Raw genomic sequence first — 225,310 nt, 5'->3', positions numbered from 1 at the left:
AATAATGGAATTAAGAAATATATAATTATTAGATGGAGCAATGTCAGAGTGGCATTGACTAAAATACAGTAGAATACAAGACAAAAAATACATATGTGATGAGTAAAGCAGTATGTAAACATTATTAAAGTGACTAGGGTTCCATTATTAAAGTGGCCAGTGATTTCAAGTCTATGTATATAGGGCAGCAGCCTCTAAGGTGCAGGGTTGCGTAACCGGGTGGAAGCCGGCTAGTGATGGCTATTTACCAGTCTGATGGCTTTAAGATAGAAGCTGTTTTTCAGTCTCTCGGTCCGAGCTTTGATGCACCTGTACTGACTTCGCCTTCTGGATGATAGCGGGGTGAACAGGCCGTGGCTCGGGCGGTTGATGTCCTTGATGATCTTTTTGACCTTCCTGTGATTTTGGGTGCTGTAGGTGTCCTGGAGAGCAGGTAGTTTGCCCCCGTTGATGCGTTGGGCAGAACGCATCACCCTCTGGAGAGCCCTGCGGTTGCGGGCGGTGTAGTTGCTGTACCAGGTGGTGATACAGCCTGACAGGATGCTCTCAATTGTGCACCTGTAAAAGTTTGTGAGGGTTTTAGGGCCAAGACAAATTTCTTCAGCCTCCTGAGGTTGAAGAGGTGCTGTTGTGCCTTCTTCACCACACTGTCTGGGTGGGTGGACCATTTCAGATTGTCAGTGATGTGTACGCTGAGGAACTTGAAGTTTTCCACCTTCTCTACTGCGGTCCCGTCGATGTGGATAGGGGCGTTCTCCCTCTGCTTTTTCCTGAAGTCCACGATCAGTTCCTTTGTTTTGTTGACATTGAGTGAGAGGTTATTTTCCTGGCACCACTCTCCCAGGGCCCTCACCTCCTCCCTGTAGGCTGTCTCGTCATTATTGGCAATCAGGCCTACTGCTGTTGTGTCGTCTTGATGATTGAGTTGGAGGCGTGCGTGGCCACGCAGTCATGGGTGAACAGGGAGTACAGGAGGGGGCTGAGCACGCACCCTTGTGGGGCCCCTGTGTTGAGGATCAGCGAAGTGGAGGTGTTGTTTCTTACCTTCACCACTTGAGTGGGAATGGGTTGCACCTACTGAGAAGGGGGAGGTAGAGGGGATGGGACGGACGGGACAATTATTGACTTCTTATTTCGTTAACATATTTATTTTTGGTTTGTTTGGTGTTTTATCCTGTATCCATGTTTACATTTTTTTACTGTTTTAAATTCTTTATCTATGTATTTTTTGAATATTATTGCCTGTTTGTGATCTGAACCCAACACAGAAAAAAAAGAAAGAATCAAAGGTTGGTCACAAGAAAAATAGTAAATAGTAAACCATTCTCATCATCATTATCATCTGTATATAAACCTAAACCCTCTCTTAAAAACGCCAATGACGCCAACGCTGTACTCCCTGTTCACCCACGACTGCGTGGCCACGCACGCCTCCAACACAATCATCAAGTTTGCGGACGACACAACAGTGGTAGGCTTGATTACCAACAACGACGAGACGGCCTACAGGGAGGAGGTGAGGGCCCTCGGAGTGTGGTGCCAGGAAAATAACCTCACACTCAACGTCAACAAAACTAAGGAGATGATTGTGGACTTCAGGAAACAGCAGAGGGAACACCCCCCCCCCATCCACATCGATGGAACAGTAGTGGAGAGGGTAGCAAGTTTTAAGTTCCTCGGCATACACATCACAGACAAACTGAATTGGTCCACTCACACAGACAGCATCGTGAGGAAGGCGCAGCAGCGCCTCTTCAACCTCAGGAGGCTGAAGAATTTCGGCTTGTCACCAAAAGCACTCACAAACTTCTACAGATGCACAATCGAGAGCATCCTGGCGGGCTGTATCACCGCCTGGTATGGCAACTGCACCGCCCTCAACCGTAAGGCTCTCCAGAGGGTAGTGAGGTCTGCACAACGCATCACCGGGGGCAAACTACCTGCCCTCCAGGACACCTACACCACCCGATGCTACAGGAAGGCCATAAAGATCATCAAGGACATCAACCACCCGAGCCACTGCCTGTTCACCCCGCTGTCATCCAGAAGGCGAGGTCAGTACAGGTGCATCAAAGCTGGGACCGAGAGACTGAAAAACAGCTTCTATCTCAAGGCCATCAGACTGTTAAACAGCCACCACTAACATTGAGTGGCTACTGCCAACACACTGTCAATGACACTGACTCTACTCCAGCCACTTTAATAATGGGAATTGATGGGAAATGATGTAAATATATCACTAGCCACTTTAAACAATGCTACCTTATATAATGTTACTTACCCTACATTATTCATCTCATATGCATACGTAGATACTGTACTCTATATCATCGACTGCATCCTTATGTAATACATGTATCACTAGCCACTTTAACTATGCCACTTGGTTTACATACTCATCTCATATGTATATACTGTACTCGATATCATCTACTGTATCTTGCCTATGCTGCTCTGTACCATCACTCATTCATATATCCTTATGTACATATTCTTTATCCCCTTACACTGTGTATAAGACAGTAGTTTTTTTGGAATTGTTAGTTAGATTACTTGTTCGTTATTACTGCATTGTCGGAACTAGAAGCACAAGCATTTCGCTACACTCGCATTAACATCTGCTAACCATGTGTATGTGACAAATAAAATTTGATTTGATTTGATTTGATATGGGGAATATCCAACAGCTGTTCTGTAAAACAGAATCCCTAAAAGCCAATAGCTGTGATGTATGTAAAACAGAATCCCTAAAAGCCAATAGCTGGGATGTAGCACAGCAGATGTATCTCACTGATCATCCCTAAAGCCAACACCTCATTTGGCCGCCTTTCCTTCCAGTTCTCTGCTGCCTGTGACTGGAACGAATTGCAAAAATCGTTGAAGTTGGAGACTTTTATCTCTCTCACCAACTTTAAACATCTGCTATCTGAGCAGCTAACCGATTGCTGCAACTGTACATAGTCCATCGGTAAATAGCCCACACAATTTACCTACCTCATCCCCATACTGTTTTTATTTATTTACTTTTCTGCTCTTTTGCACACCAGTATCTCTACCTGCACATGACCATCTGATCATTTATCACTCCAGTGTTAATCTGCTAAATTGTAATTATTCGCCTACCTCCTCATGCCTTTTGCACACAATGTATAGACTCTTTTTTTCTTTATTTTTTAAAACATTTGTATTATTATTATTTTTTCTACTGTGTTATTGACTTGTTTATTGTTTACTCCATGTGTAACTCTGTGTTGTTGTCTGTTCACACTGCTATGCTTTATCTTGGCCAGGTCGCAGATGTAAATGATAACTTGTTCTCAACTAGCCTACCTGGTTAAATAAAGGTGAAATAAAAATACAAATAAAATTATAAGATTGGAGGATGGACATGAATAGTATGAATAGATAAATATACTGTATGTATAGTGGAGTCTTTGTTGCCTGGCCCTAAGGTCTGGGGCCACCCTACCTGACACCCTTGACCCACTCCAATTTGCTTACCGCCCAAATAGGTCCACAGACGATGCAATCTCAACCACACTGCACACTGCCCTAACCCATCTGGACAAGAGGAATACCTATGTGAGAATGCTGTTCATCGACTACAGCTCGGCATTCAACACCATAGTACCCTCCAAGCTCGTCATCAAGCTCGAGACCCTGGGTCTCGACCCCGCCCTGTGCAACTGGGTACTGGACTTCCTGACGGGCCGCCCCCAGGTGGTGAGGGTAGGCAACAACATCTCCTCCCCGCTGATCCTCAACACTGGGGCCCCACAAGGGTGCGTTCTGAGCCCTCTCCTGTACTCCCTGTTCACCCACGACTGCGTGGCCATGCACGCCTCCAACTCAATCATCAAGTTTGCGGACGACACAACAGTGGTAGGCTTGATCACCAACAACGACGAGACGGCCTACAGGGAGGAGGTGAGGGCCCTCGGAGTGTGGTGTCAGGAAAATAACCTCACACTCAACATCAACAAAACTAAGGAGATGATTGTGGACTTCAGGAAACAGCAGAGGGAACACCCCCATCCACATCGATGGAACAGTAGTGGAGAGGGTAGCAAGTTTTAAGTTCCTCGGCATACACATCACAGACAAACTGAATTGGTCCACTCACACAGACAGCATCGTGAGGAAGGCGCAGCAGCGCCTCTTCAACCTCAGGAGGCTGAAGAAATTCGGCTTGTCACCAAAAGCACTCACAAACTTCTACAGATGCACAATCGAGAGCATCCTGGCGGGCTGTATCACCGCCTGGTATGGCAACTGCACCGCCCTCAACCGTAAGGCTCTCCAGAGGGTAGTGAGGTCTGCACAACGCATCACCGGGGGCAAACTACCTGCCCTCCAGGACACCTACACCACCCGATGCTACAGGAAGGCCATAAAGATCATCAAGGACATCAACCACCCGAGCCACTGCCTGTTCACCCCGCTGCCATCCAGAAGGCGAGGTCAGTACAGGTGCATCAAAGCTGGGACCGAGAGACTGAAAAACAGCTTCTATCTCAAGGCCATCAGACTGTTAAACAGCCACCACTAACATTGAGTGGCTACTGCCAACACACTGTCAATGACACTGACTCTACTCCAGCCACTTTAATCATGGGAATTGATGGGAAATGATGTAAATATATCACTAGCCACTTTAAACAATGCTACCTTATATAATGTTACTTACCCTACATTGTTCATCTCATATGCATACGTTGATACTGTACTCTATATCATCGACTGCATCCTTATGTAATACATGTATCACTAGCCACTTTAACTATGCCACTTGGTTTACATACTTATCTCATATGTATATACTGTACTCGATATCATCTACTGTATCTTGCCTATGCTGCTCTGTACCATCACTCATTCATATATCCTTATGTACATATTCTTTATCCCCTTACACTGTGTATGACAGTAGTTTTTTTTGGAATTGTTAGTTAGATTACTTGCTCGTTATTACTGCATTGTCGGAACTAGAAGCACAAGCATTTCGCTACACTCGCATTAACATCTGCTAACCATGTGTATGTGACAAATAAAATTTGATTTGATTTTTTTGATTTGGGGAGTAGAGGTTGACTTACAGTAGAGGGTCTTTTTATTATTGGCCTGTATGTCGCTCTCTGTTGGGGCGGATGTGGTGGGAGGTGTGTGTGTGTGTGTGTGTGTGGGAGCTAGCAGGGGGCATTGTTCGAGAGCGAGCATAATGTATTTGTATTCTAATTCTTTCCTTAAATAAATGCGACACACAGTGACACATGCCAAATTGGCTGTGTTTACACAAGTAGACCAATTTTTCTATTTTATTTCACTAATTGTCCATTTGTCCAATCAGATCAGCTCTGAAAAATAACTGGGTTGACTGTGTAAAAGCAGCCAAAGACTGCTGCGTGTGTACAAGTACAAACCTCTCCTGAAGGACCTCTGTGTCCGAGAGCATCCATCTTGAGGAGGCCTACAGTGAGCAGCATTATTCCCGCCCCAACCTTATTTGTGCCAGCAGGTACTGGGTCAGTGTGACACAGATCTCTGCTCCTTATGCTATGTAAGCTAATCCAGCTCTTCTTCTTCCCAAAGTGATGTCCCAGTAACTCCTGCTGGTATACCAGGGAGGTGTGTGTTTAATTGATTGTTTATTAGGACCTCTTCTAGCCCACAATGGGACAAAATATAGGTATAGTACAGTAACATTCATAACATACAGTATTGAAAACATACAGTATTGAAAACATACAGTATTGAAAACATACAGTATTGAAAGTATGGAAGCTGCTCTTGCGCAATAGCCTTCATTAAAGCCTTATCAAATCTGTCTTTCCTTCAGGGTCCCTTCAGCCTTTCCTTCAGGGTCCCCTGTTAGGCCCATCTCTCATTCCTCACTTCAGCTAACTAGGTCCCCTCACAGCCGGATCATTGTACTGTAGTATTAAGTAAGTGGATCACTCTCAAATCTTAATAATTGAGTCTTCATGGCAGTTATACCAAAGGGAATGTCTGATTGTCAATGTGCTATTTCCAAGATAATAAAAAACTAAAAAAATCAGTGTTGAGGTCCAATGATGCTCTCCGCGACGCCAGACAAGATGTGACTTGTCTTGCCTTGCTATTAATAGCTTCATAACGTCTGCGTCCCAAATGGTACCCTATTTGCGATGTAGTGAACTACCTTTGACCAGGGCCCATGACCCAGAGACCTATAGTGCACTAAAGGGTATAGGGTGCCCTTTGGGACGCTTGACAGAGATAATTCCTGCCTTATTATCGCAGCTTGTGTGGCGAAGAGAAGACTCCCAGCCAAAGGCTCCTCTGTCTCTGTGGGACTTACAGTTGTATAAGTACATTATGCATTTCAAATGGCACTCTATTCCCTATGTAGTGTACTACTTTTAACCAGGGCCCTTATATAAGGAATAGGGTGCCCTTTGGGACTTAACCAGAGAGAGATCTTCTCTCTTTGCTCTCGTTTTCTGCTCAAACTCCTGTCTCTGTGTCTCTGCTGGAGAAGAGTAATTAAACAATTACACACCGGCGAGAGGAGAGAGCTCTCCATATGTTAATGCATACACTCCTCACAGTTAGAAGACCTTGATAAAGGAGGTGAGAGGAGAGAGCTCTCCATATATTAATGCATACACTCCTCACAGTTAGAAGACCTTGGTAAAGGAGGTGAGAGGAGAGAGCTCTCCATATGTTAATGCATACACTCCTCACAGTTAGAAGACCTTGGTAAAGGAGGTGAGAGGAGAGAGCTCTCCATATGTTAATGCATACACTCCTCACAGTTAGAAGACCTTGGTAAAGGAGGTGAGAGGAGAGAGCTCTCCATATGTTAATGCATACACTCCTCACAGTTAGAAGACCTTGATGAAGGAGGCGAGAGGAGAGAGCTCTCCATATGTTAATGCATACACTCCTCACAGTTAGAAGACCTTGATGAAGGAGGCGAGAGGAGAGAGCTCTCCATATGTTAATGCATACACTCCTCACAGTTAGAAGACCTTGATAAAGGAGGTGAGAGGAGAGAGCTCTCCATATGTTAATGCATACACTCCTCACAGTTAGAAGACCTTGATGAAGGAGGCGAGAGGAGAGAGCTCTCCATATGTTAATGCATACACTCCTCACAGTTAGAAGACCTTGGTAAAGGAGGCGAGAGGAGAGAGCTCTCCATATGTTAATGCATACACTCCTCACAGTTAGACCTTGATGAAGGAGGCGAGAGGAGAGAGCTCTCCATATGTTAATGCATACACTCCTCATATTTAGAAGACCTTGATGAAGGAGGCGAGAGGAGAGAGCTCTCCATGTTAATGCATACACTCCTCATATTTAGAAGACCTTGATGAAGGAGGCGAGAGGAGAGAGCTCTCCATATGTTAATGCATACACTCCTCACAGTTAGAAGACCTTGATGAAGGAGGCGAGAGGAGAGAGCTCTCCATATGTTAATGCATACACTCCTCACAGTTAGAAGACCTTGATAAAGGAGGTGAGAGGAGAGAGCTCTCCATATGTTAATGCATACACTCCTCACAGTTAGAAGACCTTGATAAAGGAGGTGAGAGGAGAGAGCTCTCCATATGTTAATGCATACACTCCTCACAGTTAGAAGACCTTGATAAAGGAGGCGAGAGGAAAGAGCTCTCCACTTAGCACTCCAAATAGCCCAGCATTCTTTAAGTTATATTCATTAGATAGTTTGGGGTTGTCATTTCAAATGGCTGCATTTTAGATATTAAATTGATGTGAGGGCACAGTATGGGGTAACTTAAGAGGTTAAGAGTACACATTTAGGCTTCATAACTCCTGCAAAGGCTGTAAGGGGAAGTAAACATTTTGTTAAGCTTGGTTCTAGGCTTATTTGCTTTAAAATCATCAAAGTTGGAAACAATCCCCTCAGTCATAGGAAAAACAATGCTACATTTTATGGTGGGCTGGGACGAGAACAACCTGTGTGTGTGTGCGCATGGGCCCGAGGTCTTGAGAGGGGAAGGAGCATGGCTAGAGGGGGTGGGTGAAGGAGCAGTGTGTCATGGGTGTGGTGGGGGATATGGGTCTTCTGCAGTTTGGTCATTTAATCACATTAGTCATTGGCCGTGTTCGAGAGCATCAAAACGGTGATGTATCACAGGTAAATTGTGACTGACTGATCTACAAATAAGATAGTTATTGAGTAGTTATTTATGATGCAAGGTGATTTGTAGATCAGTCAATCTCGACTCACCTTTAAAGTTGGCTGCAAAGTCAAACGCTCCCATTGTCTCTTCACTCTGTTTGACAGTGATATGGGTGTGTTCCTTAGTGTGCATTTCACTGATTCAGTATAGATATATCAATATAGATAGTCATTTTAGCAGTATCTCTGCTTCAGTCTAAAACAAAAGCAAGTTGTAACAGTTTGACATTAATTTGTGCACCTCTGTTCGCAATAAGGATCCAGAATATTTGTCTCTGTGATCATGTCATGATGAGTGCCCTGCGTTGAAACCTTAGCATTTCTCCTGCCACACTAAGTAGTCCTTATCGTCAACATAACAGCTCTACAATATCTGATTACATTTAAATCCAATACATTTAAGTAGAAGACAGAGCCAGGTGTGTGTGTGTGTGTGCGTGTGTACGTGTGTGTGGAAATGTTGTAGAGAATAAAACAAACATCTCATTGGACCATATCACCAAAACAAAACCCAACAGAGTACATAGCATATTCAACCTCTGTTTATTTGATAAATCTTTTGTCCATCAAAATGGAGGATGCCAACATACAGCTAACAAACATACCGGCGAGGAAGAATGACAGACAGTAGACACAGCTAGGGCACAAGATGAGAATATTGATTCACAGTCCTCTTTTTGTCCAATCACAGAGAGGGAGTGGGTGGGGGGGGTTACTGTCACTGTCTGCCCTTGATCCTCATTGGGTGCTACAGGCGTATGGATTGCTACATACCACACTGACCCTGAGGGGGTAAACACCACAGAACTAGAATAAGTAGAACGGGCCTCCCCATTCAAGTCAATTATGCAATAATGGGAGGATTGGTAGCCATTTTGAGTGTACCCATGAATTTACCAGTCAAATTGCTATTGTCAAATGTTCTAAGCCCTTTCTATTAATGATATTTCTATGGTAAACACAACAGGCCTATGAGTTTATGCATACATGTAGAACATCACACTCAGGAATGAAATGGACTGTATGCATGGATCTACTGCATGTGTCCTGGCCACTAGTGTCACTCAATACTGTTAGTTAATCTGCCCATGCCTAAGAATAGGATTGCACCAACGACAGTGACAGTACGATAAACCTCACTGCCTATGTGAGTCTCTGACGGTGGAAATAAAACAAGGCCGGAAGCGGGAGCGACAGTGGAGACAAGGGGATAATAGTTACACATGGGGAGGATGGTGACGAAGACTGTCTTTGGCTCCATTCCATTAATCCCAACTGAAATACCACTTAAAATGCAGCAACGTATTGGCCATATTCTAAATGGTATGCTTGCGTGGATATGGGAGACTTTTTTGTGCCCGGTTGTCTCAATTCAGTGGAAGAATGTAGATATTAGAGATATTAGATATTAACTACACAATCCTAATTGTAATAGACTGTGTACACTATCATCATAATTGGTTTATTTGATATACCACAAACACCACCACAAACACCCCCTTTAACCACCACTCAAACTCCCTCCTCTAGGTCACCTAAGAGGTAGCCTCTGCCGAGTTCCCAACAACCGGATGTTCCGGTTTTCAGTGGAAATTAAAAGACAACCTGTGACTCGATTTCTGCTTTTGGACATTAGCAAGGTGACACTCCATCTTAACTCCTCCTCCACATTTACTGGATTGGTTGAACAGTGCAGAAGAGAACCTCCCCTGACAGTTTTTTCTTCTTCTTGTCAAGACCAGTATGTAGGGGATCTTTTACACCTCCTACATTAGGTTACCTCAGAGGCAGCGTGGTTTCAACAAGTCACCTCCCATCATGTACATCAACAAAGACAGTGGCCACGGCCACACACTATGGCTATGTTTATAACAGTGGATGTGGTGCAGTACATAGAAATCCCTGCTGCATCACGGTGGACAACTTACTGGTGTCGTCCCAAACGGCAGCCTTTTCCAGGACCCGCCAAGGGACACTCTGTCAACAAGAAAACAGATGTTTTCACACCGGCCCTCCTACTTTTTAAAATGATGAGAGGCCACATTCTACAGACGTCGTTGACAACCTGGGCTAAACCAAATCCTCTTAGAAGTGGATGTAGTTGGAAGTGGAAGTGGACCAACACCATAGGCAGTGATGGTACAGACCAGGCGGGTAGTTGGTGATGGCAGTGAGTTATTGCAACACAGAGTAAGAGGAGATTGTCACCATCATTCTTGGACTTGTTTCTATATATTTTTTTACTCCTTCTAAGTCGGTGGCTTGTATTGCAATTGTGCTGTTGTGTCCAGGCAGAGAAAGCAAGAGAAAGCCGCTCCTTTTGTTTGTTTGTTGGTTAAGGCTATTGGTCATTTCTGATGACCGGAATTGGAGATGAGTGGTAACTGGTGAATGACACAAACATTGAAGATTGATATAGCATCTGATAGGATTAAGTTCTGTGGTTGTGTTGTCGTGTCGGTGTCTCTCTTCCATATCCTGATGATGAAACACAAAATGGCCGCTTGGCAATGGTGTACATTTCTCCTGGAAAGTCTCTCTATTTGACCAAGACAAGCCATCACTGTCCTTTTCTTGCACAGAAGTATCAACATGCTATGCTAGCTACCAACAGGGAAAGACAAAGTAAATACACAAGATCATGGGTTTTTGAGCAAAGGATTGGTTGAGGGGGTTGAATAGCTAATATCACCCGACAGCAGGACAGGTCCTAGCTTGAGGGAGAGGGTTGCAACAATCAGCGTGGTCTCTCCTCAAGCAGACAGACATTTCTTTCTGTCTCCTTTGTTTCAGCAGGCATGCGGTGGTGAGATAAAATATATAATCAAGTATCTATTTACACATAATTAAAACGGTTTCAATTTAAAATCATCCTTTTCCCATTAATGAAAAGTAAACTGTAAACATGCACACTTTTTACTGAGTCGCCTCGATCCAGGCTCCGTAAGGATTACACACAAAAATGTGTCCAATGACCGTCGACCAATGATGCTATGTTAGGATTGTAGAGGTGATGTGGTCATTGAAATGTTTCCCATACGTACTGGTTAGAGGTGTTGCAGGGTCAGACAGACCCTGTGGTCCACAGAGATAAAGGCTGTCTCCCAAATGGCACCCTATTCCCTATATAGTGCACTACTTTTGATAGGATTTTGGTCAAAAGCAGTAAACTATTTAGGATTAGGGTGCCTTGGGACTAAACCACTGTTTTACCTCTACCCCATGGTCATTGGACATGTGTCTCTGTTTAGTGGGGCCTGGACACGAGAGTCTCGGCTCAGTGTGGTTTTAAAGGGAACTCGGGGCGAAGACATCAAAGCCTCGCCCCATGAGTGGTGCTCTGGTGAGTCCTAATGGCACCAAAAGTGAATAGGGTGCCATTTGGGACAAACACTCAGTGTACCATGGAGGCTCACTGCCCTCACCCCCCTGGGCCCTGCACCCTAACCCCTACATCCTAGGGTATGAGGGTGCTCGACACCAAAGGGAATGTGTTGTGAACCAGCCCCAGACAGTTATTCAAGTGACCCACTGAAGAACACTGATCTGTATGTACTCTTCTAAACTATCCCACTGGGCACAGATGTCAATTCGATGTCTATTCTACGTTGGTTCAACGTGGAACAGATATGGAAACAACATTGATTCAATCAGTGTTTGCCCAGTGGGATGCCTCAAAGCTCTACACTAATAATATATTATAATATATTATTAAAAACACAAAAAATAAATCTGTCATTCTGCCCCTGAACAAGGCAGTTAACCCACTGTTCCTAGGCCGTCATTGTAAATAAGAATGTGTTCTTAACTGACTTGCCTAGTTAAATAAAGGTTCAATAAAATAAAATGTATGTGTAATACACATCTTCCAGAATATACAAATACTGTATCTGCACATATATAGTTGGCCACTATAGTTGGGACAGTAATATTTTCATACGGGTAGTGGTACAGTATATCTTAGTAGATGGATACCACATTCATACGGGTAGTGGTATATCTTATTAGATGGATACCACATTCTGCCACACGGGTGTCTTGCCAGTTCAGCTTTTGCCGTTAGGTTTGACTCCTATGTGTGATTTTCAGTTCAGCCCATTTCAATTGATAACATATCTTCCTGTTGCTTCAATGGTGCCATCCAGCAACAAACATGATTTGAATAACACCCACCATTTTACAGCCAGCGAGCCCTCATCCCTGGCCTCCTAGTTTTGCACTCTTGGACACTTCACATTGCGAGCTAATGTTTTTACACTGTAATTAGGAATAGTGTTTCACAGGATAGATCCTCCCGAAATAGCAGGTTAAATTTAGTTCCTGTCCACGCTATGGTAAATCAGACCCCTAAGGCCTGAGGCAGTCAGGGCAGGCTGTTATATACCAGCACTAGCTAGCTGAATCCATTTCAATCTCTAAAAGGCTTCTGGGACATCTGTAGCTGGATGAGGCTTGTTGATTCAACCTATGGATGAGGCTTGTTGATTCAACCTATAGATATCCTACTAGGCAGCAGGTACTACTGCTTATTCAACCTAAAGCTATCCTAGTGGGCACTTCTGATCGGGGCTTCTCTCATCTCTACGGTGATACATGTAACATTAGAGTAAGGACCTACCCTCCTTCAGTCTCCTCTCCCTCTACACTGAACTCTGCTCTTACAGAGGTCCTACTGGGCTCTTCTGATTGGGCAACAGACTTATCTCACATTCTCTAGTGATATATATCTAGTCCACTCCTCACTCCTCACCCCAAACTCCTTTGGTCTTCTCTACACTGGGTTTCTTTCTTAAACCTATAGCTGATCCTACTCGGCACTTCTGAGGGGGACATGGGACTCCGCTCTCATCTCACGTCGCTACAGTGATACATATAAGTAAGGTCCACGTCTCTCTCCAAACTCTTTTGGTCTCCCTGTACACTGGGCTCTGTTCCACTGATCTGTCTCGAAGGACCAATGGCCTTGCCATTTGGAGGAGAACAATAAAACCAGTCTAAGTTGAGAACCTGTGTGACTGAGTCTCAGAGGGGTTTATACACTTACTAAGATGGTGGGTGACCTGTCTACAGAATGTGAATAAGCCACATGAAGATAAACAGACAAACCTCCAGTCCTTGCCATCTGTTTGACCTGACACCAGATCAGCTATTGATATTCTACAAAACTAGGCTAAAGATGGTTGTTGTGAGCAAATATGCTGGAGGGCAAAAATCCCTGCATGTTAGTTTGAGTTTCCCATGCTTCCCAGGCCATTGTTACTGTGTGTTTTGCCCTGCTGCCACCGTCAAGCGTAAACGAAGCAGTCAATAATAGATGATCTCTTTCCGTTTCATCTCTCAGGCAGTGCAGTGTTCTGTGCCATGGAGAGACACTGGAGTGAATACTCTACAAGCTCTGATCCATTATTCAACAGGCTCCTCAAAGAGAGAAGAGAACTTGCACACACGCACGCACATACGCACACACACACACACACACACACACACACACACACACACACACACACACACGCACATACGCACACACGCACATACACACACACGCACACACGCACACACACACACGCACGCACACACACGCACGCACACACACGCACGCACACAACACAGCCATACTACTTTCATCTGCTGTATGTCAATCATCCCATCCCTTGCTCTCACTCTTTTGCACTCTTTCTTTTCTTCTACTCTTCTCTTCCCATTCCCCTTCCGCTGCTTCTCTCTTTGTCTCTCTCTCTCTTTGTGTTTCCTTATTACTCCATCTCTCTATCCCTCCATTTGAGAACCAAAGCAGTATCCTAGATGAACCTATATGCTGCTGGCACTGTGTTTTGCCAAGGCAGTGTGGCATTACTGATGGGTCTGGGGCTGAAGCTGAGTCTGGGGCTGAGGTTGACTGAGCTAGTGTGCCAGTGGCAGGGTCAGAGTTCAGAGTTCACAGGAAGTTCTAGAAGCTAGAACATGGATACACAGGAAGTGGTCATTACACTGAGAGGAAGTCAGTTCATTCTGAAGTGGTACTGTAGGTCCAAGGGGCAATGCCTTGGTCTGTGGGACCTATTGAGTTGTCCCGAGGGGTTGGTGAATGTGTTTGTGAAGAGGGGGGAGTTTGAAGTGTCCTCCTCACTCATAGTCCCGACTTCTGTTGCGTCTCTTGAAGAACAAGAAGGGGGTCTTCTGAGGAGGGCCCAGTAGCATGGGAACCTGGTTCTTATGTGTGATCTTGATCTGTAAGGGGAGGAGGGACAAGATGAAACGATATTCAGCAACTCTTGTAGGACAATGGAAGTTTGCTTCAGAAACCAATGTGCCTTCATCCATAGGAGGGACAAGAGGACATTTGACTAGAAAGTGTCCATAAGTCTGGTACTTCTTTTCTACTTCTAAATCCTTAACATATAATGTTATGTTATTTTACCATCATTTCCTGCTAAAGAAATAGCCATCTTTTCATGCTAACCCACAGATAGAAGATTCACTTTTCAGAGCAACTATCTGACCTTGAAATCCAAATAACCAACAAAGTACAGAACATCGAACACTGTGCCTCAGCTCAGCCTGACATCCCTGCAGGTTCAACTGCATAAAGGAGGATGGGGCGCTGAGGTTTAGGGTGACACACTTCTTTTCTCAACACTATTTAAATTGAATTGCTCTATATATAGCAGAGGGCATTTTGCTGTTGCTACGTGATGTGTGAATGGATTCCAGCGAGCATTTCCTCCTCCTCTAATGACATAACCAGTCAGTGGTCCGCTGTGACAAAACACTGTTTCAATTAACACAGCTGTCACAGTGAAGGTGGGGAGTGTGATGGAGAGGGATGGAGGGAAGAGAGAAGGAGAGAAGGAAATTGAAAAGGCATAGGGAGCAGGAAGGGAGGCAGGTGGAGGTGTAGCGTGGGTTTAGGGTGTGTGTTAGTGTGTGTGGTGAGTCTCTGACCGTGCATGGGGGCTGCATCCAAGGCTCCCCATCAATCTGCATGGGCAGCAGCCGGGATGTCCTGTGAGTAGAGAGATAGGGGGTCAGAGTCAGATCACATGCACCTCTGAGGCTTGATTTTCAAATTCATACTGTCCATACCATCCCAGGACCAGAGTCAAACACTGCTGTCTTTGTTCCCACGAGTCCTTTTCCCAGACAGGCCCCCACTCTAAACAAACTCACAGACCCCCCCCCCACCCCACCCCACCCCACACACACACATACAAAGATAGTTTAAGCCTTTCATGTATGCCTCACCAGCTAGGGAAACTCAGTATGGGAGAATGACTGATGAATGTTATTTTAATTCTGTTTTCGGAAAATATTAAGGGTAGGCTGAAACAGGTGAGGGGAAAGCTTTGATTGAGTCCGCTATAAACTGTACTTTAACTGGCCTTACTGTGAATGTTTAATGGAGCGGGAACTGCTAGAGCAACAACAACATGTGAACTAATTCCACTTTTCTAAAACAGATTGGTTGGTTGGCATATCCAAAAGTGGCCTGAGTGCCCTCAGACGTGTGAAAAAGCTAATCTGTCAGGCCATGATGACCAGACTCTCTGTGGCTGTAATGAGTGAGTCAGCAGGTCAATGTTCTGTTTACTGGACACAGAGGCTCAGAAGAAACTTCTGTTTTAAAGAGTGTGAAGTGAGGAAGAGAAGGGAGCAGGAGACACTTCTGTCTGCGGGACTCAGCTCTGGTTTTGGTGACGGAGACACAACGGGATGGAAGTGGGGAGAAGAAGGGAGGAAGTGGGGTGGAGGGATGGATGGAGAGACAGAGGGGATAGTTGCAGAAATGGTCCTGACCTGATGGTGACGTTAGCACATTGGGCCAGTCTGCGGCCAGCACTCTTCAGGCCTGAGTAGATCTTCCCCATCTCCATGGCGCCCTCCAGACCCACCACCTCTAGCAACTGGTCGCTCAGGTCTGGGAGAGGGAGAGGGAGATCAGTTAATACTTTCTGAGCAAAGAAAGAACAAAGGAAATGGAGAATGGTAAAGTGCATTAACGAGTTTTGAAGAGTTTTGGTTAGGTCATAGAAGGGCACTAGAACAGCTAAAGACAGGCTGTAGTACATTTTGATTGTGGCCCCTATTTTTTAAATAAATCAAATCAAATGTTATTGGTCACATACAGATATAAAGCAGATGTTATTGCGGGTGTAGCAAAATGCTTGTGTTCCTAGCTCCAACAGTGCAGTAGTATCTAACAATACGCACAAATCTAAGAGTAAAATAATGGAATTAAGAAATATGTAAATACTGGATCGAGCAATGTCGGCGTGGCATTGACTAAAATGCAGTAGAATAGAATACAGTATATACAAATGAAATGAGTAAAGCAGTATGTAAACATTATTAAAGTGACTAATGTTCCATTATGACCAGTGATTCCAAGTCTATGTATATAGGGCAGCAGCCTCTAAGGTGCAGGGTAGCATAACCAGTGGAAGGTGGCTAGTGATGGCTATTTAACAATCTGATGGCCTTGAGATAGACTGAAAAACAGCTTCTCTCTGTCCCAGTTTTGATGCACCTGTTGAGGAACTTGAAGCTTTCCACCTTCTCAACTGCTGTCCCGTCGATGTGGATAGGGGAGCGCTCCCTCTGCTGTTTCCTGAAGTCCACGATCAGCTCCTTTGTTTTGTTGACATTGAGTGAGAGGTTATTTTCGCTGTCTCGTCATTGTTGGGAATCAGGCCTACTGCTGTTGTGTCGTCTGCAAGCTTGATGATTGAGTTGGACTCGTGTGTGGCCACGCCGTCATGGGTGAACAGGGAGTACAAGAGGTGGCTGAGCACCTTTGTGGGGCCCCTGTGTTGAGGATCAGCAAAGTGGAGATGTTTTTTCCGATGTTCACCACCTGGGGGTGGCCCGTCAGGAAGTCCAGGACCGAGTTGCACAGGGCGGGATTCAGAACTAGGGCTCCGAGCTTAATGATGAGCTTGGAGGGTGCTATGGTGTTGAATGCTGAGCTATAGTCAATGAACAGCATTCTTACATAGGTATTCCTCTTGTCCAGAGGGATAGGGCAATGTGCAGCGCGATGTGATTGCATCATCTGTGGATCTTTTGGGGCGGTAAGCAGATTGAAGTGGGTCTAGGGTGTCAAGTAAGCTAGATGTGACATGATCCTTAACTAGCCTTTCAAAGCACTTCATGGTGACAGAAGTGAGTGCTACAAGGCGAAAGTCATTTAGTTCAGTTTGCTTTCTTGAGTACATGAACAATAGTGGACATCTTGAAAAGGGGAAAGCGGACTGGGATAGGGCGCGTTTAAATCCAGCCAGCTGGTCTGCGCATGCTCTGAGAACGCGGCAAGGGATGCCGTCTGGGCCGGCAGCCTTGTGAGGGTTAACACGCTTAAATGTCTTTCTCACGTCGGCCACGGAGAAGGAGAGCCCATAGTCCTTGGTCGGTGGCACTGTGTTATCCTCAAAGAGGGCAAAGAAGGTGTTTAGCTTGTCCGGAAGCAAGACGTTGGTGTTCGCGAGGTGGCTGGTTTTCCCTTTGTAGTCCGTGATTGTCACATACGTCTCGTGTCTGAGCCGTTGAATTGCGACTCCACTTTATCTCTCTACTGATGTATTTTTATTCATCCTCCCGTTAAGAATACACACATCCTCATATGCTTATGGTTCAGGAACTTTAGATAGCTAAAGGTAATTAATGCCTTCATAAAGCACCCAGGAAATAGATTTTCTACATACAATTTAGATAGATTCTTCAACTATTCAGGTCTGGTTTCTTCCTCTACTTTCTACCCACTACAATCTCAATGTCTCTCATTTGCTCCCTCTCACTCTCTGTCTAACTTAACCATATCCCCAGTTAATCAGCCATGTCAGTGTGAGCAGATCTCAGGTGCTCCTGAACTGATTAACAGTGCAGGGCCTGTGCTCTGCCAGCTGACCACCTAAAGATATCCTGCCTAGTTTATCCACACAGAGGGAGCTGAGCCTGCCTGTCTGTCTGCGATAGTGAATCACTGGAGCCATCCTCAGCCCAGTGAGGGACATACACACACAGAGACACGCACAAACACATACACACACAGCACTGATCGGACCATCTCAAAGGGCCCCGTACCTAATTTCACTCCTGTCCCATACAAGCCCTAACATGCAGGGATGCCTGTTTTGACTGACTAGGTTATAGTCAAATTGTGACAGTGTGTTTGTGTGTGTGTGCAGTCATGCCTGTTTTGACTGACTAGGCTATAGGGGGACTGTGACTGTGACTGTGTGTGTGTGTGTGTGTGTGTAGTCATGCCTGTTTTGATTGACTAGGGCTATAGGCGTGCTGTACGGCCCTTGGCAGTTTCACATCGCTGTCACCCGAACCGTTCTGCCTTTATGCAACAAACAGGAAACGGTCGCGTGGCTGCTGTATTTGAGAGGGAGGAGACGACTGGCTTGGCTTGCACAAGGGATCTGATGCAAGCTGAAGCTTGTGTGAGATGAACTGTCATTGGTGGTGAACACTTAGTAATGTACACAAAGGAAATGAGATTACTTCCACAAAAGTCTGTGAGAGGTCAAAGTGTCTATACATTGTTCTCGCTAAAATTATCTATATCTCCAGCACAGCTGAGCAGATGAGACAAAACACACACACTAGTGTGAAGTATTGGATTTTTACTTCTTCAGAGTTTATGCTTCTTTTAAGTTAGATTTTGACTACTTAAAGTCTTTATAAACATATTTGCTGTGCTGCATTCTGTGGAATCGCAATACATAAAGTACAGGTCATGTGTGTTCCATTTGAAGAATTTAGCCATTTCGTGCTTCACGCTAGATGCTGTTAAAGTTCATATGGGAATAAGTAAGTCAGTAAGTCTCTCGCACTCTTAAATATTTTACATGACAATTTTGCAGCAAATGACAGATGAGGGATGGGGTGAACCATTCAAAATCACCAAAGGTAAAACACAAGTAAAGATGCTGGCTCCACAGCATGACACATTACCTATGGGGTTAAAGCAAATACAACTGTAAAGTATCATTAATACACTGGAAACTACAAACACACAGTGTAAGCCTACAGCGAAATCTGATGTTTAATGTACTTCTGCTTCGACTTTAGTTTTCAGAGTGAGTCACCCTAAATACATTTTGCGGTCTCAATTTTTTCTACACAACTGAAATGATGCTTGGGCTGAGAAAGCAGTATTTGACATGCACAGAAAATAACTGATTGCTGTGAGAATAGATCTGCTGGGTTTGAAGAGGGGACAAAACACCCTTGCCATGGGGACAAATGGGAACAAATAGCCCTGTAGCCTCTCCCCTTTACCCCTGTGCCCCGGGTATATGCCCACTCATCAGTTATGGTCACACCGTCCTTAATCAACCAGCGGGGAAACCATCCTAAATCAGTCAGAGCAGGGGAAATCACTCTAAATACAAACATCCCCCATCCCTCTGCCTGCCTGCCTACCTGCCTGCCTGCCTGCCTGGCCTATGGGGGCCATTTTGTGCTCCTGTGCCCTGGATGCCCACTGACTGATCAGACATGGGACACATCCTAAATACAAACACCCCCATCTTTCTGTTTCCCTGGTCCACTGGGGACATTTAACCCAGGGCGTCCCAGTGGTGGTGGGTATTTTGTCAGCCAATGCCTCGTCCTTCCACAACCCAGGGGACTAGACCGGAGCACCAAGGACGCGTCTTAACTAAACCCTCGGCTTGTGTCCCACATGGCACCCTATGCCCTAGGGGTCTGGTCAAAAGTAGTGCACTATTTAGGGAATAGGGTGCCATTTGGAATGCAACCTCAGGCTCAGTCCCAGTAGTTTTTCCCAGAAAGAATAATAGGATTGCGATCCATTAAGAGAAAACTGGGCATGAATAGCCCTGGATTAGTGGCGGAGGGACTAGTGACACTATGGACGCTATGCAGCCACTAGTACATACGCAGGTTTCACATGACAGATGGGACTCTACAGGGACTGGACTATCCAGAAACAGCAGAGCTCTTCTTGGTACATGAGATGATTTAATAAGAGCAGAGCTGAGTAAATAAACACATACAGAATATTCAACCTAATAGAACATGTTCTATATCTAATAGCTGGATATATTAATTGCCTAATAATTACATAGCAAAATGTTAGAAATGTTATACAAATGTTAAATATTTACATATTGTATTATGTTACTTTTGTTTATTACATTGATATATTCCTATATCCTTATAATTAAAATTCCTTGGACACACCTACTCATTCAAGGGTTTTTCTTTATTTTTTATATTTTCTACATTGTAGAACAGTGAAGACAGCAAAACTATGAAATAACACATATGGAATCATGTAGTAAACAAAACGTGTTCAACAAATCTAAATATACATTTTATATTTTAAATTCTTCAAAGTAGCCACCCTTAGCCTTGATGACAGCTTTGCTCATCCCAAAACATCTCAATTTGGTTGAAGCCAGGTGATTGTGGAGACCAGGTCTTCTGATACAGCACTACATCACTCTCCTTCTTGGTAAAATAGCCCTTACACAACCTGAGGTGTGTTTTTCCTGTGGAAAAACAAATGATAGTCCCACTAAGCGCAAACCAGATGGGATGGCGTATCACTGGAGAATGCTGTGGTAGCCATGCTGGTTAAGTGTGCCTTGAATTGTAAATAAATCACCAACATTGCCATCAGCAAAGCACCCCCACACCATCACACCTCCTCCATGCTTCACGGTGGGAACCACGCATGCAGAGATCATCCGTTCACCTACTTGGCGCCTCACAAAGACACGTTGGTTGGAACCAAAAATCTCAAATTTGGACTCATCAGACCAAAGGACAGATTTCCAACAGTCTCATGTCCATTGCTCGTGCTTATTGGCCCAAGTAATTATTTTCTTATTATTGGTGTCTTTTAGTAGAGGTTTCATTGCAGCAATTTGACCATAAAGACCTGATTCACGCAGTCTCCTCTGAACAGTTGATGTTGAGATGTCTTACTTGAACTCTGTGAAGCATTTATTTGGGCTGCAATTTCTGAGGCTGGTAACTCTAATGAATTTACCCTCTGCTGCAGAGGTAGGGCTATCTTCTGTTTACCACCCCTACCTTGTCATGACACAACTGATTGACTCAAACGCATTAATGCCAAAAGATGGCGCCGAAGAACATGGCTGACGTTTTACATTCTCCCAACCAATTGTGCTATTTTGTCATTTTCTTTGCGTTTTGTGTAACTTATTTATTTATTTATTGTGTACACAATGTTGCTGCTACTGTCTCTTATGACCAAAAATAACTTCTGGACATCAGAAAAGCAATTACTCACCGTGGACTGGAAAAACTTGTTCCTTTAACGAGTCCGACGAGCAGGTTATCCTGCTTTCACTGGAACAGGCCCAGTTCCACGCCTTTTGCGTGAAGAAAAGACGCCAGAAAAGGGGCCACAAATCGGGCATCCTTTTGAGAATCCGGAGGCGAGCGAGTAACTTCCACTGCCTTCGATTCTTCTTGCTAACGTACAATCATTGGAAAATACAATCGATGACCTACGATTAAGATTATTTTACCAACGGGACATTAAAAACTGTAACATCTTATGTTTCACAGAGACGTGGCTGAACGAAGATACGGACAATATAGAGCTAGCAGGATTTTCCATGCACCGACAGAACAGAGACGCTACCTCTGGTAAGACAAGGGGTGGGGGTGTGTGTCTTTTTGTCAATAACAGCTGGTGAGCGATGTCTAATATTAAAGAAGTCTCGAGGTGTTGCTTACCTGAGGTAGAGTACCTTATGATAAGCTGTAGACCACACTATCTACCAAGAGAGTTCTCATCTGTATTATTCGTAGCCGTCTATTTACCACCACAAAATGAAGCTGGCACTAAGACCGCTCTCAACCAGCTCTATATGGCCATAAGCAAAGAAGAAAATGCTTACCCAGAAGCGGTGCTCCTAGTGGCCGGGGACTTTAATGCAGGCAAACTTAAATCAGTTTCTCCAAATTTTTACCAGCATGTCACATGTGCAACCAGGGGAAAAAAATCCTATACCACCTTTACTCCACACACAGAGATGCATACAAAGCTCTCCCCCGCCCTCCATTTGGCAAATCTGACCATAATTCTATCCTCCTGATTCCTGCTTACAAGCAAAAACTAAAGCAGGAAGTACCAGTGACTCGCTCAATACGGAAGTGGTCAGACGACATGGATGCTACACTACAGGACTGCTTTGCTAGCACAGACTGTAATATGTTTCGGGATTCATCCAATGTCATTGAGAAATACACCACCTCAGTCATCGGCTTCATCAATAAGTGCATTGATGACATCGTCCCCACAGTGACTGTACGTACATATCCCAACCAGAAGTGTGAAGTGTGAACTGAAGTGAGCACGAGAGCACAAGCTATTCTGGATGACTGTGTGATAATGCTTTCAGTAGCCGATGTGAACAAAACCTTTAAACAGGTCAACATTCACAAAGCTGCTGGGCCAGACGGATTACCAGGACGTGTACTCAAAGCATGCACGGACCAACTGTCAAGTGTCTTCACTGACATTTTCAACCTCTCCCTGACCGAGTCTGTAAAACCTACATGTTTGAAGCAGACCACCATAGTCCCTGTGCCCAACGGAAGCTAAGGTAACCTGCCTAAATGATTACTGCCCCGTATCACTCACGTCAGTAGCCACGAAGTGCTTTGAAAGGCTGGTCATGGCCTACATCAACACCATCATTCTGGACACCCTAGACCTACTCCAATTTGCATACCGCCCCAACAGATCCACAGATGACGCAATCGCAATCCACACTGCCCTTTCCCACCTGGACAAAAGGAACACCTATATGAGAATGCTATTAATTGACCACAGCTCAGCGTTCAACACCATAGTGCCCACGAAGCTCATCACTAAGCTAAGGACTCTGGTACTAAACACCTCCCTCTGCAACTTGATCCTGGACTTCCTGATGGGCCGCCCCCAGGTGGTAAGAGTAGGCACCAACACGTCTGCCATGCTGATCCTTAACACTGGGGCCCCCCAGGGATGTGTACTTAGTCCCATCCTGTATTCCCTGTTCACCCACTCAATGTGAGCAAGACAAAGGAGATGATCGTGGACTACAGGCGGGCCCAACAGACCCCCATTAACATCGACGGGGCTGTAGTGGAGCGGGTCTAGAGTTTCAAGTTCCTTGGTGTCCACATCACCAACGAACTATCATGGTCCAAACATAGCAAGACAGTCGTGAAGAGGGCACAACAAAAACTTTTTTCCCTCAGAGACTGAAAAGATTTGTCTTGGGTCGAGAGCACCGGTTGCATCACCGCCTGATATGGCAACTGCTTGGCATCTGACTGTAAGGCGCTACAGAGGGTAGTGCGAACAGCCTAGTACATCACTAGGGCCCAGCTCCCTGCCATCCAGGACCTATATAATAGGCGGTGTCAGAGGAAAGCCCATAAAATTGTCAGAGACTCCAGTCACCCAGTTTAGACTGTTTTCTCTGCTCCCACACGGTTAGCGATATCCGGAGCGCCAAGTCTAGGACCAAAAGGCTACTCAACAGCTTTTACCCCCAAGCCATAAGATTGCTGAACAATTCATAAAATTACCACCGGACAATTTCAATTGACCTTCCTCCCTTTTGTACAGTGCTGCTACTCGCTGTTTGTTTATTATCTATGCATAGTCACTTCGCCCCAACCTCAACTAGCCTGTACCCCCGCACACTGACTCTGTACCTGTACCCCCTGTATACAGCCTCGTTATTGTTATTCTTATTGTGTTACTTTTTATTTTAGCCTACTTGGTAAATATTTTCTTCTTCTTGAATTGCACTGTTGGTTAAGGGCTTGTAAGTAAGCATTTCAAGGTAAAGTCTACACTTGTTGTATTTGGCGCATGTGACAAATAAAGTTGGTTTGATTGTGAATGAACTTTAACACAGCACAACTGTTAAATACATTCCAGGTGACTACCTCATGAAGCTGGTTCAGAGAATGCCAAGACTGTGCGAAGTTGTGATCAAGGCAAAGGGTGGCTACTTTGAAGAATCTCAAATAAAAAAAAATATTTAGATTTGTTTAACACTATTTCATAGTTTTGATGTCTTCACTATTATTTTACAATGTAGAAAATAGTTTTAAAAAAGAAAGAAAAACCCTGGAATGAGTAGCTGTGTCCAAACATTTGACTGCTACTGTATATATCTCAATCAATTCACAACTTCTGTGCATTTACTAATGACACAAAACTGGGAATTATTCTGGGTGAGGAAGAAATCACAAATGTTCCTGTCAGATATGTATATGATTGCCATAGCCTGAGGGACATCACATGAACATTAATTCTCTGAAGTATTTACATTGTATATAACTTACAAGTGATACACAGTGTAACCATCATCCATGTACATTTTGTTTTTTATTTGTTCATTTTTTCATAATCATATTTGTATTGAATTAAATGTATCAACTAAAGATTACACAATACAACAGCAGTAGTGTTGTACCTGTATACATGATTATTATAAACTGGATTTCATTATCCTCATTGCATTTACTGAAATGCTGTACCCCTATATAGCTTTGGCAATATCTACAAATTGTATTTCAAGCCAATAAAGCAAGAGAGAGAGAGAGAGAGAGAGAGAGCGAGAGAGAGAGAGAGGAGAGAGAATCACCATGATACTTTTTTCTCTCCTCTCCAATGTTTCCCGCTCCATCAGATCTGAGCTGCTGTACTGCAGCGCTTCGACAATGAGGTAGAACTAATAATAGAGCAGAATAGAGCTCTTACATAACACAGAAACCCAGTGCATTGTGGGATGGATGGCGGGTAGCTGGCCAAACGACTTTTGCTCCTGCCGTGCCACGGGCAAACACACGCTGGGTATAGTACAGAGATGCTCAACAATTAGGTTAAGACTAATGTGATGCAGTGAAACAAACTGTTCACAAAACAGTTCAAAGGACTACATTTTTGAATGGGATGTGTTTGTGAGAGAGAGGAGAAAAGGAGAAATATGAAACAGTTCTACAAAATAATGTTTGAGGATTGTGATCAGTCCTTTGCAACCAGTCCTGCTATTCTCCACACCAGTTCAATAGTTTTCATAATGAACCACTTGGATACAATTGCTTTGATGATACTATATGTAGATGTGAACCCCCTGAGAACAACCAGAACAGCCCCTAAGTACAGTACTTGTTCCAATAATTGCTCTGGTATTTATTTATAAACTAGTGTTTGTTGTTGTTTCCTTCCTCTGTCCCCTAGCTCCTGGCTCAGTCCGGATGTCATTGTCTCGGGGTGGCCGCAGTGGAGGCCGGAGTGAGGACAGATGGTCAAGAGGAACTAGACCCCACCATGAAACTGTTACTCCGGTAAAGTAAAGGTGCGTGGGCAGTAAAGGTGTGTGGGCAGGTGTGGCCTGCTTGGCCTGCTGACAGTATACAGGAATGATACACATACCCATTATTAGCTCCTCTCCTCTCACTAACCTTTCCTACATCTTCCTTTCTCACATGCTGTATATTTATTCACGTTCTGTTCACATAACATGCTATCTAATATAACAATAATATTCACATACTCTTTAGCTGTCTATGCATCTCTTGTTAAGATGCTCCAAACGATGTTCGAATGTCATTCCTAAACGACACTGATATTTTATGACTCAGTTCTCAAGGGAAAAAACCCAATTGAACTTCAAACTCTTCAGATATGAGGGACACTTCTGAAAAGGCTCCTATTATCCCATAAGAAAGCCTGGCTCATTGAACCAGAATTTCTAGACTGTTGTAAGTATGTGCCAGGAAGCAATAGCTCTTCCCACAATCCTCTCTGAGTGGGTAGTTTTATTATATTTGTATCTATTTCTGTCATGGCAAACAACACAGGAGGGAAATGAAAAATTAACCCTTCTGTTTTAGCTGTGTGAGAGAGAGCAATAACAATAATCTGTATGGCAGAGCCCTGAAATAGCCCACACTATGGCAACGGAGGGACTTAAACTAGGAGCTGTTCAGGGGGAGGGTGGGTGGAGATGACTCCTGCAGGGGAGAGGTTGTGGGAACCTGGCCAGGCTTTAACCTGCAATGGCACACCTTTTACCACACAGAGAGAGAGAGAGAGACCCAGGACAACAGCACAATTAGACCCAACCAAATCATGAGAAAACAAAAAGATAATTACTTGATACATTGGAAAGAATTAACAAAAAAACAGAGCAAACTAGAATTCTATTTGGCCTTAAACAGAGAGTACACAGTGGCGGAATACCTGACCACTGTGACTGACCCAAACTTAAGGAAAGATTTGACTATGTACAGACTCAGTGAGCATAGCCTTGCTATTGAGAAAGGACGCCGTAGGCAGACATGGCTCTCAAGAGAAGACAGGCTATGTACTCACTGCCCACAAAATGAGGTGGAATCTGAGCTACACTTTCTAACGTCCTGCCCAATGTATGACCATATTAGAGAGACATATTTCCCTCAGATTACACAGATCCACAAAGAATTCGAAAACAAATCCAATTTTGATAAACTCCCAAATTCCACAGTGTGCCATCACAGCAGCAAAATGTGTGACCTGTTGCCACAAGAAAAGGGCAACCAGTGAAGAACAAACACCATTGTAAATACAACCCATATTTATGCTTATTTGTTTTCCCTTGTGTACTTTAACCATTTGTACATTGTTACAACACTGTATGTTATATAATATGACATTTGTAATGTCTTTATTGTTTTGAAACTTCTGTATGTGTAATGTTTACTGTTAATTTTTGTTGTTTATTTCACTTTTGTATATTATCTACCTCACTTGCTTTGGTAATGTTATCACATGTTTCCCATGCCAATAAAGCCCCTTGAATTGAATTGAATTGAGAGAGACAGACAGAGAGAGAGAGACAGAGAGAGAGATAGAGAGTGAGTGAGTGAGAGAGAGAGAGAGAGAGAGAGAGAGAGAGATGGAGAGAGAGAGAGGGAGAGAGAGAGAGAGAGAGAGAGAGAGAGACTGAAGAGATAGAGTTGGGGAGGAGGAGGGTGGTAACAAGGGTCCCGGTCACTAAAGGACCCGTCAGCACCTCCTCTCAAGTGTTCCCCTCCTTTGACCATTATCCATTTCCTCCCCATCAACAGCAGTAAATAACCCCTGACTTAATCTATAGACAGACAGTATTTTACACTCACCACTTTCCTTCCTTGCTCTGTAACTCGAGTTGGCTTGACTCTAGCTATCTCCTGTTCCCAGTTGTGTGACACTTCCATAGGGTGAACCTTCTAGTTGTAGGAGATTTGTAGGAGGTGAATCAGAAATTTGAGGTGTCAGTCTGGAGAATCAGGCCAGCAGGGTTTTCACTCTGTGGTAAACTGACTGATTGTATTATCTGTAGAGCACAGCTTAAAAAAGCATGATCTTATTGCTGCAGAGTAAACAAGTGTCATCAACAATTAGTCATAAGCTGTACACACACACACACATACATGCACACAGCTGTGTTTTCTGGAAATTTCTGGATTTTTTGGGTTGTAAAAATGCTATCACCATTAAAAATCCTATGTTCCCTTACCCCTAAACCTAACCCTTAACCTAAAACAAACCTTTAAGCTTAAAATAGAATTGGAACAAATTCAGGACCTGATAAAAACCCTCTTTTCCAAACAGTTTTTGTTTTCCAACCTTTTCAGGACATTAAGGTGAAATGTTAGGACATTGGGGTCCTGATAATGTAGGAAACCAAGTACACACACACTCACACACACTCCTTTCCCTCTGCCTCTCAAAGAGACGTCCTTCTCTGCCCTTCTCTGCATTCTGTTTCCCAGAAGTTAATTTAATAAAGGTTCAACTATGTGGGATGTAGCTAGACTAAAGCACAACATTCCCTCACATGCACACACAAACACGCATACACACGCACTTGTGACACACGTGCACAAGAAAGACACACAAACACAGTGCTGAAGAGTAAATGACAATAACCATTAAATTGTATATGCCTAGAAAACATTCAAAATGCAAAAACTCCCCACCCACTCACACACATACTGACACAGACACTCATACACATACTGACACAGACACTCATACACATACTGACACACAGACACTCATACACATACTGACACACATACTGACACACAAACACTCATACACATACTGACACACATACTGACACACAGACACTCATACACATACTGAATCACAGACACTCATACACATACGGACACACATACGGACACACAGACACTCACACACATACTGACACACAGACACTCACACACATGCTGACACACAGACACTCATACACATACTGACACACATACTGACACACAGACACTCATACACATACTGACACACAGACACTCACACACATGCTGACACACATACTGACCCACAGACACTCATACACATACTGACACACATACTGACACACAAACACTCATACACATACTGACACACAGACACTCACACACATACTGACACACAGACACTCATACACATACTGACACACAGACACTCATACACATACTGACACACAGACACTCATACACATACTGACACACAGACACTCATACACATACTGACACACAGACACTCATACACATACTGACACACAGACACTCATACACATACTGACACACAGACACTCATACACATACTGACACACAGACACTCATACACATACTGACACACAGACACTCATACACATACTGACACACAGATACTCATACACATACTGACACACAGACACTCATACACATACTGACACACATACTGACACACATACTGACACACAACACTCATACACATACTGACACACATACTGACACAGACACTCAACACATACTGACACACATACTGGCACACATACTGACACACAGACACTCATACACATACTGACACACATACTGACACACAGACACCCATACACATATTGACACAGACACTCATACACATACTGACACACAGACACTCATACACATACTGACACACATACTGACACACATACTGACACACAGACACCCATACACATACTGACACACAGACACTCATACACATACTGACACACATACTGACACACAGACACCCATACACATACTGACACACAGACACTCACACACATACTGACACACAGACACCCATACACATACTGACACACAGACACATACTGACACACACACACATACACCCATACACATACTGACACACAGACACTAATACACATACTGACAAACACACTGACACACAGACACCCATACACATACTGACACACAGACACTCATACACATACTGACACGCATACTGACACACAGACACCCATACACATACTGACACACAGACACTCACACACATACTGACACACATACTGACACACAGACACCCATACACATACTGACACACAGACACTCATACACATACTGACAGACACATACTGACACACAGACACCCATACAGACACACAGACACTCACACACATACTGACACACAGACACTCATACACATACTGACACACAGACACTCATACACATACTGACACACAGACACTCATACACATACTGACACACAGACACTCATACACATACACACGCAGACACCCATACACATACTGACACACAGACACTCATACACATACTGACACACAGACACCCATACAGACACACAGACACTCACACACATACTGACACACAGACACTCATACACATACTGACACACAGACACTCATACACATACTGACACACAGACACTCATACACATACTGACACGCAGACACCCATACACATACTGACACGCAGACACCCATACACATACTGACACACAGACACTCATACACATACTGACACATAGACACCCATACACATACTGACACACAGACACTCACACACATACTGACACACATACTGACACACAGACACCCATACACATACTGACACACATACACTCACACACATACTGACACACATACTGACACACAGACACTCATACACATACTGACACACATACACTCACACACATACTGACACACATACTGACACACAGACACTCATACACATACTGACACACAGACACTCATACACATACTGACACACATACACCCATACACATACTGACACACAGACACATACTGACACACAGACACATACTGACACACAGACACCCATACAGACACACAGACACTCACACACATACTGACACACAGACACTCATACACATACTGACACACAGACACTCATACACATACTGACACACAGACACTCATACACATACTGACACACAGACACTCATACACATACTGACACGCAGACACCCATACACATACTGACACACAGACACTCATACACATACTGACACACAGACACCCATACAGACACACAGACACTCACACACATACTGACACACAGACACCCATACACATACTGACACACAGACACTCATACACATACTGACACACAGACACTCATACACATACTGACACTCATACACATACTGACACATAGACACTCATACACATACTGACACATAGACACTCATACACATACTGACACATAGACACCCATACACATACTGACACACAGACACTCACACACATACTGACACACATACTGACACACAGACACCCATACACATACTGACACACAGACACTCACACACATACTGACACACATACTGACACACAGACACCCATACACATACTGACACACAGACACATACTGACACACATACTGACACACATACTGACACACAGACACCCATACACATACTGACACACAGACACTAATACACATACTGACAAACACACTGACACACAGACACCCATACACATACTGACACACAGACACTCATACACATACTGACACACATACACTCACACACATACTGACACACATACTGACACACAGACACCCATACACATACTGACACACATACTGACACACATACACTCACACACATACTGACACACAGACACTCATACACATACTGACACACAGACACTCATACACATACTGACACACATACTGACACACATACTGACACACAGACACCCATACACATACTGACACACAGACACTAATACACATACTGACACACAGACACTAATACACATACTGACAAACACACTGACACACAGACACCCATACACATACTGACACACATACTGGCACACATACTGACACACAGACACCCATACACATACTGACACACAGACACTCATACACATACTGACACACATACTGACACACAGACACCCATACACATACTGACACACAGACACTCATACACATACTGACACACATACTGACACACAGACACCCATACACATACTGACACACAGACACTCATACACATACTGACACACAGACACTCATACACATACTGACACACAGACACTCATACACATACTGACACACAGACACTCCTACACATACTGACACACAGACACTCCTACACATACTGACACACAGACACCCATACACATACTGACACACAGACACTCACACACATACTGACACACAGACACCCATACACATACTGACACACAGACACTCACACACATACTGACACACATACTGACACACAGACACTCATACACATACTGACACACAGACACTCATACACATACTGACACACAGACACTCACACACATACTGACACACATACTGACACACAGACACCCATACACATACTGACACACAGACACTCATACACATACTGACACACATACTGACACACAGACACTCATACACATACTGACACACATACTGACACACAGACACCCATACACATACTGACACACAGACACTCATACACATACTGACACACATACTGACACACAGACACCCATACACATACTGACACACAGACACCCATACACATACTGACACACAGACACTCATACACATACTGACACACATACTGACACACAGACACTCACACACATACTGACACACAGACACCCATACACATACTGACACACAGACACTCATACACATACTGACACACAGACACCCATACACATACTGACACACAGACACTCATACACATACTGACACACAGACACCCATACACATACTGACACACAGACACTCATACACATACTGACACACAGACACTCATACACATACTGACACACAGACACCCATACACATACTGACACACATACTGACACACAGACACATACTGACACACATACTGACACACAAACACTGACACATACTGACACCCATACACATACGGACACACAGACACTACACATACTGACACACATACTGACACACAGACACCCATACACATACTGACACACAGACACTCATACACATACTGACACACAGACACTCATACACATGCTGACACACAGACACCCATACACATACTGACACACAGACACCCATACACATACTGACACACAGACACTCATACACATACTGACACACAGACACTCATACACATACTGACACACAGACACTCATACACATACTGACACTCATACACATACTGACACACAGACACTCATACACATACTGACACATAGACACTCATACACATACTGACACACAGACACTCATACACATACTGACACACAGACACTCATACACATACTGACACACAGACACTCATACACATACTGACACTCATACACATACTGACACACAGACACTCATACACATACTGACACACAGACACTCATGCAAAACAAAAAGTCGTAAAACACAGTACTGTGAGCGTAGTGCAAATAGCAAGCAAGGCAGATCGTTTAAAGGTAAGTCATGACCTGACAGCTTAAAAGCACTGTTAATCAGTGTGCCTGAGGCAAACAAACATTGCTTGACATTTGATGATATCGATTTTTCATTGACCTGAAAAGAGCCAGGAATGCCAGACTGTAATTAGGCCAGTAGAAGGAGCCATGACAGTTCACTGTTGCGGTGTTCAGGAGTCAGAAATGCAGAGGGGGCAACACCAATGATAAGATACAATGGACATAGTCTCATGTCAGATGACGTCACATTGAGTGTGTGAACAGGAGTTGTTAGCATCCCCGCCTTTCGTTTCATATGGATTGATTTGAGACTGGTTCAGAGACTTAGTTAGATCATTTTCATTGTCATTTCAAATTTCATAAATACTGATTCTACCATCACAAAACACCTTAGCTAAATGTAGAATTAGGTAATGAATACTTTCTCATTAAAAACCGTTAATGTTAGCTACAGGTTTATAGTTTTTTTGGTGAGATTAACTCTGACACTTTTTTGACTGAGGATGAAAGAGGGTTCAGTGGATGATGGCACCTTTGTGACATTTTTGAATGTTAGGACAGGATATTGTATGAGTGTTTGCGAGTTATCAGGCAGATCAGTGTAGACGGCTATCTGACATGAGACAATGATGTTATGGAACTTCACAAGTCACAAAACAGACCATTTGAGAATGAAATGAAAGAATGAAATGTCTTCATGTCTCAGTTAACTGGTTAATTACCAAAGTTATTGCCAAAACACATCCACACCATAGTCCACAAAACAACAACAAAAGCTACTGCATTCATATACACTCTGTTTGTGTGTATGCATCTGAGAGGGGACAGGAGGGGACAGGGTTGTCACTTAGTAATCTCTTGAGAGAGAGAGAGAGAGAGGCTGGGGCGTTGGCCTCGGAGGGAGCGTGTTTAGGTGGTCAGGTGAGAGGCCGGGGGGGAGGGTGACAACGTGAGAGCGTACTGTACAGTATGTTACAGTACGGTAGTGCTGAAGGGCAGGTCATAGAGGCTCAACTGTTGCTAAGGCAGCAAGCAGTTGAGCCCGGTGAAGGCTGCCTGGAGGGCAGTTAAAGATTAATGATATGAGTCACACAGCTGGCAGCAGCCTCCTTGTTTGCTCTCTCTCTCTCTCTCTCTCTCTCTCTCTCTCTCTCCTATTCACTTACTATTTCTCCCTACTCTCTAGCTTACTCTCTCTTCCTCTCTCTAGCTTTCTGTCTTTCCCTCTCTCCACCCCTCTCTCATTTCTCTCTCAGTCTCTGGCTTCCCCTCTCTCTCCAGCTTTCTCTGTCTTTCCCTCTCTCTACCCCTCTCTCATTTCTCTCTGTCTCTTTCTGCCTCTCTCTCTGGTTCAGTGGAGCCGAGGGTCTCCATGGAAACAGGATTCAAACTAGTTCAGTCAGGAACGAGAAGCACAGATGCGGGGTGGTTAAGGAAGAGAGAGAAAGAGGATGAATGAAAGAGGAAGAGCGAGGAGGAAGAGTGAGAGTGTCATAGACAGGAAGTGATGTAACAAATAGAGGACAAAGAATCTGCCTTTTCACTGCAAGGAATCTGCCATCATCATCATCATCCTCACTGCCATCATCATCCTCACTGCCATTATCATCATCATCATCATCCTTAATACCATCATCATCCTCCTCGCTGCCATCATCATCATCATCATCATAACCACTACCATCATCATCATCCTCACTGCCATCATCGTCATCATCATCACTGCCATTATCATCATCCTTAATACCACCATCATCATCATCATCATCCTCTCTGTCATCGTCATCATCATCATAATCACTACCATCATCATCATCCTCACTACCATCGTCCTCACTACCATATGTCTGTCTGCTTACACACAGGGCATGTTTTGGGACAGTAATAATGAGGCCAGAGAAGACTGTAGGCACAAGAGAAAGAGAGATGGACAGATAGAGGGGGTGCGGGGCAGTTAAATAAGGGGAGAGGGAGCTTCTGTTTTCCCTCTCTCCTTCCCTCCTCTCCTCCCCTCTTTCCTTTCCTCTTCTCCCCTCCTATCCTCTCTCTCCTATTTCCCCCCCTTCTCTATCTTTCCCTCCCCTCCTCTTTCCTCCTCTCCCCTTTCCCCCTCCTCTATCTTTCCCTCCCTTCCTCTCCGCTCCCCTTCCCTCCTTTCCCCTCTTATCCTCTCCTCTCCTCCTCTCAGCAGAGTGAAACAGACCCGCTAGTCCAGCATCCAGCAACCCAGCCTCTGAGGAAGTGTTCAGTGTTCTAGGTTAATTCATGGCATCCGAAAACAGCTGCTTGTCACCGACCTTGGCCAGTGTGTGTCAGGTCCTGCAAGCACAGCTCGTCCCCAATGTGTGTGTGTGTGTGTCAGCGGCTCGGCGCAGCTCGTACCCAATGTCCTCTGGGACAGATGTTCATGGGGGCCACAGCATCACCTGGGTGGCGCAGCGGTCTAAGGCACTGCATCTCAGTGCAAGAGGCGTCACTACAGTCCCTGGTTCAAATCCAGGCTGTATCACATCCGGACGTGATTGGGAGTCCCATAGGGCGGCACACAATTGGCCCAGTGTTGTCCAGGTTTGACCGGGGTAGGCCGTCATTGTAAATAGTAATTTGTTCTTAACTGACTTGCCTAGTTAAATAAAGGTAAATTAAAAAGTAAATTAAAAAAGAGCTGACATTCTAGTGGTCGCTGGCTGGAGGGTGAAAGTATGAACACTTACAAAATGACACTAGAAGTGTTTAGTGATCCCTCCCAGTCTCTCACAGACAAGCTTCAACAGAAAGTGCAGGCTAACTCGTTCCATATGACAAGCCTGGGCTACGGAGCAGAGGGAAGGGAAAACAACACTTCCCGAAGTGTGGAAATGACATAGTGTTTGGCATACAACTACGAGGCTTATGTGGTCAAGAAATGGCAGACCAATCAGACACAATGGATCCTTTGACACCCATTGAACCACATTACACTAAATCCTAATGGCTGAAATCAAGAACATTATATAGTGGTATATTGAAGAGGCCAGAACTGGTCCCACTTCCCAACTTAGGCCTTTTCTCACTACTGAGCCGAGGCAAGCCAAGCTGAACCAAACTGTACTGAGCTGGCCTGGTTATGCATCCACATTAGTTACTGGAACTGTTCTGAAAAGGACACGGAAAAGATCAGGATAGTGTGAAAAGGGTACATCACACTGGTGTTGCTGAGGGCGAGTTTAGTTGACTCACCCTGAACACAGAATTTGAGCTCCTTTATATCGGTGACGGTACTGGTGGGCATCCTGTCTGGAACCTTCTTGCTCATGCGGCTGTAGTTCCTCCTCTTCTTGGTCTCGCCCCACAGGTTGGAGCCGCCATGCATGCTGGGTATGTTGAGGACGGCGATGCCTTCCAACGACGTGCTGCTGAGGTCCAGGATGATACCATCACACTGAGGGAGAAAGAGAGAGGGGAAGTGATGGAGGAGGGTAGAGTGAGGGAGAGAGGTGGAGGGAAGGAGAGAAAGAGAGAAATAAATAAATAAATAGAGGAGGAGAGGGAGATAAAGAGAGAGAGAGGGAGAATGAGAGAAAGAGGGGGGGAGAGAAAGACAGAGGTAGAAAGAGTGAAAGAGACAGAGGAGAGGGGAGATGAGAGAGAGAGATCATGAACAAATACTTGAAACAATGGCTGAGACAGAACTGTGGACTCTAATAGATAGCCTAGAGTATCTTCAAGGAGGCTTCGCAGCGCTGCTATTTGCTAATTACAGGCGCAGCGGTCTAAGGCACTGCATCTCAGTGCTAGAGGCGTCACTACAGACAACCTGGTTCGAATCCAGGCTGTATCCCAACCGGCTGTGATTGGGAGTCCCATAAGGCGCCGCACAATTGGCCCAGCGTCGTCCGGGTTTGGCCGGTTTAGGCCGTCATTGTAAATAAGAATTTGATCTTAATTGACTGCCTAGATACATTTAAAAAACAGTGTCAAAAAGGGCTCCTCTTCAAAAGGTACTTAGAGATAATTGTCTTTTCTGCACATCCATTCAAGGCAAGAACTATAGAGATTACATCCTTGTGTTTTCATTGAAGCTATGCTAATGAATGGTGTCACCTGACAGTATGTTTCATGTGAACCACAGACAGTATAAGGCTATCTGATACAGATTGAAAACCAAAGGGGTTTGGTTATAACAGTATCCATGTGTGGATATTGGTAGGAGCAATGGTATACAATGAATCATTTTTACAGTAGCATCACAGTGCATGTTTGTATCAATACATTACATAATGTTGCCTTTGAGCGTTCTACCAGACTGTGTGTCGAAATTCTAGAAGAAAACAACCTCTGATGTCCCAGCTAGTGATTAACTAGAAAATGTACACATTCTTTGTGTACACTTCGACATTGTCAGTCCAAGTGTGCACTTTTCCATAAAGTCCCTATCAACAAATGTGTTCAAATAAGCTAATGTAGAAACAGAAAAAGAAAACACATTCACAATATTCAGCGACCACCCTCGGTGAAAGCAAATGATGTTTGAATGTACCTCAACCCACAAGTGCTGTCAGAGCAAAGAAATATTTAGGTTTGAGTGCCCATGAAAAACAGTTTCAGGAACACACACAGAATATGACTCACACACACACACACACACACACACACACACACACACACACACACACACACACACACACACACACACACACACACACACACACACACACACACACACACACACACACACACACACACACACACACACACACACACAGAAAGTGCTTTCATTGTTAGTCTACTCTGTGAAGCTTTTAATAGCCCAGTTTAATTACATCTTGCAGGGCGATATAACTTCAGTGGTGAATCCTGCTACACCACATTTCACCACCCATCACTCTGTTCTCTGCTTCAAGGCATTAAACCGGGGATTTGACTGCTTGGCAGACTGTCTGTCTGTCTGTCTGTGTGTGTGTCTGTTACACACTGAAAATAGTGGAGGCTCCTCAGTGAATTTCATAAAAATAAAAAGTGAAACATTAAAGGTATCCTTTTTGAATGCAACTATACTAAATATATTCACGTCACCAAATAATTGATTAAAACACACTGTTTTGGAATGAAGGTCTACAGTAGCCTCACAGCACTCTGTAGGGTAGCACCATGGTGTAGCCAGAGGACAGCTAGCTTCCATCCTCCTCTGGGTACATTAACTTCAATGCAAAACCTAGGAGGCTCATAGTTCTCACCCCCTTCCATAGACTTATATAGTAATTTTGACCACATCCAGAGGATGTCCTCCAACCTGTCAGAGCTCTTGCAGCATGAACTGACATGTTGCCTACCCAATCAAAAGATCAGAGAATTAATCTAATACTAAAAGTGGAAGCTACAGCTTGTTAGCACTGCAGTGCATAAAATGTGGTGAGTAGTTGACTCAAAGAGAGAGAAAGACAATAGTTGAACAGTTTTGAACAAATTAATTTATTCCAAAATTAAGGAGAAGCGCGAGAGAGAGAGAGCTAGCTATATTTGGTTGTATTGTTTTTGCCTACTCAAACACCTGGCTCAAACAGAGAGGGATGCTATGTTAGCTAGCAGGCTATCCAACACCGAAACTCTTCCAATTCAAGGTAATCTTTTGATTATTATTAATTTATTGCCACTGGGGCCCGCCGGTGTAATTGCTAAACTACTTTCTGACTGTACACGGTACTTGTGTTAGTTCTAGTGGATACAGTATGTTGACTATGATGTGACAACGATGTAGGCTGTGTATAGTGGTTAGCGGTCATTATATGAACGTTTTTTCACGTGGTCACAGACAGCTAATGTGTTGTGCACTGAAGTCCACAAGCGAAGGAAAAAAGTGAGAGGAGGAGAGCGTGTAGATAGTTGCGAGAAGATCATGCTGTTTTTATGTGGCTGCTATGAAAGTGAACTGTGTTTTGCGTGTGATCAGGTGTGTATAGATGCAGTGTGCAAGGCGGTATTGAATGTGTCACTGTCTGACACCTTGATTACAAAACATTATATCGATCTGTGCACCTACTTTGTAGCAACCTCATGATGGGTACAGGGAAAATTTGAGTATAATGTAGTAGCCTAAACCTATAGATGTTACATTAAGCTGGGTGAATGAAATATGAATGACAGTCATCCAATTTGCTGCAATAGAAATAAGGCCATGCTCACAAAAACAGGATCATCCTCCCTAATCTTACTGTTGTGTGTGAGTGTCTCATGCAGTACCGAGTCAGTTACCTGACAGACTGGCATAATGAAGCCTTCGCTGAGAGATAAGAATAGCTAGCTACCTTCCCCATTGGATTAAAATAATTTGTTTTAATTTCACTTTGATGTCTTTTAAGATGTGCAGGTTAAAGTCTGTCATTTAAAAGAAAATTAAAACAACAGCGGTGAACTGTTTAAACTTTGTCATCCCAAGATGTCCATAAGATGTGTTGATAAACAATTTAAATCATCAACTGATCTCCAGCCAAATTGAAACTCTTGAGAGAGAGAGAGAGAGAGAGAGAGGGAGAGAGACAGAGACAGAGAGAGAGACAGACAGAGAGAGGGAGAGAGAGACAGAGACAGAGACAGAGACAGAGACAGAGACAGAGACAGACAGAGAGAGAGAGAGACAGAGAGAGGGAGAGCGAGAGAGAGAGACAGAGAGAGAGAGACAGAGAGAGAGAGAGACAGACAGAGACAGACTTAGACAGAGACAGAGACACACAGACACACAGAGAGAGAGAGAGAGAGGGAGAGAGACAGAGCGAGAGAGAGAGAGAGCGAGAGAGAGACAGAGACAGAGCGAGAGAGAGAGAGAGAGACAGAGAGAGAGAGAGACAGAGAGAGAGCAGAGAGAGAGAGAGAGAGAGAGAGAGATTTGTCAGAGAGAGAGAGCGAGAGAGAGAGAGAGAGAGAGAGACAGAGAGAGAGCTTGAGAGAGAGAGAGAGAGAGACAGAGAGAGAGCAGAGACAGAGAGAGAGAGACAGAGAGAGAGAGAGACAGAGAGAGACAGACAGAGACAGACAGAGAGAGACACACAGAGATCTCCAGAGCGAGAGAGAAACAGAGAACAGAGAGAGAGAGAGAGAAAATTAAAACAACAGCGGTGAACTGTTTAAAATTTGTCATCCCAAGATGTCCATAAGATGTGTTGATAAACAACTTAAATCACCAACTGATCTCCAGCCAAAGTGAAACTCTTGAGAGAGAGAGAGAGAGAGAGAGAGAGAGAGGGAGAGAGACAGGGACAGAGACAGAGAGAGAGAGACAGAGAGAGAGACAGAGAGAGAGACAGAGAGAGAGAGAGAGAGACAGACAGAGACAGACAGAGACAGAGACACACAGACACAGATCTCCAGCCAAAGTGAAACTCTTGAGAGAGAGAGAGAGAGAGAGAGGGAGGGAGAGAGACAGAGCGAGAGAGAGAGAGCGCGAGAGAGAGAGAGACAGAGAGAGCGAGAGAGCGAGCGGGAGAGAGACAGAGAGAGAGAGAGAGAGAGCAAGAGAGAGAAAATAACATTTTGGTGCTGTCAAAAATACAGGTGACTCACCTCCACTTCGATACACTCGTTGAGTTTCTTGCAAGTGGCGGAGATGGTCTCTGTGGTGCCAAACTCAAAGTACCACAACTTGTTCTTCATTCTGTCAATCAAACAGGAAGGAACAGGAAGAGAAAGAGAGGAAGTGTCATCAGGGGTACTACAGTTGCACTGGTTTTTACTGTATTTCCATTATTCATTGATTCTTTGGCAGAATATGTCAACGCATAGGAAGCCTACGGTACATGGAATAAACTGTGTTAATATTCAGCAAACTTAACATGTGTAAATATTTGTATGAACATAACAAGATTCAACAACTGTGACATAAACTGAAGTTCCACAGACATGTCACTAACAGAAATTGAATAATGTGTCCCTGAACAAAGGGGGGGGGGTCAAAATCAAAAGTAACAGTCAGTATCTGGTGTGGCCACCAGCTGCATTAAGTACTGCAGTGCATCTCCTCCTCATGGACTGCACCAGATTTGCCAGATCTTGCTGTGAGATGTTACCCCACTCTTCCACCAAGGCACCTGCAAGTTCCTGGACATTTCTGGGGGGGAATGACCCTAACCCTCACCCTCCGATCCAACAGGTCCCAGACGTGCTCAACGGGATTGAGATCCGGGCTCTTCGCTGGCCATGGCAGAACACTGACATTCCTGTTTTGCGGGAAATCACGCACAGAACAAGCAATATGGCTGGTGGCATTGTCATGCTGGAGGGTCATGTCAGGATGAGCCTGCAGGAAGGGTACCACATAAGGGAGGAGGATGTCTTCCCTGTAACTCACAGCATTGGGATTGCCTGCAATGACAACAATCTCATTCCGTTGATACTGTGACACACCTTCCCAGACCATGACGGAGCCTCCACCTCCACATCGATCCAGCTTCAGAGTACAGGCCTCGGTGTAACGCTCATTCTTTAGACGATAAACGCGAATCCGATCATCACCCCTGGTGAGACAAATCCATGACTCGTCAATGAAGAGCACTTTTTGCCAGTCCTGTCTGGTCCAGCGATGGTGGATTTGTGCCCATAGGCGACGTTGTTGCCAGTGATGTCTGGTGAGGACCTGCCTTACAACAGGCCTTCAAGCCCTCAGTCCAGCCTCTCTCAGCCTATTGCGGACAGACTGAGCACTGATGGAGAGATTGTGTGTTCCTGGTGCAACTCGGGCAGTTGTTGTTGCCATCCTGTACCTGTCCCATAAGGTGTGATGTTTGGATGTACCGATCCTGTGCAGGTGTTGTTACACGTGGTCTGTCACTGCGAGGACAATCAGCTGTCCGTCCTGTCTGCCTCTAGCACTGTCTTAGGCGTCTCACAGTACGGACATTGCAATTTATTGCCCTGGCCACATCTGCAGTCCTCATGCCTCCTTGCAGCATGCCTAAGGCACATTTACGCAGATGAGCAGGGACCCTGGGTAACTTTCTTTTGGTGTTTTTCAGAGTCAGTAGAAAGTCCTCTTTAGTGTCCTACGTTTTCATAGCTGTGATCTTAATTGCCTACAGTCTGTAAGCTGTTAGTGTCTTAACGACCGTTCCACAGGTGCATGTTCATTAATTGTGTATGGAACAAGCATGGGAAACAGTGTTGAAACCCTTTACAAAGAAGATGTGTGAAATTATTTGGATTTTTACGAATTTTCTTTGAAAGACAGGGTCCTGAAAAAGCGATGTGTCTTTTTCTGCTGAGTTTAGTTGTCTACTATCCAGGTCCTGTCAGGGTAGGGAAATTAAACACAACCACTTTTGACAGTTTTCTGTCATGTTTGCTGCCATGTGAGGATCAGGTCGAAGCACTGCTAATGCAGCCCAACACCTAAACTCAACTAGGGGACAGCATTTCATTTTCAGAGCAATGAAGCACACAGGACACCTCCACATGGTCATGTTCGCTTCAGCCAAGGCTGGCATGACAACAATGACTTTGGGTGTAGAACAGCGACCAAGCCTACCATAAGATCATGTTTAATGACCCCCCCCCCCCCACCACCACCCCATTTCAAAAACATACAACAACCTTTAGCCCTACAAAGTTGAAGTTCATGTTTAGTTCTGCCCTGGAGTTTGGCTTGCCAGAGGAGACCTGTGTGGCCTTTTTGTAAATGTAGATGTATCACTTTTTCTGTGATTTACACTAGTAACAAAGATGCATACAGAGGTGATATGCACATCCTAAACTTCAGAAAACCTATACTGGGCAAAACATACGGTAGATTAAGAAAGGGAAGCCCTGCGCACTGTCCAATGATTCTCCCTAGTGCTTTAGTCCTGCAGCATGATACAACAAAGAATCATGTAACAAAAGACAAAGGATTAATGCTTCTGACTGTCAACACAGCCTGGATTCAAGAGAGAGAAAGGAACTGAACAGAGAGGTAAGGAAATTAACTTAACTGCAATTACATTTAACTATAATGAATCATTTTGATTTCCTCCATTTTATGATCAGATTACAACATCCTTGTCCCCAGGGGAAAGAATTGCCTATCTAAATGGATCTGGATTGTAAAGACTTGGACTCTACTGTCCTACTGAGCCCTGCTATTTCATCTCTTCTACTGTACCTCCCCAGTCCTGGTGAAGGGTTGATGGGCTACACAAAGAAACCTCAGTGAGACAGCTGTTAGGTGTGGGAAAGGAACATCACTGGCTGTGAAGAGAGATTCAAATCCCCAAGGGCAACATGAGCCAGTATTGGGAGTGTGTGTGCTGTGCGTGAGACGGACGGACGGACGGACGGACAGTGTCTCGATACTGATCAATCAGACAGACAAGGCTATACATCTCAGACTGCAAGAATCAGCCTTCAGTCGTTCACTGCATGGTCCTACACAACACCTCGGTCTGCACCTCATCCTGTACCAGGCCTCAGAACATTTACTGCTTCCCTGAGGACTTGTTCTACTCAACGACTACAGTGAAAGGCACAATTATTTCACGGTCAGTCTGGTCAAAACAAAAAGTAATGTGTTTGTACTTCTTCTATGCTAACAAGAAATCAGGTCCATTTAACGGTGTGTACCAGAAACATGGCAAACACTGGTCTAGCTGTCTTGCTGATATTAACAACATGGTTATTGGTAAAGCGAGCTCTGTTGCCATATGGGCAAAGCCGGTACCATGTTACTGTTACAGAGTGGTGCAGCATGGCTCTCTAGACTAGACATCAGTGTATTTCAGTACAGTGGGAATAAACCAAACAAACACATTGTGTCAATCTAAGCTTTAGAGGGATATATACACTACCGGTCCAAAATGTTCTAACACCTACTCATTCAAGGGTTTTTCTTTATTTGGACTATTTTCTACATTGTAGAATAATAGTGAAGACATCACAACTATGAAATAACACATATGAAATCATGTAATAACCAAAAAAGTGTTAAACAAATCAAAATATATTTTATATTTGAGATTCTTCAAAGTAGCCACCCTTTGCCTTGATGACAGCTTTGCACACTCTTGGCATTCTCTCAACCAGCTTCATGAGGTAGTCACCTAGAATGCATTTCAATTAACAGGTGTTTCTTGTTAAAAGTTCATTTGTTGAATTTCTTTCCTTCTTAGTGTGTTTGAGCCAATTATTTGTGTTGTGACAAGGTAGGGGTGGTTTACAGAAGACAGCCCTATTTAGTTAAAGACCAAGTCCATAGTATGAGAAGAACAGCTCAAATGAACAAAGAGAAACGACAGTCCATCATTACTTTAAGACGTGAAGGTCAGTCAATACGGAAAATTTCAAGAACTTTGAAAGTTTCTTCAAGTGCAGTCGCAAAAACCATCAAGCGATATGATGAAACTGGCTGTCATGAGGGCCGGCACAGGGAAAGAAGACCCAGAGTTACCTCTGCTGCAGAGGACACGTTCATTAGAGTTACCAGCCTCAGAAATTGCAGCCCAAAAAATGCTTCACAGAGTTTAAGTAACATACACATCTCAACATCAACTGTTCTGAGGAGACTGTGTGAATCATGCTTTCATGGTTGAATTGCTGCAAAGAAACCACTACTAAAGGACACCAATAAGAGGAAGAGACTTGCTTGGGCCAAGAAACAAGAGCAATTGACATTAGACTAGACATTAGAATTCAAGGCACACTTATCCAGCATGGCTACCACAGCATTCTGCAGTGATACACCATCCCATCCGGTTTGGACTTAGTGGGACTTTCATTTGTTTTTCAACAGGACAATGACCCAACACATCTCCAGGCTGTGTAAGAGCTATTTTACCAAGAAGGAGAGTGATGGAGTGCTGCATCAGATGACCTGGCCTCCACAATCCCCCGACCTCAACCAAATTGAGATGGTTTGGGATGAGTCGGACTGCAGAGTGAAGGAAAAGCAGTCAACAAATGCTCAGCATATGTGGGAACTCCTTCAAGACGGTTGGAAAATATTTCCACTTGAAGCTGGTTGAGAGAATGGCAAGAGTGTACAAAACTGTCATCAAAGCAAAGGGTGCTATTTGAAGAGTCTCAAATGTAAAAATACACTATTATCCTGTACAAAATAGTAAAAATAAAGAAAAACCCTTGAATGAGTAGGTGTTCTAAAACTTTTGACCGGTAGTGTATGCTTTTTACTACATTAGCTAGGTACTTGTAATATATATCCCTCCAGAGTCTCAAACTGTAAATATAGCTCAAAGCAGCTTGCCACCTCAATAACTACCCCATAATCATCCAGTGTTACTTGAAGACGTAGTTCAATGTTCAGTCTTCCTCACACTCACCTCACGGTTCACTAGAAACCTCTGCTCTGTCAATTATAGGATTATGAGCATATTTGAGATCACAATTAGACACGGTTTCAATTCTCAATGAGCCAAACTGCCTAACCTCATTAGCTAGCTTCCACTTGAGAAGCCCTGTAAAAATGCAATTAACTGAAATGGTTTTTTTCTCTCTCTTTTGGACAGAGGAGAGCACCAGGGAGAGAAAGGTACCTCCACAAGCCCTGCTTGTATCCCCCTGAGTGCTGAGAAAAACCTTCAGAAAATGTACTGAATAAAAGCTGCATTTGGCCTAGGCTCACAGCCTTCTGGCACTAGTGTTTCAGACTCAGAGACCATTTTGTATACTGATGAGAAAAGGGTTTTTCATTCATATGCTTTGAGAGTTCCAGCTCAACATGCAAGGCTGTGCCTGTCTGTATGTAGGGCTGGTGAATGGAAAGGAATGGGTTCACAGGTTCAAACTGGGCTAACTGTGGCCTCAGGAGGCAAAGACTGATCAGTCTTCCTGATTGGAGCCCAGCCAAAACACACTAGAGAGAGAACCAACGTTGATGGATGGATTGATATTTAATTACGGGAGGGAGGACATTGTGGCTGGCAGCATCTTAAGGATGGGAAAGGGAGGGGGATACAAACGTAGACCTAGATACAGGTGGTATGAAATGACAGTGTTGTGGTTAAAAGAGTGGCTTCAGATTCACAAAAGTCCCTGGGGCACTAAACCCCTACGCCCACTCATCCTTCAACCCCCCCCCCATCCCCATCAGAGTAATAACCATCTCTCCTAATCCCCAGTGAGAGCAGTGACCAACTGACCTCCCCTCTGCTTCCTCATCCCTCCCTCCCTTCCTGTATCTCTGGTACAGATCAGTCAAAGCTTACCTCGCCTTGCATGGGCAGCAACAGTAGGGTCGTTCCACGAAAATATGACATTGTGCACCAATATTTCATTTTCAAATCCTGTTATATTAAATGAAGTGCCCTTTAATATAGACCACATGGCAAATTCAATGAATCTGATTTTTAATATAAATAAAGACATCCACATTTTGACGTTCCTCTGTTTTAACCCCAACATTTCTCCAAGTTTTCACCATCATTGTAAAGCCCTGGTTATTTTGGTGCTTTGACAGTCATTTCTGAAAATGATTATTTATTTAATGTGATTAGTGATTAATCTAATCATATGAAATATCTATCCCTCACTTTTAAGGTCAACCCTGTTACGTGAACTGAAGTTTCATATAAATGGTGAAACTATTCCGTTTGAAAAAAAATATATCAAAAGAAACATTGAACAACTAATAGTCAAATCGTAGTGGAAAAGCAGGTGACCTGGTTCTGCTCTTATTGGCCGTTTTGTGGGCCTCATTTATCAACCGTGCTACATTTCTTATTAAGTTCTGGCATACAATTAGATTCTAGGTCTAGGATTTTGGTGCGCCACAAATGATTGGGATTTATCAAACTGTCGCGCGCAACATATATACATATTTTCATTGATAAACTAGAGCCATATTATACTTGTGCGGTGGTGAACGAGTGCTACAATACCTCCTGGAAAACGCCCTCCATTCACATTTTATGGTAACAAAAATGCCCTCCATTCACATTTTATGGTAACAAAAACACCCTCGTTTGCTGTATTATTTTGAGATGTTGGAACTGGGCCATGATAGTTCCTAAAAGAAAGTGCAATGGCAAATTTGATCACATTTCTGTAGAGGTGTGGGCAGAATGTTACAGTGATCTTTCCAAACAACAAAATGCACGCTGCCTAGTGAATGCCAAGCACTGGCCGTGCATTCTGCAGGATTGATTGTCCTTTCAAGCAATTTAAAAGTAAATGCTACACTCCACACTTCCATGCAAATTATGAATTGTTGTTTAATATTTTGTATATAAACACAATCGCACTGGCCGTGCATTCTGCAGGATTGATTGTCCTTTCAAGCAATTTAAAAGTAAATGCTACACTCCACACTTCCATGCAAATTATGAATTGTTGTTCAATATTTTGTATATAAACACAATCATATACTCATATCTCCTGGCTTGGTATAGGCTCTGAAATTAAATAGGTTAGGCTACGATTTCACGCTCCTAATCCTATTGCACAGCAATACTGGAGCCTACCCATACTGTCACATAGGATTAGGTCTACTGTCAAGGCTACCTGTCTATTTACTTTCCAGCATGCTTGGCTATTGAATGAGCGATTGATAAATGGTAGCCTACTATTTCTTGTGTCGTGGGAATAATTGAAACTAGCTATGTCAGAAAAGGAGAGAGACGTCCTGTAATATGATTATGATTTAAGCCTATATAATACAAGTAAAATAAACTTATTAGAGGACATGCAGCTATGTGATCTCCTTACCAATGGAAAATGCATTAGGCCTACGTTTTAATGTTCTTTTTTAGCTTACCATGATTATGGGAGGTGCATCAAACACCTCCCATTTCCCCCAAACTAACAATACTCCTATTTGCTTGCAATGCAGTTGATCAACCTTCTAGAAGTTGTGTTCAAGCAGGGTTTGAGATTTGCGCGGAGATATGCACACTTTCCCGTCAAGTTCAACATTTAAAAATACCAACCATTGCGGGAAAAAAAATGATGCATGCAAGGTTACTTTATTTTGCACTTAATAGGCACTTACTATGTGTCACGACTTCTACCGAAGGTAACTCCTCTCCCTGTTCGGGCGGCGCTCGGCGTCGCCGGTCTACTAGCCGCTACCGATCCCTTTTTCTTTTTCTGGTTGTTTTGTCTGTGTTCCTTTTCACACCTGGTTTCAGTTGTTTTGATTTTTGTGGGTATATAGGGCACCTGTTACCTGCCGTAATTCGTGCAGGATTAGATTTGTGTGCATTGCGCTCGATCGTATTTGATGTTTGTTGTTTTTTCGCTATTACGCACGTGTATGTAAAGTGTCGGAACTGTGTTTGTTGAGTTTCTGATTATTCGAGAGCGTAGTTTTGGGGTTTTGGTCTGTGCCGTTTTTGTATTGCTGGACTATATTATTAAACACGCTTCTCAGACATCCCTGCTCTCTCCTGCGCCTGACTCCTACACCTCTCATCAAGACGCATGTTATCACAGAATCCTGCACCAATATAATTATGGAGTCAGCAGGAGCGGACGCACTCCCAGGGTCCGTGGAGGAGCGAGTTCAACACCACACGGCAGTGTTACACCGACTGGGGACCGCCATGGATCAGGTGATGGCGACGATGGAGAGAGGTGGCCTTCCCACACCGTTATCAGCCACACCACAACCAGTACCACTACCCTCTCCTTCATTGCCTGAGCACAGTGGGATTCGACCGCCCTCCCGAGGGAGGCCGGGTGCCAGGGCTTCTTACTCCAGATGGACCTATACCTGGCGACCGTTCGTCCGGCTCCTTCGGGGGGTGAGAGCGTGAACGCCCTCGTCTCCTGCCTCGCAGGTAAAGCCCTGGAGTGGGCCAACGCGGTATGGAACGATCCTGACTCGGCGAGGGACCACTACCCAGAGTTCACCCGCCGCTTTCGGGCCGTGTTCGATCACCCACCTGAGGGTCGAGCGGCGGGTGAACGGCTGTTCCATCTGAGGCAGGAGAGGAGGAGTGCTCAGGACTTTGCTCTAGAGTTCCGGACCTTGGCCGCTGGCGCGGGATGGAACGACAGGGCCTTGATCGATCACTATAGGTGTAGTTTGCGTGAGGACGTCCGTAGGGAGCTGGCCTGTAGAGACACCACCCTGTCCTTGGACCAATTGATTGACATGTCCATTCGGTTGGACAACTTGCTGGCGACCCGCGGACGTCCAGATCGGGCTCTGTCAGTTCCATCTCCCAGCTCCACCACTCCAACACCCATGGAGCTGGGAGGTGCTTCAGCAAGGGCGACCGGAGGAAGGGGCCTTTCCTGTGCAAGCTGTGGTCGCAGAGGGCACACTGTTGACCGGTGCTGGGGAGGTCCCCCCGGGAGTCGAGACGCCAGGCCGAGCACTGCCCGGACACCTCAGGTGAGTCGGCACCAGGCTCACCCAGAGCCCCCTGTTGGTCACATGTATGTATGGATTGTTTTTCCTGAATTTTCCCCTCTTTCCCGGCATAAGGCGCTAGTAGATTCAGGCGCGGCAGGGAATTTTATTGACCGCGGTTTAGCGAACAGGTTAGGGATTCCCCTTATTCAGCTGGACAAACCCTTCCCAGTGCACGCCTTAGATAGCCGACCATTAGGGTCAGGGCTAGTCAGGGAGGCCACGGCTCCACTGGGTATGGTTACGCAGGAGGGTCATGAGGAGAGAATTAGTCTCTTCCTCATTGATTCTCCTGCGTTTCCGGTGGTGTTGGGGATCCCCTGGTTGGCCCGTCACAACCCCAGGATTTCGTGGCAACAGAGGGCTCTACAGGGGTGGTCGGAGGAGTGCTCAGGCAGGTGTGTAGGAGTTTCCATCGGTGCTACAACGGTGGAGAGTCCAGACCAAGTCTCCACCGTGCACATTCCCTCAGAATATGCCGATTTGGCTATCGCCTTCTGTAAAATGAAGGCGACCCAATTACCACCTCATCGACGAGGGGATTGTGCGATAAATCTCCTGGTAGGCGCTGCACTTCCCAGGAGTCACGTGTATCCCCTGTCACAGGAGGAGACTGTGGCTATGGAGACATACATATCAGAATCTCTGGGGCAGGGGTTCATTCGGCCCTCCATCTCACCTGCCTCCTCGAGTTTCTTTTTTGTGAAGGAGGGTGGTCTGCGTCCGTGCATTGACTATAGAGGTCTAAATTCCATCACGGTGGGGTATAGTTACCCGCTACCTCTCATTGCCACAGCGATTGAGTCATTTCACGGAGCACGGTTTTTCACAAAACTGGATCTCAGGAGTGCATATAACTTGGTGCGTATCCGGAAGGGAGATGAGTGGCAGACGGCGTTTAGTACCACATCGGGCCATTATGAGTACCTCGTCATGCCGTACGGGTTGAAGAATGCTCCAGCAGTCTTCCAATCTTTTGTGGATGAGATTCTCAGGGACCTGCACGGTCAGGGTGTGGTGGTTTACATCGATGATATTCTGGTCTATTCCGCTACACGGGCCGCGCATGTGTCTCTGGTGCGCAGGGTACTTGGGCGACTGTTGGAGCATGACCTGTACGTCAAGGCTGAGAAATGCTCGTTCTTCCAACAGGCCGTCTCCTTCCTTGGATATCGCATTTCCACATCGGGGTTGGTGATGGAGGATGACCGCATTGCAGCCGTGCGTAATTGGCCGACTCCAACCACGGTAAAGGAGGTGCAGCGGTTCTTAGGGTTTGCCAACTACTACCGGAGGTTTATCCGGGGTTTTGGGCAGGTGGCTGCGCCCATTACGTCACTGCTGAAGGGGGGGCCGACGCGTCTGGGATGGTCGGCTGAGGCGGACAGGGCTTTTGGTCGCCTGAAGGCTCTTTTTACCTCTGCTCCCGTGCTGGCGCATCCGGACCCCTCTTTGGCATTTATAGTGGAGGTGGATGCATCCGAGGCTGGGGTTGGAGCCGTACTCTCCCAGCGCTCGGGTGTGCCAGCGAAACTATGACGTGGGGGATCGGGAGCTGCTAGCTGTTGTCAGAGCCCTGAAGGTGTGGAGACATTGGCTTGAGGGGGCCCAACACCCTTTCCTCATCTGGACTGACCACCGTAATCTAGAGTACATTCGGGCAGCGAGGAGACTGAACCCTCGTCAGGCAAGGTGGGCCATGTTTTTCACCCGATTTAGGTTTACCATCTCCTATAGACCAGGCTCCCAGAACACTAAGGCAGACGCACTGTCCCGACTATATGATACGGAGGAGCGGGCCATTGATCCTGCGCCCATCCTCCCGGCTTCTTGTCTAGTGGCACCTGTGAGGTGGGAGGTGGACGCAGACATTGAGCGAGCATCGGGTGTTGAGCCCACTCCACCATAGTGTCCAGAGGGACGGGTGTATGTTCCGCTGGTGGTTAGAGACAGGTTAATTTGGTGGGCTCACACATCCCCCTCCTCTGGTCACCCGGGGATCGGGAGGACGGTGCGATGTCTTAATGGGAAGTACTGGTGGCCCACTTTAGCCAAGGATGTGAGGGTTTATGTGTCCTCCTGCTCAGTGTGCGCTCAGTGCAAGGCTCCTAGGCACCTGCCCAGAGGGAAGTTACAACCCCTTCCCGTTCCACAGCGGCCTTGGTCACACCTGTCGGTTGACTTCTTGACCGATCTGCCACCGTCACAGGGCAACACCACGGTCCTGGTCGTTGTGGATCGGTTTTCTAAGTCCTGTCGTCTCCTCCCTTTGCCCGGTCTCCCTACGGCCCTACAGACGGCGGAGGCCCTGTTTACTCACGTCTTCCGGCACTACGGGGTGCCTGAGGATATTGTTTCTGATCGGGGTCCCCAGTTCACGTCCAGGGTGTGGAAGGCGTTCATGGAACGTTTGGGGTCTCGGTCAGCCTGACCTCTGGGTTTCACCCGAGAGTAATGGGCAGGTGGAAAGAGTGAACCAGGATGTGGGTAGGTTTCTGCGGTCGTATTGCCAGGACTGGCCAGGGGAGTGGGCGAAGTACATCCCCTGGGCGGAGATGGCCCAGAACTCACTCCCCCACTCCTCTACGAACCTGTCGCCCTTCCAATGTGTGTTGGGCTATCAGCCGGTCCTGGTACCATGGCATCAGAGCCAGACCGAGGCTCCTGCGGTGGACGATTGGGTGAAACGCTCAAGGGAAACCTGGGAGGCCGCCCACGGGTACCTTAAACGGGCCGAAGGGCGGCAGAAGGCCAGTGCCGACCGCCACTGCAGCGAGGCCCCGGTGTACAGACCGGGTCTGGCTCTCGACCCTCCACCTGCCCCTCCACCTGCCCTGCTGGAAGCTGGGTCCGCGGTTTGTGGGGCCATTCAAAGTCCTGAGGAGAATAAACGAGGTGTGTTATAGGTTACAGCTCCCCCCGTATTACCGTATTAACCCCTCGTTTCATGTGTCTCTCCTCAGGCCGGTGGTGGCTGGTCTGCTTCAAGAAGATGAGGTGCGGGAGGTCCCTCCGCCCCCCCTGGACATCGGGGGGGGGGGCGCCGGCGTATGCAGTTCGGTCCATACTGGACTCGAGGCGTCGGGTGGGGGGGTCTTCAGTACCTCGTGGACTGGGAGGGGTACGGTCTGGAGGAGAGATGCTGGGTGCCGGTGGAGGACGTACTGGATCCACCTATGCTAAGGGAGTTTCACCGCCTCCATCCGGATCGCCCTGCGCCTCGTCCTCCGGGTCGTCCTCGAGGCCGGCGTCGTCGCGCTGCGGGAGCCGCGCGTCAGGGGGGGGTACTGTCACGACTTCTACCGAAGGTAACTCCTCTCCCTGTTCGGGCGGCGCTCGGCGTCGCTGGTCTACTAGCCGCTACCGATCCCTTTTTCTTTTTCTGGTTGTTTTGTCTGTTCCTTTTCACACCTGGTTTCAGTTGCTTTGATTTCTGTGGGTATATAGGGCACCTGTTACCTGCCGTAATTCGTGCAGGATTAGACTTGTGTGCATTGCGCTCGATCGTATTTGATGTTTGTTGTTTTTTCGCTATTACGCACGTGTATGTAAAGTGTCGGAACTGTGTTTGTTCGAGTTTCTGATTATTCGAGAGCGTAGTTTTGGGGTTTTGGTCTGTGCCGTTTTTGTATTGCTGGACTATATTATTAAACACGCTTCTCAGACATCCCTGCTCTCTCCTGCGCCTGACTCCTACACCTCTCACCAAGACGCATGTTATCACACTATGCTTTTATTTAACCTCTTGAGATGGGATTTTTTTTTTTTATGTATTAACTTGAACAATTTATGACAGAAAGTTAAAATTAGGTGAAATAAAACTTTGTTGACTGAGGAACACAACCCAAAAGGTACTTATTTGATGGAAGGACCCAGCAGCCTTTATCTGGTTGATCCTGACTGAGATACAGACAGAGGGAGGCTGTGTGTGTATGGCTGTGCCATGGCTTGCACTGTTACACCCAGAGATAGGAGGGGGTGGGAGGCAGAAGAAAGGGAGGTGCTGATGATAAAATAGGCATGGGGTGTTTGGTTTGGAAGTGGGAGATGAGGCGAGACTAGGGTGGGGCTGTGCGTGTGTGAATGCTGGGGAATACTAATCCCAGTAACTAACCCTGTTCTGGGATCTCAGTTAATCCAATCAGATGACCAGTTTCCATCAACCTAAAGACCTGCAGTTGATAAAGGTGCTTATTAAGTAAGAGTGATACAATGGTTATCCCAGTTCCAGATCAACTATACTGATTCGTTGGGAGGAGATTAAGTTATAATTTAGGGAAGCCATGTATGAATAACCATTTAAAATGTTGTGTTGACACAACCCCGCCCATGGTTTTATAACCTCTGACCCTGGCTCCTGGCTGTAGACAAGCCCTGATGACCCTCTCCTTTCCCCACTACACTGACAGGTTCTGCCAATGATTGACGAGGTAGCTTGCAGCAGCAGACAGGGAGTCTGTGGGGTGAGGAGAGGAGCCACAGGGTTCATACAGATCTGAGAATAGAAAAGACAGAGTAAGTGACCTGGCTCGCCTATTGTATAAAGCCCCCAAACTCAACTCTGTACCTTGAAGCCAGTTCCACTGTATTTTTTCATTGTTCCCCTCTAGTCAAAGACTGAGTTTTATACCTGGGACACCAGGGGTGTGCAATTAGTTATCAGGTAGAACAATAAACCAGCAGGCTCTGGACCTTGTAGGGTAACAGTTGATATGAAGGGGGACACACACACCAAGAAATCTGACACAGATCCACTAGTTATAAAGGCACATGGTGTATGATCTTTCTCAGAGTCCTAAAAATAAAAACACCATATGAAACATGCCATATGATCTGAGGAAGCATGTCAGTGGAGAGCTAATGTCTGGCAGAGAGTCAGGCAACAGAGAGGACTAGGTATATTTATCCTTTACACCACAGGAACACAACAGCACGACATGACCGGTTTAAACGGTTAAAAGAAACACGAACACACAGTGTGCTGCACTTATCTGGACACTCAAAACCATACTGTAGGCCAACACATGACCACACACGACATAAACAGAGAGCTGGAGCGCTACCATGGGAGGCAGTAAGTAGCAACACGCATGCCCTGCCCACGTGAGGATCTGTCTTTTGCAGCAATCTATTTATTTCCTGTGTTTGAGACATGACAAAATCCACTTGTCACTTAAATCTCACTGGATTGATTGCTTTATTTTAACCCGTTAATGTTACGATCACGGAAATATTTGAAATGACCTGTCAAACACATCCTGGTAATGGCTGAAATGGGCTCAGTGCAATACAGTACATTGTCATTCGGAAAGTATCCAGACCCCTTGACTTTTTCCACATTTTGTTAGGTTACAGCGTTATTCTAATATTGATAAAATAGTTTTTTCCTCTCATCAATCTACACACAATATCCCATAATGACAAAGCAAAAGCACGTTTTTTTTAGAAACATTAGCAACTTTGAAAAAAAATGAAATATCACATTTACATACAGTTGAAGTCAGAAGTTTACAAACACCATTCCAAATACATTTAAACTCAGTTTTTCACAATTCCTGACATTTAATCTGAGGAAATATTCCCTGTCTTAGGTCAGTTAGGATCACCATTTTATTTTAAGAATGTGAAATGGCTGGGGTGTTTGGTTTGGAAGTGGGAGATGAGGCGAGACTAGGGAGGGGCTGTGCGTGTGTGAATGCTGGGGAATACTAATCCCAGTAACTAACCCTGTTCTGGGATCTCAGTTAATCCAATCAGATGACCAGTTTACATCAACCTAAAGACCTGCAGTTGATAAAGGTGCTTATTAAGTAAGAGTGATACAATGGTTATCGCAGTTCCAGATCAACTATACTGATTCGTTGGGAGGAAATTAAGTTATAACTCAGGGAAGCCATGTATGAATAATAGTGGAGAGAATGATTTATTTCAGCTTTTATTTCTTTCATCACATTCCCAGTGGGTCAGACGTTTACATACACTCAGTTAGTATTTGGTAGCATTGCCTTTAAATTGTTTAGGGTAGCCCTCCACAACCTTCCCACAATAAGTTGGGTGAATTTTGGCCCATTCCTCCTTGCTCGCACACGCTTTTTCAGTTCTTCCCACACATTTTCTATGGGATTGAGGTCAGGGTTTTGTGATGGGCACTCCAATACCTTGACTTTGTTGCCCTTAAGCCATTTTGCCACAACTATGGAAGGATGCTTGGGGTCATTGTCCATTTGGAAAACCCATTTGCGACCAAGCTTCAACTTCCTGACTGATGTCTTGAGATGTTGCTTCAATATATCCACATAATTTTCTGCCTCATGATGCCATCTATTTTCTGAAGTGCACCAGTTCCTCCTCCAGCAAAGCACCCCAACAACATGATGCTGCCACCCCCGTGCTTCACGGTTTGGATGGTGTTCTTCGGCTTGCAAGCCTCCCCCTTTCTCCTCCAAACATAACGATGGTCATTATGGCCAAACAGTTCTATTTTTGTTTTATCAGACCAGAGAACATTTCTTCAAAAAGTACAATCTTTGTCCCCATGTGCAGTAGTCTGGCTTTTTTATGGTGGTTTTGGAGCAGTGGCTTCTTCCTTGCTTGAGCGGCCTTTCAGGTTATGTTGATATAGGACTCGTTTTACTGAGGATATAGGTACTTTTGTACCCGTTTCCTCCAGTATCTTCACAAGGTCCTTTGCTGTTGTTCTGGGATTGATTTGCACTTTTCGCACAAAAGTACATTCATCTCTAGGAGACAGAGCTTCCTGAGCAGTATGACGGCTGCGTGGTCCCATGGTGTTTATACTTGAGTACTATTGTTTGTACAGATTAACGTGGTACCTTCAGGCGTTTGAAAATTGCTCCTAAGGATGAACCAAACTTGTGGAGGTCTACAATTTTTTTCCTGAGGTCTTGGCTGATTTCTTTTCCATTGATGTCATGCAAAGAGGCACTGAGTTTGAAAGTAGGCCTTGAAATACATCCACAGGTACACCTTCAATTGACTCAAACGGTGTCAATTAGCCTATCAGAAGCTTCTAAAGCCAATACATCATTTTCTGGAATTTTCCAAGCTGTTTAAAGGCACAGTCAACTTCGTGTATGTAAACTTCTGGCCCACTGGAATTGTGATACAGTGAGTTATAAGTGAAATAATCTGTAAACAATTTTTGGAAAAATTACTTGTCATACACAAAGTAGATGTCCTAACTGACTTGCCAAAACTATATTTTGTTAACAAGAAATTTGTGTAGTGGTTGAAAAACGAGTTTTAATGACTCCAATCTAAGTGTATGTAAACTTCCGACTTCAACTGTAAGTATTCAGACCTGTAGATTGATGAGGAAAATGTTTTATTTAATCAATTTCAGAATAAGGCTATAACGTAACAAAATGTGGAAAAAGGGAAGGGGTCTGAATACTTTCTGAATGCACTGAATGAGTGCCTTCTAAGAAATGTTAGAATAAATTGAATACCTTAATTCTCACAAAAATCCCTGAACTCCATTAATTATTTGTCTGTGCCAGTAAAATGTTTTATGTGCAACAATTCAGTCAATATCTGATGGATTTTAAACGTTCTAAACGTTTGGAGTATCTTCATATATTGTCCAACCATTACATTAATTATATATATATATATATATATATATATATATATATATATATATATATATATATATATATATATATATATATATATATAATTAATATGTGTTGTAAATGTAACAATGACCTTGCTATAGACAGAGTCCCTTTTCTGCTCATCACACACAAAGCAAAGCAGATTGCATTGATTGAACTTGATTCATCAATGTGAAAATAATGAAGCAATGCCCCGATTAGCTTGAGAATAATTCATATTGACAGCAGCTGGCACAGCAGCACAGATCCAGGTCAGTGCTCTATGCTCAGACTGTGAATGCTCTTGGTAGTGCCCAACAAAAGTCTATTGTAGTCTACTACATATTGACTGTAAAGGGATGAATAAAGGAATAAAGATCTTCTCCCCTAGAGAAGGAGGAGCCCCATTAGCCCATTCTGGCCAGGAGTGTTCCATTCTCACATCTAGGTGGGTGTCATTCACAATTCCTGTCAAAGCCCCTGCCCCTCCTCTTTCTGTGGTGGCTGAATTGTAAGAGTGAAATATAATATATCATAATGTCAAAGGTGAGGCTCGGTCTTTTGTTACATTCTTTGACTAAATGCAGCCTAGACGCCCTGCCTCTCTTCTAATCTGCATTGTTACCGCTGGGAAACCATTGGGAAACCGATTGTCCATTGGATTTAACCAAGACCCTACAGTGTCATTGTAATGAGACCAACAAAAGCATCAAGAGACGTTTTACTTTTTTCTCACAGGGCAATCTGACACTAATCTAAAACTTCCTCTCCACCCCTTCCCCCTGGGGCCCGACGCAAGCACGCACACACGCACGCACCCCATTGCATTGTGCCATGTCTCTGTGGTCATTAGCACCAAGGTTCCATGCTCCCTGTGGTCTTACTACTGGGGCTACTGGTGCTACTGGTGCTACTGGTGCTACTGGGGCTACTGGGGCTACTGAGGCTACTGGGGCTTACACATGCTGATGGCTCCTCCGTTGGCTAAGGTGTCAGATCTCACACAGTGGCGAGAGGGGCCGTGTGGGTGTGTGTGTGGGTGTATGTGTGTGTTTGTGTGTGACATGGAGCACAACAAAGCACTCAGGCATATAGTCCATTAGGCCACTCACTCTCTGAATTCAGCCATGTCAAAGGTCACTCATTGAGTGATATTTTCTCACCAGTCCCCTCTCTCTCTCTGGGAGACCAAATGGGAGACCAAAGTGCCTGGTAGTCTAATCATCTCTAGATATAGAGCCACTGTCCTGCACCAAAAAAGCCCCAGAAGTTTTACAAACCGAAGTTGATGTGTTACAGCCTTGTTGCAAAAATCCTTGGCCAGCAGTGCTACCATTGTCTCTGTGTCCGGAACGCCAGCCAAATGGCACAGACAGAGAGTCAGTCAGTCACAGAGTCAACAGCATCACAGTGTTGATATTCTGGCGAATACTTTCAGAACCCTATGGTCTCGGGTCACAAGTAGTGCACTAGAATAGGGTGCCAATTGGGATGCCCAGACAGTGTCTATCTTCTGTTAAATAGTTTTACAATGTGACAAAATAACAATCATGATAACCAGCCATTCTGTCAGCAGGTTAACTCCATGGCAACCTCTCTCCTTTTCGTAGGTCCAGTGGCATTTGGGAACAGCATAAATATAATGTTTGACTTGGTAACCCACTGACTGGAATTGTAGCAATAATCAAGCCACATGAAATAAAACACAACTCCCCATGCAGAAGTAGATTTTATTTTATTTCTAAAATTAGAATAGAACTGAAATAAAGACTAGAATGTGTCCTCCACATATCTCTTTATCCACTGCTCGTCTCTGGCTCTTGGTCTCAATCTGGAAGGCACCTAAGTGCCAAGACAGCACAAACAGATCTGGGTCCAGGCTATCAATCTGTGGCAGTTCACAACAGTTTTACGACAATATCCTGATTAACCTGAGGTATGCTGTAATATCTCTGCCTGTCTGTTTCAACCATCCTTCTACCTCCTGTTGTTCTGCCACGTGTCTTTGGATGAATGGGGAGAGGAAATCTAGGTCTGAGACTTAAGTCTTGTCTTGTGCATGAATTATTAAGTTTCAAACTGGTAACAAGCTTCCCCCCTCCTTCTTTAGAACTTCCATACATGGACTAGCCTACATATGGCTAATTAGACACAGTGGTAAACAACAACAGAGGCACCCATGTGTGTATGTGTGTGTCATAGATACAACATGAAGAGCTGCAACAGGGAGATAGGACTCTAAATCAGTCACTGTCCCTCTCATTCACAGACCACCTGCTGACACATACTTCACTGAACAACACAACAAAGACAAAGTAAAAGAACGTCCCCTAGTCACCAAGGAAAAGGTTCAGTGTTGGCCTAGATTATATGTCCCATATAATCTACCAACTCACCGACAGACACACACACACACAGGTACACATTAGCACGCACCCACACCCACACACCCACACACTTTCACTTCCGGTTGTGTAAAGCACCCCACAGAGTGCCTTGTAGATCAGTTCCAAACAGTCTGCCAGGCTCACTGGCAGCAGCAGCAGTAGCAGCTATACAGGCAACAGTTCTCCACTCACCTCTTCTGAACCAGCCACTACACACAGCCCTCTTTGAACCAGCTGCTGCACGCACACACAGACACACACACACAGACAGACACACACACAGACACACACACAGACACACACACACACACTGCGACTGCCATCAAAGAGGAAAGACAGGCAGGCCATACACTTCCAACTGCATTCTCAAAAGCTCATCCAGCCTTGGCTATGTTATGTGTGCTTTTTACTGCGCATCTCAATGGAAGTCATCAGTGAGTAGAGGAGGCGTCAGGAGGGGGGGGGGAGATGAACCATCAAAGGACTTACGATGCACTGTAAAAGACCACTGGGAGGGTGTGTGTGTGTGACAATCCAGTTCTGAGAAACGTCTTTATTTAAAAAATCCACAAGGTATTTAGTACATACAGTACAGTTCAGTCACACATCGAGACATCATGACATCACTGTTGCTGCCCATTAAGCCCATCAACCTCCCAAATGATGTTCCTCTTTCCCTCAATTGCTGCAATTTGACACAATGGGACATAATTGGCTGAGAACTGTGATTTGGTTCTTACACTTTGTTCCCTTTCCTTAAATAGAAATGACAGCTTCAACCTCAGTCAGTCAGGGAGTCTCTCTCTAAGGGGCTTTATTGGCATGGAAAACATGTTTACATTGCCTTTTCTCCCAATAGATATGGGATTTCATAGAAATTGGATTTGTTTTTGAATTCTTTGTGGATCTGTGTAATCTGAGGGAAATATGTGTCTCTAATATGGTCATACATTTGGCAGGAAGTTAGGAAGCGCAGCTCAGTTTCCATCTCATTTTGTGGGCAGTGTGCACGTAGGCAGACCTGGCTCTCAAGAGAAGACAGGCTATGGCGACCTTTCTCAATAGCAAAGCTATGCTCACTGAGTCTGTAGATAGTCAAAGCTTTCCTTAATTTTGGGTCAGTCACAGTGGTCTCTCTCATTCTGACGGTTTGGTGCCAGATAAACAACCTCTCCCTCAACGTTAGCAAAACAAAGGAGCTGATTATGGACTTCAGGAGGAACCAGGCTGGACACACCCCCATCCTCATCAACGGGGACACCATGGGAGATGGTCAATCACTTCAAATTCCTCTGCGTACACATCTCAGAGAGGCTGAAATGATCTAACCACACGGACACCGTAGTGATAGTCAACTACATTCTTTCTCCTGCTGCCCCCCCCCCATTCATCACTGTTGCAGTTTATAATATATATCATTACTTTTTTATTACAATTTTAATTTGTTTTGTTATGGTCATGCTGCTCCCCCTATGGCCATTCCCCCCACCTCTTCAACAGTCTTTACTCTGTCTCCACCAAATGGACATTAATTTATTTATCACTGCCACAGTTGTTATTTAAATGATAATGCCTGAGAAGCTGGTGTTTGGAGGATATATCGGTATGGGTGTTGTTAGGCCCGAGACGAAATGGAGGGCTGGCAAACCGTACCAATATATCCCCAAACACCGGCTTTGAGTGCCTTATCACTTTTAAACAACTGGTTACCAACATATTCAAATAATGATTGATATGTTTTCATTAAAAATGTTATTTTTCTGAATTTATTCATACTATTTCATCCTTCCAAAATATATAGTCCCGACCCAAATCTAGGGTTGCTACCCAAGCAGACTGGTTGTTCGTTCTATCGGTTCGGTTGCCAGAGACGTGTCCCAGTCGTTCATTCTCAATGTTCCACTGTCATACTGGCTGGCAACGTTCTTATCCCTTGCTTGCTAGCTAGCCAACTAAGGCTAACTTACAGTCACATCAAATTGCAGCCAGAATAACAGCAAAGTAGCAGCATTTGCATTTGTTTCAGCTCTTTTCAAGTGACATGTATTTGGATAATGAGCTAATGTGGTGCAATTTCACCTGGAAATCGAAAATGTTTTGTTTGACCTTTTTTCAATTTTCATTTCTTTGTATATATCCATAAAAATTATGTCAGCTGATTCAGGATTTCAACTGGCTGATTTCTCAAGGATGATCAATGGAAACAGGATGCACCTGAGCTCAATTTCAAGTCTCATAGCAAAGGGTCTGAATACTTATGCAAATAAGGTTTTTCTGTTTTTTATTTTTAAATACATTTGAAAAAGATTCTAAAAACTTGTTTCCACTTTGTCCTTAAGGAGTATTGTGTAAAGATTGATGAGGAATAACATTTATTTAATACATTTTACAATAATGCTGTAACATAACAAAATGTGGAAAAAGTGAAGGGGTCGGAATACTTTCTGAATGCATTGTATATAGTATTATTTCTATTGTTTTTTACGACCATTTTCAATATTTTATTTCACTTAGTCCTGCATATTGGAGCTCGAATCCTAAGATGTTCACTGTACCCTACAATCACACCTGCAACCCTGTACATGTGACTATTAAACACTGTACCCTACAATCACACCTGCAACCCTGTACATGTGACTATTAAACACTGTACCCTACAATCACACCTGCAACCCTGTACATGTGACTATTAAACACTGTACCCTGACAATCACACCTGCAACCCTGTACATGTGACTATTAAACACTGTACCCTACAATCACACCTGCAACCCTGTACATGTGACTATTAAACACTGTACCCTACAATCACACCTGCAACCCTGTACATGTGACTATTAAACAATCTGAATCTGAATCTACCTCCGTCATGTGAAGCAAGCCTCCATTGTGTGAACTGACATTGACAGGCAGCATTTAGTCATAATGTCTGTCTGTCTGTCTGTCGTAAGGAAAATAACCCTTTGATTAAATATACTATAATGTGACATAATCATAAAAAGTTTTTAAAAAACATTATGCAAGGAAAGTTGAAGGCCAGAGCTGGAGCCGGTGTTCTAAATGATCCATGTCATTCATTTGACTGGTAGTAAGAGTTGCGTGGATTCCGGCTGCTTCTAATATGAGCATTTCTATTACACAAGGACTGACTGGCAAGGAATTCAATGGACAATATTCAGTCCCGTCAGGATTTTGTAATTCTGTGAGGACTTGTAAATTTGTCCAATCACTGCACTATTACTGCATAAAACAGTTAAATCAGCAGCAAGCTCTCACACTGCAGAATTAGACATTTATCCACATTCCTCCAAATGTCAAATTTCAAAGTTGCTCCAAATGTCAAACTTCTAAGTGTTTTTGACACCCTGGGTTGACTCCTCCTACTCAGTATTATTCCGTTTCTCCAAAAGTCAAATTTCTAAGTTGCTTCAAACGTCAATTTTAGAAGGTTGAGGGTTAATGTTTTGGATAGGGTTAAAACATGAAGTTTAGGCACTCATTCCAAATGGTTAAGGTAACGGTTAAGGTTTGGGATAGGGTTAAAACAAATAACAACAAAAATCTTCTGATCCACATCGCCCTAGCAAAACCCAAGCCTACTTGACGGTAATAGCGCTCCCTGTTGCCCCTAGTGTCCGGTATTGAAGGCACTTCCCGCTGAAGCCACTCTTGAGCGATCTGCCTGCAATATTATTGCATAAATCTGACTGATCACTACAGTACAAAAAAAGGGCTTGCAATTTCAACCTATCATCACACATTTAATAAAAAAAACATTTTTAACTAGGCAAGTCAGTTAAGAACAAATTATTATTTAGAATGATGGCCTACCGGGGAACAGTGGGACCGGCCTTGTTCAGGGGCAGAACGACAGATATCTTTTCAGCTCAACACCTTTCGGGTACTGGCTCAACGCTCTAACCACTAGGCTACCTGGCTCCCCACATTTACTGCATAATATTGTTCAATCAAGCCACAAGTTAACAAATGTTTTCCTTCGTCAGTGAATTTGTGACAAATTGGACAATATCTTTGCATATTACCATGCAAAATGTCAGAAATGCCTCAGTAAAATAAAATATTTTTACAAATTGTGTACAAACCGGTGTGCATAACTACTTCCATAAATGTTTGACCCATGTACAAAATTTCACAGCCATTGCATCAGAACAGGACTCAAAATGGTAGTAAGGACCGACCAGCCAGCCAGCTTGTCAGTTAGCATAGACACTGTACATTGGCTGCATGGATCCCTTCTTTATGTCACAAAATCAGTTAGCTAGTTTCCATTACCATCATAGACAGAAGCCAGGCAATGCCAATCTATTGATGTCACTAAGCAGGCAGGGCTTTTCATGACCATTGATTATTCATTTCTTCTAATATGCTATAGGTTTTCCCAGCATGGAGGGACTCTATCTGGTTGATGGAAGTTGAGAGCAGCTAATGAGTAGTGACCATTCACTGTGTCAGTAGCAGCTTGAGACAATACAGTGACACCAATACACCTTAAGTTAAGTGAAACAAAGTCTATATCAATCTCTCACCTGCTGTTGAATTTCTCTGGGTGCTTCTCTCTCATCAAGTGGAAGCGATGAGCGATGGACGCATCCTATAGTGGGAGACATAGAGCAGTTTTAAGCTACTACTGGGGCATCACCTTTGTGCTTGTGATCCTGTGCCTATGTGATCCTAGGACTGCGCTAGGGATGATAACAGGGTTAAAAAGTCACCACCTATCCCCCTGCCCTGCCTACCCCCTGTGTTGTGTGTTTGACCCCAGCCCTGGATGACCTCTGGTGGTAGGGGGTCAACGTAATCAGTCAAATGGCTCCAACACTAGGAATGACCCCACTTATAAATATGGGGTATGGGTGTGTGTGTTCTCCAGAGCCCGTCTTAGCTCTGCCATGACCTGAGGCCTGAGGGCAGGGTGATCTCACTCATATTAGTCTTGTGTGGTGGACAGAGCACAGAATGAGAGATGGTGACTTTGTACTGTAGGATAAAAAGCATCACGCTGGATGAATAAGTGATTTTACTAGATGGGGAGGAGAGGTTATCCGGTAATGGACAGGCAGAGAAGATGGGGTATGGAGGAAATGGTCAATGCAGCAATGGACGTCATGTCCTGAAAGATAGACAGCTGGCTTCCTACCAGTTGTGGTGATGGTGATGATGGTGGCTATGAGAATAGTTACTAGACTGCAATGAAGATGGCAATTATTTTTGGCATTTTGATCTGTTCATAGAAATAAATGGACAACGAACCTTTGGAAAGGCCATCAGGTCAAACCTATTCTCGACAATGGAAAAAAGTCTTGGCGACATTGCTGAAATTGAAACTAGAGCACATTCTGCTAACACAAAGAATGATTAAAGCAAAGACAGAATGTCAAAAGAGAGAGAGAGAAGAGGAAGAAGAGAGAGATAGAGAGAGAATGAGATATTGCCAGAGAAAAGACAAGGGAGAGATCCAGAGAGCAATAGAGAGAGAGAGTGAGAGAGAAAGCCATAGAGAATGAAGGAGGGAATAATTGACAAATCAGACCTGTCATTGTAACAGATCTGCTCCTATATTTAGACTGGAGGCAGGCAGGCAGTCGAATGCTGACTGGCAGGCAGCTCAACACTACCACATCCTGCAGTCAGCAGGTCTCTCTCTCTCACTCTCCCCTCTCTCCCTCCTTCCCTTTCCTTTCCCACCACATGGGACAGAAGGAGGAAGTGGGACCATACCCCTGCGTGCCAGCCACTGCCCTAGGGACCAGAGTTCAGGTCGCCTTTCAGCCTGGCACAGGTCATGGCACTAATAGGAAACGGACCTGGAGCCCTACAGAGAGACCAACCATCGGTTGTTGGGGCATTGGTTGGATTCCTGCCCGCCTGTGCAGGTGTTTCAACGGTAGCCAGAGAGGAGACCGGAAAAGATTGGAAGGTTGGGGGTAAGGCACGCCACATCACCCTCACCCCGTCACCCTCCCCCCACTATCCTTTGGAGCCTGTGTCATCTCCAGGGCTCTCCCTCCATCAAACTTAACACATGTCCCACAACATCATCAACTAGTGGGTCCCAAAATAGCTCTGCACCTGCCCACTTGATCAGGCTCTTTGGCTGTGAATATGGGATGCATTTAAACTGGAACCTGGGGGGACAGGTGTTATTGGAGGTCTGGATGAAAACCACACACCATACGCCAAATACTAGGCATAGTGATTAGAACATAGGTGGATGCAGGGAGTTGGTTTGTTGTTAACCTCTGGGCCTTGAGCCATGTTTAAAAAAGGGAGGGAGAGAGGTGGGAAAGAAATCATGACATTTGTTTTTATTGAAGGACTGCATGTCCTGTATCTAGGGCAATACCTTAATGTGACTCACAGTGTCACAGTATCACAACAGCCTCCGAAAAAACACAACAAATAGCAACTATATGTGACACTGGATTGTGTCCAGTGCTCCTAGAGCAAGCACCGGCCAGTAGCCTATACTGTCCCCAAATACTGTCACTGTAAATATGTGACATTTGCTATCCACCATAGTTGACTCTGTGTGACGAAGGTTGTTTTGATCTTGCCATTTGATGTTTGGCACATGGTGGGGGCGGGAGGGAGGATGGGGAGTGGACAAACAAACAAATCACTCGCTGGAAAATAAATGTCACCTCAGAACCATTTCTATCACAGCCCCCAGATAGAGGTAGAAATAGGTTGCTTTTTCAACCCATTTTGGTTGGTGCCCTTTCGGGAACATCAAAGTGTGATCTGGGGAAAAGTGGGTGTCACCCCTATCTCACCCCTCTCAACCCTCACCCCTATCTCCCCCCTGTCAACCCTCACCCCTACCTCCCCCCGTCAACCCTCACCCCATTCTGGGGCGGCTGGGTAGCCTAGTGGTTAGAGCGTTGGACTAGTAACCGGAAGGTTGCAAGTTCAAACCCCCGAGCTGACGAGGTACAAATCTGTCGTTCTGCCCCTGAACAGGCAGTTAACCCACTGTTCCTAGGCCGTCATTGAAAATAGAATTTGTTCTTAACTGACTTGCCTGGTTAAATAAAGGTTAAAAAATTAAAAAATTAAAAAATTAATTCTGCAGCACTGGGACATACTTCAAAGCCATCCATCCAGTCCAGTCACCCATTGGTTAAGGGCATCACACTCTGCAATTTGACAAATACAGCTCTGGTTTCCTGGACACAGATTAAGCCAAGGCCTGGACTAAATTGAGAATTTCCATTGAAATTGCTTTTGAATAAGATAAATTAGGATGGTCAAACGGAACCGGAACTCTAGATCTGAATGCCCATACAGGGTCATAGTGAGCCTATTGTAGCAAGCTGCTGTGCCACTGTGCCTGTGTGGAGTCCATCTGTGCCCCTGTCATCATAGCTGTAGGTAGCAGGTGCAAACGCTAACGCTGGGGACCTGTTCCTGAGAGAATTGTGTTTTTATGTAAGCAATGCATTCTGCTTATATACAGTATCTTGTGTGTGTGTGTGTGTGTGTGTGTGTGTGTGTGTGTGTGTGTGTGTGCGAAAGGGAGACAAATAGTTTGCGTGAATATGTGGGTTCATTTTGTAAAAGGGTTTATACTGTATCTTTGTGTATGATGTGTACAGTACCTATGATGTGTATCTGTGTGAGTGCATGTGTGTTCTGACAGACAGAGAGAAGAGTACGGGGTGGGGGGGTTGTTTCCCTCCCTATCTTTAAGACCCAGCCAGGTGTCACTCAGCACTGTCATTCATTACCGCGGTAACCTGGTCTGAACCTGGCAGACGCTAACTTCCTGTCACTGATACTTCCCCTGACCTTTGGTGTTGCCAGCACTACTCCTCCCCCTGCACCTCTCTCTCTCCCATCTTTATCCCCTCAGTCTAACCTTCACTTCCCTCTACCCTCCCTAGAGGCCTGGCCTGGCTGTACCCTGAGCAAGCACTACACACCCTGCTGTCAACACACAGGACAGGTCACTGTGGATTGGATCCACAGACCACAGAGTAACACGGTGGGTAAGTAGCAATAGCTAACACATAGCTAGAGAGCCAGAGAGCATTACATGGTAGAAGGGTCAGAGCCAGTCCCAGGCAATCTCCACTTCTCATAGCTAGGCATAGAGCCACGCTTGGAGAGCAGATAGCTTGTTGATGGCAGGACCCGTTTCATCGTTCTCTCGGACCCTGGAGAGATCGGCTTCCTCAAGCTAAGGGGCTGGGGTGAGGAAGGGGTGAGGTGGCTTCTTTAATGGCTGCTGACATGGTGTGATTTCCCTCTCACTAATTCCTCACACAGATTATTTTCAGGGTGAGGGTTGGGAACGGGATCACTCAGGGTGCAGGGATGCAATACATTATAGGAGTATATGGAGTGCCTAATACATACAGTACTGTAAAGGCACGGCAGGCAGGGAAGTCTTGGGGATTTCCGTGGGGATGTGAGACTGAAGTGGGGCTGAATTGTTTGAATTACAGGGGTCTTAAGAGGGCAAGGCAAGGTAGGGAAGGAAGGAAGTCTTGGAATGCAATATGGGGATGTGGGATTGAAGTGAGGCTCAGGATTTGGGGTTGAAACCCAAGGCGCCTGCCATATGTACATGTAGACTCCTCTCCCATCTGATCAGTGTGTTAGGGTTACAGTAATGTTAATGTTAATGTTAGGGTTAATGTTAATGTAGTGTCTGTATGGTGAAATAGATCCAGAATGGCTGACATGAAGCCGTCTTGTCAAAGAGTTGGTTTCCTGTAGACAAGCTTCAGTCATTTTATCCAGACTAAAGTTTGACAGTGACCAGAGAAGGATTTTATATGAAGCTCTTCTCAATATGGATTTATGGTTGACTCTTCTTAGGATGTATGTTGTATGATTTTGTTAGATGTTATTTGTTATTTAATATGATCAAGTTTTAGTGCGTACTTAGTGCAGAGCACTGATGCCCAAAAGCAATACAAAGTAATCTGAGGCAGGGAACAAATTAGCAATACCACAAAACACATCTTTATCTCTAGCCTAGAGCATTCTCTTAGTGACAGTCAATATGGCTACCACGTCATCCTCAATTAACTCACTGCAACAAGAAACAGATGACAGTGTAGATTCGAAAATTGGCCTTGAGAGCGCCAACGCCATGGCAACCCAATCCCTGTCCCGGGAGGGGAAGGTCTGTGACTGTGATGGCAGGAAGTGATGCCCCAATATGGATATGGACATTGAACCTTATTCGGGGCTGCTAATGATTACATCATGATACGGCGTGAGTCATTGCGCTAGCGCTCGTTTGCTCAGGTGTCATTGGTGCACAGATATGCAGCCATCTGTCCCTGGCAACTGAAGCCATGGAGATGAGATCTGTTGCCCTGTTACAGGGCCATGCCATGCCGCATTAGATCAGGGCAGAGAGCTAGGACTAGCCTACAGCAGACCAAAAGCGCCATCAACAACATGGGAATGGCATTGGGCATAGTGGATTACATAAACACAGAATCCTTTGAAGGGATCAGTTTGAGCTTAAAAGGTCCTCTCAGGAACACAGAATTGAGATATATTTGAATGTAAATGGACTGTAAATCACTGTTATATCATCAATAACAGTTTTTAAATGTAGCCAGCAATTCTTTAGAAATGGTGTACAGCCAGGGTAAATGCTTGACAGTGGCTGCAACCAAAGTTTGGACCATCCTGGCACTGGCACTACCACCCACCCGGCCCACATCTGAATCCCACAGAGAGGGCATTGTCCCCTGGCCACCCCCTAGCCTTCATCCTCTGGCCCTTCTGACACAGGCATTACACAGTGGAGAAAGACCCATTGTCTAGATAGAAAGGTCAGAGGGTTGGTCGTTTGCTAATAACATCCACATTCTAATTAAACCATTTTGTCTTTCCATTCGATCAGCAATATGCTGAAAATTATGAGACAAAGTACTGATCCCAGTCAACTGCTTTCAATATTGTCATTGTTGGCAATACAGGACAAACATACAGTATATGGGTCCAGCAGGCTAGGTTGTACTCATAGCACAGCAGTAACAGGATGGTAGATTCATGTGTTTGGCAGAAACCTGCTGAATATGTGGCAGGCTTGGGACCAGTGGGAGGCCGGGTTGCATAACATCACAATAGTGCCTCGTATCCCTGCCAAGTTCGCCCCTTCCTCCCTCATCCTTGTCCTACCTGTGATTGGTACATAATATGTCTGGACCAATCAAACTTCGGCAAAGTCTCACTGTCTACTCCTGGCTGTTTGTGTATTTTTAGGCTTCCCTGCAAAGGAAAATAAAGAGAGGAAAGACCATAAAAGGGATTGCTTTCTCAAATGAGGTGTTGCAGGCACCTTACTGTTAAGCAACCATAGATTTGATAACAGAGATATAAAACATCCATCTGAAGTGTCAGGGGTTGATTGAGAGCGACATCAAGACAACAACTGAGACAGCACCCATTTGACCTTGTCCTTCTGGTCCCTCTAGTCTAATACGCTTGAGGCATGCCCATGGTAATTTGTTTTGAACAGTGGGACCGTGAGGAGAGCGATAAATGGTTGCTAAGCAACAGGGACCAGGGTGATGCTGGTTCCTTCCCATTAACAGGGGAAATACAGTAATTAACCTGCCTGAGAGGCTTAAAAACCTCCGGGGATTCTGCAAATTGTTTAACTCCTGCTGGGATAGGCAATCCCATACTGTGGCATAGTACTGAGCCTATGTCCCAAAAGCGAAATTGCCACGGGGGATGGGGGGACATGTGGACTGGGCATAAGGTAGTCGAAGTCCGACTATAATACAACTCAGTCTTCATCTTTTATGTATTCCTAATACTTGCCTTGAAATACCTTCATAAAAGATGGTGAAGAATTGTCCTTCCACGTATCCTTCCACTTATACTGTGTTTTCAAAATACCCATGTACCCCTCAAAATACCCATGTACCCCTCAAAATACCATGTACCCCTCAAAATACCCATGTACCCCTCAAAATACCCATGTACCCCTCAAAATACCCATGTACCCCTCAAAATACCCTGTACCCCTCAAAATACCCATGTACCCCTCAAAATACCAATGTACCCCTCAAAATACCCATGTACCCCTCAAAATACCAATGTACCCCTCAAAATACCAATGTACCCCTCAAAATAACCATGTACCCCTCAAAATACCTATGTACCCCTCAAAATAGGCATAATAAGTCATGTCATACTGTGTAGAATTGTAGGAAATGTGTTTTAAAATGTCAAAGCAATTCTGGGGAAGGACCACCAGAACCCCTGTCTACTGTCCCCCCCCAATATCTACACCACAATTTGACCATTGCTATGTCCTGCTTATCGTTTGAACTGAATATGGAGAGCCAGGCATGTAGGATTGTGTGTCTGTTTTAAGGATAAGAATTTGAGGGTGAAAATTGGTTCTGCATGTCAACGAACATTTCCTGGTGAAACGAATAACTAGAGTGCGTGTGTGTGTATGTGTGTGTGTGTCTGTGTGCATGCATGTATGGATGTCTGTTTACGTGTGTAGTGTGTCTATGTGTAGAGGTGTGTGCTGTTCTCGCACCACTCCGATGGAGAAGTAGTTGTTGACGATGCTGTTGGGGACAGGGTCTCCCTTCTCCTCCTTGTCAACAGGGACGATGTCGATGTTCCATCGGTCCAGAACCATCTCTGTGCTGTGCTCTATGTCCCGCAGGAACTTCAGAAGACTGCCTCCTTCATAACCTACAGGAAAAGAGAGAGAGACAGGTGAGAAGTCAGACATAGGACACAATGAGATAAAGCAATCAAAGCCATCACACACACTAAGGTCACCCACACTCTCAGACCTGGGCTCTCAGACCAACTTTTATAAATGCAAGTAGGTCTAGTATTCATCAAGTTACATAGTGCTTTCGGTATTTAATTTAATGTGAGGTCAGAGGCCTTCGATTCCTAGAAGCAAGCAAAGAGAAAAAGGAAATGGTTTCAAGGGAGTACATCTGAAAAGACCCACAGCCCTCTCCTCCTGCGTGTCTCCAGAGGACTAAGAAGTCGTCACACAGTGAATGACAAAACAGCCTAATGGTATAAGTTTACACAGTAAAGTCCTCATTGTGGCCTTATGTCCCAGAGGGGATAAAGAGGAGCAAGTAAGTAAGTCCAATGCCAGGAAATAGAACTCCAACCAACTGACGGGCTTCTCTGAGAGAGTGTTGGTAAACAGTATGAGCCTACACAATAGAGCCATCATTACACTGTGCCATGGGATAGAACTCCATCTCGGGCTCCGGTAACCAGGTCCTCTGTGTCTGAGACCCAGTGGGTCTGAACCACAATGACTCTGATGATGATTGTGCTCAGTGCTGCTGAGAGGTGGGCCGTTAGTGTTATATCACTGGCTGTCATGGGGGTGTGAGCGTATAATGAGGACCCATCACACTGAGAACACCAGGGGGACTCTGCCACTTACGTCCTGAGAGCCGGGGCCAATGTGTGATGACACATGTTCCCCCCTCCTGTGCTACTAACACATGATGACTGAAGGGAAAGGAAAACTATTGCTACCTCCCTCGGCGCATGGGGAGCTCCAGGGTTTTGAAGAGGGCGTCACGCTGAAACACGTTCGTTGTAATAATAAAGAAACATCTGAAATCTACTTCTACTATTTTTCCTCCAGGAGAGGCTGAATACTCTCCTATCTCCTATCTCCTAGCCAGGGGCCATGTGTGATGACACTTGTTCCCCCTCATGTGATCTCCAACAGTCTGAGCTCACACTTATACCAAATCACAGAGGGAGAAAGCAATGAGGATGTAATGTAAGAAGTCAATTAGCATACTTCATACCCTGAATATTAAACAAACAATTCACAGACTACTTATACTCATTCATGTTTGCAAAAGCATACAAGTATATTCCAATACCCATGACAGGCTAACATACAGCCCAATCCTGCCTCATATAATTACAATAGGCCTATACCATCTGTCATATAACATCTACCACTTAATAGGAGACCAATAGGAAATTGTATCACCAAACACAATTTAGATGATTGGTTTACTGTGCTAGGAATTAAAAAGCATGTGCAATATGTTTCCACAAAGACCGCTCTCACACACAGCTACCGCTCTCACACACAGTCACTCACAGCTACTGTCTAATACTGTACAGCTGTACATCTGGTCAGAAAAATTCAAAGAATCCAGCTGCTTTTTAAATGATTTTTCCGAGAACATAATGTATTCAACTTGTGCTTGGTCAAAAAGCCCCTGGGAACTATCTGTCTATTTAGTTTACAAGCATCATAACATCATATGCCTGCCGCCTGGCTAAAGTGCTCTGCTGGCCTCTACAAGCAAGGGTCAGGTCAAGCAGTCAGTCATAATCAGGGTCACAACTATTGGCCCCAAAACAGGCCCAGCCAATAAGCAAACAGGGATTATATAAGAACTCTACTTTGCATTATATAGCACTTTCATATAAGGTCTATGAGGATGGGTTAAGGACCACAAGGACACAACAGGAGCATTGTGAGAATATTGGGGAAAATAATGCTGACTGAAGCTTTCAGTAAGCAGGAAAAAGTAAAACAAGACTCTCACTGCGTTCGATGTACACACAACACACACACACACACACACACACACACACACACACACACACACACACACACACACACACACACACACACACACAGCTCCTCACCTCCGCCCCAGCGTAGGCATCTTGCCAGGTCGTTCCCTGTGCCCAGAGGGAGGATGGCCACAGGGGGATCTCTGGTGAAGTTGGCCTTGTCTGCAGATGGACAGATAACAATAAGATAATGATTACAATTCTGATGGATTGCATCACATGAGTACATGAGTTTAATCCAATAGAATTGAGACACACCAATACAGTCTAAGATCCATCCCACTGTCCCATCCCCTCCACATGCCAGCACCCGGAAATCAGGGACATCATGGAAGAAGTTGAGCCTGGAAGACATAAATACATAAATATGTAAATACACACGCACACACACAGTCACAGAGAGAAAGAGAGATAGAAAGAAAGCGAGAAAGCGAGAGACAGATGCATTAATGTGGCTGGTGTCCAGCCATACAGTGTCTGGGTCACCTTCAAAGCAACCTTTAATCTGGGCCAGGACAAAGGTGTTGACGGGGGCTTTCATGTGCCCCCCAAAAACAGCTGCAGTGCAAACATCACAAACACCCTGTGTGTGTGTGTGTGTGTGTGTGTGTGTGTGTGTGTGTGTGTGTGTGTGTGTGTGTGTGTGTGTGTGTGTGTGTGTGTGTGTGTGTGTGTGTGTGTGTGTGTGTGTGTGTGTGTGTGTGTGTGTGTGTGTGTGTGTGTGTGTGTGTGTGTGTGTGTGTGTGTGTGTGTGTGTGTGTGTGTGTGTGTGTGTGTGTGTGTGTGTGTGCATAAGTGTGCTTCTGTGTCCACAATCATGTGCGGCTGTGTCAAAGTCCACAAAGTGTGCGGCTGTAGTCCACAATCATCTCCAAGACAAAGGAGATGATTGTGGACTACAGGATAAAGAGGACCAAGCACGCCCCCATTCTCATCAAATAAATCAAATCAAATTTTATTTGTCACATACACATGGTTAGCAGATGTTAATGCGAGTGTAGCGAAATGCTTGTGCTTCTAGTTCCGACAATGCAGTAATAACCAACAAGTAATCTAACTAACAATTTCAAAACTACTGTCTTATACACAGTGTAAGGGGATAAAGAATATGTACATAAAGATATATGAATGAGTGATGGTACAGAGCAGCATAGGCAAGATACAGTAGATGGTATCGAGTACAGTATATACATATGAGATGAGTAAGTAAACAAAGTGGCATAGTTAAAGTGGCTAGTGATACATGTATTACATAAGGATGCAGTAGATGATATAGAGTACAGTATATACGTATGCATATGAGATGAATAATGTAGGGTATGTAACATTATATTAGGTAGCATTGTTTAAAGTGGCTAGTGATATATTTTACATCGTTTCCCATCAATACCCATTATTAAAGTGGCTGGAGTTGAGTCAGTGTCAGTGTGTTGGCAGCAGCCACTCAATGTTAGTGGTGGCTGTTTAACAGTCTGATGGCCTTGAGATAGAAGCTGTTTTTCAGTCTCTCGGTCCCAGCTTTGATGCACCTGTACTGACCTCGCCTTCTGGATGATAGCGGGGTGAACAGGCAGTGGCTCGGGTGGTTGTTGTCCTTGATGATCTTTATGGCCTTCCTGTAACATCGGGTGGTGTAGGTGTCCTGGAGGGCAGGTAGTTTGCCCCCGGTGATGCGTTGTGCAGACCTCACTACCCTCTGGAGAGCCTTACGGTTGTGGGCGGAGCAGTTGCCGTACCAGGCGGTGATGCAGCCCACCAGGATGCTCTCGATTGTGCATCTGTAGAAGTTTGTGAGTGCTTTTGGTGACAAGCCGAATTTCTTCAGCCTCCTGAGGTTGAAGAGGCGCTGCTGCGCCTTCTTCACGATGCTGTCTGTGTGAGTGGACCAATTCAGTTTGTCTGTGATGTGTATGCCGAGGAACTTAAAACTTGCTACCCTCTCCACTACTGTTCCATCGATGTGGATAGGGGGGTGTTCCCACTGCTGTTTCCTGAAGTCCACAATCATCTCCTTAGTTTTGTTGACGTTGAGTGTGAGGTTATTTTCCTGTCACCACACTCCGAGGGCCCTCACCTCCTCCCTGTAGGCCGTCTCGTCGTTGTTGGTAATCAAGCCTACCACTGTTGTGTCGTCCGCAAACTTGATGATTGAGTTGGAGGCGTGCGTGGCCACGCAGTCGTGGGTGAACAGGGAGTACAGGAGAGGGCTCAGAACGCACCCTTGTGGGGCCCCAGTGTTGAGGATCAGCGGGGTGGAGATGTTGTTGCCTACCCTCACCACCTGGGGGCGGCCCGTCAGGAAGTCCAGTACCCAGTTGCACAGGGCGGGGTCGAGACCCAGGGTCTCGAGCTTGATGACGAGCTTGGAGGGTACTATGGTGTTGAATGCCGAGCTGTAGTCGATGAACAGCATTCTCACATAGGTATTCCTCTTGTCCAGATGGGTTAGGGCAGTGTGCAGTGTGGTTGAGATTGCATCGTCTGTGGACCTATTTGGGCGGTAAGCAAATTGGAGTGGGTCAAGGGTGTCAGGTAGGGTGGAGGTGATATGGTCCTTGACTAGTCTCTCAAAGCACTTCATGATGACGGAAGTGAGTGCTACGGGGCGGTAGTCGTTTAGCTCAGTTACCTTAGCTTTCTTGGGAACAGGAACAATGGTAGCCCTCTTGAAGCATGTGGGAACAGCAGACTGGTATAGTGATTGATTGAATATGTCCGTAAACACACCGGCCAGCTGGTCTGCGCATGCTCTAAGGGCGCGGCTGGGGATGCCGTCTGGGCCTGCAGCCTTGCGAGGGTTAACACGTTTAAATGTCTTACTCACCTCGGCTGCAGTGAAGGAGAGTCCGCATGTTTTCGTTGCAGGCCGTGTCAGTGGCACTGTATTGTCCTCAAAGCGGGCAAAAAAGTTATTTAGTCTGCCTGGGAGCAAGACATCCTGGTCCGTGACTGGACTGGTTTTCTTCTTGTAGTCCGTGATTGACTGTAGACCCTGCCACATACCTCTTGTGTCTGAGCCGTTGAATTGAGATTCTACTTTGTCTCTGTACTGGCGCTTAGCTTGTTTGATAGCCTTGCGGAGGGAATAGCTGCACTGTTTGTATTCGGTCATGTTACCAGTCACCTTGCCCTGATTAAAAGCAGTGGTTCGCGCTTTCAGTTTCACGCGAATGCTGCCATCAATCCACGGTTTCTGGTTAGGGAATGTTTTAATCGTTGCTATGGGAACGACATCTTCAACGCACGTTCTAATGAACTCGCACACCGAATCAGCGTATTCGTCAATGTTGTTATCTGACGCAATACGAAACATCTCCCAGTCCACGTGATGGAAGCAGTCTTGGAGTGTGGAGTCAGCTTGGTCAGACCAGCGTTGAACAGACCTCAGCGTGGGAGCTTCTTTTTTTAGTTTTTGTCTGTAGGTAGGGATCAACAAAATTGAGTCGTGGTCAGCTTTTCCGAAAGGAGGGCGGGGCAGGCCTTATATGCGTCGCGGAAGTTAGAGTAACAATGATCCAAGGTTTTTCCACCCCTGGTTGCGCAATCGATATGCTGATAAAATTTAGGGAGTCTTGTTTTCAGATTAGCCTTGTTAAAATCCCCAGCTACAATGAATGCAGCCTCCGGATAAATGGATTCCAGTTTGCAAAGAGTCAAATAAAGTTCGTTCAGAGCCATAGATGTGTCTGCTTGGGGGGGGATATATACGGCCGTGATTATAATCGAAGATAATTCTCTTGGTAGATAATGCGGTCGACATTTGATTGTGAGGAATTCTAAATCAGGTGAACAGAAGGATTTGAGTTCCTGTATGTTTCTTTCATCACACCATGTCTCGTTAGCCATAAGGCATACGCCCCCGCCCCTCTTCTTACCATAAAGATGTTTGTTTCTGTCGGCGCGATGCGTGGAGAAACCCGCTGGCTGCACCGCCCCCGATAGCGTCTCTCCAGTGAGCCATGTTTCCGTGAAGCAAAGAACGTTACAGTCTCTGATGTCCCTCTGGAATGCTACCCTTGCTCGGATTTCATCAATCTTGTTGTCAAGAGACTGGACATTGGCGAGAAGAATGCTAGGGAGTGGTGCACGATGTGCCCGTCTCCGGAGCCTGACCAGAAGACCGCCTCGTTTCCCTCTTTTACGGAGTCGTTTTTTTGGGTCGCCGCATAGGATCCATTCCGTTGTCCTGGTTGAAAGGCAGAACACAGGATCCGCTTCGTGAAAATCATATTCTTGGTCGTACTGATGGTGAGTTGACGCTGATCTTATATTCAGTAGTTTTTCTCGACTGTATGTAATGAAACCTAAGATGACCTGGGGTACTAATGTAAGAAATAAAACGTAAAAAAACAAAAAACTGCATAGTTTCCTAGGAACGCGAAGCGAGGCGGCCATCTCTGTCGGCGCCGGAACCTACCTACTCATTGACAGGGCTGTAGTGGAACATGTTGAGAGCTCCGCATCATCAACAAACTAACTTGGTCCAAGCACACCAAGACAGTCGTGAAGAGGGTACAACAAAACTTATTCCCCCTCAGAAGACTGAAAAGATTTGGCATGGGTCCTCAGATCCTCAAAAGGTTCTACAGCTGCACCATTGAAAGCATCCTGGTCGCATCAAATCAAATCACTGCCTGCTATGGCAACTGCTCGGCCTTCGACCGCAAGGCACCACAGAGGGTGGGTGTACGGCCCAGTATATCACTGGGGCCAAGCTTCCTGCCAGGTGGTCAGAGGAAGGCCCTAAAAATTGTCAAGACTCCAGCCTCCCTAGTCATAGACTGTTCTCTCTGCTACCACACAGCAAACCGGAGCGCCAAGTCTAGGTCTAAGAAGCTTCTAAACAGCTTCTTCCCCCAAGCTATAAGACTCCTAAACATATAATCAAATGGCTACCCAGACTATTTACATTGCCCCCCCCCTCTTTTACACCACTGCTACTCTCTGTTGTTATCATCTATGCATAGTCACTTTAATAACTCTAACTACATGTACATATTACCTCTACTAACTGGTGCCCACGCACATTGACTCTGTACCGGTACCCCCCTGTTTATAGTCTCGCTATTGTTATTTTACTGCTGCTCATTAATTACTTGTTACTTTTATTTCTTATTCATATTTTTTTTTAACTGCATTGTTGGTTAGGGGCTCATAAGTAAGCATTCCACTGTAAGGTGAAACAACCTGTTGTATTCAGCATCTGTGACTATTAAAATTGGATTTGATTTGTGTGTATCACTGACATGGCGTTTGACAACAGTACGACAGACTGCCCTCTCTCCTGGTCGTTGAAGTGAACTGCACTCTCCCTTAGTGACGCACAACACAAGCATGCCAGCACTCCAGGGAAATCTGTAGGTACAGCACCGAGATGCGTATGTATCACATTTAACAAAACATTTGCACATCAACATTAAACATTAATATCCTTTAACCTCACCGCATGAGGCTTGACAAATCATGACAATGTTTTATGCATGTGGGCTTAGTTGGAGAAAGCACATCAACAACAGGGCCAAACGACCATCTGCATTAGGATGGAGACATCACTCTTAATCAACACAAAACAACTAATTGTATTCTCTAAACAAATCACTCAGCTTCAATCTGCCACTCGAAAAGCCTGGTGGTGACTGAGCCTGTTGCCATGGAGCCCATGGTAACGACACTGGAGAATTTGTCTGGGTCTATATTAACCCTGTGTCTGCTATGCTATATAGCCAGACAACATTAGGCCTGTCTTTGGCTGTACGCATTAAGATATGTATCCATAATGTCCTGACAAATATACATTTGGACAGTGTACAAATGAGGTCAGCTTGGGCTGTTTTACAACTCTACATACAGTATTGAGATATGTATTTATCCACACTGTCCTGACAAATATGCCTTTGTAAGTGATGCAAGGATGACCAACAATGGAGGAGTTATACAAGAGACGAGGAGAGAATGAAGATAGCAACTTATTTGTCATGACATCAGATTGATCCACCACGCTGGCATGTATTGAGGACATTATTTGGATTTGATTTGATTTGATTTTGATTTAAAAGACGAGGAAAAGCCTCAAACTCTGGAAGCTCAGATGCAATCATTTATTCGACAGCAAGCTGTCTTCATCAGGGTTTATTGATGACATGACATGTGCTGAGGCCCAGCAGGTAATTACAATAAAACATGGCTAAACGTCACCCACGACTCCTGTGTGTTCCCTAACAAACCCACGCATAACATTAGCTAACAACAAAATAGGTTAACACATATGATGAGTAAAGCTATGAAGAGCCAGACTAATGGCTAACGGCTAATGGCTAATCCAAATAAAAGTCCTACATAACAATCACACACCAGCAGTCTCACACTATAATATGTTTTCCATGTAAGGATACCCCGTAACCACCCAGACTGCTATGTGAATAGTGGATTATCTTCCTTATAACCTCCAACCTTCATCAATATTAAACTCTCAAAGATTGTTGACATTCATTGGACTGTGCCTTACACTCGAATGTCAATAAAACAGCATATGAACAAACAGCATTTAAAGCTATTGATATTTATAGTTTTAGAATCCTATATGACCTATCCTATAGAACTTTATCCTATAAGATTTTATAGAATTCCATAGGACACCAATAAGATTGGTTCCAAAATATGATACGATTGAATCAGCAGCGCAACATAAATTGAACTTTCAAAACACATTTCCAATATTCTACGTACTTCTATGTGTGCTATTTCTATGCTTCCCAGTCTTAAGTTTTGTTTTTGCATCCTTTACTTTCAGTTTTGTACAATATTTCTGATTATGGAAAATATATTTCACAGCGGTTCAGATTTTACAATTATTCTCTACACTATGCTCGTTTTCCATGATCCTATTCCACTTTAACTTTGAATGCCAGGGCTCTCATGAAGTGTTTGCATTTGTATTGATGTCAGAGTTATTAGAGGGACAATAGCGCACTGAGTATCGGCCATTAGCGACTGGTAGGCTACTAATGACCATCAGCGTTATCAGAGCACAGTTTTGGAGAAGCCTACTTACCAAGATGGAATTTGACTGCGGTCATGACTCCTGACTGCTGGTGTAGCGGTAATAGGGCCACTGTAACAGCCCTACACCCAAGTGATAAAACCTCACAAAGGTGGAGAACTCCAACTCGCTGCAGCACAGATATCACCAATCGTCATGCCCCTGAACAATGCCCAAGAAGCCTCCAGACCCCTAGTGGAGTGAGCACCCACACCGCTAGGCAACCTTTGTCCTTTGTTGTCATATGCCTCCACAATCCAATGAGAAAGACACTGTTTAGAGAATGCCCTACCCCAAACTGGATTAGAGAAAGAAAAAGTTGTCACAAACTCGGATATCCTTGGTCCTATCCATATACGTGCGTAATGCGCCGGACACAGGCCATGCAACCTCTGTTGTTCACTGGAAGCAAACCGAGGATGTGAGAAAGGAAACAGCTTGAAAGCCGTGGGACCTATAAGACATAGACATAACCTTGGGAGCAAAAGCTGCTTTAAGACCTACCGTCACTTTGGAGTTGCCAGGCGCAAACTCCAAACAGGAAGGGTGTACTGATGCGTGGAGATCCCCAACGCGCTTGGGTGATGCCAAAGCCATGAGCAGGACAGTCTTGTAGGAAAATACCTTCAGGTCCACAGAGTCCAATGGTTCAAACGGAGCGTCCAGGACCAAAGCCAGGTCCCAGGTCGGTGCCGTAGGCTTTGACAGTGGTCTGAGCCAACGCATGCCTTTATAGGGAACATCACCACCAGAAGATGAGACCCTGGGGTAGAGCTATCAATCCCTACATGACACGTCAAGATGGCTACCATAATAACCTTCAATGTGGAAAAAGAAAGGGCCTGTTCAAAAAGCTCTTGCAAGAACATAACAATGTCCACCAAAGAGCTTTGAAAAGGACAAACTCCTTTAACCTGACATCAACCCTCAAACGCACCACTTATATGTATACAACCCTCTCATATAGGGGGCACATGCTATCAAAATTCAACCTTTCAGGGACCAAACCCACAGATTCCATATCTGCGTTTGTGGGTGCCAAACTCAATAGATCCCAACGACACGGAATCCTCCATGAGTCCGGGAACCAAGGTTGTCGGGGCCAACAGGGAGCAACCAGAATAAAAATACCCTGCTGTTGGACCCTCTCCACGGTAGGCTGAATCAGGTTCATCGGAGGAAACTCATAGAGCAGGGCCCACAGACACTGATACACCAAAGCATTTATTCCCAACCAGACCAAGAAACTGAATGCATTGAGCCGGAGTCAAGCAACTTTTCTTGTTATTCACTATGAACCCCAGAGACTGAATATGGGAAGCTAGCATGGCAGTGTGGAGCTCCACCTGTTCTCTCGACTCCGCTACTACCAGCCAATCATCCAGATAGGCCAATACTCTGATACCCTGGCACGGTGCCAAAGCCACCTCCACCACCATAGAAAAGGTGCGGGGTCGATAGGGAGAGCCCGAAAGGCAGGACCAGAAACTTGAAGGCCACATCCACAAAATGAAATCTCAGAAACTTTCTGTGGGGAGGATGTACAGTATAGCCACATCTTTCAGATCTATGGACGTGAACCAATCACTGGGACGCACCGACTGCAATAGCCAGTGAAGTGTCAGCATTTTGAACATGCAAACCTTGAGGTGGTTGTTTAAAACACACAAGTCCAGGATGGGATGCAACGTTCCATCGCTCTTAGGAAGTAAGAAGTACCAGCTGCACCAACCGCTCTGTACTTCTGACACGGGCACCACCTGTATAGCCTGTTGTTGAAAGAGAGAGGAAATCTCCTCTCTAAAGACAGGCACTAGGACCTCGGAGACCATTGACGTAATGACACCACGAAAAGAAGGAGGATGAACTGCAGACCGTACCCTTTTGTCACCGTCCTCTTTACCCATGGTGAAACTGTGCATGCCCGCCACTGGACGGAGCACACTTACGGGCCGGTAAGGATTACATAACAGAGCCAAATAACCTTACCCAAATACAGTGCCTTTGGAAAGTATTCAGACCACTTGATTTTTTCCACATTTTGTTACGTTACAGCCTTATTCTAAAATGTATGATTCCACCCCCCCCCCCATCAATCTACACACAATACCCCATAATGACAAAGCAAAAACAGATGTTTAGACATTTTTTCTAATTTAAAAAAAAAATTGGATATATAACATTGACATAAGTATTCAAGCTCTGTCAGGTCGGATGTGGAGGGTCTTGGCACAACTATTTTCAGGTCTCTCCAGAGATGTTTCGATCAGGTTCAAGTATGGGCTCTGACTGGGCCACTCAAGGACATTCATAGACTGGTCCCGAAGCCCCTCCTGCATTGTCTTGGCTGTGTGCTTAGGGTCATTGTACTGTTCCAAGGTGAACCAACCCCCAATCTGAGGTCCTGAGCGCTCTGGAGCAGGTTTTCATCAAGGATCTCTCTGTACTTTGTTCCGTTCATCTTTCCCTTGATCCTGACTAGTCTCCCAGTCCCTGCCTCTGATAAACATCCCCACAGCATGATGCTTCCACCACCATGCTTCACCGTCGGGAAGGTTCCAGGTTTTCTCCAACGCTAACGCTTGGCATTCAGGCCAAATAGTTCAATCTTGGTTTCATCAGACCAGAGAATCTTGTTTCTCATGGTCTGAGAGTCCTTTAGGTGCCTTTTGGCAAACTCCAAGCGGGCTGCCATGTGCCTTTTACTGAAGAGTGGCTTCTGTCTGGAAACTCTACCATAAAGGCCTGATTGGTGGAGTGCTGCAGAGATGGTTGTCCTTCTGGAAGTTTCTCCCATCTCCACAGAGTAACTCTAGAGCTCTGTCAGAGTGACGATTGGGTTCTTGGTCACCTCCCTGACCAAATCCTTTGTCCCCCGATTGCTCAATTTTGGCCAGGTGGCCAGCTCTAGGAAGAGTCTTGGTGGTTCCAAACGTCTTCCATTTAAGAATGATGGAGGTTCACTCTGTTCTTGGGGAATTTCAATGCTGCACCTTCAGAAAGCTTTCACACCCCTTGACTTTTTCCACATTTTGTTGAGTTACAGCCTAAATTTAAAACTGATTTAAATGTAGATTTTGTGTCACTGGCCTACACACAATACCCCATAATGTCGTAGTGGAATTCTGTTTTTTGACATTCTTACAAATGAATTGAATATTAAAAGCTGAAATGTCTTGAGTCAATAAGCATTCAACCCTTTGTTTTGGCAAATCTAAATAAATTAATACTTAAAAATGTGCTTAACAAGTCACCTAATAAATTGCATGGACTCACTCTGTGTGCAATCATAGTATTTTCAATTATTTTTGAATGACTATCTCATCTCAGTACCCACACATACAATTATTTGTAAGGTCCCTCAGTCGTGCAATGAATTTTAAACACAGATTCAACCACAAAGACCAGGAAGGTTTTCCAATGCCTCTCAAAGAAGGGCACCTATTGGAAGATGGGTATTTTTTTAAGCAGACACTAAATATCCCTTTGAGCATGGTGAAGTTATTAATTACACTTTGGATGGTGTATCAATACACCCAGTCATTACAAAGATACAGGCGTCCTTCCTAACTCCGTTGCCGGAGAGGAAGGAAACTGCTCAGGGATTTCCCTTTGAGGCCAAAGGTGTCGTTAAGACAGTTACAGAGTTTAATGGCTGTGACAGGAGATGGATCAATCAACACTGTAGTTATTCCAAAATACTAACGTAAATGAAAGAGTAAAAAGAAGGAAGCATGTACAGAATAAAAATAAACTAAACGAACTAACTTGTTAAACTAAACTTAACTAAAGTAAAACTGCAAAAACAATGTGGAAAATAAATGATCTTCATGTCCTGAATACAAAGCGTTATGTTTGGCGCAAATCCAACAACAACACATCACTGAATACCACTCTTCATATTTTCAAGCATGATGGTGGCTGCATCATGTAAAGGGTATGTTTGTCCTCGGCAAGTACTAGAGAGTTTTTTTAGGATGAAAAGAAATGGGATAGAGCTAAGGAGTGGCCTAGTTACAGTTTAGACTTAAATCGTATTGAAAATGTATGGCAAGACTTGAAAATGTCTGTCTAGCAATGGTCAACAACCAACTTGATAGAGCTTAAAGAATAATACAAAAAATTCAAATATTGCACAATCTAGGTGTGCAAAGCTCTTAGAGACTTACCCAAAAAGAATCACAGCTGTAATCACTTCCAAAGGCGATTCTAACATGAATTGTCTCAGGGGGTTGAATACTTATGTAGTCAATTCATTTTATTTTTCATATTTGTTTTCTTCCTCTTTATTCCACTTTGACATTAGAGTATTTTGTGTATAACGTTGACAAAAAATGACAATGAAATCCATATTAATCCCACCTTGTAAGAAAACTAAATGAAAACTTTCTGAAGGCACTGTATATAGCAAGATACGGTAAAGTCCATTCTTCTTCTGAAGAGTACAAATTAGGCTGTTTGAGAAGGTTTGAATTTCAAGCAACCTGCATACACATTGTGCAATAGACTGACATAGCTACTGTAGTAGATCCATGTTGTGTACTGGAAAATCTTGGTAGAGCATGGGTGTCGGCATTGTGGTGCTCATGTGGATTTCCTTTCTTTTTCGGCCAATCCCTACTTCTCACTTAAAACATATTTGTTTGTTTTTAATTTCCATGGTTTTTACACAGGAAGGTGATTATACAAAATTATACAACATTTCCACATGCAAAAGGTGTCTTTCGAAAATTTAAGTTGAGCTTCAAATTATGTTAATTTTTTTGTATTTTTTAAAAAGACGTGTTTAGTCACACATAATTTAATGTCCAAGGCCCGGTTTCCCAAAAATATCTTAAGACAAAGATCATCGTTAGAACCTTTGTTAAATCTTCAGCTGTTTCCTAAAACCACCGTTACTAAAGTTACTAAACCACATAGCATATCATTACAGCAGTATGTACCGGTATGTTAGCTAACTACCTAATGTTAGTTGGCTACTAATACATTGAACTTGCCAGTATATTAACTATATTGTATCAAACTAACTACCCAACGTTTATTGACTTGATTATTCCCGTCATTCATAGTTTAGCTAAGTGGTATAGTCGTTGTGCGTTTTTAATGGACATTTGGGTACCTTCATAAATTCGCTGTGGCTATCTACTCCGATTTCAGAGCACTCTCATCTGAGTGTACTTGTGCAAGAATGCAGAATAACTGATGAATACTAAACAATTGGTCAAGTTGCACTTCCTAAGGCTTCCACTAGATGTCAACCGTCGTTAGAAACTTGTTTGAGGCTTCAACGTTGTAGTGGAGCCGAATGAGAGGGGAATGAGTCAGGTGTCTGGCAGAGTGCCACAGGCTGGTCACGCGCATTTCACATGAGAGGGAGCTGCGTTCCTTTGCTTTTCTGAAGACAAAGGAATTCTCTGGTTGGAACCTTATTGATGATTTATGTTTAAAAAATCCTAAAGATTGACTCCATACATCGTTTGACATGTTTCTAAAGGACTGTAATGGAACTTTTTGACATTTCGTCTGCAACTAGTGAACATGCTTCGTGAGTTTTGATTTGTTTACCAAACGCGCTAACAAAAGTAGCTATTTGGACATAAATTATGGACATTATCGAACAAATCAAACATTTATTGTGGAACTAGGATTCCTGGAAGTGCATTCTGATGAAGATCATCAAAGGCAAGTGAATATTTATAATGTTATTTCTAACTTCTGTTGACTCCAACATGGCAGATATATATAAATGTTTTCTGAGCGCCGTTCTCAGATAATTGCATGGTTTGCTTTTTCCGTAAAGCTTTTTTGAAATATGACACAGCAGTTGCATTAAGGAGAAGTATATCTATAATTCCATTTCTAACACTTGTATTTTCTTCAACATTTATGATGAGTATTTCTGTAAACTGATGTGGCTATGCAAAATCACTATGTATGTTTTTGGAACTACTACACGTAACGCGCCAATGTAAACTCAGATTTTTTTATATAAATATGAACATTATCGAAAAAAACATATATGTATTGTGTAACATGAAGTCCTATGAGAGTCATCTGATGAAGATCATCAAAGGTAAGTGATTCATTTTATCTCTATTTGTGCTTTTTGTGACTCCTATCTTTGGCTGGAAAAATGGCTGTGTTTTTCTGTGGCTTGGTGGTGACCTAACATAATCGTTTGTGGAGCTTTCGCTGTAAAGCCTTTTTGAAATCAGTCACTGTGGCTGGATGAACGAGAATTGTATCTTTAAAATGGTGTAAAATACTTGTATGCTTGAGGAATTTTAATTTTGAGATTTTTTGTTGTTTTGAATTTGGCGACCTGCACTTTCACTGGCTGTCATATCGATCCCGTTAACGTAAACATACCAGTTTATGTAAGTGACTCTCAAAGTACTGATAAGTTTGCCGAGTGAGCATTTGGAAAGAAATCCCTGCAAATATCTGTGGGAGTTCCCCCAGAACCCCCTCCAGTTTATTACTTGTTACTTCTCACTAAAGGGACCTACGGAGGATGTCTTTTGGACCTCTTTTTATGGTCCTGTCCGGACCGGCCACCTTTTTTTGGTGTGGTCCGGACTGGCCTTGATTTTGACGTCCACAGACGTGACTCTCTAAAAACAAGTGAGAAGAGCATTTTTTGCTAACCCTAACCCTTTTCCTAACCTAATCCTTCTAACCTGATACCTTAATTATCCTATCCTGCTGCTTAAGTTCTCCTAACCTGCTACGAAAAAGTCGTAGCTGTATCCAAGTGCCGTGTTTTCAGGGAATCTCGTCAGATTTTTGGTCCGATCCGGACCAACATACGGAATATGCATATTTTCAACGTCCGGAAAATGCATATATTTTAAACTTCCTGAAAAGACGTCTTTTCACCTTTCATTTATAACCTAAAATTAACCGAACTTCAAAGTCTGGAAAATACATATTTTAAACATAATTTTGCTGACAAGGTTCAGATTTTTGAGAACACACTGAAAAGTAACTTGCCACGGTTGTTCAGTCAGCTCAAATTTGGATTAAAATGTAATGAAGAAAATTGCATTAACAGAGGGCGTGTACTGAATTAATACATCATAAGGTAAGGGCTGGACTTGTTCTGGATGCTCCAAGAGTGACGTGTTATGTCTCGTATGTTGATCAGGCTAATTGGATACCACGAAAAGGGGGTAAAGGGGGTAAAAAAAAAAAAAAAAAAAAGCTAGCTACGTAGCATGTGTACACTCACTGCAATGCACAGCAGATGTGCATTGGCCAGGTTTAGATTCAACATAGTTAGCAAAACCATTTGTTTTATAATCTAGTTTGTGTTGTGAGAGGCTGGTCTTGGTTGAGGAAATGTAGGCTAGGTAGCAGTTGTTTGTGCTGAAACTGACATCTGGCTGCAGTTTCCCAAAGTTGTTGACTATGAACTTTACTTAGCTAGCTATGCTTTATGGAAGAATGTAGCTAGCTAGGATATATTGTCAATGTTGAGTTGTGGTCTACGATCTATACAGCTATGCAACAGTCTCGTTGGCTAGTAGCTAACTGGCTAGCTATAATAGCAGCCAAGGACATAGCTATATTTGTGCTCTGGTTTAGTTTACACCAATGACTTTAGTCATATAAAAACCTTCTAGCAAAATATAGCTACCTCCTTTGCTTGTAGCTTGCTTCTCATCCGACTGGTGTTAGCTAGCAAGCTACAGCTGTTAGGCTGCTACAAGCTGGGTCATTCCTACAATGCAGTGCCTTTTTCTGTCCCCAGGAAATATCAGATCTTATTTAGTGTAAAATTTGAATTCCAAAAGGCTTTTAAATATAAGGTCAGGTGTCCTTTACCTTAAAAACACCAAAACCATGGATCCTGAAAGGGAATTCCATGCATTTTAAACACTTGACAGTGGATGTAAGTGGTTTTGCCATGTCCCCAGGTGTTAATTATCAACTTCCACAAGAAATATCAGCCATAAAATAATTAAATGATTAAAATCTTTCTTCATTATTTTATAGTCCTAGTTAAAGTCTCTTTCATCAATAACATTTTTTTTCTCATGATTATTGCATTTATTATTATTTTATATTTTATGTGTGTCCCTGATATCACTTTCCACACTTTTAGGTTGCTATAATTCTCCATTTAAGAAAACAACCCTTTCCTACAATGACACCACATTATTATTTGGTGGGAAAACTATGGTGTAAAGCAAAATATATATATATAAACATTCAGTTGTATCTATTTGTCCATGTTTCATGTTTTTAGTCTGTATATATACACACACACTACTGTTCTAAAGTTTGGGGCCAATTAGAAATGTCCTTATTTTTTAAAGAAAAGCACATTTATTGTCGATTAAAAAAAACATCAGATTGATCAGAAAGACAGTGTAGACAATGTTAATGTTGTAAATGACTATTGTAGCTGGAAACGGCTGAGTGATTTTTAATGGAATATCTACATAGGAGTAGATAGAAAACCCTTTTGCAATTATGTTAGCACAGCTGAAAATAGTTGTCCTGATTAAAGAAGCAATAAAACTGGCCTTCTTTAGAGTAGTTGAGTATCTGGAGCGTCAGCATTTGTGGGTTCGATTACTGGCTCAAAATGGCTAGAAACAAAGCACTTTCTTCTGAAACTTGTCAGTCGATTGTTGTTCTGAGAAATTAAGGTTATTACATGCGAGAAATTGCCAAGAAACTGAAGATCTCGTACAACACTGTGTACTACTCCCTTCACAGAACAGATCAAACTGGCCCTAACCAGAATAGAAAAGAGGAGTGGGAGGTCCCAGTGCACAATTGAGCAAGAGGACAAGTACATTAGAGTGTCTAGTTTGAGAAACAGATGCTTCACAAGTCCTCAACTGGCAGCTTCATTAAATAATACCCGCAAAACACCAGTCTCAACGTCAGCAGTGAATAGGCGACTCTGGGATGCTGGCCTTCTAGGCAGAGTTGCAAAGAAAAAGCTATATCTGGCCAATAAAAAGAAAAGATTGAGATGGGCAAAATAACACCGACACTGACAGAGGAACTCTGCATAGAATGCCAGCATCCATGAGTCACCTTTTCACCGTTGACGTTGATACTGGTGTTTTGCGTTACGACAATTGGGTACTTTTTCCACCACTGACTTTTTCTGATAGAATACTAAAACAATAATTTTTTCCCAAAATGTTTGAGGTCCAAACGGCATTGCATAGTAGGAATGGCCCAGCTAGCTCCTGTTGTGCAGCAATCGAGTTGCTGGTCCGGTTTTAGAACTGAGATTCAGCTGAAAAGATATTAGCATTGTCAGAAATGCTACAAAAAAGTAGCACATCTTTGGTTCTCTATTGGCACGTGAGAGCAGTAAATTATACATGTAATTTAAGCTGTTGCCCTGACAAACGTATTCAGTCCGAAAGGTGGCAAGTCTAAGGGTCACTTTATGGATGCTGTAATCTTGTTCTTATCCAACACCTAGATATTGAGCTAGGTCGGGACAAGACATTGTATTTTTTCTTAATGCTAAAGACCCCGTTAAAAATCTGGTATTTGGTTCTCGGTAATACAAATCAAGTTGATTTTGCCAAGTTATGTCGACATTGGTGTCATATTGGCTTAAATATGATAGTAGGGAGATTTGAATTTAACATTGAGCTTCAATTAATCCCTACTATATAATGTTACACCGAGTGACCGACTGCGTGTTTTACTACCCCATACATACACCATCATCAGTTTCATCACTTCTCTCGTTATGACAGGCAGTGCAACGTATCACAAATAATTATACAACTACCATAATAATGGCATTACATCATGTTAATTTAACCTGGACTGTCCTGATGCCCTGTCCATTATCTACTAGTGGTAGGGAGAGAAGTGCGTCACTGTAGTCTGTCTCTCCTCCTACAATGGGCTATTGAGAGAGAGAGCAGCCCTAGTCGTGACAGCAGAGGGAGGAGTGGGGGAGGCAGGGATAGAATAGGTTGGCCGCTCTCAGAGAAAGCATTCATGTCTATTGATGTTGTATAGGGCATTTCTCCTGAATGAACTGTTCCATATTGCACAACTCAGGTACAAGGTGTCCCTCTGGCTAGGTTCATACGCACATCAAGTGTGTGTTTGTGTGTCAAGTGGGTGAAGTATGCATGTGTGTGTGTGTGTGTGTGTGTGTGTGTGTGTGTGTGTGGAGAGGATAGAGGTTGTCTGATGGTGCAGTAGCTTACTGCCAGGGTTGTGTTCAGTAGGGAGAATACACTTTGAAGCCTAGTAAACCTTGGCCTATGTTCTGTTGCACAACCAAGTTCCATCTGGGACAGAACGAAATTTGAAAAATAATAACTTTCTATGGATCCAAGATTTCAACAATTTCAGTATTTCAATCCGAAATGTTTTTTTTTTACATGGCACACTTCATTACTTTGCATGTTGTCATGATTTTGGCCTGGGGGGTAGGTTTATGACAGTCATAAATACCTCTTCCCCCCTTTTTCCTCTCTCTACCCTACTGAGGTTACATTTACAAAACCCTTGGTTGACATAGAGATTCTGGGAACATCAGAAGGTGGGGGAAATTAACTATATTCTGGTAATCCGACAAATGGAACATATGCGGTGGTACTTAATGAATATGATGTCAGTTCGGTTGTCATCTGAGACATTCTCATCAATGATAAGATGACATAAACTCTACAGTGGAAAGTCTACACATCAGAGTTATCGGATTCACATGGAATTGTTGTTCAATTGAAATGTTTGAATATGAAATTATTTGTGATGGGATGAAATGTGATCTTAGCTTCTAAAATGTGAGATTTGGGTTTTCATAAGCTATGGCTCTGCTCAATCAGTGGCCCGCCCTGTGAAGGGACAAGGGCTATAAAACTTTTCAAACATGCCCTCCTCTCCCTTCCTATATAAGCCCTTGACAACAATATAACTTTCTGTTCCAATGATGTGAGGACGATGGTCCAATGTCAGAATGATTCAGATAATAACTACAGAACGAAGCCAACATCAGTGTGAGCTTGGTTGCGAATGGTATGAACTTTGAACTCTTATTCACTACAGAAGTGATACCTCCTAGATGTTGAGTTAGCAACAGCAGATGCAACGAGGGTTAGGAAGGAACAGACAGAGTATTCTGTCTATCACCCAACGACGTTACTACAACATATCCAATTGACAACCAGAGACATTCTTCAAAGGACTCGGTTTGGCAACATGGCCTTCCATCTACCACCAACCTACCAAAGCGCAGCTCAGAGCAAATATTTATTGCATTTTCCTTTTCCAAATGGGCGGTAATTTAGAATGCATCAGGTACTGTATTTACGATTGCACAGCTTCACCTTTGTTCCTGTCTTCCCGCACCTTCACTCAAACCCAGACCCTTTTCTTTTGTGTAACAAGCTGTCATATCTGTTCCGCCCGCTAGGGACGTTTTCCTTGTGTGTATGTGTATGGGTAATTCTGTGTGATTAGTTAGGTATTTAGTAAATAAATAATTAAACCCAATTTTGGATTGCTGATTCAAATTGTTAGCCAGGGTTCGTGCCGATAACCAAGAATTTACAACTTTCAGATGAGACTGAATTAAGATGAGGATTAATATTGACTGCTATTGATGTAAAATATTACTAGGTTTTTAAGATTTTATTCGGATGATAACAGCTCTATAAATATTATTTTGTGGTGCCTGACTCTCTAGTTAATTACATTTACATGATTAGCTCAATCAGGTGATATTAATTACGGAGAAATTATTTTATAGAATAGCATGTCATATCACTTAATCCGGCATAGCCAAAGACACGACAATGTTATAACAAACAAACAAATATTTTTGTATAGATCCAATCATAGAGCAAGTGTTGCCTTGAGAAGTGGAACCATCCATTTTCTGGGCTGTGTCTATAGGTGGGACTGTGAGTGATGAGGATGAGACTTACCCCACCATGGGTCCCTCTCTGTCTAGACTGTACACCTGTCTGGGGTTCAGCAGGTACTGGAACTTTCTCAATACCCTGCAGGAGACATAACAGCAGTATTAGAGTTACTGCACACACACACACACAAACTGACAAACTCACAAACTGTCTGTGCACAAATGGAACCAGAGAGAGAGGGAAAGAGAGAGGTAATACTTCATGGATACAAAGACAGACATATAACATGTAAAGAAGCACCATCCAAATAGTACAAGTTTTACTTAAAAGCACTGTCTACAGTAAATGTTCTGCTCCACAAATGGTCAATATCTCTATAGCTTACTGTGCCCAATGACACAGTAGTTTCCTGTAACCTTGAAAAGCGGGAGATGCATCAGAGGGCTATTCTATTGAAGCTTCCACAGTGCTCTTCATGGAGCCTTGCACTGGTAATTGTGTTAGCTTCCGATACCCACACAGCACTTTGGTCAGAGTGAGAACAGAGGATGAAGAGGAGTGGGTAGAGGAGACAACGGAAAACCGACAGCTAGGTTAGAATGTGTCACGATGAACTAACCATTTGTCCTAGAATGCAACTCATACTATGTACAGTAGTGTGGCAGATTACTTGGGCAGTAAACGTGTTAGGATACTGTTATGAATGTGTCATAAAGAACACTTCAATTTAAGTGTTACCAAGTTAACCCAAGAAGAGAAAATAGTAGAGATATACTACTTAATTTAAGAGAACTGTATGTCATTTAAAATGCTCATTTACAAAAACAAGACCAATCAGTGACACCACCATTTCCTTATTTACATCAAAGGGAGAAATAAATAGGCTTGCCTTTGGTACTCAGAGAGTAAATGCATATTTTTGTTATGAGAACACATCTATTAATAGAGAATAATTCTACCTTTAAGTGGTATTTAAGACTATGTTGCTATGGTGATGGTGTTTCTGAAGCCAAAATAGTGTCCTCACAGTGCTATGAAAAGCATGGTGGGAGGACAGAGGAGAGAGAGCTGAAACAGTGAACACATTCATTTACAGCCAGAATGGCACTTGGGACTTTAGGACTGTGTCGGAACAGCGAAATGACCATAATTATTTACCAAATTTAAAATCCTCTGCAATTACAAAGCCTTAAAATTCTTGAATGTAGTCATTGTTGTTAGCAATGTTAGCTTCACATTATTTAGATAATATGATGAGTAGCTAGCCAAAGGTTTAGAACACTTTGGCAGTAGCATTACAGGACTCTATAAAACACATATTGCAGGAGTGTTTCAATCAGAGTGAATAATCTGAGACGTTCTATGTCAGCCATTCTCAACTGGTGGACAGCGCTCAGGATCTGGACCCAGAATGGGGTCAATACGGACCATGGGTCGTGACCAAAAAAATAAATATTATACAGGACCTTCAAAAAGTATTTAGACCCCTTCCCTTTTTCCAAATTCTGTTACGTTACAGCGTTATTCTAAAATGGATTATATAATAATAATGACTAAGTGAAAACAGGTTAAGATATTTTAACAAATGTATAAAAAACAGAAAAACCTTATTTACTTAGCTACCCAGACTCTTTGCTATGAGACTCAAAATTGAGCTCAGGTGCATCCTGTTTCCATTGATCATCCTTGAGATGACTATACAACTTGATTGGAGTCCACCTGTGGTAAACTCAATTGATTGGACATGATTTTGGAAGGCACACACCTGTCTATATAAGGTCCCACAGTTGACAGTGCATGTCAGCAAAAACCAAGCCATGAAGTCGAAGGAATTGTCTGTAGAGCTCAGAGACAGGATTGTGTCGAGGCACAGATCTGGGGTGTACCACACAAGCACTGAAGCTCCCCAAGAACAAAGGGCCTTGTTCAGGGAGGTGACCAAGAACCCAATGCTCACTCTGACAGAGCACCAGAGTTCCTCTGTGGAGATGGGAGAAACTTCCAGAAGGAAAATCATCTCTGCAGCACTCCACCAATCAAGCCTTTATGGTAGAGTGGCCAGAAAGAAGCCACTCCTCAGTAAAAGGCACATGACAGCCCGCTTGGAGTTTGCCAAAAGGCACTCAGAATATGAGAATCAAGATTCTCTGGTCTGATGAAACCTACATTGAACTCTTTGGCATGTCTACCAAGCATCATGTCTGGAGGAAACCATCTCTACGGTGAAGCATGGTGGTGGCAGCATCATGCTGTGGGGATGTTTTTCAGCAGCAGGGACTGGGAGCAAAGTAAGGAGAGACCCTTGATGAAAACCTGCTCCAGAGTGCTCAGGACCTCAGACTGGGGTAAAGATTCACCATCCAACAGGACAACGACCCTGGCTTCGGGACCATTCTCTGAAAGTCCTTGAGTGGCGCAGCCAGAGCCCGGACTTGAACCCGATCCAACATCTCTGGAGAGAACTGAAAATAGCTGTGCCGCGACACTCCCCATCCAACCTGACAGCTTGAGAGGAACTGCAGAGAAGAATAGGAGAAACTCCCCAAATACAGGTGTGCCAAGCTTGTAGTGTCGTACCCAAGAAGACTCAAGGCTGTAATTGCTGCCAAATGTGCTTCAACAAAGTACTAAGAAAAAGGTCTAAATACTAATACTAATTTTAATGTTTTTTTTAAAACAAATTCTCATAAATGTCTTAAAACCAGTTTTTACTTCGTCATTATGGGGTATTGTGTGTAGATTGATGAGGGGGGGAAACTATTTAATACATTTTAGAATAAGGCTGTAACCTAACAAAATGTTGGAAAAAGTCAAGGGGTCTGAATGCTTTCCAAATGCACTTTATATACGGTACCTGTCAAAAACTTTGGACACACCTACTTATTCAAGGGTTTTTATTTATTTTTTACAATTTTGAATTTTGTAGAATATTAGTGAAGACATCAAAAATATGAAATAACATATATGGAGTCATATAGTAACCAAAAAAGTTAAACAAATCCAAATATATTTTATATTTGAGATTCTTCAAAGTAGCCACTCTTTGCCTTGATGACATCTTTGCACACTTGGCATTCTCTCAACCAGCTTCATCTGGAATGCTTTTCCAACAGTCTGCCGTCCAACTCTTCCCAAACCATCTCAATTGGGTTGAGGTCGTGAGACTGTCTTGTTGAAAAAGAAGCGCAAACCCAACACACAAAAGTTTGGACACACCTACTCATTCCAGGGTTTTTCTTTATTTGTAAAATGTTGTACATTGTAAAATAATAGTGAAGAAATCAAAACTATGAAATGACACATGGAATCATATAATAACCAAAAATGTGTCGAACAAATCAAAATATATTTGCACACTCTTGGCATTCTCTCAGGGCCCTCACCTCCTCCATGTAGGCTGTCTCTTCATTGTTGGTAATCAGGCTGACTACTGTTGTGTTGTCTGCAAACTTGATGATTGAGTTGGAGGCGAGCATGACCACGCAGTCATGGCTGAACAGGGAGTACAGGAGGGGGCTGAACACACACCCTTGTGGGGTCCCTTTGTTGATATCAGCGAATTGGAGGTGCTGTTAACTACCTTCACCACCTTGGGGCGGCCCGTCAGGATGTCCAGGACACATTTGCACAGAGCGGGGTTCAAACCCAGGGCTCCGAGCCTAATAACGAGCTTGGAGGGTACTATGTTTTTGAATGCTGAGCTATAGTCAATAAACAGAATTCTTACATGGGTATTCTATGTGTCCAGATGGGATAAGGCGGTGTGCAGTGCGCTGGTGAATGCATCATCTGTGGATCTATTGGGGCGGTATGCAAATTGAAGTGGGTCTAGGGTGTCAGGTAAGGTAGAGGTGATATGATAGCCTCTCAAAGCACTTAATTTAGCTTTTCCGGAAGCAAGACGTCTGTGGTTTTCCCTTTGTAGTCCGTGACTGTGTGTAGACCCTGCCACATAAGTCACGTGTCTGAGCTGTTGAATTGCAATTCCACTTAGTCTCTGTACTGACGTTTTGCATGTTTGATTGACTTGTATTCTGCCATATTCCCAGTCAGCTTGACATGGTTAAATGCAGTGGTTCGTGCTTTCAATTTTGGAGGAATGCAGCCATCTATCCACGGTTTCTGGTTTGGGTAGGTTTTAATTGTCACAGTGGGTACAACTTCTCCCATACACTTCCTGAAGAAACTCAGTCACCGTATACGTCAATGTTACTCTCAGAGGCTACCTGGAACAAATCCCAGTCCGCGTGATCAAAACAATCTTGAAGCATGGATTCCGATTGGTCAAACCAGCTTTGAATAGACCTCATCACGAGTACTTCCGAAGACGTGTATGTCGATTATAAGGCAGCCCCTCGCACCTCTCTGATTCAGAGGGGTTGGCTAAATGTGGAATACACATTTCAGTTGAAGGCATTCAGTTGTACAACTGACGAGGTATCCCCCTTTCTCCTTCCTGTTTGAGTTTCTGCCTATAGGAAGGGAGGAGCAAAATGGAGTCGTGATCAGATTCGCCAATGGGAGGGACTTGTAGGCATTTTTAAAAATTGAGTAGTGGTGGTTCAATGTTTTCCCAGCGTGAGTACTACAGTCAATGTGTTGGTAGACCTTCGATAGCGCTTTCCTCAGATTTGCTTTGTTAAAATCCCCAGCTACAATAAATGCGGCCTCAGGATATGTGGTTTACAGTTTGCATAAAGTCCAGTGTAGTTCTTCGAGGGCTGTCATGGTATCAGTTTGACCAAAAATAATTATCTTGGGAGGTAATACGGTTGGCATTTAATTTTGAGCTATTCTATGTTGGGTGAACAAAACGACTTGAGTTTCTGTATGTTATCACAATCACATCATGAGTAGTTAATCATGAAACATACACCCCCGCCTTTCTTCTTCCCGGAGAGTTCTTTATTCCTGTCTGCGCAATGTACTGAGACCCCAGCTGACTGTATGGATGTGGACAGTATATCCCAAGAGAACTATGTTTCTATGAAACCGAGTATGTTACAGTCCCTGATGTCTCTCTGGAATGAGATCCTCGCCCTGAGCTCTGCTACTTTATTATCCAGAGACTGAACATTAGCGAGTAATATACTCAGAAGCGATGGATGGTGTGCACGCCTCCTGAGTCAGACTAGAAGTCCACTCCGATTACCTCTTCTCCATTGGCTGTGTTTTGGAGCAGCCTCTGGAATAAATTAAATTGCCCTGGGGGGTACGAACAAAGGATCCAATTTGGAAAAGTCATTATTGGTTGTAATACTGGTGAGTTACTGCTGCTCTGATATCGAAAAGTTCTTTCCAACTGTATGTAATAACACAAAAAAATGACTGGGCTAATAATGTAAGAAATAGCACACAAAAAAACTAAATATTGCACATTTTCTTAGGGGCTAGAAGCAGAGCTGCCATATCTGTCGGCACGATCTTACTCTTTTCCACATTTTGTTGTTACAGCCTGAATTAAAAATTGATTAAATATATTTATTTTCTCACCCATCTACACACAATACCCGATAACGACAAAGTGGAAACATGTTTTTAGGAATGTTAGCAAATTTATTGAAAATGAAATACAGAAATATCTCATTTACATAAGTAGTCATACCTCTGAGTCAATGCATGTTAGAATCACCTTTCGCAGTGATTACAGCTGGGAGTCTGGCTTACTGGTGCTCTTTCATGCCGTCCCTAGGAGGGGTGCGTCACTTAGGTGGGTTGAGTCACTGATGTGATCTTCCTGTCTGGGTTGGCGCCCCCCCTTGGGTTGTGCCGTGGCAGAGATCTTTGTGGGCAAAACTTGGCCTTGTCTCAGGATGGTAAGTTGGTGGTTGAAGATATCCCTCTAGTGGTGTGGGGGCTGTGCTTTGGCAAAGTGGGTGGGGTTATATCCTTCCTGTTGGGCCCTGTCCAGGGGTATCATCGGATGGGGCCACAGTGTCTCCTGACCCCTCCTGTCTCAGCCTCCAGTATTTATGCTGCAGTAGTTTATGTGTCGGGGGCTAGGGTCAGTTTGTTATATCTGGAGTACTTCTGTCTTATCCGGTGTCCTGTGTGAATTTAAGTATGCTCTCTCTAATTCTCTCTTTCTTTCTCTCTCTCTCTCGGAGGACCTGAGACCATGCCTCAGGACTACCTGACATGATGACTCCTTGCTGTCCCCAGTCCACCTGGCCGTGCTGCTGCTCCAGCTTCAACTGTTCTGCCTGTGATTATTATTTTTTGACCATGCTGATCATCTATGCACATTTTAACATCTTGGCCATGTTCTGTTATAATCTCCACCCGGCACAGCCAGAAGAGGACTGGCCACCCCTCATAGTCTGGTTCCTCTCTAGGTTTCTTCCTAGGTTTTGGCCTTTCTAGGGAGTTTTTCCTAACCACCGTGCTTCTACACCTGCATTGCTTGCTGTTTGGGGTTTTAGGCTGGGTTTCTGTACAGCACTTTGAGATATCGGCTGATGTACGAAGGGCTATATAAATAAATTTGATTTGATTTGAGTCTTTCTGGTAAATCTCTAAGAGCTTCACTCACCTGGATTATAAAATATGCACATTACTCTTAAAAAGATTCTTCAAGCTCTGTCAAGTTGGTTGTTGATCATTTCTAGACTGCCCTTTTCAAGTCTTGCCATATTTAAGCCGATTTAAGTCAAAACTGTAACTAGGCCACTCACGAACATTTAATGTCGACTTGGTAAGCAACTCCAGTGTATCTTTGGCCTTGTGTTTTAGGTTATTGTCCTGCTGAAAGGTAAATTTGTCTCCCAGTGTCTGTAGGAAAGCACACCGAACCAGGTTTTCCTCTTTTTTTGCCTGTGCTTAGCTCTATTCTGTTTCTTTGTATCCTAAAAAACTTCTTAGTCCTTGTTGATAACACACATACCCATAACATGATGCAGCACCACCATGCTTGAAAATATGAAGAGTGGTACTCAGTGATGTCTTGATTTGGATTTGCTCCAATCAGAACACTTTTTATTCAGGACATAAAGTATTTTTCTTCTCCACATTTTCTGCAGTTTTACTGAAATATTTTGTTTCTGGACAGGCACCCTTTTTTCACTGTCATTTAGGTTAGTATTGTGGAGAAACTACAATGTTGTTGATCCAGCCTCAGTTTTCTCCTATCACAAACATTAAACTCTGTAACTGTTTTAAAGTCACCATTGGCCTCATGATGAAATCCCTATGCGGTTTCCTTGCTCTCCAGCAACTGAATTAGGAAGGACTCCTGTATCTTTGTAGTGACTGGGTGTATTGATACACCATCCAAAGTGTCATTAATAATTTCACCATACCTGCTTTTTTTGTTTTACCCATCCAATAAAAGGTGCCAATTTGGCTCACTCAGGTATCATATGAACACACATAAGACATGGCAAAATATGTAGAATTGCAAGAAATTAGCTATAAACCTGTAAAGCAAATTATCTGCCCTATGTCAAATTTGTCGAATTGCAGGAAATTAGCTTTAGAATGCAAATATTTTCTTTGTGCCAACAAGAGGGGAGTGAACAGTTTGGGTCACATGGGTCACGAGATGGGGGGTTTGTTACTATGCCGATAGACAATATCCCTCCGGACCTTTACCACCTAGGAAATGTGTGCTCTGTCACTTACCGCTCCCCTTGTCTCCCGCCACTCTTTGGGTTGACCAGGACCAGGAGGGGATGTGTGCCTGGGAGAGGAGTGATCTGGACAGGAGAGCAGAGACAGTCTAATGAGATATCTTGTATATTCATAGATACACAATCAACATTTTAGCCTGCCATGAGCTAACACAACAGACTCCAAGGCTCTGAAGATGCTCTGGGCTCGATTCACTCACCTGCAGTGCTTGTCCGTCTCCTGTGAATTTGAAGCTTTGACTCGGGTCGTCAGGGCTGGTGCTGGGCGGGGAGTCACCTTCACCCCGCTTCACAACAGAATGACGGTCCTATAGACAGATAGATAGGCCAGCAGGCATAGAGACACATAAATAGACACAAATATAAATGTGTTAATGCGTATATGACTTGTGACAGAGAAATTGGACAAAAGATGTATATCACAGATGGCCGGTGGCACCTTAATTGGGGAGGACGGGTGCATAATAATGACTGGAATGGAATAAATGTACCTCAGATACATGGTTTCCATGTGTTTGATATCATTCCATTCACCCCATTCCATCCATTATTATGAACCGTACACCCCTCAGTATACTTTTGTGGGTCTATAATTATATATTTAAAGGTTTTTTTTCAGCATTGAAAGTATTGGAGATAAAACATTTAGAGATTCAGAGTGTGATTTACGGCGTGTGATCTCACCAGGACTACAGGGCAGATGTAGGATGGGAGTAGAGTGTGGTCTCTAAGGGCTCCTCCATCACACTCTGGTTTCATGTTGGACGCACACTTATTATGGAGCTGATCAGGAAGGAGGATGAGGAGGATGGAGGTAGGAAAGGAGCAGAGAAGGAGTAGAAGAAGGAGAATGAGGCGAAGGAGAAGAGTGGAAAAGAAAAACAAAAATAGGCATTTGACACAGTGCCAAGTATTGCATAACAGTACCAGATATAATGTAAAGTACAGTAGCTGCTTCTAAGACCGAGGATGAATAAATTCCTGCTGTGATGCTACAGGGATGAGCACATTACTAAACTATATATACAGTATATATATAAATTGACAACCCTAGCAAGATCTTTGAACTCCCCTTACTGGTGGTTTGAGGTACCACAGTTAGAATTTTCATCTGAGCATTTACCTAATGGGGACATCTAGTGGACATATAAGGTAAAGTAGAAATGAGAAAATATAAAATAACTATTCCCGAGAACTTCCTCAGGTTCATTGTTATCAACAGAAGCTCTCTGAGGCATTTGACGCACTATGAACAGAAACATTGCCCCAATTCTAGGAGTTCTCCAGCAGAGGGAAGTGCGTACAGGGCCATAATCAGGGTTTGAGTTTTAGTGAAGCTTTCACTTTGTATTCGTAGGCATTACTAATCAACCTCCACACAAACAGACATCAATGGAGCACACAGATGATTGTATTAATCACTTACAATTCTATATTAATATCAGTGATGTAATGGTAAAAACAAGCTAGGTAATGGGTAAACTATCAACTCCAGTGGGTGATCGAGATTAAGACAAACAACAAACGATATAAATGAAAACGTATGACATTTTTAGAACTGTATTTATTGCATTTTAATATAGGCCTATGACACGGTCGCCAGTTGTACGGTGCTTCCTCCGACACATTGGTGTGGCTGGCCTCCGTGTTAAGCGAGCAGTCTCCCGACCCCTCCTGTCTCAGCCTCCAGTATTTATGCTGCAATAGTTTATGTGTCGGGGGGCTCGGGACAGTCTGTTATATCTGGAGTATTTCTCCTGTCTTATCCGGTGTCCTGTGTGAATGTAAGATTTAAGAGGACCTGAGCCCTAGGACCATGCCTCAGGACTACCTGGCCTGATGTCTCCTTGCTGTCCCCAGTCCACCTTGTCGTGCTGCTGCTCCAGTTTCAACTGTTCTGCCTGCGGCTATGGAACCCTGGCCTGTTCACCGGACGTGCTACCTGTCCCAGACCTGTTGTTTTCAACTCTCTAGAGACAGCAGGAGCGGTAGAGATACTCGGCTAATCGGCTATGAAAAGCCATGAAAAGGCTATGAAAGGCTATGAAAAGCCAAATGGCATTTACTCCTGAGGTGCTGACCTGTTGCACCCTCTACAACCACTGTGATTACTATTTTCTGACTCTGCTGGTCATTTATTAACATTTGAACATCTTGGCCATGTTCTGTTATAATCTCCATCCAGCACAGCCAGAAGAGGACTGGCCATCCCTCATAGCCTGGTTCCTCTCTAGGTTTCTTCCTAGGTTCTGGCCTTTCTAGGGAGTTTTTCCTAGCCACCGTGCTTCTACACCTGCATTGCTTGATGTTTGTGGTTTTAGGCTGGGCTTCTGTGCAGCACTTTGTTACATCAGCTGATGTAAGAAGGGCTTTATAAATACATTTGATTGATTGATGGTCAAGAAGCAGTGCGGCTTGTCAGGGTCGTGTTTCGTTGGATGCATGGCTCTCGACCTTCGCCTCTCCTGAGTCAGTAAGGGAGTTGCAGCGATGGGACAAGACTGTAACTACCAATTGAATATCATGAAAAAAAGGTAAAAAATAACATTAAAAAAATAATAATACTAGCCAGAGCAATTCAACATTACTGAAATAGAAGTCTCTGCCGGCAGCTAGCCACCCGACTGACTGACACATTTTTAAGCAACTATTTTCCAAGTCATACTCCGAGAGTTGCTTTTTGTTTGTTTGGGGGATGTCTGTAGACGCGACACGAGTTGCGGGCAGTTATAAAATTGCTTTTTGTTTGGTATCTGGCAAACACACTGTCAGCAGCTAGCTTACTTGACCGAGCTGGGGTAGTTCGTTTCACGTCTCAGGCCCTCGGCCTGTGCTGCTAAAAATGCAAATCTGCGAAGCAAATCCAGGGGATGCAGCCGAACATAACGAAAAAAAAACAGTTCATGATTCCACTAGTTCGCAAAGAGGCAGTCGCGATTAGAACTCAGTCAGATCAAGAATATGAGTGTTCTGAGCTTTGATCAATGCTGGGAGCAATATTTTCATGTTTACTCGTAATTGATTTTCTTTATTGTGTACAAATATATATATTTGTATTACCTCAGTGTCCTCATATGTAGTTATGGCCCTGAGTGTGTACTACTTACAGTGATCTGACACCACACACAGTGTAGGCCCGTTAAGCCCTGGTAGCACTTGATACTTCTGTGACAGCGGTCGCACTTAGTGGGAGAGTTTCCCTCCATCCACACGTGCTGCATAGCCTGGAGGGAGGGGGGTGGGAGAGAGGGAGAGAAAGAACGAGAAGGATAGAGACAGTAACAATCACGAGGTCACAACATAAATCCAGTGCTAAAACGTGCTATATTTAGTGCCAGATATCTACAAAATAAAAGGCCTTCTGAAAGGCATCATCTGCTAGTGAACCAGACTTGAGAAAGTGAAGTGGAGCTGAAACAGAGTAGACCTCCATCTGGAGAGAGAGAAGGGGGCCTTAGAGGGACAATTTCAAGGTCTGTGAGTTCATTCCAGAAGAGGTCTAATTAAATCAGAGGTTATATATAGAGACCGGTTAACAACATAAGTAGCTCTGCATGATCTCCCTGCCGCCATGATCCTGTGTGTGTGTGTGTGTGTGTGTGTGTGTGTGTGTGTGTGTGTGTGTGAGTCCCTGTTCCCATGATCCCCTGCTCCTCTCCAGTCCTTAGCACTCGGCCAACTGCCAGAACAGGTTGCTTAGCAACGACAGGGCGTTCTATTCACACAACGTTAGTCAGATGGTGGTTAGGGGTTAGCTGTGGGTTAGCTCTCAGCTTAAGGCATCACACTAAAGAGTCACTTAAGGTAGGATATTGTAGGCCTGAGTCACAGTCAAGCTCACTGACTGAGAGGATTACACTAGAATGAGTAATGCACGCAAGAGAATTGTGAGTCATACAGTAAAGTGTAGACCTACATTTCTCAATATTTGTCACACTTTTTCTAAACATAGGCACATAATAGATACTGCAATGACACACATGACAATATCATTACTGTCTGTGTTTATGTGTGTGTTTAGTTGTATGTATAGTACTCACATTAGTGTGTCTGCGGGACTTGGCGTAGGTGCTGATGCAGGCAGCGATGTCTTTGGACACACAGCGTTCATGGACTGTGTACTTGCATACTGAAACACAGAGGTACACAGAGAGCCAGTTAACCAGTGGATGAACACCAAACACCAGACCAACCCTTTCATTGAAACATGTAATAAAATGACCCAGCGATAACATAACATTTGCCTTGATAATAGATCATTAATTAGTCACGGAATCATGTTTGTTATTCACAGAATGGAGGATGCGATAACAGAGTCAGAGAGAAATAGAGACAAGCATCTGGTTGAAAGAGAGAGAGGAACTGAAAGGCACCCAGGAAGCGACAGAACAGAGAGAGTAGAGTAGTGAATGCCAACGAGGGACAGAAATAGGGACTGAAGGAGAGAGAGAGTGGAACTGAGGGCCACACACAGACTCACTAGAGCAGCAGAGGCCCTGCTTGCGGACTCCCAGCAGCATTGTGTGGCAGTAGTTACAGTAGGCTGGCTTGTTGAAGTGCTTTAATTTCCACACATGCTGCCCATCCTCCTGCACATTCTACAGAGAGAGAGAGAGAGAGAGAGAGAGAGTGAGAGAGCAAGAGATCAGTGGAGAAAATGGCATGATTGACCAGAGTGCTTAAAAGTGGGCTAATCCATTTTTTGTTAAAGTAATCCATCACCACAAAAAGATCTTTCTGAATTGATTTTTTTGGAACTGCCGCCCCAAACGCACTCAGAGAGACACACACAAACACTTTCTCTTTCTCCCCACAGGGATCATACACTTACTAAAATGTATGCACTCATGTATGCACTCACTGTACTGCAAGTTGCTTTAGATAAAAACATCTGCTAAATGGCATCCATTATCATATTATATTACACACACACAAAATGCCTCACCGTCTCCATGCCCAGCAGGACCAGCAGAGGGATGGTGGTGAGGCCTCCCCTGATCCACTCCTCCAGGGTGACTGTTCCGTCCCGGTCATAGTCTATCTCTTCCATCATCTCCTTCAGGATCTGGGCGGAGACGGGGAGGAAAGTCCAGTAAAGTCTTGCCAAATTGTGATACTGTAACGTTCCGTTATTTCCTTGTCACTGTAGTTAAGCTAGCCTGTTCAGGTCGACCTACTCCAACGCTCCAATATGTTGGGACCAGCGAAAACAAGACACATAAGGCTGTGTGCATTCTTACTGGTCGCAGCTCTGTAGAGTCCCATTCCAGGTACTCTGCCACGTGGACCATCTGATTGATGATGCGGTCCAGTTCCTACACACACAGGAAGAGGGCAAAACGTTAGACCACAACAACAACAACATTGTGGTAGTCTTCTTGATAATAAATGACCTCATCCACACATAAAGCAAAGAGTGGCTACTTTAAAGAATCTCAAATATAAAATATATTTAGATTTGTTTAACAGTTTTTTGGTTACTACATGATTCCATGTGTGTTATTTCGTAGTTTTGATGTCTTCACTATTATTCTACAATGTATAAAATAGTAAAAATAAAGAAAAACCCTTGAATGAGTAGGTGTGTCCAAACGTTTGACTGGTACTGTATATTGAATTTGTACCTTTAAAACAACGTCACATGATATCCACTATAAGAAGAAGAAAAAAACAGGAGATTTGATCTATCTACAGCTATTAATTCAGTCTCCCATTCAGGGTTTCAACCTAGGCCAGCCCTGCTTAGCTATGACATTTTTTTCAATTAAACCCAGGATTAACCTCAAATAGACAATACAGTGCTTTCAGAAAGTATTCATACCCCTTGACTTATTCCGCATTTTGTGGTGTTACAGCCTGAATTCAAAAAGGATTAAATTGATTTTTCCCCACACACATCGACACACAATACCCGATAATAACAAAGTGAAAACACATTTTTAGCACATTTATTGAAAATTAAATACAGAAGTATCTCATTCATATGTTAGAATCACCTTTGGCAGCGATTACAGCTGTGTCTTTCTTGGTAAGTCTCTAAGAGCGTTGCACGCTTGGATTGTACCCTATCTGAAAATGATTCTTAAAACAATTCTTCAAGCTCTGTCAAGTTGGTTGTTGATCATTGCTTGACAAGTCTTGCCATAGATTTTCACGCCAATTTAAGTCCAAACTGTAACTAGGCCACTCAGGAACATTCACTGTCGTCTTGGTAAGCAAATCCAGTGTATATTTGGCCTTATGTTTTAGGTTACTGTCCTGCTGAAAGGTGAATTTATCTTCCATTGTCTGTAGGAAAGTAGACTGAACCAGGTTTTCCTCTAGGATCTTGCCTGTGATTAACTCTATTCCGCTCTTTCTTATCCTAAAAAAACTCCATAGTTCTTGCTGATGACAAGCACACCAATAACATCATACAGCCACCACCATGCCTGAAAAAATGAAGACTGGTATTCAGTGATGTGTTGTGTTGAATTTGCCCCAAACAAAACATTTCATATTAAGGACATAAAGTTCATTTCTTTGCCACATTTTCTGCAGTTTTACTTTAATGGCTTATTGCAAACAGGATGCATGTTTTGGAATATTTGTATTCTGTACAGGCGTCCTTCTTTTCACTCCATCATTTAGGTTAGTATTGTGGAGTAACAACAATGTTGTTGATACATCCTCAGTTTTCTCCTATCACAGCCATTGGTGAAATCCCTGAGTGGTTTCCTTTCTCTCTGGCAACTGAGTTAGGAAGGACGTGTCACGCCCTGACCTTAGTTATCTTTGTTTTCTTTATTATTTTGGTTAGGTCAGGGTGTGACAAGGGTGGTTGGTTTAGTTTTTGTATTGTCTAGGTGTTTTTGTCCTGTCTAGGGTTTTTGTAATTCTATGGGGTTTCAGTATGTCTAGGTATATGTAGGTCTATGGTGGCCTGAATTGGTTCCCAATCAGAGGCAGCTGTTTATCGTTGTCTCTGATTGGGGATCCTATTTAGGTTGCCATTTGCCATTATGGTTTTCTGGGTTATTTTTCTATGTTTAGTTGCCTGTTCGCACTAGTCATATTGCGTCACTGTTTGTTTTGTATAGTTTTGTTCAGTGTTACATTCGTTTAATAAAATAGAATGTACGCTTATCACGCTGCAGTTTGGTCTCCTCCATACAACGACCGTGACAGAATAACCCACCAAACCAGGACCAAGCAGCGTGAAAAGGAGGAACAGCGCTTAATGGGGAAATGGACCTGGGAGGAGATATTAGATGGAGCAGGACCCTGGACACAGCCGGGGGAGTATCGCAGTCCTAAGGAGGAGTTAGAGGCAGCGAAAGCGGAACGGCGATACTACGAGGATAAATACCGGAGAATAGAGGAACAGCGACAATATGAAGATACACGGCTAGCACGGAAGCCCGATAGGCAGCCCCAATAAAAAAAAATTGGGGGGCACAGGAGGAGATTGCATGAGTCAGGTCGGAGACCTGAGCCTACTCCTCGTGCTTACTGGGGGGAGCGTGTTACTGGTCAGGCACCGTGTTATGCGGTAGAGCGCACGGTTTCTCTAGTGCGCTATTCTAGCCCGGTGCGCTCTCTTTCAGCTCCTCGTATTGGCCGGGCTAGAATGGGCATCCAGCCAGGAAGGAGGGTGCCGGCTCAGCGCTCCTGGTCTCCAGTATACCTCTTTGGCGCCGGTTCTGCGTACTGGCGAAAATAAACATCCAGCCAGGACGGGTTGTGTCAGCTCTACACTCCAAACCTCCAGTGCGCCACCACAGTCCAGTACGTCCTGTGCCTGCTCCCCGCACTCGCCCTGACGTGCGAAGTACCCATAGTAATTCTATGGGGTTTCAGTATGTCTAGGTATATGAAGGTCTATGGTGGCCTGATTGTTCCCAATCAGAGGCAGCTGTTTAGCTGTCTCTGATTGGGGACCCTATTTAGGTGTCATATTGCGTCACTGTTTGTTTTGTATAGTTTTGTTCTACCAGTGTAGTCTGGCCCAGGAGTGGGAAGGTGAACGGAAAGGCTCTGGAGCAACAAACTGCCCTTGCTGTCTCTGCCTGGCCGGTTCCCCTCTTTCCACTGGGATTCTCTGCCTCTAACCCTTTTACAGGGGCTGAGTCACTGGCTTATTGGGGCTCTCTCATGCCGTCCCTGGAAGGGGTGTGTCACCTGAGTGGGTTGATTCACTGATGTGGTCATCCTGTCTGGGTTGGCGCCCCCCTTGGGTTGTGCCATGGCAGAGATCTTTGTGGGTTATACTCAGCCTTGTCTCAGGATGGTAAGTTGGTGGTTGAAGATATCCCTCTAGTGGTGTGGGGGCTGTGCTTTGGCAAAGTGGGTGGGGTTATATCCTTCCTGTTTGGCCCTGTCCGGGGTGTCCTCGGATGGGGCCACAGTGTCTCCTGACCCCTCCTGTCTCAGCCTCCAGTATTTATGCTGCAGTAGTTTATGTGTCGGGGGCTAGGGTCTAGGGTCAGTTTGTTATATCTGGAGTACTTCTCCTGTCCTATTCGGTGTCCTGTGTGAATCTAAGTGTGCGTTCTCTAATTCTCTCCTTCTCTCTTTCTCTCTCTCGGAGGACCTGAGCCCTAGGACCATGCCCAAGGACTACCTGACATGATGACTCCTTGCTGTCCCCAGTCCACCTGACCGTGCTGCTGCTCCAGTTTCAACTGTTCTGCCTTATTATTATTCGACCATGCTGGTCATTTATGAACATTTGAACATCTTGGCCATGTTCTGTTAAAATCTCCACCCGGCACAGCCAGAAGAGGACTGGCCACCCCACATATGCTCTCTCTAATTCTCTCTTTCTTTCTCTCTCTCGGAGGACCTGAGCCCTAGGATCATGCCCCAGGACTACCTGACACGATGACTCCTTGCTGTCCCCAGTCCATCTGACCGTGCTGCTGCTCCAGTTTCAACTGTTCTGCCTTATTATTATATGACCATGCTGGTCATTTATGAACATTTGAACATCTTGGCCATGTTCTGTTATAATCTCCACCCGGCACAGCCAGAAGAGGACTGGCCACCCCACACAGCCTGGTTCCTCTCTAGGTTTCTTCCTAGGTTTTGGCCTTTCTAGGGAGTTTTTCCTAGCCACCATGCTTCTACACCTGCATTGCTTGCTGTTTGGGGTTTTAGGCTGGGTTTCTGTACAGCACTTTGAGATATCAGCTGATGTACGAAGGGCTATATAAATACATTTTGATTTGATTTGACAGTATCCAGTCCAGAGCGTCCGACGACAGTACCCAGTCCAGAGCGTCCGGCGACAGTACACAGACCGGAACCTCCAACGACGGGCCACAGTCCGGAGCCTCCAACGACGGGCCACAGTCCGGAGCCTCCAGCGACGGTCCCCAGCTCGGGGTCTCCAGCGACGGTCCCCAGCTCGGGGTCTCCAGCGACGGTCCCCAGCTCGGGGTCTCCAGCGACGGTCCCCAGTCCGGGGTCTCCAGCAACAGTCCCCAGTTCAGAACATCCGGCGATGATCCACGCAGCGAGGGTCCCCAGGCCGGGGCCTACGGCGAGGATCCGCAGTCCAGAGCCACCAACGATGATCCACAGGTCAGTGCTACAAGAGCCGACTCAGTGTAAAGAAGGGGTGCGGTGTCCAGAACCAGAGCCGCCACCGAGGTTAGATGCCCACCCAGACCCTCCCATATAGGTTAAGGTTTGTGAACGGGAGTCTGCACCTTTTGGGGGGGGTACTGTCACGCCCTGACCTTAGTTATCTTTGTTTTCTTTATTATTTTGGTTAGGTCAGGGGGAGACAAGGGTGGTTGGTTTAGTTTTTGTCCTGTCTAGGGTTTTTGTAATTCTATGGGGTTTTAGTATGTCTAGGTATATGTAGCTCTATGGTGGCCTGAATTGGTTCCCAATCAGAGGCAGCTGTTTATCGTTGTCTCTGATTGGGGATCCTATTTAGGTTGCCATTTTCCATTTTGGTTTTGTGGGTTATTATTCTATGTTTAGTTGCCTGTTCGCACTAGTCGTACTGCTTCACGGTTGGTTTTGTTATTTTGTATCGTTTTGTTCAGTGTTGCATTCATTTAATAAAATATAATGTACGCTTATCACACTGCGCCTTGGTCTTCTCCATACAACGACCGTGACATGACGCCTGTATCTTTGTTGTGACTTGGTGTATTGAGACACCATACAAAGTGTATTTAATAACTTCAATGTCAGATTTGTACCCTTCTACTAATAGATGCCCTTCTTTGCAAGGCACTGGAACACCTCCCTGGTCTTTGTGGTTGAATCTGTCTGTTATTCACTGCTCAACTGAGGGACCTTACAGATAATTGTATATGTGGGGTACAGAGATGAGGTCATTCAAAAATACTATTGCACACAGTGAGTCAATGCAACTTATGTGACTTGTTAAGCAATACTTTTTTTATCCTGAACTTATTTAGGCTTGCCCGAACAAAGGGGTATAATACTTATTGACTGAAGCTATTTAAGCTTTGAATTTTGTATTAATTTGTAAAACCTCCTCAAACATAATTCCACTTTGACATTATGGGGCATTGTGTGTAGGCCAGTGAGACAGAATCTAAATCTAATCAATTTTTTATTCAGGCTGTTACAGAACAAAATGTTAAAGTCAAGATGTGTGACTATTTTCTTGAAAGACCTAGGGTTTCAAGCTCTGGTTGATTTCAAATGTAATGATATTTAGTTACATTTCATTGTTTTTGTTTGTCAAAGCAACAAAATATCAACATTTGAAGATGTCTATTCTGCTTTGATAGTTCCATCTGTGTAGCTTTAATTCCAGTTTGTTTGACATTTTTGTAAAATGTTTATTGAATATTAAAACATATGATGTACTTGCAGTGAAGCCAGTCAGCATTTACATTAAATTCAGTCATCTAACAGACTAACATCCAGGGCGACCCACAGAAGCAACCAGGGTCAACGCCCTGCTCAAGGGCATGTCGACAGATCTCAGCGAACTATCAGCCACTGGCCCAAGCTCCCAACTGCCAGGCCACCAGCCCTCCAAGATCACCCCCAGTTCCTAGAGAGCTGCCCCTCAGCCATCCGAGACCCTCCCCCACAGTCGTCGCCCCCCACCCCCACCCTCAAAAAATTATTCAGAATAAACCAATTCCACATCCCAACCCTCAGCTTCCCTTAGCCCATCCCACCTATCTCTGCTGGCCACCCTCTTCGGATTTCTATGCATCATATATCTTTCAACTATGCTGTGATGTTTAGCATACAATTTGAATCTATCTAATCGAATGGAATCCACAGATTTTGAGAGATTTATAATTTAAGATGAAAGCATGAATTCTTGAATCTTGCTTCGTTTTATATATCAACTCATACATGCTCTACCATAGAATTGGTCCATCAAATCTCTTCTCAAGTATTTTGTAATCTGCATGGCACAGCTGTCAACATCCTGGTCCTCAAATGAAACTGGTATACTTTCCTATTTATGCTATTTTTATTCCTCCCGCTGCCACCTGCCTCCATTTTTTAGGTAATGCTGTAATCAATTGGTTGTAATCTTGGATTGAGCAGACCTTTCCAACAATAAAGATAACTGCATGAATGACATAACTACCATTCCAATGTACAATGTATATTTTTTTGTTATTCCCTTTTCAAACATCTTTTCCATAAATACAGGTATTTTATCAACCAGCACATTTGAGTTCAGACATAGTATTTGTTGTAACATTTTTTCTATTTTTCAGGGAGATGAAATTGAAATTGCAACCATCTCTGCAATGCTGGTTTGGAAAAGAAAGAGACTTTGAAAAAGGTTTCATTTTCAATTAATCGAAAATGAGACATGGGAATCTGCACAAAAAGCCATTTTTAAACCATGGATGAGCTTTTCTCAATAATCTACTTGAGAACCATTTATGGTTCAATTAAAACTTTTGTATAAGTGAAACTTTTAGAGGTTTAGTGTTTTAATATTTAATCATCTCAACCCACCCAGTTCATTTTCATTATATAGATATGCACGTTTAATCTTGTCTGGTTTAGCATCCCAGATAAAGCAAAATATTTTTTGCTCATATGATTTGAAAAACGAATAATCATAAGTAGGCAGAGCCATAAGTAAGTGAGTAAACTGAGATATGACTAAGGACTTAATCAGTGTAATTTCTTCATAAATAGACAGGCATTTACCTCTCCATGGTTGCAGGATCTTGTCCATTTTTACTTGTTTTCTATTGAAATTGATTGTGGAGAGTTCATTTGTCTTTTGTGTTATGAATACCAAGTATGTCTACTTCACCGTCAGGCCATTTTATAGGTAAACTGCAAAGTCTTGTAAAATGTGTATTTTTTTAAAGATCCAATACGTAATATTGTACACTTACCATAATTAGGTTTTAGTCCAGAGAGTCCAGAAGTTATCTAGATCTTCAATGAGGCATTGCAGGCATATAGCTTTCGGACTTAAGATAAAACTTGAGTCATCAGCATACATGGACACTTTTGTTTTTAAGCCTTGGATTTCTAATCCTCTAATGTTATTTGATCTGATAGCTTGCATTTCAATGGCCACAATGAATATATATGGTGACCGTGGACACCCATGTTTAACTCCTTGACAAATCAAAACTCTCTGAGAAGTAACTGCTATTTACTATTTTACACCTGGGGTTGCTATACATAACTTTTCCTATTTTATAAGAGACTCATTGTAATTGAAAAAAAATCCAGGTATTTATAACTAGAATCGAGTCTTATTTAATCAAAATCCGCTATAAATACCAGGCATGACTTCTTAGATGTTTCATGTTGTTCTATTATTTCTAGTAGTTGTCGTATATTATCTCTAATGTATCGTCCATGTAAAAAAAACCTGTCTGATCAGGATGAACAATACCCGGTAAAACCTTTTTAATTCTGAGTGCTATGCATTTCCCTAGTATTTTTGCATCACAACATTGAAGTATAAGAGGCCTCCAGTTTTTTAGATAAACTAGATCTTTCAAATTAATAATTGATATGTTGGATTCACATCTCCATCTCAACCAACAATCTATGCTAAAGAATAGGACTAAATCAAATTAAACTTTATTTAAAACGTGCATTTAAAGTTTGATTTGATAGATTTTTGGTTGAAATGGAGAAGTTACTGTAACTATAAATGTATTTTTATGTAATCATATAAAGCGTGAATGTTCAAGATAGCATACGTAGGTTGTCGCAAGTCTGTGGAGATCTTCACAATTGCTATAATAATCTGTGCAGAATCTCGAACGGCATTGATCACTTGCACCATGTACTTTTAATGTAATCTCAACTACAATCCAGGTAATTTGGTTCTGCTATTAGATGAAGCACATTGATAAGTAACACATTAATCTGTTGTATAAATTAACAAGATATGTGACATTGTATTCCCACTTGAAATGTGCTGTGATTTTAAAGGGTTGAAAGTGCAGTGATAGACATTTGGGTGGCAACTAAACAAAAATCTGATAGTTTATTCTTTGGAATTTGGTTGTGCTTTTAGATGGTTGAAAGCCTAGTGATAACACATTTGAAATTCAACTAACTTTTGGCTCTTCTTGACTGGGTGAATAAAGGTTGTAATCTCATTGATCAACGTCTCAACCAAATATTACCCACGTTGAAATTACGTGGTGTGCCCAGTGGGAAGGTTGGTATGTAATTGGACTAGAAAGGGGAGAGAAGAGGAGATGAGAAAAGAGGAGAGAGGGCCAGACTTACCGAGCTGTCCAGTACTCCATTGCCGTCTGTGTCGTACAGCCGGAACATGACTAGAGGGGAAAGAGAGAAAAGAGACCCCATGATTCAGCTATAATGAGTTCTTGTTAGCACCGCTAACATTCCCAGTCAGACCCCCCTCTGGAGAGCAGGGGAAATATTAGAGCGCTACACGACACCACTCCTGTGTTGAAGCAGGGGGAGGTAATAGAGCGTGACATGTACTTCTGTGTTGTTGAGATGTCGGAATCGGTTAGCTGAGATTAGCTGTGTCAGGGTGTGCAGATATAGCTCCCGATGCTAAAGAAGTCTATTAGACACACCACGGATAAGGATGTCAAGGGGCTAACAAGGACAGGTGCTGAGATAATCCCCATGGGAGCCCTGCTCCTGATTTACTGCTAGCAACCAGTCACTCACTTACACTGTGCCACTGCAGGCAGGTGTGTGTGTGTGTGTGTGTGTGTGTGTGTGTGTGTGTGTGTGTGTGTGTGTGTGTGTGTGTGTGTGTGTGTGTGTGTGTGTGTGTGTGTGTGTGTGAGCTCGACTGTATTTGGCCACATAAATATGGCTGTAAACATTATTTGCTTAAATAATTAAATGTATGATCTAAAAAATGTTTTTTTTTTGTATGACCCAACTGCTGGTTTGCAGGCATTGGGTCACTTAGTTGGGTGGTTTTCTTTAAAAAGAGTGAGGTTGGGTTGTTGATGCTGGGTTATTGAAATATGACCCAGTGGGTCAGATCAGAAGACTGGAGGTGTGGCTTAGTAGGGCGTAGCTTTCAGATAGTTATTTTTGGTCACCCGCAAGAGTAAATGTCATTCTGGTTTATCTGTCTGTTGTATTGTTATCACATGATAAAGTTGAACACTGACACTTTTGTAGCTTTAATGAGGCTTACACATACGAGTTCCTCAAGAGCGTATGCATATCCCAATGTTGTAATTTTATTCTAAAATATGTAATATGCAAAAATATTAATTTGCAGTGTACAAACAACCTGAGCAGGAATATTACATTTACACTCACATGTGGCCCCATAAAATGATCTGAAGGCCACCTCCCTAATAGGCCACGCCTCCCGAAAATAACCTATTCCATTAAAAAAAGACCTAGCTGTTGGGTCAACCCAGTATGAAAGTGAATAAAAACCCAACTGAAAACCCAACCTGTTGTGTTATTCACGCAACCTAGGCTGGGTCAAAATCACCCAGCATGTGTTCTGTCCAATATTTACCCAGCGCTGGGTTACCAAATAACCCAAATTGGGTTGTTTAAAACCCAGGATTTTTTTGAGTGTATTACCTGAATTCATTAATTAGACTAATTCTCGCAAATTATGGTAGGATGTCTTTGAGTGGTTTAGGGACAGACCTTTTGACTCCACATGACCCTCTTGGTCTTTCAACCACAAGTCATTACAAACTTGCCTCCAACCAACCCCTATAACTCACATTCCAACTTGTCCTCTGGTGTGCCCCTCTCCAGCAGGGACAGGTAACACACAATGTCCTTCAGAAACACCACCTGGGGGGAGAGTAAAGGGGAGCCCTTCTGGGGTGATGGACTCCTCCTCTTCTCCGCTCTGATCCTCTCTATGGATGTAATGTAACAAGAGATCAATGGATGATGGGGATGTCATACAGCATTGACCATGAGCATGATAAGCAACATGGCAGATTGAAATGTGATATGGCATGGTGATATAGATATGGTGATATGATGTGATAGGCACATAAATCAAATCCAATAAATACCATAGCCTGTGTAAAGCTGGTAAAGCTTAGGTAGCTACCAATACACATGCCCTACATTGCCATGCAAAGTATTGAGCTAACAGAAACCAATGGCCACAGCTCAGACAATATTAACCAGCACACGTTATCAAACTGCTAGCTAAAATGCCTTGCTGTGAGTGATAATCAGTACAAAAGTATGTGGACAACCCTTCAAATGAGTGGATTCGGCTATATCAACCACATCCGTTGCTGACAGGTGTATAAAATTGAGCACACAGCCATGCAATCTCCATAGACAAACATTGGCAGTAGAATGTCCTTACTGAAGAGCTCAGTGACATTCATTGTCATAGGATGCCACCTTTCCAATAAGTCAGTTTGTCAAATTGCTGCCCTGCTAGTGTTGCCCCGGTCAACTGTAAGTGCTGTTATTGTGAAGTAGCAACGTTTAGGTGAAACAACTCCTCAGCTGGAAAGTAGTTGTCCATACAAGCTCACAGAATGGGTCCCCCGAGTGCTGAACTGGAATGTCGAGAGCTTCATGAAATGTGTTTCCATGGCTGAGCAGCCGCATACAAGCCTAAGATCACTATGCACAATGCCAAGTGTTGGCTTGAGCAGTGTAAAGCTTGTCGCCTTTAGACTCTGGAGCAGTGGAAACGTGTTCTCTGGAGTAATGAATCACACTTCACCATCTGGCAGTCCAACAGACAAATCTGGGTATGGCGGATGCCAGGAGAACCCTACCTGCCTGAATGCATAGTGCCAATTGTAAAGTTTGGTGGAGGAGGTATAATGGTCTGGGACTGTTTTTCATGGTTCGTGCTCAGCTCCTTAGTTCCAGTGAAGATACATCTAGACGATTCTGTGCTTCCAACTTGAAACAATTTGAGGAAAGCTCTTTCCTGTTTCAGCATGACAATGCCCCCATTCACAAAGTGAGGTCAATACAAAAATGGTTTGTTGAGATTGGTGTCAAAGAACTTGACTGGCTTAAACGGAGCCCTGACCTCAACACCATCGAACACCTTTTGGATTAATTGGAACTCTGACTGCGAGCCAGGCCTAATCGGCCAACATCAATACCTGACCTCACTAGTGCTTTTACGTGGATTCGGCTAGTGGAAAGCCTTCTCAGAAGAGTGGAGGCTGTTATAGCAGCATAGGGGGTGCCAACTCCATATTAATGATTATGGAATGAGATATTCGAGGAGCAGGTGTCCACATTCTTTTTGTCATGTAGTGTATTTTAGTGCTGTGGCATTAGTAATGTTCCAGGCACAACATTTCTCTAACATTGATGTCATTGGAATTCATTGTTTACGGCAATACCATAGTCTAATACAGCATGCATCACAACTTTTCCAGGAAAACAGTGTAATTGCCTACAGCACCTGAACAAGGTATTTACCTGGGGAGAGGCGAGGGGAGGCTGGGGACTTGGCTGGGGTGGGGGTCAGAGCATTACTACTGCTACCTGTGGAGAGTTTGGCTTGGGTGCAGGCAGGTGAGTGGTAGGAACCCCCGGGTGTGTGGGCCCCTGTCCCAGAGTGCTGTGAGGAGGAACGGGAGGAGCAGGGAGAGGTAGACACGGCACCTGAACATGTGGCCATCACAATGGAATGCTCTGGTGTGTGCCGGCCCATTGCTGTCAGGATGCTCTTCCCATTCATTCCTAGAAGACAGATAAGGGGGAAAGATGATTTCAGGAAAGATAAAGCAAGATAGGTAGGCAGTGGACTCAACAGTTGTGTTTACAGAAGCAGACATTTAGCATTGAGGATTAAGCCTACACAACAAAATACACAAAGTAAAGATACCTCACTTTCCAACCATGGGTCATGAAGAGAGATTCAAAATGACAAATAGAAAAAGTTTCAGCATTTCACAACAACCAAAAACAGGACATTTTTTTCCATTTTTCACAACAATAACAAGGATGGTACAGATGAAACAAGAAAGGTCAGGTGAGATATACTCCACACACAAAACAACAGTTTACAACAAACGAAATTCCACTGAGCCATGGTTCAGACTACTATCATGTCACCTGCTCCAAAACACAGATCACAAGTCACTTTATAACAGCAGTCAAACACTGTTGACAGACAGTAGCTGGACCATGAGTCTTAGTAGGGTTATCTAAACATTGCCCTGTTGTCCTGCAGTGGTACCTGTTATGGGGGCACAGGCCACTTCAGTCTGTATAGAGATGCCTGCATCAATGGAACGTGGCTCTGCAGACACATCAGGGCAAGAAAAGCAAGACAGAGAAAGTGAGAGGATGTGAAATAGAGGAAGGGAGAGAAAGGAATGTGATATAGGCTGTGTTAAAGGGGAAGGAGAAGGAGTGTGATATAGGCTGTGTTAAAGGGGAAGGAGAAGGAGTGTGATATAGGCTGTGTTAAAGGGGAAGCAGAAGGAGTGTGATATAGGCTGTGTTAAAGGGGAAGGAGAAGGAGTGTGATATAGGCTGTGTTAAAGGGGAAGGAGAAGGAGTGTGATATAGGCTGTGTTAAAGGGGAAGCAGAAGGAGTGTGATATAGGCTGTGTTAAAGGGGAAACAGAAGGAGTGTGATATAGGCTGTGTTAAAGGGGAAGGAGAAGGAGTGTCATATAGGCTGTGTTAAAAGGGAAGGAGAAGGAGTGTGATATAGGCTGTGTTAAAGGGGAAGCAGTAGGAGTGTAGCATTGGATAGAAAACACTCTGAAGTTTCTAAAACGGTTAAAAATAATGTCTGTAAGTATAACAGAACTGATATTGCAGGTGAAAACCCGAGGAAAATCCATCCAGAAGTTTTTTATTTGAGCTCACTGTTCATTACAATGCTTGTCTATGGGATATACAAATAAATAGATTCCAGATTGCAGTTCCTATGGCTTCCACTAGATGTCAACAGTCTTTAGAAAGGGTTTCAGCCTTGTTTTCTGAAAAATAAATTAGCAGTTGTAGTTTTTCAAGGTGGCTCATTTATCTACATATTAGGGTACCTGAGGATTGAATAGAAACGTTGTTTGACTTGTTTGGACTAAGTTTATTGGTAACTTTTGGGATTCCTTTGTACGCATGTTGAACTAGTGGAACGGGTGGATTACTGAATCAAACGCGACAACTAAACTAACTTTTTTGGGATATAAAGAAGGACTTTATTTAACAAAACAACCAGTTGTTGTGTAGCTGGGACCCTTGGAATTGCAAACAGAGGAAGATCTTCAAAGGTAAGTGATTTATTTTATCGCTATTTCTGACTTTTGTGAGGCCTCTGTTGGTTTGGAAAATGTTTATAATGCTTTTGTATGCGGGGCGCTGTCCTCAGATATTCGCATGGTATGCTTTCACCGTAAAGTCTTTTTGAAATCTGACAACGCGATTGGATTAACAAGAAGTTAAGCTTTTAAATGATGTAGGGTCCTTGTATGTTCATGAATGTTTAATATTACAATTTTGTCATTTGAATTTGTCACGCTCCAGCTTCACCGGATGTTGTCCATTTTGATCCCATTAACAGGATCTGTGCGCTAAGAGGTTTTTAAAGTGGAAAGAGAAGGAGTGTGATATATGCTGTGTTAAATGGGAAACAGAAGGAGTGTGATATAGGCTGTGTTAAAGGGGAAGGAGAAGGAGTCAGATATATATAGAAATGTCTGGCAATATGAGGGTGGATTCTATTTATAGCCAAGGCAAAATTTAAAAAAAATCCAATTCAATAAAACTCTATAATAAAATACAGTAAACATGTATCTGGTGACATTGTAAAGAGAAGAGAAAGCTATATAAAAAGGCAAAGCAGATTAGAGGTTGCAGTAGTCTAAAGGAGCGGACTAGTGCTTCAATGACGATTGACAAATTATGGGACCTTGTCTATAGTCAAACAACAAACATTCTTATAGTGCATTGCTAGGGTCAATAGCAGGTTCCTATTGGCCCGTATAGTAAAATCCTCTACTGGTGCTGTAGGCAAGGAAGGACAGGACAGGAAGTCACAAAAGTCATAAAAGAAAGACATATCGTCTGTTTGGCCCTGAGAGGAAAGCAGAATATCAACCTATTAGAGAACTGTGGCCCCTGCCTGCCCAACACACAACAAAAGAGACCTTCTATCAAGACAGAGGAGTGAATAATAATGTCAACAACACACTAAAAATACTTATTTCTCCCTGTCTCTTTTTGTTGGGGACTGGGAGATTGATTCAGGCAAGGAAACGCAAGCCTCTCTGGTCCTGAATGATAAAAACCATGATGGGACTCTGACAGAGGGAGAGCAAGAGAGAGAGCGAGAAAGAGAGGAAAGGTGAGAGAGAGAGAGAGAGAGGAGAGAAAAGAGAGTGTGAGTGAGAGAGAGACAGAGACAGAGACAGAGACAGAGACAGAGACAGAGAGAGAGAGAGGAGAGAAAAGAGAGTGTGTGAGAGAGAGAGACAGAGAGACAGAGAGACAGAGACAGAGACAGAGACAGAGACAGAGACAGAGACAGAGACAGAGACAGAGACAGAGAGAGAGACAGAGAGAGACAGAGAGAGACAGAGAGAGACAGAGAGAGACAGAGCCTGATCCTCTCATTTCTGCACAACCCCGGAGGTTAGTAGAGAGATCAAACACCAGATGGCAGTGTAGGCTGTGTCCTTTTTCTTCTTCTCCACATCTGATCAAATGAAGAGGCTCAGGAGTAACACCACCTCTCCCCCCCCTCTCTCTATCGCTCCATCTCTCCATCTCAGATGGCTGGGTGGGCTCGCATACAAATCCCTCCATCTTTCCATTTGGAGAGGGGTTAGATTACTCCCATCTGTCCCCTAGTGTTCAGCTGTTCAGCAGTGAGGGACAGCCAGGCAGGCTGATAGAGACCACATATAAACCCATATGGTGGAGGAGGACACACAGTTTACAAGCTGTCCAGGTGCAGTGGAAGTAATGAACCTAAACCACTCAATAGCTGTCATTGTTTGTGGCCACTCCAGCACCACTTTACGCTTAAACAGTTCAATCAAATGGTACATGAACATGTGGGCGTGTGTGTGTTCCTGAGGGATCTACCATGGCAAGTAAAGCAGCAGTGTTTGCATTGTGTGTTTTTGTGGAAAGTGTTTTGAGGAATTTGTGAGTGCAGACTACAACTAACTCCCTTGACTACAATCTGTAGCGAGGGACACTCTCCCTGAGACAAGCATTAACCTGCGAGGGAATCTAATTTGGGAGATGCATACAATAGTACACCAATGATTTAGCCTAACTCCATACAAAAAACTTTTGAGGGCCAGGAAAGACACTGTTGATATCTACCAGGGTCATGTTCAGTAGGGAGAAAACATTGAGAAACAATTTGGAACGGGAAGGTATTACCTGAACTTCTCCAATAACACAAGAAAATGTAAATAAACCCTACTGCCCTACTGAACACAACCCAGGTTTTCACCAGTCCCAGCCAGAGTAAATCACCACCAGGTTGAAGGAGGCCACTACTCACCCAGCAGTCCTGCTCCAGCACGGGGCACCTCAGGAGAGCAGCCCCCTGTCTTGCTCTTGAAGGAGGTGAACAGGTGCTGACACAGCTCCTCTGGGATGTCGTTCTCCAGGTATGTGGTCATGAAGAGCTGGAAACCCTCATAGTCTATGGGCTGCTCACACAGATGGATGGAGAGATAGAGAAAAAGAAGAGTCAGATACCTTGGATATAAATATTGTAAACAACAGAGTCTGGGCAGCAAAAAAGTACACATTGGTGACATTGAGTAAAAGGCTATCATCATACGTCCCTAATTTGTTTATGTGGGAAGGCAACACCTGTGAAGTGTTGTAAACCACATACTTCTGCAGTAGAAATAATCTGTTTCAGTATATAAAAGGAATGAATCCTTTAGAAAAGTTGTTTGCCTGTATGCTGGAAGTTCTATTGGTGGTCTGCAGTATTGTGTTTTAGATAAGTATGTCGTATTCAATCATCTCTCTACAACACAGACAGAGCATGATGATAACACTTATCGCTTTGGGCCTTTTTGAAAAAAGCTTTACGGATTGGAGGAGACTGGAAATGGCCAATTTGGAGAAAACATAAATCAGTTGATTTCATGGTTTTCAGACAGGGTGGTGGTACGCTGGCTGTGGTTTTAGCCTTTAAAAGTGTAATATTAGTATAAACCTTCAAACGTAAAAGGCATACAGACAGTACACAGAAACAATCCTGACTCACTTTCTCAGCAAGCAGACAGAGTAAAATAATTGACAGAGATTACTCAGGGCAGATACCTTTACAGAAACAACATGAGGTTGTCTGAACTGGCTTTCAGACAGTGATCAGTGCCATTAGTCTTGCGGTTGAAAAACAAATGAAAAAGAAAGAGAAAAAAACGGCACACCAACATTCCTCTGTTATGGAAACACTGTTGATACATGTTGGTAAATTGAGCGTCACAAAGACACATAGCTGGCAAACTGAAGCACTTCACCTGACCCCTTTGACCTCTGACTGTGGGAGAGCATTATGAGTACTGTAGTACAGCATGCTATAGGTGTCTGATGGGATAAGGTTATGTGCTGTATACTACATGCATTCTGTAGTGTTAGACACTGAAACCGCAGGTTTCTGACCCCTGACCTTTGACCTCTGACTGTGGGAGAGCATTATGAGTACTGTAGTACAGCATGCTATAGGTGTCTGATGGGATAAGGTTATGTGCTGTATACTACATGCATTCTGTAGTGTTAGACACTGAAACCGCAGGTTTCTGACCCCTGACCTTTGACCTTTGCCTTGGTGCCTCTGATGATGTACGGTTAAGTATGTTACATGTTACATGCAGTCTGTAGCGTACATGTATACACAGAAACCACAGATCATGCAGACCCCCAGCAGTGGGTGTGGCTTACTTGGTTGAGAACGTCTTGCTTCTGTTTGACAGAGGGAACAGGAAGAGGTAAGAAGGAGACATAGGGGTTACTTTATAGTGGTCTGGCAGCAGTAGTAAAGGGTGTGGAAGCAGTTAGAGCTAGGGTTAGCCAGGGGTGAGGCCACACCCTCTTTTGGAAGCTAGTCCTCATTCCCTTCCACACACGCATGCATGCAGCAATATCTGCCATAGTTAACCCCAAAAATGTATCAAATTAATTAACTTGTATGCACTATGCATTAATAATTCAAGATAAAAATGGCGAACAAGCTATGCTGTGCCTATGGCAAGTTTGTGGGACATAATGCATCGATTCAGGTTACCTATCAACCCTTTGTATCAGTGTACTACCTACAGTATGCCAGTACCAGTGTGCTACCTTGCACTATGTACACATCCACAAAACACTGTATATGCACTGTATATATTCACCACAGCAGCATCCCTCCCTCTGCTTATATAGTGGCTGCCCACGACTCCAACACATTCATTAAGTTTGCTGATGACATGCCGGTGGTAGGCCTGATCACCGACGATGACGAGACCGAGAACAGCTTCTAACCCCTAAGTCATAAGTACAGGACTCTAATTCGACGGCCATAATGCCTGCTAAAAAAAAAAAATGCCTTACGGCCACTTTGGCCATTGTGCCCTTGGGCTGAATATAATAATTAGAATTCCCTTCTCCTGGGTGCAATACGCCGTGATCTGAAGCACCTCTCACTCACATTTGATTTCCTTCTCATTGAATTCCGAGGGGCATGTTGAAGATCTTAGAAGAACTGTCCACATTTACTTTTCGTCAACCAACAAAAGATGTGTAACGAACAGAAAAAGCACTAGCCAATCCACTATGTCAATCTAATATCCCCAATAGTACAAAAGTTGACTTATTCTATTAAATTAAATATTCCAAACATACTCTGGGACAGTTGTGGAACGCGATAGATCCCAAATTAATACAATCCCTGTACATAAAACAAATATTTTAAAACCAAGTAGGCTGATGCAACAGATAAGAACGTTTAGCTTATATGTTGATAAACTATTAAGCTGTTTCTTCGCATTAAAAGTGCAGCAATGTGCACATGGCAGTAGGATATAATGTCCCAAAATACAATGAGCTGGAAAACACTGTTGTCAAAAGTGCACTGCAAATGTGAGTGTTTTTTAATGACAGCGATGAAAATATACTTCAGAAATGTAGAAAGAGGGAAGATCTAAAGATGCAACAACAAGCGTGGGTTGTTAATAGGACTAGGAGTGTGTCTTTGGCTGCTGGACATCAAAGAAAGTTCAGAACAGAAGATAAATACTGGTTTAAATGGCATATGAGGAAGTCTTTATAAAGCAATCCCCTTAACATTCCTATGGTTGGAACAAGGTGAGACATACCTCATAAAATGACCAAAAAATTATCCAGGTTTTAAACAATTAAGTTGATGTTTAAATAGTTTGAAAATGTTGTCTGCCTCCGCTCAGATTGTAAGGTGGGTGATGTTTAAATAGTTTGAAAATGTTGTTAGCCTCCACTCAGATTGTAAGGTGGGTGATGTTTAAATAGTTTGAAAATGTTGTCTGCCTCCGCTCAGATTGTAAGGTGGGTGATGTTTAAATAGTTTGAACATGTTGTCTGCCTCCGCTCAGATTGTAAGGTGGGTGATGTTTAAATAGTTTGAACATGTTGTCTGCCTCCGCTCAGATTGTAAGGTGGGTGATGTTTAAATAGTTTGAACATGTTGTCTGCCTCCGCTCAGATTGTAAGGTGGGTGATGTTTAAATAGTTTGAACATGTTGTCTGCCTCCGCTCAGATTGTAAGGTGGGTGATGTTTAAATAGTTTGAAAATGTTGTCTGCCTCCGCTCAGATTGTAAGGTGGGTGATGTTGCAGTGCGCAACTGGCACTGGCCTTTCCCTCCTATCTGAATGAACAATGCCTCAAGTACAGTATGTCTGTAGAATCAAGCCTTTTAGATACACTACATGACCAACAGTATGTGGACACCTGCTCTTCGAACATCTCATTGCAAAATCATGGGCATTTAATATGGAGTTGGTCCCACCTTTGCTGCTGTAACAGCCTCCACTCTTCTGGGAAGGCTTTCCACTAGACGTTGTAACGAGCACTTGCTACCATTCAGCCAGCCACAAGAGCACTAGTGAGGTCGGGCACTAATGTTTGGCGATTAAGCCTGGCTCGCAGTTGGTGTTCCAATTCATCCCAAAAGGTGTTCGATGGGGTTGAGGTCAGGGCTCTCTGCAGCCCCGTCAAGTTCTTCCACTCTGATCTCGACAAACCATTTCTGTATGGACCTCGCTTTGTGCATGGGGGCATTATCATGCTGAAACAAGAAAGGGCCTTCCCCAAACTATTGGAAGCACAGAATCATCTAGAATGTGATTGTATGCAGTAGCGTTAAGATTTCCCTTCACTGGAACTAACGGGCCTAGCCCGAGCCTTGAAAAACAGCCCCAGACCATTATTCCTCTTCCACCAAACTTTACAGTTGGCACTATGCATTCGGGCACGCCAAACCCAGATTTGTTCGTCAAACTGCCAGATGGTGAAATGTGACTCATCACTCCAAAGAATGCATTTACACTGCGCCACAGTCCAATGGCGGCGAGCTTTACACCACTCCAGACGACGCTTGGCATTGCGCATGGTGATCTTAGGCTTGTATGCAGATGCTCAGCCATGGAAACACATTTTATGAAGCACCCGACGAACAGTTCTTGTGCTGACTTTGCTTCCAGAGGCAGTTTGGAACTCGGAAGTGAGTGTTGCAACCAAGAACAGAGTGAAGCTACACGCTTCAGCACTCGGTGGTCCCGTTCTGTGAGCTTGTGTGGCCTACCACTTCACGGCTGAGCCGTTGTTGCTCCTAGATGTTTCCACTTCACAATAACAGCACTTACAGTTGACCGGGGCAGCTCTAGCAGGGCAGAAATTTGACAAACTGACTTGTTGGAAAGATGGCATCCTATGACGGTGCCAAGTCTAAAGTTACTGAGCTCTTCAGTAAGGCCATTCTACGGCCAATGTTTGTGTATGGAGATTGCATGGCTGTGTGCTCAATTTTAAACACCTGCCAGCAACAGAATCCACTAATTTGAAGGCGTGTCCGCATACCTTTGTATATATATAATGTATATCTCCTCAGTAAATTGTATATTCCCACTGTAATCAGCCTATACTTCAGAGTTGTATGTTTTATGTTTACTGTTCCAATATTGTATATTCTTTATGATGTCTATGTGTCTTTATTGTTTTTGTATATTTTCTATTGCTGGCAGCACTTTCTCACTTAGGCAAATTCTGGATATGTGTAATTGTACTTGGTAAATAAAGGTGATTTTGAATCTGATTATATCTTATTAATGTGTTGTATGATTGACTGACCTCACAGCAGTGGTTCTGTGCTGTTGATCTAACCCAAACAGAGAGACAGAGAGCACTGGGCTGGCAGGCCAGACCCATTGAACCATCATTCATATCCCTCTCCTCTCCTCTCCTCTCCTCTCCTCTCCTCTCCTCTCCTCTCCTCTCCTCTCCTCTCCTCTCCTCTCCTCTCCTCTCCTCTCCTCTCTCTCCTCTCCTCTCCTCTCCTCTCCTCTCCTCTCCTCTCCTCTCCTCTCCTCTCCTCTCCTCCTTATTTGGTGAAGCTTTACTTTGCATCATGTAACAGCAGATTTTGAGAAAAATGCACACACAAACATGCACACAAGTTCCAAAAACATATCCAAAAAAAGAAAAAAGATGGATCCATAAGGTCACATATCGTAAGACAGACAAGCTTGTCTGCAATAAGAACACCCAGAGTGATTTGATAGGCATTTCAGGAAGGTCTCCATCCAGCTGTCTCCATCTCCCTTTTAGCATTGATGGCCTCGAGAAATCAAATCAAAAATCAAATCCATTCTGGAAGCCATGCGAACACAACAGGTAAAAAAGAATGTGCACACGCTAGCTAGGTGTGTCATCATACTCGCCCTTCGGATATATTTATGATTAAAATTGGAGGGCACATGCAGTCTTGACAGAGAGAGGTTATGATGGGGGTAAAGGGTAAGGATAAGGAGACGCCATGCTATCTGAGCCAAGAAAGCCACGAGAAAGAAGTAAAAACTGCAGAATGTTGCATAAAAAACTCAAGTATAGACCTATCACCAGAGCACAAGTCAAACCACAACACTATGGCAGCACAGCAAACCCTGTCTCTCCACCCTGCCTGTGCTCTCAATACATATTAACGGAACACTTGTTCTTGTCACTCCTCAGGTCCTCGTCACTAAAGTGGCATATTGTGGCAAGAAAAAGTATGTGAACCCTTTGGAATTACCTGTTTTTCTGCATAAATTGGTCATTAAATTTGATCTGATCTTCATCTAGGTCACAACAATAGAGAAACAGTTTGCTTAGACTAATAACACACAAACAATTATAAGTTTTCATGTCTTTATTGAACACACCATGTAAACATTCACAGTGCAGGGTGGAACAAGTATGTGAACCCTTTGATTTAATTTATAATTATAATTGTTTGTGTGTTATTAGTCTAAGCAAACTGTTTCTCTATTGTTGTGACCTAGATGAAGATCAGATCAAATTGCATGACCAATTTATGCAGAAAAACAGGTATTTCCAAAGGGTTCACATGCTTTTTCTTGCCCCTGTACATCCTCAGGGACGACAGCACACACACATCTCACAGCCAGATGAGCTCAACTGAATGGCCCAGTCGTGAATTAGACTACCTGATTGACATTCCCCCCTTCAGAGCCTGCTGTGAAATGTGTGTGTGTGTGTGTGTGTGTGTGGAAACCCATCCACCCTTAGTTTACAGTCCCCTGTCTGCCTTATCGCTCATCCATCACGGAGAAATACAGTCGGAGATGGGGGAGGCGAGGCCATTGATGGTGTGTCACTGGCGTTTAGAGCAGCTTCCAGGACAGACGAGGATTGGTGAGTCACCAAGAGCACGAATAATTGATGACACGGGTACAACTCACTGGGCACACCATGTCATTTCAACGTGGAGAACTGGGTAATATTTGGTAGATACGTTGATCAATGAGATTCTAACCTATTTTCACCCACTCAAAAAGACAGCCACAAGTTTGTTGAATTCCCTAATATGTTATCACTATGCTTTCAACTATCTAAAAGTACATCAAAGTTCAAATGGGAACAAGATGTCAGATCTTTTGTTTATTTACACAGCAACTTAATGTGTTATCACTGTGCTTGATCTAATAGCACAACCAAATGACCTGGATTGCAGTTAGTTGAGATTACATGGTACAAGTGATCAATGCCGTTTGAGATTCTGCGCAGATTATTATAGCAATTGTGAAGATCTCCACAGACCTGTGACCCTGAACACGCTTTCATAAGACATGTATTGTTACAGTAAACTCAAAATGTGGCCATGGATGTGTTACTCATTTTAAGGTTGAGTAAATACTGTTACATTAGTTTGTAAGACAGCCTTAACATTAGGCTATTTACTGTCTTACAAAAGTAGTACATTGTTAATGTTGTAAATGACTATTGTAGCTGGAAACGGCTGATTTTTTATGGAATATCTACATAGGCGTACAGAGGCCCATTATCAGCAACCATCACTCCTGTGTTCCAATGGCACGTTGTGTTAGCTAATCCAAGTTTATAATTTAAAAGGCTAATTGATCATTAGAAAACTCTTTTGCAATTATGTTTGCACAGCTGATAACGGTTGTCCTGATTAAAGAAGCAATAAAACTGGCCTTCTTTAGACTAGTATCTGTTGAGTATCTGGAGTGTCAGCATTTGTGGTTTCGATTACAGGCTCAAAATGGCCAGAAATAAATAAAAACTCATCAGTCTAAACTCATCTGAAACTCATCAGTCTATTCTTGTTCTGAGAAATGAAGGCTATTCCATGCCAGAAATTGATTTGGAAAGGCACACACCCGTCTATATAAGGTCCCACAGTTGACAGTGCATGTCAGAGCAAAAACCAAGCCATGAGGTCGAAGGGATTGTCCGTAGAGCACCGAGACAGGATTGTGTCGAGGCCGAGATCTGGGGAAGGGTACCAAAAAATGTCTGCAGCATTGAAGGTCCCCAAGAACACAGTGGCCTCCATCAACCTTAAATAGAAGAAGTTTGGAACCACCAAGAGCTGGCTGCCTGGCCAAACTGAGCAATCGGGGGAGAAGGGCCTTGGTCAGGGAGGTGACCAAGAACCTGATGGTCACTCTGAGACAGAACTCCAAAGTTCTTCTGTGGAAATGGGAGAACCTTCCAGAAGGACAACCATCACTGCAGCACTCCACCAATCAGGCCTTTATGGTAGAGTGGCCAGACGGAAGCCACTCCTCAGTAAAAAGCACATGAAAGCCTGCTTGAAGTTTGCCAAAAGGCCCCTAAAGGACTCGCAGACCATGAGAAACAAGATTCTCTGGTCTGATGAAACCAATATTGAACTCTTTGCCCTGAATGCCAAGTGTCACATCTGGAGGAAACCTGACACCATCCCTACGGTGAACTGTGGTGGTGGCAGCATCATGATGTTTTTCAGCGGCAGGGACTGGGAGACTAGTAAGGATTGAGGGAAAGATGAACAGAGCAAAGTACAGAGAGATCCTTGATGAAAACCTGTTCTAGAGCGCCCAGGATCACAGACTGGGGTGAAGGTTCACCTTCCAACAGGACAACGACCCTAAGCACACAGCCAAAACAACACAGGAGTGGCTTCGGGACAAGTCCCTGAATGTCCTTGAGTGGCCCAGCCAGAGCCCAGACTTGAACCCGATCTAACATCTCTGAAGAGACCTGAAAATAGCTGTGCAGTGATGCTCCTCATCCAACCTGACAGAGCTTGAGAGGATCTGCAGAGAAGAATGGGAGAACATCCCCAAATACAGGTGTGCCAAGCTTGTAGCGTCATACCCAAGAAGACTTGAGGCTGTAATCGCTGCCAAAGATGCTTCAACAAAGTACTGAGTAAATGGTGTGAATACTTTTGTAAAGGTGATATTTCAGTGTTTTTTATATTTTTTTATACATTTGCTTAAATTCCAGGGGTCTGAATAGTTTCTGAATGCACTGTATCTACAGCTTGGATAGTTCCATCTAAGCCACTGTCTGAATCTTAATCCTATACTTTAACTTTTAGTTTTGGTTGAGATGGAGACCTGAGTCCAACATATCATTTGTTTGTCTTCTGCATGGATAGCTCCATCTGTGCCACTGAGTCTGGCTTTATTTCCAGTTGGTCTAGAAATGAATAATGTATGTGTTGGATTCACTTATCCATTTGAACCAAAAATCTAAGGTAAAGAATAGGACTAAATATAGTCAAACTTTAAATGCACTTTAAATACAGTTTGATTTGATTTAAATTCTCTTCTTCAACTTTTGTTTTTGGTTGAGATGGAGACGTGAATCCAACAGATTTATTATTAAGTTGTAGATTCCATTTGAAATCAACCCAAACTTTAAACCCTAGGCCAATATGTATTGTCTATGTTGAGTTGAATCCTGGGCTGAATTTAAACAATAGCTGTTGATGACTTCCCAAATGCTATATAGGCCTAAATAGCATCATTGATGATATAGGATTGCTATAGTATGGTTACATTTCATTTGCTTTTTTGAACCTACTTCGATAGCAACAGTGAATCTATTAAGGGGAGATTTCTAAGCAATTATTCTCACGATAGCACATTGGTAGTAGTCAGTGACAGATAGAAAAGATAAGCAGGACTGGGCTTGGTTAAAACTCTAGATGGTAGACTGAATTAATAGCTGTAGATAGATCAACTCTCCAAGAGGAGGTGCTGCCCTGCCTATTGTTTTTTTCTTATAGTGGATATTATGTTGAAGATCTGACATCTGACGTTGTTTCAAAGGTATAAATTCAACATATTTTATACAAGGTTTGTCAATGTTAAAAATTGGTTACCATGATGACATAATCCTGTGGTTGAAATCTTACCCTCAAAACAACAGTATGTTGATTACTTTTTTCAAATCCAATGTATTTTCCACGTAGATTCCATGTCACAATACTTTGACAAATTATGTTGAAACAATGTTGATTCAACCAGTTTGTTCCCAGTGGGAAGAGTCACCTCACTCCTTCCCACACAGTGCAGAAAATACCACCGGCCTGGCGCCTGCACTTGCTGGCTTTGGTGATCACACCACAGGCCACATGATGTCAGAATCCAACAGGGCTCTGATGGCGCCAACCAGCCTCTGTGAGGCTGTTACTCATATCACAGTGCTGGAGTTATAAGGAGGAAGAAGGGATGCACCCTGGCTGGGAGAGGAGTAGGGCAGGGGTGGTGGGGGGGGGGTAGGGGGAGTGGGGCGGTGACCCATTCAGACAGACCATAATAAAAATGTCAGCTCCACTTGTCTTTCATAACTCGTCGGCCCTCTGTCGTCATTTCGAAGTTAAAGGGCGTCAGTTGGACGTTGATGGTGAGTGCGAGGGAGGGAGGAAGTGTTGCTCACCTTACTACTGTCTAAACACAGCGGATGACTTAGCGTATCAGTGATGGAGCAGGGACTGAGTCAGGGGATTGCCAGGGTCTTAACAAAAATAATGATGATCTCACTCAGGAAGGGGAGGAAAAGAAGGAGGGGAGGAGAGGAGAATAGAGGAAAGGATAAGAATGACAGTGAGGAGAGGAAGGGAAAGGAGAGGGAAAAAATTAAGGGAAAAAATAGAAGAGAAGAGTGGAGAAGAGAGGATAGGTGGGAGGGAGAGAAGGGTTGAGGTAGTGACGTACTGTACCTGCTCGGGATTGTACTTGGAGAGGACTCCTTCACCGTGAAACTCCTCCAGAACATCCTTGAGCTTCTTGGTGGAATCTGAGAATGAGACAGGGATGAGAGAGGCTTTATACACCCTCATCATTTAGTCATTTTGGCACCAGGCGATGATTGTCTTTTGGGCGCTAGCTGTATCTGAGAGGAACATCCGGGTAGATCATGAGGCAAACATTTCACAGAGGTGAAAATAAGTTTAGCTAGTTAATTAAACAAATAGACCAATTAAGCCAGGAAATTTCCTTGGAATACAAAAAACCCTCAAAGCAAACATTATCTGAATGTATCAACTCTGTGGAGTTAGACTGGACACCCCACTCTCTCTTCTCTTTCTAATACAAGAAATAGCACATTAAATAATCTCAGTTAAGAAATATAGACCACAGATATATAATAGGTTTGATAAACACTCCACTCTCTCTCTATTCTCTCTAGTACAAAATACCTTCAAATATACGGAATCATCTCTGGAGTTGGGTATAGAATTAGATCTATGGTTTGCATGCCTCACACTTTCTCTCTAATATGCAGCAGTCCAGTTCGTGTTAGGTGAGCTGAGTAGTTTAGATTTGGAAAAAACATAGCATACCTTATCTAAGTAAATCATCTTTGTGGAGTGAGGCTGGACCCGCTCTCTCCTCTCTCTAAAACAAAGGCCAACGAGGTGTTGGGAGATCTGAGGAGACTGACTGACCAGGCAGGGTGTGAGTCACAGGGACCAGGGTAGGGTGTGTTCCTACCGGCCATGGGTAATGGTGATTTACACCCAGAGATGCTAATCTCTCTCAGGGCTGAAAGACGCTACAGGAGGCTTCCCCCAACAGACCCAGAGATAAACTGTCCTCCTCCCAACGCCAGTTACGTCATACTGAGGCAAGGCAGGGATGCAGGGAATGCAGTGTTAAACCCTTATCTAACCAGGTGAGTTGACTTAACGGCGTCCACATGCTTCCCATCGAAAAATGTTCGAAACAGGTCATGCATATGTTATGACGACATTTTGGGAAGATTTTCTCGAGGCAAGCTGAAGTCTACACCCCTTCATCGGTGATTGGCCAACAGTAGGGATCATTTACATGCACATTTTTTGACTTGAGAAATACTGGACCAAACATCTTACGTCAAAATGAATGGCACATTTCTTGAGTTATCTTCTTTTGAGGTGCATACTGGTTACGACGTCTCAAGATGGGCAAACAGTACTATTGCTGCTTTTTTCTTGTTTTCCAAGGTCTGTTGAGGGAGTATGCGAGCACAGGTTCGTAATACATGCCTCCCGCTTTTGCAGACACGCCCCTCCCTTCCGGCAACTACCAACCTGGAGAGTGGAGGAGGGTCGTGGCAGGGGACAACAATCTCCAAGACCCAGTGAGACTCTCATTCCAGGGCGACACGGCTTGCAAGTCAAACAAGAAACAAGCTAAGGGACTTCTTCCTCTCCCCATCTGGATATGTGCCATGGCAGGAAGACATGGTTAGGAGAGGACAACTCATCCCAAGGCCAGCCAATCATACAGAATAGGCATTTGTTTGGACTGCTCACACACACACATTGATGGATGCACAGACTCACACAGTTCTTATTTCTTGAACTTTGAGCTAAAATGTAAAGTTTAAATCTTGTTAATACAATTGAACTTGATTCTATGATGTCTGTGTCCATTCATTTAGATTGAACCGTGTCACACAAGTAGAACAAAGCCTGTAAAGTCTGTGGCACACAGCTCTTCTCAACGTTCCCAGCACTGGATAGAATGCATTCAAATAGAATGCATTGAAACATCTTGTATTTAGATGAAGAAGCATAGCTGTTTCTGCACACAAACTTAAACCTTTATTATACATATGGTCTCAATGTAAACCACAATTCAAAAGTCTCTGCTAAGAACATACATGTAAATAGCAGGTGTCAATTAAATATAATTAGTGTCAGAGTGTAGATACAAATATTCCTGAACAATAGTACAAATGTGTCTGACAAACAGATCTATGCAACATTTTTGTTGTTTACAATAAAATGAAAGTGTCTAGTGTCTGACTCCTGGGATGTCTGAACAACAACAGAACAAGTTGTTAATTTTACTGTGGTCCCAGTTGTTCGGTTCATGTCCTCTTGTTGAAGGTCATGCCCTGCGTACCCAGTCGGTAGTTCGACCATGATAACTACAAGTTTAGATAGCTGGGTCCAGAAAATGAGTGCCTTTGGTGTCATTCTGATATTTTAAGTAATGCAAAATTGTGCATCAAATATTGAATTTTAAAAGCCTGACAATTTAATGAAGAGACCTTTAATATAGACCACATGGAGAATTCAATAAATCCGATTTGTAATATGGTAAAGACTTCCTAAAGTGCAAAAATTCCGCATTTTGACATGTTCCTGTCACGTCCTGACCATAGAGAGTCCTTATTTTCTATGGTGGAGTAGGTCAGGGCGTGACTGGGGGGTTAGTCTAGGATATTATGTCTATGTGGGGTTCTAGTTTTGTTTTTCTATGTTGGTGATTTTGTATGATTCCCAATTAGAGGCAGCTGGTAATCATTGTCTCTAATTGGGGATCATATTTAGGTAGCCTTTTTGTTTCTCCAACTGTGGGTTGTGGGATATTGTTTATGTGTTTTGTGCATGTGCACCACTTAGTCACGGTTCATTGTTTCTTTATTGTTTTGTTTTGCTTAAGTTTCACTTAGAAATAAAGATGTGGAACTCAACCTCCGCTGCGCCTTGGTCCGCCTCCACACACGATCGTGACAGTTCCTCTGTGCATCCTCTGAGACATCCAGTAATATTTCAACCCCATTAACCCCAACATTTCCCCAAGTTTTCACCATCATTGTAGAGCCCTGGTTATTTTTGTTGCTTTCACAGTCATTTCTGAAAATGATGATTTATTTTGTATAAGGTCATTAAGGTCAACCCTGTTATGTGAGCTGAACTCTCATTTTAATAAGGTGAAACTTTTAATTAACTTTTAAACAAATAAACATTGAACATCTAATAGTCAAATCATAGTGTGGTTCTACTCTTTTTGGCAATTTTCTGGTGTTTTGTTGTGGGAAACTGAGTGAGTGGAGCATATATACCTGCTGGAGCACGTGCTACAGGTGGGTGTTGCTATGGTGTCCAGTGAGCTGAGATAAGGCAGGGCTTTACCTAGTAAAGACTTATAGATGACCTGGAGCCAGTGGGTTTGGCGATGAATATGTAGCGAGGGCCAGCCAACGAGAGCATACAGGTCGCAGTGGTGGGTAGTATATGGTGCTTTGGTGACAAAACGGATGGCACTGTGATAGACTGCATCCAATTTGCTGAGTAGAGTGTTGGAGGGTATTTTGTAAATGACATCGCCAAAGTCAAGGATCGGGCAGGATAGTCCGTTTTACAAGGGTATGTTTGGCAGCATGAGTGAAGGAGGCTTTATTGAAAAATAGGAAGCTGATTCTAGATTTAATTTTGGATTGTAGATGCTTAATATGAGTCTGGAAGGAGAGTTTACAGTCTAATCAGACACCTAGGTATTTGTAGTTGTCCACATATTCTAAGTCAGAACTGTCCAGAGTAGTGATGCTAGTCGGGCAGGCGGATGCGGGCAGCAATCGGTTGAAGAGCATGCATTTAGTTTTACTAGCATTTAAAATCAATTGGAGGCCACGTAAGGAGTGTTGTATGGCATTGAAGCTCGCTTGGAGGTTTGTTTACACAGTGTCAAAAGAAGGGCCAGATGTGGATCAGAGAATCACCAGCAGCAAGAGCGACATCATTGATATACTGTATACAGAGAAATGAGTCGGCCCGAGAATTGAACCCTGTGGCACCTGTCGTGACGTTGTATTAGTTAATGTGACGACTGTTGTTCATCGAATGATTAAAGTTTCTAATTGCGTGATTAACTGAATCAAGCAATTATTTAACTCATTAACCTGGGGCACAATGGGAAAAGTAGTTTTTATTGAGTTTCTATTTCCCAAATTAACTCAAAGAATATCAGAATATCGATTTTACCACAGCCGCTAATTAACCAGTTGCCTCTACCAATCTCGTTCTGAACGTCGTATAGCCCGTGAATCTGCACGGACCCGGGTCTCACCAATGAGTTCGTACCACACCAATCTCTAGGTTGATATCGCGCTGTGCAGACTGGCAGGTATTGACAGAGCTGAAGCTGGCTGGTGTCAGAGTTAACGGTGAAGTCCGCTAGCAGTGGCTAACTGACTACTAGCTACTAGCTAGTTAGCTGCCTTGCTTCTGATGGGGGTTACGATTCTAAAGTATAAAAATAGCAGATCCATACCACATTGGGTGAGGAGGGTTGCAGGAAAGTATATTCGGTTCGTAGATGGAAAGTGAGATTAAAATATATACTAAGTATATACAAAAAAAACTGAGGAAACGACTATGTACACGGGACAAGATAAACACACGTCCGACTGCCACGCCATCTTGGGAAAAAAAAGTGACTGACGTAACAGGAGAAAAACTAGAAATTGCACTTAAAAAACAAAATTCTGTTTAGTTTTTTGCCCTAGCACTAGAAAGCTGATTCAGATAATCAAAGCTTGATGATGAGTTGGTTATTTGAATCAGCTGTGTAGTCCTTGGGTAAAAACAAAACGTGGACCCGGGGGGTGCAGGACCGAGTTTGGTAAACCCTGCCCTAAGCGGTCGCTTATGTCGCCCAGTGGCTAGGGCCGGCTCTGGAGAAGGCATTCTGATTCACTAAATTGCTCAAACACATCTATGCATGCAGGTATGAGTGTATGCAAAGCACAGGTACACGCACCGAGGCAAATCTCTGATCTGAGCAATCATAAAGTATTTGCTCGCTGAATCAGTTATTAATAGATCATGAACTGAGACAACATATGTCCAGTATATCCAGTGTATTTACCATAACAGCATCCATTAACCAGATCAGACAGATAACTAGACTGTAGCTGTAGCTAGTTTAATCTGTTTTCTTTGTTGTCACTACAACTCTGGATAAGAGCATTTGCTGAATGACCAACATTTTGATGTAAATGTAAGGCAGACTCTCATTGAATCACAACAGAACAGAAGCCAGTAGGCTAAATGCAGTGGGGACTGAATAATCACAGCCAATAGCTAGAAGGTTAACAGTAAATCAGCATCGTACGTCATCAGCATTCCTTTGCCTCCAACTTCATTTCCTTTATTAATTCTTTATAGAAGAGAAAAACAGCACTGAGCCAATTAGTATGTAACGCAAGGGGAAGATAAGACCAGAACACTGAGTAAAAGAACGGCTGCATCTCAAACGGCACCCTATTCTCAATGCAGTGCAGTACATTATGCTAGACTACTGTGGGGGAATAGGGTGCCAGTTGGGACGAAGCAAGCTTTTCAGTGTAGTGCAGCTGGGCTCATTGAACTGACATGTGGCTTTGTAATGGACACTAACCTTTCACCTCACATATTATATCTCTCCTTTATTAACCCATATTGGAAACAGACACATGTCATGTATATAGTAACATGAACACAGACACGGTCATCCATCCAACACACCAGACCTGGGTTCAAATAGTATTTGCATTCTTTCAAATACTTCATATGCACTAAGCTTGTCTCGCACAATGGAACAAATGGAATAGTCCCAAAAGTGCAAACCCCACCTACCGGGTCACTCAAGGCAGGCTCAATAAAACACAAAAAGTATTTGAAAGATAAACAAGTACTTAATTAACTCCAATCTGGTGTACGGTATAACAGACACTGCCACCCACCCATCTACCCACCCACTCAGCCACCGCCAGCATTGTGGTCCCTGACAGCAGGTCCCAGACACATCTCCATCACCATCACCAGGGGTCTAGGTGCTACAGTACATGTGACTGAGGGCCCATTAGCAACCCAGCATAAATAGATATCAAATATCCTCCTCTCATTAGCACAGCAGCATCAAAATAAACAAGCCCTTTATCACTCTGCTCTGCGGAGAGGGGATGTTCAGCCAGGGACAGAAAACAGGCCTCAGAGTGGAGCTCAGGATAAATAATATATATACAGTGCCTTCGGAAAGTATTCAGACCCCTTGACTTTTTCCACATTTTCTTACGTTACAGCCTTAATCTAAAATGGATTATATAGAAAAAAATCCTCATCAATCTACACATAACACCTCGTAATGACAGAGCAAAAACAGGTTTTTATAATTAGTTAGAAGTGTATTAAAACAAAAAACAGAAATACCTTATTTACATAAGTATTCAGACCCTTTGCCATGAGACTCTAAATTGAGCTCAGGTGCAAAATTGAGCTCAGCTGCATCCTGTTTCCATTGATCATCCTTGAGATGTTTCTACAACTTGATTGGAGTCCACCTGTGGTAAATTCAATTGATTGGACATGAGTGTGCAAGAGCGCAGAATAACTGATAAATTTACGAACACTCAACACCCGCTGAATATGGCCGGTGTCAGTAAACAAAAAAGCTTTGTTCAATTGTTGCGGTCACCAAAGCTCTGGATAACATGAAAACAGCCTAACCAGCTATTAAGGCAAGTAAAATGGTCAGAGTAAGGTGTTCTCTTATTTATGTTTGGAAGTAGCTAGCAAGCTAGCTAACTTTAGCCAGTTAGCTTGGGTGCTTGACTGCCGTTGTGAGGTCAGAATGCTCGCATCAACCCTACTCCTCGGCCAGAGCGTCCAGTGTGCGCTCTAAATGCTCAGAGAGCAAAACACCCTGAATTAACAAACAGACAATCTGACAACGCTATGAATTTACGAATGCCCAGAGCACATTCTGAAAGTTCTTTGACACTCCAGAGTGAATTTATGAACGCACCCTATATAAGGTCCCACAGTTGACAGTTCATGTCAGAGCAAACACCAAGCCACGAGGATCGAAGGAACTGTCCGTATAGCACCGAGACAGAACTGCGTCAAGTAACAGATCTGGGGAAGGGTACAACAAATATTCTGCAGCATTGAAGGTCCCCAAGAACACACCGTGCTTCTACACCTGCATTGCTTGCTGTTTGGGGTTTTAGGCTGGGTTTCTGTACAGCACTTTGAGATATCAGCTGATGTACAAAGGGCTATATAAATACATTTGATTTGATTTGAATGACCTCCATCAACCTTAAATGGAAGAAGTTTGGAACCACCAAGACTCTTCCTAGAGCTGGCCGCACGAGGGAGAAGGGCCTTGGTCAGCGAGGTGACCAAGAACCCGATGGTCACTCTGACAGAGCTCTAGAGTTACTCTGTGGAGATGGGAGAACCTTCCAGAAGGACAACCATCTTTGCAGCACTCCACCAATCAGGCCATTATGGTAAAGTGGCCAGACGGAAGCCCCTCCTCAGTAAAAGGCACATGACAGCCCACTTGGAGTTTGCCAAAAGGCACCTAAGACTCTCAGACCATGAGAAACAAGATTCTCTGGTCTGATGAAACCAATAATTAACTATTTGGCCTTAATGTCAAACTTCACATCTGGAGGAAACCTGGCATCATCCCTACGGTGAAGCATGGTGGTGGCAGCATCATGCTGTGGGGATGTTTTTCAGCGGCAGGGACTGGGAGACTAGTCAGGATCGAGGTAAAGATGACTTGAGCAAAGCATAGAGAGATCCTTGATGAAAACCTGCTCCAGAGCTCTCAGGACCTCAGACTGGGGCGAAGGTTCACCTTCCAACAGGAAAATGACCCAAGCACACAGCCAAGACAACATATGAGTGACTTCTGAACATGTCTCTGAATGTCCTTGAGTGGCCCAGTGATACGCCAGTGAATTAATACTGGGTGATATTTAGCATCCACACAAACGCACCTACTGAGTGTGTACCTTTCACCTGTTTCAACGCAGGAATGTACAGTACCACTTAGTGGTTTAGTTGGCTGTAGAGATTGACTGTTCACCATGGACACATATGGAGTCACATACAGTATTGCTTACTTCCAGCTCGTCTGTTACTGAGCCAAACTACATCAAATAAAATAAACCAAAACAAACAAGTGTTTCTGGATAGAGAGAATGAAAAAGAAAGAGCCAGGAGTAGTATTGTTAGCTGTGGCTGTCAATAAATTACACAGATGAACAAGGCAAAGATATACAATAGCAATTTGTCCTTACTAGAGGTGATGTAATCTAACACAGAACCGTTTATTTGTTAGACTTTGTATTTAATCCATTTCTGTTTCAATGACAAGCTCACTCAACACTTGAGTATATCCCTAGACAACAGATGTACTGCATATGTCCAAGGAATATAAGTACTGTGTTCTTAGGTACAGTAAGTCTATGCATATAGGAATGCTCAGATAGAAAAACTAGGTTTCTCTCAGACACCACAATCTATTTAGTTGTTGTGTGGCTTTGTATCGGCTCAATAGGTTGTAAGGAAGTGAAAAACGAAATCTAATCTATTAGAGGGAAAGCCAGACTAGTGATGTATTCTCTTTTGACTAGCAAATGTCTGTGGTGGGAAGACTGCTGATACGGATGAGTCACCTCATTAAAGGAAAAATCAAGCAAAATAGTGTAATGCTAGAAATAGTCAATTGGGAGGGGAAAAATACTAGTCTGCATGAATCACTTAACTTCAAGCACAAAGAAAAACAACAGCCTAAGGTATACCACCTAGGCAAATGGGTAGGAAGTTAGGCTTCAAAGGGGGAGCTGCATTGCTTTGGCCTCTCCTTACTCGGAATAGCCATGGTTATTCAAATATTTCTTTCTTCTCTTTGTTCTCAGGAAGGCCAAGTCTGAATATTTTGTCTGTTACCACTGATAACCTGAATGACCCTAGAAAGTTTTGGAAGGCTATTAATTCTATGTCTGGTAACAGTAATGTTAATGAATTACTGTCATGTGTTTTGAAGGACTCTGTTGCTGTATATGACAAAACTGAAATGCTGAATTGTTTCAATGAGCACTTTGTATCACCTGGCAGGCTGTTTGATTCAGTGTCCTCTGTCTCTGTACAACCCTGTGTGGATGAACCAGTGAGAGCTGGTCAAACTTTTAGCTTTTTGCCATTCTCAGTGCAGGAGGTAAATAAAGCCCTGAAATCCTTAGATCAGAGAAAGCCTGCAGGTCCTGATCTTTTGGATCCCTGCTTTTTAAATCTGGCAGCTGATTTCATAGCTGAACCACTTACATATCTGTTCAATCTAACCCTGGAATAATCTAACCCTACCACTTTTAAAAGGGGGAGATCAACTCTTTTAAATAATTATAGGCCAATCTCAAAGCTGTCACCCCTGGTGAAAATACTAAAAACGCTTGTGAATGAACAGCTAAAAGAGTTTTTATTTAATAACTCTATTTTATTAATGTACCAATCAGGTTTCAGGAAGAAGCATAGCACAATTACAGCAGCCATGAAGGTTTTAAATGATATCACTGAAGCCCTTGATAAAAAAACAGCACTGTGTCTCACTTTTTATTGATCTCTCTAAGGCTTTTGATACAGTTGATCATGCTATACTAAGGCAGAGATTGTCGAGTGTAGGTCTTTCAGAGCATGCAGTTGCATGGTTTGCTAACTATCTGTCTGATAGAACTCATTTGATTGTCTTATGTCAATTTAAATTGTTGTCTTTATGTCTGTTAAGGCTTTATGCCAAATTTTTAAATGCAAAATGCAAAATTTCATTTTTACTAGACTATGGGGATACTGCTTTTTTATTATATGAATACTTATCCTCAATACTGACAAAAATAAGCAGTGTTTTTGAGATCAATTGACCACCCAAGGAGATTTTACCATGGCACTTTCAACAACCTACAAAAAAGATTTATTTTAAACTGCCTTTACTAGACTATGGGGATATTTTATATATGAATACTCCCGCTCAGTGTTTGAGATCAATTGACACCCTTTACTATGGCACTTTGAGATTTATTTTAAACTATAAAATCCTTACGCACCACTGCACTTTGTATACCAGGGTTGGCTGGCCTTCTCTAGTCACTCGTAGGCTCAGGCACTGGTATACTTTTATTTACAAAGCCATTTGGGGGGTTTACTACCTTTTTATTTGGGCATTTTTATTGTTCAGAAATGTGGTGGGTACTCTTCGTTCGCTGGACTTTATCCTGCTAACTGTTCCAAATGTCCGAACTGAATTTGGTAAAAGGGCTTTTATGTACTCTGCGCCATGGTCTTGGAATGCCTTACAAAATACTTTTAAACTGTAAGAACTTGTCCCGATTGGTATTTTTAAATCACTGATGAATGATCTTGAGACTGATTCCCTGACCTGTCAATGTTGTTAATTTGCTGTTTTTGATTTTGTTATACTCTTGTGAATTCTATGGTTTTTACTAGATTACTTGTAGTTTTTCATGTTGTTTAATGACTTGGTGCAGCCTATCTTGGCCAGGACGCTCTTGAAAAAGAGATTTTAAATCTCAATGAGCCCTTCCTGGTTAAATAAAGGTTAAATAAATAAAATATTCAAATATCCGAACAGATGTTAGTATTTGATTACTTACTTGATTAGATGATCCATGTCCACACAATGATATAACATGACATTTCAAGCTCTTAATTTGCTGAAACAGACTTTTGAATGTAGTTTTTATGACGTTCGCCCCATAAAAAGACAGTGCAGCCACACAGGTTTCACTCATGAAAGTTGTTGTTATTGTCAGCCAATCAAAGTGGCACTGCAGTCATAGACTCCATTCTAATCCATGCAAATTGGAATTAAAATTACAAAATGAAGTTAGCTAAATGTTCCTGTTAATTTTACCCTTTTTTAACTTGGCAGGTCAGTCAAGAACAAATTCTTATTTTTAATGACGGTTGTATGACAGATTTTGACAGATTTCTACCTTGTTCACTCAGGGATTTGATCTTGCAACCTTCCGGTTACTAGTCCAACGCTCTAACCATTAGGCGACCTGCCACCCCTGTTCAAAGGCCATCATTGAAAATAAGAATTTGTTCTTAACTGACTTGCCTAGTTAAATAAAGGTAAAATAAAAAAATAAAAATGAGAAGGAGTAGGCTACAACGAGCAACTGACAGGTAGGCTGATGTTTAGTCTGAATGGAGTTGCTGTAGACAAGAACGGGGAGTGCAACGAAATATCCCAAGCCTCTGCCTCCCCCTCCCCAGCCCCGCTGCAACAGCAGCAAGCCACTCTCCCCCGAGTTTCACAGCCTCAGCAGCATGCAAGTACCCCAGTACAAACAACCTTTTTTTAAAAACACATGTATTTCGACTATCTGGATATCCCCTCCAAAAATCTGGATATTATTCGAAGAGTGAAATTATTTCAAATTTCCATCCCTGCTCCTTGCACAACCTGGCAATTGACTCTCATGCTGGTTACCTAAGGGTATCACAGGTATCCGACCTGGGACAAATGCATTGATTTAGTTTGCACTTTTGGCGAAAATTAACTCAAGATCAGTGTTTGAATGTGCAGTATTTGACCCAGGTCTGACAAAGGTATTGGCATTTTTAGCTCAATTTACCTATGGGTACAACAGGTATTGCTAGTACTCACACTCGCTGTACTGCTGCAGCTGTCCAAACTCAGACGGACTCAGACACTCCCAGTTCCCAACTCCATCTCCCATCATGATGCCAGCTGGGGGAGGTGAGGGAGGATGGTAGTGTACCTCTCAGGGTACAGAGGTTCTAGTGCTGGTTATCCCTGGGTGGTGAAGAGGAGTGAGGTAGAGCTGAGGAGGTTAACTGTCATCCCAAATCCTTCCCAGTGAGTGGAGGTGGTGGTAGAAACAGACGCCAGAGATGGTGGGGTGGGGGAAGGGGGATAAGGACGGGCAGTATGTGATATGGAGGTCCAGCTAGAGGCAGGTCTCTAGGTCTTTCCCGCTCTCTGACGTCAGACTCAAGCTGTTCCCCTCATCTCTGGTAGGAAGTGATATGTCCACAGCCCACAGTCAGTCCACACAGGGTCCCTTAGCAGGTCTGCTGCACCAATAACCTATAATGACCTAGATAGATAGGGGAGGGGGGGAATAGAGAGAATGTGCAGCTTAGCTTTTATCAAACCATCTTTCACCATTTAAGAACACAGAGTACATACATAGAATACAAACAGAAAGGTTATACCCCTGTTGTTTATCCCGTCCTGGATAAACAAAAACCACATACAGTACGTAGAGTTAAAAAGTGTCGCTCCTAAATGGAGCCAGCTCTGCTCTGTGGAGGAGAAATCAATATATCTCTCTGGGTGGACATCCTCACAGGGATGCAGCCAGGTGGAAAATGCACAGCATTTTACCAGTTCATAGACACACGCACACTCACACATGCACACACACAAATGCGCACATGTTTGCGCACACACACACACTCACACAAAATGTACCCGTTCATGGACAGGGAGGAGGGTGGGGAGAAAGATTCAAGCATCAAACATCTGTAAGGTGTAAATCAGGGGTGTCAAACTCATTCCACGGAGGGCCGAGTGTCTGCAGGTTTTTGGCTTTTCCTTTTAATTAAGACCTAGACAACCAGGTGAGGGGAGCTCCTTACCAATTTGTGACATTAATTTATCAATCAAATGTATCAATCAAGAGGGGAAAGAAAACCCACAGGCACTCAGCCCACCGTGGAATGAGTTTGACACTTGGTGTAAATGCAACAGAAGGAGAAACAGCAACACAGGGGAAGGATCGGGGAGAGGACCTATAACTGAGGCCAAGGTTGTGTGATGATAGCTGCCCTACCCTCAGTGAGAGTTAGGTGATGATGTTAGCCATGGGAGCTCATCACAGAGGTGTAGATTGGACTCCTGGGGTTGGTGTGGAGAGATCAAAGTTGAATCTCGTCAACCACATATGTACTAACACAAACACACACACACACACACACACACACACACACACACACGCGCGTGTATACAGATGCACAAACGCAAACACACACACATTCATGTTCACATACACATTTACACACGTGCATGCAACATGTGCAAGAATACTGAATAGACACACACTGTGATTTGCAACTGATCCAATTCTATGAGAGCTTTTCTGATGCATTCTCTTCCTAGAAGTTGTAAAGATGAAATTACTTCTAGGTAAAACTACATTATTTAACAGTACTGTGGCATGGGATGACTTGATTGGCAGAAAGAGGAGGGGGAAATTACAAGAGAGATTTAGTATACTAGTTAGGTAGACCTCAAGTGTAGACTGACAGAACAATAATGAGAGAGAATGCAGTGTAAATTCTGAGAGAATCAGAATAGTAAAAATTAAATTACTTCCAGGTATTGTAAAGCATAAGCTGATTTGAAAGGCCCAGAGAGGAGGGATGACTAGAGAGACCTAGTTTGATATAGGCAGATCACAACTGCTTGGCATCCGACCACAAGGCGCTACAGAGGGTAGTGCGTACGGCCTAGTACATCACTGGGACTGAGGTACCGATGAACCAAGCAATAAGACTGCTAAATAGTTTGTTAAATAGTTACTCGGACTATCTGCATTGACCCTTTTTGCACAAACATATACATATATTTTTTATTATATTTATTATATTTATTATCACATACACTGCTGCTACTGTTTATTATCTATCCTGTTGCCTAGTCACTTTATTCCTAGTTATATGTATACAGTATTTACATCAATTGCCTCATACCCCTGCACATCAACTCGGTACTGATACCCAATAATTTTGCACGCCCAATTTTTCAGTTTTTGATTTGTTAAAAAAGTTTGAAATATCCAATAAATGTCGTTCCACTTCATGATTGTGTCCCACTTGTTGTTGATTCTTCACAAAAAATACAGTTTTATATCTTTATGTTTGAAGCCTGAAATGTGGCAAAAGGTCGCAAAGTTCAAGGGGGCCGAATACTTTCGCAAGGCACTGTATGGTGGGGAAAAGTGTACATTGGCAAGCCCTGGGTGGCACTAAAAGTATACTATAGGGGAGAGTGGGATAAGTTGAGCCAGCCCTTCCCACTGGGCACACACTAGTTGAATCATCATTGTTTCCACTTAATTTCAATGAAATTATGTTGAACCAATGTGGAATAGACATTGAATTGACGTCTATGCCCAGTGGGTTGTTTCTAGGAAACCAGATACAAAATGAATTATGTGGCAAATAATTAGGAAGAGATCATCATTTCATGGAGTAGATGAAGGAAGAAACCACATGGAAAAAGTGGTAAACAAGTTAGGTAGAGAAAAAGGACTTTCCAGCCAGGTCTCATAGACTAGATGTAACATAGCACATGAAAATCCAGGACACGCAAAGACAGAAGGTTACTTCACAAAAATGAAAGGAGGGTGGTTTGTCAGGGTGTATGGGTAGGTGTAAGAAGCGAACAACTAGCAACCCAAACGTTGCGTGTTCAAATCTTATCATGGACAAGTTTAGCATTTTAGAAACTATGCAACTAATTACTACTGTTAGTTATTTTGCAACTACTTTGCATGTTAGCTAACCCTTCCCCTAACCATAATCTTAACCCTTTAACCTAATTCCTAACCCTAACCCCTAGCCTAGCTAATCTTAGCCACCTAGATAACATTAGCATTAGACACCTAGCAACCTAACTAACGTTAGCCACAACAAATTGTCATTCATACAAAATGGATGATGGAGATCCACAAATGAATACATACCATAAAATGTTACATATCAGACTATATTGAGTTTCCCCAGATTTAATTTTTACTATGTTATGTCTACCCCTGAGTCCAGGTTAGATTTTGACAAAGTCAAATGAATGTATTGTGTTATAGGTTTCATGATGCTTGTATCTAAACCAAAGTTGAACGTTTTAAGATTGTTTTGTACAGCATTTGAGGTTCCAAACCTAGCATCTTTTTAATTGTGTGGGATCATATAGTCAGAATATTTGCCTTGTGGTATGTTGAGCCAATAGCCAACATACAAATGATTATAACATGTTGCCAGTTCCAGTTTAATGCACAATATTGTTGCAGTGTGTCATGCATATGAACTCAAGATAGTGCATTGTTATAGAGCAGATATCATCATGCCCTGTGTTCACAAACGTAAAACAAGCAGGGGTCTAGCCCCTTCAGGTTCTTGAGCGAGCAGGCAAGGAAGTGAGAGAAGGGAAGAAGTCCATTCGAGCAGCATCAAGGGATGAAAAAATAAACTGAATGGCACTGAAGAGGTACAGTACATGAACAAAAAAGAAAACAAACATGTACCTGTTCAAAGGAGAGGCAATGATACAGTAGCAGAGGCACACAAGGTCTTTTCTGACTACATGGAGGCTGAGCTTGCTAATTATATTAAGAATCTTGTGGACCAGTTTCATGGGCTTAGTAGCCTCAAATGCAGAGAACTTGTCTACAAATTGGCACATTGAAACAACATCCCTGTCCCAGACAACTGGTCAAGAATTGGAACGGTAAGTGATATTGAACAGAGAGATCTATATCTAAATACAGGCATGCATTTAAGATATGCAATATACCACATCCCCATAAATTAAACCTTGACCTACCAGCACCATCACCCACTGTCACAGGACACCGCCACCCACTTACCCCAAGGCGGCTCAACTTACCCTGTCCCTATGCCAAGAGACCACATTTTTGGAAAAGCTATGTTTTCAAAACTGTGATGTTTACATGAATTCCAAGAATACACAACATCCTGAAATATACACTGAGTGTACAAAACATGGCACCCTCTTTTGCCCTCAGAACAGCCTCAATTCATCAGGGCATGGACTCTACAAGGTGTTGAAAGCGTTCAACAGGGATGCTTACCCATGTTGACTCCAATGCTTCCAACAGTTGTGTCAAGTTAGCTGGATGTCCTTTGGGTGGTGGAACATTCTTGATACACATGGGAAACTTTTGAGCGTGAAATACCCTGCAACGTTGCAGGTATTGACACACTCAAACCGGTGCGCCTGGCAACTACTACCGTACCCCATTCAAAGTCACATAAATATTTTGTCTTGCCCATTCACCCTCTGAATGGCACACAGATACACAATCAAGGTCTCAATTGTCTCAAAGCTTAAACATCCTTCTGTATGTAACCTGTCTCCTCCCCTTCATCCGCATTGATTGAAGTGGATTTAAGAAGTGACATCAATAAGGGATCAAAGCTTCCACCTGGATTCACCTGGTCAGTATATGTCATGGAAAGAGCAGGTGTTCTTAATGTTTTGTACACTCATGTAAATATCTTTGTTAGAAGGAATAATATATATTTCCCTTAACTTCTATCAAGTTAAAGTAGTGATGCTGAATGTAAAAAATGGCTCAGCATACCCCATTCTCTCCTACTTTACTGAAAAGGGGGTCAGACAATATGGAGGATCTACTACTCTAATGGCATTAGAAAACATAAAGAGACCTTTGTCTGTACATAGACTATGGGGCAGCATCTAGGCCTATTTTCAGTACCTATTCTCAATACAACCAAACACAGATGGTCTGATCTCTATGAGTATGGTCTGCATTTGTCCATGTTCCTGTCAAATCATCCAGTTCCTGGAAAGTCATTTGAGAGCAGATTGTCTGAGCTTGTGTGTGTGCTCTTCCAATATTTTCTTACTATTTGAGGGAGCCTGGCAGGGAGCCAGGTGGGTGTTAGTGTCCCGATATAATTAAAGTGCCCAGTTGGTGTTTGATTTGGGCAGTACTTTGCCAGCACTGGGCCAGGTTACATCTGTCAAGCTAGCCTGGCACAGCTTTATCAAACCTGAGGTACAATATCTTCTTTCCTGTTCATTTGGATCATTAGTGTGATCCAGAGTTTCATAACATCATTTTTCAGTTTGTCCATTAATCATGGCTGGTGTTATTTCTGTTACTCTCCCATAACAGCAATAAATATGAATATGTTTCCCCACAGGAACAGTTTACTTCCAACTCGGAGTCCCAAAAAAATAGAATATTATCATATTCCTTTGAGAGTACTAAGCTAGTGGAATATATGGAAATCATCATATTTGGAGCTAGCGAGGTCACGTCTCAGTTTTCCTGCCCATCAGTTCTTAACAAATGACTCGATGAATCAATCAATATCCATTGCTCAAGTTCTATAAGTATGACTTTTGCTCAGGTTGACACCTGGTTATGCCATTACTTCACAAATTGCTGAGTGGACTATCCTGACTAAATATAGATGAATTGATTGAATACACTTAGACTAATGAAGATTTGAGTTAGTGTAGGTCTATCTCAAGGGTGAATGGATGCAAAAATCCAACTGTGAAGCACCACAGTGTCACTTTCAGACAGTGACATTTCTTGGCATTTTCCCAGACACGGCCATACTGTTTCTGTAAACAGATGAGTTGAATAAAGGTGCTATGGGTTTGAGAATGAAGGAAGGCAATAAAAAAATAAAGTATGAATCCCAATTATTGGATAATCAAGCCTGGAAGGAAGTCTAAAAACAGAAATGTGTTCAAAACTGGTCAGCCTGCGGTCATGTACTTTGTAAATATACTAAAATAGACCAAACAAACATTCTCCATGTGTAGCCTATCAGTCTCCCCTTTCTCTACTCTGTCTCACAGCCAGTCACAGGCTGTAATGAGTGCGTACTGGCGGCAGAGAAGTCAGACGCAGGAGACTGTGTTACAACGGCACAGTTTAACAATAAAAATCACCGTGAACAAAAACAATATATACAATGGGACAAAACCCCTTCGCACGCCAGACATAACGTGCACATACATTTACAATAAACAATTCCGGACAAGGACATGGGGGAAACAGAGGGTTAAATAACCAACATGTAATTATGGAATTGGAACCAGGTGTGTGGGAAGACAAGACAAAACAAATGGAAAATGAAAGGTGGATCAGCGATGGCTAGGAGGCCGGCGACGCCGACCGAACAAGGAGAGGGACCGACTCTGGCGGAAGTCGTGACACAGGCAGTCAGAGAGAAAAAGGTGTTTTCCAAAATGAAAGTTCTGTCGTACCTGATAACTTTCCACGTCCAAACAACGTTCAAGGGTGGCATGTGATAATGGGGCAGCAGCACAGCATGCATGCTTGGATATTGGAGACGTACAGTGGAGGTGGAGGACAGAGAGAGGAGTGGAGCTGGTTGTCTGGTTGTGTGTGTGTGTGTGTGTGTGTGTGTGTGTGTGTGTGTGTGTGTGTGTGTGTGTGTGTGTGTGTGTGTGTGTGTGTGTGTGTGTGTGTGTGTCATTTCACAAGAAAATTTGATCTTGTTACTTACTTGGAGTTCCCCGAAAAATCGGAGAATGACTATGATGCATGTGATATGTGAAATGCAAACCATGATGCCTTCACTGCACGTCATCAGAATATGAGGGAAGACAGAGCATACTATGAGCTCAATTATACAGACTAGGAATCGGGGAATCCTTTTGATACACACCTCCCCCAGTCTGCAGGACAATGACAAAACATGACCTGTGAGTGGTATGAGTAAGGCTTCTATTTTTAAGTTTTTCCACAGGAAGAAGAGTCAGGTCTTGTGGTCCCCCCTGATGATTGAATGAATCATGCAATGAGCAACATGCAACCCTTATTATTTCTGAGTCAGAAACTTGCCAAAAGCCAATGAGAAAAAAGCCCACACAGACACAGACAGAGAATCAATCTAACCATCCTTTTGCCAGACCTCCTCTCTCTATTTAGTGTTCTAATGGACTGCATGCAGTAAGGTGTTCAGCCATTTAGACTGTTGATTTTGCGAAGAAAAAAGAGAGGAAAGGAGAGTGGATATTACTACCTCTAAGTTTATACTCAGCCTCCCATCTCTCAGCTCTGTAGAGCACTACCACTACTACACTGTGATAATGAGGCTGCAGCAAGGCTAGTTCAGACGTAGAGCATGCATGCTTGGAGATTGGAGATGTACAGTGGAGGTGGAGGACAGAGAGAGGAGTGGAGCTGGTTGTGTGTGTGTGTGTGTGTGTGTGTGTGTGTGTGTGTGTGTGTGTTTGTGCATGAATCCGGGGGAAGGAGAGAGGGTAGGGTAGGGGAAATGAGGGGAGGGGCCAAGGGGGAGGCAGAGGCACTTTCCGATCAACGGGATGGGACTTCCCCTCTGTACAGAGGGATTCTGTTTGCTCACAAGGTTGCCTAGCAACTCTGACGTCATACAGTAAGTGTGCACACAACAAGCACAATAGGAGGAGGGGGAGGTAGGGGGAGGTTCAACAGCAGAGTGGCACCTTGTGGATTAGTACTCTCGACAGTTTTATACGTCTAGAAAGGTACAGTACCAGGCCAGTCTGGCTGTATTTTTACTTCTGATACTAAGATGCTCTGTCTGTTGCAGATCATCATTCTCCCAAGTCGTCCTATAATAACCTGGCAGGCCCCGTTTTTCAGGAAAGCTTAAGGTGCGCTCTGCCTCCTCTCCAATCGAAGCAGCTTTTCCACACACCTAGAACCTAACGCTTCAATATAGTCAACATATTTGTTGTTTAACTTTTCAAATGTGTTACATTTTATATGTGGCATAATCACAACCAGTCACAGTGTTTTAATCTGATTAGGCTACTTAAAAAGTCTCCTGTAAGCATGCACACGTTCGTCCAAAATCTAATTCCAGCATCATCAACATGGCCTGACATTAACCTAGTTTCCATCCAACCTTTTTATGTGAGTAAAGTACGTCGGATAAAAAGGTCACAACATCATGGGAAAGCGTGCAATATATTAGGCTAGATTAAACAAATGATTATAAACTTCACAGGGTGGTGAAAGTGCATAGTGATGAGCTTGATGCTCCTTTTAATAAATACTGAGGGTGTCACGTTCTTTCAAAATCGAACCCAGAAGCAGACCAGGACAAGGAGAGTAGGAAGAAGGTGAGTATTTATTTACAAGTGAATGTGAATGGGTAGATATATCCAGGTGGCGTAGCGGGCAGCGGTGGTGAGTTGATGGGAGTAAATAGGTGGATCCAATGGGGTAGCGGAATCCTCCGACGACCAGGCGGGAATGGGGTAAATGATCCGGGTGAGTAATGTTCATGGCTAACGATCCGGCAGGGAATGGATGTCAGGTCAGAGCTTTTGAAGGGGAGAGGTGATGATCAGGACAGGTGTGCAGATTACTGATGGGATACAGGTGCGGGTGAACATCGATCTCCCAACAAGCTAATTCGCCCGGCAACCAGACAGGGTGCGTTCCAGGACACCGGAAACACACTCCAGGACAGAAACACAGGCAAACACAGACTCAGAAAGCGGGATTCGTGACAGAGGGTCTTATTCTGGTGACATGATAATCGATGCTTGGCTGCCGTTTGACAAAAAACCCACAAAAACCCCACTTTTGTCCATAATTATCTCATCATGTAGTAGGCTATAGCTGCATTGTATCTGCGAGCTGTTCGCTGGAGCACATGTGTAGTACCAGAGTGGGCACACTCGCTGTACCTACGCAACAATTTTTTTGTGACAAAACCGTTAGTAGGCCTAGAGATTAAGATGCGATGGAAACCCATTTAACTTGTATTTTTTATTCGGTACCTGGGAATTTATGTGATAAAGTTATTTTTATGTGTACTACATATTTACTCACAGAGTTTTATCCACAGGTCAATTTGATGGAAACAAATCTGATTGGAAAATGCGCATATTGTTTTTATGCAGATTTTTGAATATTCACATGGAAATTTGTCACCAATTGGATGGAAACCTATAGACACCCTAAAGACAATGGCAGGTGCGCTAGTCCAGTGTCACTTTTATTAATCCTGCACATCATGGTTCACCAGCAGCCCTAAACATCTAAAGAATAAGCTACAGACCAGCCAAAATAAGAATTGTAAACGCCCCTTTCATTCTCTTCGGGAGTTTGCGCATTTTAAGCGGCTAGGCTGTCTATCTGTGGGAAAAAAGTAGTATTTCTTCAACTTTTTTTCTTCTTGTTGTAATTATTACGCTCCCCAATTGATTCAACTTGGTCTGGTCCACAGACTTATCACGGACTCAGCCCCCAGGTACTTAACTATTTTTCATTTGTTAGAGATGTACACCAGCGTATTACCAGAGCCAGAGACGCTAATATTCACTGTTTTACATATACCAGTGCGGTTGAGTGGAACAAAGCAACTCAAAACCATACCAACCATATCCACTTTTAAAAAGAATGTTAAAAGCTGGCTAATGTGTGAACATTTGTATGTATCTCTGTAATGTGTCTGTATCTCTGTAATGTGTCTGTATCTCTGTAATGTTTCTGTATCTATGTAATTGCATGTACTGATAGGGACCAAGATGGAAAAATTGGGACCCCGATGGAAATAAGTCCCTGACTTTAATGTGCAATCCCGGTCACTTGTTGTTTTTTTTACTCTTTCTGTTTATGCATTTTTTTGAACTGACAAATAAAATCAACTAAACAATCTAAACTGTGCGGCGGGCATTTGATGAATGAAAGAGACATCTGTTACAAAACACCCAAAATATGAATGACATTCGGAGATACCGACAAGGTAAGGAGGGACCTATTTTCTGTTTGTCGAGATTGAACTAACCTATTTATTGTGGTGTTTGAAATGCAAGCCATGATATTGAAGCATCCAAAGTCAGTGTGCTTTGTTTATTGCATTGTCACAAAAACCTGTTGGTGGAACATTTGTTGCATACATTTTATATAATTATAAATATGGCATCTTCATTTGGAAAATCAGATTTCCCACTAGCTGATCATTGTCTGCTGCCGGCTTTGGTCATAGTGTAAGCCTAATGAAACAGGCAGGGAGAGGGTGCTTGTCCGCGGTGGTCGGCAAACCCTCAACCTTCTGTCCCGTAGCCCTGCGTGACATCGACTGTGCCACAAAAGCATGCTGAAGTGGCAAAGTTAATACCACGTTTATAAACACAGGGTCGCTACAGTTATTGTTATGTGTGGTCGTAAACATTATTCTTAGTTAATTCTATGATGGGGAGGATGTGCAAAAAAACATTTCAGTACAAAAGAAGTGCTGTCCTTAATGAGCTGCAGTGAGTCAATCAGCCATTCAGACTGTTGATGTGGGGAGGAAAAGAAAGAGGAAAAGAGAGTGGATATTACCACCTCTAAGTTCATACTCAGCCTCTCGTTTCTGCAGAGCACTACCACTACTACACTGTGATAATGAGGCTGCAGAAGTACAGACGTAGAGCATGCATGCTTGGAGATTGGAGACCTACAGTAGAGGTAGAGGACAAAGAGAGGAGTGGAGCTGGTTGTCTGTGTGTCTGTGTGTGTGTGTGTGTGTGTGTGTGTGTGTGTGTGTGTGTGTGTGTGTGTGTGTGTGTGTGTGTGTGTGTGTGTGTGTGTGTGTGTGTGTGTGTGTGTGTGTGTGTGTGTGTGTGCATGTGGGGCCGAATGGGAGACAGAAGCACTTGCCAATCAATAGGATAGGGCCTCCCCTCTGTGCAGAGAGGGATTCTGGCTTGCTCACAAGGTTGCCTAGCAACTCTGACATCATACAGTAAGTGTGCACACAACAAGAAGATGCACAATAGGAGGAGGGGGGGGGTAGGGGGAGGTTCAGCAGCAGAGTGGCACCTTATGGATCAGTTTCTGTCTTAGTGTGGAGTATGTGTGCATGGGCATGTGAATACACACAAAACATGATCGTTTGCAGTGCAAGTCAACCTGTGACGTCCACACATGATGTGGAAGGACCAATCCACTATCACAAATTATCGTGAAATAGACGCAAATGACTTTAGCTAAATTCGTGATAGAAAAACGAAAATAAAAAATGGGGTCCACCACACTCATTTTTATACAGTGCATTTCAATCACAGATGAAGGTAGTAAGTTATTAAGGCAGAAACAATAGGAGGGAGGTTGGTTGGGGAGGATGGGTAGGTGAATACGCAGCCAAAATGTTGTGTGTTTTAACCACATGATAGACAAATTTAGCATTTTAGTTAATTACCAACTTTGCAACTACTTACTACTTTTTAACTACTTAGCTAGCATGTTACCTAACCCTAATCCCTACCACTAACACTCATACCTAACCATAATCCCAAATTCTAACCTTAAGCCTTAACCTAGCTAACGTTCGACACAACAAGAAAAATGTGAATTGGGCACGAATGCTTTATGAAGAAAATGTTGTGGTGGACACAAAAAACTTTGTGTGCCTGTCACAAATTTCAAACAAGTCATTTGTGTTTATTTAATGATAATCTGTGATAGTGGGTTGAAAGGACAGAGTATACTGAATTAACTCAATTACAGTGCATTCGGAAAATATTCAGACGCCTTTTACTTTTTTCACATTACATTACAGCCTTATTCTAAAATGTATTAAAATGTTGTTTTCCCTCATCAATCTACATACCATACCCCATAATGACAAAGCAAAAACCAGTTTATACACATTTTTGCTAATTTAAAAAAACAACAACAGAAATATCACATTTACAGTACTTTGTTGAAGCAACTTTGGCAGTGATTACAGCTTAGAGTCTTCTTGGGTATGACGCTACAGGCTTGGCACACCCGTATTTGGGAATTTCTCCCATTCCTCTCTGCAGATCCTCTCAAGATCTGTCACATTGGATGGGGAGCGTCGCTGCACAGCTATTTCCAGGTCTCTCCAGAGATGTTCAATCAGGTTCAAGTCCGGGCTCTGGCTGGGCCACTCAATGACATTCAGAGACTTGTCCCAAAGCCACTCCTGCGTTGTCTTGGCTCAGGGTCGTTGTCCTGCTGGAGCAGGTTTTCATCAATGGATCTCTCTGTACTTTGCTCCATTTATCATTCCCTCGATACTGACTAGTCTCCCATTCTCTGCCGCTGAAAAACATCCCCACAGCATGATGCTGCCACCACCATGCTTCACCGTAGGGATGGTGTCAGGTTTCCTCCAGATGTGATGTTTGGCATTCAGGCCAAAGAGTTCAATCTTGGTTCCATCAGACCAGAGAATATTGTTTCTCATGGTCTGAGAGTCCTTTAGGTGCCTTTTGGCAAACTCCAAGAGGGCTGTCATGTACATTTTACTGAAGAGTGGCTTCCGTCTGGCCACTCTACCATAAAGGCCTGATTGGTGGAGTCCTTCTAGAAGGTTCTCCCATCTCCACATAGGAACTCTGGAGCTCTGTCATAGGGACCATCGGGTTCTTGGTCACCTCCCTGACCAAGGCCCTTTCCCCGATTGCACAGTTTGGCCGGGCGGCCAGCTCTAGGAAATGTCTTGGTTGTTCCAAACTTCTTTCATTTAAAAATGATGGAAGTCACTGTGTTCTTGGGGACCTTCAAAGCTACAGACATTTTTTGGTATCCTTCCCCAGATCCGGTCTCGGAGCTCTACGTACAATTCCTTCGACCTTGTGGCTTGGTTTTTGCTCTGACATGCACTGTCAACTGTGGGACCTTATATAGACAGGTGTGTGCCTTTCCAAATCATGTCCAATCAATTGAATTTACCACAGGTGGACTCCAATCAAGTTGTAGAAACATCTCAAGGATGATCAATGGAATCAGGATGCACCTGAGCTCAATTTCGAGTCTCATAGCAAAGGATCTGAATTATGTAAAAAAAAAAAATATGTTTTTTATTTAGAATACATTTGCTAACATTTCTAAAAAACAGCTTTTGCTTTATCATTATAGTATATTATGTGTAGATTGATGTGGGCAAAAAATATTGTATCCATTTTAGAATAAGGCTGTAATGTAACAAAATGTGAAAAAAGTCAAGGGGTCTGAATACTTTCCGAATGCACTGTATACAATATGTTAAATGGGGAATCCTGCACTCGAATCACCTTCCTGACAAAACAAGGTCTATGAGTGGTGTAAAGCTTCTATATTTCTGTAATTTCACAAGAAAAGGAGATATTGTTAATTGGAGTTCCCCGAAAAATTCTAGATTTAATATGATGCATGTATACGAAATGCACAACATGGTGCCTTCACTGTCATCAGAGTACGTGGGAAGACAGAGCATTCTTTATGAGCACAATTATACAGAATAGGAATCGGGGAATCCTTGCATACACACCTCCCCCAGTCTGCATAACAAATTACAAAACATGGCCTGTGAGTGGTATGAGTAAGGCTTCTATTTTTAAGTCGTTGCACAGGAAGAGGAGTCATGGAATGAGCAACGTGCAACCCTTTTATTTATGAATCAGAAACTTGCCAAAATGAGAAAAAAGCTCACACAGACTTCCTCTCTCTGTTCAGTGTTCTATTGGACTGCAGTGAGTTTTTCAGCCATTCAGACTGTTGATTTTGTGAAGAAAAGAGAGGAAAGGAAAGTGGATATTGACGACTTTGTGTTCATACTCAGCCTCTTGTCTTTTTTTGACTCCCAGCTCTGCAGAGCACTTCCACTACTACACAGATGGGGCAAGGTTTTCTCTATCTCCACTCAACATGCTCTATCTGTTCCCTGGTAAAAGTCGGCTTTTGGTCGCTAAAAAAAACCATAACATAACATAAATGCACAAATTGAAACATAAATGCATAACTTGCACTGGAGTGAGTCGTTTATGGCTGGAGCATAAAAAAAAAATGAAAAAACGCTAAGTAAAACTGCTGCCCACCAGCTGTCTGTGAGAATGTAATTTTTTTTGGCCTATTCATTGATGTAAATACCAGTCGATGTAAATACATTTCACTGATCATGTTTATCGGTCCATAGGTTAATTTGCACAATTTAGTGGAATTTATAGGTTAATTTGCATAATTTTGTGGAATTAAATTGCCGGGTGTCTATTTTCGTTAGTCGTTATCTGTATCAAACAAGCACAGCATACAGATACAAAGCTTATGAACAGAAAATCTCAGACAGTGCGAGAGCTGCTGCTACAGCTTCTCAAACAGCTTCTTCATTGCTGCTGGAGTGAAACGTGCTTTTATAAGCCCAATCATTGCATAACAATTCTAAATGCAATCCCATGTTAAAAAACCTTTAAAAAGTGCTACTATTTTTATTTCTCAACTAGTAATTGAAGAGCGCTTCCCATTCGCCATTCAAGTGTATATAGGCAATGGTAGGCAGGCTTCAGCGCGTCACACACCACTTTGCAAAGAGCTGGAAGCACTAGGCATTTTGAAAACATATACTTAAAGGGTAGGAAGCCTTTCGTTTTTACTCACCAATGTAACAACACAGTGTTTTCAAAAACGTAGTAACTTAGTTATAGTCACAATCTGGTTACCTATAAGTGTAAACATAGTTGTTTAGAGTTATTACATATTTATTCACTTATTTCCGGATAACCTCTAAACTACCCACAATGCACTATTTCTAAACGTTATGAGGACGATCTACTTTGTGCTACCGAGTTCGTATGCTAGCTCGGTTCTAGCGCAAGCTGGCCGCACCTAATACTATTCACATTTGTGGCTGTTTTATTTAGTGGGAACCCATTAGTGCTTTCTTGCTGTGGGTTCAAAACTAAAGAGAAAATCATAACTGCTACCTCTTTGTGTAGTACTTCGTCTGTTCTCTTTTTTGTTTTGTCAACTTTTCGGCATGTTCTCTGTGAAGTAGGCTACAGGAGTTTTGTAAATTTTTCCACCTTGGCTTAGTAGCTCTCTAGCTGACTGACATCTGGAATCTAGCTATTTTGGATTTCGGCCAGGTGAAGCACCCGCCTCCCCTTCGCTTTGATAGCTAACTCAGCCTGCACTCATTGGATGGGCCCCAACCATCAATCTGTAAGTCTCTGCTTTCTCTTTTTTTTTGTATGCGGTAATGTTTCAGTAAATGTGGTGGTTGGCTAGGGTGGCTAAGCTAATAGCTAGTTGGCTAAATAGCTAACTTTAGCTGGCTGGCCAGCTTTCTAGCTAAGATAACTGCATATAGCTAACATTATTTGATAACTGATTAGATGGCGTTATGTATTTCCAAAACTTTATTTTATTTTAATGTAGCTGTAAGCTAGCTTTGTTACGGCTTTCCTCCGTCGAAAGAGAGTCGGACCAAAATGCAGCGTGGTTAGTACGATACATCTTTAATGAATACGAATACGAACAATACAAAAACAACAAACGGAATGTGAAAACCTATACAGCCTGTCTGGTGACAACTAACACAGAGACAGGAACAATCACCCACAAACACACAGTGAAACCCAGGCTACCTAAATATGGTTCCCAATCAGAGACAACGAGAATCACCTGACTCTGATTGAGAACCTCAGGCAGCCATAGACTATGCTAGACACCCCTACTCAGCCACAATCCCAATACCTACTAAAAAAAAAACAATACCACAACACAACACAAAATAACCCCATGTCACACCCTGGCCTGACCAAATAATTATATAACCACAAAATACTAAGACCAGGGCGTGACAGAACCCCCCAAGGTGCGGACTCCCGGCCGCACACTAAAACCCATAGGGGAGGGTCCGGGTGGGCGTCTGTCCACGGTGGCGGCTCCGGCTCGGGACGTGGACCCCACTCCAACCAAGTCTTAGTCCCCCTGTAACGCGTCCTTTGATTGGCGATCCTCGCCGCCGACCTAGGCCTAATAACCCTCACCAAGGACCCCACTGGATTGAGGGGCAGCTCGGGACTGAGGTAGAAGCTCGGGACTGAGGTAGAAGCTCGGGACTGAGGGGAAGCCGGGACTGAGGGGAAGCTCGGGACTGAGGGGAAGCTCGGGACTGAGGGGAAGCTCGGGACTGAGGGGAAGCTCAGCATAGAGGGGAAGCTCAGCACTGAGGGGAAGCTCAGCACTGAGGGGAAGCTCAGCACTGAGGGGAAGCTCAGCACTGAGAGGAAGCCCAGTACTGAGAGGAAGCTCAGGCATGTCGTAGGCTCTGGCAGATCCTGGCTGACTGGCGGATCTGGAAGATCCTGGCTGACTGGTGGATCCTGGCTGACTGGCGGATCTGGTTGCTCCATGCAGACTGGCAGCTCTGGCTGCTCCATGCAGACTGGCAACTCCGGCTGCTCCATGCAGACTGGCAGCTCTGGCTGCTCCATGCAGACTGGCAGCTCCATGCAGACTGACAGCTCTGGCTGCTCCATGCAGACTGACAGCTCTGGCTGCTCCATGCAGACTGGCAGCTCTGGCTGCTCCATGCAGACTGGCAGCTCTGGCTGCTCCATGCAGACTGGCAGCTCTGGCTGCTCCATGCAGACTGGCAGCTCCATGCAGACTGACAGCTCTGGCTGCTCCATGCAGACTGACAGCTCTGGCTGCTCCATGCAGACTGACAGCTCTGGCTGCTCCATGCAGACTGGCAGCTCTGGCTGCTCCATGCAGACTGGCAGCTCTGGCTGCTCCATGCAGACTGGCAGCTCTGGCTGCTCCATGCAGACTGGCAGCTCTGGCTGCTCCATGCAGACTGGCAGCTCTGGCTGCTCCATGCAGATTGGCAGCTCAGGCTGCTCCATGCAGATTGGCAGCTCAGGCTGCTCCATGCAGGCTGGCAGCTCTGGCTGCGCTGAACAGGCAGGAGACTCCAACAGCGCTGTAGAGGAGGAAGGCTCTGGCTGCGCTGAACAGGCGGGAGGCTCCGGCAGCGCTGTAGAGGAGGAAGGCTCTGGCTGCGCTGAACAGGCGGGAGGCTCCGGCAGCGCTGTAGAGGAGAAAGGCTCTGGCTGCGCTGAACAGGCAGGAGGCTCCGGCAGCGCTAGAGAGGAGGAAGGCTCTGGCTGCGCTGAACAGGCGGGAGGCTCCGGCAGCGCTAGACAGGAGAAAGGCTCTGATAGCGCTAGACAGGCGGGAGACTCCGGCAGCGCTGGAGAGGAGAAAGGCTCTGGCAGCGCTGAACAGGCGAGGCGCACTGAAGGCCTGGTGCGTGGTGCTGGCACTGGGTAGAGGACACGCACAGGAAGCCTGGTGCGGGGAGCTGCCACCGGAGGACTGGTGTGTGGAGGTGGCACTGGATAGACTGGACCGTGCAGGCGCACTGGAGCTCTTGAGCACCGAGCCTGCCCAACCTTACCTGGCTCGATGCCCACTCTAGCCTGGCCAATACGAAGAGCTGGTATGTACCGCACCGGGCTATGCACCCGCACTGGAGACACCATGCGCTCCACAGCATAACACGGTGCCTGCCCGGTCTCTTTAGCCCCCCGGTAAGCACAGGAAGTTAGCGCAGGTCTCTTACCTGGTGTAGCCATACTCCCTGTGAGCCCCCCCCAATAAATTTTTGGGGCTGACTTTCGGGTTTCCTTGCCAACCGTGTTCCCTCGTATCGTCGGCTCCTATCTCCGGCTGCCTCTGCTCTCCTAAGTGCCTCCACCTGTTCCCATGGGAGGCGATCTCTTCCAGCCAGTATCTCCTCCCAAGTGTAACAACCTTTGCCATCCAAAACGTCTTCCCATGTCCATTCCTCCTTTCGCTGTTTCTGCTGTCGCTGCCTGTCACCACGCTGCTTGGTCCGTGTGTGGAGGGTGATTCTGTTACGGCTTTCCTCCGTCAAAAGAGAGTCGGACCAAAATGCAGCGTGGTTAGTACGATACATCTTTAATGAATACCAATACGAATACGAACAATACAAAAACAACAAACGGAATGTGAAAACCTATACAGCCTGTCTGGTGACAACTAACACAGAGACAGGAACAATCACCCACAAACACACAGTGAAACCCAGGCTACCTAAATATGGTTCCCAATCAGAGACAACGAGAATCACCTGACTCTGATTGAGAACCTCAGGCAACCATAGACTATGCTAGACACCCCTACTCAGCCACAATCCCAATACCTACTAAAAAAAAACAATACCACAACACAACACAAAATAACCCCATGTCACACCCTGGCCTGACCAAATAATTATATAAACACAAAATACTAAGACCAGGGCGTGACAAGCTATTAATAGCAACTGGCTGACTCATTCAGTTTTAAAGTAACGTTAGCTGGCTGGTAGGGCTATCGTTAGCAGGCTAGTTGGCTAGCAACATTGCCAGTTGATTTGTAACAATAATTTAAGGAAGTATTTGCTTGTAAGTTGGCTGACAATTAAATTGTTATACATTACACACATGAAATCGCTGACATCCCACTGGGCACACACTGGTTGAATCAAGTTGTTTCTACGTCATTTCAAGTAAATTATATTGATCCAACATGGATAGATGTTGAGTTGACATTTGTGCCCTGTGAGATGTGCGTGCGTTCCACCACCGTTCATCATTACACGCACACCTGGCACTCATCATTACGCGCATCTGTTAATCATTATGATTCACACCTGGACTTCATTACCTTCATCATTTCCTCCCCTTTATATGTCACTCTTATGTTCACTCACTAGTTGGTATTATTCTTGTAGCCACATGGAATTGTCTCATTCCAGGTTTTGTTTTATTAAACGTTTCACCTGCTTCCCGACTCACAGTTCCATTATTACAATAATGTAGCCTAGGTCTAGTGGTTGTATGAATTTGGGATCTATTGTCCTACAACTGCCCCAAAGTCTTTTTGGAATAGACCATTTCTTTCTCGCACAGAACGACAAGCTGACCAATATAATAAGTTAACTTTTCTACTATGGGAGATATTAGTTTGACATAGGCTAGTGATTTTGCTGTTCCTTACTCGTCTTGTTGGCTGATGAAAAGTAAATGTGGCAGTTTTTTGAACATCTTTAAAGTGCCCATCGGAATTAGGTAAGAAGGATGCACGCTGATTCCTTGAGTTGCATTTTCTGTTAAGATGAATAACCATGAATAACCATCAAAATGTGATTTCTGTCATTCTGAGCACCATGGGTGGTTACGCACCCAATGCATATGGGTCTGCTAAATTCCTCAAATGTCCGTTAAATTAAAATGATGCCAGTCAACCCCTGACATGTCTGGTACTGTAGAGACAATGGTGACTCAGAGGTTTTCTATGTCCTCAAGCCATATGTAGTGTCGTCAGACAGTACACCGAATACTACTCTCTCCAGACTCACTGACCACTGTTTCTTCCTCTACTGTAAGCTTTAGTATTTCATTCGGCTGAGGTTTTTGAAAGCTCTATATCTTGCAATAATGTGTTGATGTGATTTAAAAACAAAATTGAAAGGAACATATTTACATTTATATACTATAAGTTGATTCTACCTCTCTCTCTTACACACACTCACCTACTGTCTTTCTTTTGAACACAGCAATCAAAATAACACTCACTGTCACGTTCTGACCTTTATTTCCTTTGTTTTGTCATTATTTAGTATGGTCAGGGCGTGAGTTGTGTGGGCAGTCTATGTTTGTTTTTCTATGTTTTGGGGTATTTCTATGTTTCGGCCTAGTATGGTTCTCAATCAGAGGCAGATGTCATTAGTTGTCTCTGATTGAGAATCATACTTAGGTAGCCTGGGTTTCACTGTGTGTTTGTGGGTGATTGTTCCTGTCTCTGTCTTTGCACCAGATAGGACTGTTTAGGTTTTCCATGTTTATTGTTTTGTAGTGTTCATGTGTACATTTACGTATTAAAAGAACCATGGACACTTACCACGCCGCATATTGGTCCTCTGATCCTTTTCGCCTCTCCTCTTCGGAAGAAGAGGAGGAAATCCCTGACACTCACACTTTCCTCTTCCACCTGTGTGTGTCCAAATTCTGAGAGCACAATCAGCCACCTACTGACCAGCATCTGAATCGTATTCCTCTCCAAGGGTAGCCTAGTCCCAGATCTGTTTGTGATGTCTTGCCAGTATTCAAGGTCAAGACAGCGCAGTCTGATCCCAGATCTGTTTATCTTTACACTGCCAAGGGAAACAAACTTTACCGTCCCTCCCTTGTTCTATTACGACCAGGGCAAATGTTTACCGGTTCTCTCCCATTTCAGGAAACAGACATGCAAAATGTGTAAAGAAAAATCACGGTAGGACTAAAGGGAGTGAGCGTGTACTCCACCTCGCGTGTACTCTACCTCGCTAGTACCTACTGAAACATAAATGCACAACTTGCACTGGAGTGAGCCGTTTATCTCGCCTGAATGGCTGGAGCATGTTAGAGAGACAGCACTGCCAAATTAGGACACTGATCACCACGACGATAAAAGAGGAATGGAGGTGCAAGACATCACCTTCCCTAGAGAGAGAGAGCGAGGGAGAAGGGGAGAGAGGGGAGGAGGAGGAAAGGAGAGAGGCAGAGAAAGAGTGGGAGCGAGAGAGGAAGTGGGAGAGAGAGATAAGGAAATACATGGAGTGAGGGGTAGTTTGAAAGAGCATAATCAGTCAAAGGTAATGAGAAGACAGCCAATGCCAGACAGGCACAGCTAGGACTCAAATCCACAAGCATCTCGGTACTGATCTAGTATCAATTTAGATCATAGTGAATAAGATTATATAGACGGGGGGGGGCTGATCCTAGGTCAGCACTCCTGCTCTGAGACTCTTGATACACGCATGTTTCACCCAGTATTCAGTTTATCTTCCATTCAGATAACACGGGCTAGCCTAAACCAGCCAACATGAGCTAGCCTACACTAGCCCAGCACAGGCTAGCTCACATCAGCCCAACAAGGTGCTAGCCCATATTAAGCCCACCACAGGAAGTTCATTCCAGTCCAACACAGGCTAGAGGACACCAGCCCAACATGGGCTAGCCCACACAAAGCCCAGCATGGGCTAGCCCATACCAAGCCCAGTTACTTCATAATGTAGAGATGGGTGCTCATTAAAATATTTGAGGGCGTGGTTTGCAAATGACCCAATTCATGATGTTTATAAAAAATTGCTGACATCATTCAAACCAATGAGTGTTCTGAACTTTAAAACCAATAATCTTGGAAACATATTTTTTCAGATAGAACCTTATAGTTCTAAGGTCACTAGTTATTTTTGTGCAACCATTACTGAGAGTGCCATTCCAGTTTAAACGTTCCTTGGTGTAAAGTCCTCAAGAAATGAAACTTGTGCACTGCCAATAATAAAGTACATGTGACATATAGAAATATATTCGATAGCAACACATTGTGCCAATGTGGACATGCTTGCTGGCAGGTAGCAACAATGGAATGCAGGATCCCCTCTTCAGGAAGTGACTGTGGTACTCATGATAAAAGCATCACAATGTCTCCTCATCAGTCAGTATAGGCCCTGACCCTCTATCTGCTGTCAGCTTGAAGTGACTTGTTTGTATGAGTGTGGGGATGTGGCAAGGCTTGCAAACTATCACGAATTATAAAGGGAAACCCAGCCGTGAGATGTCCAGTGATGCTAGCCTACCAGACTAGCTAAACTCCTTCTATATTTGCTTCGAGGCAAGCAACACGGAACCATGTCTGAGAGTACCTCACATCAACACCATCATCCCAGACACCCTGGACCCACTCCAATTTGCATACCACATCAACAGATCCACAGATGATGCAATATCTATTGCACTCCACACTGCCCTCTCCCACCTGGACAAAAGGAAAACATATTCGAGGATGCTGTTCATTGACTATAGCTCAGTATTCAACACCATAGTGAGCTCCAAGCTCATCACTAAGCTCAGGACCCTGAGACTGAACATTTCCCTCTGCAACTGTATCCTGGACTTCCTGATGGGCTGGCCCCAGGTGGTGAGAGTAGGCAACAATACATCCTCCACGCTGACTGTCAATACGGGGGCCCCTCAGGGGTGTGTGCTTAGTCCCCTCCTGTACTCGCTGTTCACCCATGACTGTGTGGCAGCCCACGACTCCAGCACTATTATTACGTTTTCTGACAACACAACAGTGGTTGGCTTGATCTCCGACGACGATGAGACATTATATAGGGAGGAAGTCAGTGACCTGGCGGTCCCACAACCTCAGTAAAGGAGCTGATCATGGACTACAGGAAACGGAGTGCCAAGCACATCCCCATCCACATAGGCTGTAGTGGAGGGGGTCGAGATTTTCAAGTTCCTCGGTGTCCACATCACCAAGGAATTATCATGGTCCACACACACCAACTCAGTTGTGAAGAATGCACTACAACGCCTCTTTCCCATCAGGAGCCTGAAAAGATTTGGCATGGGCCCTCAGATCGTCAAAAAGTTCTACAGCTGCACCATTGAGAGCATCTTGACTGGCTGCATCACCATTTGGTATCGCAACTGCTTGGCATTCGACCACAAAGCGCTACAGAGTGTAGTGCGCATGGCCCAGTACATCATTGGGGCTGAGCTGACATCCATGACTTCTATACAAGGTGGTGTCAGAGGAAGGCCCTAAAAATTGTCAAAGACTCCAGCCACCCAAGTCATAGACTGTTCTCTCTGCTACCGCACGGCAAGCGGTACCGATGTACCAAGTCTGAAACTTAACAGCTTCTACCCCCAAGCCATAAGGCTGCTAAATACTAAATGCTACTGTTTATTATCTATCCTGTTGCATAGTCACTTTATCCCTACCAAAAAATATATGAATACATGTTTTTATTGTCACATTCACTTAGTGTACAAAACATTAGGAACACATTCCTAATATTGAGTTGCACCGCCTTTTGCCCTCAGAACATCCTCAATTAATTTGGGGCATGGACTCTACAAGGTGTTGAAAGCGTTCCACAGGGATGCTGGCCCGTGTTGACTCCAATGCTTTCCACAGATGTGTCAAGTTGTCTGGATGGGTGACGGACCATTCTTGATACACACAGGAAACTGTTGAGAGTGAAAAACCCAGCAGCGTTGCATTTCTTGACAGACTCAAACCAGTGAGCCTGGCACCTTCTACCTACTCCCGTTCAAAGGCACTTAAGCCTTTTGTCTTGCCCGTTCACCCTCTGAATGGCACACATACAAGATCCATGTCTCAATTGTCTCAAGGCTTAAAAATCATTCTTTAACTTGTCTCCTCCCCTTCATCTACTCTGATTGAAGTGAATTTAACAGGTGACTTCAATAAGGGGTCATAGCTTTCACCTGGTCGGTCTATGTCATGTAAAGAGCAGGTGTTCCTAATGTTTTGTACACCAGATAGGTGCAGTGAAATGTGTTGTTTTACAGGGTCAGCCATAGTAGTATGGTGCCACTGGAGCAAATTGAGGTTAAGTGCCTTGCTCAAAGGCACATCAACAGGTTTCCACCTTGTCGGCTGGGGTATTTGAACCATCGACCCTTCGGTTACTGGCCCAATGCTCTAATCATTAGTCAATGACCTCGTATCCCTGCCAGTCGACTCGGCACTGGTATCCTGTGTATATACTGTATAGCCAAGTTATTGTCACTCACCGTCTATTTATTCCACGTGGTATTATGTGCCTGTGTGTGTGTAGGGAAGAGAGATGAGATGGGGACAGAAATAGGAATAACTGCTGGTCTGGAAAAAACAGAACCAATTTACTGGGTAACAAAAGAAAACCATGTCAACAGTGGGGCACTCAGGAAAGAGGACAAGCTAATGTTGAACCGAAGTGTCACTGTGTCAAAGGCTTCTGACTGTAACCAGGGTAAGGGTCAAATTAATTTAAATTCAGCCAATTCAATAAATACACTGAATGAGGAAAACTCTTCCTGACTTGCAATCCCCCTACTGTTTATTTGGGTGCCACCTGCTTTGCATGTGTGTTCTTCATCATTGTGAAGACCACATAGGCAACACCTTAAAATATGTCATATATTAGCTTATTCTCAAACGTTCACAGTCATCGATCTAGGATCAGTTCCATGAAGCTCTATGAACTGCCTTGCCATAACTCAATTTGAATGGGACTAATAGTACATTTGAATGACACACACACTTGGATTGATACACAGAGGAAAAAGCATCATGCCTTATTAATTGAGCATCCAGCAGCCCACTGAGGTCTAGTAGGGTATACAGGTCAGTCTAAAATGGATTGAACCACTTGAGCCCTGCTCTTTGATCGTCCTTCCTGACTCAGCCAGGCTCATTATCAGCTACAGTATAGCAGCTCGTCACTCTTGTGCCGATAACTGTGGATTGGAGGACTGAATTTCATTAGATGTTCTGACAGGACATGAGGAAAGGGGTACAGACCAAAGGCAAAGTTCAAGTCAAATCTTTCATCTCCTGTTAGTTTAGTGAGAGAACTGGAGCATAGTCAACCTTAGGGCCCTGAACTGAGGGAGCTTGGACTTTGCCCTTAAATGGTATTTGTCCATGATTTGCTCTGTCGGTACGTCAGACAGGATGCTGAAACAGTCCAACACACACATGCACACACACACACACACACACACACACACACACACACACACACACACACACACACACACACACACACACACACACACACACACACACACACACACACACAATCCTTCTTCTTGATCTGAGACAAACACAGAATTAGCACCTCTCATCCATGTAATCACAACTCATCTTCATTATCTTTCTAAATAGGATCTTGTACTTAGTGCCTCCCCTAACTCCTCATCAGACAAAATGTAGCTTGACTGTTTTTATTCAGCTTTCTCCCCCCTGTGCACCTCCTTAGCTGAGAAAGCATCAGAGCTCAGCAGCCAGGCTGTTAGGGCTCTCTATTCTCTTGAGGGCGGGGGGAGGCTCAGAAATAACCCAAGTATTTATGGAGGGGCTGCTGGGTGTCATGGCAACAGGGGGATTGATATGAAATTGTGGAACTGTGTCTGTTGTGGTAGTGGTGAAGCCAAGCTACAGTATACTGTACTAGATACTAAAGGCCATGCATGGGCAAGCAAGACCAGGCCTGTTCACATCCCAGACTCAGGTTGTTCCTTATCCCTTCTGACCAGCTCCAGCATTGGGAGGGCTGGTTCTGAAGAGGCCTGGGGCTGGGAGACAACCAGACTGAGAGGCAAACATTTATATGATGAAAATGAACACCTGTACATCAGAGGTAAGAGGGTTTTTTATGGAACATGAAAACATATTTTAGATTTAGTCATGTAGAGTATCTTACTACGGGCTCTGAATATAAAAATTCACAGGATGGGTTATTCATTACAAAAGCAATAACTAACTCGATAATTCAGCACGACTCCACATTAGATCGAGTACCCAAGAGAAACATGTATAAACCACGAGTTACAACTATTGTGTCCAATTACACTTGACTTTTTTGACAAATCAAATCAAATGTTATTTGTCACATCTGCCGAATACAACAGGTATTTCACCTTACAGTGAAATTCTTACTTACAAGTCCTTAAAACCAACAATGCAGTTTAAAAAATATATATTTTAAAAAGTAAGAGGTAAGAATAACAAGTAATTAAAAAGCAGCAGTAAATAACAATAGCGGGACGAAATACAGAGGGTGTCGAAGTAATTGAGGTAATATTTACATGCAGGTAGAGTTAAAGGGACAATGCATAGATAATTACAGAGAGTAGAAGCAGCATTGGGGGGATGCAAATAGTCTGGGTAGCCATTTGATTAGATGTTCAGGAGTCTTAAGGCTTGGAAGTAGAAGCTGTTTAGAAGCCTCGTGGACCTAGACTTGGCGCACTGGGACCGCTTGCCGTGCGGTAGCAGAGAGAGCAGTCTATGACTAGGGTGCCTGGAGTCTTTGACAGTTTTTAGGGCCTTCCTCTGACACCGCCTGATATAGAGGTCCTGAATGGCAGGAAGCTTGGCCATTGTGATGTACTGGGCCGTACGCACTACCCTCTGTAGTGCATTGCGGTCGGAGGCCGAGCAGTTACCATACCAGGCAGTGATGCAACCCGTCAGGATGCTCTCGATGGTGCAGCTGTAAAACCTATTGACGATCTGAGGACCCATGCCAAATCTTTTCAGTCTCCTGTGCAGGAATGGGTTTTGTTGTACCCTCTTCACAACTGTCTTGGTGTGCTTGACCATGTTAGTTTGTTGGTGATGTGGAAACCAAGAAACTTGAAGCTCTCAACCTGCTCCATTACGGCCCCGTCGATGAGAATGGGGGCTTTTTCGGTTCTCTTTTTCCTGTAGTCCACAATCATCTCCTTTTTCTTGATCACGTTGAGGGAGAGGTTGTTGTCCTGGCACCACACACGGTCAGGTCTTTGACCTCCTCCCTATAGGATGTCTCAACATTGTCAGTGTTGTGTCATCAGCAAACTTAACGATGGTGTTGGAGTCGTGCCTGGCCGTGCAGTCATGAGTGAACAGGGAGTACAGGAGGGGACTGAGCACGCATCCCTGAGGGGCCCCCGTGTTGAAGATCAGGGTGTTGGATGTGTTGTTACCTACCCTTACCACCTGTGGGCGGCCCGTCAGGAAGTCCAGGATCCAGTTGCAGGGGGATATGTTTAGTCCCAGGGTCCTTAGCTTAGTGATGAGCTTTAAGGGCACTATGGTGTTGAACGCTGAGCTGTAGTCAATGAACAGTATTCTCACGTAGGTGTTCCTTTTGTCCAGGTGTGAAAGGGAAGTGTGGAGTGCAATAGAGATTGCATCATCTGTGGATCTGTTGGTGCAGTATGCACATTGGAGTGGGTCTAGGGTTTCTTGGATAATGGGGTTGATGTGAGCCATGACCAGCCTTTCAAAGCATTTCATGGCTACAGACATGAATGCTACGGGTCGGTAGTCATTTAGGCAAGGTGTTCTTGGGGACAGGGACCATGGTGGTCTGCTTGAAACATGTTGGTATTACAGACTTAGACAGGGAGAGGTTGAAAATGTCAGTGAAGACACTTGGCAGTTGGTCAGCGCATGCTCGGAGTACACGTCCTGGTAATCCGTCTGGCCCTGTGGCCTTGTGAATGTTGACCTGTTTAATGGTCTTACTCACATCGTCAGCAGAAAGCATGATCACACGGTCGTCTGGAACAGCTGATGCTCCCATACATGTTTGATTGTTAATTGCCTCGCTGTGAGCATAGAAGTTATTTAGTTCCTCTGGTAGGCTCGTGTCACTGGGCAGCTCTCGGCTGTGCTTCCCTTTGTAGTCTGTAATAGTTTGAAATTAAATCACTATTATCTGCCATTGTAATGAAATCCCTATTATCAGACTATTGATAAACTTCCCAAGAGAGAAAGCAACAACATGTTACCCAACATTAGTTACAGCCATAGAATTAGAATGAGTAGAACAAGATTCCCCATTCAATGGCAAAAATGATAAGCGGAAACCACACACGTAGAACCTCTCATTCTAATAATATGGTTACAGATGGGCATCTTTTCCTTTTCTGATAATTGGGCTTAACAGATGTCTTTGGTTGAATCCCAAATGGCACCCTATTTACTACGCAGTGCACTAAGCAAATATAGTGCACTACATAAGAAGTAGCCATTTGGGATGCACTTTTCTGTTAGTAATCAATCACCTGGAGACATCCTATGAGATTTGTCATGTTAATCACATGGAACCACTGGAGGAATATTCTTACTCACTTATTGATCCTTTTTCACTCCATGTCACGAAACAGGAGCTGTCCACAACGGCTACAGTGGGACGTCACTGTCAATGTCCCCCATCTTTTCACTTCCTTAACCACTACCTGCTATTACAAACCTAACCTAACCCTGACAACCTCCCTTTATCGTGGATGATTGTAAACATTAATCTAAGTGGCACCACAGACCCTCCTACAGTATACGCACACATAACAAACACACTTACGCACACCTACGCAGGCACACACACTACGCATGCACACACAGGCATGTGCACCCTCTGATTTCCCAGAGGTCTCTATCTCTCTGAACAGATTCCAGACGCCTACCCAAAACAAAGCCGTTGGAGAAGAGGGTGCCGGAGCAGTCTTCTAGTGAGGCTTCGGATGCGTGCACACCACCCACCGCTTCCACGTATATTACTCGCTAATGTCCAGTCCCTAGGTAACAAAGTCAACGAAACTAAGGCAAGAGTTGTTTTCTAAAGAGATATCCGGGATTGTAACATACTCTGTTTCATGGAGACATGGCTAGCTGGGGGCATGCTGTTGGAGTCATTATAGCCAACAGGATTTTCAGTGCATCGCGCTGACAGGAACAAACATCTCTCCGGTAAGAAGAAGGACGAGGGTGTATGTTTCATGATTAACAACTCATGGTGTAATTGTACAAGAACTCAAGTCCTTTTGTTCACCTGACCTAGAATTCCTCACAATCAAATAGGCAGAATCTAAAACAGGAAGGGTAGCTTCAGACAATAACATTGATGTATACGCTGACTCGGTGAGCGAGTTTATAAGGAAGTGTATAAGAGATGTTGTACCCACTGTGACTATTAAAACCTTCCCTAACCAGAAACTGTGGATTGATGGCAGCATTTGCGCAAAACTGAAAGCATGTACCACGACATTTAATCATGGCAAGGCAACTGGAAACATGGCCGAATACAATCAGTGTAGTTATTCCCTCCGTAAGGCAATCTAACAAGCAAAGTATCAGTATAGAGACAAAGTGGAGTCGCAAATCAGTGGCTCAAACGCGAGACGTGTGTCTCAGGGTCTACAGACAATCACGGATTACAAAAAGAAAACCAGCCCCGTCGCAGACACCGACATCTTGCTCCCAGACTAGCACAGAGAGGCGGCTCCCTATCTACAGACATTCGCAGGATGGGTTATTCATTACAAAAGCAATAACTAACTTGATAATTCAGCACGACTCCACATTAGATCGAATACCCAAGAGAAAAGTGTGACTATTTTGTCCAATTGCACTTGACTTGTTTGACAAATGAAATCACTATTAACTACCATTGTAATGAAATCACTATTATCAGACATTGCATTATCTTAATTTGACCTAGGACTATTGATCAACTTCTCAAGAGAGAAAGCAACAACATGTCACCCAACATTAGTTACAGCCATGGAATTAGAATGAGTAGAACAGGATTCTCCATTCAAAGGCAAAGATGATAAGCTGTAACCACACAATTAGAAATGAATAGAATGGACATAGAACCTCTCATTCTAATAATATGGTTACAGATGGGCATCTTTGCCTTTTCTGATAACTAGGCTTAACATATGTCTTTGGTTGAATCCCAAATGGCAGTGCACTACTTCTGTATGGCTCCAAGCAAATATAGTGCACCACATAGAAAATAGCCATTTGGGATGCAATTTTCTGTTGGCCACTTTAATAAATGGAACACTAGCCACTTTATTAATGTCACTTTAAGAATGTTTACATATCTCGCATTACTCATCGCCTATGTATATACTGTATACTGTATCCTTCACTATCTATTCTTTACTATCTATTGCATCTTAGCTGCGCTGTCACTGCTCATCCATATATTTTATACTTATATATTCTCATCCCATTCCTTTACCAGATTGTGTGTATTAGGTTTTGTTGTGGAATTGTTAGATATTACCTGTTAGATACTGCTGCACTGTCAGATCTATCTAGAAGCATAAGCATTTCGCTACACTCGCAATAACTTCTGCTAACCATGTCTATGTGACCAATAACATTTGATTTGATTTGTTTTGAGCTCAGAGAACGTGATCAGCATAGTCAATTAGTGGTGGTGGTGAATGAGACTCTCGGTCCTCCTCCTTCTCTGTAGGCAGGCAGGTCTTCACTCGGTGTATCGTGCAAGAACAGAAGCATCCTACATTGTTTATTACCCAGCCTGCGATTCAGGCATCCGGTCCGGGCGTGAATAACCATTGCTTTCAGTAATTGGATGATGAGGCGTAATTAAGAGTGCTGATTCGATTTGATCAAAGTCTGGCGCCTGAATCACATGGTACAGAGAGAGAGAGAGAGAGAGAGAGAGAGAGAGAGAGAGAGAGAGAGAGAGAGAGAGAGAGAGAGAGAGAGAGAGAGCAAAGCTTGAGGTAAACGGTGACAGCCTTGACAAACAGAGGTGAGGACTGGAAATCTGTGACAGCTATCACTCGACCTGTCCCACAGCAGCACAGTCAAGAATGTGCTGCATGTTTTTTAATGTATGAAAATGTGCAACATTAGAATCTATTTATGAGAATCCAACTCTTCTGACAACACAAGTTCTTGTGAGAAATAAACCATGAAAAAAGGGGGTAAGTTGAGCCACCCTTGTTTCTGGCAAACCATACACAAAATGGATCATTTGACAAAATATTTAGGAAGAGGTCATCATTTCATGGAGTCTGTAAAGGAAGAAACCACTTGGAAAAAGTGATAAGCAAGTTAAACTGATTTTCACCAAGTCAAATGAATGTATCATGTCAGAGGTTTCCTGATGCCCGTAACTAAACCAAAGTAGATCATTTTCAGATTGTTCTAAACATCAGTTAGGGAGATGCAATATAAGCTCGAATATGAAGTCCTTAACCTAACAAGAAAATGCATCCTTATAGCTGTATGGGCTAATATTATCAACATGTTTGTCTTTGGGTAAGTTGAACCAATGGTCATGAGGTAGGTTGAGCCAATGGTTGAACCAATGGCCATGAGGTAGGTTGAGCCAATGGTTGAACCAATGGCAAGTTGAGCAAGTGGTTTCTTCCCAGGCGTATTGCAAGGCATTATTGCTGGAATATGAGGCAACAATAGAGCCTGTGTTAAAAGTGTTTAAAAAAATAACAAAGATGTTTTAGGTGTTAAGCCTGTTTTCAAATATGCTTAAAAGGATTAAAAGACGAAAACGTGATTGGGATTGTCTTGAACTGTGTTTGGGAAATAAAGATCTAGAGGCGAAAGAAACGCACACCTATTTAGGCGAAGTGCTGGCTAGCGGAGTGGAACACTAAAAAAAATAAAAGAGAGCCACACACTCTAGGAGCTCAGATGCAAAAATATTTATGCCCAACGTTTCGACAGGCAATCTGTCTTCATCAGGGTATAAAGATAAAATAAATAAAGATGGACATGGTTTAAAAAAGGTAGTGGTAATATTTAATTCAGTACAGAAATTTGTAGACGGCTTAACTTACCCTGAGCTGTGGCTCAATTTACCTACCCGGGGTAAGTTGTGCCAAGAGACCACTTATTTTGGACAATATTTTTTTTTTAAACTGTTTTGTTTACAATAACTCTGATTATTTCCATACACAACATCCTAAAATATATGTAGATATCTTTGATAGAAAGAACACTATATTTCCCTTGACGGAGTGATGCTGAATGTAAAAAATATCTCAACTTACCCCACTCTCCCCTACTGTTCATCCACATTTTTGTGTATGTAGGCATTCTACAAATATGTCCAAAACATGACTATCCGTCTTAGACATCATCCAACATGGCTAAATATAAGAAATAAATCCTGCTTGATGTGTTTGAGAGAAAGGACAGTAGGGTGAGTTCAGTGGAATGACAGAGTAACTGTGTTTCTTTATGGCTCCACCATATTACCCATACATCCATCATAGCCACAATCAGCACAAGCACACACACTGACCCCCATTAGGCTGAAACAAGTTTTAGTATCATTTTCACTAAGAGACTGACCACAACAACCAATATATCAACACACACTGTTACTTAGGACAAAACAGAATGAGTGAAAGTGAAAGGCACTTGGCAAGATGGAAGGACAAATAAACGCACACACACTCACACAGACACACACACACACACACACACATTCCAGCGAAACAGGGACAGATGCGAGAGCAAGAAAGCGGTCAAGGGCTGGTCAGAAAGTAATAATCAATGGACAATGATTGTCCGCGAAAAGAGATATAGAGAAACATGGAGATAAACAGAAAATGAGAGAAACATGGAGTTAAACAGAGAAACAGAGAGAGAGAAACACAGTGACAGAGAAAGAGAATCACAGCTTGTCCCATACCTCTGCCCATCCCAGTAGTTCTGCTGTCTGTGTGTGTGTTCCTTCCTTCAGTATGGGTTGATAGGCAGTCCGTTCCAAGCTGCCCGGGGCATGAGTTGCTCTCCCTTCCCCCGTGAGCAGAGCAGCGAGCCCCTCACAACACAAACCGGCAGCTACAGCTACAAAGAGCAGAGCCACAGCTACACAACACAGCTCCAGCTACACAGAGAGGCACAGCAAAGGCACTGGAGCCCCGGCAGAGGTAGCAACATCCCTCCCTCCCATTCAGCCTGAATTAATTAAGCTTTTTTCCTCTCTCTCCCTTTTGCTTAGTTCCTCTCCTTCGCTCTGTTGCTATATAGCTTCCTCTCTCTCTGTCTCTCTCTCACTCTCTGTCTCTCTCACTGTAAAACGACTCTCTCTGTTCAGTTCCGTCCCTCTCTCTCTCTTCTCTCTATTTCTCTCTCTGCCCTAGTGAGTGCTGCTTTGCAGATTCTATGTGATTATTTTCCCAGCCTTAGCAGGCTGAAAATGTCCCTGCAATTTCTTTTCTGACACCCTGTTTACATAGAGCTGTTCACTCTCCCGCTCTCTCCATCAATCTCTCTTTATCTCTCTTGCTCTCTCTCTCTCTTATCGACACTGCTTTGCCACAGCGCCTCCAGCCCCCCTACCCTGTAAACCACTAGAGCTCGTGCCTCTCTCTCTCCCTCTCCCCCTCCCCTTCATCCTCTCCCTCCCCATCTCCCTCCCTCCCTCGCACACTCACAGTGCATCCTGTGTGTTGGTAGTATATCTCAGAGAATTCCAAATATATAATTTCAATGTATTGGCCTATTGCGCAGGCCATTTCTTAGAAAAGACAATTCATGGGAAAATTCAAGTGTGTCTTCCACTCAAAAACAACCAACATCACACACATGCACAGCAACACACACTGCCACGACTTACCCCTGTTGCCTGCCTAGGTTTGTGCGGGATTCTTTGTGTCATGTTGCTCGTTAAGGTTGTGCCTTATTTATTTTCACGTATTATACCGAGTGTGTATAAGTTTAGGAGCGTAGTTTTTCCTCTTTCCGTGAGTAACTGGTTTCTCTTTTGTCGAGGGCGTTATTTTGGTATTGTACCTGACCTATATGTTTGTGGACTTGCCTAGTAAAAAACGCTACTCGGACATCTCTGCTCTCCTGCTCTTGACTCCTTCACCTACCTCTAAACACAATCGCGTAACACACACACAAGTTGATGTTAATTTGACAGAAATCCTGCATTATTTCCTGGCAAATGTGAGCTAAATAGGGATAATGTATAGTCAGAGAAGCAGGAGAGAGCATGCCCTTTCACTCTCTCTGTCTTTTCTATCTCTTCTGTTGTCTCTCACTACCTCACCTCTGTTTGTTTGCCAATTAATCTTACACTGAACTTATTTCAGCTACATTAAAGTAGCTGTCCAGTGAAAATATTTATTTTACAAGTTAATATTCTGTTAACTCATACCCAAATAATGTTGCTGACTCGTCTTCTACTTGTATTTGTGCCCAAACCATACATTGGAGGAAAAACACTTTTAAAAAAACATCTCAAACTTGCTATTTCCTCATAGAGAATTATGTCATTGTGCTGGCTGAGCTTGCCAATCAGCAGTCTACTCATGTGAATATTTTTATGACCGATATACACCCACTCATACTTAGAAAAGTACGTATTTCACTCATATTGTAATTAATTACAGGTCATATTTCATAGAAATCTGGAAACACTGGACAGTTACTTTAAATAAATAAACTCAATACATTTGTAATTATTAAAAGAGTTATGGCTATTTCTCTGACACAACTAAAAGGACATCAGCCAAACAAAACAAGAACTAAAGTGATACAAGTAGCCATGCACACTTAGAAAAAGGGTTCCAAAGGGTTATTTGGCTGTCCCCATAGGACAACCATTTTTGGTTCCAGGTACAACCCTTTTTAGTTCCAGGTAGAACCATTTTGGGTTCCATGTAGAACCCTATGTTCTACATGGAACACAAAATGGTTCTACTTGGAACCAAAAGGGTTCTACCCGGAACCAACAAGGTTTCTTTAGGTTCTAGATAGCACCTTCTTTCTAATAGCGTGGGTAGGCAGGGGGCATAATGCCAAGCACCTAGAAGGGTGGTAGTATACAGAGAGAACAGCCCTATGCCATGCGTGCTCTGTAGAAGGACATACACAATGCCCTAAGAAAGCCTCGTCCCAAACAGAACGAGCCCCTGGACAGGCAACAGTCACAATAACCTAGGGGGGTGAATACGTACTCAAAGGAACATTGCTTTTGTTGATTTCCTCCACAGTGCCAGTAAAATGCTTTAGCATCAGAAAAACAACAACTTTTATCTGAAGTCTTTTCCACTTTCTAAAGAATGTTTTGATATTCAGTGAGACGTTCAGAAGATTCTAGGCTGTTAAAATGTCATGAGGGATGATGCAACTTAACTTAAAGGTCAGATTGGGAGGATAACAATAAGGGTTTTCTTACCCTCCTGGACATCAGCCAAATAATGTTCTTATCAGCTCAAATATTAGCTATGTTTTTACCACTCTGAATAACAGACAAAGCTATATGTTCTTATCACCCGAATCTCAGCCAGCCTAAAGTTTATCAAAGTGCAAGGGGCTTTAGTAATACCAACAGTCCATTGCTTTATTTGAGTGGCAGACAAAGGGATAAAAATAGCTCCAGAGTGCTCCGCCCCTCCTGCCTGATCAAAAGCAGACTGTTTTAATCTGGCTTGTTCTTTCTTTCTTTTTTGGCAAAGCCGCAATTACAGTACAGCTCTACTCTTAGAGAACTTTATTTAGCTCAAGTCCTTCATGTTGGTAGACAACCTGTAGTCAATGCTCCATGATGCAACAACTGTCAAGGAAAGTAGAAGAAAGGTTACTGCTTCAGTTACAACCTCACATCTTCTTGTTCTGTGGAACAGTTTACCAAGCTACCAGAAAACTGTCATAAGAGTATAACTGTAATGTGTCAATGAGAAATAACATGGTGATTTGATTAGGGGTATTATTTTACGAAGTGACTCTTAAACTGGCTCTGGGCTGTTGATATTGCTGTAAATTGTACATATTTTTAATTGGTGCTACTGTTGTTGTTTTTGATTGAATTGAGTGTAAAGTGTCCATCTTGCCCACCTGCCACCTTGCTGCCAAAGAGGACAATGGAAATAAGCTTACAGTCTTTATTGTGTTTTTATCCTCGATAATTTTGTATGTAAATGGTGTCTCCGGTTGGAGATGCCTACTACTTTTATTTATCTAATCAATTCAAATCAATCAATTCTGATTCACTGCAGTGCTGTTCACGACTCTCTCACGACTCCACTTGCACCCTATCCTCCCTCAGCCTCACACATTAAGTTCAAGTTGGCTAATAAGGGTGGGGGCACTGGGCATGTGCGGACTCTGTCGTTGATGACCTTTAAGTGTCTAACCGTCTTGGGAAGGTTTGGGAGGCGTGCCTGATAGGGTGGTTTTCTCTGAATGTTACAGAAGTGTCACCGCACTAAATAGAGATGGCCTGCCTCCCACGCAACACCCACTAAACATCACAACAATACAGTTCCTCTGGAGAGCTTACAGTGCCTTCAGAAGGTATTCGTACCCCTTGAATTATTCCACATTTCATTGTGTTACAACCTGAATTCAAAATTGATTATTTTTGTGTTTGTTTGCCCATTTACACACTATTCCCATAATGACCATTTTCAGGTCTTGCATAGATTTTCAAGTAGATTTAGGTCAAAACTGTAACTTGGCCACTCAGGAACATTCACTGTCTTCTTGGTAAGCAACTCCAGTGTAGATTTGGCTTTGTGTTTAAGGTTATTGTTCTGCTGAAAGGTGAATTCGTCTCCCAGTATCTGGTGGAAAGCAGACAGAACAAGCTTATCCTGTAGGATTAGCTCCATTCCGTTTCTTTTTTATTCTGAAAAACCCCCAGGTCCTTAACGATTACAAGCATACCCATAACATGATGCAGCCACCACTATGCTTGAAAATATGGAGAGTGGTACTCAGTAATGTGTTAATTTAGATTTGCCCCAAACACAACACTTTGAATTCAAGAAAGAAAGCTGTCAGTTAAGTTAGTATTAACCACAGTGTTGTTGATATAGCCTTAGGTTTCTCCTATAACAGCCATTAAAATCTGTAACTGTTTTAAAGTCACCATTGGCCTCATGGGGAAATCCCTGAGCGGTTACTTTCCTATCTGGCAACTGAGTTAGGAAGGACGCATGTATCTTTGTAGTGACTGGGTGTATTGATACACCATCCAAAGTGTAATTAATAACTTCACCATGCTCAAAGGGATATTTAATGCCTGCTTTTTTATTTTTACCCATCTACCAATAGATGCCCTTCTTTTCAAGGCATTGGAAAACCTCCCTGGTCTTTGTGGTTGAATCTGTTTGAAATTCACTGCTCGGCTGAAGGACCTTCCAGATAATTTTATGTGTGGGGTACAGAGATGAGGTAGTCATTCAAAAAGCATTATTGCACACAAAGTGAGCCCATGCAACTCATTACGTGACTTGTTAGGCACATTTTTACTCCTGAAGTTATTTAGGCTTGCCATAACAAAGGGGTTGAATACTTATTCACTCAAGACATTTCAGCTTTTCATTTTTTATTAATAAAAAAAAAATGTTGATTCCAACATGGGCTATTGTGTGTAGGCCAGTGACCCCAAAAAATCTGAATTTATTCCCCTTTTAAATTCAGGCTGTAACACACATCAAAATGTGGAAGAAGTCAAGGGGTGTGAATACTTTTTGAAGGTACTACATGTGTGATGTGTCCTAAATGGCACCCTATTCTGTACTTAGTCACTATATAGGGAATAGGGTGACAAAACCAACTACTGTATGGGTTTCAGAGTCTAGAACAAGAACCTGATAAACAACTGTATATAACATATGAGAAATTGAATATACTGTAAAAAAGTATATATATATACAAAAATGTACATAATACTGTCTACGTAATACAATAGAAACATTGAGTTATAAACTACAAGAGTGAAGGACAGCACTTAACGCACACTGTCAACAAATGCTCTAAAGGGCATGCCAAGGTGTGTGTGTGTGTCATTGTGTATGGGAGGTGTATGTGTAATATTGTGGTGTGCTGTTTCACTTCCTGCCATGTTCCTATTCTCACGTCTGTTCTTTTTCAAATGAGTATCACCGATAGCATCACAAACCAGAAACCACACACAGTTTTAGTTTACAATCAAAATTGTATCACATACACATGCATTTCCACATATGAACACACACACAGGGGTTGAGGGGGGGGCAGGGAGATGACTGAGGTGAGGGGTTGATTGTCGTGGGGAGAACATGCTGCTGTTGTAACAGCGATTGTGTGTCCCTACGTTCCCTATACATCCCTATGTACGTTGATCTACGGCCTCTTACTTCCTCCTACGTCTTACGTGGTGGCTGTAATATCCTGTGTGTGGGTGTGCATGTGTTATCATATGTGCATGCATAAAGTATGGGCGTGCATGGTACATATGTACATGTGCATGCGTGTGCATCCCTGCAGTGCGGGGGGTTTGACTGTGACTGAAACCTCTAGTAATCCCAGTAACACATGGTAGAGCAACGTGGTTCCCTGGCACCTCAGACTGGACCACAGAGCTCACAGAGAGAGCAGACCTGGAAGAAAATGGTTCCATCAGACAGTCAAGGGTAGGTGATCTGAACTGAACCCCCATGGATTGGTAGGTGTGAGAATACACCATCTCGTGAAAAGTGGCCACAATAGAATAGCTACAGAAAGTGTGCAAAGGGAGAAATTGGATGCTTTTGTTTGTTTGTGGGTTTGTTGAGAGGAAAAACAGAAGAACAATGTATTTGTTTACTATAAGACATTGGAGTGTAAATATTTGACCCGCTGAGTAGTGTGTTGGATGCCTTTGAGATCTTCAGTTTAGTTTCACAGGATTAGTTTCACAGGATTATTATGTCTAAACTTCACTCAAGCCATTATATTCATCAATGTAGGCAAGGAACAAAAATGTAAGAACACACCATCTCAATAATGCTTACCAGTAATATAGGTGGGAGAAGGTACTATAATAACTACTAGCTTTCTAATGCCAAACTTAATAATTACTAGCTTTCTAATGCCAAACTACAATTTACTGGTTGACAGATTAGATAGAAGATATATTTGATATGGATATTTTTAAAATATAATTACACAATCCAGTACAAAATACAACCACTTCGGCCACTTAGTCCCAATACATCCATCCCTGTCACGACTCCCGCTGAAGTTGGCTCCCCCGCCTGTTCGGGTGGTGCTCGGCGGTCGTCGTCACCGGCCTACTAGCCGCCACCGATCCCTTTTTCTTTTCGGTTAGTTTTGTCTCATTTGTTACACCTGTTACCATTTTGTGTGTGTTTGATTTGCTTCCCTATTTAGCGTGTGGAACCCGCCCCTTTGTGTTGCGGGATTATTTTGATGTTCACGTTGTGTCGTTGGTGTTGTTTGTGCTCTGGACCGTGTTACCCGTTGTTTTGGGTTGGTCAGTGTTTTGGGCATTTACTTTTGGTGCCGCATTAAAGTGCATCTTTCCCCTGGACCTCTCTGCTCTCTGCGCCTGATTTCTCTCTACACACCTAGACAGCCGTGACAATCCCTCACCAGAGTAGGACCATGGCTCTACCTATGATAATGTATGAGTCCCCCAGCTGGGTGATAGCCAGTCTGAGCCCAGCCATGCAGATACATTACACTGCAGCCAATAATCAGATCCATATTCGGCACATCGAGCAGCCAGTGGCCCGGGACGCCCCACGGGAACAGGGCAGGGGGAGAGACAGGAAGCTAGGTCATCAAACTGTTTGTACATCTGTGTGTTTGTGTGTGGACCACCCACACAGACTGTGTGGCGAAGAAGGCGCAACAGAGCCTCTTCAACCTCAGGAGGCTTGTCACCTAAAACCCTCACAAACTTTTACAGCTGCACAATTGAAAGCATCATGTCGGGCCGTATCACCACCTGGTACGGCAACTGCACCACCCGTAACCGCAAGGTTCTCCAGAGGGTAGTGCGGTCTGCCCAACGCATCACCGTGGGCAAACTACCCTCCCTCCAGGGAACCTACAGCACCCGATGTCACAGGAAGGCCAAAAATATCATCAAGGAAATCAATCAAGGAAATCAGCCACTGCCTGTTCACCCCGTTATCATCCAGAAGGCAAGGTCAGTACAGGTGCATCAAAGCGCGGACCAAGAGACTGAAAAACAGCTCTGTCTCAAGGCCATCAGACTGTTAAACAGCCATCACTATCACATTATAGGCTGCTGCCTATAGGCATACACTAGAAATCTCTGGCCTCTTTAAGGAATGGAACACTAGTCACTTTAATAATGTTTACATATCTCGTATGTATATATTGTTTTCTATACTATTCTACTGTATCTTAGTCCGTTCCGCTCTGACATCGCCCGTCCATATGTACAGTGCCTTGCGAAAGTATTCGGCCCCCTTGAACTTTGCGACCTTTTGCCACATTTCAGGCTTCAAACATAAAGATAAAAACTGTATTTTTGTGTGAAGAATCAACAACAAGTGGGACACAATCATGAAGTGGAACGACATTTATTGGATATTTCAAACTTTTTTAACAAATCAAAAACTGAAAAATTGGGCGTGCAAAATTATTCAGCCCCCTTAAGTTAATACTTTGTAGCGCCACCTTTTGCTGCGATTACAGCTGTAAGTCGCTTGGCGTATGTCTCTATCAGTTTTGCACATCGAGAGACTGAAATTTTTTCCCATTCCTCCTTGCAAAACAGCTCGAGCTCAGTGAGGTTGGATGGAGAGCATTTGTGAACAGCAGTTTTCAGTTCTTTCCACAGATTCTCGATTGGATTCAGGTCTGGACTTTGACTTGGCCATTCTAACACCTGGATATGTTTATTTTTGAACCATTCTATTGTAGATTTTGCTTTATGTTTTGGATCATTGTCTTGTTGGAAAACAAATCTCCATCCCAGTCTCAGGTCTTTTGCAGACTCCATCAGGTTTTCTTCCAGAATGGTCCGGTATTTGGCTCCATCCATCTTCCCATCAATTTTAACCATCTTCCCTGTCCCTGCTGAAGAAAAGCAGGCCCAAACCATGATGCTGCCACCACCATGTTTGACAGTGGGGATGGTGTGTTCAAGTTGATGAGCTGTGTTGCTTTTACGCCAAACATAACGTTTTGCATTTTTGCCAAAAAGTTCAATTTTGGTTCCATCTGACCAGAGCACCTTCTTCCACATGTTTGGTGTGTCTCCCAGGTGGCTTGTGGCAAACTTTAAACAACAATTTTTATGGATATCTTTAAGAAATGGCTTTCTTCTTGCCACTCTTCCATAAAGGCCAGATTTGTGCAATATACGACTGATTGTTGTACTATGGACAGAGTCTCCCACCTCAGCTGTAGATCTCTGCAGTTCATCCAGAGTGATCATGGGCCTCTTGGCTGCATCTCTGATCAGTCTTCTCCTTGTATGAGCTGAAAGTTTAGAGGGACGGCCAGGTCTTGGTAGATTTGCAGTGGTCTGATACTCCTTCCATTTCAATATTATCGCTTGCACAGTGCTCCTTGGGATGTTTAAAGCTTGGGAAATCTTTTTGTATCCAAATCCGGCTTTAAACTTCTTCACAACAGTATCTCGGACCTGCCTGGTGTGTTCCTTGTTCTTCATGATGCTCTCTGCGCTTTTAACGGACCTCTGAGACTATCACAGTGCAGGTGCATTTATACGGAGACTTGATTACACACAGGTGGATTGTATTTATCATCATTAGTCATTTAGGTCAACATTGGATCATTCAGAGATCCTCACTGAACTTCTAGAGAGAGTTTGCTGCACTGAAAGTAAAGGGGCTGAATAATTTTGCACGCCCAATGTTTCAGTTTTTGATTTGTTAAAAAAGTTTGAAATATCCAATAAATGTCGTTCCACTTCATGATTGTGTCCCACTTGTTGTTGATTCTTCACAAAAAAATACAGTTTTATATCTTTATGTTTGAAGCCTGAAATGTGGCAAAAGGTCGCAAAGTTCAAGGGGGCCGAATACTTTCGCAAGGCACTGTATATAGTCTTAATTCATTCCTACTTAGATTTGTGTGTATTGGGTATGTGTCGTGTAATTTGTTAGATATTACTGAACTGTCGGAGCTAGAAGCACAAGCATTTCCCTGCACCCACAATAACATCTGCTAATCACATCTATGTGACCAATACAATTTGATTTGATTGTGTGTGTGTGTGTGTGTGTGTGTGTGTGTGTGTGTGTGCAAACTAGAAACAACCTAGACAGCAAAGGAGGAACTGAACTCACAATTCACATTCATGACAATCGATTGGATTTCAAGTGTCACATTAAGTGAAATTAGATAAAGAGTTACTGAGTACTGTCAAATCCTCACATGGTCTCTCCTATCATTGCTATACGGAAAAATAATGTGGGCATTGAGAGACACAAGTGATCATTCAGCGCGCAGAGTTTCTTGCAATCACATACGCACATTTGTTGATATTCCTTGCTAGTTAGTGAGTTATTTGCCCAGTTATATCAATGTTTTTGTCAGCAAACAGGTTTCGTATGCTCATGAAACGACGAGCGGGCTGTGGCTTGAGGAGAGAGAGAGAGAGAGACACTGCAGCAGCAGGTAGAGTATCCTATAAAATAAATAATGATAGATATGCAACAGACTAACTAGATAGCCAATTCAACTCAGTAGTTAACTATTTAGCTACTAGCACGTATTAATGCCATTGTCATGTACTAAGTTCTGTATCTGCCCTGCCCCTGTTTCACTGCCAGCTCTCACTCCCTCTCCTTGCTTTGCACATGCGTTCTGATAAGCACAAGCAAACAAAGCTTGAGCAAGATTTCACAATGTACTTGAGGGAAAAAAGGTTTTGAAAACATCTACTGTTACTGTTGTACTGTAAGCTTTATGTGAGTATAACAATTATTTCACAACACTCAGTGTTGAGGAAATACCACCACTTCACAAACAGAGCACGTCATTGAGATTATGCGCACCATTTGCGATGAATATGCCTACATCAAGTAGCCTATATAAACCTACCAATAGCCAGGGCAAAGCCATTTGTACCTGATTAAGTACAATCCCATTGGAAATGAATGTTGAAAGTTCTATTCATATTCCTAAAACTGGTGCTGTCACTGCTTCCTGTTGACAAAACATGTTAATAAATAGCCCAAAGTCAAAACATAGTTTTAAAGTGTCTAAATCAATAACCAATATGCAGAAACAGTTTGTGATATATTGAAAACCTAAACCTAAAATCTAATATCTACACATAAAATGCAATAAAATGCAAATTAATTACTTAAAAATCGTACAATGTGATTTTCTGGATTTTTGTTTTAGATTCCGTCTCTCACAGTTTAAGTGTACCTATGATAAGAATTACAGACCTCTACATGCTTTGTAAGTAGGAAAATCTGCAAAATCGGCAGTGTATCAAATACTTGTTCTCCCCACTGTATTTATTGGATAATGGCACAACCATTTGGGCTTTTTTGGGCTTGGGCTAATTATATTTCATTAATGTATTTAATATATGACTTATCAGGCTCAGGTAGCATCAGATTTGAATTTTCATTCTGATCGAAGCTCTAATCAAATCTAGACATACTGTATTTATATGCTTTATAATGATTTTGAATGTTTTAGCGGGAAAATACTGTGTTACCTGCGAAAAAAGGGATTTATTCTCGGGATGGAACATTTGTAAAATACTGGGAAAATATTCGACCCTAGTCCAAAGGGACGTTTGATGTCCCTACTACCAATGGGAGGTATGTGTTGGACATAGCCATGTTATTGATCTACAATGGCTTACGAAAGTATCCCCCCCCCTTGGCATTTTTCCTATTTTGTTGCCTTACAACCTGGAATTAAAATATTTTTTGGGGGGTTGTATATCATTTGATTTACACAACATGCCTACCACTTTGAAGATGCAAAATATTTTTTCTTGTGAATCAAACAAGAAATAAGACAAAAAGACTGAAAACTTGAGCGTGCATAACTATTCACCCCCCAAAGTCAAAACATTGTAGCAATTACAGCTGCAAGTCTCTTGGGGTATGTCTCTATAAGCTTGGCACATCTAGCCACAGCAATCTTTAAGTCATACCACAGATTCTCAATTGTATTAAGGTATGGGCTTTGACTGGGCCATTCCAAGACATTTAAATGTTTTCCCTTAAACACTTGAGTGTTGCTTTAGCAGTATGCTTAGTGTCATTTTTTTATTTTACCTTTATTTAACTAGGCAAGTCAGTTAAGAACAGATTCTTATTTTCAATGACGGCCTAGGAACAGTGGTTAACTGCCTGTTCAGGGGCAGAACGACAGATTTGTACTTTGTCAGCTCAGGGATATGAACTTGCAACCTTTCGGTTACCAGTCCAATGCTCTAACCACTAGGCTACCCTGCCGCCCCATTGTCCTGCTGGAAGGTGAACCTCCGTCCCAGTCTCAAATCTCTGGAAGACTGAAACAGGTAAATCCCAGCTCTGTGGAGTGTATGTCTAAAGTGGTCCTATGGACAGATACTCCAATCTCCGCTGTGGAGCTTTGCAGCTCCTTCAGGGTTATCTTTGGTGTCTTTGTTGCCTCTCTGATTAATGCCCTCCATGCCTGGTCTGTGAGTTTTGGTGCGCAGCCCTCTCTTGGCAGGTTTGTTGTGGTGTCATATTCTTTCCGTTTTTTTTATAATGAATTTAATGGTGCTCTGTGGGATGTTTGTGGGATATTTTTTTATAACCCAACCCTGATCTGTACTTCTCCACGACTTTGTCCCTGACCTGTTTGGAGAGCTCATTGGTCTTCATGATGCCGCTTTCTTGGTGGTGTCCCTTGCTTAGTGGTGTTCCAGGCTCTGGGGCCTTTCAGAACAGGTGTATATATACTGAGATCATGTGACAGATCATGTGACACTTAGATTGCACACAGGTGGACTTTATTTGACTAATTATGTGACGTGTGAAGGTAATTGGTTGCAACAGATCTTATTTAGGGTCTTCATAGCAAAGGGGTGAATACAGATGCATGTTTTTTTATTTTCTGAAACAAGTCAAGTCAAAATTTCACTTCAACAATTTGGACTATTTTGTGTATGTTCATTACATGAAATCCAAATAAAAATCTATTTAAATTACAGGTTGTAATGCAACAAAATAGGAAAAAATGGGGTGGGAGGATGGGGGGGGATGAATACTTTTGCAAGGCACTGTAACAGTAATTTATATCTATTAACAATATCATATATTCTAGCAGTGGTGGAAAAAGTACCCAATGTTATACTTGAGTAAAATTAAAGATACCTTATTAATAGAAAAAGTGAAACTCACTCAGTAAAATACTACTTGAGTAAAATTCTAAAAGTATTTGGTTTCAAACATTCACTACCATTCAAAAGTTTGGGGTCACTTAGAAATTTCCTAGGTTTTGAAAGAAAAGCACATTATTTTTGTCCAATTAACATAACATCAAATTGATCAGAAATGCAGTGTAGACATTGTTAATGTTGTAAATTACTATTGTATCTCGAAGAGGCTGATTTTTTAAATGGGATATCTACATACGCGTACAAAGGCCCATTCTCAGCAACTATCACTCCTGTGTTCCAATGCCACACTGTGTTAGCTAATCCAAGTTTATAATAAGGCTAATTGATCAACAAAAAAACTTTTTGCAATTATGTTAAGAAAATGTTATTGCTAAAATATACTTAATTATCAAAAGTGAAAGTAAAATAACAAATAATTTTAAAATTCCTTTATATTAAGAAAACTAGATGGCAAAATGTTCTAGTTTTTAATTTATTTATGGAAAGCCAGGGGCACACTCTAATGCACAGACATAATTTACATATGAAACATGTGTGTTTAGTGAGTCTGCCAGATCAGGGGAAGTAGGGATGACCAGGGATGTTCTCTTGATAATTTGACCATTTTCCTGTCCTGCTAAGCATTCAAAATGTAACAGTACTTTTGGGTGTGAGGAAAAATGTATGGAGTGAATGTAGTGAAGTAAAAGTAAAAGTTGTCCAAAATATAAAGAGTCAAGTAAAGTCCAGATACCCCAAAAAACTACTTAAGTAGTACTTTAAAGTATTTTTACTTAACTGCTTTACACGATTGTATTTAAGGTTAGCAATCTAGATAATATGTTTTGCGTTCCCACTCCCTGAAATACAGTATGTAGCATGGGGCCTATAACTTAGGCAACCATGCACCAAAATTATTAAAGAAAAGGTATCTCTTCAGACCACAAAATAAATCTGATCATTCTGGATCCTATTTTGACAAAATATCCATCATGCATTCCCTGAACATGTTAGTTAAAAAGCTAACTTCTTTCATGTCCGACTTGGCACTGGATAAAGTACTGTATGTCTACTTTTCTGCCACTAATGGAAAGTAACTGTGCATTTAAAAGTTAATGAGCTCAATGGGTAAATTTATCATGATATGACTTTTTGGCCCTATTGCCCAGCTCTAGGCAGAGGGCAGCCTACATGTTGTCTGATTCTCGGTAGGGTAATAATAATTATAATAATTAACTTTATTTTGTAAAGTGCTCCTTGCATCATACAACACCATTTTCAGTCCATGGTGTTACAGACCAGTCTATTTTTAGTGACGTGAGCTTTCAGACAAGAAAAACATCAGTCCTACCGAAAGATAAGTGGCTAAAAAAGTTTACGGCAAGCCCTGCTAATGTATTCAAACCTATAAAACTAGCCATAAATGGTAGGGCTCAATCTCTTTACATACAACTACACCTCTGACAGGAAACCCATCTGTACATTTAAGTATTGGCTCCACCCAGGCGATCAATAAAGCCAAGGCAGCATATTGATGAATGTTTTTATCAATTATGTTTTCCATCCACTATTCTTTAATATTGTCCAACCCAAAGGCTTTATTGGGAAACCTTTACCTTTGGAGGTGAGGAGGTGTGTGTGTGAGTGGATCTAGTTGACACTAAGTTTAGAGGCTATAGGGAATCCCGTGTCCCTGGAGAGGATGGTCACCCGGTGACACGCAGACAACCTACACTAATGAGAAGACTTCCAAGTTTAAGTAGCATGCAGGACTCTCCAGGAAGAACAGGCCTTGTCAAGCCATAACAACTCCTATTGAGAATATTTTCCTTCTAATTTATTTTACCTTCATTTAATTAGGCAAGTCAGTTAAGAACAAATTCTTACTTTCAATTACAGCTTAGGAACAGTGGGTTAACTGCCTTGTTCAGGGGCAGAACAGCAGATTTGTACCTTGTCAGCTCAGGGATTCGATCTTGTAACCTTTCGGTTAGTAGTCCAATGCTCTAACCACTAGGCTACCTGCCACCCTGTTGCTGCCAGCGTCCTTATTATGGATCGCTGGCCCTATCCTTCAAACCTTGGCTTCCTGAACACCTCTTAATAATTAAACGCCCAAGTTTCAATTATTCAATCTTTAATTTTAAAAAAATGCAGAAATTGCATAAAAACATTCAAGTGCATTAGACCCATCAAGCAAAGGATGTTTCGATAGTGCAGAGGTTTTCAAGACTCAAGATATAGCATGTGGGGAGCAACTCTAAAGCTTTATCATTGGTTGAATTGGTGCTTCTGACTCTTGGTTGACAACTTCATAACTTGCATAACAAAACATCACCAAAAATAAACTGTCAAGTAACACCCACATTTGCGCAAGGCACTCCTTATCCATTTGGTGATATCGCCCATTCTGCTTCAGATTATCGCTGTGTGTGTGTGGGTAGACCAACGTAAAAATAACCCAATGAGGTTTTTCCATTTACAGTTCCATAGATAACCATTGTTTAGCTGGTAATGTAATAAAACATAGTGTTGGGCCATGATTAGTTACAGTAGGCTATATCATTTAACTGCTTTTTCCACAGTTCCTCATATTGTTTTTACTGTCACCTTGGCTGCAACAGCAGCTGAGAGTCAATCCAGCCCACTGAGTGTGTTTGCTACTCTCGTAATCATATCTTTTGGGGGTTTGTGTGTATTTGCATGGAACGACTGAACTGAAGATGCTGCTGTTTATTGAGAGGCCGCTGTGGTCGTGGTGGAAAGGTAAATAGTGTTGAGTGTAACAGGGGGAGGGGTAGGGAAAGGACAGAGGGAGAGGGAGAGGCAGGGGAGGGGAATGAGAGAACAGAGGGAGGGGTATGTGGAGCGACGGGAGGGGTAGGGAGAGAACAGAGGGAGGAGGAGGGGGAATAGGGAGAGGACAGAGGGAGAGGGGGTGCGAGGGGAGGGGATGTGGAGGACAGAGGGAGAGGTAAGGGATGCGAGGGGAGGGGTAGGGAGAGGACAGAGGGAGAGGTAAGGGTAGGGGAGGGGAGGGAGAGGACAGAGGGAGAGGTAAGGGATGCGAGGGGAGGGGAGGGGTAGGGAGAGAACAGAGGGAGAGGTAAGGGATGGATGCAGAGGGGAGGGGGATAGGGAGGGGAGGGGAGGGAGAGAACAGAGGGAGAGGTAAGGGATGCGAGGGGAGGGGTAGGGAGAGGACAGAGGGAGAGGTAAGGGATGCGAGGGGAGGGGAGGTGTAGGGAGAGGACAGAGGGAGAGGTAGGGGCATTCTTTATGCAGTCTTGTAGTATTTAATAAACTATTTTTTCTGCTCTCCTGAAACACACTTTCAAGGCCATTCAAAGTAGTCTACATGATGAATTATTGAGTTAGGCTGCACCTGGCTATTCAAGGACAAAACGGAACAGGGCAGTCCTGCACCAGGGCTTGACTGGGAGTCCCTTCACGTTGACAGGGACAATGGCCCCATGTGGCACAGCACACCTCAGCACACCTCTATTCAAACACTGAAATGTCACGATGATGGGTACTTCCTCAAATTTGCCATTCAAATCAGACCAATGGCATTTTCAAATCAGGTACATGCACACAATGCAGAACGCACCAGTTCACCAGGGCAACCTGCATCATAGATAGATGACTCTTTGATTAACTTATGGTCGATCCTTCTTACCACACCCACTATCTTCGTTGACCATTTCCTGGACATGAGAGAGAGAGAGAGACATAGAGAGAGAGACATAGAGAGAGAGAGACATAGATAGAGAGAGAGGGAGAGAGAGAGAGAGAGAGAGAGAGATTGCTGTACTTGGTCCATTGAGTTTGCTCTGTAATGACTACAGTGGGGCCTACCCAATAACTTAAGTCACAGCGACTCACATTTTAGTTTGCTGCCTCTCTCTGTCTTATTACAGTGTGTAGCCTGCCAATGGCAACAACACTGCCATCATAAGACACACCAGGACTGGAGTTGCAGGGGAAAAAAATACATTAAGCCCTAATGGACAATTAGCTGCCCAGTTTAATGTCCAAATTAATGGGAACCAAATACACTTGGTTAGAAAGACATCCTAGGAACATTTCCTTGCATTTCCGCTCACGATTATTGATGTGTTCCAGCTGCACCCTAGTAAATATACACCCTGTCTGTCCAGCCTGACCCTCCCATGCCAGTAAATATGGCTATAATGTGATTACCATGCTTCCAACCATCGTTATGAAGGGGACTTGATTACCAATCTGAGGGGGGTAGAGGGAAATGTACCCAAAAGAACCACCTTGTTTAGTTTTTCCAATTATTCACTTCAAAAATTTGTCATGTGAAAAGAGAGATTTAGAGAACGATCTCATTTTAATCACCTTACTATTCATCAATGATGTTGTAACCAACCCATCAATGATGTTTTGGTTTCCTCAATTTCCTCACTGGAGAAGGGGAGGGAAAGAAGGGAAGATGGGAGGGGGGAAAGAAGAGAGGGAGGGAGGGGGAGAGAGGGGGAAGCACACTGCCCACCTTTGTCCAACCTGACGAACTGGCCGAATTACATCAGCAGCTTTCCGTAACCATAACAACGGTAATCTCCCTGGATTTGTCCGTGCAGAGATGGAGGAGGCCAACGCGCTGGAAAACATCTCAATGGACACGTGCATAACGATGCGATGTGTTGCACGGCTATAAAACCAGGGAAATATTGGAAAACCATGATGAACACTAATCATACAGCACAGTAGATGAATGGATGGACATGTTAACATCATAGAGGTACTATGCACATAACATACTATAATAACCACAATATACACAAAAATGCTTCATGGTATAGGACAGGTTTATAGAGGAATAACATCTTCGTGATAAAACAGAATGCTTCATAATGTTAGAGGTTGGGCCACATGCTCCGACTTCTCTAACAGGCAACATGGCTGTGGATGGCCTGTCTGACAGAAGAAACACATGCAGTCAAGTTACAGTGTAATTTCTCTGTCCTTTTATGAGCCATCTGGTCAGCCTAAGGACAACAAAGTCAAGGTATTGAGTGGTCATCACAAAGCCCTGACCTCAATCCTATAGAACATTTGTGGGCAGAACTGAAAAAGCGTGTGCGAGTAAGGAGGCCTACAAACCTGACTCAGTTACACCAGCTCAGTCAGGAGGAATGGGACAAAATTCACCCAACTTATTGTGGGAAGCTTGTGGACGTCTACCCAAAACGTTTGACCCAACTTAAACAATTTAAAGGCAATGCTACCAAATACTAATTGAGTGTATGTAAACTTCTGACCCACTGGGAATGTGATGAAAGAAATACAAGCTGAAATAAATCATTCTCTTTACTATTATTCTGACATTTCACATTCTTAAAATAAAGTGGTGATCCTAACTGACCAAGACAGGGAATTGTTACTCGGATTAAATGTCAGGAATTGTGAAAACGGAGTTTAAATGTATTTGGCTAAGGTGTATGTAAACTTCCAACTTCAACTATATATATATATATATATATATATATATATATATATATATATATATACATATATATACAGTGGGGCAAAAAAGTATTTAGTCAGCCACCAATTGTGCAAGTTCTCCCACTTAAAAAGATGAGAGAGCCCTGTGATTTTCATCATAGGTACACTTCAACTATGACAGACAAAATGAGAAAAAAAATCCAGAAAATCACATTGTAGGATTTTTTATGAATTTATTTGCAAATGATGGTGGAAAATAAGTATTTGGTCACCTACAAACAAGCAAGATTTCTGGCTCTTACAGACCTGTAACTTCTTCTTTAAAGGCTCGTCTGTCCTCCACTCGTTACCTCTATTAATGGCACCTGTTTGAACACCTGTTTGGCACCTGTTTGTTATCAGTATAAAAGACACCTGTCCACAACCTTTGGCCAAGACCAAAGAGCTGTCAAAGGACACCAGAAACAAAATTGTAGACCTGCACCAGGCTGGGAAGAATTAATCTGCAATAAGTAAGCAGCTTGGTTTGAAGAAATCAACTGTGGGAGCAATTATTAGGAAATGGAAGACATACAAGACCACTGATAATCTCCCTCAATCTGGGGCTCCACGTAAGATCTCACCCCGTGGGGTCAAAATTATCACAAGAACGGTGAGCAAAAATCCCAGAACCACACGGGGGGACCTAGTGAATGTCCTGCAGAGAGCTGGGACCAAAGTAACAAAGCCTACCATCAGTAACACACTACGCCGCCAGGGACTCAAATCCTGCAGTGCCAGACGTGTCCCCCTGATTAAGCCAGTACATGTCCAGGCCCGTCTGATGTTTGCTAGAGAGCATTTGGATGATCCAGAAGAAGATTGGGAGAATGTCATATGGTCAGATGAAACCAAAATATAACTTTTTGGTAAAAACTCAACTCGTCGTGTTTGGAGGACAAAGAATGCTGAGTTGCATCCAAAGAACACCATGCCTACTGTGAAGCATGGGGGTGGAAACATCATGCTTTGGGGCTGTTTTTCTGCAAAGGGACCAGGACGACTGATCCGTGTAAAGGAAAGAATGAATGGGGCCATGTATCGTGAGATTTTGAGTGAAAACCTCCTTCCATCAGCAAGGGCATTGAAGATGAAACGTGGCTGGGCCTTTCAGCATGACAATGATCCCAAACCCACCGCCCGGGCAACGAAGGAGTAGCTTCGTAAGAAGCATTTCAAGGTTCTGTAGTGGCCTAGCCAGTCTCCAGATCTCAACCCCATAGAAAATCTTTGGAGGGAGTTGAAAGTCCGTGTTGCCCAGCAACAGCCCCAAAACATCACTGCTCTAGAAGAGATCTGCATGGAGGAATGGGCCAAAATACCAGCAACAGTGTGTGAAAACCTTGTGAAAACTTACAGAAAACGTTTGACCTCTGTCATTGCCAACAAAGGGTATATAACAAAGTATTGAGATAAACGTTTGTTATTGACCAAATACTTATTTTCCACCATAATTTGTAAATAAATTCATTAAAAATCCTACAATGTGATTTTCTGGATTTTTTTTCCTCATTTTGTCTGTCATAGTTGAAGTGTACCTATGATGAAAATTACAGGCCTCTCTCATCTTTTTAAGTGGGAGAACTTGCAGAATTGGTGGCTGACTAAATACTTTTTTGCCCCACTGTATATATATATATAATTATTTGATGTATTATTTACTTGTTTATTTTGTTACGTATTGAAAATCATAGCATTGGTATTTGGAAAAAACCTGAATACGGTATAAACTGTATATCACCCAAGCCTAGTGTGTAGGCTAGGCTATGTGTGGGAGACCTTGGCACTGCTCTGCCAGCCTGTCTTCATCCTGGTTCACTGTGTCTCAGCAGTTTTTTTTATTAAAACGCTCCATTTGTACCAACTACCCACGCTTGGCAGGGAGAATACACCAGAATATATTAGTGTATTCATCTCCAGACAGCTGACTTTGTCCTGTGGTTTCACCACAATGCATTAGAAACAATACCCTCCCGGTCCTTTAAATACCTTGTGGGTTTGTAATACCGTTATTGACTGGAACTAAGACCGATTGTCCATTTAAGAATAAGGAGGAAATAAGCTATTTCATTTTTGACTTACTGGCCCGTTCTCAAAATGTACTGAAGATATGTAGTATGAATAGAAAATAACATAATTCTCTTAAAACAATGAAGAAAAGCACAAAGTAGAAAGCACCCATTGCGGGGATGCATCAGTTTTAAATGTCGGATTTGCAAATCGTCACACACTCCCATGACATGATGAACATTCCCCTGAAATATGAATCAATCTACTAAAGAAGCAGGCTCTTCACAACGTAATCCCTCAGCCCTTCCAAAACACACACGCACGCATGCACATGCACGCACACACACTTAAACACACTTGTGATCCATACTTACTGAGTAGATTAATTTGATGATTAAATCCTGCGCTGGCCTGATATGAATCTCCTCTACTGGGATCTTGTCACAACCAATGTAAATCATTTTTCTCTCTGTGATTGGAGTGCTCTCTTCTCACATGGTCATTTTCCTCTCCCTCGGTTTGGCAGAGGATGTTCTATACGTCAAACACATTGTTACACTTATTATCTGATCTGATGGACCACGCCCTGTTGCGGCAGGGTAGCCTAGTGGTTAAAGCGTTGGACTAGTAACCGGAGGGTTGCAAGTTCAAACCCCCAAGCTGACAAGGTACAAATTTGTTGTTCTACCCCTGAACAGGCAGTTAACCCACTGTTCCTAGGTCATTGAAAATAAGAATTTGTTCTTAACTGACTTGCCTAGTTAAATAAAGGTCAAATAAAAATAAATAAAACTGCCATCAGAGTATTATCATCTGGAAATAGATTAAGGTTCCCTACATTTCTTTCCAATTTCCAGTTGAACCTAATGACCATACAATTCTATAATGAGGGGAGTGGATACCGGTTGGATGGATTTCCAAAAACAAGTTATCATATTTCCTAGATGATCATTCCAACCCCTAATCAGATTTGCCCCAATGCAATCTCCCAGCGATTGCTCCATTCGTACCCTAATAAATCATAAAGCCAAGAGAGAATGCACACAGGAGATGGATAAGATACACAGGGATGGGATAAAAGAAGAAGAAAAATAAGAGATGTGTCACGCCCTGGCCATAGAGAGGCTTTTATTCTCTATTTTGGGTAGGCCAGGGTGTGACTAGGGTGGGCATTCTAGTTTATTTATTTATTTGTTTTGGCCGGGTATGGTTCTCTTATCAGGGACAGCTGTCTATCGTTGTCTCTAATTGGGAATCATACTTAGGCAGCCTTTTTTCCTTTGTATTTTGTGGGTAGTTGACTTTGTTAGTGGCACTATAGCCCTAGTAAGCTTCACGGTCATTTCTTTGTTAATTGTTTTGTTGGCGACATTTACATATTGGAAAATGTACGCTCACCACGCTGCACCTCGGTCCGGTCATTTCCACGATGACGTCCGTGACACCATACTACACTAACTCCCCTCTTCCCAAACTCCAGTCTGCAACAGCAACCACAACTTCATAACAAGCCCTCTGTTTTTCCAACAAGCCAGAGACCGAACAGTGGACAATCACTATTTTCTTGTCTGTAAAACATAATGTATGATGGTCCTGTGTTTGGTGTCTCTGAACTCTGTTTGAACTGTTAGTTCATGTGTACTGAACAAAAATATAAACACAACATGTAAAGTGTTGGTCCCATGTTTCATGAGCTGAAATAAAAGATCCCCGAAATGATCCATGCGCACAAAAAGCTTATTTCTCTCCGATTTTGTGCACAAATATGTTTACATCCCTGTTAGTGGGCATTTCTCCTTTGCCAAGATCCATCCACCTGAACCATGTGGCATATCAAGAAGCTGATTTAACGGCATGATCATTACCTGTGGTGTAACTTTGGTTTTAGAAGTGGGGGGGACATATATACACTACCGTTCAAAAGTTTGGGGTCACTTAGAAATGTCCTTGTTTTTGAAAGAAAGGCAAATTTTTTGACCATTAAAATAACATCAAATTGATCAGAAATACAGTGTTGTAAATGGCTATTGTAGCTGGAAACGGCAGATTTTTTAATGGAATATCTACATAGGCATTACAGAGGCCCATTGTCAGCAACCATCACTCCTGTGTTCCAATGGCACATTATGTTAGCTAATCAGAGTTTGTTATTTTAAAAGGCTAATTGATCAAAACCCTTTTAGAATTATGTTAGCACGACTGAAAACTGTTGGCCTAATTAAAGAAGCAATAAAACTGGCCTTCTTTAGACTAGTTGAGTATCTGGAGCATCAGCATTTGTGGGTTCAATTACAGGCTCAAAATGGCCAGAAACAAAGACATTTCTTCTGAAACTAGTCAGTCTATTCTTGTTCTGATAAATGAAGGCTTTTCCTTATAAAAAAATTGCCCAGAAACTGAAGATCTCGTACAACGCTGTGTACTACTCCCTTCACAGAGCAGCACAAACTGGCCCTAACCAGAATAGAAAGAGGAGTGGGACACCCCGGTGCACAACTGAGAAAGAGGACAAGTACATTAGAGTGTCTCGTTTGAGAAACAGTGTCTAGAGTCCTCAACCTGCAGCTTCATTAAATCGTACCCGCAAAACACCAGTCTCAACGTCAACAGTGAAGAGGCAACTCCGGGATGCTGGCCTTCTAGGCAGAGTTCCTCTGTCCAGTGTCTGTGTTCTTTTGCCCATCTTAATCTTAATTATTTATTTTTATTGGCCAGTCTGAGATATGGCTTTTTCTTTGCAACTCTGCCTAGAAGGCCAGCATGGTGGCGGTGGGGTTATGGTATGGGCAGGCATAAGTTACGGACAATGAACACAATTGCATTTTTATCAATGGCAATTTGAATGCACAGAGACACCGTGACGAGATCCTGGCCCAATGTCGTTCCATTTATCCTCCGCCATCTCCTAATGTTTCAGCATGATAATGCATGGCCCCATGTCGCAAGGATCTGTACACAATTCTTGGAAGCTGAAAATGTCCCAGTTCTTCAATAGCCTGCATACCCAGACATGTCACCCATTGCTCATATTTGGGATGCTCTGGATTGACGTGTACAACAGTGTGTCCAGTTCTCGCCAAAATCCAGCAACTTTGCACAGCCATTGAAGAGGATTGGGACAACATTCCACAGGCCGCAATCAGCAGCCTAATCAACTCTATGCAAAGGAGGAATGTTTGAGGCAAATGGTGGTCACACCAGATACAAACAGTTTTTTTTAAATCCACGCTCCTACCATTTTTTATGGTATCTGTGACCAATAGATACCATCTGTATTCCCAGTCATGTGAAATCCATAGATTAGGGCCTAATTTATTTATTTCAATTGACTGATTTCCTTATATGAACTGTAACTCAGTTACTACATTCCTCATTTCACTTTTTCACTTTTGTCACTAAAAGCAGACTCCCGCACACGTACGTACGCACGCACGCACGCACGCACGCGCACACACACACACACACACACACAAGCTCACAGAAATAAAGAAAAAATACATACACATACACAGAAGTAAAGACAAACACACACACACCTCCCTACCCTGTCCATAAATACTTTATCTCTCCCTCCTTTCTTCTGTGTTTTTCACCCACAGTGTTCTCCCCAGCCACTCCAGGCCATTATAACAATAATGCTGCTAACACTGTCCTAAAATGATCCTCTTCTGTACCAGCCTCGTTGCCTGCTGTACCTGGGGAGCCAACTTCTGCCATTATCTTTGTCCCAAATGGCAACCCATTACCTAGTGTATGTAGTGTACTACTTTTGACCAGGGCTCATAGGGCTCATCAGAAGTAGTGCCCTATATAGGGAGCCATTTGGGACGCAAATATTATCTCCTGACAGATAAAAATCACTACACAGGAGCCATATCCGCCTGCGCTCAGCCCCACCCGCTCTGGCGACCCTCACCTTGTCAGTGATGTCAGAGTAACTGCAGCTACTTAAGAGAGAGACGCTCTGTAGTGTCCCACACGATTACCCCTGTCTCCAATCTCTTTAGAACACACCATCAATCGTCCTCTGTGTCTATTGTGTGTGTGTGTGTGTGTGTGTGTGTGTGTGTGTGTGTGTGTGTGTGTGTGTGTGTGTGTGTGTGTGTGTGTGTGTGTGTGTGTGTGTGTGTGTGTGTGTGTGTGTGTGTGTGTGTGTGTGTGTGTGTGTGTGTGTGTGGAGTGCAGGTTGTTTCACATAGCGTTTCTATTCTAGCCACCAATGTACAGTTTAATGAATGTATATGAGAGAAGCTGTTTTGGCTAGTAAGGCTGATTAACATTGTTTAGATAGATAACAAGCCATATTATGTGGCTGAGCAATTTAACCAGCTGTACTGTACACTTTAATTTAGGCTTTATGCTTCTTGTCGACCATAGAGGCAGGGACTATTGATTCCAGAGAAGCCAGGCACTGGCATTATACTGCGAAATCCCACTTTTTTAAAAATCTCATTTTATTTGTGGGCTCCTTCTCTTTGGTGAAACTGACTCATCTGCCCTAACCTCCTCTGTTATTCCACGTTGTAAATCAAATTCACACACATTCAAACAAGACGAGCGCAGCTGTATTTAGGAGGATGATGGATGATGACCTTAACCAGGCTCTTCTTTTCTCTGTCTTCTCATCACAGCTATATGTATACCAATAAAGGAGAACAATTGGACTTTAAATGATCGCCTGACTGTGTTATTGGCTGAGTGAATCCAAGTCACATTTACAATGACTAAAACAACACTATCCTTTGAAATCACTAACCAGGTTTCCATCCAACCTTTTTTATTCAAGTAAAGTGCAACTCCGATAAAACATTTCATGACAGGCCTGATGGAAACAGCAACTTTTTCTGTAAACTTTCCAAATGTAAACTTTCCAAACTAAGTACGCTTGACAACGTGGGATCTTTTCGTGTCTGTAAAATGAATATATATGACAAATTACAGTGGAAACGCCTTTATGTGCAAATATTGATGTAATAACCATTATATCAAAGCAAACTTGGAGTCATGCGATGATGTGCTGTGAGGTCCTCCCACTATGACTTGGGAACGACTCAGGAAAGCATGCAGTTTGTTATGCTACAGATTAAATACAGTATGTTATGATGAACTTCACAGGGTGGTGAAAGTGCACGGTGATGAGCTAGATGCTCCTTTCCAATAAATAAATCTAACTTATTCTGGTGACATGATGATCGATGCTTGTCTGCCGTTTGTGACAAATAATCTAGCTATTTTGGGATATAATGAGACAAAGAAAAACAAGGTGTTGAAAGAGTGATGAGGTTGGTGGTGGGGGAGAGAAGGTGAGAAAAATGACGACTAAAATATGTCAACTTTCTTTTAACCTGCCTGTGGTTTCACTCAAACAGCCACATAACATCCAGCAGGATATTCTTCAGTCAAGAGCCTTGGCACGATTGCCCAGCGTCCTCGGCACTCTCATCACATGATGGAAAATCTCAGTGTGTGCCTCCCAAACGGCAGCGTATTCCATATATAGTGCGCTATGGGTCCTGGTTAAAGGTAGTGCACTATATAGGCAATAGGGTGCCATCGGGGATGCAGACAAGGTGTTTTGAAGGTGTAATGTGTCTATTTATCTTTCACTGCAGGGACTGTCTAGCCCATCTAGCCTAGTCCTCATGAGGACATTGTTTTCACAGAGAGTGTCAGCTATATTATAACTGTCCCTGCTTTCTACCCTGTGATGCAACCTGCCACGAGCCACAGACAAATACGTGCTGCTGAATCCTGAGGCATTTCGGGAGGTCGGACTTGTCTGCAAACTCAATTTGGGTTACTGAGAATAGTTCTGCTTGGTAACGTTTCTTGTTTTAAATCCTTCCAGTTTAAATGAAGACTTCAGATAGAACAAAAGCCTCCAGTTACAAGACCTGGACAAACAGAACAGAGGGCAATAGTGACAGGAGCAGAGGTTCAAAACACACCACTCTTAATGATCAAATAGATATCTGTTCTCTTCCCTCAGACCAGAGGTCTAACAATAGGCCTCGACTGAGGGAACTTTGTTTCCATTATCTGCTTGTTTTGCCATTTATCTCCATGGTGATTCCTTCAGGACATGTTATAGCTTCACTTTAAATACATCCAAAAATACACACACAGAGGATGGACTGACTGGCAAGGCCAGGGAGGTATTGGTTAGATTCTCATTTCATGAGTATTCTCTCCTAGAGGTCTCATGCTCCAATGGCCCTCCATAAGGGGTTGAGGTGTGTGTGTGTTTAATGTTTCTAATTACAGTCAAGGGCCTTAACCAGCATACATCTATATACCAGAGCTGAGGGATATACTACATACAAAGCAAGATCAATAAGTTAGCCAGCTAACTTTGACAAACAACCAGAAATAACTATTGATTTTCAGGTTAATTAAGAAAGCTAAACTTAGATATGTATTTTTGGTTGTTGAGTAGACCATGCCCATCTCAAAAGTATCTTTCAAAAAATACAAAGTTATTTCATAATATTTAGGCATGTTAGCTGGCTAACTAATTTATCCTGCTTTGTATCCTACCCATCTGGTCACAACCTCAGAAAGGGAAGATTAGCCTACTCTTTGTCTTGTGATTATGTTATGAAGTGTATTGTTTAAAAATGATATATGAAGGGGCTATTACGTCATTTTAAAAATCATAAAGAGCAGAAAGAACACTTTACCGTCTGTTGTGGCAACCTGAGGAGAAACACTGGCTGGGCAGCCAGAGTGTCACTGAATGCATTACACAAGACTGCACTACATAAAGCTGTCTGCCATCCTTCACAATAAACCCTAACACTGCTTGGGGTTCCAATGTGTCGCTCTACAAGACACACAATAACATAGCTTGTTCTACTGTAGTAGTTGTTCAACAGATACAATTCGAACACCATTACATCATCCTGATTGTGTGATGCACTTTCACTCTCAACGCAGCATAAATAAACAGTGAGGAAACAACATGTAACAAAATAACAAGGGAAAGAAAATGAAAGGGACCAAAGAGTGGTTCTTAATTCGCATCCCATCCCCTCCTCAGCTAGCTCATTCCATGGATTTACAACCATCATCAACGTTGCTATAGAGAGAGAAGGGGCCCCCCTTTGCAGATGGAGTTGTTTCACAGCCGACACACACACACACACACACACACACACACACACACACACACACACACACGCGACCTTAAGAAAGAGTTGTTTTATAGCTGCCATCCAGATTCAGCTGTCATATTCATTAGAATGCAGCCCGGGGCTCCCTCCCACCATCCCTTCCTTCCACGCTGCGCAGAGCAGAGAGGTATGATGAAAGCAGAGCTAAAAATAGAAGCCTCCTAGGAGTCCCCCCCTCACACTATAAACACTCTGAGCCAGCCCAGCGACAGCAGGCAGCATCACTGCACAGGCAGACACTCTGCAGCCCTACAGCCTGGGATGCTCTGCTCCTCATCCCATTTAAACCAATGTTTAGATTGGCAGGCAATGTATAATCAAGCGGGAAAGCGAGGACGAGGTAGGATACAATGAAAGCCATCTGTGGTGTTACTTAAACAGGCTCTGAGGCATTTACTGTACAATCAATGTTACTACAATCACTACAACAACATATGTCTAACCAGTATATATAAAGGTTAAATTTAGATAATCCACGACGTGTAATGCTGATGCATATCATCATCTCAATTGAATTAAAGAAGAAATACAAAATCAAAGTGAAAAGCAAGATTGCCAGTCATCGGTTGATTATGGTAGGAGGATCTCAGATGAATTTACTAGGCTCATATAAAGATGATATCAAGCCTTTTAATGACTGGAGCTGGACAAGCCCTGTTATCTTATTGATGTAGTCTTTATGGCTCAGTTCAGGTGGTTTGAAAAACAACAATATTCATCTACCCTAAAATCTGGGACACCTTGGCTCTGATACAGCACATCACAGTAATGTCAAAGGACAGTTGAGCAAACGTTATCTTCTTCATGTAGACTAGGCTGTGTGTTGAATGGGAGTAAATGAATTTTATACTAAACTTGCAGATGTTGGAGTCACTGCCAAGCATGTATGAAGAGAACTGGTCTGATGTTCTTCTTGATGTTTTGAAACCCCTATGGACAGGATATTTACATGTAATCATTTCATATTTGTTTGTACTGGTCCCCCGTGGGAATCGAACCCACAACACTGGCATTGTGAGGTCCATGCTCTACCAACAGAACAAAACATATAAGATCTCCTAAGCATGTGTTAACCTACCTCAGACCTTATTTTCAGTGTTTATCCCATAGAGCTCGCCAGCTTGTAGTCCTAAAAAACGGAAATGAGTTACCTATGGTTTGTTTTTCCCCCACAGGGACAATTAATGGGGAAAGAATAGGGTTTTGGGATATATGCCGAAAATAAGGTCTGAGGTAGGTTAACACATGCTTAGGAGATCTTATATGTTTTGTTCTGTTGGTAGAGCATGGACCTCACAATGCCAGTGTTGTGGGTTCGATTCCCACGGGGGACCAGTACAAACAAATATGAAAATATGCGCACTCACTACTGTAATTTGCTCTGGATAAGATATGACTAGAATGAATGACCTTTTGAATTATGAAGCCTTTATGTGCTTTTTTTTATTACATAAATCCTTAAAAATTAACCAAAAGTGATGTTAGCTGATGAAGATGAAATAATAGAGCAACACATATAAGATCTCGTAAGCCTTAACCCTGGTTTCTCCTGTGGGTCGCTCTGGATGGGAGTGTCTGCCAGATGACTGAATGTAATGTAAATGTTTGAGCGTCTTCACTGAAGGTAGATTGTATGTTTAAAAATTGAATAAAGTAAAGATCTCATTAGTCTGTGTTTTACCATGGACATTGTCATTGAGGCCTTTTAAAGTAGTCAATGTAGTCAACTGGGTGTGGATTCCTATGGGTTGTAGCCTCAATGGTGCTGCCCATGCTGTCACAGATGCTTAAAGGCACATTATTTACTGATGAGTCTTCTAACTATCTCTATGTATCACGTTTCAGGTAAAACCCAAATGCAGACTGTGTTGAAGTAACAATGTTTATTACAGCAACAGGGGCAGGCAAACGACAGGTTAAGGCAGGCAGGGGTCGATAATCCAGAGTAGTGGGGCCAAGGTACAGGACGGCAGACAGGCTCAGGTTGGGCAGAGAGGTCAGGCAGAGAGGTCAGGCAGAGAGGTCAGGCAGAGAGATCAGGCAGAGTGGTCAGGCAGAGAGGTCAGGCACGCGGGCTCAGGGTCAGGGTCAAACCCAGTAGGGCAGAAAAAAGAGAGTGGGAAAAAGCAGGAGCAGATACAAACCACTGGTTGACTTGCACAAACAAGACGAACTGGCAACAGACAAACAGAAAACACAGGTATAAGTACCCAGGGGATAATGGGGAAGATGGGAGATACCTGGAGGGAGGTGGAGACAAGCACAAGGACAGGTGAAACAGATCAGGGCATGAACTATGGTGCCTACAAAAAGACGCCATTACTATTGTTCTCTATAGATGGGTTGTCTGACAATCACTTGGAAATGATGCTCATGCATTGATGTGGCCGGAAGGCGTGAGTTGTTATGATTCTGAACATTCAGAGAGCTAGCAACAATGACAAGATGCTGCCATGTTGGGAATCACAGGTGGCTCATTTCATGGTGCTGAAAAGAACTAGGTCAAATCATGATGGCTGTGATCGTCAGGTCGGCAAGTCGGTACTCTAGAAAGAGGCCAGAGTTCCCATCTTGGAATTCCGAGTTGGAAGACCGGTGAAAACAAATTTTCACATTCGGAGCTTATTTTTTTGCGAGTTCCCAGTTGTCTAGAACGTGGCATTCATCCTTCAAGTATCAAACGCAAAACATTTGAAGAAATTCAACCCCTTCGTTGACTGTTTGAAATGTCCTGCTGTGTCTGGTTCACTATCTGTGTAGAGTTAGTCTCTATCATTTTCCCGCAAAGTGAGTCCCAGGTATGGAGATATTTCAGTGCCAACAGAAACTGTATTTGAATTTCATAATTTTGAATTTGTATTAGGATGTTGAATTTAATATTTTTGAATTTGTAATGCACATTGTATCATTGAATGCGTATTTCATGATTTGACATTTAATTAATATTGCATTCAGTTTTCAAATGAATGTTCTATCTAATTGAATATTCAAATTCAATATTTACATATTCAGTTTCAATATGGTATATATTAACAAATAATTTCAAGTTGAATAGTTTCATATATTCAACTTCTCAGATGCATTCAGATTCAGTTTTCAAATTCAGTAATTTAAATTCATATTCAAAACCAGAGACAAAATCCTGGTACTTTGCCAGCCAGAAAAGGTAGCACAGATCAACAGAAGCATTCTGGTGGTTTCTGAAGCCAATTCTGTTGAATTTAGTTTCTTCCTATGAACTTGGCTCTAGCGTTTGGACCGTTTTGGCTATAAGCTGTTATGACCCCATTCCTGAAAGCTTAGACTCTCTGGAACATGATTAACTTGTCTGAGACCTGAAAAGTTTGGCGCACAGGATACCTGGGTTAGAACCCAATCAGTCAAACTAACACGTTAAGCAGGTCTCAGGCAAGGTTGCTCATCACATGCATGGATAACCAAACCACCTCTGTTGCACTCTCATTAAATGGGGCGCACAAATCTGTCGGCTTCGGTTTGCCACAAAAAGTGTTGCTGTTCTGCCATAGGCCTAATTTCAAGCCCAGTTAGTTATATTGGTGCTGTTATTTCTGAGTATGAGGTCAAGGAATGGTGCGGTGGGGGGACTTGAAAGGTCAAGCCTATAGGTATGAGTTCAGGAAGCTAAGTGGGCTAACAGAGTCTGGTGACATGCAGGAGACCTGGTTTTAACCCAGTCTGTCACAAGATTAAATAGGGAGTGGAAAGTCCTCAGAAGGGCTATGACAGTACTATTTAACTAAATTCTTACGGGGGCCAAATTGCGTTTTGTGACACCTCTTATAGGTTGGAGATCCGAGACCTGGCAGAGTGGTGCCAGGACAACAACCTTTTCCTCAACGTGAGCAAGGCAAAGAAGCTGATTGTGAACTACAGGAAAAGGAGGGCCGAACACGCATCCATTCACATCAAGGGGGCTGTAGTGGAGCGGGTCGAGAGCTTCATCACTGGGGCCAAGCTTCCTGCCATCTAGGACCGCCATGCTAGGCGGTGTCAGAGGAAGGCACAAAACATTGTCAAAGACTCCATCCACCCAAATCATATACTTTTTTGTTTGCTACCACATGGCAAGAGGTACCGGAGAACCAAGTCTAGGTCCAAAAAGCTCCTTAACAGCTCCCACTCCCAAGCCATAAGACTGCTGAACAATTAAGCAAATGGATACCCGGACTATTTACATTGATTATGCATAGTCACCCCCTGTGTATATATAGCCTTGTTATTATTTTATTGTTACTTTTATTCTACTTTAGTTTATTTAGTAAATATTTTCTTATTTTCATGCTGGAGGGTCATGTCAAGATGAGCCTGCAGGAAGGGTACCACATGAGGGAGGAGGATGTCTTCCCTGTAACACACAGCGTTGAGATTGCCTGCAATGATACAATCTCAGTCCGATGATGCTGTGACACACCGCCCCAGACTATGACGGACCCTCCACCTCCAAATGGATCCCGCTCCAGAGTACAGGCGTCGGTGTAACGCTCATTCCTTCGGCGATAAACGCAAATCCGACCATCACCCCTGGTGAGACAAAACCACGACTCGTCAGTGAAGACCACTTTTTGCCAGTCCTGTCTGGTCCAGCGACAATGGGTTTGTGCCCATAGGCGACGTTGTTGCCAGTGATGTCTGGTGAGGACTTGCCTTTACAACTGGCCTGCAAGCCCTCAGTCCAGCCTCTCTCAGCCTATTGCGGACAGTCTGAGCACTGATGGAGGGATTGTGTTCCTGGTGTAATTCGGGCAGTTGTTGTTGCCATCATGTACCTGTCCCAAGTCGGTACTCTAGAAAGAGGCCGGAGTTCCCATCTTGGAATTCCGAGTTGGATAAATCAAATCAAATCAAATGTATTTATAAAGCCCTTCTTACATCAGCTGATATCTCAAAGTGCTGTACAGAAACCCAGCCTAAAACCCCAAACAGCAAGCAATGCAGGTGTAGAAGCACGGTGGCTAGGAAAAACTACCTAGAAAGGTAGGAACCGAGGAAGAAACCTAGAGAGGAACCAGGCTATGAGGGGTGGCCTCTCCTCTTCTGGCTGTGCCGGGTGGAGATTATAACAGAACATGGCCAAGATGTTCAAATGTTCATAGATGACCAGCAGGGTCAAATAATAATAATCACAGTGGTTGTCGAGGGTGCAACAGGTCAGCACCTCAGGAGTAAATGTCAGTTGGCTTTTCATAGCCGATCATTCAGAGTATCTCTTCCACTCGTGCTGTCTCTAGAGAGTTTGAAACAGCAGGTTTGGTACAGGTAGCACGTCCGGATAACCGTTCAAAACAACTTTTCCCATTCGGAGCTTATTTTTTTGCGAGTTCCCAGTTGTCTAGAACGTGGCATTCATCCTTCAGGTAACAAACGCACAACATTTGAAGAAATTCAACCCCTTCGTTGACTGTTTGAAATGTCCTGCTGTGTCTGGTTCACTATCTGTGTAGAGTTAGTCTCGATCATTTCCCGCAAAGTGAGTCCCAGGTATGGAGATATTTCAGTAACAACAGAAACTGTACTTGAATTCCAAAATTTTGAATTTGTATTAGGATGTTGAATTTAATATTTTTTAATTTGTAATGCACAAATTGTTGTTGCCATCCTGTACCTGTCCCGCAGGTGTGATGTTCAGATGTACCAATCCTGTGCAGGTGTTGTTACACGTGGTCTGCCACTGTGAGGATGATCAGCTGTCCGTCCTGTCTCCCTGTAGCGCTGTCTTAGGCATCTCACAGTACAGACATCGCAATTTATTGCCCTGGCCACATCTGCAGTCCTCATGCCTCCTTGCAGCATGCCTAAGGCACGTTCACGCAGATAAGCAGGGACACTGGGCATCTTTCTTTTGGTGTTTTTCAGAGTCAGTAGAAAGGCCTCTTTAGTGTCCTAAGTTTTCAGAACTGTGACCTTAATTGCCTACCATCTGTAAGCTGTTAGTGTCTTAATGACCATTCCACAGGTGCATGTTCACTAATTGTTTATGGTTCATCGAACAAGCATGGGAAACAGTGTTAAACCCTTTATAATGAAGATATGTGAAGTTCTTTGTCATTTTACAAAATATCTTTGAAAGACAGGGTCCTGAAAAAGGGACATTTCTTTTTTTGCTGAGTTTAGTTAAAATGGTCCAAACTCTAGAGACAAATTCGTAGGAAGACAATAAATTCAACATGCCACATTGTCTTCAGAAACTGCCAGACGTGACTTTTACTACAGAGAGAGCATTTGATTATATCTGTTCTCCTCTACCTTTCCTGGCTGGATGTTGTCTCTGGCTTTTAATCTGAATTTAGAGAGCTGAATCGGAAAAATGAATCTGAGGAAATTGAATATGAAACTTGAAATTTCAGTTTCTAAACGTAATACACAGAAAATGTATGCAATATCTAATCAAATCTAATACAGTGCATTCAGAACGTTTTCACATTTTGATGTGTTACAGGTTGAATTAAAACATCTATTAAATTTAGATTTTGAGTCACTGGCCTTCACACAATACCTCATAAGTGGAATTATGTTTTAAAAATGAAAAGCTGAAATGTCTTGAGTCAATAAGTATTCAACCCCTTTGTTATGGCAAGACTAACTAACTTCAGGACTAAAAATGTGCTTAACAAGTCACATGTTTCCTGGACTCACTGTGTGCAGTAATAGTGTTTAACATGATTTTTGAATGACTCTGTACCCACACATACAATTATGTCTAAGGTCCTTCAGTTGAGCAGTGAATTTCAAACACAGATTCAACCACAAAGACCCGGGAGGTTTTTCAATGCCTCACAAAGAAGGGCACTTATTGGTAGGTAAATATAAAAATGAATATCCCTTTGAGCATGGTGAAGTTATTCATTACACTTTGGATGGTGCATCAATACATCCAGTCACTACAAAGATACAGAAGTTATTCCTAACAATTGCTGGAGAGGAAGGGAAGCGCTCAGGGATTTCACCATGAGGACAATGGTGAATTTAAAACAGTTACAGAGTTTAATGAGTATGATAGGAGAAAACTGTCAAAGCAAACTTTTTGTTTTGAATACAAAGTAATATGTCTGGGGCAAATCCAATACAACACATTACTGAGTACTACTCTCTATATTTTTAAGCTTAGTGGTGGCTGCATCATGCTATGGGCATGCTTGTAATTAAGGACTGGGGAGTTTTTCAGGATAAAAAATAAATGGAATGGAGCTATAAGCGCAAGAAAGATTCTAGAGGAAACCCTGGGTCAGTCTGCTTTCCACAAGATACTGGTAGATGAATTCACCTTTCAGCAGGACAATAACCTAAAACACAAGGCCAAATATACACTGGAGTTGCTTACCAAGAAGTCAGTGAATGTTCCTGAGTGGCCTGGTTACAGTTTTGACTTAAATTGGCTTGAAAATCTAAGGTAAGACTTGAAAATGGCTGTCTACAAATGCTCAACAACCATCAGAGCTTGAAGAATTTTAAAACGAATCATGTGCAAGTATTGCGCAATCCAGGTGTGCAAAGCTCTTAGAGACTTATCGCTGTAACTCACAGCTGTAATCGCTTCGAAAGTTGATTTTAACATGTATTGACTTAGGGGTGTGAATACTTACAGGATGTAAATGAGATATTTCTGTATTTCATTTTCAGTCAATTTAAAATGTCTAAAACCATGATTTAAATGTTTCATTATAGGGTGCTTTGTGTGTAGATGGTTGAGAAAAAGTAAATATTTAATACATTTTGAATTCAGGCTGTAACACAACAAAATGTGGAATAAGTTAAGGGGTATGAATACTTTCTGAAGGCACTGTATACAACTATTAACTTTATTTTTTTATTTTTTTAACTGAATGCAATATTCATTCAATTCAGTTTTAAATCATGAAATACAAGTTCAATTTATGAATTCAATGATTTAATTTGTGCATTACAATTTCAAAAGTATTACATTCAAATTCAATAACCTAATACAAATGAAGAATTATTGCCACTAAAATCAGTCCATACCCAAGGTGATGCAGTCACAGTGAATGTTGCAAAATGTTGTTCTGAAATTGGTCGTACATTTATAAAATAAAGAGCAATATTTCAGATTTATTTTGGCATGATAATATGTTGTACTGAATTTTAGGGGTAAGCATTTTTGTGAGAGGTCACCATGTTACAATATTGTACAATTTATTTTTTAGAGGGCCTTTTAAAAGTTGAATGTCCATTCAACATGCAAATCAAGTTTTTTTCTGACATTATAAATGTGATGTGTAGGCTAGGTCTAGTACTCGCTAATCAATACACCATTCCCTACAGTCTGTGTAGGGCCTGTAACTTATTCAACAAATCTAAACACAATGTTTTGCTGCAAGTCAGTCATGTATAAAGCAAACTAACAAATAGCCTTAAGCATAAGTAGGACTGTGTCAAACAGACCTACACGCCATACAAACATGTGAATAAATGATTACTGGTAAGTGGCAAGGGAGACCTTAATAATTGATGTTTGTAAGCATGTACTAGGCCTACATCATGCATGTAAGAAAATGTGATCCATTTCTTGATGTGATGTATGTGTTGAAAATAGTCTGATGTCATAGGAGCACTGCATTCATGCCTGAAGATCCAGCAGGATGGGAAAAAGGAGGAGGGAGATGGGTTTCCATGGCAATCCTTTTATTCAGGTTTGTTGACGTCACATCTGCCTCTGGTAAATCCTTTGCACAAAGGTTAGTGTGTGTGTGTGTGTGTGTGTGTGTGTGTGTGTGTGTGTGTGTGTGTGTGTGTGTGTGTGTGTGTGTGTGTGTGTGTGTGTGTGTGTGTGTGTGTGTGTGCGCGCGTGTGAGTGCGTGTGTGCGTGCGCATGTGCGTGACTGAGAGATATAGAGATAGGATGGAAAGCATGTGTAGGATCGATAGCTAGAGGAAGATGACAGTAATTTGAGTTGTCTATTGACTGCCTTGATCAAGGACAAAGTCAGACAGTCATATTGCTGTTTCTGCGTAATTATAGGCTACACCTCACCCTTGTTTCAGTTTGGTTGTGTTGTATGGCTTGATAAGGACATTATAAATCAGCAACTCTACTGTAAAATGGAGCTACAGGACACCAACCTGATACAGTACAGATATGACACATACAGTATTGACAGGGATACATCTTAACTCTGCTGACTTGAACACTGAGCAATGTCACAACTGTATATAAAATGGTAAGACTACTATGCAAAAATGATGCTTTGAAGGTGCCCAGTTTGGACAGACGTCATAATGTGTTCATGTTCAAAGTCAACCAACAGTCAAGGACTGTAATGAGCAATGCTGCCACCTATTGGTGAACAAAATAACATTGTAAATAGTGTACCATTAGACAAAGCTTGACCTTAAAGAGCTCTACCACAGATCGAACAATGAGACAGATGTTTCACTGGATGTTTAAATGTGAAGCATCCGCTTGGCATTCCCAGAGGAAGCCAACTGGCAGGTAGTGGGAGAAGACGGAACGAGATTAATTTTGGCCGACATTCTGCAAACTTTCTCATTGATGAAACATTTGATATCAATAGAGTTTTCTTTTCCCAAAACTAAAATCTGTTATGAACAGAGTGGACTAAGGTTTGTAACCTAACCCTTTGCAAAAGTATTTTTTTTAAATGCATTATTTAGAATTTAGTTATTGCACGTGTGCACTTCCCTAACGGAAATATGCAGATGATGCTAGAACGTGCCAATAGGACCTTTTTAAAATTTTATTTTTACCTTTATTTTACTAGGCAAGTCAGTTAAGAACAAATTCTTATTTTCAATGACAGCCTAGGAACAGTGGGTTAAATGCCTGTTCAAGGACAGAACAACAGATTTTGTACCTTGTCAGCTCAGGGATTTGAACTGGCACCCTTTCAGCTAGTCCAATGCTCTAACCACTAGGCTACACTGCCACCCTGCCTTGATAACCTTGATACCTTGATAGCTTGTGCTTGTCCTGCCCACTGTGGCAATATTTTTCCCCATTAGAAACGACAGGCTGTGTTCTATCTTGGTTTCTTTCTACAAATCTTTGGCTCTACTGCACACATGACAACCGACAACGTGCAATGTGTATCCAATACTATCTGTCACTGATGTGGACTAGATTATTGTAGTGTTGTGGACAAATCCTCTTTTGTTACTAGCCACTTGTTTATAATCCTAAACCGTGACTCCTAATCATCCCACTCTCCATCTGCACTGTCAGAGAGTGGTGCTTGTGTCCAACAGGTCCGAGAGAGAGAGATGCGTATTGACTTACTGACAGGTTCAGTATAGGACCAGTGGGACGTCCTCCCTGCTTGGCCCAGGGGCCCTAATTAATGTCCCAGCATGCCTTTGTGTGGCGGGCAGGGAGGTTGTTGTCACTGCCAGCTGGGAGTATGATGGGCAGACAATCCACAGCACACTGACCTAACGTGACCTCAACCACATGGCCTCCAAAACACTGAATCAATTCTAGAATTATTGATGCATCCTCACTCTATGGTTCTTACACTAGATACAACTAGTTTAGATGGCAGTTGTCTGCTTGCATGTCCAGAAATACAGTAAGTCAGCGTGGCCGCTCCTCTCTTACTAACAGAAAGACTGAGAGAGAGAGAGATGGAGGGAGAGTGGCACTGTCAGATGATCAATTCATGAGCACTTGCTGAGAGAAAATCATTAAGACCGATGCACCTCTGTTCACCCTAATGGACTGAGGATTATTTTAAGAACACTATCAGCAGAAAGCTGAATATTAATTAGGGCTGTGTGACCCTTGATTGCTTTTTAGGGAGAATATTTTGATCACAAGCCATAGCAGACAAATGATGCAACTATATATCTATCTTCCCATCCCTAATCGTTCCAAAGTCATTCCCAATAATGCTTTTGTCAGTCTCTCGGGATGATAGACGCCAGTTTTAAAATGGATCTTGTAATTGAGTTCGTCAATTGTGAATGTTTAAAGACATTAGTCTGACAAATTAAAACATGTATTTATTTGATTTATTTATGTTGTTTACAGAAGCACTTCCATGGCTCCCATTATTACATCATTGTGAAACAACGTGTGAGGAAAAGGTTACTTCTGTTTCGTCTCTTTCTGCACCCGTCCAAAGAAGGGTTTGTGAGTGACATGACACTAATGAAAAGCTTTCATGAGCAACAATGTTTGTTTTAATTAAATCTCCGGACCTGATGGCTGAAAAGTGGATGTGGTTTAGATGTTTGGATTTTCCAATGAACTACAAAAAGCTCAGCTGAAAAGGGGACACTTCCATAAAAAAAAAACATGTTGCATTTGTCATAAAACATTGATACTTCAAAAACTATCACCCCACACTAAATATTGCAGTATGTATATACATTATGTATGGCTATTTATAGCCAAGATCATTTTTTATCAAAGCATCATTTTGGATCAGAGACATTCTAGTAACACTGGACCTCATCGTCTTAAATCCGTTTGAGCTGAGTCAAATATGGCTTTAATTTGATCCCCTTGTGTTACGTGCCTAGATGGTCATCATTTATTAAACAGTCTTTTAAGATTATTGCAGAGAGAACTGATCATGAGAATAGCTGATGTCGGGTTAGGCTTGGCATCGGGTTTGGTGTGCAAAACCCTCGCTATAAGAGGTGCCTCAGCGTGTCAACCTCTTAGACAGACCTCTGGGGGAGCCAGGGGAAGGATTTCATCACAGCTTCTGGCTGTTAACTGTATTGTATTGGCAGCATTGTTAACTTCTTAGTGTAATATAATAATGTTGTCAGGTATTAAACCTGGTGCAATTTTATCCCAAGGAGATATATAACACTGTTGTGTTGGTCGTACTCAGTCAACCTACAGAGATGGTTAGGCCCTTGTCAAGGAGTCACCTCACCACCTCTCATTTCTCTTTCTCTTTTGCTTCTCTCCTGTTTTTTTTCTTGGCATTTTTTATTTTCAGATTCTGTTTCTCTCTCTGTCTTTCTCGCTCTCCCTCTCTTTCTCGCTCTCCCTCTCTTTCTCGCTCGCTCTCCCTCTCTTTCTCGCTCTCCCTCTCTTTCTCGCTCGCTCTCCCTCTCTTTCTCGCTCTCCCTCTCTTTCTCGCTCTCCCTCTCTTTCTCGCTCTCCCTCTCTTTCTCGCTCTCCCTCTCTTTCTCGCTCTCCCTCTCTTTCTCGCTCTCCCTCTCTTTCTCGCTCTCCCTCTCTTTCTCGCTCTCCCTCTCTTTCTCGCTCTCCCTCTCTTTCTCTAGCTAAGTTCCTTTATTTTCCCTTTCATCCATCACAGCCATACATGGCAACTCTCTGGTCTGGAAAGTTTATTTTCACATTCTTTCCAATGGGATTCAAGTAATTCATTTCAGCTGTGGGGCCCTATCACTGACCCCAACATAAATAAATACCTCAGAGAGGATGGGGGATGTTGGCCTGAATCTTGGATGGAGGAAAGAGGTTTGGGGCCATAAGCGTGTAGGTGTGGTCCAGCTCACAAACCACAAACATGACCATCGCAGTTGTCTAATGTACTTAAGTAAAAAAAAACATTTTTGGGGGGTATCTGTACATAATTTACTATTTTATTTTTTGATAACTTTTACTTCACTACAGTCCGTAAATAAAATTATGTACTTTTTACTTCATACATTTTCCCTGACACCCAAAAGTAATCGGCACATTTTGAATGCTTAACAGGACAGGAAAATGGTCCAATTGATGCACTTATCAAGTTAACATCCCCGTTCATGCCTACTGCCTCTGTTCTGGCAGATTGACTAAATGCTTCATTTGTAAATTGTGTCTGAGTGTTGGAGTGTGCCCCTGACTATCTGTAAGAAAAAGAAAAGAAAAAAAGAAAATTGTGCTGTCTAGTTTGCCTAATATAAGGAATTTGAAATTATTTATATGTTTACTTTTGATATATATATTTTTAATTACATTTACTTTTGATACTTAAGTATATTTAAAATCAAATACTTTTAGACTTTTACTCAAGTAGTATTTTAATGGGTGACTTTGACTTTTACATGAGTCATTTTCTATTAAGGTGTCTTAAATTTGACTCAAGTATGGAAATTGGGTACTTTTTCCACCACTGCCATATCGGAGAGGGACATGTTTGTTTATCTCTCCATGACTTTGACAGTATATATCCTCTATAGTGCATCTCTGTATTATATTGCTTGGTAGTTTTTCCTTCTGTGTCAGTTGTCATTCCCTGCGCCCCAGTGGAAGATGAGTAACAGCAAGGCTCTGAGGAGTAGCCTAATTCCCCAAGCTGTGATCTTATGGTGGCAACCTGCTACGTCTCTGTGTCAGATGTCTCCATTGGATACAGAGATGCTCCATTGGAATGAGATGCAGTGGCAGATCCCACAGGTACCAGGTAATTAACACCTGAATTGGCCTGGTGGCATGGCTTTGGCTTGATACATCTTCCTGGAAGGTATTCTTATCCATGCCCAAAGTCAAAACACTGAAACATTCCCTGTATTGGCAATTCAAGTGTGTTCCCTCCCAGTTGTTGACCAGGGCAAGCATGGCTGGCTGGCTTCCCCATCTGGATGGAGGCCATTATGCTATGACCAAATGACCCTGGTGTGACACACCAAACCAAACAGCAGGGGGCACTGTATAGCCTGTCTGTCTTTCTGAAACTCTACACATGCTAGAAGAGGCCAGTATAGGTTAACAAGGGTACAGTAGAGGTCAGTGACCCAGCTGGGGGAAAGTGCTGGCCTTTGTGTTGATAAGGCCTGTGTTGTTTCAGATAGCCCTGTGCCTGCTCACATCAGCACAAAGCAGGACTGGCATGCTCTGGGCCCTTGTTGGCAAATCCCATGAGTCATCAGCACGGTGGTCTGACCTTTTTGTTAGAAGGTTTAACTGCATGCTGCTTATTGACCACCTTCAATGGTAACGGTGCTGCACTCCTGGCATACCACGTTACACGCTCTGCGGATGCACGTAGGCCTACCCCCTGACCTGACGCATCACACACACCCCTCTCTCTCCAACCCTCCCACCTAGTGCCTACAAACAGAGACGATACATAGTCCTACTACCTTTACCACATCATTTTTTGGAAAACTTCACAGTCTCGCTACAGTAATTACACTCGATCTCTATCTACAAGATTTAGTGCAACTTTTAAAGCGTTATAGCATTTCATGTTACTGACAGAAAACATTTGTATTGATCAGAAGTCAAGGGAAGTGCTCCCATTGAGTAATTTATTCAATATTAATTTCCCCCTGGCCTCCCGAGTGGCACTGCACCACAGTGCTAGCTGTGCAACTAGGCTCGAGTCCAGGCTCTGTTACAGCCGGCCGCGACCGGGAGACCTATGGGGCGGCACACAATTGGCCCAGCATCGTCCGGGTTAGGGGAGGGTTTGGCTGGCAGGGATGTTCTTGTCCCATTGTGCTCTAGCGACTCCTGTGGCGGGCCCGGGCACAATGCACGCTGACACGGTCACCAGGTGTATGGTGTTTCCTCCAACACATTGGTGCAGCTGGCTTCCGGGTTAAGTGGGCATTGTGTCAAGAAGCAGTGCGGCTCGGCTGGGTTGTATTTCAGAGGATGCACGGCTCTCGACCTTTGCCTCTCCCGAGTCCATACGGGAGTTGCAGCAATGGGACAAGACTGTAACTACCAATTGGATACCATGAAATTGGGGAGAAAACAGGTAATAAAATAAAATAACAATAAAAAAATTATTTCCCCACAAAATTCTGTAATGAAAGTTTTTTTGGGAGCATTTCCAGTAGAGGGGAGTATTGCATGATTGAGGGAAAGCTTCAATTTGACAACCAGGCTGGGAGGCAATGTACAGTAGATGCTGGCTCAATGAGAGAGTAGAGCGTCAGAAAACAAAGAGGAGTGAAATGCTATGGCAAACATTGACAGTATGATTCTGCAAAATATCTTGATAGTCTCCAATAGATTTTGATAGTCTCCAATACGTCCTGATAGTCTCCAATACGTCTTGATAGTCTCCAATACATCTTGATAGTCTCCAATACGTCTTGATAGTCTCCAATATGTCTTGATAGTCTCCAATACGTCTTGATAGTCTCCAATACGTCTTGATAGTCTCCAATATGTCCTGATAGTCTCCAATACGTCTTGATAGTCTCCAATACGTCTTGATAGTCTCCAATACGTCTTGATAGTCTCCAATACGTCTTGATAGTCTCCAATACGTCTTGATAGTCTCCAATACATCTTGATAGTCTCCAATACATCTTGATAGTCTCCAATATATATTGATAGTCTCCAAAATGTCTTGATAGTCTCCAATACGTCTTGATAGTCTCCAATATGTCTTGATAGTCTCCAATATGTCTTGTTAGTCTTGATAGTCTCCAATACGTCTTGATAGTCTCCAATACATCTTGATAGTCTCCAATACATCTTGATAGTCTCCAATACGTCTTGATAGTCTCCAATACATCTTGATAGTCTCCAATACATCTTGAATGTCTCCAATACGTCTTGATTGTCTCCAATATGTCTTGATAGTCTCCAATATGTCTTGATAGTCTCCAATATGTCTTGATAGTCTCCAATACGTCTTGATAGTCTTGATAGTCTCCAATACGTCTTGATAGTCTCCAATACGTCTTGATAGTCTCCAATATGTCTTAATAGTCTCCAATACATCTTGATAGTCTCCAATACGTCTTGATAGTCTCCAATACGTCTTGATAGTCTTGAATACGTCTTGATAGTCTCCATATGTCTTGATAGTCTCCAATATGTCTTGATAGTCTCCAATACGTCTTGATAGTCTCCAATATGTCTTTATAGATTTCAATAGGACTAGATAGTCTCCAATAGTCTTGATAGTATGAAATAAGTCTTGATTGTACTATACTGCATTTGCACTATGTACACATATGCACTACACTGTATATACACTTTATATAAAGTATTTGTCACGGCAGCATCCCTTCCTCTGTATATATAGATATATATTCCCTCTGTAAATTGCACTGTATATCCTATTGTATTACCTGTACGTACACTATGTTGACTTTGTCTGTATTCTGTTTGTACATTGTCTATTGCTGGCAGCACCTATTCACTAAGTCAAATTAGAATGTAAAGTGATTGTGATTTATTCTGATTGTTGGCAATAAGTCTTTATAGTCTACAATATGTTTTGATAGTCTACGATACATTTTTGTAGTCTGCAATAAGTCTTGACAGTCTGTAACAAATATTGCTAGTCTGCATTAAATCTTGATGGTCTGCAAAAAGTATTGTTGGACTGCAATAAGTATTGATAGTCTGCTGTACGTCTTTATCGTCTGCAAGGAGTTTACTTTGCAATAAGTATTGATAGTCTGCTGTACGTCTTTATCGTCTGCAAGGAGTTTACTTTGCAATAAGTATTGATAGTCTGCTGTACGTCTTTATCGTCTGCAAGGAGTTTACTTTGCAATAAGTATTGATAGTCTGCTGTACGTCTTTATCGTCTGCAAGGAGTTTACTTTGCAATAAGTATTGATAGTCTGACTGCAATAAGTATTGATAGTCTGACTGCAATAAGTCTTGATAGTCTGACTGCAATAAGTCTTGATAGTCTGACTGCAATAAGTCTTGATAGCTGCGGCATCCAAACTTTTCATGGCTGAAGTTAATTGAAGTGACTACTTTTTAACTGTTAAAGTAATTTAAATTAATTAAATATACCCCTTGTTTTAGAAACCACCAGTATAGAGGGGTCTCAGTTTACAGTAAAATATAACACCGGAGTTTGTGATATCACAGGTGTTTTAAGTTAATTTGTCAAGTCAAGCTTACTTTTCCTCTGATGATAGGTCAATCTCCATGTAAAAGAATGCGCTGTTTTCTAAATGATCATTCTTGGGTGTAGTAGTGAAAGCAGTGATCAATCAATCAATCAAATCTATGTATAAAGCTGATGTCAGCTGATGTCACAAAGTGCTGTACAGAAACCCATCCTAAAACCCCAAACAGCAAGCAATGCAGGTGTAGAAGCACCAGTAGGGGTGGGGACATTCAGGTGTCAGATGAAAGAACAGAAAGAGCCATCTCTCATTTGAGCACAACATTTTCATTTTATTAATAAATGTGCAAATAACAGTTATGATTATAAACAGGCATGTTGTGAGGCAGCTCTAAAGGTTCTGAACGCGGCGAATGGACCCCACGTTGGACCTCCAGTCGTTGAAGTGGCGGTACTCGCCCCTCTCCAGTAGGTGCTGGTGGCCGCGGTAGTTGGGGAGCTCGTAGAACACCCAGGAGCCATCCATCACGTTGCAGGAGTGCACCTCGGGGTGACGCCAGTGCTCGGGGAGGTTAGGGTTGTCTTCGCTGAACTCCATCATCTGACCTGCAAAGTCAGGACGATCGTAGAGGCGGATCCTGAACTTGCCAGAGGTCTGGGGGGAGGGTGGGTGGTAGGGGGGGAACACCCAATAGGATTTGTATTTAGGATATGCATATACACATTATACATATATTGTGTCGTTTCATATTTGCATACCCATGCTCATAACTTTTGAACTGTTTTAAGGCATTGCATATCTGATTACAGATTTGTGCTGTGAAATTGCACTTTAGGATTCATGTAATCAACTAGTCTAACACTCAACTACAGCTTGAAAAAGATACACCTGCATATTAGTATGTTTGTTATATTTTCTTTGCTTATTACGAATACCTGGTCACTGGTTTTGATTGAATAAACTACAGAATATTCACGTCATATGGCTGTACAGTATGATTGATGAGACCATGGGAAGAGCTATTGGGAAAAATGCTGGGTGGAGATATGCAACGTTTGGTCCCACATGACGTGGCCCCTGAGCGGTGGCAGTAATTTAACACAGAAAAATATATGTGGGAAGACATTTGACTCTCCTTCTCCAAATAGCATCCTCCACTGCTCTAGGTTTTGAGTTGTGACAGCTTGGCTGCAACATTTTTCTTATCTATTATTTTTGTGTTCTTTTCTGTCTCCTCAGAAGCCTGCCTTTAGCCTGCACAGGACATATGTTGTAACACGCAGGTTTGTGTGTGCCAACCTGTATGTATACATGTGTGTGATTGAGAGAGAGGTAGAGAGAGAGGTATAGAGAAAGAGAGAGAGATGGGGAGAAATAAAAAGGAGATAATTGTATTCTCGATCAGCATTAACCCAAACTAATATTGCCCGGCATGGCCCCCAATCTTCAAGCCAAACCCTTTGCCTCCTTGATAGGACTCACGTTGCGGATGATGCGGCAGGACCTGATGCTGTCATTGTAGCCCATCCAGCGCTGGTAGTCGGGGTACTCTCCGCTGGTCAAAATGTACTGAGTGCCCAGGTAGTTGGGCCTCTCGTACAACACCCAGTTCCCATTCTCCACACGGATGGAGTTGCAGTGGCTAAAGTGGGAACTCAGCTCAGGGCAATCGCTACAGCATTCAAAGTGGTGACCCTGGAAGTTTTTGTCCTCATAGAAGACGATCTGTGGATTAAAAATAGGGGAGGTGGGTCAGTAGCTTTGTGAAACCAGACTGATCTCACGGTAGCCCACATTTTCTTTAACTTTAAGTAAAACTAAATGTGAGCGCAGAGGTCACTTTGCTTGACCAGGCAAGTAGGTGGGAGTATGCAAGGTAAATTAGGTGGTTGTAAATTTCCTGAGACTTTCACAAAGTTCACAATATTCGGAAATCCTGGTTGGAGGATTCCAAATTGGATAATTCTTTCTCTGCTCATTCCCTCCTGATTCCGAGGATCATCCAACCAGGATTTCTGAAAAAACAGGTAACTTTTGGAAAGTTTCTGGACTTTTGCAACCCAATTAGGTGCGAATATAGAGACGGGGCAAAAAGGAAAATGACTGTTAAATGACCTACCTTTCCAATGCGGTCCATGATTGGGGCTTATCTCCGACTTATTTGATAACTCAATATTTATGCCTCCTTTCACATACAGTGGTATCGCCACTGCCATGGGCCAGATTTATATATGTGGGACATTGAAATGCAATGCCAGGGGAATCATTGTCATTTGGATAGCCTCAGCATTTATATCGGCACAATAGCTGATGCAGCAATTGTTTTAAAAGTGTGCCCGTTTTATACAATGTTTACCCAGTGATTGTATACAGATTGACCTTTTGATCTTACAATGCCTGATTCCAGAAACTGATTTATTGATGTAATTAAATTGTTCTCCAAGCTGCTGGTCGTGCGATGGCCTCCATGAAGTTGGTTTCTGGCCAAACTGCTCTGTTCTGTAAGCTTTAACATCTGCAATGGAACTGATAGGTGCATTTCCAACACCCATCATGCCCCACCCTCCATCTAGGCTAGTGTACACAGCACACCACCACATTTACTGTAGATCGAGTTACCCAGAAAGAATAGATGGATTATTGTCTCCGATCAGTATTTATGAAGTCTTGAATGTCCTTACAGTTCAATACACCTCAAGATTCCAACACCAATGCCCCACCCTTCATCTACCACATTTAGAGTTGGAGTTGGTTAACATTGTAGTGCCTCTTAAATATTAGCCCCTATTTTTCAATTTTCACCTAAAATGACATACCCAAATCTAACTGCCTGTAGCTCAGGCCCTGAAGCAAGGATATTCATATTATTGGTACCATTTGAAAGGAAACACTTAGAAGTTTATGGAAATGTGAAAGGAATGTAGTAGAATATAACACAATAGATCTGGTAAAAGATAATACAAAAAAATAACTTTATTTTGTATTGTTTTTGTACCATCATCTTTGAAATGCAAGAGAAAGGCCATCATGTATTATTCCAGCCCAGTGCAATTTAGATTTTGGCCACTAGATGGCATTAGTGTATGTCAAAAGCTTCAGACTGATCCAATGAACCATTGCATTTCAGTTCAAAATGTTGAATCAAGACTGCCCAAATGTGCCTAATTTGTTTATTAATAACTTTTCATGTTCAAAATTGTGCACTCTCCACAAACAATAGCATGGTATTACTTCACTGTAATAGCTACTGTAAATTGGACAGTGCAGTTAGATTAACAAGAATTTAAGCTTTCTGCCAATGTCAGATATGTCTATGTCCTGGGAAATGTTCTTGTTACTTGCAACCTCATGCTTATCGCATTAGCTTACGTTAGCTCAACTGTCCCGTGGAAGGGACACTGATCCCGAAGAAGTTTTATCTCAGATACAGTAGATGGATTGTAATTTCTGATCACTCTTCTTGAAGTCAGTAACACTAAATGCCTTCACACCTGAGAAAAAGGGTCATGGCTCTGACCACGTATAAGCTCAGGTCATGGTTCTGACCACGTATAAGCTCAGCTTTGGGCAAGCATCCAAAGGACAATCACACAATGCAAATAGGGGGTGCTTATATTTGTCCCGTTTCACACAAGTGTGTAACCTGTCCAAGTGTGTGGCGTGAAATGGAAATGTATTTTTTACATATCCCACTCCCCCTGAGACACCTTCGGAGAGTGGGGTCACAACCAGGGATCCACCATTATTTATCATTTAACACTTTTAAAGGGTTTTCTAGTAAAAATGTGTTTTATAAGGGTTAATGCAACATTGTGGTATATTGTTTTATGTATCTTCCAATTTCTTAGTTAGCCATTTATGCCCAACTTCATATTTGCTTGGACTTAATAATAATTTCTACTCATGCGTATTGCATATTTCTATCAGGATTTAAAACTCTCTCAAGCAAAGTACTTGGATCCCTAAATGGATGTTGTGGATTCCAAAGGCAACACAACTAGTGTCTTTTTACGAAGAGAGCCCTTGGTTGTCAAAGTGGTCAATTATAACAGAAAGAGTGCCACCCTGTGAATTTAGCATGAATATCTTGTCAGAAGCTACCCACTTATTTTATAGAACTAAAATCTAAAACCCACAAAGGCAAGGACAATATTTTAGGCAGAGAATAATTATTTATTAGCCTACCTCGTTGTTTGCATGAACTGTTTACTTTTTTTAGTGGAAGCTGGGAAGATGTTTAAATGCTGTGCCTGTAGATGTGGTCAAGAGATCCAAGTTAACTAGGCTAAGTAAAAATCAGTATTATGCTGATATACTTGAGTCACTTGTTACAGCTGATAGAAGAGCATGTGACAACAGATTTGCCAGTCATATAGACCGTTATAAATATCTTCATAACATATTATGCCATTGTTCATATTGTTAATAACGGCCTATGACAGATTTGATCATTTCTTATGTAGTAGTTATAAAGGCTTTATGAATAAGTACAGTACATGAAGTGCTTACAGTAAAGTGTTACCTATTCTTCCAAATCAAGGATATTTCATTCATTGAAATAACTGGTAAACTTACACACTGTGGCTTTATTCTCAGAGCAACATTCTGTGTTTTTACTTCTTGGATTCCTTAAATACACCTTTCATGGTATACAGTAACTGTTATTATACAAATCTATTTATATTTACTAAGATATTGACCACTGTGTTTTATAATATATGCCTTTTGATATAAAAGTTCCATGTTCTTCTATAACTTCCATGTGACCTCAATCATACTCAGAAACAAGCTCATGTTTATCATCAGAAAACTTTATTTGAATCTCACCATGCGACTACAATCATCTCTCTCCAGTGGCTATGATGCGACGGATGGAGCCCACGGTGGCATGCAGAGCTCCCCACTCGGTGTAGCGATGGTACTCCCCCCTCTCTAGCAGGTACTGGCGGCCGCGGAAGTTGGGATGCTCGAAGAAGACCCAGGAACCCTCCTGGACCTTGCAGGAGTGGATCTCGCGGCTGTGGAAACGTTCCTGGACAGAGGGCAGGTTCTCAGACACCTCCAGGGACTGACCATCGAAGTTGGGCCTCTCGAACAGCCTCAGCTTGTAGGGGCCAGTGGTCTGGGAAAAAGTTGATCAAACATCGAAGAATGTGTCATTATTGGCTGTTTATGAAGTTCTGAAAGTTGTGGGCCTACCTAAGTTCTGATAGTAACCTGAATAAGGCCATGATCATGTTTCTCTATATCAAAAAATGTTGGTCACCTAGTTGACATGACTTACTTTTTTGATGACCCGACAGGATCTGATGCAGTCATTGAACCCCATCCAGTGCTGGTAGTCTGCATACTCCCCGGGTCCTATGATGTACTGGTAACCCATGTAGTTGGGGCGCTCATAGAGGACCCACCAGCCGCCCTCCACCCGACAAGAGTTGCATCGAGCGAAAAAGTCATGCAGGTCAGCGGAGTCTCCTTTGCAGTCGTAGGACCGCCCCTGGAAGTTCCTGTCCTCATAAAACACAATCTGTTGGAAGAGAAGAGACAGCGTGTGACATTTCTGAATTCCATATAGTTCAAAAAATTACAGAACTATGAAACTCTGGAACAGGTGCTCATTCATTATATGAATCTCCACCGGAACACAACTCACCTTCTCCATCTCTTCAGAGTTCAGAATACCAGGCACAGTAAATGACACTAAAGCTCAGGGCCTGCAAGTATACTCTTTATAGATGGCAGAGACAATAACACCAAGCACATGGTTAGCACAAAGTGAATCAGATATTTCAATCAGCTATTCAAATATTTATCTAGGCTCAACGCATTGTTCTAAAGCACTGAATCACTGATCCACACACAATAGCAGGTAGAAAGTGCCACATTTCAGTCAGTTCATGTGGGATCCAAAACAATCCAGGGCCGCCAAGGGCAGCTTGAGATAAACATTAAACAAATAAATCTAATGGGAAATCGAATGAGTCTCACTGTATGTTTTAACCCATGAAAATCCATGTCATGATACATTTAGGCCAGGACTTCACAAGCTCTTAACAGGCTGTCCGTATCGAATGGACAAACAACTAAATGTTACAACTGTACTACTCTGTTTCAGTATCCCTTATTCTAGATAATCCCTTATCTTCACATCAAAATGAAAATACAATACTGAAACTATTGTATTATGTCATTCTAATATGTTGTTAAAATCATTTTTTTAAAGTCCAGCAGTGATACATTGTAATAACTTTGTAATGAATGAAATACATGATTCTGTCTTTATGGGAATACAAATGCACTTTTGTCTATGTATTCATTATGATATGTGCAACCTTTCCTTATAGAGGAAGGGAGGAAGTAGTTGCTGGGCCACTCTTACAGAACCCAGAAGTAAATGTCTTAAACGCAAAGTCTTAAAAAGGCCAAATATGATTCTATATGCAGTTCATACAGTTCATGCAAATGCAGTCCTGTATTATCAGCATACCACTTTCAATGCCAACTACTAGCTTTCATGCCGTTGTTGATGAAACCCTCAATTCTTTTGTGCAGAAGTCCTCCATATACGTATCTCAGTTTCAAACAGCCCACTAGCACAACTCCAAGACAGATTTCTAACAACTTTTGTAAGCCAATATAGTTTTATGGTCCTGATTGTAGCTATCTCAAATGAATAGGACACATTTTTGTTAGAATTGTTTTTGCTCTGATTCACAAAATGTATAGAGACAGATCCAGGAATAAACAGTTCAATTACAATCCGGGATCGATATACTATGTCTACAGTGCCTTCAGAAAGTGTTCACACCCCTTGACCTTTTCCACATTTTGTTGTTTTAGAAAATGTATTAAATTGAGATTGTGTGTGGCCTACACACAATACACCATAATGTAATTGTGTATATATATATATTTTTTTTACAAATGAAGGGAGGTTTTCCAATGCCTCGCAAAGGTCACCTATTGGTAGAAGGGTAAAAAAAGGACATTGAATATCCCTTTGAGCATGGTGAGGTTAGTAATTACACTTTGGACGGTGTATCTATACACCCAGTCACTACAAAAATAGAGGCATCCTTCTTAACATTCCTTCTTAAGAGGAAGGAGACCGCTCAGGGATTTAACCAAGAGGCCAATGGTGACTTTAAAACAGTTACAGAGTTTAATGGCTGTGAAAGGAGAAAACTGAGGATGGATCAACAACATTGTAGTTACTCCACAATACTAACATAATTGACAGAGTGAAAAGCCTGTACATGCATCCTGTTTGCAATAAGGCACAAAGTAAAACTGCAAAAAAAATGTGTCAAAGACATGAACTTTAACTCCTGAAAACAAAGTGTTATGTTTGGGGTATATCCAACACATCACTGAGTACCATTCTTCATATTTTCAAGCATGGTGGTGGCTGCATCATGTTATGGGTGTGCTTGGCATCGG

The 225,310-nt window shown here is 43.0% G+C and overlaps 3 protein-coding genes across 3 annotated transcripts; all 3 read right to left on the bottom strand.

Annotated features, from left to right (window-relative positions):
* Window positions 1–8,715: 8,715 nt before the first annotated feature.
* Window positions 8,716–174,663, bottom strand: LOC112224251 (diacylglycerol kinase gamma). Its single transcript, XM_042319263.1, has 25 exons — window positions 174,024–174,663; window positions 142,030–142,483; window positions 130,509–130,585; window positions 120,297–120,447; window positions 116,243–116,506; window positions 114,547–114,687; window positions 113,093–113,142; window positions 104,617–104,691; window positions 104,322–104,441; window positions 103,857–103,974; window positions 103,417–103,505; window positions 102,484–102,600; window positions 100,061–100,159; window positions 99,577–99,684; window positions 99,369–99,442; window positions 91,812–91,886; window positions 73,104–73,189; window positions 72,918–73,007; window positions 70,792–70,952; window positions 63,791–63,855; window positions 40,468–40,558; window positions 36,151–36,352; window positions 15,983–16,103; window positions 15,131–15,191; window positions 8,716–14,416 (listed from the first exon to the last, which is right to left on the bottom strand). The coding sequence occupies exons 2-25, from the start codon at window positions 142,103–142,105 to the stop codon at window positions 14,312–14,314; spliced, it is 2,616 nt and encodes an 871-aa protein (XP_042175197.1). The 5' UTR covers window positions 142,106–142,483; window positions 174,024–174,663; the 3' UTR covers window positions 8,716–14,311.
* A 43,514-nt stretch (window positions 174,664–218,177) lies between these two features.
* Window positions 218,178–220,115, bottom strand: LOC112245788 (gamma-crystallin M2-like). Its single transcript, XM_024413951.1, has 3 exons — window positions 219,990–220,115; window positions 219,353–219,595; window positions 218,178–218,524 (listed from the first exon to the last, which is right to left on the bottom strand). The coding sequence occupies exons 1-3, from the start codon at window positions 220,005–220,007 to the stop codon at window positions 218,261–218,263; spliced, it is 525 nt and encodes a 174-aa protein (XP_024269719.1). The 5' UTR covers window positions 220,008–220,115; the 3' UTR covers window positions 218,178–218,260.
* Window positions 220,116–222,660: 2,545 nt separating this feature from the next.
* LOC112245781 (gamma-crystallin S-1-like) lies at window positions 222,661–223,632 on the bottom strand. Its single transcript, XM_024413940.1, has 3 exons — window positions 223,524–223,632; window positions 223,155–223,397; window positions 222,661–222,992 (listed from the first exon to the last, which is right to left on the bottom strand). The coding sequence occupies exons 1-3, from the start codon at window positions 223,530–223,532 to the stop codon at window positions 222,711–222,713; spliced, it is 534 nt and encodes a 177-aa protein (XP_024269708.1). The 5' UTR covers window positions 223,533–223,632; the 3' UTR covers window positions 222,661–222,710.
* Window positions 223,633–225,310: the final 1,678 nt, after the last annotated feature.

Source organism: Oncorhynchus tshawytscha, linkage group LG03, assembly GCF_018296145.1.
Source record: "Oncorhynchus tshawytscha isolate Ot180627B linkage group LG03, Otsh_v2.0, whole genome shotgun sequence".
Taxonomy (NCBI): Eukaryota; Metazoa; Chordata; class Actinopteri; order Salmoniformes; family Salmonidae; genus Oncorhynchus; species Oncorhynchus tshawytscha.
This window is presented reverse-complemented; position numbering and strand designations above follow the sequence as displayed.

Excerpts from the sequence above, each read along its gene's own strand:
- LOC112224251 (XM_042319263.1), bottom strand. The coding sequence starts at position 142,105 with ATGATGGGAGATGGAGTTGGGAACTGGGAGTGTCTGAGTCCGTCTGAG. Across the intron at positions 91,887-99,368 it reads GGCGGGAGACAAGGGGAGCG|GGTATTGAGAAAGTTCCAGT; the intron begins GTAAGTGACAGA and ends TGTCTCCTGCAG. Across the intron at positions 70,953-72,917 it reads ATGCCTACGCTGGGGCGGAG|GTTATGAAGGAGGCAGTCTT; the intron begins GTGAGGAGCTGT and ends CTTTTCCTGTAG.
- LOC112245788 (XM_024413951.1), bottom strand. Across the intron at positions 218,525-219,352 it reads CCTGCCGCATCATCCGCAAC|ACCTCTGGCAAGTTCAGGAT; the intron begins GTGAGTCCTATC and ends CCCTCCCCCCAG.
- LOC112245781 (XM_024413940.1), bottom strand. Across the intron at positions 222,993-223,154 it reads CCTGTCGGGTCATCAAAAAA|ACCACTGGCCCCTACAAGCT; the intron begins GTAAGTCATGTC and ends ACTTTTTCCCAG.